We start from the raw sequence: 288,358 nt of genomic DNA, 5'->3' as shown, positions 1-288,358 counted from the left end.
ACCTCAGACAGTATACACATTCATTCATAGCACATGTACCGATATAATTCTTCTTACACAGCTCACGTTTTCGGGCTTATGGGGCCTTAAAATAAATGTATTCCAACATAAACCAGAAGTTAATTTTTTACGATTACAATGTTTTCCGCTGTCTTATTATGAAAAGGGGAGAAGGTAAAAGTAGATAACATGGTTCTAAGTTGACCAACTGTTGTAACGAGTTTTCACATATTTCATTTGTAAATTAATATATCTAATATGTTACACATTACAACAATTTATACTATGTATTGTTGATTCGAGAATAATTATCACTTTGTCTCATTATTATTGAATTAAATTTCCAACATCACCAAAGGAATGGCTGGACATTGCTTTGGAATTTCGTAAATTTGGAACTTCCCAAACTGTGGAGGAGCTATTGATGGGAAACATGTTGCTATTGTTTGCCCGCATAACAGCGGATCATTATATTATCATTACAGTATTGTTCTATTAGGATTAGTAGACGCTGGATAGAAATTTTTGATGGCCGATGTTGGTGTTAACGGAAGAATATCCGATGGTGGTGTCATTGAAATGACAGACTTTTATTCAGGATTGAAAAGCTATGAGCTGAATTTACCAAACTCAAGCCAAACCGTGGCTGGTTAAACATTATGTTTTTAGGAGATTCGGCGGTCCTACTCTGTGGTGTAGCGGTTAGTGTGATTTTCTGCCACCCCCGGAGGCCCGGGTTCGATTCCCGGCTCTGCCACGAAATTTGAAAAGTGGTACGAGGGATAGAACGGGGTTCACTCAGTCTCGGGACGTCAACTGAGTAGAGGTGGGTTCGATTCCCACCTCAGCCATCCTGTAAGAGGTTTCCCGTGGTTTCCCACTTCTCCTCCAGGCAAAATGCCGGGATGGTACCTAACTTAAGGCCATGGCCGCTTCCTTCCCTCTTCCTTGCCTATCCCTTCCAATCTTCCCATCCCCCGCCAAGGCCCATGTTCAGCATAGCAGGTGAGGCCGCCTGGGCGAGGTACTGGCCATCCTCCCCAGTTGTATCACCGACCCAGAGTCAGAAGCTCCAGGACACTGCCCTTGAGGCGTTATAGGTGGGATCCCTCGCTGAGTCCGAGGGAAAAACCAACCCTGGAGGGTAAGCAGATTAGGAAACAAATGGATATTCGGCATTTAGCCTGAGGCCAGAAGTGCAAAAACCGTTTCCTCAGAAAGGGATTTCACACGACCAGCTAGTACATAATTACAGACTGTCGAGGGCTAGGCGTGTAGTAGAGAACGTCTTTGGAATTTTGGCTTCTCGTTTCCGTATTTTCCATACAACCATTAAAAGCAGATGTAGTGTTAGCTTGCATAGTGCTGCACAACTTCTTACGCCGTAACGACAGTTACATTACCCATACTTCAGTGGATAGAGAAGACACAGAAAAAAGTTGTATCATTGACGGTGAATGGAGAGGAGACCCTCAACCACAAAATACCTATGCAAATATACAAGGACTTTCTGCCAGAAAACTAACAGAAGCAAGGGAAAAAAAGAAGACCAAACTATTTGGAGTACTTTTGTGGAATTGTTATGGGTTGATTGGCAATATAAAATTGTCCTCTAAAATTACTTACAAAACAAACCCCATGGCACTACAGCCCTTGAAGGGCCTTGGCCTACCAATCGACCGCTGCTCAGCTTGAAGGCCTGCAGATTACGAGGTGTCGTGTGGTCAGCACGACGAATCCTCTCGGCCGTTATTCTTGGCTTTCTAGACCGGGGCCGCTATCTCACCGTCAGATAGCTCCTCAATTCTAATCACGTAGGCTGAGTGGACCTCGAACCAGTCCTCAGGTCCAATTAAAAACCCCTGACCTGGCCGGGAATCGAACCCGGGGCGTCCGGGTAAGAGGCAGGCACGCTACCCCTACACCACGGGGCAGCCTAAAATTACTGTACTTGAAACAAAAAGCTTACGATATATGTAGTGAGTGCATAACGAACTATAATACGAAATTATTGTTAGGTGTATGGTGTACTTTCTGTGTCAATGAATTTGGTTATAAATGAGCTTAGTGCATTGATACCATTTTAACCAAATCACCATATCACCATATATACACCATGCCGGAAATCGAACCCAAGTCTTGGCATCTGTACTGCCACACTCTTCCAACCTCGATATCCGACAGCTTGAAACCAGCTCTTCCACCACAACAATCAATTTTACAATTCTTGAATTATTTCCAGATTGTTCCCTTCAAGAACACTTAATCTGGAAATATTGTAATTTGATTAAATGTATTTTTCTATTTTTGTTTGTTTCGCTAAATTTAAATTCATTAAAATCTTAATTTGATTCTACTAAATGTAGATTAAATAATAACATCAATAATTAAGATTAAAAATTTCCTGGCTCAGACACCATATTTTCCACTAATTTTTCATTAAATAATTATAAATATGACGTATAATGTGACACATACCTCTTCAGTTGCGTGGAAGATTTAGGGGTATACACATTTTCTGTACCTGTCTCACTTGACATGGAGGATTGTACTTTGGCAAGTTTCCTTCTGAAACAGCTCTGAATGTTTTCTATTTTCTTTACAAAACCCAAAGTGGCCTCAGGAATTGTATTTTTGTGAATTCTAGTAGGTCCTGCATAGCCAAATCCCTCTTTTGCTTGTTGTGGTACTCCTTTGACGATATCTGCCATAAACAGGGAACGTTTCTGTGGGTTTCTATAAAATCTCTCAAAAACGCTGGGTTCATAAATTTAAACACCATCGTCATATCTCCATCCCCAGCCTTCATTTTCATCGATTGTTTTGACACAATATTACCAGGTGGCGTTTCTTCATTCCTTCCTCGTGCACAATGTAGTGTGAAAAAAAACAACGAAATAAATGTAAACACAGACCACTGAGACTGACACGTCCACTGTGAGGTCAACAAATGAAGTGTCCGGCTCTATGGCTAAATGGTTAGCGTGCTGGCCTTTGGTCACAGGGGCCCCGGGTTCGATTCCCGGCAGAGTCGGGAATTTTATCCTTAATTGGTTAATTTCTCTGGCACGGCGGCTGGGTGTAAGTGTCGTCTTCATCATCATTTCATCCTCATGACGACGCGCAGGTCGTCTACGGGAGTCAAATCAAAAGAGCTGCATCTGGCGAGCCGAACTTGTCGTCGGACACTCCCGGCACTAAACGCCATACGCCATTTCAACAAATGAAGTGAGTGACTCGATTGCCTGCCGCGCACCTCAGGTCCGGCTGAAACCAGTCCCATGCGCACACACACTGTCCGACTTCGTGCGCCGAACATTTGTTGCTCCCAGGGCGGTGCGGTTCGTCCGCCTCCATACCCTATCGAACTGTTGTCCAACCCTGTCTGCCATCCGACCAAGTTGGAAGAACTGACGTACCGTGTTGGGTAATGTATGGGGGCTTAACACGTCGTACACTGTCAGGAGTGACAGACCGTCGCCGTTTGTTACGGTCTGGGTTACCGGCGAATCGTCCAATTCACCGCCTAATTTTGACTAATGTGCATAAACACGCTACACTGCAATGGGTGATTGAACGACGTCATTGGGAACAGGAATGGCAGCAGACAGTGTTTTCGGACGAATCCAGGTTCTCTTTGTTTGAAAACGATGGCCGCATTTTGGTTCGCCGCAGACCGAGGGAGAGGCAGAACACTGACTGCATTCGAACAAGACATGCAGTGTGCCAACTCAAGACCTTATGGTATGGGGTGCTATTTGGTACAACCACAAATCACACTTGGTGCGTGTCGAGGGCACTGTGGACAGTTTGACCTACGTGAATGACATTCTGCGACCAGTAGCCTTACCCTTTCTGCACGATACCCCAGACGCCATATTTCAGCAGGACAATGCGCGACCACATATTGCAGCACTAACACGTGCCTTCTTGTTGTCAAAGGATGTTAGACTATTGCCGTGACCCGCCCGATCACCGGACTTGTCGCCGATCGAAAACGCGAGGGATGTGGTGAAACGACAGTTGCGGCGCTGTGACCGAATGCCAACCACCAAAAATGAACTGTGGAACCAGGTGAATGCAGCATGGATGGCTATACACCAGGACGCATTCGCGCCTTATATGCGCCGATGCCATCACGCATGGTACAAATTATCAGTGCCCATGGAGGACCCAGTGCCTACTAGGCAACAGGACACATGCTGAACCTAGGTGACTGAAATGTTAATCGTTTCTGTATAACATACTAATGAACATGTCCTGCGAATATGAACTTCCTATCTCTAGTCTTTCAAGATGTTACTTTTTATGAACATTAGTGTATTATTCTGCACACGTACACAGATGAAAATTCACTAACAAGGTCATGCACTTCCGACTAAAAATCTGATCTACCATTTTCTCTTGGTTTCCCTTCGATTCTCATGAAGTGCAATGCCCTACAATTTACAATGATGATCATAGCATTGCACAAGATGAAGTGTTTAAAGACACAATTCGAACTACTCTGAAACACATCTGATAAGTAAATCCTAAAATAGCCCTCGAATCCAAACTAACAATATGCTAATAAAGTATGGGTGAAGAGATTACCTCCAGGACCAAACGTATTTACTTGAAATAAAATATCAAAACAGAATACTTGTCTGGCTTGCATTTAAGACTACTATTTACATTTATGTAATGGCCCTAAATCTAATCTAATCACTATACTTGTATGCAAACGTACATCAATCAAACTTATCTTTCACTCCAGGTGCCATCTGCGAGGTCTTAGTAGCCGCTACTTATTTTCAATCTAGCATATGATAGTGGTGCTGTCAGTTGGTCTAGAAGACATCGGGTGGACTCCCCTTGGGTCCATGATCCATCTTCTTCTTTCTCGTGCTGTTGATAGCTGCCTGAAACCTCGTAGCACAGATTAATACCGGAAGTCTTCACTCCTTAGCTTATAAAAGAAGTACACGTTCGCAACCTAGGTTAGGATACATTTTATGATATTCGCTATCACGACAGTAGTCCGGTCAACAAATAGCAACCTACGCATGGGATATCTCCGGTTACGTTTCAGTTCTTCTCAGCAGTATCTCCGATTACCGCACTCGAATTCCTATTGCCGTTCGACTCTGCATAATTTAATATATTTAATACCGGAAGTCTTCACTCCTTAGCTTATAAAAGAAGTACACGTTCGCAACCTAGGTTAGGATACATTTTATGATATTCGCTATCACGACAGTAGTCCGGTCAACAAATAGCAACCTACGCATGGGATATCTCCGGTTACGTTTCAGTTCTTCTCAGCAGTATCTCCGATTACCGCACTCGAATTCCTATTGCCGTTCGACTCTGCATAATTTAATATATTTAGCAGAGTTAACACTGTTCAGACGAGCTAAAGTTAAGATGCGAACTCTCTTGTATCATTGAATATGATAAATATTGTCTATCCTGTTCCCGTGGAAGATAGACACAGAACGTCTATCTATGACACTTTGCGGGTCGGTTTAAAAGTCTCACTTTCCTTTTTGTGATCTCGGGTAGGCGACGCGTACAGCAGAAGCTCCTTTTGTGTGCGGCCAGCGGATATTTCAAGTACATCATAATTACACAAAACAGGCACAATTACTGGGTTATAAAGGCTCAATTGCCTCCATGAATGTCAAGGGAAATTGTCCTCATCATGGATCTGTAGGATATGGCTCTGTGATTTATACGCGGGATCGAATTCAAATTATTCCAGACCTGTGCATTTTATGTCTAGTGACACCTTGAAGTAGTTCCGTACATCCCCGAGTTCAAATCCCTCGCTCTATCTGTACTGGACGGTTTGCTTTCTCTGTCAGCGGCTGGCGTAAACAAGCCTTCGAATGGGTTTACACGAGTAAAATTAAAGAATCCTGCCTTGGTTCAACTCAGGGAACACGTCGCACCCTGCTTGCCACGGTTTCGACACGTTTATTCTCACGGTCACCTAGCGGTCCTAATTTCGTGCGTCGGCACTAAATCCAAAATAGTCCACAGGGTTAAATAAATTCAATTGAACCGTGCTATAATACCGTTCGTTATATCCAATGCAAATTAATGTAAACATAAAATGTGCTTTACAGTTGGGCCGCAATTGCAATATACCACTTCCCATTGCCCATTGCCGCGTGAAAAATGGAATCTTCTTAAATATTTTGCCACAAGCTTGGGCGAAGGATAAATGATAAATTAATAAACATGTTAATTCTCGTACCACAACTGAATGTAATTATCACTTGGTAACTTCCAATGAAATAACATTTAAATAAATAAATAAATAAATAAATAAATAAATAAATAAATAAATAAATAAATAAATAAATAAATAAATAAATAAATAAATAAATAAATAAATAAATAAATAGCTGGCGATAATAATAATAATAATAATAATAATAATAATAATACGGTAATAATAAAAATGTACAACTAGAGGTATTCCAATCAGGTCGTGCTCACAGAGCTACGCTGACAGAGCCTAACCTACTAACCACTGCAAACGTCAGAAAATGGTAGGAGCGTGCTTACAAGGCTACCATATTTAAAGTTAATTGTGTGACTCATATCTATATTTTCATAAAGAAACACGAGCATGTAAAATTTACAAATTAATATTTACAATATCCAATAAAAAACTACACCAACCCTAATCCCACACATTATTATGATCTTTCTTACCACCTTTAGAATAGAATGGTTACGCAGTCCCGTAGCTACCTCCTTCCGTGCCAAGCCTCAAGTTCTGGAACTCGAAAACCATCCTCAGTTCGACCTTCCTGCAAAGATCCATCTCAAGAACTCCTCAGAATGGGGAGAGTTATGTCAGTTACACTGTATTGCTTGCACTGCGACGATGTGAAGAAGTAACAATTTTCATGCTTAGTTGCAGACTGCAGTGTTATTGAGCATATGATGAATACAAACGAATCGCATTTCTGGCCTTATTTCTTCTTGACTTTATTTGAGTAATGGGCTTCTTTATTGTCTAAATAGCTAATAAATTCATGAATAATCGAACAAATATCACTACTCATTACATTTTGCCTGCATCCAGCACTGAGACCCCTAAGATCAGCTGCTGACGTACCCAATATAGCACGCCGCATTAGGTGTTCAACACGAGATTTTATTATGTTATGTAATGCAATAAATAGCTGTTTACGTATGTTTGTTCTGACTCCGTTTTGGAGTATGTGATAACTCATTTCGTTAGGTTTAGATTTTATTTCTTCATTTTCAGATCTAAGTATTCAGTGGATATTTTCGAATTGAATAAGTGGATATAAGAAACTGTCCTGAGAATTTTTATCATCATAACAACCGGTATGGCAAAGAATTTCCGATCGCTCTTCTGGAGTATATTTACAAATATATTTCATCCTTCACCTCAAAATAAACAATCACTTGTAATAGATTCTTGTTTATTACCTTCAACCTTCACCTCTACATCTTTCTTTCTGATAAATTGTTAACCCTTCACTCCTGCCATTTTGATTTTATGTGGCTCATAATTTATTTTATCCCTCTTCCTTTTCTTGGATATACAGCCGAAGGACTACCCTCGGTATCATTCGTTTTGTGGTCAACATCAGCAAACAGAAATCTAAATAATTGTTAGGTTATGTGTAATCACAACTTCATTAATTCAATGGTGACACAACTGTCATCTTGTGGAATATTTCCCAGTGTTGTTAGAGAGCAAGACGGTTATCTCCAGGATATGGCACGTTTCCAGTCTAAATAGAGAATTCAATGCTCAATATTTACAAAGTAGGAGGAGATGACTTGTTTTCATCCTAAATGGTGTGTCCTCATCAGTAAAGCTGGAAGTGAAAGAACCTAGATTTCGTAAAAAAAAAAAAAAATGGTGATGACTCGTTTACGAGCCCATCGATTAAATTGTTATTTAAAATAATGATTTGCATATTAAAATTATATATTTGTTGAAACGGAATAAGCAGAGAGGTTTTGTTGGGACGATGGGACAAGGTAGAGCCAGACAGAGAGGGAAGTGACTGTGGTCTTAATTAGGACACAGCCCAGTACATGTTTGGTGTGAAAATGGGAAACCACAGAAAACCACGTTCAGGGCTGCTGACAGCGGGATTGAAACCCACTATCTTCTGACCATAAGATCACAGCTATGTGGCCCAATCCCCAATCCACGTAGCCAGTTCGGTGGGTAAAACAACGTCTCTGTCGAGGATAATATTAAACGAAATTTTCACGTAAATGTGGATCATTCACTATATCTGCAGTGGTTGAGTGGTCATGCCTGATTTGATGATCGTCATTTGTTGAAGTAACGAAGTTTGGACATTTGCAATGGTGGCAGTTAAATGGAATGGGGGACTAATTGCCCTTGGGGTATCACTTCACACAGATTACAGTGCTTGGTGAGGGAAGAAAAAGAAATCAACACCAGGCCAATATTAATCTGATGTAATGTCTTGGGGTCAAACCATTGACCGTTCGATTGAGAAATTGCTGCCAGTCATCATTTTAATTACATAACTGCCGTTCGGGCCTTCGCCTGTTACTGACGGTCAAGATGTGAATTCTTTTTATTCGTCCAAGCCAAGGCATGTTACAATAGGTCAGAAGTGAAGGTTGAGACAGTTTGAGTCTCCTATATAGGTACATTGCTATTACGATGTTCCACAGCGCTCACTACAAATGAACTTTAGACCCTCCTACCTACAAACAGTTTCCTATGGCCTCAAGGTGAAAAGGTTTTCCAGCCTAAAGTAGTTATAGGCAATTGACTATAATAGAGGCAATTTTGAGTGATTCAAGTTCGCAGATTTATGCGTTAAGTCACACCCAGTGATAAGACTGGTAACTACATTGTTTGAAGATCTGAAGTTGAAATCCCGACTTTGGAAGTTACCATTCTGTTTGTGATCATTGCAGTTTTACCAGAATGCTTACGAATCAGTAGTAGATTTCCTGCTGATCTCAAGGTCCCTGGTTCAAACTCAGAAGAGGTAATCTAGATGAATATTTGAAAAGCGTAAATAATATCCGACACTAAATGTCGTATTGTGTCGCCATGTAAAGGATCACATTCCATGTTTACCGAAAAAATTAAATAAGAACTCGCAATGGACTTTCCAACATTATTATTATTATTATTATTATTATTATTATTATTATTATTATTATTATTATTATTATTATTATTATTATTATTATTATTATTATTATTTCGATTTCTGGTTTCCTGCCTTATTTTTCATGCGCGACGAATGGCGGAGGACAGGTCACCTACGAAAATAACAGACCCGAAAACATAGAGGGAAAGGTTGATCAATGTGACAATTGCTACACACATTTGTTAATGATATAAGGATAGAGCTAAACGAGACCACAGAGCTAGTTGCAAATAGAGGGTTGTCGGGGCGAGTAGTTAATTCGCTGAGGCTCGCTTGTAATCTATTACACCTCCATTATTAATAGTAAACTCCGCCGTATTTGTTGTTGATTCACACGAAGGAACATTTTCCTCATCTCTAGTTATCATGTATTAGCATCCAAGCTAAGTCAAAACGCTTCTTACTTCAGATCTGTTATAGTAACTAGGGTAGTAATTATGATGCTGAGAAAAATTCGGGTGAAAAGTACGTTTCATATGCCTTCACATCCCTTCGTGTGAATCAACAACAATTACTATTATTAATGGACGTGTAATAGGTGTTGGAGATGTGTGGGATCTGGTAAATGCAGCACGGGTGAAATTTAAGAAAGCGGATATTGTTATTAGCTGAATACTGTGTAGGAGGGATAGTGACTGGAGGGTGATTGGGGATTTAAATGAGACTATGGAGTGGGTATGTGGGAAACTGGGAGTGAAATTTCTAGATCCTAATGGTGGTTTGGGGATAGGGATCTGCGCTCAGATGGCCTTTATTTAAACCGCAGTGGTACGTATAAGTTAGGAAATTTGTTTGGAAGGGTAATAGGGAGGTACATTCAGGGAAACGGGGTGGCCTAGGGAGCGGTGATAAGGGAAGAGGGAACTGGAAGTCAAGTAGGGATGACACAAAATTGTTAGTGTGAACTGTAGAAGTATTGTAAAGAAATGAATAGAATTGAGTAATTTAATAGATATATATTTACCAGATATTGTAATAGGAGTTGAATAAATGGCTGAGAAATGATATAATGGATGCAGAAATTTTCTCGCGGAACTGGAGTGTGTATCGTAGAGATAGGATAGGAATAGTGGGAGGGGGAGTATTCATTCTGGTGAAAGAAGAATTTGTAAGCTACGAAAACGTTAAAGATGACACGCATGAAATTCTAGGTGTAAGGCTCATTTCTAAAGATAATAGGCAACTTGATATATTTGGAGTGTACAGACCGGGAAAGGGCAGCCCTGACACAGATTCAGAATTATTTGATAAGATAATCAGCTATGTAGGAAGCGACAAGGAAAGAAATGTGATTGTAGCGGAGTTCTGAATTTACCAGATGTCAATTGGGAAGGAAATGCGAACGACAGGAAGCATGACCAACAAATGGCAAATAAGTTAATATGGGAAGGACAGATGATTCAGTACGTGATGGAACCAACCAGAGGGAAAACTATCCTGGATGTGGTGCTGATAAAACCAGATGAGCTCTGTAGAGAAACTGAAGTAAGAGATGGTATTAATTATCATGAAGCTGTTTTTGTCGTAGTTAAAAATAAATGTGATAGAAAGTAAGGCCTTAAAAGTAGTACTATTAGGTAGTACCATATGGCTGATAAAGCAGGCATGAGGCAGTTTCTAAAAACTAAATATGATCGGTGGAAAACGGTAAATAAAAATGTAAACAGACTCTGGGATGGGTTTAAAGAAATTGTTGAGGAATGCGAAAACAGTTTTGTACCTTTAAGGGAGGTAAGGAATGGTAAAGCCCCACCTTATTATAATAGATAAGTAAAGAGACTAAGAAGGGGGTGCAGACTGGAAAGAAATAGAGTTAGAAATGGCTGTGGAAGTTAGGAGAAATTGAAGGAACTTACTAGGATATTGAATGAAGCAAAGAAGGCAGCTAAGTATAACATGATGGCAAGCATAATTGGCAGTCATACAAATTTTAGTGAAAATGGAAGGGTATGTATACGTATTTTAAGGAAGAAACAGGTTCCAAGAAGGACATTCCAGGAATAATTAATGAACAAGGGGAGTGTGTATGTGAGGATCTTCAAAAGGCAGAAGTATTCAGTCAGCAGAATGTAAAGAATGTTGGTTACAAGGATAATGTCCAGATAAAGGAGGAGACTAAGGCTAAGGAAGTATTAAGATTTACATATGATAACAATGACATCTACAATAAGATACAAAAGTTGAAAACTAGAAAAGCGGCTGGAATTGATAAGATTTCTGGAGATATACTAAAGACAATGGGTTGGGGTATAGTACCATATCTGAAGTACTTATTTGTTTATTGTTTGGTCAGAGGAGCTATACCAGATGAATGGAGAGTTGCTATAGTAGCCCCTGTGTATAAAGGAAAGGGTGATAGACATAAAGCTGAAAATTACAGGCGAGTAAATTTGACATGCTTTGTATGTAAGCTTTGGGAAGGCATTCTTTCAGATTACATTAGACATGTTTGTGAAATTAATAACTGGTTCGATAGAAGGCAGTTCGGTTTTAGAAAAGGTTATTCCACTGAAACTCAACTTGTAGGATTCCAGTAAGACATTGCGGATATCTTGGATTCAGGAGGTCAAATGGACTGTATCACGATTGACCTGTCTAAAGCATTTGATAGGGTGGATCATGGGATACTACTGGCAAAAATGAGTGAAATTGGACTAGACAAAAGAGTGACTGAATGGGTTGCTATATTTCTAGAAAATAGATCTCAGAGAATTAGAGTAGTTGAAGCTTTATCTGACCCTGTACTAATTAAGAGGGGAATTCCTCAAGGCAGTATTATCGGAACTTTATGTTTTCTTGTATATATAAATGATATGAGTAAAGGAGTGGAATCAGATGTAAGGCTTTTTGCGGATGATGTTATTCTCTATAGAGTAATAAATAAGTTACAAGATTGTGAGCAACTGCAACGTGACCTCGAAAATGTTGTGAGATGGACAGCAGGCAGTGGTATGTTGATAAACTGGGTTAAAAGTCAGGTTGTGAGTGTCACAAATACGAAAAGTCCTCTCAGTTTTAATTACTGCGTTGATGGGGTGAAAGTTCCGTTTGGGGATCATTGTAAGTATCTAGGTGTTAATATAAGGAAAGATCTTCATTGGGGTAATCACTTAAATGGGATTTAAATGAAGGGTACAGATCTCTGCACATGGTTATGAGGGTGTTTAGGGATTTTAGTAAGGATGTAAAGGAGAGGGCTTATAAGTCTCTGGTAAGACCCCAACTAGAGTTTGGTTCCAGTGTATGGGAACCTCACCAGGATTATCTGATTCAAGAACTGGAAAAAATCCAAAGAAAAGCAGCTCGATTTTTCTGGGTGATTTCCTACAAAAGAGTAGCGTTACAAAAATGTTGCAAAGTTTGGGCTGGGAAGAATTGAGAGAAAGAAGGAGAGCTGCTCGACTAAGTGGTATGTTCCGAGCTGTCAGCGGAGAGATGGTGTGGAATGACATTAGTAGACGAATACGTTTGAGTGGCGTTTATAAAAGTAGGAAAGATCACAATATGAAGATAAAGTTGGAATTCAAGAGGGCAAACTGGGGAAAATGTTCATTTATAGGAAGGGGAGTTAGGGATTGGAATAAGTAACCAAGGGAGATGTTCAATAAATTTCCAATTTCTTTAAAATCATTTAGGAAAAGGCTAGGAAACAACAGATAGGGAATCTGCTACCTGGGCGACTGCCCTATATGCAGATCAGGATTGATTGATTGATTGATTGATTGATTGATTGATTGATTGATTGATTGATTGTTTGATTGATTGATTGATTGATTGACAAGCAAGCCTCAGTGAATTAACTACTCGCCTCCACAAAACTCAATTTGCAAAGAGCTCTGTGGCCTCGTTTACCTCTTTCCTTAAATCTTTAAAAATGTGTAGCGATTGTCACTTTTATCTCTCTCTCTGTTCGAGTCTATTATATTCCTCGGTGACCTCTCCTCCTCCATTCGTCGCGCATGATCCTACCATCGAGGCTGATTTACGTGCAGAGCACTGGTCGTGGTGATGGTTGGTTCATACACTTCCTGAATCATGGAAAGCGGCTGAATGGCCTATTTAATAAGTGGTCCTGAGGGTCGAGATACCACTCACTGTGGAGTGGGGGAAGGGTGAGAGCGGCATCTCGGGAATATTCTGAGTCGTCGTCCACCTTGTGCCAGGACTTCCAAGTTCACTAGTGGTCTTTGAACCATCAGAGGTGAAATTCCCATTGGGACCATGTATAATTGAAGTTAGCACCCCTCATCACAAAATTTCACCGAGAAAGCTCGAAACGTATTAAGCAATTCACGGAAGTATGGGATTTACTGAGTCCCACTTCCATTTTACAGGCCAGGGACTTCTTGGTGAATATTATTATCTACGATTCTGAATTCAGTTGTGTCAAGGACGGACATGTAGGCATAAACTGTGAGATCCTCAAAATGTATTTAATCTACAGAGGGGTTCCGTAACAAATAAAGATACGATACTGATGTTCATACACTCCTTGTAGCGGTAGGACAAGTATCAGAATATTTATTAACAACTTAATTATACACCTGTTCGATAATTATTTGCACCCATCAAGTATATGATACATGACACACGATACATGATACTTTATTATTTTTCTGTAGATCTACAATAACAAATACCCATTTGATCCGTTAAATGAGAAAAATAACAATGTCCAGCCTATGCCAAAATTCACTCTTTCAAACTCCACATACTGTACAGAAAAAAAGAAAAAAAATACACACAAAAAACAGAAATGAACGAACAAAAAGAAGCAATAATAATAATAATAAGAAGAAGAAGACGAATCAAACGTACTCTTTGGACATGCCATGAAATTCCTCGGATACTCCGGAAACGTAACCCCCAAAGTGAGGGTCATCACGGCAGTCATCCTCGGCCCTTTCATGCCACGTCCAACGTCTCACCTGAATATTTCTGTTGTCTTTCCAGAATATGCAGTTTAAATAAAATATAATTAAAAGACATAATAAAGTTGAAATAAAATAAGTGGTATTAAGAATGTCAATGACCTTCATGCCCCTCTTGACTAGACACACAAACCCTTGCACATTCCATACGTTACATCACCGGCCGGGAATATGTACCTCATCATAATGACTTCGCTACACTTACATTCTGCCATTACGTATTCTGCTCACGTTGCAACTTTATCCTTGTACTACTTATCTTTTCCTGCTCATCATATTCAACCGTGCTTAATCAATTTAAATACCAAGCCATACTACACATTATATTTGCCATCACGTCCACCAAACCAAAATTTAAATACAAACACCACTTCTCAATTCTCATCCCTCCCAACACTTAAATTATGCCATTACATATACCACAACTTCTCCATCTCCAAGTTTCAGCAATAAATAAACACACTGCATTACCTACCGAAAACTCCATCGAACTCCGCAATCATTCACTCACAGTTAACCTTCCCAATCAACTCTAAATTATCTTACTATATACCTCTTACAACTTACTCCATTATTTCACTATGTACCTATTATACCAAAACATACCACCATCACCATCAAGTTCACTATACAGACATTTACCTCCAACTCCACATACCTCCAAACACATTTTACCATTAACTTCCCTATACAAACACATACTTCTTTACCTACCAAAAACTCCATCCAACTCCACAATCATTCATTTACACTCCAAATTCACTTTACAGACTCCAGTACTACATAAACGTCCCAATCTCCTACCGCCACTTCACACTTAACACTCCAAATCTATTCCAAATTACCTTACGACATACCAATTACAACTTACTGCATTAATTGACTGTACCTATTAAACCAACACTCAACTCCACAATCTTTCACTTAGACTTAACACTCCAGATCAATTCCAAATTACACTACTACATACCAATTACAACTTCAACTCCACCTCATAACACATCTCAAGACAATTATTCAAACAAACACCACTTGTCAATTCTCATCCCTTTCAACACTTAAATTCTGCCATTACATATACCACCACTTCTCCATCTCCACATTTCAGCAATAATTAAACACACTGCATTACCTACCGAAAACTCCATCGAACTCCGCAATCATTCACTTACAGTTAACCTTCCCAATCAACTCTAAATTATCTTACTATATACCACTTACAACTTACTCCATTATTTTACTATACCTATTATACCAACACATACCACCATCACCATCAAGTTCACTATACAGACATCTACCTCAATTGACAATACCTATTATACCAACACACAACTCGACAATCTTTCACTTAGACTTAACACTCCAGATCAATTCCAAATTACATTACTACATACCAACTGCAACTTACTCCATTAATACATCAAGAACAGCAATACAAACAAAACACTAGCCCTAAATTACTTACTAGTTTTACTTAGTTTTTGACTCCTAGTTACTATACCTTCTTCTCTTTTATCTATCTTCCCCCATAAATCTTTTAAGCTCCTACTTCTCTTTTTATGTAGAACCTTATTTTTATTGACTTCCTCACCCTTATTAACTTGCTCACTCTGCACAACATATTCACTCCCACTTGGGCTTAAACAGCCCTCCCCACCGGACTCTCCTCTTATTTCTCTACCTAATTCTCTGGTCCATATTTTCCTTTTCTCATTATCAGACTAAAACTCGTCGTAACTTTGTTGCCTTCTCCTTCTTTCCTCCGGACTCAATTCCACATTAAGATCACTCAACTCACTGTTTCCCTTGTTCGCAGTGGTTCCTGGACTTGCCTTTTCATAATGTCTGTCTTCTCCGGCACTCGTTTCAACCTGTTTTAAACACTGTTTCAATGACTGAAGTTTCGGCACGTCCAATTGCGGGTCCAGTTACCATTGGACACCACCAGTGACTGGCCCTTAATATATGCCCGCAGACCTTGCATTTTTGCCTTAATCCTATGTTTCTCCAGGAGTTTAAAATATCTATTCCTCTCTCTTCCCAAGTCCGGCTTAATCCATATTTTTTTCCTTCTGGAAGTTTCCGGCGTTTCTGATTACTATGTCCGCTATTAGTGATGATAGCAGTGTCACCTTTATAGGTCTGCGCCCCCTCATCTTGCCTACCCTCTCAACGTTGTCTATATCTACCCCACTTAAGTTAATTTTCATTATTTCTTGTATGACACCTACCACCTTATAGATAATGTCTACTTTTGCTTCCCTCTTGTCTTCTTGTAGACCGTACATATATATGGTTATCTTCCTCCGCTCTAGATTTTGGGCTACTACTTCTTTCTTCAAATACATTACTTCCTCTTCCATATATTTTATTTTCCCCCTTAGCAATACTATTTCTCGCCCACTTTTTTCCACTCTTCCTTTAACTTAATTCGAGTTTTCTTGGATCCACAGCCTCGTCTTCTCGTGTTCCTTGACTTGCTCTTGAATCATCTGCTTTAACTCCTCAAACGGACGGAGTTCCTCAACTACCTCCTTTACCACTTTCTTTATCACCTCTATGTCCTCCCAATTCATATTTCCACTGCTCTGAGGACCTGGAGTCACTTCCACACCCAAATCACGAAGAGCACTGAGACCACTGTTACCGCCAATAACATCTCACCCTTCAATCCCAGTTCTACACTCACTTCCTTGTTTCTGGTCGTATTTTTCTTCATTGTTCCCTGCCATCTACTTATGATGGCCCTATATTGTTCTACGCCGATCATCTTCCTTGTCACACTCTACTCGCCCCGTCAGCTCCCCACTCTGCTCCGCTCGCCCGGCACACTCCACACAGCACGACCGTTTGTTCCGCTTACATAGGCTCGACTGAGATCAAGTATATGAAGATGTCACTCTTAATAATAAGATAAGGTGCAAATGGAAGTTAGATATTAATTTTAATCTACATTTTAATTTTATAGTTTACAACTAGCTTTACTTTGCACCGATACAAGTAGGCTATAAGGAAAAGATGGGACAAGAAAGGGGTGGTGAGATAACGATCATGGCCTTAATTAAGATACAGACTGGAGTGAAAATGGAAAACCACGGAAGATCACATTCAGGGCGGCCAACAGCGAGGTTCCAATCTACTCTCTCCCGAATGCAAGCTGATAGCTGCATGACACAAACAACTAGCTCGTTAATTTACTTTTTTGTTATAATCGGTGATAGAGGTGGTCGCTATGAGGTGGGGGGGGGGCACAGCAACCTCCTGAAATGAACTAAGCAATCAAAATAGTTAGAAAAATCCCAATTCATTTTTGTTAATATACTTTATCGGTTCTATAAAATAAATTTGCCTCAATCCTGTTTCATTCAACATATGGGTTAGTAAAAGAGATGCTGAGCAATTTCCATTTGGTGAGCAATTAAGTAAGTAAGATAGCTTTTATTTCTCATTTTAAGAGAACACACGAAGAATTGTCGTAAGTTTGAAGTTCAGTTTCATTGTGATTTTTCCGGTTCGCGTGCCGTGAACTTCAGTTTTACTCTCTATAAAAGTTTATATTACCGAGCGAGTTGGCCACGCGGTTAGGGGCGCGCAGCTGTGAGCTTGCATTCGGGAGATAATGGGTTCTAACCCCACTGCCGGTAGCCCTGAAGATGGCTGTCCGTTGTTTCCCATTTTCACACCAGGCAAATGCTGGAGCTGTACCTTAATTAAGGCCACAGCCACTTCCTTCCAGCTCTTAGCCCTTTCCAATCCCATCGCCGTCATAAGACCTATCAGTGTCGGTACGACGTAAAACAAAACAATTTATAAGGAAAATATTTCAGGCTTAAGCGGCAGAAACACAGGGACTCTGCATGCCTACCTGCTAATGCGTTCAAGTCTCTACTTCAGAGCTGTTTGCTTAACTAGCACCTGGTTCTGTATGTACGTGTTCTAACTCCTTAAGGTCCTCAGAATGAGAATTTCAAGGTATGTGACTCTCCCTCAGACCGTTTTTGTACCTGTGGCTTCGCCACACTCATCCCTAGTTAATGTTGATATATCTAGGACAACATTTTCAATTCTAGGCTCCGTGCTATTACAGACACCACCAAATGCAGCATTTATTTTGAGGGTTCCGTATAACTTCAGTCAACTGCCCTGTGCTTTGTTCATATCAAACGGGCGAGATAAATTTTTTCTCTTCACAGTACTTTGAGTGGAGATTAGAGAATGATATTTTTGTACTGGTCGTATGTCACACGAGCACTGCCTCAATGATGCTGGGAGAGAAAGGTATTTACCTCTTGTAAAAATACGACAATAGGGGTCGAATCCTTCATGTCCCAAACGCAGGATTGCAATAATTACATATCTCGTACCACGTAGGTAATGCACACGTTGAAGTTCTACTTAACCTATTAAATACCATAAGTGCAAAAATTTTGAAACACTTTATTGTGATGATTTATTGTTTTCATTGTTGCTCATAACTTTCTCAAGCCAACGAATGAAGAAATTGTTCAAAAGTTTAAATCCCGTTAGTAGGATGACACAGGCTTTTCAAGGTTTCTTCATGTTCATAAATTTGAAAAAATGATAGTCACGTTATTACGTTTAATTCCAGGATATTGCTTTATTTGTCTCTTGCCATTCTTAGATATAATGGCATTTTGCTTTCACAACTGATGTTCTGTTGCCGTGGGGGTACATTAAGGACGACCACCATTTGGAGCTCGTGCGAAATGATAGTTAATCAAAATGTGTATTGAACCCTTTTGGTCCATATTGAGGGATACCTACCTTCCTTACCTATCAGCAAAGCTCATGAGATCTGTCTCTTGGGTCGTTTCGGGTTCTTCGTCACTTGCTGAGGTAAAGGTAGGGTTCATTAATTCTAATCTATCTACTGGAATGAAAGGTCTATTTAAAATATTCCTATTTATTCAGGGAAATGAAGTAATTTACTTTGTCAACGATGTCATAGTCGATTGTGTCCACTGGACACCACAATCATTTTTACATAAATGTCAGAACACTGGTGTGAGACTTTAACGTAATTGCCTGATGGGCATTCTTACTAGAAACCATTGTCTCAATTATTAATCATTTAAGAAAGGAAAGTCTGGAAATCCTTAAATTCGGCTTCCATGTGAGACCACATGTACCATCATAGTGATTCGTTATGGTCCAGCCCTCGTAACACGAACTCTGGACTCTGAGTATAATTAAGGCCGTCCAATCGGTGTGTGCCACACAGTGGTTCTACGGCATGGACCCTTAATTGAATCGATGTGACCTGCGTCTATGTCATGGACCGACATCTAATCTTCTAAGTTACTTTAAAGTCATTGTGGATGATGACCGCAAGGAAATGATGCTACAATGGCATATGGCCCTAATCTAAGTCACTGAGGTTGATGACCCCCTGACCATCCAAGTTTCTAGGCTGAAGGCTAAACACAATTAAGTTACATCGGTTGATGACCAAAGTTCCACTTTACTATCCCCAGCACATTCACTGCTCAATCAATCAAAGTTCAATAATTACACCAACAACAATGCTCACAAACTTTGTGGCAGTAAAATCCATTTCCTTCGGATATGTCCCTTTAATCTTTACTTTATTTTTAATATTCCCCAGACAACAAACTAAAATTTCCAGAATGCATCTCCAAGTTATTCGCTTGATTAAAGTTATTTCAAAATGCGGTTTCACTGAATTCAATAATTTAATAAATTTAAATGATTTAACGAAATATTCACAAACAACAAATTTTATCTCCGCGGACTCTGGTTTCCTCACAAATTTCTACGCAGCTGTGATGTAAAATTCAATATTGCGATGTTTATCTGGCTGGAAAAGAATTTGTTACATCATTCATGTCCAGCTATATATCTCATCTCGTGATATCATGCTTAAAAATCTAATCTAATCCTAACCGTTATTAACACTTGGATATCCTAATAATCTACGTACAAAGCAAACAACTCGCCATATCATTACGATGTCATATCTCGTCATCACTGAATTTTGCACACCCCTCGCAGACAAATCGATCATCACGACCATCGCTCTATATTTTGGACAATCCTGAAATTGGGTTACTCTGTTCCTTATACTCAAAGTTCATGGTTTCAAATGTTCATTCCGTCCCCAATTACAGTATTTCGCAATACTTAGATCAATACCGGCTATGAAATTTCAACTAAATCCAGCATTTAACGTTTTCCTGGCCGAGAATACAGTACAATCTCGACTCCACTCCTATTCCCGTTATTATCCCCGCTGTCCGCTTAGGTCTCTCACCCCATGCTCGCTTGGCAGTTACATAAACCACCCGGTTCATTCTACCTGACTGACTTCTCAAAATGCTCCCTTTAAACTCTGCCGACATGATTAAACAAATACGATATTCTAACCAACAAAATGCACAGATATGCTTCAAGATGCCCACACTAATTATACGCGTCGCCAATTATACCGCTATGGATTTCTATGAATTTCTTTCCATTCCCAACATTATAAAATATTCCTCGGGTTATCATATCCCGGCTTCAATGACAGGACTCTAACCTGATTCGCACATCTCATCTCAACTCATATAAAACACTCCTCGGGCTTCAGTGTCCCGGCTTCAATGACAGGTCCAACCTGATTCACAAACTAACCTCTGTTTCCCAGCTCCACAATTATCATCGACAAAGAACTGGAATAAAATCCTCACTAGAAATCCCAACATCTAATATCGCACAATGCATTACTCATGAATAACTTTGCATAAATGATATCGTATTTAATAACTTGATTTTTTTTACGAGAAATGACTGAAACATTCTACTGGATCTTTTATTTGTCAGTCAGACACAGTTTAAAATGGGCATTAAAAAGAACGTTTCTCTCCGTGACCAAATTCATCCCCTAGGTTCTCACCCGACAGCGCGCTTCCACTCGATTGAAAATGAGTAACCATGGATTATTATTATTAACGTCAAATTGCAGACAGAAGAATTTTACATCGAATGAACATCTCACTTTGACATCACAAATTACAGGCAGTACACTCACACGGATGACGATCTACATTGGACGTGATATCACTTCGGAACCCTATTCAATAACTTTTTAGGCCCTACAACATTATATGGCACTCGCAAGACTTCAAAATTTTATCCAAGTGGAAAATAAAACAAATGACTCTTTTAGTCGTACCCTCACATTTACAAAACTTAGTAGGGGTGACCACTGCGTCGTAAATCCCCATTCAAATACAAGAAATCACGAGACAAGATATAAGAGGTAGTAAGATGGAAAGCCACCTACCTCATGTCCACGCCAGTATTCGTCTTAGGGCTCACCTGTGACCCTGGCATTTATTTAGCCATCTTTACATTCATGGCTGTACATCTCATTATGTTTCTTCAGGTTTCCTGGAATAAAGCATAAAAAAAAAGAAAATACCCTTCACTTGTTTGCTGGGCGCACACGATGGATTTCAATTATTCCCGCACACGAATTACTCAATCACATTAGAATATTTCAGTACTTTGACCGTCCTATCTGATACACTTATTTCTCTCAAGAAAACTATCTCCCCACGGAGTCAAGACTTAGCCGCAATGGCTAAAATCTGCAGTCGAACTCAGTCTACTTTCGTTGATTTGATTTCGCAGAGCAGCTCAACAATTTCGTCCGCTTTGTATCACAAATGCCGGAGAAGGAAGCTTCGTCATGGCGTCCCTTCATATTTATAGCAGTTACCCCCTCTCTTCGGATCTCTCCCTTTGCCGCCAAGAAAATTTCTCTAAATTTTCTGACTTACCTAAACTGTAATTTCAAGAGTTTTGAAAGTGACTACATGCTTGCTACATTTCTGGCGGTAGTGTTCATGGACATTTAAAAATTTTACGGGTTCGATTTGTGAGATTGATTGACCTCCTTTGATAGGCACTATATTTTTTGACTTGGCGTTGTCACGCCGTGTACACGCGCTTCGAAATAGTTCATAAAAATTACTTGAGATTCTTCCGCCGTCGACACGTGTGGTTGACGTCACGTACCCCAGAGCGTGGGACCGAAGGTAATCACCCCCTCGTCACGTGTCAAATCCATGCTATCAAGAATCCAACTTTTAATTATTTTGTTACATTATGCATAATGTTCTTAGGGCACAAAGGTCATGGGTTCAGTATATTGAGTTATTTTTCTCTGTTACTAAACTTTTTTAAGGAACCTTGTAAACACTTCAAATTACGAACAAATTCGCTGTTAATGGCTTCAGTAGGTCTGGGGTACAGTAGGTGCTCTGTGACAAGATACAAGTAGTATAACGACAATAAAGGTCTCTCTCTTATCATCGCATTGAAATCTCATCCTCTTTTATTCAGTCCAATAAAAGAGCATGGTCATTAGGATGAGTCAGCAAGACTTCGCCTGCAACATTTGGATGTCCTAGCTAGATGATGTCGCCAGCTCAGGATATTTCTTCTTATTTTTCTTCTTCTTAGTCTGTTTAACCTCCAGGGTCTGTTTTTCACTCGGACTCAGCGAGGGATCCCAACTCTACCGCCTAAAGGGCAGTATCCTGGAGCTTCAGGCACTGGGTATGGGAATACAACTGGGGAGGATGACAGGTAGCCTCACCTGCTATGCTGAACAGGGGCCTTGCCGGGGTATGGGAAGATTGCAAGGGATAGACAAGGAAGAGGGAAGGAAGCGGCCGTGGTCTTAAGTTAGGTACCATCCCGGCATTTTTCCTGGAGGAGAAGTTGGAAACCATGGGAAACCACTTCCATGATAGTTGAGGTGGGAATCAAACCCACCTCGACTCAGTTGACCTCCAGAGGCTGAGTGGACCTTCTTGTAGCCCTCGTACCACTTTTCAAATTTCGTGGCAGAGCCGGGAATCAAACCCGGGCCTCCGGGGGTGACGGCTAGTCACACTAACCACTACACCACAGAGGCGGACTCAGGATATTTATTACTGATGTAAATAGAAGCTTAGTTTTACACACGCAAGGAGCGATAAAGCAATGTGTCTTAACGCGATTGAAAGCACTTATAACAACAGACCAGCACATTCAGATATTCAGCTTGGATATTTCATTCTTATCTGCATTAATGACTTATACATTTAGATAAATTTACCTGTATGTACTGAGAGTGTAATCAAATTTCAATACCCTCTGTTCCTAGAATACGCCACATGATTTTACTTTACGTGTCTTGATGTTTGTTCATAGCGAAACGAATCACTTAATTTGTCTTAATTCAGTAGTGGTTATACAAGAAATGGCCCTTTAATACAATTTAATCAATTCCTAAAACGATCCCTCCAACATCGTAACTGACATTTTTGTGATTTTGAGATTATTTACTTATGTTGTAAAAAATGAGCTCTATCAAATGGAAAATGATTCCACCCTGATTCGCAGTTTACCATTTGTTAACTAAGTATTTAAGAACATCGTAACTGTTATTAACGGTGTATATTTTTTCTGGAGGGGCTGCCTGGCCAAGGTGGTAAGGGCGTGCTCGGTTTTCCCAGAAGGACATGGGTTCGAATCCCCGTCAGTAAGTCGTAAAATTTAAGAAACGAGATTTCCACTTCCGGAGATGTATATTTCACCTGTTTAACGGAGATCTTCCGTCAGAATCTTTCCAAGGTATTTAAACTATTTCACTTGTATTACTCTTCCGCACATAGTAATATGCAGTGACTGTGTGTGTGTAAGCCCTACCTCTCATGAGTCGGCTTTGAGCCAGCGTGAAGTGAACATCGCGGTTTCTCCTGACTACTAGATCAAGAACGTGTGACTCAGCGCAGTATTATTATTTATGTGAATAACGAAACAGTGGAACTTGTCAACTGTAAATATTAGGAAAACCACACTGAAATGCAATTTCACGAAAAAGGTGAAGAAACCGGGACCTGCCAAAATTCAAGAGTGGATCTCGAACCTCTTACATATAAACATCTACTAGATACAAGCCATCCAAATAGACAACATGGAGAAGGTAGTATACATCAAACTTACCGGAAAAATTCTAGTGGAAAAAGCCATATCTGTTAAGAATAGGATCATACAGATAATAAAATTTAATGGTTCCTTATCGCAAGTGAAAATTACGTACACAGATGTAGATGGGAAACTTATCCGGATAATGAACCTGACAACTGAGATTCCTAACAAAAGAAAGTCTACATTCTTCTCTAGGTATGGCAAATTAAGGGACATAATGAACGAATGTTGTTCAGTCACGTAGAAATTTAATGTGTACAGTGGTATCAGTTCAGTCTACGTAGATATAAAAAAAACCGTCCCTACATTGATCAGTATTGGCAGATATAGGGCACGGGTAGTTTACGACTGACAAGCCAAACCCTGTTTTTTATTGCAACTCTCCTCAACACTTCAGACAGGACTGCCCCGTCCGAGAGAGTGAGACCAGAACGAAACCTACCCCAAAGCAAATGAGTTATGTTCTTGTCGGGTCACAGGCAAAATACAGGAACACGGCCGTCAGCTGAACAAAACTATCACACTGACGTACGGGTACCCACATAACAGAATTCTGAATTAGTAGGTTGTCACATCACTCGGCCGCCACAAACCGACATCATACACAGAAATCACAACCGAACTTCTCAGCTTCGGAACTGAGACAAGACTCCCATCTAACAGTACACAGCCGAAATCAACATCACCATGAATATATAATCAAGGAAAATTTGCGAAATAAATCTAATATACCTCCTATACTCCAAGACATCATGGGACTTAACCAACAGGGTTGTCATGAAAGGAAGGCAGCAGAGGCCAAGAACATCACATCTTCATATCACTGTCAGGATGATGCCACATTTACAAACAGCTTGCATTGTGCAGTTCAAAGTGGAAACGTCAACATCTGGCTAAATGCAGCCAAGTATTGTTTCTGTAAACTCAATTATCCTTCTCCAAATCTCCAAAATGGAACCTACGGAGCTTGTTAGCTATAACGATCCCGCTCTTATAAACTTGCTAATAACAGAATTAGGTGAAAGATTATTACAAGTCACGGGAATTCCGAAGCAACTTACGCCCGACAAACGCACCGATAATCTGACCTCCAACACGCCAAATAGATCGGTCTGACGAAAGGGATGACAGTTTGGATATGCAAGCAGAAGGCACAGAAGTCTCAGAAACAATCACTACTCAGGAAAAAAAGAAATGGCACTCTCCAGGAATCCCATGAAGGAGAAAACGAGATCATCGAAGGATGGCGTTCACAAGACCGCACCATATTCACATTTAAACGACTACCGTCTTCTGGGAAATAACACTATTGAGAGACGATAGTGTCTCCCCGTTGTAGCTCACGGCAGAACCAACTCTATACACGCTGCTTTGCATACATTCTATGCTAATTTGCTGCATCTTTGTGACCTTCATTATAAATTGCATTCAAGCGTTAAACAAATTCCAGCTAATAGGGCAGATAATCAGTGACCGAGGTGTAGACATTGCAGTGCTCCAGAAAGTGGCGACTGAAGATCTCCTTCAAATGTTTGGTTAGAAACAATCATTTAACGTAAATGAAAACAAACGTGGTGCTGCAATATACCCGAAAGATAATATTGAACACTCCAAACCGATCTATCTTGAAAATTCCCCAGCATTCAGTAGTTGTGTCGGTTATGTACTGATTGCTTACCTACGCACCATCAGGATCCCAGGTAAGATTTGCGCCTAAAAGTACTATGCCATGACATTATATATCTAGTGGAGAAAAATACTGGAAAAATTATACTAGGCGGTGATTATAATAGTCCTGTAGTAGTGGAGTAGTTGTGATTCAACAGCCCGCAAATCAGAGGCCGCGAAATTTGAATTTGTAAACAAAGCCACGTGCTTTCGTGACAGCTGTCAAGCAAGCAGCTGCCATTTTTTAAACAACAGACTATCGCTAACCTCAGTGCTGCCATCATTACGGCACTAAACCTTATAGCTGCTACCTTAGCCACGTGCTCTTGTTTGTAAAACAACGACACGTGCTTTTTGGCAGCTGATATCTTGAAACAAGAGCACATAGCAAACTTCAGTGCTAGCATCTTGACGGGGCTAAATCCTCATGGCTACTACCTTAGGCACGTGGTAGCGGGAAATTTGAAAAATTCCACGTGCTTTCTTTGACAGCTGTCAAGATGACAGCTGCCATCTTTAAGCAACAGACTATCCTAACTTCTGTGCTGCCATCCTTACGACACTAAACCTTATAGCTGCTAGCTTAGGCACGTGGTAACGGGCAATTTTAAATTTTTTATATGCTTTTCTGACAGCTGACAGCTGCCATCTTTAAAAAGCAGACTATTGCTAACTTCAGGGCCCCTTGTTGACACATACTTAACATCTTATAGCGAGCTACTCTTCTTAACGTACTATTATCTTAGAGAACCTAGTTTTTAGGTATACTTAAACCAAGCTGTTTTCAACACTCTGAGACTTTGTTCACACACTTATTATCTTAAACGAAGCTGCTGTTACAGGTGTTCAGAACACTGATTGTTGTGTTCAGAACATGTTTACTCCTTAGCAGGGGATACCATTTCCCTAAGAAGATCCATTCGAACAGAGAGAAAAAAGATTGCCTTCTCAACATACACTGACTGACAGAAAAAATGCAACACCAAGAAGGAGTAGTTCAAAAGGGATTAAAGTTGGGGAAAAAACAGAGACGGCACGGAAGAATAATTGATGTTTATTTCAAACCGATATGCAGGTTACACAATGCGCACGGCATCGACTCAGTAGGATGTAGGACCACCGCGAGCGGCGATGCACGCAGAAACACGTCGAGGTACAGAGTCAATAAGAGTGCGGATGGTGTCCTGAGGGATGGTTCTCCAATCTCTGTCAACCATTTGCCACAGTTGGTAGTCCGTACGAGGCTGGGGCAGAGTTTGCAAACGGCGTCCAATGAGATCCCACACGTGTTCGATTGGTGAGAGATCCGGAGAGTACGCTGGCCACGGAAGCATCTGTACACCTCGTAGAGCCTGTTGGGAGATGCGAGCAGTGTGTGGGCGGGCATTATCCTGCTGAAACAGAGCATTGGGCAGCCCCTGAAGGTACGGGAGTGCCGCCGGCCGCAGCACATGCTGCACGTAGCGGTGGGCATTTAACGTGCCTTGAATACGCACTAGAGGTGACGTGGAATCATACGCAATAGCGCCCCAAATCATGATGCCGCGTTGTCTAGCGGTAGGGCGCTCCACAGTTACTGCCGGATTTGACCTTTCTCCACGCCGACGCCACACTCGTCTGCGGTGACTATCACTGACAGAACAGAAGCGTGACTCATCGGAGAACACGACGTTCCGCCATTCCCTCATCCAAGTCGCTCTAGCCCGGCACCATGCCAGGCGTGCACGTCTATGCTGTGGAGTCAATGGTAGTCTTCTGAGCGGACGCCGGGAGTGCAGGCCTCCTTCAACCAATCGACGGGAAATTGTTCTGGTCGATATTGGAACAGCCAGGGTGTCTTGCACATGCTGAAGAATGGCGGTTGACGTGGCGTGCGGGGCTGCCACCACTTGGCGGCGGATGCGCCGATCCTCGCGTGCTGACGTCACTCGGGCTGCGCCTGGACCCCTCGCACGTGCCACATGTCCCTGCGCCAACCATCTTCGCCACAGGCGCTGCACCGTGGACACATCCCTATGGGTATCGGCTGCGATTTGACGAAGCGACCAACCTGCCCTTCTCAGCCATCACCATACCCCTCGTAAAGTCGTCTGTCTGCTGGAAATGCCTCCGTTGACGGCGGCCTGGCATTCTTAGCTATACACGTGTCCTGTGGCACACGACAACACGTTCTACAATGACTGTCGGCTGAGAAATCACGGTACGAAGTGGGCCATTCGCCAACGCCGTGTCCCATTTATCGTTCGCTACGTGCGCAGCACAGCGGCGCATTTCACATCATGAGCATACCTCAATGACGTCAGTCTACCCTGCAATTGGCATAAAGTTCTGACCACTCCTTCTTGGTGTTGCATTTGCTCTGTCAGTCAGTGTACTTACTGAGCTGCTCTTTTCAACATACTATTATCTTAGTTTTTTAACCAAGCTGGTGTTTTTAAAGCAAGCCGCTCTTCTGAACACTCTGAGACCTTGACATACTTACTATCTTAAACTAAGCTGCTCTTTTAGCATGTTATAAAAACCAGATTTAAAGCAATCTGCTCTTTTGAACACTCTTAGACGTTAACCTGACTGCTGTTATTTTAACTATGTTGTTTATGGAATTTTTAAAACGTTGTCACATTTTCCTCCTCATCATCATCCCTCCCCTTCGAGTGATGTGCAGACATAGAATTTAAGCACAGGATCCTAACTTTATCTTGCAAACAAGAGGAGGGAGTGGTAGGAGGAGGAGGACGAGGGGGAGAAGGTAATACACACGTGGACAAAGGAATACATAATCTAAAATAAAAGGAAATACCAGGTCTACATTATTTATTAACATTGCATCTTGTATGTATGTTGTTTCATCTTGAATGATATGCTGTACTACAGTATGAGTCATTTCCTCCTCTTATATGTACAACTTAATCATTTTCTGCATCTTGAATGATAGTGTAACTTTTACACATACCTCTCCTTTCTTAAATTATTATGTAATTCCCTCTTTGTTACAGGTTAATTATGCATCTTGTTGCTGTACCCCCATGGAACACTGGTGAGGGAATCACTATCCGATACTCGTTTGTCATCGAAAGGAAGCAATGAACATTTATTTTGTTCGATCGTATATTCATGATATTTGTGTGATTGAATCCTTTTTTTTTTCATACAGAAAGTGGCATTTCTAGATGTGAGTATATCGCTAAGACTTTGTTCACATACTTACTATCTTAAACGAAGCTGCTCTTACAGGTGTTGAGAACACCAATTTCTGTGTTCAGAACATGTTTACTGCATAGCTGGATATACTTTTCTAGATGGATTCCGACAGAGAAAAAATATATTGTAAAACCGAGCTGTTCTTTTCAACACTCTAAGACTTTGTTCATGTACTTACTATCTTAAACGAAGCTGCTCTTAGAGGTATTGAGAACACTGGTTGCTGTGTTCAGAACATGTCTATTGCATAGCATGAGATACTTTTGTAGATGGATTCGAGTAGAAAAAATGTATATTGCCAAACCAAGGTGCTCTTTTCAACACTTTAAGACTTTGTTCACATACTTATTATCTTAAACGAAGCTGCTGTTACAGGTGTTGAGAACACTGTTTGCTGTGTTCAGAACATGTTTATTTGCATTGCAGGAGGTATTTTGTAGATGGATTCGAACAGACAAAAGTAAATTGCTTACTGCAATGGTAACAAGACTAGAATCGAAAAACAGGTGTTCAGAACACTGATTGGTGCGTTCGGAACATGTTTACTCCTTAGCAGGGGATACCATTTTCCTAAGAATATCCATTCGAACAGAGAGAACAAAGATTGCCTTCTCAACATACTTACTGAGCTGCTCTTCTCAACATATTATTCTCTTAGTTTTTAAACCAAGCTGGTGTTTTTTAAAGCAAGCCGCTCTTCTGAACACTCTGAGAACTTCACATACTTACTATCATAAACGAAGCTGCTGTTTTAACATGTTATAAAACATAGATTTACATCAAGCTGCTATTTTGAACACTCTTAGTCTTTAACCTGACTGCTGTTATCTTAACTATGTTGTTTATGGAATTTTTAAAAAGTTGTAACATCTCCCTCCCCCTCCTCCTCATCCCTCCCCGCGGGGGAGGGGTGCAGACATAGAATTTAAGCATAGGATCCTAACTTTATCTCGCAAACAAGAGGAGGGAGAGGTAGGAGGAGGAGGACGAGGGGGAGAAGATAATACACACGTGGACAAAGGAATACATAATCTAAAATAAAAGGAAATGCCAGGTCTACATTATTTATTAATATTGCATCTTGTATGTACAAGTTTCATCTTGAATGATATGCTGTACTACAGTATGAGTCATTTCCTCTTCTTATATGTACAACTTAATCATTTTCTGCATCTTGAATGATAGTGTAACTTTTACACATACCTCTCCTTTCTTAAATTATTACGTAATTCCCTCTTTGTTACAGGTTAATTATGCATCTTGTTGCTGTACCCCCATGGAACACTGGTGAGGGAATCACTATCCGATACTCGGTGGTCATCGAAAGGAAGCAATGAACAATTATTTTGATGGATCGTATATACATGATGTTCGTGTGATTGAATCCTTTTTTGCGTACAGAAAGTGGCAATGCTAGATGTGAGTACATCGTGATAGTATTGAACGTGTAAAAGGCTAACGACGCTTGAACGCACGCCTTTTGCTTTTTAAGAGATTGTGAATTTTATGTGTCATAGGCATACATTTTTGGTGCTAAACTAATAAACTCAGTCATGATATTCATGCTACATTCACCTATTTTAAGCCCTACGACTTTTTGTTGTGTGGCCGAATGTTAAATGGAATAGTAGGTTAAAAGGAAGAAGTGTCAAAGTATTGAGAATGGTTTCAATCACATCGTAGTCGTCCGTCTTCCGAATATGGTAAATGAAACTATCTGTATCCATATACAAAGTGTAAGATCAGAAAACTGTTACTTTGCAAATCCATAATGTAAATCATACATTTTTAATTTTGAAAAATCAAGTATAGGCATTCCTAAATATATTGGCTTGGCAAAGACGATCTCACTTTTTCATTTCAACAGAAATAAGGTCACGATCAATAACATGATAGCTTTTGAAATTTGGTTTGAAGATGTACTTGCGTGCCCCATACCTCAATCCCATTGATTAATTAAATTAATGTCGCGATGTTTGCGTACATTTTCCATGCTTTTGCAATAGATCGAGTTATTCATCAGTTTGAAAAACGTACTCTCATATGTTGTTGTAGCACGTATTCAAATCCATGTACGGTTTAAGCCATGCCTCCGGCTTAAACGCAACGATACGCTGAATACACTCCAACTGTCAGCCTTATTCAAGACATTGAACAAGACATTGTATGTGGATAACATACCGCTTGTTTAGAAAAAGAGTGGTTAGTAGCTTACTATGATTTTATGTATCATTAGGTGGAATCATTTTTTCAACACAAAAGGGAATGTCGGAATGTGAATCTTGCAGATGAGAAGGGTATGCAAGGGAGGCTTCCAGCACGTAGAGGCGATTAGGATCTTTAGTAGCTTTAAAAACATCAAAATGTTGAATTTCAGTTCCTGTTAGCCATACAAAATCTTTACATGGCAATGGCTGTGACATGGCCCACCCATAGAGATTATTCACATCAAAATACATCAGATAAGAATCTCCTTTCTCTGAATCATAGTTCTTGAGATAGGGATTATTCGCGATCGCATGCCTGTTCACCAGCGAAACTAGTCCGACGTGAATGCCGCGTTCAAAAACAAAAGCATATCCACATCCGCAAGAAGATCAAGTTGAACACCGGTACACTTTAGCATAACATCCCATGACAGACCGAGTGTTGTGTAGTAATAGCAAGGGTCCAATCCGTAACACATTTTACGAAACTTTTCAAACACATTACAGAGTAAAAGTGTATCTACCTTCGAATACAAGTCTTTATATTCACCTAATGTGTGTAGATGAAACGTTGACCACACCTGACAGGCATGTAAGTAGTCTTCATATGAAATCGATACCGTATCCTTATAGTATGACGATGAGATGAGTGACGGTGTACTACATTCCTTTTACACACTTGTAAATGCAGACTGAGGAGGTAATATTGTTTCTTCTAATGTTTGAAAGCTCTCAATATAGTCATAGGGCAGAATACCTTTCCTTACACAAAGTTTAAGTTGTTGAGGATCTGGTAAACACTCTCGTATGTATTTCACGTCGTCACTTGAAAGCCCATTTACACGTGTATCAAGTGAAAAGTTCATACATTTATAGGAATTTAGAAAGCGAATGCTAATATCGCCTACACGATAACTGAATCAAATAAAGCGTTCATGATTTTGCGCAATCACAGTGAACTTTGTACAATTTAATTGTGAAAACTCACGAACGATGAAATGGCTGTCGTAGTCTGACAAGTCATGGAAAAAGTATGGAATATATTTAGGTACAAGATATGAAAGTTTGCACGAATCATGTGTAGGTCCGCGATATTTCCTGGGAAGGTGGCAGTGATACCTAGCCTTAATCTGGGGAGAAATAATTGCCTGCTTACAGATGTGACATTCATCATTTCCATCGTGCAAACTCATTTCATCCAACGTCATTTGAAATGGCACTGGTTGATGAATAAGAGTATAAACGCGATGTGCTAATTCTTGTACTTCTTTTAACAACCATGCCGTACAGTTTTCTCCCCAATACATCTTAAAAAGGATAAAGATGCATTGTAGGAACAAGCGGCTTTGGAAGCTACTGAAAACGGAGTGTGCTTTTGCATGTAATCCGTGTAGGATTCGCTCACGTCTGGTTCGTAACGAACAAAAGGTACAGTACAACATTCAAAATCTGCATAAACTGTGAAGGGAACAGGTTCCAGTCGATAACAATTCTCAAACTTCATTTCTGCATTTTCTCTGGTTGGCTGAACAAGTTTTATGCCCGGATGTGTAGCACAATCATTTACGTGTGCAGGTAACAGAATTTCTCTAGATAAGTATTCCAATCAGCTGTCTCATATAAACTTATTTCCTCTCTGCAATGAATGTTGAGTACTTAACAAACGCGAAAGATTGGTTATCAGGCAGTAGTGGCATGCGTTTTCATTGCAAACATATAAAAGATGAAGATGGTGTTGTTCTAGATAATAAGCGGTGTAAAATGGTCCTACAGTACGGTCTCCGTCGCAACCGTATACACGCGTTCATTTTCTCAAACGTAGAAATGTTCGTTAAATCCACAGGAGAATTAAGACCTTCAAAATTTAATGACTGTTGCAACTGAATAAACATATCCTTATACTAAAATGTTCTCGATGGTCTATCACTTGTTACTGGTTTCAACGCCATTGCTATATACCATAAAAGAAATAGTCATCGTTATTCTCAATATTGATCACTGGTCTCTTATTTAAAATAGCTTGAGAAAGTTTAAAGTATCGCCTACCTATATTCAAGGGGTCGAATTTATATGCATTAATTTGAAGATGCGACATCTTTTCAAGTGCCTTATTACTTGCACCCTCTTCAAACTTTTGAAATTTAGCCAGTAATCCGTCGAGATTGTGTTTGCGAAACCATTCTCTAATATTGTCTGAACATAAGAGTTTCGTCATTTTAGAGGAAGTATAAAATGTTTCATGAATTTCCTCATTATCTTTGAAAAGAATGAAGGAACAAGCATGGCTAGCGTTTAGTTTAAGCACCGTTTGCATAGTCAGAAAAAGGTGACTTTTCCTTCGAAAACATTATAGTAAGAGAGTAAGAAAGAATTTGGATCTAAAACATTCAATGAATTTCGTATAATACCGCTTAGTATACGCGATGAAATACATGTATAGTTCACAATTCGTTGCCATAATTACACGTCATCGTAACTAATGACACAAGATTTGTTCCCTATTCCATTGTATATAATACTAATAGATCGTTGATTTAGTTGTTCTATTTCTAAGTCTGTTAGCACACTAAATCTATTGGGTAGAAATACTTGGAAGTCCTCGCATACGCACAAAATTATTTTACCAAACTTTGTTTTTAGTTTCCGAAGCGAAATCACATTCAATCGCTCATTTAGCTGAAGACTGGTCAACGGCCTGGTTTTAGGAGATGAATTATGAATTAGCTGGTTAATCCTCTCCATATTTCTACAAAAAAGCGAAATACTGTTTTTTAGATTTTAAAAGAAAACAATTTATAAATATGAGTTAAAAACGGAAACATACCTTAAGATGTGCACGTTCAATGTAGATATACCTTGCGTAGACAGCAAACAGCGACTTGGATGATGTAAACAGCAAATATTAATCACAATGATAACCCTCGTCACAATCAGTTGACACTCTTCTGTTAGAAAACAAAAAGTTATTAATGTATGTATTTAGCTTGAAGGATAGTTAAATCCTCAACAGCTTTACTATCAGCTGTTATAGATAGCCTAGGCATCACTGAAGAGGCGTACTAGGTAAGGTAGCTATCCTCACTGAGCAAAGCCAACTAAAATGCATGCAACCCTATAAGCATTAGTTACACCATGCACTCAGCTCGAAGGTTAGTCGGAACCTCAAAAGTTCTATTATAAGCTGTCATAGATAGCCTAGGCATCACTAAATAAGCGAAATGAGGAGTAAGGTAGTTTCCTGTTGCTTTCCTCACCGAGCGAAAACTTGTAGTGTGCGAAATTGCAATCACTAATCGACCCTATAGACAACAATTTTACATCAGACACTAGCTCGAAGGATAGTTAAATCTATAACAGCTCTGCTATTAGCTGTTATAGATAGCCTAGGCAACACTGAAGAGGCGTACTAGGTAAGGTAGATTTCCTCACTGAGCTAAGCCTACTAAAATGTATGCAAACCCATAAGCATTTGTTTTTACACCAGGCAATCAGCTCGAATGTTAGTCGGATCCTCAACAGCTCTACGATGACCTGTTATAAACGGCTTAGGGATCACTAATGAAGCGTACAAAGTAAGGTAGCTTCTTGTTGCTTTCCTCACCGAGCTAAAAGTTGTAGTCTTTAAAGGCAAGGACTGACCGACCCTATAAGCAACAGTTTTACACCAGACAGTAGCTCAAAGGCCAATTAAATTCTCAACAGCTCTGCTATTAGCTGTTATAGATAGCGTAGACATCACTAAAGAAGCGTGAGGTAGTTTTTTCATCGCGCTTGAAATTTGTAGCCGCATACATTACACGATTTATAGCAAACACTCAGCTCGAAAGTTAATCGGATCCTCAACAGGCACTCCGTGAGCTCGTTTATTACTTAAAGCCAAGTATAAAACTGAGACAGATCAATATACTTACTTTTTAGCAGATAGTACTCGGATGAAGTAGACGACAGATATCAATGACGATGATTTTCTCAAAAAAATTGTAAATATTAATAATATTCAAAGAATTAAACTTACTTTTTAGCAGATAGCAGTGAAATAATGTAGACGGCAGATATCAATCAGGATGATGAGCTTCGATCAAAGTGAGAGAATACCGTAACTTGCCTATTCGTTTATATATACACAAGTTAAAAGGATCAGCACGCACTGCAATTACGTCTGCCATGCGTTTCACACACAGAGTACTTCCTGTCGACTGTCTTGTTGCTAGACAGAGAGCGGAAAAGTGTATATGTCAGCAAGCAGTACACACGTACAGTCATAACAAAAGTCTACTCACTACATCATCCAGCTTACGAATCGAACTTACATATTGAACTTCTAAGGCTATAACTTGGGTTAGCGACTACGAGGCTACTGACCTGAGTCTATAGTCAGACGAAAGCCATGCAAAGAATTGTGCTGTTCTAACCCGCATGTGTAAAAATATAGGATTCGAAAACACTATCTTGTAGAACGCTTACCGAGAAATTGAACGGGCAGTATTTGTGCACCGCTGCAAATCTCTGTCTTTCCTGAGAATCAAACCGCTGCAGGGACGGTAAAGTGCCGAAATTTTGTCCTGCAAGTGTTCGAGGCTGACGTATTTAAAATACTATCAAACTTGTCAAGTCTTAAAAAGCAGCAGAAACGGCGAAGTGCCGGAATTTCGTCCTGCAAGTGTTTAAGGTTCACGTATTATCGAACTGAGCTAGGATCGAAATTTTCAAGTCTCAAACCGCTGCAGAGACGGCAAAGTGCCGAATTTTGTCTTGCAAGTTTTCGAGGCTGACGTACTATTGAACTGAGCTACGATAGAACTTTTCAAGTCTCAAACCGCTGCAGAGATGGCGAAGTACCTGAATTTAGTCCTGCAAGTGTTCGAGGCCCACGTATTATCGAACATGATAAGTTAAAACAGCAATGCCTCAAGTGATTGAGCTGCTGCGAATGTATTCTACAGGCTGCCTGAATACAACGTGTGTGTATATTCTTTCAGTACAGTTTCGATGTACTTTGTACTCCCCCGAGGTAGGCGAAAAGTGCTGATCGTTACATTCCGTAAGCGGAGATTAGCCGTTGTACTCCGGCGAGAGCTCACAAGTCCAGCAGCTTATAATTATACGTCTTGTCTAGAAGCTCTAAAATATTTCATTTATGCCTCTAAAATCTGTTAATGGTACCTTTCCTTTTTAACACACCAAGTTCGTCTCCCAGCGAATTTTATGTAGTCTACGCCCTCTCTGTAGCGCGACTGCCTCTTAGCCGGAAGTCATCGAGTTCGATTCCCAGCTATATACGCTGGCTTCTTTGTCGAGGGTGTATACGAAGCAACTGCTGAAGTGCCACTGAGCTAGCCAAGGCCCTTTCACAAAGCTGTTGTCGCGTACAGGTTTAGTTTTTATTATTGTTAATGTCAGCACCGGTGTTTGTATAAAATGTGTAGAACAACGTGCTGTCGGTAGAATAACACTTACGGCATCTGCTGCCTGACCTAAGAGGAGAATAAAATGGACCCTAAGTGCTCTGAACTGGAGAGCGTGAGTTAGCGATTACAAAGCCCATTACTAAGTCCTCGCATTGCTTTCACAACTTACTTGTGCTAGGCTCCTCACTTTCATCTAACCTATCTGACCTCGCCTTGTCGCGTGATTTTTAGCCGGAAGTCCCAGGTTTGATTCCTAGCCAAGTCAGTACCACCAGAATATGCAGCAGTAATTACATCTTAGAGTTGAAGGGGATAAAGCTAGTTCGAGATCTACTTAGAAATCGAACCTGGGGTTTACTAAGCAACTATTAGTATTCCCTATTTACCTGGCAGGGGATACTGTGCTTATTATCCGTTTACTCTAAGTTCGATTTGCTAGCGATGTCAGAGACTTTTTTAGCCCGGAAGTTCCAGGGGGAGTTGTTTAAATCAAAGCCTCGACCTTACAAACAATATTCACGACGTGTTCATGCATTGCTAGGTGTCACAGCTTCTCGCCCGGACACCTCGAGTTCGATTCCTAGTCAGGTCGAGGATACGCTAAAATAGCGGCTCCCGGTTTAGAATAACATTCGCGCTGACACCCAAGCCGTCGTGCTGAGCAGCAGCCGCTTCGTAGACCAAGGCTCTAATGCCGCATAACTTTAGTTTTCTTCCAGCCCACAAGTTCGATTTCCCAGCGAAGTCGATAGAGTAACACTTACGGTATCCCCTGCCTGATGTAAGAGGCGACTAAAAGGGACTTCAAGGGCTTTGAATTAGAGAGTCTAAGTTAGCAACTACAGTGCCCTTAGCTGAGTCCTGGCATTGCTTTTACAACTTATTTGTGCTAGGCTCCTCTCTTTCACTGACCTCCCTTGGTCGCTTGCCTCTTAGCCGGAAGTCCCGTGTTTGATTCCCGGCCACGTCAGTACTAACAGAATATGCAGTAGTAGTAGTTACACCGTAAAGTTGAAGGGGATAAGGTTCGTTCGAGGTCTACTTAGAAATCTAACCCGGAGTTTGCCAAGCAACTGCTAGTATTCCCGATTTACATGGCAGAAGATACTGTACCTATTAACTTCTTACTCCAGGTTTAGCTCGAAAGATGGTTAAATCCTCAACAGCTTTGTTATCAGCTGCTATAGATAGCCTAGGAATCACAGAAGAGGCGTACTAGGTAACGTAGCTTTCCACACTGAGCTAATGCAATGCCCTCTTGTTTAAAGATGGGAGCTTACAGCTGTCAAAAAAGCATGTCGAATGTTTTATAATGCCCGCTACTACATGCATAATGTAGCAGCCATGAAGATTTAGCCCCGCCAAGATGCCAGCACTGAAGTTAGCGATAGTCCATTGTTTAATGATGTCACCTTGACAGCTGTCAAATAAAGCACGCCGAATTTCAGATTTCGTCCTCAAGAGTGTACAACGATCGCATGTATGTGCGCGCACGTATCGATTATGCATGCATCGACTATCGTACCACACTTCTCCCGACAGAGTGTGAAACGATGGCATGTGTGCGCGGGCACCTATCGATTATGCATTCATCGACAATCGTACTAAACTTCTTCCGACAGACTGTGCAACGATCGCAGGTGTGCGCGCGCACCTATCGATTATGCATGCATCGACTATCGCACTAAACTTCTTCCGAGAGAGTGTGCAACGATCGCATGTGTGCGCGTGCACCTCGCGCTATCTACTGCTCTTCGATCTGTGCACCTCCCCACCGGCTTACCGATGAAATAGAAAGGCTGTGCACAGTAGCTATTCTTTGCCAGTCTCTCGGAAGAGAGAGGCGGCCGTGCCTAGCTTCTTAGCCGGGCAATAATTTTGGGTAGAGGACTACGAAGGCAGAAGACCTCTTGGGAGGGAGCACATCTCTCCACCCCCTATTTTTGGACAGGGGAGATAGGGGAAAGAGGACTACCTCTTTAAGGCCCCTATACTCCCCCACAGTCAATAAAGCATAACCATTTACTTAGGTTAGCCTACTATGCCTAAAGTAACTGCCGTGGAATTTCAAACTTCCCTCTACTATGTGCCTCTCTTTTTTAGAGATGGCAGCTGCCCGCTGTCAAAAAAGCACGTGGATTTTTCAAACTGCCCGCTACCACGTGCCTAAGGTGGTTGCCACGAGTATTTATCCTCGTCATGATGCCAGCACTGAAGTTTGCGATGCGCTCTTGTTCAAGGATGGCAGCTGTCACCTGACGAAAAAGCACATGGCTTTGTTTACAAATTCAAATTTCGCTCGCCGAATTCAAATTTGCCTGGCGCAGTCACGTGACCCGCTCCGCGGCCTTTGATTGGCGGGCTGTTGAATCACCACTGCTCCTCTACTTTCTGCCTGCAAAAGTTCAGAATGCATGCAGAGTGGTCGATTTCAGGGCTGTCACGAATTATCCTAATTAGTACAAGACCTCCAACTAAAAGAACTAGGAGAAATACAAAAATGCCAGTTCCAACCTACTCCTATCCCACTGGTACCTCAAGCATTGGCGGGATATACGCTAGCAGGAATTTCCAGGAATATGTATGAGACGCTGACGTATGCCCAGCAGAATTCTCAAATCATTGTGCATATATATGTAAAATACACCAACCGGCGCTTGGAACACTGTATGGAAGGGACACGTGGAAACTGAACGAAGTTATTTTAGATAACGAAGATATGAAGGAACAGTTTCATACGGACTGGTTACTATGGAAGAAACAGAGACCACATCTTCAACATACACTCGACTGCTGGCTGAGGTATGCCAAACCCAGAAGCGTACAATCATTGAAAAGGGCTTAACGCAGACGTCAACTTTACCACATAACGGAATTCTATTAGAAGGTTGGCGGCACTTATACAAGGGAAATACAAAAGAATCTCTGAACTTATCAGCGCATTAGGAAAGTAAGAGCTCAGCTCTTAACAGTGTACCGGAAGAAAGCAGAAGGGGTTAAAGTCCGCTCCACAGATTAACAAAACGTAGCTAAAGGATCTTCTCTATACCATCTAGTACGTGAACAAAGATGACGTATTCGAAACAGCATTCAGAAACTCGTAGTACTAACCATCGGGAGAGAAGAGATCGAGTCAACAGGAAATTAAAGATACTATTGAAAACTACTTTCGGTCACTGTTTGAAGAGACCTCGAAGAAAGAAGCAAACAATCTGCAAATAATATTTGGATATCATCAAAGAAAAGTTACAAACGGCAAACAAGAAGATCTTAGTTCCCATCTGAGCAAAGAAGAATATATTAAGCCATTCGAAAGGGCTTACGCAACAAATTACCAGGCCCTGATGGCCATATTATGGGATTCCATCTCACATTCTGCTGGTCATTTATACAAGAAGAGCTAGTCCGTGCTCTAAATGATGCGCTTGAACTGGAGTCAGACATAACACACCTAAGTGACGGACTGATTTTATTGATACCAAAGAAAGCGAGACCGCTGAAGACAGAAGATTTAGACCCACCTCCTTCCTAAACTGTCATTACAAAGCAATTATTAGATGCCTGAAACAAATGTTAACTACGTTTATGGGAGACTCTGTACACCAACACCAATCATGTGGAGATTCCTGGTACGCTATTCAAAACAGAGTGAGTAAATCCTCGATCAAAAGGAAAAGGGAACTTCTATTCACTCTACACTTTAACCATGCTTTTGATTGGGTTAATCATGACTTATTACTTGAAGCACTTAGAGCTCTAGGATTTGTAGAGGAATTCACCACAGTCGCAAGGAAGGTCCTGAAAGGAACAACTTCAAGAATCTCCTCTCAAAGTTATCTTACCTCACCCGTCCTAAAAACATCAGTAACGTTTTACGATAAGGATGACCACTGTCGAGGCATCTTTTGTTTTATCTCTTGAGCCATTACTCAGTGCCCTTACTGCAGCAGGCAACCCGTAAGCCCTAGAGGTTTACGCCTATGCCGGGGATGTCACTATTATTGCTGACTGCATTCAGGATTCCGACTGGTTACTTAACACAATCAATGAATATAGTGCACATTCTAAGGCCACACTGAACACTAAAAATCGCACATGCTTGTAATAGGTGAAGACAAACGTAGTACTCTTACTCCACAAAACTGGATTATCCTTGAGGAAGAAGTGAGAATCTTACGGTTCACATGTTTCAGCCGTATTCAGAAAATGATACAGTGGAAGTGGACACAAAATCGAAACTCACTTAGAGGCCTATTTCACAGAAAGAAACATAAATGGTTATCTGTCCTTCAGAGAATACATTATGTCAATAGGTTCATCGTGAGTAAGATATATTATTTGAGCCAAATTCTCCGTATGCCCCTCGTGGTGATTACCAAGGTCGAATCAGCAAAAGGTCGGTTTCTCTGAAAATCCTCACTTTTAAGAATGGCACATAACTCGCTCACTCTACCGAAGTCACACGGTGGTCTTGATGTCATTAACGTAGAAATACAAGCAAAATATTTTTCTAAATATAAACTTAATGGAGCTGAAAGGGCTAGGCCATTCGAACTCTCAAACACTTCTACAGCAACTGTTCAACCTGCAAGGAAACTTAAACCCTGCAGCATACGAAGACGTACATCATCTAGCTGCCCATATACGAATTCCATACCTTTAACTTAGCTATCTCCCTTCTGATGTACCTAAGAATAGTACGTATTCCATAGATATATTTGAGACCGGTGACCTTAAATGTTAGGCGTCTTTAAACAACAAGCATCACGAAATGTATATATACCGTCATATAACGTACAATTACATGGTGCCAAGAATCCTGCCGTGAACTGGAATCGAGTCTGAAGGAACATTTATCATAAAGTCCTTCCAAACATAGTACGCGAATACTGGTATCCAATAGTAGTGCATGAACCGATCCCAATTAAGAACAAATTATATCGTATCCGTATGATATAATATCCAAGTTGCATTGTATGCAAGTAAGAGGAAGACACCGTACTACACCGTTTAACACGCTGTACACAAGTTCAAGCAGTGTGGCGAATGGCGTGAGCATTAATAAGACCGTTAACGGGCAAACATATTAATCGAATAGTTCCCGAAAGGATCGTAAGACCCCATTAGTGCATTTGTGTTACTTCTTGGTGTATACGTGCATTGTGTTTCGAGCGTAACCCGATCACATAATGCCAACGTTGTGAGCCTCCAAGAAGACGTGTATGAAAATTGCACAAATGGTCAGTTCCACAAGATATCCAAATACGAAACTAATTTTAGGTATACATGGTTACAAACTATGTCAATTTGCAAACGAACAGCTAAAACAGTGAAATGATCCAATAGGGATTCATCAAATTCTCCTTGTAATTATTTGCATTCGTTTATCTTTTTATTTAATTATTGTCAATGTTGTCTTTGTTAATACTAATCATAATATTTTATTGCTTTTAGTAATGTAACATGAAATGATGTAAAAATAGATAAAATTTACGGGCTAAATATAATTCTTGTCTTTCTGAGCTTGATTTTCATACCAAAGTTCCTAACATTGTCATTCAAGCTCTTTATCGTTTTTGCTGGTCTATGTGTTTCCTGCTTTCACTGCCAGATTATCGGCGAATTTAATGATCTGAATACGTCTTTCACCAATGTTTACTCCCAAACTGGTATACATTAAGAATCCACACAATATAAGCCCGGTAAAAAGCATTCAATATTCCTGGAGAAAGCAAACATCTTTGTATCACACCTTTACAGATCTTTGAACTATCTGTAACATCATTTTCTAACCGATGCCAGATGCCAGATATTGATTCAGATCTAAAATTATACTAAATTATTAGTCGGTGGCAGCCAATTACCTGGAGAAGACGAAACAAATTTGTCACTGTACCGTATCGAATGCGTTCTCGTAATCAACAAAACATACATAGAGATTTCTGTCTACACTTAGTATTATTTCTCCTAGGCAACGTAAGGAGCCAATCCCATCATGAGCTGACATTTTCTTACGAAAGCCGAACTGAGAATCATCTAGATACTGATCGATATAGAATTAAACTCGTTTCTTCCATATGTGCAGCATGATTTCTGATGCATGATGGATAAGGCTATTGGTCCGTTAATCACTGGTAGAGATAGTTGCCTTTTACTTTTTTATTTCCATCTTCTCTTTTTAAAATTTGCTTTACGTCGTAACGACACCGATAAGTCTTATGGCGACGATGGGAGAGGAAAGGCCTAGGTGCGGAAAGGAAGCGGTTTTGGCCTTTATTAAGGTACAGCCCCATCATTTGCCCAATGTGAAAATTGGGAACCACGGAAAACCATTTTCGGGGATGCCGGCATTGTGGTTCGAAGCTCCTTTCTCCCGGAGGCAGGCTCACAGCTGCGTGCCCCTAACCGCTACGCCATCTCACCCAGCGGTACACTTTTCGTTTGAACTGGAATTATAGTTGAGTTGTAGGCCTACCGATTTATGATCAGATTCATACTCCACTGTCAGTATTATTTCTTCTTCAGTTAATCTTTATTCTTCAACGGATGCTGACCAAGCGATTTGAGCTGGATCTCCTTTTAGATCCACGAAAATTTTCTCCAAAGTTTGTTTATATAATTCTGATATAACATTGGATTACCGTGAGGGTCTCGTGCTAATCTTGTACGGTATCCTGCATATTTTCTGGTTGCATTGCTGACATCCCTGTACGCTGAATCTGTTCTTCCTTGGTTTTCTAGGTGTTCAATATCTTAACATTTTGACTGTCACTATTTCTCTTTCCTTCGTTTACAGAGCCTGTCAATTTCTTTCTTCAATACTCTGCAATGTTTTGTCTAGTTCGGAAGGGTCGCTTTCGAATGGTATTCCTTAATCCATCTCCTGGAAAATCTGCTGGGTTATCCACGTTTTTCGATTTACTCTTTCTAAAGTTCCCACCGTATCTCTTGTAGCATTTGCAATGCAGAATGGAACTGATTCCTGTAAATGAACTTCCGTATAAGATTAATTTGCATGTTATTATAGTTTCTCAGCAGTAGCTGATTTTCATTTTTTTTCTAGTCTGTTCGTTTCTAAGAGATTCAAGGTTTCATTTCCTTAAGAGTTTTCCGTGGAATTAGCGCTTAAATTTCAGTATCCCGTTCATAACTTCATCTGAATGATGAGAGCAAATGCCAGCTAGAGGATAAATCATGGATTTATTCTCTTGATTTCTGTATAGTTTATCAACAAGGATACAGTAAATCTGATAACTTTGTTTGTCACCTGGTATGTTTCAATAATATCTACGTCTACTTGGTGCTCAAATGGAAATATTAGTTACAACAAAATTCACTTCTTCATAAAATTCTAGAAGACGTCACGTCCGTGTGTTTCTGTTGCCAAGACCTTCTTTACCCTCGCTAATCACATCATTACAGTCTTCCGCTTTGGTAGCATGGTCACTAGACTTCGTATTTGCGAGTATTTCGTTAGTTCCTCATATATTTTTTCAATCTCATCAACCTTACTGTTGGACGTTGACTTGTATACTGGCACCACAATCATGTATACAGATGTTGCTGACAAACATGTAATGATTATTCCATTATGAATAGCCAGAAACTCAAGGAAGCAATTTAATGAAGTACTATTAAGCACCAGTCCTACCCCACCCTGGTAACTTTCAGAAGTAAGACCTGACTTCCCTGTAAGCTAAATATGTTGTTCTTTGGTTTTCTAGGTGTTCAATATTTTAACATTTGCACTGTCACTATTTCTCTTTCCTTCGTTTACAGAGCCTCTCAATTTCTTTCTTCAGTACTCTGCAATTTTTTGTGTAGATCGGAAGGGTTGCTTTTCCTCCAACGTATTAATGCTAATCCTAAAGTATATAAACTACCTGTCTTTCTCTCTTCGAAGGTTTTCCAATTTTCCACCCTTTAGCATAGCTTTCAAATTACATGTCCCAATTCTGAAGTGGGAATGTTTATTAATAACGACCTAAGAGGCCCTATTTCCTAACCCGGCCTACCTGACATCATTCCTCTGGGATGGGTTCTCGCAGTTGCCAGCTATATCAATTGTGGTTTTTTTGACTCAACGAAGGTTATCTTGAGAAAAATAATGCTGTGGTTTTACCTTGCCATCTGTATTCTACGCCTTTGACAAAATCATTGTTGGTTCATTTGCCTTCAGCGGAAATGTCCTTGAAGAATGAAAGTGAGAAAGAGGTCAAAAATTCGGATCACATCCTACTATTCCTCGAATAATGAGGGTGCTTCATGTATTTGCACTGGATAGTTCATTATTATTATTGTTATTATTATTATTATTATTATTATTATTATTATTATTATTATTATTATTATTATTATTATTATTATTATTATTATTATTATTCCAGGGTATCTCTGGAACGCAGAGGTGAAAGAAGGTCCCGGAATGAATGGGTCTAACTACAAGGTCAAAGTTAAGTTTTTTTACAAAGGTTATATTTTCTTAAGAAACAACGAAATTAAAACAATGTTTCACTGAGTAAAATAACAATTTGGAAACAAGACTGAGAAGGATCCAAGATTTAAGAATTTTAACACTCTTGGGCTACAAGCCCCTAGTTTTACAATTTTGAGCTCCTAGCTCGACATTACAACACCCTAATTTTTTTAAAGGGCAGAAATCCCCTGAAACATGGAGCACTTGCTCCTAATTACAATATCGAGCCTCCCAGAGGCACTTTTACAGCACTAGAAAAGAGTTGACCCGCTCTCAGTTTTTCAAGCTTATTCAAGGCAATATCAGCACCTTACAATTACTTGCCATCAAAGCGTAACTTACAGAAATGAAACAGGGGTATCTTGTACCCAAACTACTTGTCCTTAACAGAAAAAGAACAGGTTAAGTAAATGGCCCGAAACACCAAATTGAATGGAGGCTTGTACTTGCACTCCTAAATATGCATTCTAAAACCTAAAAGGCACTAGGCCGATGAAACAGGGGCTATTCCCAAACTATGGGGGTGACTCGTATCAGAATAATTTAAGACATTACGGAAAGGAAGAAAAACCAGTTACAAAACGTAGTCACCTCAAACCAATATGAAGGGGAGCTCGAGAGGGTAAATCACTCTCTATCCCTGAACTACAATTGCAGATTTTAGGAAATTTTCACATTAGCCGGCAGAAACTTTCATTTTAGAGAAGTGGGTTACATATTAAAGTTTCGGACCTATCCCTCGGGTTAAACTGTGGAGCGAGCAAGAAATAAAGATGTTAAACGGCCATTACCTTGCTTAAGGACTGCTGCCTGATGAAAGAGGCACCTCCCGCCTCCTGCTTCACATACACACACTTAGATGTTGATCAAGTGGCCAAGAGACGTGACAATCCGCAGTTTATAAACCCTCGGGGAACGTTGGAGACCTTTCATGAATAATCAAGCCACACCCTCTTACTTTTATTGGCTAGCGTAAAGTTACACACCAAATCGAAGAAGAAGCCTGTGATAGGCCGAAAATTAATTACAGAAATTAGGGATTGGCTGAATTCAAAACTGGCGGAAAGAAAAGTTCAATATTGCCAACCCAAAAATGAATGAACATAATTTAGTAAAGAACAAACTTATGAATACAACATTTCTTGAAATATAGTTCCTTCACTTCGCACCAGGATGCATGATCATAGTTCTTGTAGTGACAGCTGTTGCAGAAAGTCCAAACTTATTGATAAATGGTAAACAAAACACGTAGAATTTCATACAGTACTGGAAACTTCACAATCACAAAATTAAGGTGGTGACATCCTCTGAAAAAAGTTTAAGTAGGTCTAGTTTCACGTTCAGTGCTTCTCCTGTAGAGGAGGTATTATTGGCGCAACATTTAAATGTGCGGCGTAGAGGTGTACCTCCCGGTACAATTATTACTACTATTATTATTATTATTACTATTATTATTATTATTATTATTATTATTATTATTGTCATTATTTTTAATACCACATTGGGGATTAATTCGATCATATTATCCATCTATCTATCTGTTCATCTACATATATATATATACATAAAATAAGAGTTTTGTCTGTACATTGCTCAGAATTTTTTTTAAGTATGGTATTTCTCTATCGGTTGTATCGGTTCCGTCATCCCTGTCTGTCTGTCTGTCTGTCTGTCAGTATTTATGTATGTACGCTCATCATGAGAAAATGGCAGGTGAGAATTTAATGAAAAGCGGTATGTTAAATCGGGAAATAAGGCACTACATTCTAGGCTATAAATAATTTTCTTCACGCGCAGAGAAATAGTAATTTAAGGAAGGCCTAAAATTAAACTGTCAAATATCTACGTTATTAGTGGCCATATCAATAAATACTACGTAAGTTAAGTTGGATATAATTATATTTAAAATAATTTATGGATTATACATTTTTACCGTGCCGGCTGTGACAACAGAGATATGCCTCAATTTTTGTTGCTCCTTACCAACGCCGATACATTTTCACCGTACCGGCTACGATAAGAGAGATATTCCTGAATTTCGATTTTGGTTGCTTACTCCTTACCAATGCCCATGCATTTTTACCGTGCCAGGTATGATACCAGAGATATTCCTCAATTTCGATTTTTCTTGCTAAGTCTTTATGAACGTCTAACCACTACAAAGTGGGTGAACAGAATTTAAATGCTAATCAGTATGTAAAGTCAGGAAATAAGGCACTACATTATAGCCTATGGTCCTAAATAATTTTATGCACTCTGGATGAAATGTCAGTTTAGGGAAAGTTGCCTAAAATTTCATTTTCAAATAACTATATTATTGGCCCTATCGAAAAGTACTAAATAACAAAAGTTATAGAGAATAATATTTCCTTTCATTTATGCCCCATACAGTTTTACCGTACCGACTATGTTAATATAATTCAATAATTTAGAATTCTGCTGCTTAGTCCATATACGCGCCGAGCATTGATAGCATGGAAATATTATTCAATCGTGTTAACTGGCAATGATTTTTGTCTTGATAGTCATAAGGAATATTGTGAAGATGATTTAAAAAAGTGAGAAAAACCGTAATGGAATGATCGCTTGAAAATTAAGGCAAGAGGGAGTCAGGGAAAAAGGAAGGATTCCCTTTACACTAGATGGCCTAATATCACAGACTACGAAAAAAACTAAATGTGAAGGCTTACAATACCGAAAACTTTATGCGAGGGCCTACAATACCGAAAACTTAATGCGAGGGCCTACATCACCGAAAACATAATGTGAGGGCCTACAATACCGAAAACTTAAGGCGAGGGCCTACATCACCGAAAACTTAATGCGAGGGCCTACATCACCGAAAACTTAATGCAAGGGCCTACATCACCGAGAACTTAATGTGAGGGCCTACAATACCGAAAACTCATAAAACTGATCAACAATAACTTTATATTGATCTTTGCTTTTTGTGATGTTCTTTGTTGCTTCTGCTGCCACTCATCTCCGATAAATGCAATTACTGCTACATCCCGAGTAAAATAACATGCCTGAATACTGGCGGAAAGTAGCTGGGAGTTATTTATCTTTCCAGATGCTAAATGATTGGCCAGTCAATGACCGCTACTACAGCTAATACTTAATAAAGTTCGTTATTTCTGAAGGGTAGGAGGTGAATGCAAAATATATTATAAATGTGAGTAATTACCTGTCAAGATATTGTAATTAAGTACGAGTATGGGCTGGACATGTATTAGGTCGACAAGGTTCAGCCACGACTAAGGCATAACAAATATTGGTTGAGTAAACTCGAAACAAGTGAACCTTGAATGTGGGGTGATGTATAGCCGAAGATGAAGTACGTCAAGCGGTAACTTCCCGTCCTAGTGAAGACCAGTAAGCTCGGTGCAAACATGAGAACACTGGTTCGATCACTTATCTTGAGTTGTTCTATCTGGAGCTGTACACAGCTCGAATGACTACCTTGAGTGTTCTACAGTACAACATTGTAATTTAAGGAGAAGTTCCCCGAAATCAATCGCAAATAATTAATTAAACATGCTAAGTGCGACAAACTATGATAGTTTCATAGTAACAGCATTACACTCTGAGTTGGAAAGACCAGGGTTTTGTATTAGGCTATTTGAACTGATTCCACTTTTGTAGAAGAGCTTTAAAAACCTTGTTGAATCTGCATGCCTGGTAACAGAGAGTCGTATTTTTCCTGGACTAAATGTCACCCAAATGATGTGCTGCTCTCATTTAACGTACAAGAACTGAAGTCCCTAACACTCTTTATGTGATACGACATCCCTGCCTACGTTTAGTACACATCAATTATACCCAGACAAGAAACCTAACCCGTGGCGCATGTAGGTCATTAAGATGCGTACGATGCAATGAAACTCCTGTCCAATCAAATGGTCTGCACATAGAGGAGTGCCACTTGGCCAACGTAACAAGATCCTCAGTCGTATTGCTTGCCTTCAGGGACCGTATGAGCTGCCTCTCTCATCCTATAGCTCCTCAGATGGTCTCCTTAGTCTCTTTAGGTTGTGTGAAGTCCGTTCCAGTCCCGATTCAGGAATTAAAATACCTAGACTGAACTGGAATCGAACTCGGAGCCTCCGGTGACAGGTACGCCGCTGTCTCTGCATGAAGAGGCTACAAACTAAAGTTATATCATAATAAAGAATTAATGTGGAAAAACTCATTGAAAATGTTACTACTACTACCACTACTACTACTACTGCTATTACTACTACGAATAATAATAATACTAATAATAATAATAACAGTATTTGCTAGTGACTCAAATTATTATTATTATTAACAAATACATCGCAATTGGGAAATATCTCGGTGGCAATGATCACTTACAGTAGTGTGATAATAAAGTTAGAACAAAGTTATCCAGCAGAAACAACAACAACAACAACAACAACAACAACAAAACAACAAACTCAACAACTGTAACGACTACAACAATCAATTCCATGGGAAGAAAATATTACAAAAATACTACTAATTTAATATTCTAAATCCAACATCATTAACAAATTCACATACAACTTCAGTATTTCCAGTGCTTAACACTACGGCTTACAATACTGTAGGTTGAACTTACTACAAGCTTAACATTACAACACCGTCATATACAAATTCACACGAACCTTAAGTATTTCAAAATTTTACACTATGACTTACAGTAGATTGAGCGGTCCAATTACTAAGTGTTATCTTAGCATTGTAAATACAGCACGTTCATATACAGATTCACCCAAACCTTAAATAATTCAGATGTCTTAATACTACAATTTACAGTGCATTAAAATATAACATCACATAGAAATTTACGCACAATTTACAGAATTCTGCAGTTTATTCTTGAAGCATATTACATGTTTGGGAAAAGGCTCTAAGACAGCTGCAGGTAGTGCATTCCAGTCATCAGTTCTCCGATTTACGAACGAATAATCACCATAGTTAGTTTACAGATGTTTTCTAGTCGACTGTTCACCTCTGCCTAAGGTGGCTTATTCGTGTAAGCGTTATTCATGGCACATAACCGTGTTCGTTTCCTGCTAGTTCCCAGTGTCTCCCACCCAAGTTTTTCTATCATACTTGTTGCACTACTTCTAGGATTGAAATCATTATGCACGAATCTTGTAGCATTTCCCTGTACCATCTCATGCTCCTTAAACCTCCGTCGGGCACATATGATCTGACAGATACCAGCTTCCGTTTTAGGACTGTACCGTTGTGTGCCAAGATGGCTCCTCCAGTACCTGCTCCCCTTCCCCTCTTCTCCCGTGCAGTGCTAACCCTGTTAGCAAATAGTGTTCACGTGTAGCTCAATGATATCTCCATATCTCCAGTTCTACTGCTTGTGTCTATTACATACATTGCGCCCGGTCGTGCTCTCGCCATCTGTGACGCTTACTGCCACAAAATGGACATGAATACACATTTGGATCTAAGCAATGATCATCACATCGAAGTAGACCTAACTCGTAATTTACTGCTGGACGATTCTGATGCCGTAGAGGAAGAGCTGGATCAATTATCTGAAAGACAGAACGATGAACTTGTGGAAGAACGTGCTGGTGATACTGACACTTCCCAGGATGACTCAGAAGAGGAATTAGAAGGAAGCCCGAGTCTTCTTTACATAGGAAAAGATAAAACGATGAGATAGAGGACAGTGGCTGGTAACAAGCACGTCAGAACGCGATCGCAGTATTTGCTCAGACGCTTGCCTGGGATTACCGGAGATGCTAGAAACGCCATGACACCTTTGGATTCATGGAATGAGTGGATAACGGAAGAAATGCTTCATGAAATTGTGGAATGCACTAGTAAACATATCGAACGTGTACGAGGAATTTACGCTCTGGAACGAGATGATAATTTTACCAGTCCTGTAGAAAATAAAGCTTGTATAGGTCTTCTCTTATTAGCAGGAACGCTTCGTAGTAATCACCAAAACTTAGAAGATTTATGGAGAACAGATGAGGACGGTGTAGAATATTTCCGTCTTGTAATGAACTTTAAACGGTTTAAGTTTCTCATGCGGTGTATCAGATTCGATGACAAAAGCACTCGTGAAATATGTGCCGAATATGGTCGTCTTGCACCAATTGGCGATTTACTTTCAAGCTCCGTAAAAAACTGCCAGAAATATTATTCACTAGGCAGTAACTTAAAAATTGATGAAAAGTTGGAAGGTTTTCGCGGCAAGTGTGGCTTCAGGCAGTTCATATCCTCGAAACCTGCCAATTACGGGATGAAAATTTATGTATCGCTTGATGCAAAGCTGTATTCTTCCTACAACATGGAGGTATATGCTGAAAAGCACCCGGAGGGGCTTTCTGTGTAGGCATCAAGCCAACTGATGTTGTAAAAAGGCTTGCAGAGCCGATCTATGGAAGTGGTTGAAATAATACTACAGATAATTGGTTTTCTGATGTTAATCTAGTCCACGAACTTAAAAGATGAAACTTTTATTTTGTGGGGACTCTAAAAATGAGCAAACGCCAACTTCCAAATGAGTTTGTTAACGTTAAAGATAGACTAGCGCAGTCCTGTATGTTCGAATTTACTGAGGAAACAAAATCGTGTCCTATGTGCCAAAGAGGGGAGAAATGTGATTGTCATATCAAGCTTGCACTTCGACGACTCAATTGACGAAAGCACAGGCGAAAACACAACATGGTAATTTTTACAACAACACAAACTCAGGTGTAGACGAAGTTGACAAACTGGGTTCAACATTCAAAGTAGCGAGAAATAAACGACGCTGTTAAATGGTATTTTTGTGATTGTCATATCAAGTTTGCACTTCGACGACTCAATTGACGAAAGCACAGGCGAAAACACAACATGGTAATTTTTACAACAACACAAACTCAGGTGTAGACGAAGTTGACAAACTGGGTTCAACATTCAAAGTAGCGAGAAATAAACGACGCTGTTAAATGGTATTTTTTTGCCATTCTGAACGTAGCTGGAATCAATGCCCAAGTCATTCTGACTGGAAATCAAGTTATAATGAAGTGCTGGAGGAAGTTTTTGAATCAGTTGGCTAAGTAACTGGCATCTGAATACTTTAAAATGAGAAGTGAGAAGTCAACAGGTATCCCAGTGCAGCTTCAGAATAGTTTGCAGACGTTTAGAACACCTGTGGAACAAGTAGATGCAGCAAGCCCCTCGAAAGTAAACAAGCGGAAACGATGTACCACCTGCAGAGCATAGAAGACAAAGTTGTCAAGATACTCTTGTGTTAACTACGGAGATTATTTCTGCTTGGACCGGACAGTTATGATCTGCAATAAATGCCATGAGTCCCACCAGTAGGTACAGGAGAAAGTAATCCAGCTCATACTCCAAGGACTGATTTTATGCCATTATTGTAAACTGTCCATTCCAAGGTGTGTGCATATAATAAGTATCCAGATTGTCAGTTATTCTATATTTTGTAACAAACGAACTGTTACTTGTCAGTGTAGTTTTGATTTGAATTAATCTTAGAGATGAACATGTTGATCCAGACAATTCTCTGAGGACAACATAGAAACTGATTTTATGTTATTGTAAACTTCTGAATGTTACTCGAGTTCTCTTTAGTATAAGCCGTGTCGTTATGAGATGTATCTAACTTAACAGTTATTGTATACGGCATTTTAGAACAAAATATCCACTACTTGTCAGTAAACTTCAATTATCCCTACAGGTGTACATGTTGATTCTACTAAAAATTATGTTCCCTGTAATATTATTGTATTGAGTTGTGAATACTGTACATACCATTTCTCCAATAAATATTCCTACACAGAAGTAATAAAAAAGTACATGAAAAATCACTAGATGCCACATGGGAATACGTGTGCGTGTCTGCCAGATACATTACACCCGCTCGCGTTAGTTTCCATATTGCACCTGACGGAGGGTTTTAATGAGTTCTGTTTTGTATGATCCCGTATGGCTGCTCCATATTCCAAGACTGGCCTAATGAGTGGTAGACCTATATAGCCCTGCGCCTTCGCGTGGCAACTGCTGCTACCAGTTTCAGAACCTTCCCAGCAATATTATCAGGCCCTGTTGACTTATTTTTCCTTAAGTTCTTAATTTTTCCTGAAGTTTTCTACCGCTAATTTGGAAGATCTCTTCCAATCTGTGTTATCGATAATATCTATTGCCAGGCTATTCTGGTCAATAAATAAGTTCCCATACCAATGATTGAATTCATTAGCTATTTTTTTTTTTGCTAGGGGCTTTACGTCGCACCGACACAGATAGGTCTTATGGCGACGATGGGATGGGAAAGGCCTAGGAGTTGGAAGGAAGCGGCCGTGGCCTTAATTAAGGTACAGCCCCAGCATTTGCCTGGTGTGAAAATGGGAAACCACGGAAAACCATCTTCAGGGTTACCGATAGTGGGATTCGAACCTACTATCACCCGGATGCAAGCTCACAGCCGCGTGCCTCTACGCGCACGGCCAACTCGCCCGGTCATTAGCTATTAGTAGATCGTCAGTAATTACCCCACCTCCTCTGGACATTACCATTGACACATCATGGCTGGTTCCCTTCCTTTTCCTATCATACTTATAGAGATTTTTCCACCCACTTTTCCCTGGAAGAATGAATACCTTCCATTTATTTGTGATGAGCAGCTTTCTTTTCAGAAGCGAGTTCTTTGGACAGCTTGTGAAAGCTATTCATATGCTCCGAAGTAAATAGCCTTTTGTTGTACGCTTTCCTTATTCTCCTTTTAAGGCTGACGATCTTGTTCTCACTGCTCATGCTGGCTGTTTTAAAGAGATTGAAATGACTTTAACTAGCGCTTTAAAATATCCTACCACATACTACATAAATATCAATTGAAGCCAAATCCCGCGAAAAATCGAACTCGTGTTTTACATTTTAACTGTAAACAAGCTGCCATATACCTTAACATTACATGGGGAGGGATGTAGCTGGCGCATTTTAAGACTTCGAAATATCGGGGAGTTACTTTAGACAGATCACTTTCTTACGGCAAACTTTGTCTGAATACCAAGAACCAAGTGGCTGCCAGGAATAATGTGGTACGGAGGCTGACTGAAACAACCCGGGAGCAAAGGCAGACACAGTGATAACTTTAGAAATAGCATTATGCTACTCGGCAGGAGAGTACGCTTCCCCAGTGTGGTACAGACTTTGCCATATCAAAGACGTAGATGTGGCAATTAATAAAACTTGTCGCATCATCACAGGCTGTCTAAGATGCACACCGTGAGAACAATTGTACCATCTTGCTGGCATCGCACGTCCTGATATCGGACGTCAGGTAGCAGACCGCATCAATAAAATTCCAAGCTCATCCACTGCATGAACTCAGCCAGCACCAACACGGTTAAGCTCACGCAAAAGTTTCTTGAAGACCACACAGAAACCTGAAAGAACACAACAGGAAGAAAGACTCAATTTGTGACGAGATAGGGTTGAGCACCTTAGAAAATTGCAAACACCTCGCGAAGAATTACCTGCCGGACATAACGAATAATGGACGACTTGGAGATCTCTAATTGGCTGCGCTCGAGTGTCACTAGGTGGAAGGCCAATCTGCACATTCGGGATGTTAGGCGGACTCTGTTTTGTGTGGCTGTAGTGAAATGCAGACTAGGGTCCATCTGTTAGAATGACATCTTTATCCTGCCACATGCACTGACAAGGACACATTTGACCTCGAACGCTCGGAACCGCACGTAAACATGCTTAAAATAACAAGCAATCATAAACAAACCAATGGTGTACTTCATTTCCATGCAAAACTCAGCACTTGGCTGCAAGCGCCACTAGACGTTGGCATAGTGTAGCTGCACTAACCAGTGCTCCAGTTGCGTGAGTGGTATAGCTGCAGTACGTATTTGTCTCTTGGAGTGTTCGCAAGCGATTTACTGTGTAAACTGTGTACAGTGCAGTGATATCATGAAGTGAATTAATACTACGCTTGTGGTCCAAATATTAGGAACCAAGTTGCGACGTGCTGAATATGGAAATGGCATTGGGGCCGAGGATATGGAGTTCACGGATATGTTATATATCATAATAATTCAGAAATACAACGGCGATAACACAGAAATACACGACGTTACGCTGGATAGATATACGGATTTTGAAGGACAGGAGGAACCTGAAACTGAAGGTGGGTGGCTCTTCAAGCAGTACTGTACAAGACATTCATCTCCACAGCGTCCGCCTCTGTAGCATAACGGTTAGTGTTATTAGCTGCCGTCCTCGGGGGCCCGGGTTCGATTCCCGGTACTGCCAGTTATTTAAGAATAGCAGGAGGGCTGGTATGTGGTTAAAATGGTACATGTAGCTCACCTCCAATGGGGATGTGCCTGAAAAGAGCTGCACCACCTCGGGATGAGGACACGAGTTTACTTACTATCTCCACAGCAACAGGAACAGTCAAGTCAAAGTGAGTACGAACGCTCTCCACCCAAAAGGACAAGGTCCAGTGTATTAAAAGATATTGATGACAGCGTACTAGAGAACATTTATGAGGACTATTAAGATCATTTCTTCAATTCCTATTGCAAACTAATGAAGCGCTATAAGTGCATCAAAAGTAAATCAAATTACACATTAATTCTAAATTATGTGTCTAGGAAACGGGGAGCAGGTGCTCCTCGCAATTACAAACTATAACAGAGTGTGTAATATCGCAATTTGATGGTGAAAGGAGGTATGGATCCAGAGTTCACTATTGGCATCTGCAGATGTGGGCACTGGAATGGGCTAAAATGGTTGGCTTGGTCAATTTCAAAGCTTCCATTTCCTTTATCGACCATCTCAAGGCTTAAATGGCATTTCATATAGGCATATTACTACATTTGTCACACGTAAGGACATAGAAGACGATAATATCATTCGTCAGAAGGCACAACAGGTAATTTTTGGAACAGTGACTAGAGTCAAATCCAGTATGAAATGCCTTCAGCATCAACACAGTCCTACAGAGGAGAGAAAACTACAGGTAGTGTGTTGCAGTCTGTACATAGCTCTACCCACAGCAACACAATTGATGTGGCTTTATCAATGGCAGGCAGACTAGCAAACAAGTTGTACATCTGTTTTCGAGGGACACAAGGCACTTTCGGTCCAAATATTTTAAAGAAACTTGAAGCAACTTGTCCATGAAACATTCATGTGGAGGCAAGCAAAAGTGGAAAAATGACTAAAGAACACATGAAACGTTTTCTAACTTCAGTCCTTCAGCTATCTGACGGTGGGATGGCAGTCCTGGTCTAGAAAGCAAAAAATAGCGGCCGAGAGTATTCGGCGTGCTGACCACACGACACCTCATAATCTGCAGGCCTTCGGGCTGAGCAGTGGCCGCTTGGTAGGCCGTGGCCCTTCAGAGTTTTTGCCCCGTGTCGTTTGGGTCTTATTTATCTCATACAGACAGGATAGATGTTTATTTAGCTGACACTTCGCCTGTAATCACTTAATTGAAATCAAGGTGGGTGAATCATCCATAATTAATTTCATTTTCTTGACTTGAAGACAGTTTGGTTCCCTTTTAAAAGCAGCCTTTAATATTATATTATGAAGGCACATGCAACTAAATGCCTGAACAGTCCTGTGTACATTTGTAAATAGCAATGTTAGGTCTTAAATGTATCGTTTACCAGTTGTTTGAGGTAATTCAGCGGTAAATAAGAATAATCACAGATACTGTACATGGGATTGACATGGAATCTTACAGTGAAACATGTATAATAGTAGTCTATAAGATGTTAGAAAGATCTGCTCCGGTGGTAGAAAGAACGAAAGAATAATAGAGGTAATTGATCCGTGTATATGAGTGTGCTCATATTCAGATATTTGAACCTCAAACTACAATTGTAAACTTCTGTAATTTTTATTGTGGACCAAATAGTTAATGATAAATGATAAGGCCATTCAAGGACAGGTAAAATAATAATGTCATAAATTATGAGATTAGATTTATTTTACTTGAAAGCAGTTTCAATTTATGATTCTTTCATTTTTATTTGCAACATTTATTAAGTAACTTTCTGGATAAAGAAATGAACTGATCAGTGTATAAAAAATCCATTATTAAGCTCACTTAACAACGCAGGGTTAAGATAAATTTAATTATTAATTGATTATTAAAATGTGAGGTATTTACTTAACTTGGTATAGGAATCACTTGACACATTTGCTTTTATATTTTAGTGTGAATTTGTGTTTGGTAAACTATTGGAATCCAATTTAACTTTTACTTTTATTCTTTTAATTATTTTCCATTCCTTCATTTTTTAATATTTCCCGTTTTATTCAATTAATTAATTATTTTTTACCAGTTGTGCTCGCTCACTAATTTGAAGGAAACAGAATTAAAATATTCATGAAATAAAATAATCAATGGTCGAACTATATAGTCTCACTTTGTACTTGCCTGATTACTTACACATACTAATCTTGATGGGCGCCAGCTACAAGTAAATGTAAGGATAACAGAATGAGAATCTTGAATATCTCTAGGGTGTGAGGTAATTATCTCACTTCGAAAGCATAACATGTAGGTTCTGGGAAAAGGACATTGCCGTTCGGTTTTCCAAATAAAATTCGAGGTTATCTGATCTACCATAAAACAATTAACTGTATTTGATACTAAACAAAATAAATTCTTTAAATTCATAATTTAAATTGCGAGATTTGTTGCGCTAATTTAGATGATAATGTAAAACTCTGAAATAACAACAGAAAGAAACTCTAGGCATTAAATTTATGTATTACTTCAGCCTGGCTTTCATCTTATTTGTAATATTATATTAATTGGAAATTAATGAAATCTTACTTGGAGAGCATCTCATACGAGAGATGTGTTCAGTAGGATGTCCAGGAAACCACCATCCTACCCTAAGAAGTACATTTACTTTTATAAGCTAACGAAGACTGTTACACGCCATTTTCATTTCTGAAGTAGTTACTTGCATTCTAATTGGCCAATATGAATTGACACGTGATCTCGTTCCCGTCAATAATGTTAATCATAATCCGTTACCAGCCCCGACCAATGGTCTTGTCCGGATCCTATCCTAACCGTCCGCACGGCAAGAACCAGTCCAGACCAATCGTGTTTCCACACAAAACAAAAGGCCTAGGGCCACTTCGCGGCTTTTAACCTGGGGCTTACGTCCCCAGACTCGCTTTGCTTGTCCCTCACGCTATCGAAGCACCACTCACTCATTAGTTCCTAAGTATAGAGGTTGTCAGCACTGAACACCGTTTGACAACATCCTTTCCGAGCGTGTAAACAAACGACAATCATTTCGCGAGTGCGAAAGTCAAACGACAGTCGATGCGCGGGTGTGAAAATGTTGACAGCCGGGCTAAATTAATAATTAAATTTGAAATCTTCTTGGCCGGACATTTAAAAGTTGTACAAAAAATGTATCTCTCACTGATTCACTTAACAGTACCAAGAGCACTTTGAGCGTTATTACGACGTATTCCTTTCAGTTAGTATCAGGTATAGGTATCCCAAACCCAATTTGGTGAAGTATCTTTTTTAGTTTCACAAACGAGATATAGCATATCTTGAAAATATAATCACACTTCACAATAAACATTACAATTAATTCACTGATAACTGTTAGTCTGCATTACGACGACTTATTATTCGGCTGTCACCGAACTGACACAAGAACTCGACCGAACAGATAAACGAAACAAACTCCGAACATATAATCCAGTTGGTCACTGACGATTACGTACCCGTGTCACCGCTCTACCTCCAGCTGACTCTCCGTCGACCAAGACTCCTTCCAACTGACTACAACACTTCATCGATCGAGGCTGTCCATCCAACTAACCATAAAAATCCATGGCAAGCCCCTCCATTCAACTAACTGACCGCTATAGGATACTTCTCTATATACAGATACTAGTTGTCACATGGTATTAAACCCACGTCACAGTGAAATCAGTCCATGATGTCACTCCCACCCAGCTCTCAAGTGTTACATACTGTGTTATAATAGCCTGAGGCAAAGTAGGGACTCCCTTTACTGTAACAATATTGCACCATGTGCTGTAACGACTCAAAGTTGTTTCAAGAAATATATCCATATCCGATACTAGGAAGCAAATCTCACTCTACATAATTGTAATGCTAACATACACACACGTACATATAAATGTATAATAAATTAAATACAATGAAGCATGCGATAATTAAATAATACATAGCGAAGTCTGATTATAGAATTGAATCAAATAGTAGCATTAATAATAATAATAATGATAGAGATAACATAATACTTATACAAATAATAATAATAATAATAATAATAATAATAATAATAATAATAATAATAATAATAATAATAATAATAATAATAATAATAATAATAATGAAAATGAAAACCTACAACCTGTTTTTCAGTCATTGACCGGGTCAGGGATGGAATGAATGAAGCAGATATAGGCTATTAGTACGATGGGGTCGCCACTCCCAAAGTGATTGAATAATGACTGATAGATGCTATAAAATGATAATGGAGAGTGTTGCTGGAATGAAAGATGACAGGGAAAACCGGAGTACCCGGAGAAAAACCTGTCCCGCCTCCGCTTTGTCCAGCACAAATCTCACATGGAGTGACCGGGATTTGAACCACGGTATCCAGTGGTGAGAGGCCGACGCGCTGCCGTCTGAGGCACGGAGGCTTCAATAATAATAATAATAATAATAATAATAATAATAATAATAATAATAATAATAATAATACAGATAAATGTTCGTAACGGGATTTGAACCGTTACACAGTCTGGCCAACCTTATTTCGATCAGTTACAGTATAGAGTAGTTACCCATGTACCTCTGAAACCAGAAGTCGACGAACTGATCGCGCCAGAGGAGAGAGTCGCCACGCAGTAAGTATTCAATGACGCCGAGGTCGGACACCCCACCAGTCCCCGCAAGCTCTTCACCTTTAATGGTTCATATATATATATATATATATATATATAATTATAAAAGTATGTAACTCAAAATAAATATATAAACTCCGAAAGGGTTTATTACTTTGTAAAACTCGTTTTAATTTTGAGATGCCTATTCCTTCTGTGTTAATATTAATGTTTATCTGGGCTTAAACTGGTGTAAGGCCTATATGGAAGATTTTATTCAACAAGAGCCTGATGATAAATCATCTCCACTTGTTTCGTTTAAAGTGATAGAGTTTTTGACAGCGTTAAAATTTAAACCCCTATACGCTACATGAAACGTGTCGGGTTTGATAGTAAGGATGTTAGCATCGTCAAGAAGCTGCATTGGAATCAAATAGAAATAGGAGACTACGTTACTAAGGAGTTCATATTACAGAAGGTGAAGGGCAATGATGTATTTTCTCCAAGAATTTTCAGTTTATACCCGGAAGTTATATTTCTAACCACCCTCGACGAGTTAGAAATAGGGACCAAGATCGATGAGAAGACAATATAACCACTTCTACTATGCAGAAGACACCGTCATACAAATTGAAACTTTAGAAGATCTTCTGTTTCTTTTGAACGGAACCAATGAGTTTAGCTTCAAAATGAACATCAAGGAAACACAATTCATGGTAATGAACGTGGATATCACAATCCACGGAAGCATCATTAAAACAATGTCACATTTCAACACATCACCGAAATTCACTGGTGTACAGAAGATCGTCGTAATATGCGTTGAGATTTTTAAGGAAATTATTAAACAAACCAAAGAAATTGAACTGCCAGTAGTTTATACATTGGATCCTAATAATTATTCCCTCTTTATCATAACTTTCATAGCATTTTTCATGTTGACTTGTTAGACGTGATGGTTTCTTAACTTACGAGGCAGTGAATTCGAGTAAAAAACCGACCTTGCTCTCAAACTTTTGCACCATGAGCTCGAAGAGGATGAAGCACATTTTTATGTTCTGTTTACTATTCAGTGGGTTTACGGGCATTAATTTGGTAAAGTGTAAATTTCGTTTATTGTAAGATGACCTAGGGAAAGTAAACTATGTAATACATTTTGCCACTACCATTGGTTTTACTTCACATCGATGCAGACAAGTTCTTTGGCGACGAAGGGATAGGATAGGGCTAGGACGGGAAAGGATGTGTCCGTGGCCTTTAATTAAGGTACGTTCCCAGTATTTTCCTGGCATGAAAATGGGGAACTATTCAAAATCATCTTCAGAGCTACCGACAGTGGGTTTCGAACCCACTATCTCCCGAATGCAAGCTCCAGCTATCTGACTTAAACCGCATAACCACCTACTGTGGTTACGTGGTACTAGCAAGAGAAAATATTCAGATGAAAAAGCAAAGTCATCTCTGATCTGGCTATGAATTCCCTCGGAATAACCTCCGTATAACCTCGGCCCTTCGTACGGTAGAGTGGTTAGCCACATGCGGAGCCGCCATTGCCCCGAGGAATTCATCTGGTACTCATTTATTCTAGACAAAATATCTACATAGTGGTGTAAAGTAGATGTTAGTTCTTAAGACGTTCTGCAGTACAGGTTGCTGTCAGTTTCAGAAAATATGTCAAATAAGACAGATTTCATTTCGTTACCTTTCGGGTTCGCTGTGCTAATTCTGGTAAAGCGTGGTATGTGCACACTGCTGTTATCGTGGACGAGTTAGATGGATAGCATCACTTCCGATTCGTAGAGTTCTCTTCTCTGTCAATAAATGTGCGTGTTCTTGCGGGACCTCTTCTTGCATAGGACATAAAATATTGTTACCACTTAACTTATTTCCGGTCCAATGATCATTGCACTCTATGTTGTGGCACCAACATTTTACTAGGACTACTTACGTTGCGACACCTACAGTCTTCCATCCACTACCAATTAATTCATTCCACGCAGTCCAGTAAACAGGGACGTATATGACAATAATATAATATTATTATAAACAAATACATCACAATTGGGAAATATCCCAGTGGCAGTTATCACTTAGAATAGTATGATAATAGAGTAAAGTTAAAACATAATTACCCAACAACAACAACAGTAAAAAATACAACAACAAGAGTATAACAAGAAATTTCATGGAAAGAAAGTATTACAAGGAATACTACTAGTTTACCATTCTAAATCCAGCATTGTCATATACAGATTCATATACAAATTAAGTATTTCCAGTGCTTAACACTACGGCTAACAATACTATAGATTGACGGAAAGAGTTGGTCGTGTGGTTGGGGGCCACTCAGTTGTGAGCTTGCATTCGGAAAATGGTGGGTTCGAACCCCTCTGTCGGCAGCCTTGAAAATGGATTTACGTGGTTCCCCATTTTCACTCCAGGAAAATGCTGGGGATGTATCTTCATTCAGGCCACGGCCGCAACCTTCCCAATCCTAGTCTTTTGCTATTCCATCATCACCAAAAGACCTATCTGTGTCGGTGCGACTTAAAGCCAATTGTAAGAAAACTGTAGGTTGAGCTTACTACTTGCTCAACATTGTAGGTGATAATAAAGTTAAAACATAAATACCCAACAGCTAAACAACAATGACATCAAGAAGAGTACAACAAGCAATTCTGGCATAATATAATATAATCTATATATATAAAACTAGCTGATATATCCGTGCTTCGCTACGGAATTCTACATTGTATACGGAATTCTAGTGAACACGTTGTGAGCAAGATTGTATTAAATTGCATAGCTCTTAACGTTACCCTAGAAACGCGACGGGGAAGTCACCAAACATCTTTCCTCATATGAAGATTGAGTTAGGGAATTTTTACTGTAATGGTAGACCGGCTTGCATACAGTCAGTCACAATCACGTTGGGGAGTTTTCATTATAATGGTAGACACAGTCTCCACCTGACTTTTTACATCCTCAGAAACACTGTCTTAGTGGTTTTCCCAACTGAAATGAACATACTTTACAATGACGTCAGTAGGAATGGCGCGATTGTGAACAATTCTTCCATATGAAATACCCGATCAAATGAAACGCCACACATTTTTTCACTTTTAATGAAGAGGACTACACTGCCGATCTAACAGTCCAAATTTCCAGAGCTGGAATAACCAAGCCGCAGACAGCCGTGATTCGTGAACACTCTTCGTATTTTTTCGGCGGGGAGAAGGTCGAATAGTGGAGACTCCCAGGGCAAAAACTATGCCCTTTTACTAATCTGTTTCCTAGGAGTACCTGATGAGTCGGAAAATATCAGTTCACTACACTGGCGGCGGAAAAATTTATCTGACTTGGAGGCAAAATTTTCCTCCAAGCCAGAGGAGAAGCACCTCTTTACTGATAATCTAAACATATAAAATAAGAGTTTTGTCTGTACATTGCTCAGAATTTGAAAAGAATGGTATTTTTGTATCGGTCATGTCCACAGTAACAAGGAAATGCATGTTTTACTTTTCCGTAATGTCTGTCTGTCTGTCTGTCTGTCTGTCTGTCTGTCTGTCTGTCTGTCTGTCTGTCTGTCTGTCTGTCTGTCTGTCTGTCTGTCTGTCTGTCTGTCTGTCTGTCTGTCTGTCTGTATATATGTACACGCATCACGAGGAAATTTAATGAAAATTGGTATGTAAACTCGGGTGATGAACCTCTACAATCTAGGCTATAAATTATTTTATTCACGTCGAGTGAAATGGTAGTTTAGGGCAAGGCCTCAAAATTAATTCTCAAATATTTATGTTATTAGTGGTCGTGTCTTAATGAAAATCGGTATGCAAAGTCGGGGTAATACGTCTATATAATCTAGGCCATAAATAATTGTATTCACGCTGAGTGAAATGGCAGTTTAGGGGAATGCCTAAAATTTTACTTTACCGGGCGAGTTGGCCGTGTGCGTAGAGGCGCGCGGCTGTGAGCTTGCATCCGGGAGATAGTAGGTTCGAATCCCACTATCGGCAGCCCTGAAAATGGTTTTCCGTGGTTTCCCATTTTCACACCAGGCAAATGCTGGGGCTGTACCTTAATTAAGGACGCGGCCGCTTCCTTCAACTCCTAAGCCTTTCCTATCCCATCGTCGCCATAAGACCTATCTGTATCGGTGCGACGTAAAGCCCCTAGCAAAAAAAATTCAAATATTTATGTTATTAGTTGTGGTATCATAATGGAAATCAGTAGACAAAGACGGAAAATAAGTCGCTACAATATAGGCTATTCATAATTGTATTCACGCTGAGAAAAATGGTAGATTAGGGTAAGGCCTAAAGTTTAATTCTCAAATCTATATAAATAAAACTGTAGGGGGTCCGCTGTCTGTAATTTCTTTTGTTTTGCCAATTTTTCAGATATTTATCCGTTTTAGGTCAACTCAAGACCGAATCGGTGGTTTTTACGTTTCGTGTCTGTTTGTTTGTCTGTTTGTCTGTTTGTCTGTTTGTTTGTCTGTCTGTTTGTTTGTCTGTTCCACCATCACGTCGAAACGGCTGGATAGATCTCAACCAAACTTCATATTTAGAGTAAACTCATCCCGGGGATGGTTTCGATATGCATATCATTTTAAAATCTTTCAATACTCGGGGGGTTTATAGGAAAACCAGAATGGTTTTTCCACCATCACGTTGAAACGGCTGGATAGATCTCAACTAAACTTCATATCTAGAGTATACTCATCTCGGGGAAGGTTTCGATATGCATATTATTTTAAAATCTTTGAATAGACCGGGGGTTTATAGGAAAACCAGAATGGTTTTTCCACCATCACTTCGAAACGGCTGGATAGATCTCAACCAAACTTCATATTTAGAGTATACTCATCCCGGGGAAGGTTTCGATATGCATATCATTTTAAAATCTTTCAATAGACGGGGGTTTATAGGAAAACCTGAATGGTTTTTCCACCATCACTTCGAAACGGCTGGATAGATCTCAACCAAACTTCATATTTAGAGAATACTCATCTCGGGGAAGGTTTCTATATGCATATTATTTTACAATCTCGAATAGACGGGTGGTTTATAGGAAAACCAGAATGGGTTTCCTCCATTTTCTCTTATACTATTGATTTTCTGTAAACTTCGTTTACCGTACGTGAAACGTCTCTTCATTATAAACAACTTTCGTTATGTTCATAATTTACCTTACTCTTCACATGACGGAGAAATTTACAATTTTCCGCTGGTATCATGCTCTGCATTGAGTGACCGACAGACCGACAACGAAACTACAGGTTATCATGGCAACGTCTCTGACTGCATGCCAGCAGGGAAGTAACGTATTGCCATTTTCCTCATCATGCTTTTAAATTCGTGGTTGTTCCTTGGGTAGAAGGCAAGAGAGGCGTCAATCGGCCTATCTGCGGGATATTGGCGGAATATCGTTGGATATTATAACCACCCTCGTATAGATTAAGTAATAACACCATTAGTCATCTTCTTATTATTTGTTTACCTAAGAATCACTGACCTAAATTTCTCCTCTGTTACCGCTTTATTATATCCATTACTCACACTAGCATAATTTATTGAGGGGCATTTGATTTTCCAATACATTCACTTGGCATTTACATATTTGTCGTTATCCGGCTGTCCGCAGTTATAATCCATTTTCTATTACTTTCAACTTTCTTAACTGTATTATTTCTTCCTTAATTACGCCGTATGTACGCGAGTGCTACAAACTACTGGATGTATTTCCACCAAGACTCATATTTAGAATACACCTGTCCTTGATAGGTTTTGGGCAAATATTGTTTCTAAATCCCTGAACTGACTGGGGGTTTATACGAAACCGAAACAGTGATTTTGCACTTCCACAAAATATACACAACCAAACTTAATGGAAATCTACCTACCTTGGTAGATAATAATTTCTAAACCTTTTTTCTCATGTGCATCATTTCGATACGAGGATTAATAAGGGAGATATCATTAACGGACCGTTTTTCTGTACAAGTCCCATCGGATTTAACTCCCGAGCGGGTGCGTGTAAAGCGTACTCCTTACAATTTGAAAACTACTGAAGACATTCGAACCAAAATGTATATTTAGCATCCACCTGTCCAAAGGTAGGTTTTAAACGTAAATAACATTTCATGTTCCGGAATGGACTGGCGGTTTATAGGGAACCGAAATGGTGATTTTACTCTTCCACAACATATACAGAACAAGACCAACCTGACTGGAAATCGACCAAACGTGATGGAATTCCACCTCTAAACCTTTTTTTCATGTGCATTCTTTCGTCAGGAGGATTACTAAGGGAGATATCATGAATGGTCACTTTTGCAGGTTAAGTCCAGCGGACATAGCCCAAAAGGTGTTTTACATGGAGCAGATTCCTTATCTATATAAATCAAATCGTAACGACTGTGTGCCTCTACACTGACTATTTTGGCGAAATTTTCGTACAGCTTTCCGTTTAAGGGGTAATAATGACCATCTCCATAATTTTTGGTTTAGTTTCCTGAAAGTACTAATTTTTACCCGCCTCGCCCAAAATCTAAATTGCGCCATAATCTGCCAGAAGAAAAAGAAGATAATTGAAATTTGACAAAATTATACGTTTAAGCCTGTAACGAACGGAAAACTTCCTAGATCATTAAATTTTTCACTTTGAATCCCCGAAGAATATCGAAATACGCAGGCAATTTTAATGATGGTGCAGACCTTCGGAAATTCCTATCCTATAACGGATTGCACAATCTCCGTTCAATTTGGAATGATCTACAACCGTGGTCTTATGACTTTTTGCCGTATCTGTATCCCTTTTACGTTTGATTTTTCTCTTTAATCGATGTTAAGTCAATTTGGAATTTTCACATGCATAATTCATACTTTCAATTACTTATATGAAATACAGAATCATTAAACTCTTCACGAAAATTGGCCCACCCAGTAGCCATATGTGAGCCAAATGCTATGTATGTATCCGAAAAGTAATGTAATGTGAGATAAACTTACAAAACCTTTACCCTGTTCCACGTTTCTAATTCAATCTGACCCAAGAATAGATGACATATCATAGGACCAGCCATTTAGGCCACTAAATCCGGCGTGTCTTATGGTATAATCCTTTGTCGATATGACGTACGTTTAGTAGCAGTTAATCTGTAAATGAAGGTCTTCAATATTGTAAATACGCATATACTTTCGTATGTCGATCTATATATATTCACTGATGTCGATTTTTAGCGATCGAGAAAGGGTGGGTCTGCTATTGTAATAAGTACTCCCCACACCGACTTTGACTGGCAGTAGGAAAGGGTTCCTTCTCCAACTCCTGTGTAACTGTCATTAGTAAGGGAAGCCTACAATTATAATGAATAGTTCCCTTCTCGATTTGACTTGCAGAAGGCAAGTGAGCATGCAGTTTTGTTTAAAACTCCCCTACCCGATTGTGTTTGGCAGTAGGCAAGGGTGCCTATCATTATAAAGAAATGTCCTCATCTAAAATGTGACTGGCATTAGGCATAGTGGCCTGCTATTTTGATGGAAACTCACCAACTTGGTGTGACTGGCAGTAAGCTGGCTGGCAGTAGGAAAATGGGCCTGGCATTATAATGATAACTGCACAACTCAATTTCGAGTGATAGTAGGGTAATTGCCTGCCATTATAATAAAAACTCTTCAACTGAAATCTGTCTGGAAGTAGGAAGGGGGCTGCCATATTAACGAAAACTCCCCAAATCGATTTTGTCCGCGTAGTAGGCAATGGGGCCTGCAATTATAACGTAATCATCCCAACTCGATTGTGAATGGCAGTAGGCAAGTGAGTCTGCCGCTATATCACAAATCCGTAACAAACACTTTACATTGGAAACAACGTACGGGGAACTCCCCATGCTCTTTCTCGGATAACGCTAAGAGACATGCAATTTTAAAACAATCTTATTTACTGCATGTACACTATTTACTTCGATAACCGAATACAATGTAGAATACCGTAGCGAAGCACGGGTACATTCGCTAGTATTTATTATATTAGTGGTCGTATCTTTACGAAAATTGGTATGCAAAGTCGGAGAATAAGTGGCTATAATCCAGGCCATCAATAATTTTATTCACACTGAGTGAAATGGTTGTTTAGGGGAAGGCCTGAAATACAATCTATATATAGGCCCATAAAACTAGCTGATGTACCCGTGCTTCGCTACGGGATTCTCAGAAAGACTGACTTGGTGGTTTTCCTAACTGAATTCAACATAGGTCATTACAAAAAAGTCAGTAGGAATGTAGCGATTGAAAACAATGTTATCATATAAAATACTCGATCAAATGAAAAACCGAACACTTTCTCACTTTCAACGAACAGTACTACGGTGCCGATCTAACAGTCCAATGTTCCAGAGCTGGAATAACCAGGTCGCAGACTGCTGTGAACACTCCTCTGTCATTATTCCGTTAAATATGCACACTACTCATTCCAATCAGTGCCTCAGATTAGGGAGATAGTGGATTCGAACCCCACTGCCGGCATCCCTGAAGATGGTATTCCGTGGTTTCCCATTCTCACACCAGCCACGCCAGGCTGTACCTTAATTAAAGCAAGGCCGCTTCCTTCACACCCTATTCCTTTCCTATCCCATTGTCGCCATAAGATCTACCCGCGTCGGTGCGACGTAAAGCAAATTTAAAAAAAAAACCTCTAGTAGAATGCGCTCCCTTGCAACGGAATGCATCATATTACACAGAGGAACACTTTCGTAATTATATCTTCTAAATATGCAACACTTAATAATTATTTTTATACATTATTTACGACAACTTCTCCCATATGCAAATGTTCTCCTTCACCTTTTAAGTCATCCAAACAATCATCTCTTATTGGTACCACTGCAGCAAATCGCCTTGTGCAATAATTAGCACCACTCCTAATGGCTGCTTCAAATTCTCCGCCAGTTGATATCAATATTCTCCTATTACTCTCTGATATTTGCTTACTCACTCTTGTCTTTTACGGAAAAGTATTGCGACTCAATTTCTTCATATCCTTGATTAACCACACGTGGCTATCCAGAGCGCGAGCGCAGATTCTGCTGCCCGACGTCGTAACATCCTGCTGCAACTTGCCAACATTTATATTTCCTTTCTTAACTTACAAAATTCACCTTTAATGAACCAATGACAATGAACCAGTTGAGTTCAGTAACTGCAGTATTCCTTACTGGTACAGCGATGTGAACTTTCCTCCTCTGATGAGGGGATACCATTTTATCATTTCGCGTTCGGATATACAAGTTGCTCATTTACCTCATTTCTTCTTCTGACCATGTAACATTATCTATCACCCCGTAAGCGTCCGGCTCCATGGCTAAATGGTTAGCGTGCTGGCCTTTGGTCACAGGGGTCCCGGGTTCGATTCCCGGCAGGGTCGGGAATTTTAAACATCATTGGTTAATTTCGCTGGCACGGGGGCTGGGTTTATGTGTTGTCTTCATCATCATTCCATCCTCATTACGACGCGCAGGTCGCCTACGGGTATCAAATCAAAAGACCTGCACCTGACGAGCCGAACATGTCCTCGGACACTCCCGGCACTAAAAGCCATACGCCATTTCATTACCCCGTCAGCATCCCCAAAGTCGAGTCTCCGTCTTACATAAACGGGCCACAAGATTAACTCCAACCATTACGAGAAAAACTCCCGATTAGTTCATTGCAATTTAGAATCAGTTATATATACTTGTGCTGAATTAATGTTATTATCATACTCGTGCATATCAAAATCTTCTGCTCATAAACGATTACTTCGATACAATATTATTATTACTAATCACTACCTGAATCTCCTTTGATTATATTATTACTATTTATAATCCCTTCAACTGTTAATATAACCATCATCGCAATTGTTCCTTCAGTTGAATCAACTGTACACGGACAGTTAATTCCTCGCCGATTACACCTATAAATTACAATATTATCTTCTTCTTCTTCTTTATCTTTTTACCCTCCAGACTCGGGTTTTTCCCTCGCAATCAGCGAGGGATCTCACCTCTACCGCCTCAAGGTCAGTGTCCTGGATCTTCAGACTCTGGGTCCGTGATACAACTGGGGAGGTTGACCAGTACCTCGCCCAGGCCGCCTTACCTGCTATGCTAAACAGGGGCCATGCGGGGGGGCTAGGAAGTTTGCAGGGGAAAGACAAGGAATAGGGAAGGAAGTGGCCGTGGCCTTAAATTAGGTACCATCCCGGCATTTGCCTGGAGGAGAATTGGGAAATCACGGAGAACCACTTCCAGGATGGCTGAGGTAGGAATCGAACAAACCTCTACTCAGTTGACCTCCCGAGGCTGAGTGAACCCCGTTCCAACCCTCGTACCGCTTTTCAAATTTCGTGGCAGAGCAGGGAATCGAACCCGGGCTTCCGGGGTGGTAGTTAATCACACTAACCACTACGCCACAGAGGCGAACGACAATATGATTATTAATAATAACATTATTACATGACTTCCAATTTTAGATTTCGTTATTTATTCGTTTATTAATTGACAAAGTTAATCCTAAGTAGAATATTAAAGATTTTCTAATTCATGATGATTTAATGTCTGGCCACCACTTCAAATCAAAATTTTCCTTGAAATCACAGCACGTGAAATGCATTTAATATTAGGGTAACCTTAGCTGTACTTCTACAAAAAAATGCTTAACATTTAATACACTAAGAGTCATCGGATGATAACTTGATAAAGAAGCTACTTAATATTTACAAAATGTACAAAATAAAAACAGCATTCCGTATTTTACATACACATCCAAGCTGCTGACGTCTCCACTGGGCGTTTCCCCAGCGCAGTCGGCTGGCACCCTGCAGTAATTTAGGCCACCTTTGATGTGCTGGTCTTCATGGTAAATTTACACGCGTATCCAATTTTGCACCTAATGACACACACTCAAAACACACTGTTCATTCCTGAAACACAAAACATTTTTTTATTTCCTTGAATATTTCCCTTCATCTATCTTATCAACTAATATTATAAATTATTTTTAACTGGCGATAGCCTGTCTTTCTACAGGTAGTAAGGAAACCCTTGAGTAACCAGGTGTGTGCATACGTCTTTTACGGTCTCACTAAGAGATGGCGCCAGCGAACAGTACGCCATGTATGAATTTGACATATACGTCAGTTTGTTCGTCTTAAATTAACCTACCGACACTCACAAGTTGAGTCCGCCAAACACTAGCGTCTGTCTTGTATCGTTCACTGAACATGTCGACGTATGTACCTGAAAAAGAACATATGCGGCACGCATTGCTTTTCTTATTTAATCGAAAGGAAAAAGCTGTGGAAAGTCATCGTTTGCTGGTAGAAACATGTGGTGAACTCGCTCCATTGATTACAACATGTGAGACATGGTTTCGACAATTTAAACGTGATGACTTCAATGTGAATGTCTGGATGATGACCCAACTCAAACTCAACGGCAATTGGCACAAGCATTATGTGTGTCACAAGAAGCAATCAGCAGACGTTTAGGAGCAATGAAGAAGAACAACAAACGCGGTAAATGAGTCCCACAGGATTTGAATGAACGACAAATGGAAAACCGCATAGTTACTTGCGAAATGCTGCTTCAACACCAAAAAAGAAAATCGTTTCTGTATCGAATTGTAACGGGTGACGAAAAATGGATTTATTTTGAAATTGTGAAGAGGAGAAAATCTTGGCTGTTACCTGACGAAGCCGGTACGTCAATACCAAGGACAAATCGCTTCATCAAGAAGACCATGCTTTGTGTCTGGTGAGACCAGAGCGATATTGTGTATTATGAACACCTGAAGCTCGGCGAAACCGTTAATGCACAACGCTATCGCCGACGAATGATTAATTTAAATCAGGCATTCATCGAAAGAGGACCGGAGTGGGCCAGAACACATGGCAAAATGATTTCGTTACACGACAATGCGCCATCCCTCATAGCGAAAGACACCATGAAGTCGCACCCGCCGTTCTGCTCCGACCTGCTGCAATCTGAACATCGCCTTTTCGCATCAATGGAGCACGTGCTTGCAGGGCAGCACTTCAGCAATTTCGAGGTAGTTGGATAATGTCTCGACGAATGATTTACAACAAAAGACAAGCATTTATTCTATCATGGTATTCACAACTTACCTGTAAGTTGAGCGAAGTATGTAGAAGTCAATGGCCAATATTTTGAATAAATAAAATCTGAATTTCACATGAAAATTACGTGTTTTCTTTACCAGAAAATCTGGCAAAATACTTATGCACACACCTGGTATGTGTTTTGAGAAATATCAGCTGGCCAAATTCTTGAAAAGAATTTGAGCCCTCCCAAGGATTTGTAATAGTCAGAGGCGCTTAAAAGGTCATTCTAAAAGTTTGTAAACACAAAGTTCAGTGTCCCACTTCTTCTAATTAGAGGCAGATGTTTGACGAGATTAACACGATCTGCATTCAGGATACTGGAGACCCAGGCGAGTTTCTATTTGCAACATCGTTCCTTCTCTGCTATTATTTTCACAGGTGTACAGCTTGAGCCTTGTTAGTTATGCCCAGCCAAAGTGATCTTATTGCTACTCGATTGCTTCTCATTATTTGCACATGAAATACTAAAAGGGAATTAGTACCGTTTTCTGTAGATTATATTCATTATTGAGTCTAATTAATTCTTGCTTACACTGCTGCGCGCATTTGACCGGTCAGAACGAACTGCACGTACCGAAGTAACAGGGTCGAGCGTTTGCGGCAATGTTTCTGGATATTGGATGTTCATAAAAAGCAGAACACGTTGAAAGACTAGAGATAGGAAGTTCATATACATAGAACATGTTCATTAGTATGTTATGCAGATACGATTAGCATTTCGGTCACTTAGGTTAAGCATGTGATCTGTAGCCTAGATGGCACTGGATCCTACATGGGCACTGATAATTTGTTCCATGCGTGATGGCATCGACGCGTATCAGCCGCGAATGGCGTTATGGGGTATAGCCACACGGTACATGCTACATTCACCTGGCACCACACTTCACCTTTGGTGGATGGCATTGGGTCACATCGCCTCACAGGTCGTTTCACCACATCCCACACATTTTAATTGGAGTTAAGTCCGGTGATAGGGCTGGCCAGGGCAACAGTCTGACATTCTGTGACAACAAGAAGGCACGTGTTCGTGCAGCAACATGAGGTCGCGCATTGTCCTGCTGAAATATGGCGTCTGGGGTGTCGTGCAGACATGGTATGGCTACGGGTTGCAGGATGTCATTCACGTAGGTCAAACTGGTCACAGTGCCCCGGACACGTGCCAGTTGTGATTTGTGGTTGTACCAAAATAGCACCCCACACCATAAGGCCTTGTGTTGGCGCTGTATGTTTTGTGCGAATGCAGTCAGTGTGATGCCTCTTCCCCTATTTCCGGCGAAACAAAATTCGGCCATCATTTTCAAACAGAAACTTGATTCGTACGAAGGCACTACATGCTGCCATTCCTATCCCCAGTTACGTCGTTGCATACACCATTCCAGTCTAGCATATTTATGCACACTAGTCAAAGGTAGGTGGAGAAGTGTACGATGCGCGATAACCCACAGCGCAATAAACGGCGACGAACTGTCCCTCCTGATAGTGTACGATGTCTTACGCTGTTACACTGTTGAGCCAGGCGGAGGAGAATGTAGGTCTGTCCTGCAATATCATTCGGGTGAGGTGTCGATCTTCTCGGGAGGTGGTCTGGATGGTGCGACCAGACCCATATCGCCTTCTGTGAACCATTCTGTACACACCCGTTGCAATGCCGACAAACATGGTCCCACGCGAGCAACAATTTCCCGGATTGGATGCATCACTCTCTCATTCCAAAAATGCGTCCTTTATTAAACTCACTCATTTGATGGTACGGTTCTCGCATACATCTTAAAGGAATCCTGCACGTCTGCTCAAGTCACACTGCTCCATTACCTTCGGTTTATAGTGATAATGAGAGCCGCAGGCACATATTACCTGCCGTTGGTGGTGTGCCGAGATATCGATGTGGACCTTGAACCTGTGGACCGACATGGTTCAAACGCTTGTTACTTCTTCAGAAGATTCCTATTGACATGTCATGTGAATATGAACTTCGTATCTCTAGTCATTCAAGGTGATCTGGTTTTTATGAATATGAGTATACTTTCAAAGTCTGGAGTGAACTTTTCGAAATGCCGGCTAGGTGGGGAGAATTGAAAGCCGCCCGTTTCTATACTATAAATCTTAGGACTGCCTTTCCTGGTGTCCTGAGTTTAAAAAATTGGTGCAGTAATGTCATCATGCCTAAATCTAGCATCAGATCACGCACTTAATTAATAATCGCTCGCCTTGGTGGGGACTAATTTTACTTGCACAGGCACTGTTCTGGGCGGGGCTTTGCGCAACATCTGTTTATAGTCCCAACAGTTAAATTATCGTACACGCAAAATTACCTTTTAAATAATCTATATCACAATTGTTTGGATAAAATTCACAAAAATTAAGAGATAAATTATTACTGTCCGTAGCACTCGAATTTACCTGTAAGTACTTCAAACATCAAAGCTGATCTAAATTTTTCTTGGAGGGGTTTGTGGTGTTTCATATGGAATACTCTGATTAACTGTGCCATATTTTTAGGTAAAACCATTCTCACTTGAGGGACGTTGAGTTGACGCTGTCCTTTTCTGATTCATGTTCTATCTCGTCCTGCTTTGAGGCTTTTCAGTGTTTCTGAAAACCTGTAAGTTCTAATGGATGCGGCAAGGGGAAGCTTCCCACGCCGGGTTTGTTGTTTCCGGTGAGTGTGCACTTTACAACATATTTAATGTATGGTCAAAATAGAACGTGATCTTTAAGAATTTCGCTTGCTTAGCTTCCTTCCTGTGTGCCCTGAAAAATTGCTTATATCAAATATATTCTTATATCAAATATCTTCGATTATCAATTATGCCAGTTCTATCAAGGGGTAGGGGTGGAATATATGTTTCATGGTGTGGGTTAATTTAGTTTCGTACGATTTCGTGAACCATAGCCAATGGAAACGGCTGAGTGGCCTAGTGGGTAGTCAGAAATGCCGGGATACCAGTTGCTATGGTTTGGGAGTGGTCATCTCGGACATATTCTGAGTCCCGACACTCCTTTAGCTCAGTCAACTAGAAGTATGCAGTGAGATTAAGCGGCCCCTTATAATACCGTTTGCTGCAGCCCAACTAAAGTGCACACGGTTATAAGCGTCCTATCCCCTGCAGGCGTACTGTGAGCACATTTTGAAGACGATTCTGAACCTTAGCGAAATGTTATATCAACCGGTCGCAAAACATGACGCCTTGAAATAATGTACCAACGTCCTTTTAACATGTGACTATATTAGTTTTACCTGCCTCGTGACCGGGTATAACGAACAGGGGATTCAGGACACAAAATTAGGTAACAGTGCAGTTATTAATGTCTTATACACCAAACCGGATGGCGTATGTAGTCTGCTCTCGTCCTACTACCAGCATGTTTGCAGCAGTGTAGCGTAGCGGACATGCTTAGGCGTTTGCCTAGCAGTCGACGGAGTGTCCCAGCGGCGGTTCGAATCTTGCATCGTCCAAATAATTTTGCATCGGTATGAGGTTTGAATACGTAAACACAGGTCCACGCTTGCCACATTCAAAGAGCAGAATGACGCCGCTATTTATCTTGTGCCCTGCGCGTACTTCGCTGGTTAGGGCCTGAATGTACTGTAATCTCTGCTGTCACCGGCATTTTTTTCCATAGAGGAATACGTTGATATGCTCCTCATTCATAGAGTAGCAAGAATAAACGCGTGCGAGGCACTACGTCTGTACCAGGAATGGTATCCCGACAGGCGACACCCGACTCTCACGACATTCCGCCGTGTTGAAAGACACCTAAGGACATTAGGAGTGATTTCCAACCTGCCACCAGTCCGCGATAGGCCCGTTACAACGGTGGAACAGAAGAGGTCGTTCAGGAGGCAGCTCGTAATAATACACACATCAGTACAAGGGCGATTGCACGACAGGTGAACACCAGCCAGCCGTATGTCTGGCGAATACTGCATGAACATAAATTTCACCCATACCATCTTGATCTACACCAAGAGCTCCATGGGTGGGATTTCGAAGCTCGAATGGAGTTCTGTCGGTGGCTATTAGGCAGGCTGGACAATGATGCATCATTCGTATCACATGTCTTATTCTCGGACGACTCACGCTTCCACAATAATGAGAACGTCAATCGCCACAACATGCACTGTTGGAATCCGGAAATCCTCCCTGGGTGCGACAGGTGGCCCATGAAGTACGATGTGGAGTGAATGCTTGGTGTGGAATCTTGGGGAATCGCCTTATTGGAGCTTATTTCTTTGAGAGCCATTGGTCGGGCCCGCGCAACCTCCACTTTCTGCGTCAGGAACTCCCATTGCTGCTGGAGGATGTGCCCTTGTACGATTGTTTGACGGTGTGGTTGCAAAAGGATGTAGCTCCACCACATTTGACTTTGTCCGTTCGTAACCATCTGAACGATGAACTGCCAGTAAAATGGGTAGGGAGGGTAGGCCCTCTTATTGGTCCGCCAGATCACTGGATTTAACGTCGTTAGACTTCTCCTTGTGGTGATATTAGAAGAACGTCGTTTACACTCAAGCGCCGGGAAACCTCCAGCAGTTCCGGCAACTCATCACAGACACTCGCCGATCAATTACATAAGGAATGCTTCAGCGCGCAAGACGATCTATTGGACACCGGGACCGAACGTGCATAAAGCAGTACCTCGCCCCGGCGGGTTCACCTACTATGCCGAACACAGGCCTGTGGGGAATGTGAAGATTAGTAGAGGTAGACAAGGAAGTGGGTAGGAAGCGGCCGTGGCCTTAAGTTAGGTACCATCGCGGCATTTTCCTGACGGAGAATCGGGAAACCACTGACCCGAGGCTGAGTGGACACTGTTCTAGCCCTCGCATCACTTTTCAATTTTCGTGGCCGAGCCAGAAAACGAACCAGAGCCTCCGGGGTTGGCAGCTAATCACCCTAACTATTATATAACAGGGGCGGGCTACCGTACTACTAAGGGCTGAAACGGGGTCCACTCAGCCTCGGGAGGTCAGTCTTCCTTGTTTTTCATTTTGTTAATTTTATACTTGTGGAGCGCGATATTGTAAATGCTTTTAAGAGGAGCAGTTATTTATTCCTATTCTTAAGCCTATTTCAATTTCAGAACTCTCATTTCTTTCAGCTAAATACATTCTTTTCAAATAAATATGCGTACTCAACCATTTCTCAAATTACCAATTTCCTGTAATACATACAAAAAATGTGACCTGCACAACATTGTTCAAATTAACTGGGCGGTAGGTCAATTTACGATTTTAAATTTTTTTTTAATTTTGAATGCACCATCTGCGAAATTAATCAGAAAATTTATCATGGATTGACCGACTGAAATCCCGAGTTATTTTATTAACTCAAACCAGGTAACGATGAACATTATGGCTTGTGAAGAGCCTGAACTACATTCATCGTGATTTGGCTATTCTTACATTAATATAAGTTCAGAATTAATTCTCTAACTTCTGGTACTTATAGTTGAAGGATTCTTCTTATGCTAAGTAAAACAGTTAAGAAAACCACGTTACAAAAGTTCTTGTAAACACATATCTCAAGAAGACTTATAATTAAGTCAGTACGCTTTGCACCAGCGCAAGTTTGAAGCATTTCTATGTGAATGTTATCCTTCTTGGAAAAGTAGGATCTGTGATATAATTTTGACTGTCGATATCTGTAAATGCGTCAACTTATACAAATTACGCTTGTTTCACTGGATAAGTAATTAAAGTTATAAGGATAGAGTCAAAGGGCAGCCCCACCGCTAACATCAACATCAGCGGTAATTGGAAATATGTTATCAAAAAGCTATTGATCATCATATATCCCCAGAAATAAAATATGTTGCAGATTCGGGCATTATGAATGCTTTGAAATTGTTCCTAACAAATGCAAATATATATAGACACATCATGAGAGTTCAGAACACGTTTCATTTACAATATTTATGGTTATTCCGAAGCATCTATAAAATGTACCCGTGGTGGAATTTATGACTATTATTTTATGTGATTATTTCTCGTAATTGTGTTCATTTATCCTTCGTATTAATAAATATGCTAATTTCGTAACATTTTCTTGCCGTTAATGACAGCCATTTTAGTACCTTATGTTACTGGGAAAAGGAGGCAGGGAAGACCAAAGAATTCATAAATGCTGGTCGTCATTGTCGCCATAAAACCTGTCTATGTCGGTGTGACGCAAATCAAACAGAAAAAGAAGAATTATGATTACCGGTACCTTTGAAAGAGGATCTGGCATAGAGGATACCAGTCATGCAGAGGTTAGGAATATCAGTTTGTTGAATACTGCTTTGAATGCTCAGTGATACAAGGAAATTGAGCGAAATCGCTTGAAACAAGCTTCATTTCATCCGTCAACGTATAGGCTGGGGTTATAGGTGTTACAGTTACTAGGCCAACTGACGCGTTTCTTCTAAGCGTCAAAAGTGACACATGCAGTGAGGTGTAATTGTCTGTTAAAAAAAATTATAGGGTGAAACTTACACGAGGTAGTGTTCATTAAGTAAGAGATGGACGTAATTAAAGAAATTCAAATATTTCTTAATTTGAATAGTGCATTTCAAGGTGGATTTGCAAGTATAACACAACATATACCAGTACACATATCTTGTTAATGGACGAATTGTATCTACAATTGGGAGATTGATGAAATCAGGCCTACTTTATTAGAACTAGTATATTCCCTTCACTAATCGGAAGCACTTCAGCCCCTGCGGGTCTTTCGCTTCCAATGCATAGAGAATAAACTGAAATGATTACGACAGGACCCTAGGTACGGAGATTAAGCAAGAAAGATCAGTGTTTGTTTAATTCCCGTAAGGTCCTAATTGATATTAAATAAAATCGAAGCAAATCTCTCCGTACAAGCCATGAAGGTCCATGGAGGAATCAAACGTAAAAGCAACCTCGTAATCTCGGCACTAAGTGGTATAAAATGGTTAGCTCTATGTCCGACCGCCTTTGCCCCAAATATTATTATTAGACTATTATTATTATTATTATTATTATTATTATTATTATTATTACTAGTTGATTTACGCCACACCGACACAGATAGATCTTATGGCGACGATGGGACAGGGAAGGGCTAGGAGTGGGAAGGAAGCGGCCGTGGCCTTAATTGAGGTACAGCCCCACCATTTGCCTGGTGTGAAAATGGGAAACCACGGAAAACCATCTTCAGGGCTGCCGACAGTGGGGTTCGAACCTACTATCTCCCGAATACTGGATACTGACCGCACTTAAGCGACTTCAGCTATCGAGCTCGGTTGCCCCAAATAATTAAGCTGCTACTCATTTTCGGTGCAGGCTCGGTGACGCTCATTAACGAAATAAAAATCTGTTTGATCAAATTTCTCGACTTCCTAACGATGAATCGAGCCCACAGCTTAAGAGAACTGAGCACGCCTTTACTGCCTCCACCAGGCAGCTCCTAGATATTAAGAATTGCCCAGTAAAAAGAGGGAATATTGAGAACATTAAATAAGTTTTAAATTATATATATTGAAAATTGTACCGAAGAAGGAAAGGAAACCTTGTTCTTCATCCCTAGCTTTCTTTTAATATTAAAACTAAAGTAACATGTCTTTCTCAAATAATGTTGAAGTACGTGTAACTCCCATCATTTTGAGAACTGCACTCTTATTTAGTAGGCATACCTTGTTCAATATGTGTTCTGTAATGTAATCATCTGGCGTGTTGTCAACTTCCCGTGAAACTCTCTTAACCTGCTTCCCCACACATAGTATGACAAAGCTTCTTGTACTCTGATTTTTTGCAGGTGCAACCCATACAGAGTAACATTAATTTACTCCCGTCACGTGTAGTATGGGCGATGTGCCTGCCTCTTACCCAAAGTCCCCTGGTTTGATTCCCGCCAGACCAGATATTTTAATTCAGGACCGAGGGGTGGAACGGGGTTCACGCGGCCTCGTGGGGCAAATTGGGATGCTGTATGATTTACGAGACAGCTCAAATAAGACCGGGCCATCCACAAGAGTTAAGTAATACGGCTGAGGATTCACTCACGTTGACCACGGGACACTCCAAAATCTTTAATCCATCTGGCTAGACAGCATCCGACTTTCCGTCCAAGGCCGTTTGTGCCACGAGTGTCTTTTGTTTGATAAGTTTACCCCTATATATCCACACAGATTAAGCCTGCAAAAGTTTCACATCCCATGTTTCGCTCCTAAGACTGGAATGCGAACTTGTATTTAATTCTGAAGAAGATGGAGACTCATAAGCATGTGCTCATGTGGTCTGTATTCTTATCTTTGTGTGTCACGAGGGATATCCTATCATAGTCCTATTAGGCCTCGGCGCTAATTAAAACACAAGGCTAGGGTGATGTGGGAATAAACTCGGCATGCTAACATGCAACCCACTGCGGACCAATTTATCAATTTGCTAGTGTTGCATAGACTTTAACTCGTGATTATGACGTGATAATGCGGAGGTAAAGGGACGAGGCCACAAAAAAAAATGATTGCGTGCATGTTCCGGATTAAAATTACGCTTACGTAGTCTCCAACTGTCCGTTTGGTCGCTTGTCTGCCTACCTCTCCACCTCCGGTCGAGTTCATGAAGCAGATGCTTTTCCCCCTCGCGCCAGTGCACACAACAAAGGAAATGATGAACACAGAGTAATCCATTTCCATTAGCGATGCCCATTAACCGACACAAAACAGAGTTCATGATTCTTTTAAAGCATCGTAAAACCTTGGTTTTGTCAGTTGGCAAACTATGAGAAAGCCAAAGAACGTGCTAAGCCTCACGCGACATGGCCCAATAAGTTAATTAGCACATTTCAATGTCTGTAATAGCCTAAAACGTTTAGAAAGCGCTCACTACATTTGGCGTAAACTTACTGTTACCCTCGAGTTGACCGCAGTTGGGAATCTGACCTCATGAATGAATTTAATTTAATTTAACGAGTTTCCATGATGACATAGACAAAATTTAGAAAACGTTATCATCTTGATCATGTACACTAATTAGACAGCATAGAGGTTCAATGATCACTTAAGAGATGATCTGGCAATTTTCGGGACTGGAACACAGCATACGGTACGTGAGATGTCTGGCATTATGTGAATTCAATTTAATTTTCAATTTAAGTCAATAGTTTCCTGTCTCGAACAGAGTTGGTTCGAAACTTGCTGATGCCAATGATACTTGCTGGTGTCGCTACAAATTTATAACTGCGGGTCATTGGCTTCTGGCAAATTGAAGAAATTCTGTGGGACAATGTTTGACGCCTTGAAGTCTGATAAGACCGACAGCGTTAAAACACTAATTTAGGAAGAAGAGGAAGAAGAAGAAGTATCCGGCTCCTTGCCTGTAAGGTCAGTGTCGTGGCCTTTGGTTCATAGGGTCACGGTTTCAATTCTCAGTCTTACCTGCGATTTCAGAAAAGTGTGATTAATTACCGTGGCTGGGGGCTGTGCTTGTGAACGCCTTAATACACAACTGCATTTACATACAACAAATCACAATGCCAACCAACACAGAGGCACACAACGGTGGAAACAACCCTCGACATAGATTTGGCCTCGGGATGGTTATCCGGCCATAAAACAGGGCCAGATTCCCATCTAATGCAGACTTCAAATAACTAAGGTAGTGCCGGGATATCCCAGAACGGGTCCGGCTCGCCAGGTGCAGGTCTTTCTATTTGACTCCCGTAGGCGACCTGCGCGTCATGATGAGGATGAAATGATGATGAAGACAACACATACACCCAGCCCCGTGCCACTGGAATTAACCAATTAAGGTTAAAATCCCCGAACCGGCCGGGAATCGACTCCGGGACCGTCTGAACCGAAGGCCAGTACGCTGACCGTTCAGCCAACGAGTCGGACAGTCGGAATAATAATAAGGAGAAACTCATGGCGCTAGAGTTCTGAAGGGCCTTAGCCAACCAAGTGATCGCTGCTCAGCCCAAAGGCCTGCAGATTACTAGATGAAGTGCGCTCAGCATGGCTTCCTAGACTGGGGCTACTATCTCACAGTCACACAGCTTCTAATATTTTATCACGTACGCTGAATGGACCACTAATCTGCAATCAGATTTATGTTAAAATCCCTGACCTAACCGAATATCGAAACCGAAGCCTCCATGTAAGGGCAGACATGGTACCCCAAGACCACGGGCTGGAAATAATAATAATAATAATAATAATAATAATAATAATAATAATAATAATAATAATAATAATAATAATAATAATAATAATAATAATCGTAATCATCATCGTAATAGAAAATCATTAAGAACTTGCCCAATTCCTTCCCGGTCCTAGCCCGTTCCTATCCATTTATTATTACGAATAGTTTTATTATACGTACATCTTCATTATAGACCATTATGCCTTTCAGCGTTAAGTCTGCAAGCCTCTGTGAATTTACTAAATGCCGCCACAGTCCTCTATATGCAACTAGTGCTTTGGCCTAATTTATTTTTATACCTTTTATCTTTAAATCGTTAGAAACTGAGTCTATTAATCGTCGCCTTGTTCTCCCGCTACTTCTCTTACCCTCCATACCAGAATCCATTATTCTCCTAGGTAAACTATCCTCATCCATTCGCCTCACATGACCTCGCCACGGAAGACAGTTTATGCGCACAGTTTCATCCATCGAATTCATTCTTAGCTTTTATCTCCTCATTCCGAGTACAGTCCTGCCATTGTTCCCACCTGTTTGTACCAGCAATCATTCTTTCATCTTTCATGCCGGTTACTTCTAACTTATGAATAAGATATTTGAGTCCACCCAGCTTTCGCTCCCGTAAAGCAAAGATGGTCTGAGAACAGACCGATGTAAATATAGTTTCGTCAGGAAGCTGACTCCCTTCTTACAGAAAAATGTTGATAGCAACTCCGAGCTCACTGCATTAGCTTTACCGCACCTTGATTCAATCTCACTTACAATATTACCATCCTGGGAGAATACACATCCTAAAGATTTGAAATTATCTACCTGTTCCAGCTTTGCATCACCAATCTTACATTCAATGTTCTCGGATTTCTTTCCTGCTGATATGATTTAAGTTTTCTTTTGCTATTTGTTTTACGTCCCACCGACACAGATAGTTTTAGGCGACGATGGGAGAGGAAAGGCCCAGGAATGTGAAGGAAGCGGTCGTGGCCTTAATGTAGGCACAGCCCCAGCATTTTCCTGGTGTGAAAATGGGAAACCACCGAAAACCATCTTCAGGGCTGCCGACAGTGGGGTTCGAACCCACTATCTCCCGGATGCGAGATCACAGCTGCGCGCTCCTAACCCCACGGCCAACTCGCCCGGTCATTTTAGTTTTGCAAAGGCTAATTTTCATACCATACTCATTGCACATATTTTCTAGTTGCATGACATTAGACTGCAGACATTCGGCACAATCTTGCCATTAAGACCAAGTCGTTAGCATAGGCCAAACTGCTTACCACATTTGCACGTAACAGAATCCCTCCCTGCTACTTTATACCCGTCAGCCCATGATCCATGTAAACTACGAAAAACAAAGGTCGAAGATTACAGCCTTGTCTAACCCCTGTAAGTACCCTGAACCAAGAACTCATTCTACCATCAGTTCTCACCGCAGCCCAGTTGTCAACATAAATGTCTTTGATTGATTTCAATAATCTATCCTTGATCCCAAAGTCCCCCAGTATGATGAACATTTTTTCCCTCGGTACCCTGTTATATGCTTTCTCCAGATCTACAAAACATAAACACAACTGTCTATTCCTGTCGTAACATTTTTCAATTACCTGGCGCATACTGAAAATCTGATCCTGACAGCCCGTCCGTGGTCTGAAACCACACTGATTTCCATCCAACTTCTTCTCAACGACTGATCACAAACTCCCTTCCAAGTTGCCATTGAATACTTTGCCTGGTAAAATAATGAGATACCTTCATAGTTGTTGCAATCCTTCCTTTCTATTGCTTATAGATAGCTGCAATTACTGCTTTTGTCCAGTCTAAAGGTATCTTACCAACACTCTATGTTAATCTTACTACTCCATGAAGCCATTTCATCCCTGTCTTCCCACTGTACTTCACCATTTCAGGTCTAATTTCATCTGTTCCTGCTGCTTTATGACACTGGAGTTTATTTACCATACTTTCCACTTCCTCAAGCGTAATTTCACCAACATCATTTTCCTCCTCCCCGGGAAGATTTCATGTTACGTTGAGAAGATGTTCAAAATATTCCCTCCACCTCTTCAGTGATTCCCTGGGATCTATTATGAGTTCACCTGAATTATCCAAAAGACTGTTCCTTTCCCTTTCCCTCCCATCCTAAGATTTTTTATTTCTGTCCATCCCAGTCTGCATCACCCCTTATTTGGAGCCATTTGTGATAAGCCTACCTTTTACGTTTACAAGCTGCTGTCACGTCATCATTCCACCAAGATGTTCGAATTTTTCCCATCTTTACACATAGTTGCTTCTTGGTATTCCTTTGTTTTCTTATTAAGCATCCCAGCATGCCACTCATTTTCTTTATATATCTTGAACCTGCTTACTGTCCACTGTTCGGAACTTCTCACTAATTATATCCAGGTACTTCTGTCTAATTTCCTGGTCCTGGAGATTTTCTACCCTAATTCGTTTGCAGACAGATTTCACTTTCTCTTTCTTAGGCCCAGAGATACTTAGTTCACTTCAGATTAGAAAGTGGCCTGGTTCATCGAAGAATCCACGGAAATCCCGTATTTTCCTAAATGATTTCCTGAATTCGCACTCGGTTAAGGTATAGTCTATTATGGATCTGGTACCCCTACTCCCCCATGTGTAGCGGTGAATAGCCTTATGCTTGAAGAATGTATTCGTAGTCTAACCGCTAAACCCATACTAGCACAGAAGTCCAGCTAACGCTTCCCATTCCTATTTGCTTCCATATCTTCCCCACTTTTACCAATCACACTTTCGTATCCTTCAGTTCTATTTCCAACTCTCGCACTGAAATAGCCCATTAGCACTATCATGTCCTTTCTGTTGACCCTAACCACGATGTCACTCAATGCTTCATAAAACTTGTCAACTTCATCCTCATCTGCACCCTCGCATGGCGAATACACTGAGACAACTCTCGTCCCAACCCTCCTCCAACTGCAAAATCTACCTACATAATTCGCTCGTTTACGTGCCTAACAGAAATTACGTTGCGTTCAATGTTATTCCCCACCCTCTGCCCTTCCCTTTTTAACATCCGTCAGGTATACTTTATAATCTCCTATCTTTTCCTCGTCATCTCGCCCTACCCTAATATCACTTACTCCTAGCATATCCAGATGCATCCTCTTTGCTGACTCAGCCAGTTCTGCTTTCTTTCTTCCATAAGCTCCATTAATATTGATAGCTCTCCATCGAAATATATTTCGTTCGCCTAGTTGTTTCCAAGGAGTCCCTCGCCTGTCAAGTGGGAGTTGGACTCCGTTACTCCCATAGGTCCGAGGCTTGCTAAAAATCTTCTGAGCTCGGTAAACTCATGAAGCAAGATGGTACCGTACTTTCACACAGTCCAACTGAGGATCTCTCCTCTAACGCGTTAGGGACCACCGGTGGTTTGTATAGCCTTAGCCACCTGAGCACAAGGAGGTCCATGACTCAGAATATGTTCGATATGGCCACTCCCATTCCATAGCAACTGGTATCCCGACTGTCAGGAGCACTTACTGGGCCACTCAGCCATTGCCCAAGGTTCACGAACTGGGACGTGACTACAGTAACCCACATATTATTACTATTATTATTACTATTAATACTATCCGGCCACTGGGGATTTAAGCAGAGTTCTTGCCTGTAATTAAGTTAAAACCTCGCCACACCCCTGGTATAAAAATCGTAAAAATCGTTAGGCAATAGAAAAACATCTTCAGCACTATCAACCCATCAACTTAAGAATATGAATGTAAACATGCCGTTTAGCTAAGTCGCTCGTCAAAATGTATTTTTTATTATTCATTAGGTGTTGTTGACTCTCAGTTTCCGATGATGAATCTTCTCTTAGAACTGTTAATTTTACAACTACGCTGTACCAACGCTTTAGGCGTTAGCTTATCACTAGAATGAACAAATGTCGTATTCTAGTAAGGAAAAGAAGTTGAAGAAATGTCCCTATTGTCCAGAAAGCTCGCAGTCAAACAAAGAAACTGTTCTCTGAGTGATTGTAATTTGAAAACGTGACAGTATAACTATTGAAATGCAACAAAATTTTAAGGATTCATTTGCTCTGAATGAGTCTAGATAAAAGCATTTACTATTGTAATTCTTGTGTCGTGATTCGAACCAAAATATTTGTAACTAGAGGCTAAGTTATTTAAATTATTTAATAAATTGTATAGCCTTATAACCTTGTTCGATTCCTTGGCTTAGTGGCCAGCTTCGAGTGTTTCGTTTCAGAGGATCTAGATTCAATTCTCGGTGAGATTGGTTATTCTATCCGCGAGTAAATAGTTTCTTTGATGCGGTGACTAGGTGATTATGTACGTCCTTTCACATACACACCGCACTACCAACCACCGTAGAAGCACGCAGTAGTAAGCATAAAGTCGAAGTCAGGAAGGGCATCCGGCTGTGAAACGTGGCCAAGTCCACATATGAAACATAGTTCTCACTCACGAACCCACCTGGATGTGAGGAAAGCTGTAGTAGAAGAAGACTAACCCATTATCCCTCTATGCTTCCGGGAAATATTTCAAATTTGTTTACGGAATATCGCATTGTTCTATGTGCTGTAACCAGCGACATAACATGTTTTATGTTCCATCGGTTCATCCTGCTCGATATTATCCATATATGTGTGTGACCCTAACACTACTTCAGATTGAGCATCCTATCATCCTCCGAACGTCAAACTATTCTATTTACAAATGCTAATATATTTAAATTTCTTACTTGCGTACTGTACTGTCTATACAAGACATGAATCGACATATATGGGAGCTAAGTGCCTTCCCAATCCTCTATTTGCAACTAGATCTGTGGCTTCATTTATTTTTAGAAATACTTCAACCGCAAATGCACAGCAAAAACATGTACTTGCTTGTTATATCTGCTTTGCTAGATTAAAAATGTGGGTTTGCTTTTACCTTGCAGTCGAACTCGCTAGGGGTTTCTAGGGTATTAAAAATGAACAGTCTTTTAATTTATTATTTTTCTTGCTTATCCGCTGGAGTGAAGTGTAAAGTTTAAAGAGTTCGGGTAAAACAAACACAATGCAAGTCTGCATATGAAACAGAGTTCGCAACAGTGGCAACAATGGCAACAAATACAATGATGTTTACCTCAGAGAATTCGTGAGCAAGAACATCCCTAAGATTTGAAGTATGGCAGTAGCTACCGTAATCGTACAGCTTCGCATATATCGGTACATAAAACATTCAAAACGTTAAACATTTTGACTGACCCAAATCAATAAAAATGTCTTTATTTTGACAAATAATTCTTAAAATAATTTTCTGACAATAATGTATTATTTTTGCAATGAAAAAACATTCATATTATACCCCCCCCTACTCATAGGGTATCCAGCGTAAGATCTACAGGGTCGCTTACTGGGTTAAAATCAAGTGGGCGACAAGTAGAAAATAACTTAGCGGTATAAGAAGTACGAGAAAACGTGTGTCATGGTAACAATAGAATGACAACAAGAATTTTCAAAAGTTTAAAACAAATCAAAAGGGGTTTATTGAATCCTGATGATGATTAAGAATGATACACATATAAAAGGCGAGTACAAGAATCGATTTTTATATAGATGCGGATTGTTGACAAATTATTTGAGGGATAAGACAGAGTACTACCATTATATACGGAACTATATCATGACTTTACGTGTACGGAATATTGAGCATTAATAACTGAAGTTATTACCAATTTTACTGGGCAAAAAATCATAATACTCAAATGTAAACATATCTGAGTGACACCTAACTTAACACGAATTGATTTCCCAATGGAATAACTTTACATAACATAATACAAGCAATCAAGCTTCTGAGGTCTTAGGTTCAGATCGAACCCTCACCCGTATACACAAACTCGTCGCGCCAATGGGAAACACCACTACCGACGCTGAATGAAATCACAACATAATACACAATAAGCACATACGATAAATACACAATTTCTATACAGAATACAAGTAAAACACTAGTGATCTGTCCCAACATTGTGAGACTGCTGTACACAAGCTCAGAAGTGAACCGCGGTCCATGACGTCTCCAGGGATACTGAAAGCGCTATTAATGATTTTATATGCAAGAAAAAAATAAATGAAAACCGGTTCACATATTCCCAAGTCTATCTCAAACAGCTGAGGAAGTACGTTAATGGGCCCCTCGAAAGGATACATCGCAATGGTTTCCAGTCTCACGGAACGTGTTGAAAGACACAAATATACAAGGAGCCTACCTCCTAAATACGAGTTCCCTACCCTGCCACCCTCTCAGCTGGAGAGGCGTGACAAAGAGACTAGGTACCGCTGTCAAACTAGAACATTATCGTCCTTTCAAAATAACACAATCAAATCAAATAGCAACATGAAATAACTTCCTCATTACAGTGAGGTAATTCATAATTCATATCTCAATTCACATGCATCCGCGTTAGTATAACACGATCTGACATCAACCTTTCACACCATGAGTCCTGACTTCGAATCATCCTAACTTCCTCTTTTGACGCATGTGTCAGCAAACTATTTCGTTATCTACGCACACATTCGTACATACAGCTACTTCGACAGTCATCAAGCAAACACAAAAATCTGATTTTCAAAACACCGGCTCCTATTAATATTATTATTAACATTATTATTAGTATAGATCCTTTAAAATGGACCTAATCTCTAACTGATGTGCCTTTCTAACGTTCATGGTTATTAATTCGTCATATTGTACTTACGTCATGACAACAGAAACACACACGTTAACCAAAAAGCAAGCATAATTGTAATTTCACACTTTTCAACATGTATGGGGCCCTCCAGTTATCGAAACACAAATTCAACGAACATAATAAAAATTAATATAGTCCCTATCTAAATATTTCGTTGGAAGTCATGGTTCGGCTCTTGGGGCGATTCTCACAGCTGCATTTATTCTTTCCCACAACTTAATATACACTAATACTACTCAGTATGTATGACAGGTCTGCCGGTTAAATACCACCCTACTAACTCATCTATCCCAAAAACTAAATAAAACCACTCAATATACTGGAAACAACTACAGAGAAACGCAAGTCCCAAATAAAAGGAAAGAAAAAGCAAACTTCCCCACAAATACATTTTCCCTTATTTACACTGATTGACAGAGCAAATGCAACACCTAAAAGGAGTGGTCAGAACTTTATGGCAATTGCAGGGTAGACTGACGTCACTGAGGTATGCTCATGATGTGAAATGCGCCGCTGTGCTGCGCACGTAGCGAACGATAAATGGGACACGGCGTTGGCGAATGGCCCACTTCGTACCGTGATTTCTCTGCCGACAGTCATTGTAGAACGTGTTGTTGTGTGCCACAGGACACGTGTATAGCTAAGAATGCCAGGCCGCCGTCAACAGACGACTTTACGAGGGGTATGCTGATCGGGCTGAGAAGGGCAGGTTGGTCGCTTCGTCAAATCGCAGCCGATACCCATAGGGATGTGTCCACGGTGCAGCGCCTGTGGCGAAGATGGTTGGCGCAGGGACATGTGGCACGTGCGAGGGGTCCAGGCGCAGCCCGAGTGACGTCAGCACGCGAGGATCGGCGCATCCGCCGCCAAGCGGTGGCAGCCCCGCACGCCACGTCAACCGCCATTCTTCAGCATGTGCAAGACACCCTGGCTGTTCCAATATCGACCAGAACAATTTCCCGTCGATTGGTTGAAGGAGGCCTGCACTCCCGGCGTCCGCTCAGAAGACTACCATTGACTCCACAGCATAGACGTGCACGCCTGGCATGGTGCCGGGCTAGAGCGACTTGGATGAGGGAATGGCGGAACGTCGTGTTCTCCGATGAGTCACGCTTCTGTTCGGTCAGTGATAGTCACCGCAGACGAGTGTGTCGTCGGCGTGGAGAAAGGTCAAATCCGGCAGTAACTGTGGAGCGCCCTACCGCTAGACAACGCGGCATCATGGTTTGGGGCGCTATTGCGTATGATTCCACGTCACCTCTAGTGCGTATTCAAGGCACGTTAAATGCATGTGCTGCGGCCGGTGGCACTCCCGTACCTTTAGGGGCTGCCCAATGCTCTGTTTCAGCCCACACACTGCTGGCATCTCCCAACAGGCTCTACGAGGTGTACAGATGCTTCCGTGGCCAGCGTACTCTCCGGATCTCTCACCAATCGAACACGTGTGGGATCTCATTGGACGCCGTTTGCAAACTCTGCCCCAGCCTCGTACGGACGACCAACTGTGGCAAATGGTTGACAGAGAATGGAGAACCATCCCTCAGGACACCATCCGCACTCTTATTGACTCTGTACCTCGACGTGTTTCTGCGTGCATCGCCGCTCGCGGTGGTCCTACATCCTACTGAGTCGATGCCGTGCGCATTGTGTAACCTGCATATCGGTTTGAAATAAACATCAATTATTCGTCCGTGCCGTCTCTGTTTTTTCCCCAACTTTCATCCCTTTCGAACCACTCCTTCTTGGTGTTGCATTTGCTCTGTCAGTCAGTGTACAACTAAGTCACTCAGACTTGTTACTAGAAAACTCTGTGCCATGCCTTGGTAAATTTACAATGAAATAAACTAAAATATCTGTCAGTTAATAGCTAAAGCTTTATAAAGAATAATCCGCACCCCATTACGCCATGCATACTAGAATGATACTACTCAGCCTTATTGTCCCTGGATACCACCTTGGTCAGCTAGGATGGCCCATCCTGTGGATTTAGTGCTGGTTCCTGTCCATGTTGATAACCGTTGATTCTATCTGCTGGGTGCGACGGTTAATTTCCATCGTTCTTGGCACTGGAAATCTTCAGTTATCTAGGCACAGGTACACACACAGTTAATACTCGTTCCGTTCGTCTGCGTCAACGCGCACAAACCGACCCGATCTTGATTCTACAGTCCCGGAATCAAAGAAAACTTATACAGGGTATTTCGACACATTCCGTACTACATATTCACTGCTCGATTCTTAGTTAAACCCTGTATCATAGAGCATAGTAGTACTTGTATTATTACACGCCACTCCTTTGCCTCTGGCGACAGGCGTAAAATAAAAGAATAAAAATAATAACAAGCCTACGAGTTGAATGTTATGCTCAGGACGCGTCAAAGTTAAATTACGCAGTAAACTGTATCCCGCGTATTAATTCACTCCACATTCCACTCGAATTAAGCTGTTTTACCTATACTCTCTTTTAACAGTACACAAGACGTACGATCACTGAGCACGATCTGGACGTACATCCGTCTGTCGCGAGAAGAAAAATACCGGCTGCCCGGGGTGACGCTCCTACAGCCTTATATTAACTAAGAAACTTCCCCCTCCAAAAATTGTTATACAGCCTGTTCACGGTCCATCTGAGGCATAATAGTGTGACAACCAGGTGACCAGTTATCTTATAATATAAATAACAGTAACAAATAAATGTCTTTCTTCAACTTCCCCTTCGCTCACAGGATTCCCCTTCTCAAGTGAGTGTGAATATATAGAACAGATGGCCCCAGTACCTTTCCGCTGCTACGTAACCATCTATTTCTTCTTTTAGCAGAGGATTATTACCAAAAAAGACGTCACACATTCTAAATAAATTCTCAAACCACGAACAGCTCTTTTGAATCATAATGCGGTGCCATATTGTAAATTTCAGTCATTCTTCCATTATAGAGGACGAGGTTGGTTATGCTGATTTAAAGATGGCTCCCGTATTTCGATGCCAAAACGTGTACCTCTCCCACTCGGCTACAACATGAGGTGGAGATAACTTCTCCTTATTTTCAGCTCGAGGATTCCATCGCTCGGCCACACCCGTGGCGTTCCAAGTTTCGAGTTCTAGCGAACTCGCCTCCAGACAAAGAAATGCGGGTCCCCTAGATTACCAGTCCTTGGTCCATGTCCCTGCTGGGTACAATATTTAAAAGGAATAATATATCGCGCATTTAAGGGTTAAGTTGTCAAAATCTGGTTCCCTCTAACGTCACTTTGATCTTCCCTTGCTTCTGTTAATATCGGTGACCGAATCCATTATTCTGGTAGGTAACCTATCTTCCTCCATTCGCTTCATATGGTCCCACCACCAAAGCTGTTTCATTCGCATTGGTTCGTCGACTGAGTTCACTTCTAACTTAGCCTTATGTCCTATTTGTGGTGGCCCTCCTTACAATTGTTCCTTCCTCTCTCAATCAATCGCTCTTCGTTCATAAGTTTTATTTTAAGTTCATCAGTAAGATATCTTGAGTCCACTCAACGAACTTGCCCGTTCAGGAAAGCCGATCTCAAAGTAACTTAATGTAATGATAACTTTTTCCAACAGGAACTCATTTCTTTTGTATAGAATTATGATGATTGCATCTGTGAGCTCACTGCATTGACTCTCCTTAGCACAGATTTGATAATATTCCGCTTACTATTCTCCCAATTACTGGTGAGTACACACTCAATGTTCTTGAAATGAACTAAATGTTCCACTTGAGTACTAGACGTTCAGTTCTCTTAGGTTTCTTCCCATCTGACCTAACTTTAGTCTTGGAAAAGCCACTAGCCCACTCCTACACCTGGTACCAACAAAGCACGTTTTACAGAATTCATGTAAATATAGCTAACGTAGAAGGAAATGCGTCAGCTTGATAGCCACGTGTCCTTAGAATTTGAATGAAATGACAGCAATAACAACAACAGAACTGTGTATTTTGTCTTCTTTACTACCTTTTATGTCAGAATCAGTTTAGCAATATTATAAAATTTTGAACACCTTGAAGGGCAATTAACACTGTTCATTAGATGAATATTGCCCGACTGCTATGGTGAATGGTTAGCGTTGAGTCCTTCGGTTCAGAGGGTCTCCGGTTCGATTGCTTGCCGGGTTGGGAACTTCATCGCGTTTGATTAATTCTTCTGGATCGAGGACTGGATGTTTGTGTTTGTCCCAACACTCTCCTCTTCATATTCACACAACATACGACATTATCAACCACCACAGAAACACGAAAAAGTGATTACATCCCTTCATATAGGGTTGGCGTCAGGAAGGGCACCTGGCAATAAAACAGGACCAAATACACAAGTGTGTGCAAAAAGTGGTAGAAAGAGAATTAGATGAATATTAAGAATATTATCAGAACGTGACGAAGTTATACTGTAGTATGTTCAGAATGTAAGCAATCACTGAACAGTGAAATGAATTATTTCAAATCTCAGCATGAAGTACAATAACATGTTACTGACAACTGCTAAAAACAAAACATTTTTAAATTTTCTCTTCCGGGAGTATTTGAAGCTGGAAGTACATAATAAACTTAGGCATTGCTGGAATTATGCCTTTATGCCTCAAGAAACCCACACTGAGGTGGAAGCAGAAGTGAATAGGTTTGTCCTAGGAAAGTATGAAGGACTACCATAACTCTCGTGAACAACAATGCTAATATTTGATACATTTACAAAAAGAACAATAATAAATAGAGTAGGTCGTCAAGGAGACGGCTGGGCAACATTTTATTCTCGAAGAGCATATCTTAGGATGTAGCTTACAAGTTAAGTAGCAACTGAAAAACAGTGTAACCTGTAACAGTGTTATCTGAGAGCTCTTTTGTTGACTGATATTATGTTATGCTCAGTACTCTGTAAAATTTTAAATCAGGTTATCTAGAATCGACGTATGTAGTTCAGTGCGTAATGTACAGACCAATGTGGTAAATTCAGGTAGAATGTGGAAATAGGAAGAGTGTACTGCCAATGCTGATCATCCATTTCAGTTATAGACATTATCTATCTCAAGGACAAAGACAAGCCCATTAAAATATAGTCGTCATAGTAACCACTATCTGGTAACAAGCGCCGGATGATTATGATGATGATGATGATGATGACAATGATTGTTTATTAAAGGGGTTTAACATGTAGGTCATCGGCCCCTTTGGCTCCAGATAAATTATTTACGCAAAGTAAATGTATTCTGGTATTAAACACAATGACCCAATCTCTTAAAATGGGATAGTAACAGCACAGTTCATCTCATTGAAATCTGCGGATAAAAAACATTCTCTATGAATTATTCCCCTAAAGGGTCACAAAATGAGCAATATGTACTTAATCTTTATTAATACATATGACTCGACAATTTGCGCTGTATGAAGTTATTGTTACTTTCAACCACTTACGAATATGAGTTTTAAATGCCATCCAAGAAAAACAAGTAACCTACAACGTTAAATGACTTACATTTATTAACAAAAAAGAAAGACACTTAGGTTGACTTATCTGGTGCTTGTTGAGTCATGCTCCCGAAATGTCGTTCATTTCTTTTCCTTCTAACACTAAGATTCGTCACGTTAGCAAAAGTCACGTATAAAGCATTTCTAAAGTTTTAAAAGGAGATGGAAATGTAGAAAGACAATATGAAGGTATGGGCTTAGTATAAACTGTCCTACATGTTCTTCCGTACTTATGTTGATGTGGAAAGGCCCCTCTGGCTGAAAAAAGTAGAACATTTCAAATGAGAGTTATATGGTAAGATGAAAATAATTCAGAGTACTTCCTCAGCTCCCGCAACAAGTATGCCATTAAAGTCTAATTTAAAATGGGGCGTGATGATATAATCTTTCACTTCTCAATAACGAGGTCGCAATTAAAATCTCGGCAATATATGTGATATGTGGGAAATGATCAATACTACCCGTGGCTTGGATTATGGTTAAAACTGGAGGAATCGCAAAGATGATAGAGGATATAATTTTTGCTAGTGGTGTAACGTCGCACTAATCGATGGTAAAGCTCATCTATTGGAATCCGGGCTAGCCATAATATACAACATATCGAAGGTTTCCAGCGACGCAAGGATGGGAAAGGGCCAGGATTTCGGACGTAGTGCCGTGAACTTAATTAAGGTACAGCCCTAGAATTTGCTCAAAGTAAAATTGGGAAAATATGGAAAACTGTCTACAGAGCTGCCAATGGTAGGATTCGAACCCAACATCTCCAGAATGCAAGCTCAAAACTACGTGAACCTAACAACGCGGCAAACTTGCTCGCTGATTGCGATATCAAAGATCGCGTACAATTATAAGATTACTTTTCTACTTTAAAAGCATAAATAATTACCATTTACTTAAGGATTGCATAAATTAGATAGGAAAGATGGCTTAAATACACGAGAAAGCCAACGTTTTGTTTTTTAAAGATGTTTGAAAACATATTTTTGTCTTTTTGTACCTGCCAGTGCCAGAAGCGAACCTCGGACAACAGATGCCCATTCGCACTCTACAAAACCCGCCATTTAGGAATATAGCTCAATGCATATTCATTTACCTCGATGTGACAAATATTCTGAGAATGAGCTACATGGGGTCTCAACATCCAAGGATGTTGGTAGAGTTACTTATCAGCACGTAATGGATCCTGTTCCGGTTATCTGATACAAACTGAGGAGGAACATCCTTGTGTTAATGAAGTATAAGGTTGACATGTTTGTCATTTACAACAGGATGCACGAAAATAATTTTCCGGGAATCAATCAATGTCGATTGATAAAATTATGTAAATATGCTTATTAGATTGGCTGAGAGTTGAGAATGTCAACTTGTCTCCGCGACAAGTAAGACTTCCAAGAAGTCCCTCAGCCTACGACTGAAACCAGCTCACACCTGTGCTCAAGTCTACGCCTACATCACAAGCCAACTGCCAAAAGAAAGTTGCACCATAATGTTGGGTTGAATATTAACAATCTTCATTAGTTGTATTGTATACTTCAGTAGGACACGTTTCTAATGCTAAATTTCACGTACGGGACATACTACTTTATGTTAAGAGAGGACATACTAAAGCGCGGAGAACTTTCAGCAGTCTGACCCCGAAGTTGTCTGCATCTATTCATCCTGTGAAGATGTCTATTAAGTACATTAATTGCGAATATTTGCATGGAAATAGGATACATTTAGAGAACATTGCTCTGTGTTGGAATACTAGATTCGGAGAGGTATCAGAAGTTAATCAATATTTGGAGTGGTCAGTGCTTGGGTAGGTGGGTTACATGCTGTTGTTAGGTGAAGGAGTGGAAAGGAACTTTCCCACATACCAAAAGTAAACCTCAACTCCGGATGTTTGATCAGCCGTCCCTTGCCTTCATTGAGGATATTGATGGTTAGTGACCAGATCAGTGCCCCAGTTAACCCTAGAACTCTGAAGCTTGTTTATGGAACATTAACTCGGAAGAGGAGGTTTCGTCGAACACACTACATAAAGTTATTTTAAGGAAATGCAATTAAAATATTATTAAAACCTTAGCTACGATTAAAACCATAGTTTAATAATAATAATAATGTTATTTGTTTTACGTCCCACTAACTACTTTTTAAGGTCTTCGGAGACGCCGAGGTGCCGGAATTTAGTCCCGCAGGAGTTCTTTTACGTGCCAGTAAATCTACCGACACGAGGCTGTCGTATTTGAGCACCTTCAAATACCACCGGACTGAGCCAGGATCGAACCTGCCAAGTTGGGGTTAGAAGGCCAGCGCCTTAACCGTCTGGGCCACTCAGCCCGGCAAAACCATAGTTTATAACCACTAAAAATATTTGTAGCATGCAATCAGTTCAACTATTTTGAAATATTAAAAACAATGTCATGGAAGTAATACAGTACATTCATATCTTTTGCATTTTCTAATGTAGTACATTGCAATTACTCTAAATCATTTGTTTCAAGGCAACTGACACATTTTACAAGTTTTTCCGAGTGTGCGTTTCGTACATCATGTCTGTTACATTTTGCTCAATACTGCTTTGGCTTGCTCGGATTGTTGCACTTTCCCATTCTCTTTTTGCATCTATCCCGCAAATTTAACACCGGCCTTTCCCTGCAAAATTCTGATCTCAATGGGGTCTTTCCAGCTTGATTTTCCTGTTCAGGATATATTCCATTGACTGAATAATCTGCTTGGAAAGCCGTTCTGGATTTTCACTTCGATCTTCCACTCGAGATGTCACCACTTCCAGTCCAGGTTGAAAAAGAAATAGATTTCACCTCATGCTTTTTTCTCCCACAATGTGTGATATTACAAATGTCTATGAGGGTGTTGAAAAGTGGCATAGGCCATCTCGTGGTTTCTCTATTGCATGTGTACATACGACTCCACCTTGAGTTGCATTATCATATCGCTACGTATTTATGTGGGTTTTTTCCTCTCCTTCTTCAATTGTTCTGAATTCTTGATAACATCAACAGATTCTTTGCTGGTTTTGTATTTTTGATGTAATACAACAAAATAACTAGTGCCCTGTCCAATATTGAGTCAGTAAACAAACTGATTGATGACTAAATATTTCGCTGTCAATATATCTGTAACGATTGTGAGAAACCGGGTAACTGTCAATGTACCTCCTAACAATTATTTTCCTTGAGACTGGTCACGCCTCTCAGCCACGTACTGATATGCAGTCCAACAGAACAATTGTCCTTGTGTTCATATTCCTATGCCCATGTGTACAAGAAAATGAACCTTACATGCATTATACTGTACGAGGTAATCATGCATACATTTCTGTATCAGGCCTATGCTACAAGGTATGTAAGGCTCATTTTCCTGTTCACATAACCATATGAAAATGAATACAACGACAATTGTTCTGATAGACTGCATATCCGTACGTAGCTGAGAGGCGTGACCAGTTCTAAGGAAAATAATAGTTAGAAAGTGCATTTTATTACCCGGTTTTTCACAATCGTTACAGATATCTGGCATATGCTTCCTGTTTATCTCTATAATTTCCTCGGTTGAAATATTGTGTTAGAATATAACTGTTCTTCCAAATCCACTGAGGTGTAGGCCAGTATCCATCAACTGTAATATTCCTATTGGAATTTTTATAGGCATTGCTAAACGTTTCAAGGTGGCTCCAGGACCTCTTTCTTCCTTAGACGAGCTTTCTACATTTCTTCCATATAGTTCCATGCTCAGTACATATCTATATGTCTATTTCATCTCTTATTACGCGTATTAGAATGCCATACTTGCCTGGCTTATCATTCATGAAGACTTGAAATGAACAATGTCCTCTAAACAATAAATACGTTTCATCAATGGTGAGGTCAACACCCGGTTTTTACAAAAGTGGAAAACTTTCATTCAGCGTTCGGAAAACTTCGTAAAGTGCTATGAACTTATTTTATTTCCATGCATGTTGTTTTATCACCAAACTGTAGTATTTTGAGCAGTTCCACAAAACGCTGTCCTGGTGTAACTCGTCTTTAAATGGGACATCCCATTTGGATGACCACAGGTCATGCATGCTTATGTTTATTTCCATATTTGAAAGCATGAGTATGACTTTGTGGATGTAGCTTATCGGTCTTCCTATTAACGAAAAAGTTAAATCATTTCAGACCCAATACCACATTATTATTATTATTATTGTTATTACTATTATTATTATTATTATTATTATTATTATTATTATTATTATTATGATTATGATTATTATTATTATTATTATTATTATTATTATTATTATTATTATTATTATTATTATTATTATTATTATTATTATTATATAATTCGCTGGGGCCATCAAGGACCACGTTAAGTCTTGTTGCATTTGACACTGAACTTGGCCTTCTTTAGAGCCCAAATTTTCCTCATTCTTTGTGAGTGGGCCTGCTTACGCTCCTCTGTCCAAGGGGCACCGTGTCTTCTCTTCGGTTGCTCGTCTCGGTTTAGCCCGTTCGTCAATATTTTCTTGCGGAAGAAATCTCTGTTAATGGCGTCTTCAGCTGAGATATGTAGCATTTGCAGGTCTTCTTTGGTATTTCTAAACCAGGGAATTGTGGTTTTGGGGTTTGAATAAAAAAGTGAAAGATTTCTTTAGTTAACTTTCTTCCGTCCATTCTTTTCAGATGACCGTAAAATCGTGCCCGTCTTTTTCTGATTGTGTCGGTAATTTTCTCTATTTTGCTGTAGACTTCCTTGTTGGATCTCTTTTGATGGATTCCATTTCTGTACTTTGATCCCCAGATTCCTCTCACAATTTTGCGTTCTCTTTTCTTCAGTTCTTCAAGGAGTCCTTTGTTGGCATTTAGAGACAGGGTTTCGGCTGCATGTGGAACTACTGGCTTCAGAACTGTTTCATAGTGACGTATCTTGGTGTTTTGGGAAAGGCATTTTTTGTTGTAGATTGTGCGGGATGTTTGGTAGGCTATTTCCAGTTTGCGTACTCGCTCCTTAAGTGCTTCTTTGTCCAGTCCATTTTTCATGATGATCTCACCCAGGTATTTGAATTTGTCTACTCGGGTGATGTCCCCGTATTTTTGTATGGAGTTGTGGTGGAGCCTCTTTGATGTTAGTCATTACTTCTGTTTTCTCAAACGATATCTGCAAACCAGTTTGTTCGGCGATTTCCTTTAAAATTTCAACTTGAACTCTAGCGGTTTCTATGTCGTTTGAGAGAACAGCAATATCATCGGCAAATGCTAAGCAGTCTGTTGCGATCCCCTTGGATTTGGTTCCTATTCTCAATGGACTGTAGTTGGTTTCCTGTAATCTCACCCGCCAGGTTCTGATGATCTTTTGAAGAACACAGTTGAAGAGTATCGGGGATAGCCCATCACCTTGTCGGACTCCTGTTTTGATGTCAAAGGAATGCGAGAGACATCCCTGGAACTTCACCTTGGATTTTGTATCGGCCAGGATGGCTCTAATTAATGCCAGCAGTTTCAAATCAACTCCAAATTAATTTAAGATGTTTAGCAGGACTTCCCGGTCAATGGAGTCTTACGCTTTCTTAAAGTCCACAAAGACATACACATACTGCTTGGACCTTAGTGTACAATATCTGATGATCGTTTTGAGATTTTGGATCTGTTCAGCTGTTGAGCGACCTTTTCTGAACCCTCCTTGGTATTCACCTATTTGATGTTCGACTTGTGCTTCCAAACGCTCCAGGATGGCAGGTGATAGAATTTTGTAAGTCACGGGTAGCAAAGATATTCCTCTGTAGTTGTTGATGTTCTTCATGCTGCCTGTTTTGTGTAATGGATGGATCAAAGCTATTTTCCAATCTTCGGGTAGGGTCTCTTTGTTCCAAAATTCTTCTATTTACTTTTGCAAGATATCAAGTGATTCCTCTGTGGCATATTTCCATAGTTCTGCTACTACTGAGTCTTCCCCCGGCGCTTTGTTATTTTTGAGACGGACAATGTGGCGCTTGATTTCATCTCTGTCGGGTGGTCTGGAATCTGGATACCTGAGTAAGGGTTCCTTGGTCTCAATGGCGCTTTGCTTATTATTATTATTATTATTATTATTATTATTATTATTATTATTATTATTATTATTATTATTATTATTATTATTATTATTATTATTATTATTATTATTATTATTATTTATGAGTCTGAAGCCAGTGATGTGGTGTTGTTGCATTTTGACATTCCTTAAGTCGAGTGTCCTGACCTCATCTGGAATAGAGCCTACTATTTTGGAGACAGAAATACGACTTAACCGATTGTGCCACTAAGGTAGGCTGGATTGAATTGACGGATCCAGTCCCCAGTATGTCCCTAAAGCTTGAAGATCGTCCTATATATTTACCATCAACAACGAAGATAATCCCCCAGTTGCCTTGCAGAATCATTATGTTTCGTATCTTAATATTTGCCTAAATGCTGCTTACGTTAGGGGCGTGTGATCTACTGAAAAATGACCCCCTTTCAGAGGAAGGATGTAGATGTCATTTTACAAAAGTGATTTATTACAATAGCGTTAGAATCAGTTTTTTAGATCAGGTGCCTAACGTTGCTAATATAATAGCTTCAAGTATTATAATCAAGTGGCTGAATATTCCACATTTCAGACATTAAGACCACTCTGTGATGGAGCCATTGTTTCTTAGAAATCAGCTGGTAATACTAACTGGCAGACCATGAAACTGTCTATGGGAAGTACAGGACAAATGGAAGGACGAGAAATTCCTATGAGAACTAATATATCAGCATTCCTTCCTGCTCGATGCGGGATAATTGTGGATTTAAGTACCATAAATGGCAGAAATAGAGCAAACCAACATATTTAGATACCTAGAATAGATTTTAATGAAAGAAGCATTATAATGAAAGTGTAATTAATTCACTAATAATAGAGACATTATTCCACATGAACCTTAAATACATTATTTTGTAGGAGTGCGTAAATACGACATGCAACCATACGTTCCTACAGTACGGTACGGTGAGGTTCACTTTCCTTTAACATGAGTGTAGGAAAATGTACACAATGATAACTGTTCTGACTCACTGCATACCCATATGTGGCTGGGAGGCATGACCAGTCTTAAGGATAATAATGGATAGCAAGAGCATCGTCGGATACGCGGTATTGCTCCCGCAGCTACGATATATATTTAAAGAAGAAAATACCATAAACATCTCATCTAGGATCTTCATTCAGCAGGTGTGCACGAAGTTCAATAATATGCAGTGAGCCACGGATATAACTGAGTAGACGAGTATGAAATTGAAGTTCCCTATTATAGCAAAAGTTATTACTAAAATGAAAACGGGCACTATAAGGGATCGGAGTCTTGATTTATATCATAATGAATCTATGGCTATTACAGATACAAGTACAGTAATTAAAATCACAGGCACAAATGTGTAATAGAAGTGATAAGAAATGATAATACAAGTCTGATGAGATGGTGACTAGAGATGAGAATTATAGGCACTATAACCAGTTAAAATAGGCAGGCATATAGGTGCTTAAATTAGCCAAAATAGGCATGTAAGAATCACTAACGTGTAAAATAGGCTACAAGATAGGCATGAAGAATTGCATGTAATTTAATAACACACTCAATTACTATAAAGGAATTTACAACAAGCAACTTTTCAATATTTTCCGGTAACAATCTCGTTCTCCCGTCATGCCGAATGTTTTTGTACTCAAAGAAAAGTCTCTCAAAGTCACATGGAGTGATTGTACAAAACTTGAATGAAGTCACTTCATCTGGTTTCAGTTCAGCTGTGTAATCTACCTCATCTCGTAGCACCCTGGCTAATTTTACCATTACTTTCCATCCTGGATTCCGCTGCAGGACCCTATCGAACTTTTCGCTGACAGAGGCTACCTTGCCAGAGTTTCGGTCAAGACCTCTCCCGACTTCCTACGCAATCCTAAATGACTTCACCAGGGGCTTACCGCTCTTCTTCAACTCGGTAATTGCTCCCGGCAGCTTGTTGAAGTTTGAAAATGCTCCAGTTTATGCAGAGGGATATTAGCTCCCACCGTTGCAGTGCACAGGTCTGAAGAAAATTGTTGTTGGTCGCTGTTCACTGTGAACTGGTAGAAAGGCTGCGTTGATGCAGCTCTCTGTACGCGTGACAGATGCTTCGCTGTATTTCTGTGCATGGGTTTTTTTAATATTTGATCTGAAAAATATTAAAATTGACTTGAAATACAATGTTCCTATATCATAAATGTCTACAGTTGGGCCAACTGACAATAAAGCTTTATCATGCATTCGTTTCACAAAAAATGCTATTAGAGATGATGTTTCCAGAAGTACAGTATTTCAAAGTAGGAACAAGGGAAATCGTAATTTACATGGAAATACGTCCTCAAGGTGTTTTCAGTTATAATTTGGCAGTATCGTGCCGAGTTCATCGTGTAAAGAAACAAAAACTGACGTGAAACGATACCTGAGTAGCGTAGAGGAGAGATCCTTCTTTATGCTTGCCAGGGACTCACCAATCCTAAATTAGAAAACCGCGTAATTTGAAATTGTTGTGGCATGCGCCCATAACCTTACTTTTGTCACAATTTAGCAAGACTCTAGAGGGGATGCTAGAGGCCTGCTACCGGGCGAGTTGGCCGTGCGGTTAGGGGCGCGCAGCTGTGCGATTGCATTCAGGAGATAATGGGTTCGAACCCCATTGTCGGCAGCCCTGAAGAAGGTTTTCTGTGGTTTACCATTTTCATACCAGGCAAATGCTGGGGTGTACCTTAATTAAGGCCACGGCCGTTTCTGTCCCACTCCTAGAAATTTCCTGTCCCATCGACGCTGTAAGACCTCTCTGTATCGGTGCGACGTACAGCAGAATTGTGAAAAAATGGCGAATATGGGAGCTTACGCCCCCACCCCCAACTCTATTTGCTTACCTAGAGCACAATAGTTACTAATCGGACCTCACCAATCCAGACCAACGGTTTTTTCACTGGCCTGGTCTTGTAAATATAGTCTTGGAAAACGTTGTTAAACACGCTGTGACTTCGTCCGGGCAGTGACATATTTTATGTCTAGCCTCTGTGACATCATCCAACCCGCTCACATCGGATCTGCGAACTATGTTTCACGAAGGCTTAGTGGAAGGGTAATCGAGTTCATTAGAGCCTGCACATAGCGCTGGTGAAAGTTCCACACGATTTAAAACAGTGCATTTCAGTTGTAAATATCTGTTTTCACAGGAAATTAATCACAGTTCAAAATTCCGACTTTTCATTTTCATCCACTCTGTGAACATAGACCACCTGCGTTCTAACTCCTCGTTCATTAATTAAATGATTATTTACATTTCAGCAATGTCAGTTATTGAAAGTTCGCGACTAATACAGCATTGCAACAAAACCACTTGCCACAATTCGCAAAGGAATAAGCCTATAAATGCTACAATGAAATGCGACCGTAGTTCCCAGTTACAAACAAGATAAAAGGAACAAACCAACTTACCTCCTTACATCAAGCTTCGCAGAATACTGCCCTTCCATCCCTGGTAAAAATTGTTCGATGTCAGTAGGACTTCGGCGTTTTTCCTTTGGGCATTGTCGCAGGCGCACTTCTTCTTCTTCACAATCAATCAAAATACGTTCTGAAGATAAAGTGTACGCATACAACAGTTCACGTTCGCATTGAGAGGGAGGTATGGGGGAAATGGGTTGTGCAACATAATTCGACGTTGATTGGTTCTCATACATGTCTTAGGACGTTGGAGGGGTTGAAGGCGTCGAGGTCAAATTGCTCCTTGTTTGTCCTGACGGAAATTTCTCAAGCACTATTTCTGGTGACTTCCGAGAATTTCCATTTTTGTTCGTGGAGTTCACATATTGAGAAATGAGAAGATAATTCTGTCGAGCACACCAGCTAAAATCGGCTTCCTTAAAATAGGGTCAAAAGGCATCAAATAGGCACAAACCCCTGAAATAGGCAATTGTAGGCACGATAAAACCAATTAAATCTAGTTAAAAAGACCCCAGAACGGATTTATATATCAAAAGCCTACCTTTCTCAACACAGGAATAAAATAGGCATATTCCCATCTCTAATGATGACCATGATGACATATATCGGGTGGCTCGTGAGCGCCGTACTTTTACTTACAATTGTCCCGCATGCACTAGTGATGAATGGGATGCCTAACTTCTTGTTATCGACGGAGTGGTACATCGTGCTGTATAATGGATGTTATGAAACAAATAGTAGTCATTTTGCTGCACACTTTCCATGACAGGGTGTATTTGTAAATACTTCAAAGGTGCAGAAAAGAAAATCTATTAATCTTATTAATTTATACAAGTGTAGACGTTGCACTCTATAAAAAACATACTTGTATGAAACAAAAACGAATACTATTCCGCGAAATACGAGTGTAGAATGCAGACGTATGTTTGAAGCTTGGCCGTGCTGAGTGGCTCAGTCGGTTGAGGCGCTGGCCTCCTGACCCCAACTTGGCAGGTTCGATCCTGGCTCAGTCCGGTGGTATTTGAAGGTGCTCAAATACGTCAGCCTCGTGTCGGTAGATTTACTGGCACGTAAAAGAACTCTTGCGGGACAAAATTCCGGCACCTCGGCGTCTCCGAAAACCGTAAAAGAGTAGTTAGTGGGACGTAAAGCAAATAGCATTATTATTATCACTATTTGAAGCTTCGGCTTCATTCTCACCAGTTTCTCCACAGCTTAAATTTATATCTGTGTATTCGTCGTTGCTGAACACACTAGCCATTGCCGATATACAGACAGCAAATGTAGTGCGGCTGTATACTAGTATATACACCAGAGTAGTACTATATGGTTTTAAACGAGGTTTACTAATCCAAGGGTTGCATGATACCGGTAGCACCGAGGAACATGCTGCGAGCGATCGTCCGGTTGTTATCTCTTCATATTCTGACGTAACCTGCCTGCTAGCAGTATTGCCCCTGTGAAAATCGTTCAGTAGAGATCCCATTCATCATTTGTGCATGCGGGACTTTTATAAGCAGAAAATACGGCGCTTGTGAGCCACCTGGTATATATACAGTATATCCATGAGCCGTGTGGAAAGCATCAGCATCAACGGACAGCTCGTTGTTGTTTGGTGGCTTACTGGGATTGAAGTCAATGAATACCCTGGTACTTTATACCTGAGAGGCCGATGACTTACGATGTTAGGCCCCTTTAAACAACAAGCATCATCATCATCATCATCATCTATACCTGAACCATGTCTGATAACCTGCATTTGTGTTAGTGTTTTTTGTAAAAATCAATTGAATAACCCATATGGTGTTAGAAGCCGGCCCTGCGGTTTAGGGGTAGTGTGCCTGCCTCTTACCCGTCCGCCCCGGATTCGATTTCCGGTCGGGTCAAGGACTTTTACCTGCATCTGAGGGCTATTTCGAGATCCACTCAGCCTACGTGATTGCAATCGAGGAGCTATCTAACGGTGAGATAGTAGCCCCGGTCTAGGAAGCCAAGAATAACGCTTTGAGAATCCGTGGTGCTGACCACACGACACTCCGTAATCTGTAGGCCTTCGGGCTGAGCAGCGGTCACTTGGTAGGCATTGGCCTTTCGGGGCTGTTACGTCATGGCGTTAGGAGCAGAAAGGAACGAAATGCTGCAAATAGGTTAGGTAGCACCCGTGTATACGTCTGATTAAGAAGGGAATACATCAAAATCCATTTCTGGGACAGTCGGGAGTAGAAAAAATAAAGAAAAATAGAGGCTTTCAGCAGAACGTAAACTTTGATTCATGATCATAGCCACGCTAGATTTCGTTTTCTGTAGAATCCAAACGACAGGGAAGTAGTTTCTCCCGTAAAAAATGTGCACGAGCATCGAAAGAAATTTGAACCATGGGCAGAATTCGGACCAAAGGATCCTTGATGAGAAGGCAGTGAGGGTGTCATAATCTCATCAGCTTGAACACAAGAGGCGAAAACAGAATTAATCGTTCCACTCACCTTATCGACATCAAAATGGAAATTAAATATCCCCCCTCCCATGTCACAAAAGTCCCGCCTACGAAGGGACCGCTGCTCACCACGAAGGCCAGTAGATTGCGAGTTGTGTGGTCGGCACGACGAAAACTCTCGATCATTATTCTTGGCTTTTTGGTCTGGAGTGCCTTCTTACCTTCAGCGAGCCATTCAATTTTTTCACGTAAGGTAAGTGTACCTCGAACCAACCCTAAGATTCTGGTAAAAATAGCTGACCTAACGGGGAATCGAAACCGGGGGTCCCATCTAAAACGCAGGCACGCTACCCATATACCGCGGGGCCGGATAAAAGGAGATATATTACTTTTAATTGCGAAAGTTGGTCATGTAATATAGAACTGGTTTGGATAGACTATTGAATCAGTTTTCATGTCAGTGTCACATCGCTGCCCATGTTATGTATATTCTTTCAATAACTATCCCATACACCAATTACGGCAAACTCAAAATGCATACCACCACCAGGCGAGTTGGTCGTACGGTTAGGGGCGGGCTCCTGTGAGCTTGCATCCGGGAGATAGTGGGTTCGAATCCCACTGTCGATAACCCTGGAGATGTTTTCCCATGGTTTCCCATTTTCACACCAGCAAATGCTGGGGATGTACGGCCGTTTCCTTCCAACTCCTAGGCCTTTCCTATCCCATCGTCTCCTATCTGTGTCGGTGCGACTTAAAGCACCTAGCAAAAAAAAAAAAAAACAGAATGCATACCGTACAGCACATGTGTAAAAGATCAGGGCAGATGATGCAACAACACAAGGTTCAGGGAGTAAAGGCAAAGCGCAGTAATGCAACAGGTACTGTTGCTTGCCGGACAATTGCGGTCACGGACATTTGCGTTCGCCGGATATTTGCGGTCACTGAGAAAAACTTCTGCCCACTCATAGAAATTCCCCAGTTGTCACAGGACATTTGCGGTCACTGCAGCAGGGGTTGGGCCTCATCAGCTTAATCTCGGGATATCTCCGATAACCTGCCTGAGCACCTGCTCGCTCCTTGCAGATCAACATTTTTTCTCTCGCGGGCATTATTTAGAGATTGATACCTTCAGCCACAAACACCATTCTATACCGAAACTTCCTGGTGTGAGTACTGATTTACTATTGTGTTCTGTAATGGAGTTGACAGTTACTAATCAGGCAAATCGTTGTGCACTTTACAAACGTTATATGTACAGAAAGTATAGGGAGAGTCAACCTGTTAACGTCACCTGAGTGTTTCTGTAGGAGAAGAACAAGTGTAAAGGACGGCTGAGGACAAGAGGCGAAGAAATACTCACACCGTCGTTCATCAGCGTGGACCACCTGAAGAAGCGGCCTTCACAGTGAAAAAGCAGGCTCAAGAGGGAAAGAAGATAGCAAGAGAAGAAGTGGCTCCACTATCACAGATTTACTTGCAGGAGTTGGGTGATCTGCATAACAGGAGCTACGACTTAGTCGTTGACATGCCAGTTAAACAAACTTTAAAAAGAACAATGCGTCGGCAACGAAATCATGCACGCAGACTTCAAGTAGAGCCAAAAACAAGTGCTGACATAATTTTTAATGAAGAGGCGTTAAGGATGAATAATGGCAGTCCGTTTCGTTCAGCTGACGATGGCATAGGAGAAAGAATTATAATTTTTGGTGCCGAAAAAGGTAGAGAAAATCTTAGGTATTATGCGCAGCTTTTTATGGGTGGCACATTCGAGAGTTGCAGCAAGCAGTTCGCCCAGATATACACCATTTGCACAGACCTTTAAGGTCGGAGTGATGAAAGCAACGTTTGATCAGTCGTCTTTGCGTTCCTGCCTAACAAAAAGAAAGACACATATATTCGTTTCTCTCATCTTATTTTGGAAACGGTTCCCCAATGGAATCCTAAGAAAATCACTATTGACTTCGAAGCAGCTACGATATCAGCCCTACGAGAAGTATTTCCGTCAGCAGAGTTAAGTGCCTGTTTTTATCACATGAAGCAATGTCTGTAGAGAAAAGTACAGGAACTTGGCCTGACGAACGACCACAAGGAGAGCGAAGATATACTTCTCCACATCCGAATGTGCACTGCTCTGGCATTTCTGAAGGCAGATGACGTCAATGAGGGATGGTTGGTGATACATACTCATGCTCCTCCTACAGAAAAACTTACTGGCTTCTCCGACTATTTTGTACACGTACGGCTTGAAAACAGCGAGAAACCAATCACTACGTGGAGCTGTTACTAAAGCGACATCGAACAACAAATGCTGTAGAGGGATGACATCGCAAGATCAACTCTTTCGTTGGAATATTCGGTGGTTTGCTTAAAGAAGGAAGCAGAAGCGACGGACTTCATGTACCTTAAACTGGAGCTCAAACTTGAAGGTAAGAGGGGGAAGACGAAATATGTGAAGAAATATGACAGGATTGCAACAACTATGAAGAAATATGAAGAAACTAGCGATGTCAGTTCCTGCTTAAAGGCAATTTCTTACATAGAAAATATTGCGTAATCTTCTTGCTGCTTCAGGTATTCCTAATGTAAATAGGTATGTACAAAGGAACAAAATTATAACGATGTTTACCTAAAGCCGACAGAAATAATTGACGGAGCTTAGTTACAGCTGATTTTAAACACGCCAAAATTATTGTAATACAATCATTATACCAGTCCAATGCCTGGATAAAGTGTGATGCTAATCTGCATTTTAAAACATATAATTTACTGTTCATGGTTCATGGTGTGGGTTACTGTAGTCACGCCCTAGTTCGTGAACCAAGGGCAACGGCTGAGTGGCCTAGTAAGTGGTCCTGAGAGTCGGGATACCAGTTGCCATGGAATGGGAGTGGGCATCTCGGACATATTCTGAGTCATGGGTCTCCTTGTGCTCAGGCGGCTAGGACTATATAATTCACCGGTGGTTCATAAACAGTTACAGGAGAGATCCTCACTTAGACTATGTGCAAGTAGGTTAGCATCCTGCTTCATGAATTCACCGAGCTCAGAAAATTTTAAGCAAGCCTCGGACCGATGGGAGTAACGGAGACCCACTCCCATTTGACAGGCGAGGAACTCCTTGGAAACAACTTGGCGAACGAAATGGAATTCGATGGGGGGCTATCAATATTAATGGGGCTTATGGAAGAAAGAAAGTAGAACTGGCTGATTCAGCATAGAGGATGCATCTGGATGTGACAGGAGTAAGTGATATTCGGGTAAGGGGAGATAACGAAGAAGAGATAGGAGATTATAAAGTGTGCTCGACGGGTGTTAGAAAGGGAAGGGCAGAGTCTGGGGAACGGCTCATTATCAGGAATACCATTGCACGCAACATAGTATCAGTTAGACACGTAAATGAGCGAATGATGTGGGTAGATTTGTCAGTTGGAGGAATTAGGACTAGAATTGTTTCCGTGCATTCACCATGAGAGGGTGCAGATGAGGATGAAGTTGACATGTTTTATGAAGCATTGAGTGATATCGTGGTCAGGGTCAAAAGCAAGGATAGAATAGTGCTAATGGGCGATTTCAATGCGAGAGTTGGGAATAGAACTGAAGGATACGAAAGGGTGATTGGTAAATGTGGGGATGATATGGAAGCTAATGGGAATGGTAAGCGTTTGCTGGACTTCTGTGCTACTACGGGTTTAGCTGTTATGAATACATTCTTCAGGCATAAAGCTACTCACCGCTACACATGGCAGGCTAGGGGTATCAGATCCATAAAAAACTATATCTTAACCGACTTCGAATTCAGGAAATATGTTAGGAATATACGAGTTTTTCGCGCATTTTTCGATGATACAGACCACTATCTGATCTGTAGTGAACTAAGTATCTCTAGGCCTAGGGTAGAGGAAGTGAAATCGGTCTACAAACGAATAAGGGTAGAAAATATCCAGTGAGATCGCGAGTGCCTAATTAATTGACTGTAAAGAATGCCGTATTTTTAGAGTTCATTATGAAGCGGTAAGGGTGAAGTTTGCGAAGAAGCACTAATAATAAACCAAAGCAATCGGTATTATTCCTGCTAGAGGTATGAGACTGGATCAGTTGAGCATGATATAGTAACAGTTGCCTTGAATGACTCAGTGTTGGTTTCAAATTTGAGGTAGCAGATAGCCAGTACTGATCTCCATTTCAAAAGTGAATAAAATATATCGGGAGATGGTATGCAGTGAATAAATGAGATATTTCATTCTATTAAAGACCTGTGACGTGTGCAAGAGACGTGTGTTACGACCTTCCGGCCACAACCACAAGAAGACGACCAATGAGCCATCCTCACAGAAGAAGACATCATGAACGAGCTACACATGGAGACTGGACCTAGAGGATCGAACCAGGGCCATACCACTACTATGATGACTTAAGCAGGTGCAGTTCAACCCGGATGGAGAGATGAAGAGGTCTCCAAAATGATAGATAAGTGAACCATACTCAATAAGCATGTGTTAGGATCGGGGGGTTGTTGCGCAGAAATACAGTAATTAAATTTGTAAATATTAGTAGGGGACGTGATTACAGCCTATCAGGCTATTTATTAAGATTTTTTTATATATTCAATTGTAAGGCATATATTTTTATGTAGTAAGCAATGATTAAGTTAGGTTATGTGATGGGAAGTAGTGTTCCTAGTATTACGGGAGCTTGTTTGTGTGCTTTAGATTAGTATTCCTTAGTGTCTGGCGTCAGATAAAATTTACTTCTAACTATGGGTTACTTAGGATAGTGTCTCATTTCTCTCCATTGGGAAGGATAGTCAGACCTGCGTAACATAGCGTCTGCATGCTCCCCGAATTGATTTTTTTTAATGCTCGTATTTATTTAATTGACTGTGGGTGAAATGAAACCACACCGTAGGCTGTGTCATTAATATTTGCGACCCCGTTTTTACTCTGCCAAGCAAGGGCTTGTACCCTAGACCTGAAGGTTACCAGGAACACGTCATATGGATTGACGGTGATGTTTTATGTGAATACCAGGGCAAAATACTTTATATGTTATAAATGAGCCCCATGGCGGCCTGTTACTTGTGTTGGATATATAGAATGTGATGTGGTTCCTCACTCATTATGTGGCTATTGGTTTGTCATGAGTAGACGAGGATAAAAGCCTTTTTGTGAAGTAGTTATGAGCGGACGGAAATTAGGCCATGGGGCCACTGCCGGCCGTGTTTACATTTTTCTGTAGTGAGGGGAGGTTTTACTGGCGAGACAAGGAGGTCATTCCCCAGCCCTGCACGACGGGGGGGGGGGGGGGGTCGCGGCCATTTTAAAAAGGCAAGGATATGAGGTATTCTTTCTTTTTCAGGCAAAGACGTATTTGTGACAGCGATTTTTTCTCTTGTTTTTCTTTACTTGTCAATAGAGTTGCGTCCTACGTATGATCGTAGCACTAAGGAATTAGTTGTGTTAGTACATCTTCTAAACACAATAATTGCTTAATGGACCTGAGTTCGCATCCATGTGTATACTTCTATGCGGGATAGGGAGATATATGCCTGTAGTGGTAGATTTATTTTAGTCATAGCTTGTAACAGATGGAGTTGCTATTTGTGTATGTGTACTTCCCCAATATGTGAGGGAACCCGTTGTAATATCTTTATTTCTGCGAGACAGTTCTGATCCTAGCATTATGTCTTGTATTTATAGGTCCGATGGGTATTCCTTAAGGAGGAATGCGAGTTTGGTTCACAGATTTATTCTTCAGCATCAAGTCATCACCGAATGTAACCTTGTAAATTATGAATATGCGCCTTTATGGCAGTCGTCTTTGCACTACGGGTGCGATCAATTGTAAATAGGATAGTGTGATAAAATTCTTGCTTATTTGATGAATCGAATATGCTTTGTGTATTAAAAATATGAATCATACCTGAGTTCCTCATTTCGTAATTTAAAATAATAGTATAATTTACTAACCCCATACTCTCGTCACGAGAACCTAGAAATAGACCGCTGCCGACTGCAACTAGGCTGGTGCATTTATTTAATAACAGGTAATGAGGTAAGTTCGATTATGCATTGTTATTTATGTCCCATAGGGTATAATAGGAAACTTATTTTCTTGAATTAGCCTCTGATGTTTGTTTATAAAAATTCACTTTGTGTTGTATTATAGTTTAAATATAAAATATACGAGCTTGTATATCCGCGGGAACGTTTATATCGTGGTAGCTACGGGACCTTTTAGTAATGGTGGTGATTACAGTTTTTGAGAGAAAGTAGAACGGTGCCACCATCCTCCCTTAAAAATTAACCAGAAAAAAAGTCGAATTGATCCGACTCTCTTTTAGGGAAAAAGAAGGGAAAAGCCACGAAAGACGCGAAAATGTAAGACTGCCTGGGCTTGGCAAACATCTACATCTACAGAAATGTATGTTACCAAAAACATGAGATGACTTGGTCTTTTGCTTCAGGCACACGCAGCTGACGATTTCTTGTTGACTCTCCCTATACTTTCTGCACATAAAACCATTTACCTTATTTGTAACTGTCAAATACATTACAGCACCCAACAGTAGTATAAATAATTTCACCAGGAAATTTAGGTATAGAATTGTTTTTGTGTCTGAAGGTATCAGTCTCTAAATAATGCCCGCGAGAGAAAAATTTTGATCTGTAAGGTGCGAGCAGGAGATCAGGCAGGTTAGCGGGATATTCCGAGATTAAACTAATGAGGCCCACCCCGCTGCGTTGAGCGCAAATGTCCTGTTATAACTGGGGAATTTCTGTGACTGGGCACAAGTTAACCTCATTGACCGCAAATGTCCGTGATTTTGTGATGACCGCAAATGTCCGGACACCGTACTGTTTATGTTGGCGACCACTTGGCTATATCTGATTGTTTATATTCAACAAGTGCAAGCATAGGATGACGGGATAAAGGACAAAACCTGGTACTTGCTGTATAAAAGCAGTGCCGTCCGCCTCTGTGATGTAGTGGTTAGGATGATTAGATGTAACCCCGGGAGGCTCGGGTTCGATTTCCGGCACCAGCATGAAATTTGAAAAGTGCTACGAGGGATGGAACCGCGTCCACTCAGCCTCGGAGGGTTAACTGAGTATACGGGTGCTCAATTCCCACCTCAGCCATCCTTGAAGTTGTTTTCCCTTGTTTTCCACTTCTCCTCCAGGCATATGCCGGGATGGTATATAACTTATTGCACGGCACCTTCCTTGCCTATCCCTTCCAATCTTCCCATCCCTCACAAGGATCCTGGGTGAGGCACTTGTCCTTCTCCCCTGTTTCATCCCCGATCAAATGTCTCACGCTCCAGGTCACTGCCCTTAAGGCGGTAGAGCTTTATCCCTCGCGAGTTCAGGGGGGAAAAACCAACCCTGGAGTGTAAAGGGATTTAAGCAGAGTCTATGCTGTATTTAAATAATAATAACAATCATAATAATGCAATTACAAATCACATTCTTGGTTTCTGGTGAAAGTGGAGCACGAAAATAAATGTGTCATATCACCCTTGACACTAATTACAAAAAGTAAATCACATTACCTTCAGAGCTTGGAACCGAAACAGAAACGTAAATCGTCGCTTAAGAAAAATCCCGCCTATCTGACAATGCTCTCCCTGTCCATTATGTTCCTTAAGATAGGTGACGCCTCCCGGCCACATGTGGAAATGCAGCCTACATGAACAATTTCCGTTCTGTTTAATGTTTTATGGTTAAGAGTAAAGAAAATGAAGCTTATACTGTATACCGTACTGTAGGGATGAATGTTTGCATTACATATTTACGTACCCCTACAATATACTGTATACCCAAGCATACGAAAATGAACACAACGAAAATTGTTCTGAAGGATTATATAAGCGTATGAGGCTGGAGACATGACCAGTCTTAAGGAAAATAATGGATATTCAGAGCATTGCCCGACAGGCGGTGCTGATTCCTAAGCGACAAAATATTGATCATTTCTGTAGGTATAATGATTTAACATAAATTATATTAACACTTTCTCTCTTGATATTGTACTTCTTCACAATGAAATATAGTTTGCTCACTTATCAATGAATATTATTTCCTGCAAATGTGCGCAGGAATATATCCCCCAGTTAGATTTTTCTCTCACGTTAAATGGGCAATTCAGTTTGACTCGTATCCACAGATTGAGACACAAGCAGCATTGACACAGTGACAATCTTCACTCATCACTTACTGCAATCTTCCGTCTGGCATGGCGAGAGGACGGTCCCTTTAAGCGCCGGGCAACGAATAGCTATGTTAGCAGGTTTGTGGCAAAATCAGAGCGGAAAGCCCCAAGTGGCCCGATATGACAGTACTGCAATACAATATAGATACAATCAATACCGTATACAATGGCGAAAGATAGCTTACACGATTGCTCCTCGTATGACCAAACTCAGACTTTCAAACACGCAAAGTACAACTTGTACAACCGGCCTGAGTAGCTCACACGGCAGGGTGCTGGAGTAGCTCACACGGCAGGGTGCTGAACTTCTGAGCCCAAATTGACAGGTTCGATCCCGGCTCAGTCCTGTGGTATTTAAAGTTGCTCAAACACGTCGTATGCCTTGTGTCAGTAGCTTTAATGACGTGTAAAAGAAATCCTGCGGGACAAGATTCTGGCATCTCTTCGTCTCAGAAAAAAATAAATATAGTTAACGGGAATTAAGATATTATTATTATCATCATTAAGAGCAGGTATAGCAAGGAAGTGAGGAGGAGGTGATAGTGGACAACACCTAGTGTTTATATGGAGCTGAGCCGACTACAGTAAATTTTCTGGAATGGCCGACACACAGGATTAAGTTTATGGTGTATACGGCTCTGAAATTGTTTTTATATAGAAAGTGATATTAGCCCAGCGTTATGCCTTGCTAAAGTGACAATCCGCAGGGAAACTTTACGTTTAAAAAAGACTTTGTTCTGCTTCCACACACTAGAAATTCGACCGGCCATAACGGTATTCATAATGCCGAAAGGCTTGATTTCAATTGGCCGTTGCTATGTTGATGAGGTAGCACTCTCGTTCGTCGCCAGACGGCACATTGTTTCCTATAATTTTCCGGGAAGTGGTGTTGACACCAATTATGCACAACGTTTTCTCGGTTGTAAGTTACGAAATTATAAATCGACGGAGTAATTATGTTTCAAAAAGGAAGTAGAGGAATAGCCATGGAAAATAATATTAAAATAAATGAACAGATAAGGTTAAGAGGAGAGGAAAGAATGAATCGCGATGTCCAAGAAAGGAAGTTCAAGGTATAAAATAGAAATAATTCATGGCATACATATTTAATTGCAACACATTATTATTATTATTATTATTATTATTATTATTATTATTATTATTATTATTATTATTATTATTATTATTATTATTATTATTATTATTATTATTCCGGGGATTCTGTGGAACACAGGGGGATTAGGGGTACTTGCCCTCACAATGTTGTATTACTGTCCAGTGCTCTAGTCAATATTAAGGGTGGTGGCGGTCGACTTCATCAATGTCGGGTCGTGTTAGGCAGCGATTACCAAACGAATTTTGTGTCTGAAGATTTGCTTGACCATTTGGGTGTCAAGCTTAGTTGCCATACCATGCCATTTAATGACATTCGTAATCTACAGGCTGCGAAATCCTCTCAAATTTCTCATATTCAAATTTCATCTAGAGTCGGTACTTATAACAATCTCATTGTACGTTGTGCGTTGCGTCAGATTACTTCCTTCATCAAGAATACATAAACGAGACTGGCAACTACCACTGGCATCCAACTTGCTTATCCAAATTTCCACCAACATTGGGAGGTAGACTTCTTGTACCGCGCTACCGCACATTTTGACATTCCAATGCCGGAACAAGGTACCAAGGATGACCGTCCTATACTGAAGGAGACGCAGCACGGCTAGCTACTGTGAGGATGAATTTCTGCACACTCCAATGACCAACTGAAGAAGGCAGTGACCTCCCTCTTGTCAACAACTGAGCACATGAACTCAATGGAACGCTTTTCCCCACAAGGAAAGCTGATGACACGTCAACATTCAAATGAAGAAAGCCTGTGCGAAGAACACTTCTTAGAAACCTTCACCCATGACAAGACTGGAACATATATTGTAAGATTGACTCTACACAAGGAAGTTGGAGAAGTATAAGATTCCCTCACCAATGCCAAGAGGCATTTTGTTTTTATAGTAATAATAATGCAGCGACAATCTGATCTCATTAATGAGTACATAGCATTCATGTATGAGGATTTTCAGCTAGGACACATGTAACTAATTGATCTTTTCAACCAGTCACCGTCATGCCACTACTTGCCTCACCATGCAGTAGTTAAGGACAGGAGTAGCACTACCAAGGCCGGAGTGGTCTACAGTGCTTCCGCTAAAACAACTTAGTCATTCTTACTGAATGACTTAATGATGATTGGGCAAGAGTTCAGCAGCATTTTCTTTCAAAAATGCTTCGCTTCCCTACACACGAGTACGCACTGACTACTTACAACGCTCACAACGCCAGCCATCTCATTACTAAAGACCGGAGGGTTTCCTATCCGTAAAAAGCGCTCCATCAAACCCGATATCTTATGGGCTATTCCGTCGACATTTCGTGAGAACCAGGTACCTTGAAGTCTCCCCTCCCTCCCCATGCTGGAGGATGGCTCGGTGAATAATTTTAGTCTACTCTGGGATGCCTATAGCGATTCATTACAATTCAGCGCCATAGATTGTACCCAAAAGGATGCAGTATGTTGCTGGGTAGTGTAGCCTCCCTCTACGATCCATTAAGGCTCCTACGGCCGGTGAATGTTGGATGTAAACCATTAATCCAAGTCGTTTGTCAACTACGCTAAAAATGGATGAACCATTGTCTCTAGAACTTCCGATACGATGGGAGGAAATTCACAACCAACTTCCTGAAATTAACAAAATTAGTATGCCACGGATAATGACAGCAGAATATATGAGTCCCCAGCGTAGTACTGCATGAATTCTCCGATGCCTCAGAAATAGCCTAAGGTGCCTATGTTTATCTTCGTTGCACAAGTCACAGTGGAAGCAGCTCAGTGCATTTACTCACTTCCAAATCGAATGTTGCTCCTTTCAAGCAAGTGTGTTCCTAAAACGTGCGTTGAATGGTGTTTTTCTTTTAAGCTAATTGATGGGTAAGATTTGTAGAGCCTCAGTCTCCATAGCAGCCAGCAATATTGCTCGACATATTCCACCCTTGTTCTGGCCTGGATTGCTGCATGCTCTTCGTTTTGGAAAAACTACGTGACCAGTGGGGTTTCGGAGATTCAACGACTAACAATTCGGAAAGCCTGGAGGCATATTGGATCACTTGATGAACCAACAGACATAATTTTCAGATGAAGAGGACTACAGCAACTTCAAAACAACCTGTTATTGGTGGGCGGGAACCTCCTGGCTGTCTATGGAACGATCAAGCTGGCCAGCAGCGACCACGGCATATCCGAAAGAAATACCTTGAGTGACAAGGAATGAAAATGTGCTTTATTTCTACACATATGGGGACAGCACGCTTTCTACTTGGCCTAAACTGCATCGAGTCATTACTTACGTTCTCATATTTCTTCAAAATGTGAGGCAAGTAGCATCCCTGACTACTGACGAACAGCGAGAGTCTTTGCTTGCGTGTCCCAATGATGCAGATAGCCGAGCCGCAGGTGCAACCATATCGGATGGGTATCTGTTGAGAGACCAGACTAACGAATGGTTCATCGAAAGTGGGGTAGCAGCCTTTCGGTAGTTGCAAGGGTGGCAGTCTAGATGATTGACTGATACGGCCTTGTAATAATACTCAACATGGCTTAGCTGTGTTGATACTGCTACACGGCTGAAAGCAACGGGAAACTACAGCCGTAACTAACTCCCGAGGACATGCAGCTCTCTCTGTATGAATGATGTACTGATGATGGCTTCCTCCCGGGTAAAATATTCCGGAGGTAAACTAGTCCCCCATTCGGATCTCCGGGTGGGGACTACACGAGAGGGGGCGATCATCAGGAAGATGGATACTGACATTCTGCGAGTCGGAGCGTGGAATGTTAGAAGTTTGAATCGTTATGGTAGGTTAGAGAATCTGAAAAGGGAGATGGATAGGCTAAAGTTAGATGTAGTTGTTATAAGTGAAATACGTTGGCAGGAAGAACAAGATTTTTGGTCAGGCGACTACCGAATTATCAACACAAAATCAAACAGGGGAAATGCAGGATTTGGTTTAATAATGAATAAGAAAATAGGGCAGCGGGTAAGCTACTACGACCAGCATAGTGAAAGAATTATTGTCGTCAAGATAGACACCAAACCAATGCCCACCACAATAGTGCAGGTCTATATGCCTACTAGTTCAGCGGATGATGAAGAAACCGAAAGAATGTATGAGGAGATAGAAGATTTAATACAATATGTTAAAGGTGACGAGAATCTAATTGTGATGGGAGACTGGAATGCAGTGGTAGGCCAAGGAAGAGAATGTAGTACAGTAGGAGAATTTGGATTGGGACAAAGGAACGAAAGGGGAAGTCGGCTGGTTGAATTCTGCACTGATCATAATTTAGTCCTTGCCAATACTTGGTTCAACCACCACAAACGACGGCTGTATACGTGGACGAGACCTGGAGACACTGGAAGGTATCAAATAGACTTCATTATTATTAGGCAGAGATTCAGAAACAAGGTGTTGGATTGCAAAACTTTCCCAGGAGCAGACGTGGACTCTGAGCACAACTTGTTGGTCATGAAATGCCATCTGAAGTTGAAGAAAGGAAGGAATGCAAGGAGATGGGATCCAGACAAGTTGAAAGAAAAGAGTGTGAGGGATTGTTTCAAGGAATATGTTGCACAAGGACTAAATGAAAAGGCTGAAGGAAACACTATAGAGGAAGTGTGGAGAGTCATGAAAAATGAAGTCAGTAGGGCTGCTGAAGAAATGTTAGGAAGGAAGAAAAGATCAACTAAGAATCAGTGGATAACTCAAGAGATACTAGACCTGATTGATGAACGACGAAAATACAAGAATGCTAGAAATGAAGAGGGCAGAAAAGAATACAGGCGATTAAAGAACCAAGTGGATAGAAAGTGCAAGGTATCTAAGGAAGAATGGCTGAAGGAGAAGTGCAAGGATGTTGAAGGCTGTATGGTCCTGGGAAAGGTAGATGCTGCATACAGGAAAATCAAGGAAACCTTTGGAGAAAGGAAATCTAGGTGCATGAATATTAAGAGCTCAGATGGAAAGCCACTTCTAGGGAAAGAAGACAAAGCAGAAAGATGGCAGGAGCATATCCAACAGTTGTATGAAGGTAAGGATGTAGATAATTTGGTTCTGGAACATAAAGAGGCTGTTGATGCTGATGAAATGGGAGACCCAATTTTGAGGTCAGAGTTTGACAGAGCTGTGATTGACCTCAATAGGAACAAGGCACCTGGAATTGATGACATTCCCTCTGAATTACTGACTGCCTTAGGAGAAACCATCATGGCAAGGTTATTTCATTTAGTGTGCAAGATGTATGAGACAGGAGAAGTCCCATCCGATTTTCGGCAGAATGTTGTTGTACCTATTCCCAGGAAAGCCGGTGCTGACAGGTGTGAAAACTACCGCACCATTAGTTTAGTATCTCATGGCTGCAAAATTTTAACACGTATTATTTACAGAAGAATGGAAAAACAAGTTGAAGCTGAGTTGGGAGAAGATCAATTTGGCTTCAGAAGAAATGTAGGAACACGTGAAGCAATACTGACTTTACGTTTGATCCTAGAGGATCGAATCAAGAAGGACAAGCCCACGTACATGGCATTCATAGATCTAGAAAAGGCATTCGATAATGTTGATTGGACCAAGCTATTTATGATTCTGAAGATGATAGGGATCAGATACCGAGAACGAAGATTTATTTACAATCTGTATAAAAATCAGTCTGCCGTGATAAGAATCGAGGGCTTTGAAAAAGAAGCCGCAATCCAGAAAGGAGTGAGGCAAGGCTGCAGTTTGTCCCCTCTCCTTTTCAATGTTTACATAGAACAGGAGGTAAAGGAAATCAAAGAGAAATTTGGAAAGGGAATCTCAGTCCAAGGAGAGGAAATCAAAACCTTGAGATTTGCCGTTGATATTGTTATTTTATCTGAGACTGCAGAAGATCTCGAAAAGTTTGAATGGTATGGATGAAGTCTTGGGTAAGGAGTACAAGATGAAAATAAATAAGTCCAAAACAAAAGTAATGGTGTGCAGTCGAACGAAGGCAGGTGATGCAGGAAATATTGGATTAGAAAATGAAGTCTTAAAGGAAGTAGATGAATATTGTTACTTGGGTAGTAAAATAACTAACGATGGCAGAATTAAGGAGGACATAGAATGCAGACTAGCACAAGCAAGGAAGAGCTTTCTTAAGAAAAGAAATTTGCTCACTTCAAATATTGATATCGGAATTAGAAAGATGTTTTTGAAGACTTTTGTGTGGAGCGTGGCATTGTATGGAGTGAAACATGGACGATAACTAGCTCGGAAAGAAAGATAATAGAAGCTTTTGAAATGTGGTGCTACAGATGAATGCTGAAGGTGAGATGGATAGCTCGAATCACGAATGAAGAGATACTGAATCGAATTGGTGAGAGGAGATCGATTTGGCTACAATTGACGAGAAGAAGTGATAGAATGATAGGACACATCTTAAGACACCCAGGACTTGTTCAGTTGGTTTTTGAAGGAAGTGTAGGTGGTAGGAACGGTAGGGGTAGACCAAGGTATGAATATGTCAAGCAGATTAGAGCAGATGTAGGATGCAATAGTTACGTAGAAATGAAAAGGTTAGCACAGGATAGGGTGGCATGGAGGCTGCATCAAACCAATCTACGGACTGATGACTCAAACAACAACAACGTGCGCATTGTACAACATTAATCTCATGTTCGGCAGCATAAGAATGCCACAGCCTCTCACAGCAAGCTCCTGATGTTAAATCCATTCCTGGATGGGGTCAGTCTGCTTAGGATGGGTGGTAGTTCGTAGAACACTGATGTCCCATTTGACCGGAAACACACCCGATAATGCCAGCTAAGCATCATGTGATCAAACTACTTATTTGGAATGAACATGTAGGGTTGTTGCATGCTGGGAGCCAAACCGTGTAGTTCACTCGCTCGGTGGATGAAATAGACATGTTTCGTGAATTTCTGAAAGACAACGTTGTCACGGTCAACACAAGGGATAGGATAACGCTAATGGGTATTTCAAAGCGAGAATCTGCGATGGAACTCAGGTTATTAGTAGGCTATGGACAAATGTGGAAACATATGGAAAGTAATAGGGATGGGAAGCGTTTACTGGATTTGTGTGCTAGTATGGGATTAGCAATTATGAATTCATTCTTCGAGTATTAGAATCTTCGCCGTTACACACGTGAGGGTAGGGTCACAAGATCAATAACAGATTATATCATAACCGATTTTGAATTCAGGAAATCGGTTAAGAATATGCGCGTTGCCCGTGGATTGTTTTATGCTGTATACCACTACATACCTGCTCTGCAATGAAATAAGTATCACCAGGACCAAGAGAGACACAGAACATGAAACCTGTTTGCAGGCGAATAAGTTAATGTTAGAGAATCTCCAGCACGATGAAATTAGACGGATATACGTAGACATGATTAGTGAAATGTTGCAGAGAATTAGCAATCAGTAGGTTTAATATATAGAAAGAGGATGGGCGGTATGGAGGGATATCGCAATAGAATTTGCAAAAAAATGCCCAGGAACAACTGTGTGTGTGTGAAGATGGAAAAAGCGAATATCTCGCTGGTTTGATGAAGCTCGTACATGTAAAAGAGAGGCGTATGAAAATTGTTTCAAGCGAAACTAGAGAAGAAGGAGAATTGCACGTAGATGTAATTTAGAGAGTGAAAGTAATTGTTGGCTCTACAACATTATCTCCGGTAGAATAGACAAAAACAGTTAAATACAATATGGCCGAATTTATTGTAATAAAACACCGAAGCCAAAATACAGGAATAACTAACGCACCGGTTGCATTGTTGTCAAGTCTCTAAGCCAATAATGAGCAGCGCTTGCTACGGCTTTTCAGAAGGTATTTGGTGCTTGCTGCTCTCTGGTTAAACGCAATTCGCTAAGGCGTTTTGCAGACTGGAAGGGGCCGAGATATGAAACGCACCAAACATGCCGCCCACCCACTCATTGGTTTACAAATTAAAATTAATATGTTTAACTGACGTATATAAGTCGAATTGACTTATGCATCTTCTTTGCTGACTCACCCAGCTCTACTTACTTTTATCCATACGCCTCAGTTACATTGTTAGCTCCGCATCGAATTTGATTTTTCGCCAAGTCGCTTATTCTTCTTCCTCTGCTTCTTCTTGCTAGTGGCTTTACGTCGCACGACACAGATAGGTATTATGGCGACGATGGGAGAGAAAAGGCCTAGGAGTTGGAAGGAAGCGGCCGTGGCCTAAATTAACGTGCAGCCCCAGCATTTGCCTGGTGTGAAAATGGGAAACCACGGAAGGCCATCTTCAGGGCTGCCGACAGTGGGATTCGAACCCACTATCTCCCGGATGAAAGCTAACAGCCGCACGCCCCTCACCTCACGGCCAATTCGCCTGGTCCAGGTCGTTTCCAAGATGTCCCTGGTCTGTCAAACTGTATGGGGACTCCGTCAATCCTATAGCTCCGAGGCTTGCTTAAAAGATTCTGAGTGTTCTTGGTAAATTTACCTTGAAGTAGTTCGGTATCATACCTACGCATAGTCACAGAGAGACTCAAAATATGTCCGAAATCATCATATTCATAGCGCTTTTCCCGCGCAGTAGGCCTAGCAGGGGCCGCTTGTAATAAGTTCGGGATGCCCACTTATAGCAACTGGTATCTCAACTCTCAGGCAGCACCTATTCATAGTTGACGAACTACGACGTGACTACAGCAATCCACACTACGGACCATGAAATTTCATGTATGTTTTCATATGTTATCCTTAACTTGTCTGTGAGACTGGTGTTCAAAAGCATCGAAGATTATTAACCAATTAATTCATTCATTCATTATTTCATTTATCCTCTTCTTCCTGGCGCTTTCCCCTAATTCTTGGTGTAGGCACATGAGTAGATTTGGTCCAGTTTTACTGACAGAAGCCCATCATGGAGCCTAATTTACAAATCTACTGCCTCTTTATGTCGGTGGTTAATAGTGTGATGTGTTGTCTGTAAAAGAACGTGCTTATTGAGACAACCACAAACATCCAGTCCCCGTACCATACGAATTAACTCTATACAGTAAGAAATATTATAATCTGCCCATGTCCGAACTCGGGGCCCTCTGCTTCGAGGACAACTACACAAAACATTCATTCTAGGCGCCGGACCTCCGACCCTTTCATTCACTGGTGTTGAGAAAAACATTTGTACTCCTATACACAGATTTAAACCTCAGTGTCCTCAGCCTGCTATTAATATGGTATTTTCCCAGATACCATATGCAGGTACTTTTTATTTTATGCCATTTATGCTGCATCCCTGTCAGTTTTGAGGTTCCATTTTATTCTATCAGTCGGCGGAGAATCGGTCCGCTGTTGGGCAAACTATGGCTAAGTTTCACATAATTTGGAAGGTAAACAACTGATGTGTCACCGGAAAATTTTTTACATGCCATCATCGTGCGACATGGAATACAGAGTGGACAGCCTTCTGCCCTTCAAATATCCGACTAGGAACCGATGACCTTAGGATTCGTAGGCCGACTCTACCACTGACGATCGCCTGGTGTTGAAGAAGAGATCTTGATAATGATGATAATAAAAAAGACTCGTGTCCTCATCCCGAGTTAGTGCAGCCTTTTTCAGGCATACTCCCATGTGAGGTGAACTGTATGTGCCATTTCAACCACATACCAGCCCTCCTGCCATTCTTAAATATCTGGCAGTACTGGAAATCGAACCCGGGCCCCCGAGGGCGGCAGCTAATAACACTACCCACTACGCTACGAAGGTGGACATAATGATAGTGATGATGCTTATTGATTAAAGGGACCTAATAACTAGGTTATCGGCCTCCAATGGTACGAGGTGAAACGAAATGTTATAATAATTAATATTTTAAAATGTATCCAGTGACTAGTTTTTAAAGCAAGTGATGATGAAAACATGATCATGAAATTAAAGAAAATAGGTGGATCTAATTCTCAATGCCTTCTTTCCTTATAAAATGATAGGAAAAATAGATTAAAATAAAATAAGACATTGCCTTGAAGTAAAATCATATATATATATATATATATATACTGTATTTAAAATTTAAAGAACACATTAAAATGTGCAATAACGAACTACAGAGTCAATATAACAAAACGTAGTTAACAATAAAATAAAAAATTTGAAGATAAGAAAACCGCTTCTACACATGATAAAACAGGACATTATCCCCCATCGAATGGATGACGATGTCTGCTGTCTGCTCGTCAACTCATAGTATGAGGGAGATGGTACTCGGAAGTTTTAGACTAAGGCGCAGACCGGCCAGGTCCACGCACTCCACGCACTTAGTAAGAGACCTTGAGAGGGAAATCAGAAATAAATTTCCATTTCTGCATTCAAAAAGTGCAAGCGTTAATAAAAAGAGTTTCTCGCCAAAATAGTGTACTCTGCCAACATTGGTGGCACATTCAGTTAATCGTTAGGCATATGCTCCAAAAATATTGGTTTCATTCCGGCTGAAGTCGGTGGTAATAAAGGATGATTAAATGAGGAAACCCTATATACTTAACACGCGACACGTTAATGAAGTTATTTGGAACAAATTGTTTGACATTCTAGAATCGATTTCAAGTACGATACTCTGCATTTACTACTTCTATATAATAAATGCTGTTTATTTGCTTCCAACCGGTAAACTACATGTTAGTCACTGAATCAGAATGAGCATTCTGAGATTATTACAATTTTTTTTTGCTAGTTGTTTTACCTCGCACCGACACAGATAGGTCTTGTGGCGACGATTGGACAGGGAACGGCTTGGAGTGGGAAGGAAGCGGCCGTGGCCTTAATTAAGGAACAGCCCCAGCATTTGCCTGGTGTGAAAATGGGGAACCACGGAAAACCATTTTCAGGGCTGCTGATAGTGGAGTTCGAACCTACTATCTCCCAATACTGGATACTGGCCGCACTTAAGCGACTGCAGCTATCGAGCTCGGTATTTAGAGATCTCTCAAATTTATAATTTACCCAAGAAATCAACTTTAATCTTGATATACGTACTTAGACAAGTCCCAGTTTGGTTTCCTTACAATAGTGAACCAATTGCAGATAGCTAGCAATTAAGACACGGCATATTAATCACACGGCGAGAAGGTGACGGATAGTCTTGCGTAAGTGAACAGTCGCTTATAGAACACATCCTGTTTGAGTGTTTATGGCACACACTGGGAAACCCGGTACAAACAACACTGTGATATACGAGCACATAAAGGTTAGGTTAATTATGTCACAGTCTATTCTCGGACAGCATAATATCAGCACAGATAAGGTTACGACAAACCTAAAACTTAACTACGACAAAAGAGCATAGGATTCCATGAAAACGTTTGCACAATGAAATGATGTAGTGTGTGTCTGAAGATCATTAGCAGGTCATTAAATAACTTACGTCCTTATGTCTAATTCATTTTCTGAGTACTCATGCACTATGTGCTCGTTCCATGAGCTGTTCGACAGCTCACCCCTGGCGACGACAATGCTGTAGGTGGGGAAACATATATTATTATTCTTATTAATAATAATAATAATAATAATAATAATAATAATAATAATAATAATAATAATAATAATAATAAAACATTTACTTCCCGGCACTTACATTTTTGGTTTTCAGAGATACTGAGGTACATGAATGCTATCCAGCACGAATTCGGTTACATGACACAAGATCTATCGACAAGATTCTCAAAATGCCTATTGTCTGCTTTATACAGGTGAACACTCAAAAATTGTAGCTTCTCTGGAGACCTGGAATGTAACGAAATAATTTCGGCTATGTTTGGACTTGCACAGTCGGCTGGATGCATTTATAGAAACAGTCTGTAGTTGTCACTCATTGTGTCAGTCGCTCTCACTGCACCATCTCCTGTCTTCTCTATCCCTTCCTTCACCTCGCCCTTCTCTTCCTCCTCGTGACATGCACTTGTATGCAGCACTATAAAATTACAAACATGAAGCATGCTCTCACGTAGCGCAGTGGGTCAGTTGTAGGCCGCAAAATTCGTGCCTGCCATAACAGCAAAGGTAAGAATCGTGGTATGAACGAATTTTGTCTTTTCGTATCCGAAGGATACACAGTGATCACGTCATGCAAAGAACATATCAAATGTGGCTGAGCTAACTTTGATACTAAGTGCTTCCCCCCATACTGCCATGGCACATTATCGACGAGTGTCTAGGAGTGATATTGTACTTGTAATTTTAGCTTACATGAGCCAGCGTCTCGGTGTGGCCCTTCGCCTACGACTGCACAGAGACGGATTCATCAGCGGACGGTGTCAAGGGACACTGGACGTCTACCGGACACTGGTTTAAAGAGGGTTTCTTCCTGAAAAGAAGACAACTGCTTAGTTGAAAATTCATAGAAGAACCCGGTCTTACGTTTTCTGAGAGGGCTGATGACCTTAGATGTTAGGCCTCATTAAACAACAAGCATCATCAGCACAAGCAACTTTTCTGATTACTTACGCACAACGTGCAACGCTATCTTCTCCAATAAACGTTTCGTCTGGTGTGCCTCAGGGTAGCGTTATTGAGCCAATTCTCTTCATACTTTTCATGGATGATATGCCTGATTTGATAAAATGGGAAGTGCGCCTCTTTGCTCATGATTGCGTCATCTACCGGGAGATAAAGACAGAGGAGGATGAACTATTGCTTCAGCAGGATTTAGGTACGATTGAAAAATGGGCACATGAAAATCGAGTGAAAAAACACTGCAGAAAATTTGTTTTTCGTTAAACAAAATGAGAGAAAAGAGGTTTGACGAACATGTGGGGGAAAGTGTTGTTGAAGTTGATGGTTTTAAGTAGTTATGTGTTACTATTGGAAATGACTTCAACTGTTCAAAGCAAGTGGAAAATGTAGGTAAGAAATCCTGGAGATCGTTACACCTTATTACGCGGAATCTGAAGAAAGCTTAGTTTGTTGCCAAAAGAAAAGCTTATCAATGATTGGTAAGACCGATTCTCGAATGTAGATCTACATGTTGGGATCCGTACTGGGTAGGTTAAACAAATTACCTGGAAGAAAATTCAAAGAAGAGCGAAGAGTTTCGTAAACCGGAATAGGAGGAATACCATTGATTGGAAAAGTCTTGAATCTAGATCTAGAGCTCACCTGTGTGGTATTTATAGGATCTGCTCGGGAAGTGATGCCAGGAGTACTGTAGTATTAGAAATACGTTGGAAGATCCCTCGTACTTATCGAGAAACGATCACAACCATAAAATTATGGCTAGAAACCAGCATGCGGATGTACAGAAGTTTCCCTTCGTAAACTAGACCATAAGGGATTGGAATAAATTACTTGCAGCTGTCTTTGATTCATCACCTTCCGGTATCAAGACATTTTAGAAGTTCATTAGTGCTAGTGTAAAGTGAAAAGTTAAAGTTGTAAATAATGGACATTGAATTTGTGACTTTCTGCTTGATTTAGAAAGTTAACCTAGTAGTATTTCTTTTAATATTATCTTTCTGTGGAATTGCTTGTTGTACTCATGTTCTTGTTGTGTAATTAATTGTGTTTTTCAACATTACTTTATTATCACTTGTAAAGTTAAGCTAGTAATTTTTTATTAGTTGCTTTACGTCGCACCGATACAGATAGGTCGTACGGCGACGATGGAACAGAAAGGGCTAGGAGTGGGAAGGAAGTGGCCGTGGCCTTAATTAAGGTACAGCCCCAGCATCTGTCTGGTGTGAAAATGGGAAACCACGGAAAACCATCTTCAGGGCTGCAGATACTGGGGTTCGAACCCACTATCTCCAGGATACTGGATACTGGCCGCACTTAAGCGACTGCAGCTATCGAGCTCGGTAAAGCTAGTAGTAAGCTCAATCTGTAGTATTGTAAGCTGTAGTTTAAGCACTGGAAATAATTAAGTTGTGTGTGAAATTGTATATCGTCGCTGCCGGGACAAAACCTCCTATGTGAAATATTTCAGCTTAGAACTTTGGCCGGTGAGCTTCTGTCATCTAAGGTGCAATATTGTGTGAATATTGTCAATGCATTCTCGCTCTTCATAATGTATGTGGTGCGGGTCAGTGTATCTCCAAAAATATTATCACACGGGAGGTTTTGTCCCGGTAACAACGACATGATGATACTGGATTTAGAACGTTAAACATGTAGTATTTCTGTGAATATTGTCTTTCCATGGAGTTGCTCTCTGTACTTTTGTTGTTGTTGCTGTTGTTGTTGTTGTTGGGTAATTATGTTTTAACTTTACTTTACTATCACTCTACTGTAAGTGGCCATTACCACAGGGATATTTCCCAATTGCGAGCTATTCGTTAATAATAATCGCAAGATTGTGTGATAAAAAAATTGACAATGTCGGCGGAGTACATGCAGGCGGCCAGTTTTCCTGGGTGTCCATTCAGGGTACGTAACCGATTACAAAAAGTGAGTCCATTGCAGAACATCTGCCACCAAATAGTCTCTCTCCGATGAACAGGTGGTTGATCGGTGCGCCTTTGTCGAGATACAGTTAAATAGTAATTTGGATCATGTGATCTTCTCTGACGAGACTTCTTTCAGTTCGGTGGATGTCTATCCGGTTCATATATTTAGGCAATGGGGATTCCCATACAACAAACATGTACCAGGGGGTTCACACAATGTGGAGGATAAATATCTTCTGATGGGACAGGAGTGCTTCATCACCATATTGTTTATCGGATAAGTGATCACCTCACAACGGACCAATATTTGAACTTTCTGCAGGGCTGATTTTCTGGGCAGAACTTCATTGAACTTCTCAATTGGATCCAACGAACTCCATACTTGAATCCTATTGGACACATGTGGGCAAGGCCATTTAAGAAACTCTGGCCTCACCTTCCTCCTCTTTCGCATGGTGCTTTGTGGGGCATTATGTTAGACGCATGGAAAGAGTTCGCCCTCGACTAGAAATAGTTTCGGATGCTTTTCGAGTCCATGCCACGTCGGCTCCGATAACTTTTTCAAACCGATGGATACTGGACGAGGTATTTAGTCATGCCTAGGGCAATCCTTTCCAGGACTAATAACGGCAGATTTCGCAATGAATAGAAATGGGCACATATTTGGTTAACGCAATACACTAAAAGTTGTTTTAAAATTATAACGCGGAGAGCTGCATTCGTACCCTGATTCGTCCATTTATAGGCAAGTAAGCTTCCTCTCGTGTGAAAACGTTTAATTTTGTAAGGCTATTCCCCATTGTGCGTTACACATAGCTTATTTACACCTCTGTAACAGTTCTTAGTGGTGCCACTGGTAATAAACTACTTCTCATTGCATGTATTCGGTGTAGAAATGCAAAGACTGCTATTACAGTGCTGTTACACAATAGAGTAACGGAGTCCAGTAAATAAAACAAAAACCTATAATATCAATATTCGAACCCCGCTTCTACAGGCTGAAAACCAACCGCCAAGCGTGTCCCTCCCTTAATATACCGTAATTATTTAATCATGATGACAGTTTCTCGTCCATTTCATTGTAATCTTTTATGTTATTCCGATATCTGGACAGTTACATTGTATACAGCCAGGCGCATTTCTTCAAGAACTCGTCGTTTAACAATAAGCGAGTTGCATCAATTTTTGTTGCAGCTGTAAAGCCTCACCCGAGGATGATGGTACCCTATACAGCACTTCAAATATTTTCATGTTCAACTATACATAGACTATTATATCAAAAGTAGTGAGCTTCACATCCTATAGGTGTATCTGTAGATTCGTCCGGCCCCATGGCTAAATGGTTAGCGTGCTGGCCTTTGGTCACAGGGGTCCCGGGTTCGATTCCCGACAGGGTCGGGAATTTTAACCATAATTGGTTATATCCGCTGGCACTGGGACTGGGTGTATGTGTCGCCTTCATCATCATCATCACGACGCGCTGGTCGCCTACGGGCGTCAAATCAAAAGACCTGCATCTGGCGAGCCGAACTTGTCCTTGGGCACTCCCGGCACTAAAAGCCATACGCCATTTCATTTCACCTGTGGATTCGATATTAAAACATGAAATAATATTTGAGTTATAGAATATACATTGTCATACCTTTTTCTTACAAGACATGTTTGAGAACGCTCGCTTTCATAGGGCCTGCAGTCACTTACCGCGCATGGATTATTTCACATCATGGATGACTATGCGAAGGAACTTTCCCGGCTAGCGGTTTTTAACGACGCACTAATTCAGATCCCCGCCTCTAGTGTGCAGTAGTTAGTGTGATTAGCTGTCACTCCCGGAGGTCCGGGATGGATTCCCGGCTCTGCCAAAAAAAGAATTAAAGTGGTACGAGGACTGGAACGGCGTCCATTCAGCCTCGGGGGGTCAACTGAGTAGAGGGTGTTGGATTTCCACCTAAGCCATCATCGAAGTGGTTTTCCGTGGTATCCCAATTCTCCTTCTTCTGGCAAATGTCTGGATGTAGGCTACCTAATTTAAGGCCACGACCCCCCCCCCCCCGTCTTCCTTGCTTCTCCCATCCAATCTTCCCACTCTCCACGAGGCCCCTGTTCAGCATAGTAGGTGAGGCTGCCTGAGAGAAGTACTGCTCCTCCTCCCCAGTAGCATCCCCGACCAAATATCTCACTCTCCAAGACACTGCCCTTGAGGCGGTAGAGGTAGAATCTTTCACTGATTTCCTGGGAGAAACCAAGCCTAGGACCTAAACTGAGTAAGTAAAGAAATCAGATAGACTTTTGGAGATGATTGGAAAGACCTAAGCCAGGAAAGTACGCGGCCATGACCTTAATTAAGGCACAGCCCCAATATTCGCCTGGCGTTAAAATAGGAAAATCGTCAGTGCTGTAATGATTGCGTACGAACCCGCCATTTCAGGAATCCAAACATACGGCTATGAGACTCTTACCACACAGCGAACTCGACGAACTTTCCCATATTAACTCCAGACATTTCCCGTGAAAAGAAACACATGGAATCTTGAACCGGTGTGATTCAATTTGGTCACAATAATGTTTCAGATACTTGGAATTTTAATGTCTGAACCTAAGGGCTAAAGCGACTCTAGACACGCCTTTCACTGAGCGAGTTGGCCGTGCGGTTAGGGAAGCGCAGCTGTGAGCTTGCATTCGGGAAATAGTGGGCTCGAACCCCACTGTCGGCAGTCCTGATGATGTTTATCAGTGGTTTCCCATTTTCACACCAGGTGAACGCCGGGGCTGTACCTTAATTAACGCCATGGCCGCTTCCTTCCCACTCCGAGCCTTTCCTATCGCATCGTCGCCGTAAGACCTATCTCTGTCGGTGCAACGTAAAACAAATTGTACATGCAAAGAAATACGCCTTTCACTCGATAAGTACCAATATAATACCGGTACTTCGAAGTTAAACAAATATTCGTCAGGAACACAAATAAAACTCAATATTCCATCCAAATGTATACCTTACCTGAAATTAATCTATATTCTTCTCCATGAGAAAATCTATTTCCAATTAGATGTACAAATTACATTTTAAGGACCGCAGCATTACGTCTGAATACCACCTACCCGGATCTTTCTTGGTCAAGATAATGCCTCCAGAGCATTTGCCTCAGGCTCTGGATTCCGCAGATGCTGCCGCAATTTAGACCAGCTCCTGGTCGATTGATATCTCCTACACTGTTAAAAGGATAATGGCAGTATGATAGCAACTCCTCACTGAGAATGGCAGCTTATTAACTTGATGGAAAGGAAATGGTTTACTGAAGCTCATAATCAGCTGTCAGCGGAGATACTTAATACGTCAATACTTCTGTAACATAAAAAAGAAGTATTTCAGGTTTATCATTAACGAGTGAATAGCAGCGTAATATATTTGGAACAGGAAAATTACACTTGTCAATTTAGATTGTATGTGGAATTAGAGCATTAACACATACTTGAATTTTGAAATTTAAAATATTACATTTTTGTGCTTCGTACATTTTGGAAAAAAAATTTCTTTTCAGACCTGCGTGTACTGTATTCGCTATCTACGGAGTGGCGATAATTCTTCCTCCCTCAAAGCAGAACATTGTGTGGAATGTCGTATGGGGCATAGAAAAAGGCAGCAAAGAGCTTTACGGAGTGTATGGAAACGCTAAACGTGTTCAGTGAACCCATTACTTTTGGTGCAGACTGAGCTGGAGCCAAATTCCTAACATTTTCAATACAGACTAAGCTAAAACAAAATCTCCCAACATGTTTATTGCAGACTTAGAAAGAGACCGCCATTTTGATTGCACTTCTTGACTGTGAGACTACACGGACAAAATGGCTTCTGAAGTCTGCTCCCACGGGGAGCATGACGACATCACTGCCACGTGCCGACCGGAGGAGACCAACGCGAAATTTTGGCGCGGAACTATTCCTTCAGCAGTTAAACCCTTAAGAAACTAGAAATAGAGCATTTATGCGATTGAAGAAGATACTGGTAAGAGCTCACTAGTGAAATTTCATGTCTAAAATTTCAGTAGAAATAAGAACTTTGGATATGCGCGCCAAATTGAAAACGACTGCATGACATCGCCGCGGCAGGAAAGGAAATGGTGCTATTAAACCGTGCATTTTACATGCTAAAATCAGATTCGAAATGGCCCGATTTTTCTAGGCCAGTTCGATATCATCTTTGCGTGAAAAGTTCTGAGTGAGGAAACTGTCCCGTTGCCTGGGGGGGAATTAACAAAACTTAAGGAAACAATGGATATTGAGAGCATTGTCAGACACGCAGTATTGTTTCATAGCGACGATATGCGGATGCTGAGGTTGCCATATCATTCCTTATATGTGACCCGTTGCGCGGAAAGGGACCTAACGTCGGTTTTTTCACTTTTAGTTATTTGTATTTATAAAATTGGCAAAAGATAGGCTACTGAGCGTTTTAAGAGGGGGCTCATGCTTCGGAGTGCAATTCTTCAGAAGATATTAATAACTGAGTGTTGGTATTGTCCGCGTCCTTTGTGGAATGGTTACTTTGATTAGCTGCCAACCCCTGAAGCCAGCGTTCAATTTCCAGCTCTGATACAAAATTTGTAAAAGTGATAGGAGGGTTGGAACGGGGTCCACTCAGCCTGGGTAGGTCAGCTCAGCAGAGGTGTGTTTAATTTCCACCTCATCCATCCTCGAATTGGTTTTCCATGGTTTCTCACTTCTACTCCAGGCAAATGCCGAGATGGTACTTAACTTAAGTCCACGGCCGCTTCCTTCTATTTTCCTTTTCTATCCCTTGCAATCATCCCAACACTCCTCCCCCACAGGGTCCCTGTTTAGCATAACAGGTGAGACTGCCTGGGCGAGGTACTGGTCATTCGCCCCAGTCGTATCCCAGACCCGAAGTCTCACGCTCCAGGACACTGCCCTTGAGGCGGTAGAGATGGGATCCCTCTGTGAGTCCGAATGAAACACCAACCCTGGAGGATAAAGGGATTAAGAAAGAAAGAAAGAAAGAAAGGAAGGAAGAAAGATTGTTGCCATAAAGAAAACTGTATTTTGAGAAAAATACATTTACGACTTTCACTAATTTTCTTACCAATTCTACAAAGATTTTATGACAGCGAGTGGCGAATACTCGCAATGTTACATACCTTAGTTTCTTAAAACATAGAAATACAGTGTTTACACACCGGACAATATATTCCTCAGTTCCATTGCCGTCCGACTCGTTGGCTGAATGGTCAGCGTACTGGCCTTCGGTTCAGAGGGTCCCGGTTTCGGTTCCCGGCTGGGTCGGGGATTTTAACCTTCATTGGTTAATTCCAATGGCCCTGGGGCTGGGTTTTTTTGCTGTCCCCAAAGTACCTGCAACTCACACACCACACATAACACTATCCTTCATCACAATAACACGCAGTTACGTACACATGGGAGATGCCGCCCACCCTCATCGGAGGGTCTGCCTTACAAGGGCTGCACTCGGCTAGAAATAGCCACACGAAATTTTAAAAAACGTTCCATTGCCATGCTCGATTGTGTTGCACGTTACGAGCTGTCAGTGGAGAGTTGCGTGGAATGACATCAGTAGACGAATAAGTAGGATAGATCACAGTATGAAGATAAAGTTGGAATTCAAGAGGACAAATTGGGGCAAATATATATTTATAGGACCAGGAGTTGTTGACTGAAATCAATTATCTAGGGAAATGTTCGATATATTTCTAAGTTCTTTCAAAACAAAAAAAGTGTAAACAAATGATAGGTAATATGCCTCCTGGGCGATCATTGATGATTGATTGACTTTGCGTCCCTTTCCACACAACGGGTCAACTATTTGAATTCAAAATAGGGCGATTGTTTCACTGGATCTCACCACTCCCAATATCTATTTCATGCCTCTCACTTTCGGTCACATCTTTCTCACACGTGGACTGTTAGCTCACAGAATTATGATCACTATCATTCACGACATCCTAACCACTGCTATCGTTCAGGCCAACATCAGCGTCGTCCACCACTGGTCGATTTATTTCATAGCTTTCAGATAAAATCGCAATAGCTTTATACGGAAAGGATGCAAAACCAATATTCATAGTTCAATTTATATCATTTTGTAAATTTCATTATGAATAATCACAGACAGAAGAGGAGTGAAAATTCGCCTACTCTTATATTTTAAGCTAATATATTATAACGAAAAACTGCATATGCAGCTAAAATTATGAGTATGATTTACGCATTGCCAATGCATGCCTGCGGACTGAGACTCTACAAATGTGCAGGTAACAATATGAAACTTTACAATTTACAGCTTTGTGATTATTGAGACATTTCAATACTATGTAGGTGGTGCACAGGGAAGCTATACGAAGATAGTCCATTTTACCTCGTTTTGTATTGTAAGTCAGTAATACGGAAAATAATCGTAAAGTGTGGACTCTTACTCAGTAGCGCGTGTACAGTCACGAAGGATTGATATTTGCATTGAAAATACCGGATGAGTCCGCAGCGCCTGATATTTTCTGATGTTAGGCATTCCAATGAACGTCACTGGTCTGATGCTCGATTCTCCTTTGCCTTAGGCCTATACCATGCCACAGTCTCCTTTAAAGCACTTACTGCGGCATCACAGCAAGGATTTTTACAAAGAAAATCTATGCCACAGATATTTACACAACATATCAAACTGTCATACGGTTATGTAAAACTACCTCTCAGTTATAAGCTTTCGATTGGATATGAAATGAATGCTAAAAGCGATGGCATCCTGATAGGAAGCTTGTGAGAGTTTGTGAAGCGGGAAGAAGTTTTACACCAAGTACGCTTTCTGATAAGCTCGAGACAACAGTCAATGTGGTGTAATGGGCTAAGCACAAACGTGCTCACACGTGTGCTGTTGGTAATTGGTTCCAATCCCACGAGCGATAAATAGTCTTATTCATATTTCAAGCTTTGAGGATCAAATACAGGGCCATTCGTACCACATTCGACCGTTAGCATGCATGTTTAATGTGTACTGGCCTGACACTTTGTGTAGCCTAGCATTGCTGGTAAATTCTTCGCTGTGTATTTAACAGGTGAGTATATTGACATGCTCTTCATCTACGGCGAACCAAGACAGAACGCACAGGACGCACAGCGCCTGTACCACGAATGATTTCCACATAGACGACAACAAATCGTAAATTCGTTTAGGAGGCCGGAATGATGTTTGCGTATAACTTCGTCACTTCCGAACAGTTGCTGTTAGAGAGGCACCGGTTAGGTCCGGTGAAAATGTTGAGGTGGTTTTAGATACTTTCCGGGGAAATCCTCACACGAATACCCGGGCAGTAGTACTGAAGGTCAACATCAGCTAGTCGTCTCTTGTACAGATTTTGCATTACAGTTTGTTTCGTCCATATCACCTGCAGCTTTATCAAGAGCTCGACAGACGAGATTTCAAAACCCGTGTTGATTTCTCTGCGTGGATAGTGACGCAAGTGGCAAATGACCCCGCGTTTGTATCTCACATTTTATTTTCGGACGAGTCACGATCTCATACTGTAATAAAGGCTCTGTGAATCGTCATAATATGCACTACTGGAGTGTTGAAAATCCCCACCGGGTAAGACGGGCAGCATTTCAGGCGCGATGGGGAGTATTGTCTGGTGTGGTATACTTGGTGATCACCTGAATTAACCATATTTCTTTGAGGCTCATTTGACAGGAGCCCAGTACCTAGAGTTTCTTCAAGACCAACTACCATTGCTGCTAAAGTACGTGCCCCTGGGTGAGCGTGTAACGATGTGGTGTCAACACGACGGAGCTCCCCCTCACATGTCAGCAGATGTACGCAATTACCTGAATGACACACACCGCGTCGATGGATGAGTAGGGAAGAGCCTGTCGCCTGGTCTGCTCAATCGCCCAGTTTGACGACACTGGACGTTTTGTTATGGGGCTATTTCAAGAATGTATTGTACTCTCAGCAGCCGCAAAATCCTCAAATCATTCGAAATCTTATTACGGAAACTTGTGAATCCTTAACACCTACAATACTAAAACGAGCCCGAATGTCAGTTCAACGGCGTGCTGAAACGTGGATTACTGCAGAAGACCATCGATTTGAACACTTCCTGCACTAACAGGCTGTTAGTCAGGCGAATTCAAACCGCCAAACATTCTCTCCTTGTCCAGCCCCGCTTATAAAACATACACATAATCAGCCCTGATGGCCTAGAAGAGTGTCAAAGAAAATAAAATAATCAATATCCGCCTCTGTGGTGTACTGATTAGGGTGATTAGCTGCGACTTTCAGAGGTCCGGGTTCGATTCCCGGCTCTGCCACAAAATTTGAAAAGTGGTATGAGGGCTGAAACGGGGTCCACTCAGCTTCGGGAGTCACCTGAGTAGAGGAGATTTCAATTCCCTACTCAGCCATACTCGAAATGGTTTTCCGTGGTTTCACACTTCTCCTGAAGTCAAATACCGGGATGGTACGTAAAGGCTACTGCCACTTCCTTCCCTCTTCCTTGTCTATCCCTTCCATTATTCACAACCACTCACAAGGTCCCTGTTCAGCATAGCAGGTGAGGCCGCCTGGGCGAGGTACTGGTACTTCTCCACAGTTGTATCCCCGACCCAAAGTCTCATGCTCCAGGACACTGCCGCCTGAGGTGGTAGAGGTGGAATCCTTTGCTGAGTCCGAGGAAATATATGTACGTATTACTAAATACTGGTACGGTAGTCCGACTCGTTAGCAGAATGATCAGCGTACTGGCCATCGATTCCGAGGGTCCCGCGTTCGATTCCCGGCCGGGTCGGGATTTTTAATCGCTTCTGATTAATTCTTCTTGCTCGGGGACTGTTTGTGTCCGTCCCAACACTCACCTCTACATATTCTCACAACACACTACCAACCACCACTGAAACACGCAATAGTGATTACATCCCTCCATATATGGTTGGCGTCAGGAAGGGCATCCGGCCGTAAAACATGGCTAAATCCACATGTGCGACTCAGTTCGCACCCGCGACCTAACAGATGTGGGAAAAGCGGTAGGAAATGAAGCAGAAGAAGAATACTAAATACTGGTACGGTCTTCGGAGACACCGACGTGCAGAACTTTGTGTCAGAAGAGTTCTAATAAATAATGTTATTGGTTTTACGTGTCGCTGACTACTTTTACGATTTTCGAAGAAAGCAAGTGCCGGAATTCCGTCCCGCAAGATTTAATGTAGGTGCCGGCAAATCTGTCCGTACAAGGCTGGCGTTTTATGAGCATCTTCAGATACCACCGGACTTAGCCCGGATAGAACCCACCAACTTGGGTGTAATGAGACTCTTTATTCCAGAGGGTATATGGGTAAACATACGACAGCTGTAAATAAATTATTGGCCACGTAGTCCAGACACTCGCAGGAGATCGGGCATGCGCAAATAGGACACGGGAGCGGTCAGGTGGCACTGTTAACAATGTGTAGTGTGCATCAGACCGGCATCCAGTTGGGAGTGTTGTTGCTGTGTGGCATTAAATTGGAGAGTGTTGATTTCAAGGCTCTACTTCGGATTTTCAAAAGGTTTTCAGCGTTCGTGTATTAAAATCGAGGTTGTTCGTGACAAAAATACATCAGAATATTACCGAGGATTACGTGAAGCCTGTGGCGAGAATGAATTACGATGGGTCAAAGCATTTCGCTCGGGTCGGAACGAGACTGCGGATTTTTACCACACAAGTCAGCCGTCCATTCCTCAGGATCAGATTGACATCGCAATTAGGTCTCGTTGCCGTAGACCATCGATGGTCTGTCCATAAATTATCCGAAGATGCTGGTCCCGGTCATCAAATGGTTGACATATATTGAAGAAATATCTTAACATGGGAGGAAATGCGTCCCATTGGCTCATACATCAAATCACCGACGTACAGAAATGGCACCGGTATGCACTGCCTGGCATCCACCTGGACAGATACCGCCACGAAGGAGGCGCAATTCTGCAGCGTATTGTCGGCGTTGATGAGACGTGGGCACGAACCTACGAGCCTGAATTAAAGCGACAATCATGAATGGCGTCATCTAAGTTCTCCTCGTCCACAGAAACTTCGACATAAACCCAGTCGGGTGAAGCTCGTGCTGATTGTGGCATACAACTACGAGGGTGTTATTCTTACGCATGCTGCACCTGAGGTACAAACCGTCAAGAGCGATTGCGAATGCCGATATCTGGAGCGACATCTGCGTCCGCCTATGCGGTACAAAAGTTCACGTTTATTGCGAGACCGTTGCCCTATCATGTTACAAGACAACGCACTGTTGCAAACAATGGTAATCCCATATTGCAATGGTGATATTGGTGGGGGGGGGGGGGTGTAAGTATTGGAACACCCTCCGTACTCACCAGACGTGTGTCCTTCGAGACTTCGACCCGTTCCCGAAGTTGAAGGAACCACTCCGAGGCCGCCAATTTCCTGACGTGGCATCTGTACTACGTGCAGTAGAGCGCTCCGTCGGTGTCATGAACAGTGAACGCCTTGACAACTGTCCCAATCGGCTTCCCGATATTTGGCAAATATCAATAGGCTTTTCGGGTGACTACAATGAAGGAATGTATTGCAATTGTACTAGTTAGTTAATTTAATATCGTGTTATATCAGTATTTTCGCTACTTTGTTTACAATCCTCGTAAATAGAACGGAAGTACATAGAGGACATTTAAATAAAAGTGAAAATTAAGGCTGGAAATAAATTAAAATATTTATTTATCTGACAAACTTCCCTATCCTTAGAATGGTCATGATAGTGATGATGATCATTACATTAACACTTTAATGCTGACTCACAATATGATGAGTGCATAAACAAAATTGCATGATTGGATTGTCACTCAAAATACACTAGTGTCCAAACGTTTAGCACAATCACTAAATGAGGTCATACAGCCTGATAGGAATGTCATATGTATTGCTGAACAAACGTAAACTGATTCACACACCACATGTCACACAACTTGTCCAAAAAAACTGTGTCAGAAAGGTTCTGATAGCTAACGTACACTTTTGACAACAACTAACAAAACTTGGCAATGTCTTCCACAACAAAATATGTTGTCAATAGTGTGTATGGTTACCCCTAACAGCCACAAATGCTTCGCAGCGACGTAGCATGCTCTCTATCAGATGGTCCAAGAGCTCTTGTGGCAGTCGATCCCATTCCTCCGAAAGGGCAATGCGAAGGTCTTGGAGGGTCCTTGGTGGAGTCCGACAGGATGCAATTGGCCTCCCCAATGCATCCCAGGCATGTTCTATAGGATTCAGATCCGCAGACATCGCTGGCCAGTCCATGGTATGAATGTGCTACCCAGCAAGAAATTCATCCACCAGAGCTGTGCGGCGCGGTCGGGTGTTATCGTCTATTAAGAGGAAATCTGGACCAACCGCACCTCTGAAGAGTCGAACATGTGGTCTCAGTACCTCATCCCTGTATCTCCGAGCGTTAACAGTGTTCTTCGGACCACCCATTAAGATGTGCAGGTGCGTAGGCCATTCAACATGATGCCGTTCCACACCATGATGCCACCACCACCACCACCACAATGGTACCGTTCCACGATTTTCCTGTGGTTGTGTTGGCTACCCGGTTCCCTACACATTAATGTGCGACGGGAATCGTTCTGCAAACTGAAGCGGGATTCAACTGTGAAGAGCACATGCCTCCATTGATTCATGGTCCAGTTTCGATGTTGACGGTTCCACAGTAAACAGGCCCGTTTCTGTGCTGGAGTGAGTGGGACACACACCACTGGACGTCGGGCCAACAGCCCTGTTGTTCTGAGCCTCCGGTACACAGTTTGCCGGAAAACGGCAACCCATGAGACGGCTGCAAGCTCCGCCGACAATTGCCTTGCAGGTGTACTCCGATTTCCTCGGGCTGTTATGGCCAGATATCGGTCCTACTGTGGGGTGGTTACCCTTGGTCGACCTGGTACTGGCCTACGACTAATATCTCCTGTGTCTCGAAATCGTCTCCAAAGCCTGGAAATGACACTTTGTGGCACATTCAATGATACGGGGACTTCGATCTGTATCTGGCCTGCTTTCAAGCGGCCGAGTATTCTACCCTGCAAAACGGGGTTCAAATGGCGTTTTTGTGCCATTATGCTGTCACGTTAATCACGAGGCTACACTACGCACACTATAGCAGGGCAAACACGACTGAAGGAATAGGGGCGCAGGCACTAGCTGTGTTTACCATGCGGTTACGCTGTTATTCAAAGCAGGGAACACTCCCTTCCCCTACAGAGCGGACACGTAAGGTTGGTAGGTGCACATGTCGTGCGATTTGCGGTCTATTTCCGGTTGACCTGCCAACTCGTAACTTAGTCTCGAATTTAAGTCATTTGGATATATTATGTTTTTACATTGAAAAATGTTACCATGATCGCAAAATTTTAAAATGTGTGGTGTGCTTGAAATAATTTGAATAAACGTTGCCTGGATTTAGAAACGCACTGTTCAGTTTGGGAGACGCACAAAATTGTATATACAGGGTTATTCACCTAACATGTTACGCGGAAATAACTTCTAAACCATTAAAGATATCGGCATTCTGTTTTTATATAAAAAACTGGTACACAGGAACTTGCAAAATAACGTGCTATTTAGTGTCATGGGGTGCTTAATAACTGAGATATTGATACTAAATCCATATTTTTAAATAGAACAGCACAAATTCATACAGCTGATTTTAAAGTTCATGTGCGTACAAGTTCAAATATGTAAGTATTTTCAAAATCGGACAATTACTTTTTGAGGTATAAGTAAGAACAGCAAGTGCTGTTTTGCATGCCCGACTTCACGCCGTCTGATGCGGCAGCAAAACCGCGCATGCTGTTCTTATTTATATCTCAAAAAGTAATTGTCCGATTTTGAAAATACTTACATATTTGAACTTGTACACAGTTGATCTTTTAGGCCAGCTGTATGAATTTGTGCCGTTCCGTTTAAAAATATGGAGTTAGTATCAATATCTCGGTTATTAATCACCCCATCAGACTAAGTAGCACGTTATTTTACAAGGGCCTGGGTACCATTTACGAATATGAAAACAGAATGCCGATATCTTTAATGGTTTAGAAGTTATTTCTGTGTAACATGTTAGGTGAATAACCCTGTATATTTGTGAGTCACCTAAATCCATGCCAGCTTCTTATCTTCCCATTACGAATGGATCCTAGCTCAGTAACGCTATTACTACGTACAAGCTGATAAATTTGCAACAAGAACAACAAAAAACTGCTCTCGCCGTAAGCATATCACATCCCGGAAAAGAAACCAATAAAAAAACTCAAAAACGAGTTTTGCACTATCAATAAAATCGAAAAACATAATATCTTCTCAACACATTAACGTAAGAAAGTACACACACAAAAATCACTACTACCTTCTGATTAAACTAAAATATGAGGATTATTTAACTAAATTTCAAGTCAAAATCGACACATTAAACTTCCTGTAGCACAGATCACAGCTCATTTATGGAAACTAGAGTAGGAGATGTATGTAAATTAACGCCAACACACCCATAGAAATTATATGTTTACGGTATTTAAACATGTTGAAGATGATCAAGACATCGTAACTATCTAATCATACGGCTTGCGTCATGGGATCAATTATTACATGTATAAATAAAAACGTGAGCCATCTCACAGAATCCCAGCGTAGACACCTCTGAAAATAATTAAAACAACCCCCACGAAATATCAAAATGATCATTCCCAGTAAAACAAGGAAATAGTTAAGAGTAAATAGAGGCTACTGTTCTGTTCCATACTGTTCTAAAATATTTAACTTTTTCAAACGTTCCCAGTATATACTATGCTGCAATTAAATCTCCACAAAATTCTCAATATTACTCAAACTAGGAAACGGAATGATCCCAAAATCTACCAAGATTATATCAGTGTGAGTTATCGACGAAGTCTACACTAAAGTGCACATAGAACACACTAATGTCTAACTCGACATAACAATCTGTTAATGCAATTAACACGACCGACCTAAACAGTCCTCTCAATCCATTAAATTAATGTAAGCTTAATGTACAACAAGATTTCAAAATTCATGTCTGAAAGGCATGAAATCTGTTCGACAGCAAACTCTGAACATAGTGACATGCTTTCGCCGTTAAGTAAAATTAAAAAAAGAAAGCAAAGTCATCTCCATACATGCCATGAAGGCCCTTGGAAGGGTGGAAGGTAAAGGCTTCCACTATCCGTAACCTCGGCACTTGATGGGGTAGAGTGGTTAGCTCTACGCCCGGCAGCCTTCCCCCCCCCAGGAATTAACCTGGTACTCATTTTGGGTGTAGGCTGAGTGAACCTCAGGGGCATGTGCACCCCCGGAAGTGGAAATCCGGTTTCTTCAATTTTACGACTTCCTTCCGGGCGAACCGAGCACGCCTTTTCCGCCTCGGCCAGGCAGCCCCCTATGTAATATTCATGTAGCTATTAAGCAATTAATCCCCAACACAATATCAATCAACCTAACTAACCAAGCTATATGCTACTCTCTCCTATGCTTTTCATAGTGCCATATTTACAAAACTCTAAATAAACTCTAGTGTTACTCATCTGGGTTTTCTCATATCACCTTCTGGTTTGATCGGATGACCACTCGATTTTAGTTGTTCGTCTTACTGCTCACTTTCCTGCAGCTGGTCTCCATGTCACCGCTAGGCATAAACGTTCATACCGGGTCGAATTACCTTATTCGCAGCTCCCGCGATGAATCCAGATATTCTCGAATATTTGTACAGCCGATGTCCAAGCACCAAAGGAAATATTCGTTGCTTACACTGAACTCGATTTGTCAAGATATTTCTTCCATGTAATTTTCTTGATCACACGAATACAGAAGCGTGGACGCTTAAGCTCCAAGCTCCACAAGTATAGGTCATAACACTGAGAAAAATGGAACACTTTCCCGTGACTGGTATCACTACCTCCTGCAACTGAAACACATATCTTATGATTCAGAAGTTCGATCATCAATGCAATAAAATATTCTATCATCTTTCCAACCACCTTCTATTAATATGAAAAATCATAATACATTCAAAGTTCCATACTGCTTCCAGAAACCGCGTCAAGCTCACAAAATGTCGTGGAACTGCAGTGGACTTAACTTGTTCACCCCGACTGCACAACCGTAACTCGGAGAGAACCTGCCTGCTTCACCATGCAATGTATAGCATGAGATTACTCGTCACAAACGACGATCGTGTAGCGTTCGGCGCACTGAATATTTAACTAACACCTTCACGTACTTTTAACTTTACCTCGTTCAAATGACATTGTAAAATCACGGCTCGTCTAGTGTACCGAACATATATTATTCGCTTCTGACGACTCAAATATTTAAGACTGAATACGTTTTCAATACATTCGTCTACATAAATAATAGATTTTACATACGTACATATATACATACATACCGGAATAGACATGCCTACCTACAGGATATGGAGCAATATACAGGAAAGAGGTGATTAAAAATGAGATAAAATGTAATTCAAAACTTTATCGGACACTGACTATTAGAGGTGATAGAAGAGTGCTCAATTCACCCATTGGAAATTGGGTTTGATTCCCCGTCAGAAAGTCGGAAAATTTTGAAATGAAATTTCCGCTTCTGGAGAATCAAATGGACTTGAAGTTCATTAAGCCTGGGGTTCAAGATGGCCTATAGGAAGATAGATTTGATTTTTCCTTGCTTTTATTCCTTTTCAATAATGATTAATATTCTGAAGCATACTTTAAACTAAAATATTCACATTTTTGCTTGAAAATATCAGTAATTCAGCTATAATTCCTGTAATTTTTCTTGACAACATATCAACGACTCTGTAGTGAGAGTGGTTGATAGGCACACTAATCTCTATCTGCGAGAACAGTCGTAGCTTGGCTTCATATAATTGAGCTCTAAATTCACGTAATCTTACAAATTACTTATGTTATTGAGTATCTTTAAAATGTTTTTGTTCCGCTGATGATGACGACGAATGTGATTGATGTGATTGATGTGTTAAGGGTCTAAGATGTAAGTCATTGGCCCCTGATTCCTCACACGAATTAATCAGATTAATCACCAGGCCTAATGTTGGAGAAGTTAGCCCCCGTCTGTGAGGACCCGGAATTCGATTCTGAATAGAACTTACAACTGATTGACCTCCTACTCTTCCTTCAAGGGGGGGCCTATTGAGTTTTCACGCCAAAATGATCCGAAAACTGAAATTGATCATTGTGCTCTGAATGTAACTCCATTCGTTGAGGGACATGGCAGTATAAATTTTTACCTGCAAGGCCGTTTTAAAATGTCCAGCTGAGGCATTTAAATGACCCTTCGAAAGGCCATGTCCACTTCCTTGGTGAATACGTCCGGAATTTAATTGTATTTCACATTGCAGCTTTTGAATTTATCATGATTCGAGGAGTACTGGACTGTGTAGCATTTGTAGAGAGTTTCCTTACGTGTACATAGGAACATTAATCATAATTATGTTACTGGATTAACGCCCCACAAAATACTTTTACGGTTTTCAGAGTCGTTGAGATGCCAGAATTTAGTCTCGCAGGAGTTCTTTTAGGTGCCAGTAAATCGACCGGCACGACGCTGACGTATTTGAGCACGTTCAGATAACATCCGAGTGACCCAGGATCGAACCTGCCAAGTTAGGGTCAGAAGGCCAGCGCCTAGACCGTTTGAGCCACTCAGCCCGGCCGAGGAACATTACAAATAGTCAAATTCACCCGTTCCCCGTAACGGATGAAAAATCGTCACACAGCAGAAACTGTCCACCGCACGTGCCTTGTACTTTGATTGCATTTGCTTAGGAATATCTTAAGCTCGAATGTTCAACTTGGGATCAGCGTTTTAGATTTACCCATAAATATTAACATGAGCTAAAACCTTAATATTCGTACGTGATGTGGCTTACCATAATGGAATACATAAACAACCTTTAGCAAATATTATTCTAAGCTTTCAGCATGATTGCTCATTACTGTCTACTGGCCGAGTACTGTACCTTTTTTTTACAATCCCGCTTTACGTCGCACCGACCCAGATAGGTCTTACGGCGACGATGTGATAGGAAAGTGCTGGGAATGGGAAGGAAGCGACCATGGCTGTAATTAAGGTACAGCCCCAGCATTTTCCTGGTGTAAAGTTTGGAAACCACGGACGGCAATCTTCAGGGCTGACAGTGGGGTTCGCACCCACTATCTCCCGAATATAAGCTCATAGCTGCGCGACCCTAAACGCACGGCCAACTCGCTCGGTAGCACGAATTTTTATCCAAGAGGGCTTATCAGTAAGAGTAGAACAACTGTTGTTGAGGAGAAGAGAAAGGCCAAGGAATGAGAAATATTGTAAATTTATGCAAAATTAGCATTCCTAAAAACTTCATATTTTCAGTATTCAGAATGATGTCTGATTGTCTTCAAACTTGACGTGCCTATTCTACCATGTGAGATCAAAATCGGATCCAAGATTCAATAAATGGATGGGCTGACTTAAAAAAGCACCACAAAACGAAAACAAAGAGTAAATGGGACATTTTCCTTCAGTCGTGAATAAATATTCCAAGTTTATTTTAAGGAAGTTGTTATAGTACAGTAAACGCTAGTATAATATTCCATTATAATATTTAAAGTATTACCGGTACATCGACTTTACGATGCACGGTTACGTATTATCAGTCCACATCAATCAACATTTCACCAGTTATAAATATGTAGCGCGAATTAGCTGGTTCTCTCCTCTTGTAATTGTAGATTCTTAGCGCTTACGTAGGGCCAAGAAACTTCTCTCAGTAGAGGCTGTTGTGACTGTCAGGGTGTCAAATATTTGTACCAATAGTCTAATATTGGGAAAGAAATCTCCTTTACAAACAGCTAATGTATGCACATTTTTGGCCTTCAATTTCCTTCTGGATGAGACGTTGTCCAATTATCTCTTCATAGTGTTATTTTCACTCTTAATTCAGCACTCGTTGCTGTGCAATTTGCATCATACATCTCTGCCTCTTTAATAATTCAGTCTATTGGAAACTTAAGAAAATGACTGGGAATAAGTCCGTCTAAAGTGATCCCTTTGTTGACGCCACTAGAAAAAGTCTTTATCGACAAACCTTTGATAGGTTTCATTTTCAGCTTTTCTTCCGATTTCTACTCAAAGGACAATAAAATTGAAACACTAGAGAATTTACGTTTGATATTCATTGCATATAAAATAGTATACATTAAGCTAATATTTCAAGTATTACTTCTGATGTAAGAAGCAAATTCTCTGTGAATTTTAATGCACCGCATCTACAAGCTCGTCGTAACTTGTGAAGCCCTGGATTCGGCGGTCGCTGCAAACATAAAGCCTATTGTTGCCAGTACTCCGGCCACTGATAGGACGAGTTCGAGTTCAATACTTACTATCCTATAGTGACTATAATACTGTTCATCCCTAGAGAATTTTAAAGACACAGCCTACGTATTTAATGCAGGAAAAAAACTGTTAGGTATAAATTCATTTAAAAAATCTTGAAAAATGTAAACAAGGACGGGTTGGGGAGGGTTAGCCCCTCTCTGGATCCGCCTCTGTGTGAGATACAAGGAAGATGATGTCCATTTTGAGAAATTATTATATCTGACAGATATATCTTGTATCAAATTTGAAAATTGGAGAATTTATAAAAATAATTCAAAATGGTGAGACAAAAAAGTACTTTAATGGTTTCGATAATGTAATTTTTCCAATAATAATGTCAAAATTATCAATAAACCTCTAAGAATTATCACAAAAAGTTTGAAAGCCAAAAAGAAAAATACGCAAGGAATGTTTTGAAATTATTATTTATTTTTATGGAATGTGTTATAAATCTGAAACTAGGTTACAGAACTGTTCCGAAGTTTAGAATAATCTTAATTTTGGCAACGTGAATGAAGTCACAAAGCACGGTGAGTATCGGAAGAAAATTGCAAGACCTGCAAAATTTAGCAGGGTCCCCTCTTAAGAAGAATGCAGACCAATATCCTGATCTCCATGTGCTAATAACAGCCTTTGCTGGGATTATTTTTACAATCAAGTATGATAAATGTTAGAATGGTATCCTATTCTAGGACGTGGGGCAACGTCTCTGTACGCCTGTTTCTAGATATCCTTATTAGCAGAGTGTCCGTGACGCAGTGTGCTTGTCAGGCTTCCACTCTGTTGCAGTGAAATGTACATTCTGACGGTTTAGATGCTACCGATAAACAATGTAGCTATAGCCAAAATTCACTGCGACAATTCAAATTTACTACGTTAAATAATGATTATGCAAGTTCTCAGACAATTATTACACACGTAGCTGATGACAAAGGGAACCCCATCTCACTAACACGAAGTAGTAACAAGAAAAAATTATATTTTACCACTACCGCGTTACATTATATATATACAGCGATCAGAATGTCAGGGTGTCTATCCACTGACTCTATACATTTGAAGGTAATCACTTCATTACAGAACCGACATTGATAGAAAAATATGTTCGAGTGTGGCTCACATTCAGAATATTAAAAACTCCTAGGATATGAAAAACACACTACAACCTAATATAAGAAAGAAACTGCATATACAGTATGTCCACAACTAAGTTCTAGTGAGATAAAATTAGGGACTAGATCACACTAAATCAGGAACATGACTTTCCCCAATACACTGGATCTGAAAATTTTCCTTCACTATCTCTTGTCAAGATATAAACTTCCACTGTAAAAGGTAATTAATGTTTGATGTGTGTGATTGCATAAACATCCACGTGGCCGTTGCGGTTCAGTGCACGTCGCTAACAAGACTTCTAGCCTGAACTTTTCCACACCTCATTGCCGACCTGAGGAGTCCTGCAGGTGGCTGACAGTACCTTCGCGCACCCGTGCGTGGCGATCAACGAGCTTTATGCAAATCCGAACAACTCCGACCGTAGTGAAGGTCGTCGGCCTCATGATAATAACACCCTGTAATGGTGTTCTAATTCTCACAACATCGCTAATGGTTTCTGGGAGATTCTACCTCAACACAAGCTAAATGATCTGTCTAGTTGCTTTACTCATGCGGAAATATCAAGTGCGCTTTCGAACTCCAACTCGAAGTAATGTCTTACTATGTTCAGTTACAATGTTTCCCGGATTTGCATGGGCAATGCAAGACGCATTTCGAAATAGAGAGCTGGAAAGCAGCATCGACCCTGTACATTGACCGCAACTTAGTATCCCCTTTACATGGTTTCTTGAGCTGTGGGACAGCATATCTCTTTCAAGTTTGGAAATGATTGGTTCGTAGTGTTTGACGTACTGTTACTTCTTAACTTCTTTCGACCTATGCACACCTTGACGAATATCATCGCCCCATTCCTATAACACATCGTTATTGCGCCTGAAAAACTGCTGTGTGGAATATTTCAGCTTAGAGTAATGTTATTGGTTTTACGTCCCCCTAACTCATTTTATGTATTTCGGAGACGCCAATATGCCGGAATCTAGTCCCACAGGATTTCCATTACGTGCCAGTAAATCCACCGACACGATTTTTCAGGCTTAGAATTTTGGCTGGCAAGGTTCTGTTATCTAAAGTTCAAAATTGCGCGAATGTTGTCAAGGAATTCTCGCTCTTCAGAATATATGTGCTGCGGGACAGTATTTCTCCAGAAATAATATCACATAACGTAGCTGTTTCCGTAGGCGCAACGACGATATGTAAGCAATTCTTTATCAGTGTAACATTCATTACCAGTGTTACTTTTTTCTACCTGTAATAACATTTACTTCATCGATCGTCCTCTTCTTTCTACACTTGTTACCTGAGAAACCGATAATTTAAACTTGCATTGATGTTAACTTTTTTGCTGTCATAGGGAACGTTACCTAACTCTGATATTGTTCTGTTGGACTATGTCATTCTTCCCTTGCTTTTATACAGCATAACTTCAGATGTTTCCACTGTTTCATATCTGTCCGTTATCATTTAATCAGAGTACCCTCCAGGGTTGGTTTTTCCCTCGGACTCGGCGAGGGATCCCACCTCTACTGCCTCAAGGGCAGTGTCCTGGAGCGTGAGACATCTGGTCAGGGATACAACTGGGGAGGATGATCAGTAGCTCGCCCAGTAGGCCTCACCCGCTAAGCTGAACAGGGTATTGTGGGGGGATGGGAAGATTGGAAGGGATGGACATGGAAGAGGGAAGGAAGCCGCCGTGGCCTTAAGTTATGTACCATCCCGCCATTTGCCTGGACAAGAAGTGGGAAGCCACGAAAAACCACTTCGAGGATAACTGAGGTAGGAATCGAAACCCCTCTCCTCAGTTGACCTAAAGAGGCTGAGTGGACACCGTTCCAGTCCTCGTACCACTTTTCAAATTTCGTGGCAGAGGCGGGAATCGAACGTGGGCCTCCGGGGGGGTGGCAGCTAACCACACTATCCACTACTCCACAGAGGATGACCTGTTTCGTGTCATTCAAGGTTATTCACTACTCTCCCCCTATTTTTGAATAGTGACTTTTCCTTTTCTGTTCCCCTCCTACTGATTTTAAAAAATGCCGGGCTGAATGTCTCAGACGGTTGAGGTGCTCTCCTTCTGGCCCCAACATGGCAGGTTCGATCCTGGCTCAGTGCGGTGGTATTTGAAGGTGCTCAAATACGTCAGCCTTGTGTCTGTATATTTAATGGCACGTTAAAGGTTTTCTGCGGGACTAAATTCCGGTACCTCACCGTCTCCAAAAACCGTAAAAGTAGTTAGTGGGACGTAAAGCCAATAACATTATTATTGTAATTCAAAATGTGAGATCTCCTGGAAAAGAATTACATTGAGAAATTTCGTAATGTTGTTGATTCCTCATCTCTTTCTTTACTTCAAAAAAAAAAAAAAACAAACCCAACCCCATGGCACTACAGCCCTTGAAGGGCCTTGGCCTACCAAGCGACCGCTGCTCAGCCCGAAGGCCTGCAGATAACGAGGTATCGTGTGGTCAGCACGACGAATCCTCTCGGCCGTTATTCTTGGCTTTCTAGACCGTTTCTTTACTTCAACCCAAGGTAATTGAAGGTAGTTTCCATAACGAGTTATGTAATGTTTCCATTGAGATCCATCTGACTTTCATGATTTTCTCTACGACTCCGTGGTTATTCGTTAGGTTTTGCAATATTCTCCCCTGTTATTCTGTAATTCCCTCCGCTCACACGATTTATATTTTGATGCTGTAATGATATAACTTCTTTTTTGAATATTCTGTTCTTTGGAGCAATTATTGTACGTGTCGATGTATATTTATTTAGTTCCTTGATCTAAAGGGGTCCAAAGCTTATTAAATTCTCTCGTTAAAATTTAATATTTGACGTCCAGCAACATTTAATGCACTAGCAGTCTGTATCTTAATAAATCCCAGTATTCTTACCCCATTTGTGGAATTCAGTGATAATGATTACAGCATTTATTTTTGACCTTGAAGCTGGCCTTTTCCAAGCGTAGCAGCGAGGGATTCAAATTCCTGCGAAGAAACTTTGGTACTTAATTGTCCGACTCCTTGGCTGAATGGTCAGCTTTGAGGCCTTCCGTTCCGAGGGTCCCGGGTTCGATTCCTGGACCTGTTCGGGGAATTTAATCATGTCTGATTAATTCTTCTGTCTCGGAGCCTGGGTGTTTGTGTTTGTCGTTACACTATCCTCTTCATAGTCAGAAAACACGCCCCATTACTAACCACTACAGAAACACGCAAAGTGAATACATCTTTCCTTATGCGGTTGGCGTCAGGAAGAGCATCCGGCCATAAAACAGGGCCAAATCCACATGGGAGGCACAGTTCGCACCCGCGATCCCACAGGTGTGGAAAAAGTAGCACAAGAAGGATAGGAATGAGGAAAAATCTACGTACAATTTTTCTATGTGTTAATAACAAGGAGTCTACTTGAGGTCTATGACTCTATATTTTCTAATTTCCATCTTTCGGAAAATTCGCCAATCATATCGTCACTGCAGGAACAGTACCGCATATCTGGAAGTGCTCTTCCTATTCATTATTTTCCTTAAGACCGATCAAGCCTCGCAGCCACATACGGATATGCAGTCCATCAGAACAGTTTTTATTGTGTTCATTTCCCTATGCGTGTGTGGAAAGTAAAAATATCTTAAATATATGATGTTCTAGGAGTGCATAAAATATTAGGCAAACATACATTCCTACAGTACGTACGGTAAGTTTCACTTTCCTATGTTGCCGTTTAAAGAGAAAATTTCCTTCACTGTCTCTTGCCAAGGTATAAATTTTCATTTTAAATGGTAATTAATGTTTGATGCATGTGAATGCATAAACGTTCGCGTGGCCGGTGTGGTTCACTGCACGTTTCTAACAAGTCTTCTAGCCTGAACTTTTCCACACCACACTGCGGACCTTAAGAGTCCTGCAGTTGTCTTGGCAAGACAAATTTTCATAAGATACTCATTGTACCTGTTTTCAAGTTCCAGTATACTGTATTAGACTGCAGGCTTTCTGCACAGTCTGCTATTAAGACCAAATCGTTGACATAGGTCAAACTGCTTACTGTATATCCACCTAACTGAGTCTCTCCCTGCCACTTTATACATTTCAGTAGGCGATCCATGTAATCCACGAACAAAGAATGTGAAGGATTATAGCCTTGTCCAACCCATGTAAGTAACTCGAACGAAGAACTCACTTACCATCAATTTACGTATTAAGCCTTATAACCGCCATCTTGTTCCAATTTAAACTCCAAGTCCTGGGAGGTTAAGTTAACGTGTGGTCAGCGTAACGTTAGGCCTGCAGTTAGCTTGGGTGTCGAACTTAAAGTCTGTTAGGTTAAGCTTCTGCTGTTATGCGGTTAGCCCGTGTATTGAACTTTGAGTCTCTTAGGTTAAACCTTGTACTCTTGGGCTTCAAACTAGGGTCTGTACAGTTAACGCCCTTAGGCCGGGAGTCGAGCCCGGGATCTGAGAGTTTATGTCTGGACACATCATGCCTGTTAGGTTAAGCTCCCCCATCTTAACCATAATCACCTTGGCTGTTAGGGGAATCTTGCGTTTTTTTTGGCATCGAACTTGGGTCTTAGGTCCTTATGCCTAGGGTCGAACCCGTGGTCTGTAAAGTTAAGCCTGGGCATGTAGCCAGCGTAAGGTCATGTAAGGTTACGAGCGCATTCATAGCAATCCGCTCTAGTAAAAGGTCATGTGAGGTTAGGCATGCAGCCTTAGTCAGCACATTCCATGAGGTGGAGGCCTCGTCCAAGGGGTCGGAGGTGGAGGTGGCGCAGAACCCCCAAAGAATAACTTACTCAAGGTATCCCACGGATTTTCAATGGGGTTCAAGACAGGTGATTTTGCAGGCTAATCGATATTTAATTGGGTAGAGGAGTGTTGATAAAACCAGTCACATGTGTCCAGCCCGATGAACTTTGCTGTTGTCTTCTTGAAGAATCGGCGTATCAATAGCATACTCATCATACTGATGTTGACTGAACTTCCGATCATCCAGAATGTTTAAATAAACGTGATGCTTCATGTTGAAGGTACCTTATTGAGCGGGCCCTATCGACTTCACGAGAAACACCCCCGAAACGATACAGACCCACCACCGCCTTGAACCTGACTTCGCACACATACAGGATGAAATGCTTTATTTGGCCTTTGGTGCACTCAGCGACGTGCGTCATGGGAATACAGGCAGAAACGTGATTCGTCAGACTACATTACGTTCCACCTTTCAGCTGCTGCCCACGTTCGATGATTTCCAGTCCATTGAAGACTCGCAGCTTCGTAGGCCAAGGCCCTTTGTGGCAGTTGCATCATGCAGTTCTTTTCTTCGGAAGCTTATTACGGTGGCTAAACACATTCTGACAGCAGTTCTCCATCAACAGTTGAAAGAACTCTGATATATGAGTTAATGGGTCATTTTTTTACGCTCTTCCCTATCACCAAGATTATCAAATTTCAAGCACGAATTTAGGAAGCTAATCCTTTTTTTCCCATTACACTGCGGAAAGTATCTGTCCTTGTGCCATTGGTTTGCAAACAAAGATCTAAAATCTTCGTGATTAGATTTGAAGGCAGCAGTACAGACTAAAGGCAAAAGGCGTGCATTCAATTACACCATATCTACATCTTGCACATAATATGTGTCCTTATATTTTACCCTCTCATTACTAATTTCGCTATTCGTAAACTTCAAAACAATGTTCATTAGTTCTTCAGATATAAGAATATTCCATACGCGCTCTGGACCAGATTCCTCGGCCACTCTGCCCCCCGGCGCAAGCCGGGTAGGTGTACAATAATACAGTATTATGTTGCATTTTCTTGACCAGCTTAGAGCTTCTGTAGGTGACCACTTAAATCTGTTTTTGTTTTTTTTCGTAATAACTCCTTAGAACACTGGAATTCTGCGTACCTGCATTTTCACCACCCAATGAATGTAATTAATTGTCATTACAGTACTGTCTGTACCACAAACACTACTTTCAACTTCAGTTTCGGAGTCAGAATTACGGTTGGATTCTATTGCGAAATTTTCATTACATTCCAATTCACCATCGCTCCCATTCTTATCCCCACCATGTAGGAATTACACTTCGGAAATATTTATCAGCGGCATTCCCTCTACGCTGTGGAAGTAATTTCGCAACTGTAATACCCCGGTCTGGCAGACCGGTCCTGGGTACTTGAGGGATATGAAACAGAAATATCACACCACGCTTATTATCATTCGAAAAATAAGGCATCCGATTCTTCCTTAAAGCTATTTACAAATACTGGGTACGAGATCATAATAAATCACAGGCGTCAAATTTTAGCGGATAATGTGCGGGTATGGCAAGCTCTACGTCCTTCAAATGTGAAGTCAGTAGATGTTCTGGGCCATTCGAGCCGATCAAACCTATAATTAGACTGTATGTTCCGGTTGGCGTGTTGCATAATCATGACCAATTCATCAATATAGTCTTAAGATGATTACGAATAGCTTTCATAATATCATTAGGCATAAGGATCGTGACTAATCTTATTTAAGTTGTGTAGACTAGGCTATATACGGTGAACTCTGACTTGCTTTGATTCCTCTGTGTGAGAACGTGACAATCAAGGGTATTCTAACTCATTCGCATTTGATTTGTTGCTTCAAGCACGACAACGTTTGGTACCTAAATATAAGATTATTTCCGTCAGTTACTAGATATTGAGACGAAGTACTAAAATCATTCTGATGGATACGAAAAGCGTTGTCAGATATGCGGCATTGTTACTTAAGCGAAGATATCTCAGCAAGCTAAGTTTTGGAGAAAAAACTCCCAGCTGATATTGTTATCGTTGGATATTCCCTGACTTTACCTCTAGTGAACCTCAGTATGTTTGTCCCTTTTCGCTGCGGGATCGAGTATGAAGTGAGATAAATCTTAGTAGCGAGTTTTTACTACCGGATGCACTTCCTAACGTCAACCCCACCAGATGGGTTAATGAGATGAAAGGAATGATGTGATATATGATAGTAGGAAGGGAGAAGTTGAAATCCGAAGCCAGCACATGGCCTACTCTTGTCGAATAGCACTAAGGGGTCTGCTCATACCTTTACACACCGCTCCCCTCGCCCCATCAACAGCGTCGTATGCCCTCGCTCAACATGAGCACTGCGGAAAGTTTTGGAATGGAATCCAGTCTTTTGGCACGCAATATAGAGTTTATAAATTGTAAACCATCATCTCCCCTACCCCTGCCGGCCAACATTCTCATGGTGAAAAATTTTTCGACCACAGAACTCGAACCTACTAATCACGGTGTTAGACAGTGTTAAACTTCACGCCTTAACGTTCATGGCCACCATACGGGCTCTCTAGTTAACCTCAGTATCCCGCATAATTATGATTTATTTTTTAATTTAATTTAATTTTTATTTTTCGCTAAATTTTTACACACGTCGAAGGGTTTTCGTGGGGAAGGGATGGGAAAGGGCTAGGACTGCGAATGTAGCAGCCGTGGCCTTAAATAAGGTACAGCCCCAGCAATCACCTGATGTGAAAAATGGGAAATTATTGAAAACCATCTTAAGTGCTGTTGACGGTGGAATTCGGACCAATTATCTCTCGAATGCAAGCTCACAGCTGGGCGACCCTAATACACGGCAAACTCGCTCGGTTCGCATGGAATTGTATGTCTCCTTATTCTGAAATATTATTAAGCAAATTTCTTTCATTAAAAAATCATGTTTTCCCAACTTGCAAAGAAGTAGTGAACCCACATTACGACGTAACGCGGACCAAAAGTAAGACTAAAGGACACCACAAACATTTACCCCCCTGATTATATTCTGTATTAAGCATGTGCCTTGAAGAATTTCAACAATATTGACGTGGATTCGTTTAAAATGTTTCTCATGGCATATACTTGCATTTAGGATACTGACCTGGCAAAACGTTTGCTGCCCAGCCAAGTGGCCTGGAGATAGTGGATGCCGCGTGGTCAGCGTAACGACAGCCTCAACCCTACTGTTTGTATTTATTGACTGGGTTTGCACTTACTACCTAATACGCAATTATACCAGGCGGACTGCTACAGGGTATATTGTATACGTGGGCGAGTCAAAATGTATCTGCAGTATTGCTCTAATTGTCGTTAGATTAGATCTATAGCGTTGTGTGCTCACCAGCCGCTAGATGGCACTGTTGTCTACGTCTGTGGTAGGTTTCAGCGTTATCAGATCAGTACAGCTTGCGCTGTTGCGACGTAAAAATGGCCGCGCCACTCTCTGTTTGCACCAACGAAGATCAGGGTTTCGTAATCAGTTTTTTGTGGTCTGAGCGTGTACCAGGAGCAGAAATTCATAGAACAGTCACTCGTGTGTTATTCAGGATCATATCACACACTATTGGCATCAGTTACTGCTGTACATGGACGCCCAGATCTTTCCTCATCAATGACGCTCATGAGAACTCATTTGAACTGTTATTGCTCTGGTAAACACTTCTCCGTGGCAAAACATTGTCCCCGTATTGTGCTTAAAGTCTTCTATGAATTTCCGCTCCTGGTTGCCTACACCCTCAGACCACAAGAAACTGATTGCCGAACGCTGTTCCTCCTTGGTGCAAACACAGAGTGGCCCGGCCACCTTTACGGCGCAAGAGCGCAAACTGTACAGATCTGATAACGCTGACACCTACTACAGACGTAGAGAACGATGCCATCTAGTGGCTGGTGAGCACACAGCGCCATAGAGACAACTTGAAGGCAACTGGAGCAAAATTGCAGATACTTATTCGACTTGCCTACGTACCTATCATGTCACTGCCTCAGTAGAGTACTAAGATATCTTACTTAGATTATTTTCAGGTACAAACAAGGACATAAACATAGTTCTGGATCTATCTGGTTCTGTACCCCACTAAGATATCTTGAAGTCTAGCGTGTTTAAAAATTGTTAACTATGTCTTAGCATTACTTTATTGCATATCCATCGATCTGTGAATTCAAAACCGAATACAAAGACAGCTTAAGAGAAGACTTCTGAAAGGCGGTCCCATCTCCAGAACTACCCAATTATTGACAATTCTAACGTCTGGAAAAGTAATCTTGTTCTCTTCAGTCAGTGCAAAAGTGGAAACAGAACAATTTTTTAATCTCTGCAAGGATTGGGAAAAATTACGATGACCGAGCTCGATAGCTGCAGTCGCTTAAGTGCGGCCAGTGTCCAGTAATCGGGAGATAGTGGGTTCGAGCCCCACTGTCGGCAGCCCCGAAGATGGATTTCCGTGGTTTCCCATTTTCACACCAGGCAAATGCCGGGGCTGTACCTTAATTAAGTCCACGGCCGCTTCCTTCCAATTCCTAAGCCTTCCCTCTCCCATCGTCGCCATAAGACATATCTCTGTCGGTGCGACGTAAAGCAAATAGCAAAAATTACGATGTTAATGAGTAGGTAAGGGTTGTTCTGCCCGAAGGCAGGTCCGAACCTCCGCAGAGGTGTTCCTGAGCCGGAGTTTACGTGCGGTAGGGTGGCCAGTTCCTTTCCGCTCCTCCATTCCCTTACCCGTCACCAACAGCGCGTGGCAACCCATCCAACTCCTGACCACGCCCAATCTTGCTTAACTTCAGAGATCTCACGGGATCCGGTGTTTCAAGACGGCTACGGCCGTTGGCATGTTAATGAATAAAGAGAAAATATATGTTGGACAGACATAAAAGTCATTCACGTACGTAAATGTCCACCCAAAATAGTGTTTTTTAATTTTTCATTCTGAGCTCGCATTCGGGAGATAGTGGGTTCAAATCCCACTGTCGGCAGCAGTGAAAATTATTTTCCGTAGATTCCCATTTTCACACCTGGCAAATCCTTTTGCTCTAGCTTTATTGAACCCACGACGCTCCCTTCCCACTCCTAGCGCTTTCCTATCCTATCGTCACCACACAATATATCTGCGTCGGTGCGATATAAACCAAACCAAATCCCCTGGCGCAACAACCCCGAAGGGGCACGGCGTACTAAGCGGCCACTGCACCGCCCGAACGCCTACAGATCTGAAATGTCGTATGATCAGCACGACTAATCCTCTCGGCCGTTATTCTTTGCTTTCTAGACCGGGACCGCTATCTCACCGTCAGGTAGCTCCTCAATTGTAATCATTTAGGCTGAGTGGACCTTGAGCCAGTCCTCAGACACAGCTAAAAATCCCTAACCTTGCCGGAAATCGAACCCTGGGCGTCCGGGTTAGAGGCAGGCACATTACTCCTACACCGCGGGGCCGGTTGGTGCGACGTAAAGCAGGTTGTAAAACAACTTCATTCCTGGACAGAGATGTTTGAATTCTAAATGTAAGATATAATGAATGCGGGAAGTTCAGCTATTGAACTATCCTCACTGAACAAAAGTCGTATCCACATTTCAAGGAAGGAAAATATCGATCTGCTTTCGCTTTTTAAAAGTCAGAAAGCTAGTTTGCAGTTTTACGAAACTGCTGATGTGATCATAAGCACGGGACTTTCAGTTCTACCTGGAATCTGAGCAGCAAGAACGCGACATTTCATTTCGGTAATCTCACATGCATTGCCCAGGTTTTAAAACCACGACCGCATTAGTGAAAAAGCCTGTAAAATGCCGCTCCTCTGTCACGCCTCTATGTAAAACCAGTATCCCTCCTAAACTTACCATTGCTTTATATGAATCATTATAAGCTTCTGTGGTTATTCAGGATGAATGAATTCTCTTTCATTTTCTCCCTAAATCTGATTTTGAGTATGTTCAAAACTATAACATGGTACGTAGCCGGGCATATAAAGTATTACGTAAATCATAACGTAAATATTCTTCTATCGCACCAGTAATCGATCACCTTTATTGTCCATAGTGCAAACAAATGTTGGTTCAATGTGCAAATGAGTTCAATTTTGTTTTATGTTGATCTGTATACAGCTAAGTATTGAAATATTCCTTGTTCGTAACCTTGTCGGAAATTAGTGTTGCTAATATTTCTACAATATTTGTAAGATGATTCAGCCAGGTTAATCATGGGACCGTAATTAACTCCATTCCATCAACTTTTTGCATCAAAACAATTCATTAATATTGGTTACAGGGAGATATAATCTAAAGTATGTTTGAATCTTCAATGGCCTTACTCGTTTTCAGCCATCACACTAAACTTCAGGACCGAAACACTTCGTACAGGCGTCTTTATTTTCTGTTTCCGTAATATTGGATCCTTAAACATAGCAGCTCTCTCCGACATTTAAGTAGGAATAATTATGTAAACAGTAATCAGTCGACCTAGAATACGAGCGTCAACGTGTACGAAGCGTGGACTAGCCTCAGGAGCTAAACGAGTGGAGGTGTACGCCTACCCACCAGCCAATAGTTTGTAGTTAACTCATTTATGTCAACCGTCAATACATCAATTTGGTTAGCCAATGTGCATGCGAAAGATATTTACGTATCCAACTCACTGGTTTGACAAGCACACAGAACCCCAGGAGCGCTTTTGAAACGGTACGCTTTTGCGGCATAATATTGCCCACTTGTAGAAGCGTTATTTAATAGGTCCACCCGCTTTCTTCACTTTCAGTTTCATAATATTACTCCAGTTACATAAGTCTTCGTGAAAAATTAATTTGAATACAGCGAGGACGATATACACCCAATACGAGTTGTAGATGTTTTAAGCAAGGATCACTGGGTAATGGGGTTAACAGCCCCCGTGTACTTAGCGTATCTCAACTCAAGTTGATAACCTACGGAGTTTTGTATTCTACTAAAAAATTGAAAATGATAGAAAGTAAAGCAAATTCATCTCCATACAGGCCATGATTTCCCATGAAGGAGTTCAATATTAAGATTCCGCCATCTGTATCTCGGCACTAAGAGGGAGTGAGGTTAGCTCTATTCCCGACCACCGTTTTCTCCAGAAAGTAATTTGGAACATTTCTGTTGAAATTTGTTTAAGTCCAAGAACCATTTACCTCTCCGAAAGTGAAAGGCTAGTAGCGGCAATTAAATTTTTCGACATTCTGACAGGAAATGGAAGTCCCGTCATTCCATTTGAACCGAACACATCTTTATGGCGTCGGCTGAATAGCATCTACTAATGTGTTATTTAATAATTTACTGGAGCTACAATGGGAAGAGAATTTACTATCACCCTCAACTCATAAATCATCCTATGGCAAATTACACTAAAATTTATATCGTCACCATCATATCCATTATTTTTCTTAAGATTGGTCACGCCTCCAAGCCACCTATGGATATTCATTCCATCAGAACAATTTCCGTTCTGTTCATTTTACTATGCAGATGTATAAACGAAAATGAACCTTACAATACCGTTCTGTAGCAATGTATGTTTGCATGACGTATTTACACACTCCTACAATAGGCTATTATGTACTTAAGGTCCATTTTCCTTTACACATGAACATAGGCAAATTAACACAACAAAAATTGTTGTAATGGGCTGCATATCTATGTGTGAATGAAAGGCGTGTTCAGTCTTAAAGAAAGTAATGGATAGGACGAGCATTGTCAGACACGCGGTATTATTCGCGCAGTGACGATATGTGGCTCGTGTGCATGACCAGTTTTTATTAAAATAATGCACATGAAGAGCATTGCCAGATACGCTATATCGTTCCTTAAGCGATGATATCTAGTCAAAGTCCACCACCACGGTTCTATGCATGTCATATTCTAGGGACACTATGGAATGCTCTTTCGATGTCTAGAAACACAAATGTCAAGTTACGATCTTTCTCCCAGTGCATTTCTAATATAATTTTCAGTGTGAATATGAGGTCTGTAATTGATCTATCTTTCCTAAATCCATATTGTTCTTCTTGCAGTTGGAGTTCAATAATTTTCCTTAATTTTTTCTCAAGAATCTTCTTAAATATTTTTAAACCATGGGACAGTAAGGTAATTCCTCTATAGTTGCTGCACTTTCTTCAACTCCCTTTCTTGAATAGGGGAACTATAACTCCCCTTTTCCAGTCATTCGGTATTATTTTATCCTTCCATATTGCCCTTATCACCCTGTATAGCCACTGAATTCCTTGTGGGCCAGCAGCTTTAATCATGTCTGCACTTAGTTCATCAAAGCCATATCAAGACATATCAATTTGGATGATATGGAATATGATAGCGAAGGTTCTAGGCTGTGATTCAAATTCTGACTAGTTTATGCCATTTTTGAAAGGATAAATCACAACGATGTGGTTTATGTTCCACGTAAAATTGGAGGACCCATGGCAATGATTATATTAGGCCATCAACAATCACATGAAACTAAAAGTTTACTTTCCTTTACTTTATGAAGAGAGAAGACTAAACAGAGCTGGTAAAGCGAGATGAGAACTTATTTGTTGTCGGAGGCACACCATGGGAGGTAAAAATATCGTATAGATCTCAGTGATGGAGCTTCCTCCTATAATTGAAGAGTACTTGCATTATTCTCCTGCTTTCTATATATGAATAGCGTGTTAAAAATTTGACTTTCACAGATTCATTTTAAAAACTCATTTAGAATACTGAACCCAATTGGTTCATGTCATTGCCATATGAATAAGATGTAATGATAAAATAATATATGGGAAAGAAGAGTTCTTATTGAAACAGGATGCATGTGGAAATCCGGCCGGCTGTATCATGTCTTCAACGGTAAACGTGTAGAGGATTAGCGGATGACACATCAGTGAGAGAGAGAGAGAGAGAAAGAGAGCACTGGAATTTTCCATTTGGTACAGAAAGAAAGTTGAGAACGAGATGAGACAGAGCTAAAGGGATTTACCGCCGGAAATTTTGAACCGTCAAATCACAAGCGCGCAACGCAGTAACCGGTATAGTAGCAGTAGTACCAATGTGATAACACTGCGGAGAAAGGTTAAATCCAGAATAAATGATTATGTATAGGTTTCCTGGACCTATAGTGAAGAAATGTATAATTTATATTGATTTTTATGCTAATGGCGATGGCTATCATGCATTTGAATTGTATAAGCCAGAAGAATCTGGTGTATTATTAGGTTGGCGGCTGAACATGTGTGTTTACAACTTCCGTAAAAATTAAATTAAATTAAAATACCCGGGCAGTTTGTGGACTTTAATATGTGATCACCATGGACAGGAAACATGGTGACATCCGGAGGGAAGTCCCTAACCTGTGTACCGTGAGCACACGGGCTGCATGACGCCACGCGCTGACGAAGACCTCACTCTGAATTTTGAAATTGAACGGGCCGGACGTGTTTCTAAGTTCGTCGCTTGAAAAAGGTGGAATTAACATTGAGCATTTCTGTAGGCAGGAATAATAAATTTAAACATTGAATACGAACGTAATCCGCAGGGATTTTCCCATGAGGGAATCACCCATGGTTAATCACAAATTACTGTAATACGTATAGCTGTGTGAAGTGCCGAGCCATTTGTTATGCAAGCAGTGTGTAGTTTTATAAGTAATGATGTCATGAGTCAAGCTAGAACTTGTAATTAATATTAAATAATAGAGTTCGCTGGAGAGTAGGCTATAGATTGAACTGCTAAGTGGATGGAATTTGGAGAGGGATTATTTTATTGTTTCTTTAAATTTTTGATAATTTATACTGTATAATATCTCTGCTCAGTGTATTTCCACTTGTACGGGACATGATTTACCAATTGTGGCGTGAATCACATTGTTGTCGGGACAGTGTACTTCAGAAGAAGAACCATGGAAGAGAGCTATAAGGACAGTCGTATTTCTAACGTCATGATGGAGTGAGCGCAGCATCAGTGGGCCGACCCGATGACTGAAAGGGTGCATTGCTGAATCATGGACCGACGTGGACAAGGATGAGTACATCTGATTTTATTTAATCTCCAAAACCATAACTTCCGGCTAGAAGAATAAATATGTATATAGTAATTTCTTGCATGCAACATTTAAATTTATTTGAGTTAATTATGTAGCAAGGGTCAGCTAGATTAGTATAAGTCATTTTCGTCGTACGAATGCCTTGGGGGTGTTTATGTTTGTGTATATAATTTTTGTGGTGGTGTTAATTTGATCTTCGGAATATATTCTTGAGCGTGTGTTGAAATAGTATTCTTAAAATTATATCAGTGTGTGTTAATGTAGTGTTTATAAAGATTAGATGGCATTATGCACAGTTGATGAAGTTTGTGGGAGCATGTTAGTTGTATGGCATGTTGCATGATTATTTTTTCCTTCGAGAACGACCCATCATTGTCGTGCTACGGACTAGAACCAGTGACTATCAATGAATATTAACGTTTATATTTAAAGTCATCGTACGAGGGTAAGTGATTTTATTTTGGCTGAGATAGCGATCCGTGCTGTAAGGTAGTTCATGTTTTCCGACGTTTCTTTATTGTGTTTATTTTGTGATTTGTTGACATAAAATATATTTAAAACATTCAGAAACGGCAGAGAGAGAAAGAAAATTAGCTATAAATATGAGATGAGGTATTATGAAATTGATAATTGAAGGCAAGAGATTGTGTATTACTGGTAGTGGATTTTGTGGAATATTCTGTTAATCCTGGTGAGATTTGAACCAGTGGATGTTGTTATCCCGAGATAGGCCAGATTATAAGGTATTTGGAAGAAGACTGAATGAGCTTGCCTTGTCATGGAGATAGCGTATGGAACGCTGACATATGTTACGCAGGGGAGCGTTGAAAGGGATATGTTGATTTTCAAGTTACGAGTCTCCCAGTGACTGCGTCTGAATGTGAAAGATTATATCCTGTTGAGATATGGCCATTAAAGATTCATTAAGGATGTAATTTTATACAATTCCAATTGATTGAGTAGAACCACAGCACAAGGTTATTTGAATATTTAACGCCATCTGAATATCACTTTGGTTAGAAGTCAGGGCATTTCAGGTATGCTCTAATTGGATGTCTTGAGGGACATCGCTTCGATTCTCGACCGGTTCATTGGACTTGGGTTCTTCAATAATGGTTGTCATCCCGGATTTATTTATTTACACGTGTGATTTATAAATTCTTGTATGTGTATTTTGACAACGCAAATTCTGTTTTGTAGTTGTTGTGATTGATTTGATTATTTACTCGGTTTCATATGGTAGCCATGTCTTGAGGCAGGGGTTCCATTCCCACTGCAGTAAAGCCAGTGTACTTGTAAGTTTTTGGGGATTTGTGTTTGTTTACATTCCGTATGGCCCTTCACTACAGATTAATTATCAGTGTGATTTTATTAACGTATAATTCCATGTTGGTGGAATATAGTATTTAGACAGCTGGTTGTGTTTGTTTGTGAGATTGAATTTTTGGTTGGATTTACTCATGTCAGTATTAAATCAGATATGCTCGTTCAGTTCGTGTTCGGTTTTGGAGTAGTAAATTGTACGGATGATTCAGCAAAAATGATGATTTAAGAATGTGATTTAATTGATTGATTAAATTAATTTAACATTTTTAATGGTATTTGTTCTTGGCGTCGTTCTCTGAGGATCTTTTGTCACTACTTTCACCATATGATAGGAACCTGCATGTAAGTGTAGTCGCGGAAGTGTACATTGAATGTGAGGAAAATAAATTTAGGGTCGACACAAACACCCAGTCCCCAGGCCAGGGATATTAATCATTATAATTTAAAAAACCCGACCCGGTCGGGAATCGAACCTGGGGCCGCCGACTGACAGTCGGACACATTGCGCCCTACACCTCGGGGCCGGAATATGTACTTAATTTGGGATGATTTACTTCTATTTTGATTTGATGTAATTGAATTTAATTTAAAGGGTAACACAGGTCAACTTTATTTTTGGAACAATAATGTTAGTAATTTAATGATGGAACCCAATAAGAGAATAAACAGGATGAAATGATATGTAATGAGTGACGTCGGTAAAAACTTGTGTGATATGCCAAATCGTATAGTTGGATCCTAAAATAATGTAAATGAATTTTCAACCACTCGATATGTATTGTTGCTAGGAGTTTAAGATTGTGAGGGAGTTTGGTATTATGTCAAAGATTTATTGAGTGGTATTCTGACATTTTAGAAAAAATCGACTTGACAAATTTAACAAATAATGCATTTGTGCTATATTGAAAAATGATACATGGAAGATATAACCTAATTTGTAATATCCACGTGTATTATGATTAGTGTGTTTGCATACAGTTGACCTTGTGAGTTTAGATTAATGATTTTTTTGTTAATCACTTATTTTCTTTGTCGTACTACTAAAGCTTAAAATAAGTTAGTTTTACAAAAAGTTCTGATTCAAAATCTTTTTTATTTATTTTCTACTCGTTTTTCCTTCCTGCTTAATAATTTAAGTTTACTTTATTTTTATTTCGAAAATATCACCGAGGATCACCCGTATGCGGCCGTAGGTTTAATAGTCGGCGCCCAACTAAAAGGTTGGAAGTTATGAATACTTAGAGCTAGGAAACACTGGAGGGACTTACTCAGCCCAGAGACTCACAGTGTCTTAGTTAACATTCGTCTCAAGTGAGGTTTACGGTCAGAAATGAATGCAAAAATCACCCAGACTCTGTCACCTAAAAAGTCCGGAGCAATCCCAAGCGCCACTAAACTACCGTCAACTCACGGCGGAGGACGGAGCGGATTCCTGTCAGTGTGAAGCATGACGATACAAAAAAGGACGGAGCCGATCACAATGAACTATTTAACAGGCATTCTTCTCCAACTTCCCCACTCCTTCGCAAATTGACTACTCCCTCCACATGAAAACAGTTTCAAATAGCACTCTCTCCAATATAATTACCACATAAAGTGATGCTCTAAATTTCTCTAATATCTTCTCTCTAATCTCTTCCTGCCAAGGAGACAAATTCCATATTTCATCTTATCAACCAATTTCCATTCTCCCCACACGATCTCCTATCTTCCAAATATACTCTGGAAAACTCCTGACCTTTACCTCACCCTATATCGCGAAAAACCTGCATAGTTTCCTACCCTGGGATTCCTTTCTAACAAATCTTGCCACTATACATTGCTTCGCAGCACATACAATTGCCACTACATCACAGTCACATAACGGCTACGTAAATATTCCGAAAGCTTTCTATTTATAAAATGTTGAACTTTCAATGCTCGTACATAGCAGTCTTCTGACTCATCTTGCTGCCTTCCAGCAGTACATAACCGTTGGCTGAAAGTAGTGATATCAGGCATATCTTTCTAATGGTTACTAGTAACCTTCGATGTCCCACAGGGCTGTACTGTCTAAACTCTACGAATCACCAAATAACCTACTCTTTACTGAACGTTGTAAAATACATAGGGAGATCAGGAACCCAGCTGATGCAGTTCTTCTTCAGTCCTCACTCAACGTTCTCATAAACTGGCCCCGTACTTGAAAACTAAACCCAATCCATAAAAATGCAGCCACTATACCGTAACCTTGCGTAACTGTCCGTTACCAACACCATATTACCTACTCGACAAGACCATCACCGTAGTTACGCAACAGCAAGACTTACGAGCCCCGGGCACGCTCAGACTTTCGGGATACGTACCTGCACAGACTTGTTTCGAGGAGGTAATTCGGAAGTATCCGGTTGTCCACACACGTCCCGCCTTAATAATTTACCAAAGTAGTTGAATACACGCTCAGCTGTCCAAACTCTCAGCAATTTTCTGTTTAAGGTTATGCGCTTCCAATGGGTGAAGATTTCACGCGGATTGAAGTCAAAAAGGTAGTTAGTACGGAACATGAGTTGATAGTTGGAATTCCTGTTGCATCTGTACGAAGATGACACGCAGGAAAAGACTGGAATTTCGCCTTCATAGATTACCACGTTTATATTTTCTGCCGCTTGTCTGAGAGAGCGCATCAGTTGCAAAGTCTCCGGCTAAATTACAGCCGCACCAGAATGTTACAGACTTGCCTGCGGTTATGAGTTGCCAAGTTGCAAAGAGCCTTAAGTCCATTATAAAGAAATTTTAACAATCAAAGAAAAACGTGCCATTTTTTATGTGCAAGAGGTAAGATCAAAATTCTTGCAACATAAAATTATTAAAAAATATTTGATTTTAAATTCATGTGTGAAAGAAATGAAATATCCATGATTCTCTAGATACTTAAATGTTTAGTTTGGACATAAGGTATTTTTCTGCATACATTATACATAAGGGTATTTGCAACAGTAAACAGCTTAATGTATATAATGGCATATGCTACAGTACTAAGAACATAAAGTTAGGTGGGAGGAAGGAAGAAAACTGAAAAATCATTTCATTACTATATATATTATTTCCATTTGTTTTACACTGTTTACACTTCCTTTATTTTGTGATAGAAAATATTAACTTGAAACTAGTCATAAAGGGCAGCAGGTTCTTGATATTAATTTCAACTGTCATGTTTCAGCTGATGTAGTTGTCATTCTTCAGCCTGTATAAAATTATGGCTCAAATGTTTTCTTAAATAAAGGACAACAGAAGATGGAAAATATTAAGTCACTTCAATAGCCAAAAAAAAAAATACATTAAAATTACTACAGTAATAATCCAATTGATTTAAATGGCCATGAATGTATCTCCTTCAGGAATGTCTAATAAGTCATCATCTACATCTTCTTCTAGACGTGGAACTGTGTCAATATCACCAAACAATTCATTCTGTCTAGTAAGTGCATCCCAAAAGAAATTCAGGTTTTCTAAATTTTTCAAGTTTTCTGTGAAGAATGTTTCAAACGGGCATTTCAGATCCTTCACTTTTTCTTTTTTCAACGTAATTCCCTCAAGGACAATCTAAGGTTGAACTACATCCCAGTTCTTTCCTCTTCGCAAAATCGACTTCGATACAGAAAAATCTGTGTTGTAAAGTACTTCTTCATGCACAATAATGTACGTGATCTTGCAATTATTATCATTTTGCTAGGCTTTAGTTGAAAATGTCACATTACAGTTGACAATCAGTGTAGCGAAGCTGAGAATAATACCAAATTTGGTTGCATCATTGTTCTTCATTTATGTATGTAGTATCTGCTATTTTTTACTTTTTATTTTTATTTGCTTTCTATTGATTTGGTCATATTCAAGAACAGGAGCAAAAATAATTTTCGTGGACATAAAGATGTTTGCTGCATTTTCACCAGTATATAGAGGCTTATGGATGTGGACATAACGGTACTTGTATCTCTCTTTAGTGACTGGACATAAGGATCTCTGCAGTAGTCTATGATTTTTAATCTACAAAATAAGCTACATAGAAGGCATTTTGAATCAATGCTAAATGATGTGAAGAAGGAAATGTTCGTCTTATCTCAATTTCATTTTTTATGTACTTATGGCTCTTTGCATCTTGGCAACTCATATTTTTGTCGAGACTTAATGGCCCGAGGGAACTGGTTTGCACAGACTTAACTCCGATTAAACCTGCGGCTTATGGTGCTCTTTAGACGTTATATTCTACACGAAATTGCAATTCAAGATTCATATACTATCACACAAAGCCAAGGCCATGACATTACTAGAAATGTTCTTTCGCTTCACAGAAATTTTTGCGCCCGATGCTCTTCGTCTCTTCTACCATACGATTATTCAGCCAATCTTGAACTCCGATCTCCGATTTCTTCAACAGCGTCCTCCTCTAATATTAACCAGTTAGGCAGAGCAGTGTTCTTCTTGGCTGCCATTATAAAATACAGCAATACCACGTTCATAAATCAGTCTGCACAGCAGTTATTAAGGGCGATAAACGTTTCATCACTGCACATTAGGTGACAGGCAGCTGACCTGAGCTCCCTTCACCTAATTTTAAACGAATATTTTTGTTTGGAATATCTTGAGTCGCTGTTCCCTCTCCGTGTTCCTTCCCGCTGCAACAGATATTTTGCACTATTTTCACAATCTACGCACTATTTTCCAACGATCCTCTCTAAGCCGTCTACCAACCATACTTAACAATATCAACATGAGACCGAGCTTGACTCACAGTCAAGTAAAATAAAGTCCAGAGCGGGATAAAATTATCTATTAAAATATGTAATGTGCAGTGATTTGCTGCCATCTTGACCTACGACCACTCTGTTATGAACATGGACGTTTTTTTTTTTTTTTTGCTAGGGGCTTTACGTCGCACCGACACAGATAGGTCTTATGGCGACGACGGGATAGGAAAGGCCTAGGAGTTGGAAGGAAGCGGCCGTGGCCTTAGTTAAGGTACAGCCCCAGCATTTGCCTGGTGTGAAAATGGGAAACCACGGAAAACCATCTTCAGGGCTGCCGATAGTGGGATTCGAACCTACTATCTCCCGGATGCAAGCTCACAGCCGCGCGCCTCTACGCGCACGGCCAACTCGCCCGGTAACATGGACGTTTTCCTCGATATCTATTTGGATAGTATTTATCTATATGTGCCTGATCCTTTTTACTCTATGGTTAAGTATGTTTTATTAACAAAATGAACTTTCGTTAATTCGTCTGTTGGTAATGCAAGTGAAAGGAAAAGTGTATAGCTGTATCGCGTGTTTGCGAAGGAATAAATAAATAAATAAATAAATAAATAAATAAATAAATAAATAAATAAATAAATAAATAAATAAATAAATAAATAAATAAATAAATAAAATTAATAATTAATTCCCACTGACCTTGACAAGATTTTACTAGCAATTTTCATTGGTTACGAGCTATACATTTCAGTCCCGTCTTGTCGGTGGGAATATGAAAAAAAATCTATCCTCCCCATGGCGCAACATCCCGAAGGACCATGACCTACCAGCGACCGCTGCTCAGCCCGAATGCCTGCAGATTACGAGGTGTCGTGGGGTCAGCAAGACGGATATTCTCGGACGTTATTCTTGGCTTTCTAGACCGGGGAAGGAAATTCTATCGGACGAGCATAATTTGGAGGGAAAAGTTGAGATACAGAAACAAAGTTTATTGATTACATGTAGATGACTGCCTGCCATCCTTCACGTTGTTTCTACATGAATATGGTGTTAATTGATCGTTGTACTCAGATGGATTGGATTAAATTGTAACGAATTTATTCCGAAATTAGAGTGTTGAAGAGGGACCTAATTAAATAATAATAATAATAATAATAATAATAATAATAATAATAATAATAATAATAATAATAATAATAATAATAATAATAATAATAATAATAATAATAATCATATAATATTTTTGTGTCCCAGTAACTACTTTTGTGGTTTCTGGAGTCACCGGTGTGCCAATATTTTTCCCCCACGGGCGATCTATCACGTGTCAGAAAGTCTAGCGACACAGGGCTTCAAATCCGTTTCGACTGAGCCGGGATCGAACTCGCCACTTGGGCTCGGAAGGCCAGCACATTGGGTGAAACATTCAACGCAGATAGAAAGCTGTTTGTTCTGCCATCTACACATCTAGCTCCAGTTGATATAATGGTAGCTGTCAAACGTACATTGTCACTCTAGGAATAACGGAATTCACAATACAGTACTTCCTTCCCAAACTGTGAGTGTACCCCAAGCCCATAACGCCCTTGAGAGGGCCTTGGCCTGCCCAGTGACCGCTGCTCAGCCCAAAAGCCTGCAGATTACGAGGGGCCGTGTGGTCAGCACGACGCAACCTCTCGGCCGTTATTCTGGGCTTTTGAGACCGGGGCCGCCATCTTACCGTCAGATAGCTCATCAATTGTAATCATGTAGGCAGAGTGGACCTCGAACCAGCCCTCAGGTCGAAAGAAACATTACTGACCTGGCCGGAAATCGAACCCGGGGCCTCCGGGCGAGAGGCAGGCACGCTACCCTTAACCACGGGGCCGGCAAACTGTGAGTGTGGTAGTAAATGTTTCTTTCCTGCACATTTTACTTAAAGTATTCTTACTTTCATAAAGTCTCTCTAAAAATTTCTTCAGACATTTCTTACAGATTAGTTGCAATGAACGTGAAATTTATCAAGAAGGTCCTTTTCCATATGCCTGCTTTGAGGTCCTTAAATGTTCTTACTGTTGTTTTATGGCACTTAACATCTATGTTAGCGTCCAACACTCGCAGTTTTACGTCACTATTGATATCATAATCATAGCCATGGAATCGCCAGGATTTTACGTGGAATCCGAACCGCAGAACTTGCATTTTCATTTAAGAATGTCACTTGAATCGACCTGGATTCAATCGGCAGCTGCGTTGGTGAGAATACATTCAAGATCACACACAGCTATCCTACCCCCCTTTGAGGTTTTCTTTGATTAAGAATAAGGGAGCAAGTCTTCATTGGTTTTGAAGTAATACGCAAATTTTTGACATATTGGCGGTGTAGTAAAAAGCGATTTACAAAGAAATCCCTAATTAGTTATAACTCTTCTAACACCCTTGTTCACGTCCAAACCGAGTCCAACCCGACAAATAATTATTTTCGAGGAAGGATTTAAAAACGTTGAACAATGATTTGTTGAGATATCCGTGATCTATAAATAATTGTGCAATAAACGAAATTCGGCTAATATACTATGTCAACTGAGATATCCTCCTGATTGCATTCACTTGAAGTCGAGTAATATCGTAAATCAAACACATATCTACCTTCAATTATTCCATCTGGTTCTTCTTGTGAATATGTGAGGAAATTGATACTAATAGCAAGTTAATGTGATGAGTTGTCAGTTGTCTTCACTGTCTGCATCGTTAAATGATTAGATTAAAAATGTAGGTACTTGATTATTCAACAACATCGGATACAGTAAGGAGGTAGACTGATCCTTACGCCTGGAATGTCTTGATTAAGAATGCAGTGAGCGAGTTGTCCAAGTGGGGGAGCCTAGACGTCTTTCTCGACGCGCGGAAGGAAGCCTTCTGGACTGGCAGGTCACGCACACAAATTCGTGATGGATCTCGCTCGGGACCCGAAGAAAAGAAGATAAAAAGAGAGTAACTGGATAGAAGAAACAAGTTAGAGGGCACAGGTTCTCTGATGTCTGCAGTGTGAACCAAAAGCGAGCCACAACATGAATCATTTGGTTCAATTTACTACCGAATTTAGGCGAGACTACAATGAAATTTATTTTTCTATAATTTTTGTCCTGTCTACAGAAAAATCCCTTTGGCTTCTTAAATAGTGTGAGACTAACACTTGTTTTTGAGGGAGGCATCCCTAATTAGAGTTTGCTTGCTGGAGGTGGAAGTAACTGAGTATTTATACTGGAATTCCCTTACGGTACGTGAATGTACCAGACCGGAATATGTACTGTGGAAAATCAGGCTCGGAAGTTCACTCTGCGCACAACTCCTTTTCTCTTACGAACCGTTTTAGGACCCTCTAAGCATTAATAGTGTTAGCTAAAGTTCACATTTCACTTGAGACTGGTTTTCTAATTATCTTAAATTTGTTAGTACCTTATTGTTGTTAAACATACTGCTGAGCTCACTATACCTTCATTAATTTGATTATATATATATATATATTTGCCATTTTGCTTCAACTGTTTTTACAGCAAGAATTAAGTTATAAATACGTACTAGAAATTGAGGAATTTTCTTAATAATATTATTACTGGATTTACGTCCCATTAACTACTTGTTTACGGTTTTCGGAGATTTCAAGGTGCCGGAATTTAGTCTCGCAGGAGTTCTTTTAGGTGCCAGTAAATCTACGAACATGGGGCTGATATATTTAAGCACCTTCAAATACCACTGGACTGAGCCAGAACTGAACCTGCCCAGATGGGGTCAGAAGCCTAGCGCATCAACCGTCTGACCCACTCAGCCCGGCTAGGAGTTTCCTTCTTATCGCAACTAACTCGTCAAGTCTTAAGTTCCGTTTCTTTAAACCTACCCACCTCTGTTAGAGTAATAATAATAATAATAATAATAATAATAATAATAATAATAATAATAATAATAATAATAATAATAATAATAATAATAATAATAATAATAATAATAATAAATAAGCATTCACTTTCAAGTGTCAATAAATCTACTAACACAAGGATCTCACCCTATAATCGTCAGGATGCCTGCCACAACCTTGAACACACCAGATTTGCGTCTGGTCCTCTATGTTGAGCAGCCAATCGAGACCCAAACGAAAGGATCGGTACTGTGACAAATGTAAGAGGAGGTGTTAGCAACACAGCATTCTCGCGTTTCGGTAGACCTATAAAGGGAACTAAGAAGGTTATTTAAATATATGCATAGTTATAATTTATTGTTTATATCATCCTATTTTCTTTACATTTACACAGCAGCTCTAAACTGACAAATCCTAATGTAACTGTGTTCAGAACTCGATAGCTGCAGGCACGTAAGTGCAGCTAGTATCCATTATTCGGGACATAGTGGGTTCGAACCCTACTGTTGGCAGCCCAGAAGATAGTTTTCTATGGTATCCTATTTTCATACCAGGCAAATGCAGGGGCTGTACTTTAACTAAGGCCAAGCCCGCTTCCTTTTCATTCCTAGCCCTTTCCTGCCATCGTCGCCATAAAACCGAACTCTGTCCGTGCTAGTAAAGCAAGTTGTAAGTAACATTGTAACTTTAAAGCCTTTCAGTCTGTCAAAAACACTAAATATACACATATAACATTATAACATACATGTAAATTAATACATACAATTAAACAAAGGATGGCATGTTTCGTTCCATTCGAACATCCTCAGATTCTATCAAATCACTTTGAATTATCTGTTTACACTCCAGGATCGGTTTTTCCCTCGGACTCAGCGAGGGATTCAACCTCTACCGCCTCAAGGGCAGTGTCCTGGAGCTTCAGGCTCGGGGTCTGTGGATACAACTGGGGAGGATGACCAGTACCTTCCAGGAATCGAACCCACCTGTACTCAGTTGACTTCCCGAGAACGAGTGGACCCCGTTCTATCCCTCGTAAACTTTTCAAATTTCGTGGCAGAGTCGGGAATCGAACCTGGGCCTCCGGGGGTGGCAGCTAATCACACTAACCACTACACCACAGAGGTAGACACCAAGTATCATAATGGGAGAAATTAATCGTTTTGGCAAAGGAAAATAAAAAATTACCACAGCTATCTAATAATAATAATAATAAAAATATTAGTTTATTCCTAAACATTGCCTTTCCGTACATGAGAAGGGTAAGAAATACAGTGTATTCTCTTATAATCAGTTCAATGAACTTGCGATGTTCAGTGGTTTAGGAACCTGTTTCATAAATCCACAGATGACCTTTGGAAGAGTACAATTATCAAAGGATTTACGTTTTTATTCGTAGTGTGTGAAATTCAGTCCGGGAAAAGGAAATGAACAGTGTTTTAGGTAATTTAGGTGAACTCATAATTGATCCCGGGGAATCACTGGCAGGTGGACGGAATATTTTTAAAAAATTTTCATCGTAAAAGAAAATCTTCCTGGTGTGGTCACGAACATCCGAGCTCATGGAGAGGAGAAAAATGATGTTGGTGAAATTACGCTTGACGAAGTGGAAAATTTGGTAAATAAACTTCATTGCGATAAAGCAGCAGGAATAGATGAAATTTGACCGGAAATTGTGAAGTTTAGAGGAAAGGCAGGGATGAAATGGCTTCATAGAAAAATAAGATTAGCATGGAGTGTTGGGAAGGTACTTTCAGTTTGGATAAAAGCAGTTCTTGCACCTATCTATAAGCAAGGGAACAGGGAGGATTGCAACATATAGCCAGTTATCTCGTTGACTAGTATACCTGGCAAAGTATTCACTGGCATCTTGGAAGGGAGGGTGCGATTAATGGTGGAGAGAAAGTTGGATGAAAACCAGTGTGGTTTCAGACCAAAGAGGGGCTGTCAGGGTCAGATTTTCAGTATGGACCAGGTATTTGAAATACCACGTGAGGAATAAAGAGTTATGTTTATGTTTCGTAGATTGAGAGAAAGCATATAACGTGGTACCGAGGGACAAGATATTCAGCATACTGGGGGACTATGGGTTTAATTGTAGATTATTAAAATCAATCAAAGGCAATTATTTTGACAATTGGGCTGAATGAGAATTGATGGTAGAATGAATTCTTGGATCAGGGTACTTACAGATATTAGGCAAGTCTGTAATATTTCACCTTTGTCGTTCGTAATTTATAAGGATCATTTACTGACAGTTATAAAGTGGCATGGAAGGATTCATTTAGATGGAAATGTGGAAAGCAGTCTGGCCTATGCTGACGACTTGGTCTTAAAGGCAGATTGTGCCGAAAACCTTCAGTCTAATATCATGTAACTTGAAAATAGGTGCAAGGAGTATGGTATGAAAATTAGCCTTTCGAAGACGAAATTGATATCAGTAAGTAAGAAATGAAAGAAAATTGAAAGTCAGATCGGTGATAAAAACTTGAACAGGTAGGTAATTTAAAGTATTTATGATATGTGTTCACGCAGAATGGTAATATAGTAAGTGAGATTGAATCAAGGTGCAGTAAATCTAAAGCAGTTAGCTCGCAGTGGCGATCAAGAGTATTCTGTAAGAAGGAAGTCAGCTCCCGGACGAAACTATCTTTACATCGGTCTGCTTACAGACAAACTATTCTTTAATGGAGCGAAAGATAAGTGGACTAAGGATGTATTATTCATAAGTTAGATGTAACCGACAATAAAGTAGCGAGAATGATGGCTGGTACAAACATGTGGGAACGATGGCAGGAGGTTACTCGGAATAAGGAGCTAAAGGCTAAATTAGGAATGAAGTCGATTTATGAAGTTGTACGCATAAATCGGTTTTGGTGGGGTCATGTGAGGCGAATGGAGGATAATAGTTAGCTAGGAGAATAATGCAGGGTAAGAGAAGTATAGGAGACAAAGACGACGATGGCTAGACTCAGTTTCTAACGATTTAATGATAAGAGGTATGGAACTAAATGAAGCCACAGCATTGGTGGCAAATAAATGTTTGTGGCGACGTTTTTTAAATTCACAGAGGCTTGCAGACTTAACGCTGAAAGGCATAAGGGCCTATAAGTTTGATACAGTATATGCACGTTGCATAATTCTGCTAATTATCCTGCTGTTTAATGGACTTTTGTGTCTATAACATGAAAACGGATAAGTTTTGCAAGCTTTTACCTCCAGTACTGAAAATGAGCCAAATAAGGATAACCTGGGAACGTAGCCAAAATTTTTGATTGATGTGTAGCATTATACTTGATTACTATGCTTGATTTTGTCCGACTCGTTGGCTGAATGGTCAGCGTACTGGCCTTCGGTTCAGAGGGTCCGAATTCGATTCCCGGTGGGGTCGGGGATTTTAACTTTCATTGGTTAATTCCATTGGCCCGGGGGCTAGGTGTCTGTGCTGTCCTCAACATACCTGCAATTCACACACCACACAGAACACTACCCTCCACCACAATAACACGCAGTAACCTATACATGGCAGATGCCACTCACTCTCAACGGAGGGTCTGCCTTACAAGGGCTGCACTCGGCTAGAAATAGCCACACGAAATTACATTATTATGCTTGATTTTATTCATTCTTTTAGGGGCTTGATGTTTCTTTGGTTTATAACCGTTAGTACATTTACCTCTAGAAACTATCTCATAACCCGTATGATTGTGGGTTTGTGGTGAGCATAAGTGTTAATTCTTGAGCAATGAAATTGGGCAAATGCCCAGATAATTGAATTAGTGAATTATTACCACCACCATTTGCTGGAATTCCATTGGAAGAACTGAAGGGAAATCTACATCATAATGGCAAGAATTCAAAACTCAGTGCTTCTCAATTCTATAGCGTAGCAAGGTTTAACATACGGGTTATGATGTGTGCAAAATACAAGAGACAAATGGAAGAATTACGAGAAAAAAGATTAAATCGCTGTCCATCCAATTAGAGCTACTCTTGGAACAAACTACGAATGTTACATTGGAGCCTAGGTCTCATACAATGTATGTAGAATAAACCATACTTTTCATGTTTACAGAATACACTCGTTCTTGTATTATTTGTTGGATTTCTACCTTCATTATTAAACCATAATTTAAAAAACTTAACTATCCTAAAACTAATTTCTTTTTACAGTTCAGTAGAGCAAAATACTACTTGTGTAGGATAGAGATGTCGTCAGAGGCCTTGGAAACCTTTACAGCGCGTACTTCAGCCTACGGCAGTCCTTGAAGGAGTAACAATTTACATAATCGTCCATCTCTTGCAACCGTGCGTATGATGTGGAATTTGAAATGAGGGTATCACATATTCTACCGCATGATGTCACCTAGTTTTGATAGCTATTATTAAGAGGTGTTTTGTGTTCACAAGCATAAGTATGTTTGTGGCAACATCATCTCCTCCCGACGGTCATAGCACATATTAACAACTACTTTGAGATATAGATCAGGTTTATGAATGTGCAACTTGCTCGCTTATTGCGTACTCTTCCTGAGCGAGCATCGATATCTCCATGTTAATCCCAATAATTAGGCATTCTCCATGGACACCAAAGTCTGAGAGAATGCATTAATACGGATAATTTATTTCAAATACCAGGTGTAAATGAAATACCGGTATGTTACAAATCGTTGACATCAGACCACAAGCAACTATTTGATAAGGACATGTGCTCAGACGTCACCAGTAGCGCACGAGTTTGAATTTTCACTTCAGTCGAAAGTACTCTATATTTGAGTACCTGTACAGCTCACTGATGATGACACACAGAATGCTGTGGTATTTTACTCTTTCCATCAAGCAAATGTCCGACTCGTTGCCTGAATGGTCAGCGTACTGGCCTTAGGTTCAGAGGGTTCCGGGTTCGATTCCCGGCCGGGTCGGGGATTTCAACCTTAATTGGTTAATTCCAGTGGCCCGGGGGCTGGGTGTTTGTGATGTCCCCAACATCCCTGCATCTCACACACCACACATAACACTATCCTCCACCACAATAACACGCAGTTACCTACACATGGCAGATGACGCCCACCCTCATCGGAGGGTCTGCCTTACAAGGGCTGCACTCGGCTAGAAATAGCCACACGAAAAAAAACAATGAAGAAAATTTCTCCCTTAGGTATACGAACACACACAGCAAATATTTACAGAAAATCAACGCAGTAGAGAATAATCTATTATTACCCGACAATCCCAAGTAACAATTCCGCGATATATGACAATCATAAATAATAATAAAAATCTATGTATTAAAGAAGTTTACTAAAAACCGCTCTGGCAAATCCATCCGTCCATTTTACTGGACCGATGTGCTTCATTTTTGTTTCATTCTCTCCAAAATTAGCTACCGGTGATCATGAGACAATGACAGGTCTCTAAGTTCAGCCAACTTTGAGTAACCATAAAATCAAGTAATTAAGTGATCACTCCAGTAATTGCAGAGGGAGACTTACCCTAACCCGAAATACTTCTGTATTTAGCAGCTTGCTAAGCGGCTAACTCTTTCATTAATATTCTGATATACTGTATGTGATTTTCATCCTTAGTAATGTCACTGCTTGCAGCCATGTTTGCTTACTACAGATCAAGCCAGACAGTATACACTTCATCTGATCACGGAAGAATACTACACCCTGCTAGATACTCGAACCTTTTCCAGCTTCAAATATACTCAACAGATGCCAGAGTGTTCCTAATAACTTACATGCTGCTAAGAAAAAAACAGTCTACATACAAACAGACCCCATCATGACGTAAGCCTTAGACATTATCTGGGAACATCCATCGAAGGATAACCTAGCTACACTACAGAGAGTGAAGGCCATGTATCTTAAAGTTCTCTGCCTGGCAAAATTAAACCTATCAGCTCACCAGACGACCGTTCTATATAGAAGAACTGCGATGAAACATACCATTGCCTACTACGACACAGTACCAAGCCTTACATCAAGAACTGAAGGATAAAAAAGCGAATATAAGGATAGATTTTTACCAAACATACGGCACGATATAAGAATGGATGAATTCTGACTACGAATTGCTGCATACCATAACACACTTATTAAAGTTCATAAAACCATTGAAAAGGGCAGGCAAAACAATTTGACAGGCATATCAAGGCAAGTTACCTTCCCCATTTATAACGAATGCTACAGAGCAGCAAGAGTCCACTAATAATAATTGTTACCGTGGTTTGGTGGACCAGCTGAGGTGAATGAAGGTGCTGGGATGAACAGGTCTCAACTTACGAAATTAAAGTTAATTTAAAATTTTGCAAGGTTATATTTTCTTTTCAAGATCAAGAAATAACAAGTATAACAGGAACTCACAAGTTAAGAAAGTACAATTACAGTTTATTAATGGATTTTGTTCTTCGAGCCCCAGATTCACAATTCTTGAGGCATTAGCCCCAGTTAACTCAACTACAAGGTTTGACAAAGGTGCAGAAAACCCCAATCATGCCCAGGAGCACTTGCTCCCTATTACTCAGTAAAGCCTACTTGAGGCACACAGAAAATACCATTTAAGAAAGAGCAACCCGCTCTCAAAGTTCAAGCCCATCAAAGGCCACACCAAACTCCACCTTCAAGCTGACCTCCAAGCACATGAAAACAGGGGTAAAAATACCCAACCTACTGAGGCCTATTCAATAAAGAAACAGGACAATTACATGGCCCCCAAAATACCAACTTGAGAGGAGGCGAAACTGCACTCCTAATACATTTCTTTAAAACCTATTTGGCACTAGGCCGCTTAAGCAAGGGCTAATCCCATACTACGGAAGTGACACGATTGAAAAATATTATGACATTACGAGTAGAAGGGAAACTGTTATAAAAACGTAGTCACCTCAAAACAAAATGAATGGGAGCTCGAGAGGGTTAGGCACTCTCTATCCCAATTTGTTGTTAAAGAGACAGACTTTATACCAAGTGTCTTTTATATTTTAAATATAGGTTACATGAGGAAAGTTTCGAACCCGCCCCGAGGGTTAAACTGCTGAGCTAGCAATCAAAGAAGTTATTAAAAGGCCATTACCTGATGGATGAACTGCCGCCGGAAGAAAGGGGCGCTTCCCGCCCCCTGCTATATAATCACACTAGGAAAGATGTTACTGAAGTGGCCCCGAGACCAGAAAATCAGCAGTTTATATATCCTCGTGGAAGATTCGAGATATTTCATGAATAATTAAAACCCGCCCACAAAATTTTATTGGTTACCGAACACAGTTACAGAGTAGTTTGGGGAAGAAAGCCCCGATTGGTCGAAAATTAATTTAAGAAATTCGGGATTTGGTAATTTCAAAACTGGCGGAATGAGCGGATTAACATTGCCAACTCAAACAATGACAGAAAGAAATTTAACAAAGAGCAAACTTATGACTACAAAATTTCTTCAAAGAAAAGTTCCTTCACTTTGCACTAGGGTGCACAATTGTAGTTCTTAAGTGGTGCCATCTAGAAGAGAATGTTCACACTTCTTGCTACAGAGAAAACAAATATAAATCGAAAAAGACACAGTTCAGAACTCTTCAAAATTTACAATAGCGACATCTTCTGAGAAACTTTAGAATTAACATGGTTGTTAAAGTTCAGGCTTCCTCCAGTAGAGGAGTTTCAACAGGTGCAAATTTTGAATTAGCGGCGTGGAGGTGTACCGCCCGGTACAATAATAATAATAATAATAATAATAATAATAATAATAATAATAATAATAATAATAATAATAATAATAATAATAATAATAATAATAATAATAATGGGTGTAGGTCCCACTTAACTGCTTTTGACAACTTTCGTCGCGAAGGAAACGGAATTTTGTCCACAGGAGTTGTTTTACGTGCCAGTAAGTCTACCGAGGTGGACGTATTTGAGCGCTTTAAAATACCACCGATATGAGACGGGTTCGAAGCTACGAAGTTGGGGGAGACGCGATTCATAATGTTATATCCTACGGTAAAGCAGCAGCAAAGTAAATCCATCATATTCATTTGAAGCCCGCTAGAATGCGCTTCTCAATGCTAGCAACAAATTGGTTTGGAGTACAGGAGTTTATGGCTAAGGGAAATTGAACGATAAGTAAATGCAATGTCTTGCCCACATGCAAGCCCTGTTGTAAATTTCGGAACACTGTCAACAGAAAATTTGACAGTATTTAATATTACCCTTGGAGGCTCAGATAAGGCCTATTAACTCTCAGACATTGCGTGAAATGCTTAAATGAGCAGGGAATCCAACACGGCAGGTCTAAGTAAGAGGTAAAGTAGCTCAAATTATGGCAACCGTGTTATACTTCCCAAAAATGTGTTAATGGAGTAAGATAATAATTCCTGTACAGTCCAACGCCTGTCTCCTGTTGAGCACATTTTGTTAGCGATCACTGACATCTGTGTGAGCTGACACGAAACTTCAACGCTTCAAATGCTCAACAGTTGAAATTTGTCCACGATTGAAGACCTTAAGAGTATGATATGGCAAAAGTAGTATAATAGGACAGTTCTGCGGCCTCCTCCTCCTCCCGCGGGAAATTTGTTTTTCGCGGGAAATTTGAATTTTGGCGGGGAATTTGAATTTTGGCGCGAGATTTGAATTTGTAAACAAAGCCACGTGCTTCTTGACAGCTGTCATCGACAACAACGCATCGCTAGCCTCACTGCTGCCATCTTGACGGGCCTAAACCTCAGTAGTACCAACTTAACCTAACTAGCGCGAGATTTGAATTTGTAAACAAATCCACGTGTTTTTGACAGCCACGTGCTTTTTGACAGACAACAACTTATCGCAAACCTCAGTGCAGCCATCTCGACGGACCTAAACCTTAGTGGTACCAACTTAACCTCACTAGCGCGAGATTTGCATTTGTAAACAAACCACGTGAATTTTTTTGACAGCCGTCATCCGCCATCTTTAATCGAGAGAGCGCCGTGTTGCACTCTATGTGGTGGTGGCAAATCCGAAGTGCTTTACAAACTCACGTGCTTTTGTCATCCGCCATCTTTAATCCAGAGTGGACCGTGCTGCCCTCTTTGTGTCGGTGGCAAATTCCACGTGCTCTTGTTTGGAAACAAATCCACGTGCTTTTTTGAGAGCTGTCATCCGCCATCTTCAATCTATAGAGAACAGCGCTGCCCTCTTTAGCTACTTACCTTTGAAATGTGGTGGCAGATAATTACACGTGACAGCAGCCATCTTTGAGCACAATGCTGCCCTCTTTGTGGTGGCGGCAAATTCCACTTGCTCTTGTTTGGAAACAAACCTATGTGCTGTTCTGACAGCTACCATCCGCCATCTTTAATCAACAGAGCACCGTGCTGCACTCTATGTGGTGGCGGCAAATTCCACGTGCTCTTGTTTGGAAACAAAGCCACGTGCTTTTTGTTATCCGCCATCTTTAATCTAGAGGGCACCGTGCGGCCCTCTTGCGTCAGCTGACATCCTCCATCTTTAAGCTACAGAGCACTATGCTGCTCTCTGTAGTAGCGGGTAATTTGAAAAGTTCTGTCAGCTATCATCCGCCATCTTTAATCTAGAGAGCACCGTGCTGCCATTTTTGTGGTGGTGATAAATTCCACGTGCTTTACAAACTCACGTGCTCTTTTTGACAGCTGTCATCCGCCATCTTTAATCTACAGAGCACCGCGCTGCACTCTGTGGTGGCAGGCAACTTGAAAATCTGCCAAGAGAGCATCGTGTTGGCATCTTTATTCTTTGACATTTGGTGGCGGCCACGTGCTTTTTGTCATACGCCATCTTTAATCTAGAGAGCACCGTGCTGCCCACTTGCGTCATCTGACATCCGCCATATTTAAACTACAGAGCACTATGCTGCTCTCTGTAGTAGCGGGTAATTTGAAAAGTTCTGTCAGCTATCATCCGCCATCTTTAATCTAGAGAGCACCGTGCTGCCCTCTTTGTGGTGGTGGCGAATTCCACGTGCTTTACAAACCCACGTGCTTTTTTGACAGCTGTACTCCACCATCTTTAATCAAGAGAGCATCGTGCTGCTGTCATGCGGACAATTTGAAAAGTTGCCAAGAGAGCATCGTGTTGGCATCTTTATTCTTCGACATGTGGTGGCAGCAAATTCCACATCCGCCATCTGAGAGCACCGTGCTGCGCTCTTGACCGTAGCAACGGACAATTTAAAAGAACGTGTCAAGGAATACCTTTGTTCTAGGAGAAGAAAAGACTACATTTCTGAACGGCTTGCGTAAGATAGCGATTGTTATAACCTCCTTTTCCCTGCTCTATTAAGGTATAGCTTTATCGAATACTTGAAGATTATGTTACAAAGGAAGTGATTAAGTGTATATTCGAACACTGTACTCGATACAACAGACGATCAGAACATTGAATGATGTGTTTGGGGTGCACCTTCGTTCTAAGAGAATCGAACCCGAGACTGCCAGGTGATAGGCAAGCACACTAAACCAAACCGTAGGAGCCGGCAATTCTCTTTCTGTATAATAATTTCGTGTGGCTATTTCTAGCCAAGTGCTGTCTAAATATAAATTCTAGTCTTGTTACATCAGGAAGGGTAACTGGCTAAATCCTGGTCTTTCAGCGTCAGGAAGGACATCTAGCCGTAAAACAGATTCTTGCGATTTAAAATCTTGCGTCAGGAGGGGGCAATCGGCTGTAAAATATATTTTTAATCCCGGCCCTGTTACGTTAGGAACCACATCTAGCTGTAAAAACAGGAGCTCCAAACATTTACAGTGTTAAGCTTTAGGAACAGGCTATGTGCTCACACCAGGTAACATTATTGTTCCGCTGCTTAGAACACTGTCTTTGAAGTTGTACCTGTGTAGTTAGAGCGAGTCGAGGAATGCATGCGTTGACTGAAATTGTACGCTAGTCTTCCTGCTGTAACCTTCTGCGAGGACAGTGCGTGTATGATAAGCTACTTGTAACTCACGGAACATTTTCTTAATCGTGTTAGTAATTCCTTCTGGTGTAAGTTCCTAAGATAAAATTATGATTGTACGGAGAGGTTAAAACACAGTGTCAGCACATAGCCTACTCCTATTGAAAGAGCCTGCACGGTACCGGCATATAGGCTACTCCTCTTGAAGGAGCCTGTACAAGGTTTGACGTCCCCATCAACAGCGTTATATACCCTTACTTAATGCAGGCTTTTTTGCACACCCTCTGGTTATTCGAAACTGCCCGAAGATGTAATATACAACAGTAGGGGGGTAAAACCCGGTACCGGCACATAGCCTACTCCTACCGAAGAAGCCTGCACATAGCTTATCACCTCCATCCGACAGATGAATCGCTATCAACATCGTGTACACTCAATAATTTTCGAAGGAGTCTGCACAAGGTTTAACGTCTCCATCAACAGCGTTATATACCCTTACTTAATGCTGGCTTTTTGCACACCCTCTGGTTATTTGAAACTGCCTAGGAATGTAATATACAATAGTAGGGAGAAGGTAAAACCCGGTGCCGGTACATAGCCTACTCCTACCGATGAAGCCTGCACACAGCTTATCGCCTCCATCCGACAGATGAATCACCATCAACATCTTGTACTCACAATCATTTTCAAAGGAGTCTGCACAAGGTTTAACGACCCATCAACAGCGTTATATACCGTTACTTAATGCTGGCTTTTCGCACGCCCTCTGGTTATTCGAAACTGCCTGAGAATGTAATATGCAACAGTAGGGAGAGGGTAAAACTCGGTGCTGACACATAGCCTACTCCTACCGAAGAAGCCTGCACATAGCTTACCGCCTCCATCCGACAGATGAATCACCATCAACATCTTGAACTCACAATCATTTTCGAAGGAGTCTGCACAAGGTTTAACGTCCCCATCAACAGCGTTATATACCCTTACTTAATGCCGGCTTTTTGCACGCCCTCTGGTTATTCAAAACTACCTGAGAATGTAATATGCAACAGTAGGATCGCCTCCATCCGACAAATGAATTACCCTCAACACTCTTGTACCCGCAATCATTCTCGCTACTTCGGGAGATAGCGGGTTCGAACCCCTACTTTTGGAAGCCGTAAGAAAAGCAAATGCTAGGCGAGGGACCTACGCGATCGTCATAACGTGTAATTACATGATCTATGCGATCTTAGCTCAATACCTTTAAGTGCCTACAGGTAAGGAATACCGCGGATGTCGGATTCTTGCTTAGCTTAGTACCCTCCCGTTTAAGTTCAGAGGTCGAGGATCGCGCGCTAACATTCCAAGGCTCGATCCACTGCAGAACCCTTAAATTCTGACACCTCGGCATCAACAGCAGGTTCGATCCCGGCTTAAATACGTCAGCCTGCAGAACTCAGCGTAAGGCACTCAGGAGAGCTCTTGTTGCATAAACATTTAGTTCCAACTGTACTGCAGTTGTCAGCGACTTTCACATCTGCTTGGTAACAAGCAGCACATTTACTCGCTGCAGTCTCCGTGAAGCGCTCACAGATCTTTGTGTGTGTTTATTACGTGCACATCCCCCGTCTAAGTACTGTCTGCAGTGAATATTAATCTTCAGCCTTCAACTTAAGGTAAGCCTGAACTGTTAGTTGGTGTTTGCAATGCATCTTCTACGCTAGGTAATAAACATCTACATTCATATATATTTTCTTTTCTTTTTAGGTACAACTAGAATATTATCATTGAAGTTACAGGCTTGAAAGTACGCATTTTATTCATCCGAGTAACAGTTTGCAGCGCGAACATTTTAAGGTATGTCTGACTTCTATAGGTTGAAACTTGGTTTCTTCCGAACATCGTAACTTTAGTATATTGATAAATAGTTGTTCTCTTCAATCTACATGCTGTAGAGGATGTTAATCTTATAATTTCAAACTTACAGCCACGTCTCACCTCTAAAAGTTCAAACTTGGTTTCTTAGGAACAAAGCAACTTTATTCTATTGATAAATAGTTGTTCTCTTCAATCCTCATGCTATAGAAGAGGTTAATCTTATAATTTCAAACTCACAGCAATGTCCGAGCTCTATACGTTGAAACTTGGTTTCTTCTGAACATCATAACTTTAGTCTATAGATAAATAGTTATTCACTTCAATCCACATGCTGTAGAAGAGGTTAATCTTATAATTTCAAACTTACAGCCATGTCTGACCTCTATAGGTTGAAACTTGGTTTCATCCGAACATCGTAACTTTAGTCTAATGATAAATAGTTGTTGGCTTTAATCCACATGCTATAGAAGAGGCTAATCTTATAATTTTAAACTCACAGCAATGTCTGACCGGTACAGGTTTTCTTACGAACATCGTAACTTTATTCTAATGATAAATAGTTGTTCGCTTTAATCCACATGCTATAGAAGATGTTAATCTTATAATTTCAAACTCACAGCAATGTCTGACCTGTACAGGTTCAAACTTAGTTTCTTCCGAACATCGTAACCTTAGTCTATTGACAAATAGTTATTTTCTTTAATCTGCATGCCATAGAAGAGGATCATCTTATAATTTCAAACTTACAGCAATGTCTAACCCCTATAGGTTGAAACTTGGTTTCTTCCGAACATCGTAACTTTAGTCTATTGGTAAATAATTTCGCTCTTCTATCCGCATGCTATAGAAGATGTTAATCTTATAATTTCAAACTTACAGCCATGTCTGACCTCTATAGGTTGAAACTTTGTTTCTTCCGAAAATCGTAACTTTAGTCTAATGATAAATAGTTTCGCTCTTCTATCCGCATGCTATAGAAGATGTTAATCTTATAATTTCAAACTTACAGCCTTGTCTGACCTCTATAGGTTGAAACTTGGTTTCTTCCGAACATCGTAACTTTAGTCTAATGATAAATAGTTGTTCGCTTTAATCCACATGCTACAGAAGAGGTTAATCTTATAATTTCAAACTTACAGCCATGTCTGACCTCTATAGGTTGAAATTTGGTTTCTTCCGAACATCGTAACTTTAGTCTATTGATAAATAGTTATTTTCTTTAATCTGCATGCTATAGCAGAGGGTAATCTTATAATTTCAAACTTACAGCCATGTCTAACCTATATAGGTTGAAACTTGATTTCTTCCGAACTTCGTAACATTAGTCTAATGAAAAATAGTTGTTCTCTTCAATCCTCATGCTATAGACGAGGTTAATCTTATAATTTCAAACTCACTGCCATGTCTGACCTCTATAGGTTGAAACTTGGTTTCATCCGAACATCGTAACTTAGTCTATTAGTAAATAGTTTCCCTCTTCTATCCGCATGCTATAGAAGATGTTAATCTTATAATTTCAAACTTACAGAAATGTCTGACCTCTATAGGTTGAAACTTGGTTTCTTCCGAACATCGTAACTTTAGTCTAATAATAAATAGTTGTTCGCTTTAATCCACACACTATTGAAGATGTTAATCTTATAATTTCAAACTCACAGCAATGTCTGACCTGTACAGGTTCAAAATTGGTTTCTTCCGAACATCGTAACTTTAGTCTAAAGATAAATAGTTGTTCCCTTTAATCCACATGCTATAGAAGATGTTAATCTTATAATTTCAAACTCACAGCAATGTCTGACCTGTACAGGTTCAAACTTGGTTTCTTCCGAACAGCGTAACTCTAGGCTAGCACACTTACCCTTTTATATCCTATTATTACTATGTGTGATGCAAGTGCTAACGCTACATTTATATATTTGTTCTTTTTAGAAAAACCATGGAGAAGATTAACCAGCTAGGTCATATTTCAACTCCAACTAGCATGCCGCTAACAAGTCTACCGCTAAATGAGCAATATAAAGTAATTTCACTACGAAGATTACAAACGAAATTTGGAGAAAGGATTTTATGCGTTTTTTGCAAGTTTGTTACCTAATAGATTTAGCGTGCTAACTGATTTAGAAATAGAAGAACTAAATCAACGTTCTATTTTCATTATATATCGCGGGATAGAGAACAAATCTTGTGTTATTAGTTTTATTGACGCGTAAAAGCATGTACATACAAGAATTGCATCGAGAAAGCAAAAGTACGCAAACATCACTACAAGTAAAATTATTCATGATAAAACTAGTGCATACAAGATGTAAATAAATACTGTAGAATTGGCATATTCTTTTATTTTAGATTAGGTATTACCTTCTCCTCCTACTCCTTCCTCTCGAAGAAGAATACGAGCAAGAAAGAAAGTTTGATTAAATTCGTAAGTATGTTATCGTCTAGCACAGTAAGTATGTTGAGAAGAGATTTTTTTTTCTAAACAGTGCTTGATTCTAGTCTTGCAATGCAGTGTACTACAACATCGCACTATAGTATGCATATATATGTTTTATTTTGAACGGTAGTATGTGTTCAAGTCTAAACTTGCACACTCTCGCTTTTGCAACGCATGTTCGATAAAGATGTACCTTGGCAGAGTAAGTAAAGGTAAAGGAAGTTATACACATAAATTAATGTTCTGATCACATGTTAAAGTTAACAACATCGAGTGCAGTGTTCGATTCTAGTCTTGTTATGTTTCAATCTGATTTTCTTAGAACAAAGGTATCCCCTAACATGTTCTAAATACATGTTGTATCGAGTACAGTATTCGAATCTAGTCTTGATCACTTATCTAGTGTTTTGAACACATCAATTAATGTTCTGATCACATGTTAAGGTTAACAACATCGAGTGCAGTGTTGGAATCTAGTCTTGATCACTTATCTGGTGTTTTGAGCATATCAATTAATGTTCTGATTACATGTTAAGGTTAACAACATCGAGTGCAGTGTTCGATTCTAGTCTTGCTATGTTTTAATCTCATTTCATGTTCTAATCACATGTTGAAGTTAACAACATCGAGTGCAGTGTTTGATTCTAGTCTTTTTATGTTTTACAATCTTGTTTTTTTTTCAATGCATGTTCGATAGAGGTGTGCCTTGAAAGAGTAGGAAGAGTTCGATTCTAGTCTTGCTATGTTTGAACCTGATTTAATGTTCTAATCACATGTTGAAGTTAACATCGAGTGCAGGGTTCGATTCTAGTCTAGTTATGTTTTACAATCTTGTTTTTGCAATGCACGTTCGATAGAGATGTACCTTGACTGAGCAGGAAGAGCAGCTCAGTAAGTATGTTCAGAAGAGAATTTTTTGTTTTTCTAAACAGTGCATGATTCTAGTCTCGCAATGCTGTGTTCTGGAACATCGAACTATAGAACTCGATTCTACTTGTAATAGGTTTTAAACAGCAGTATCTGTTCAAGTTTAAACATGCATCACTCCAGTTACGTGACATGTATAAAGGCATTCTCAAACATGTCGTATCGTGTTCTATTCTAGTCTTGATCACTTATCTAGTGTTTTGAACACATCAGTTAATGTTCTGATCACATCTTAAGGTTAACAATATCGAGTGCAGTGTTCGATTCTAGTATTGCTATGTTTTAATATTCTAATCACATGTTGAAGCTAAGCAAACAATCGCTATCTTACGCAAGCTATTCAAAACTGTAGTCTTGTTTTCTCTTAGAACAAATCGATGTTCTGATCATATGTTGTATCGAGTGCAGTGTTCGATTATATTCTTGATCGCTTATTTTTAAATTGTCCGCTACTAGGATCAAGAGCGCAGCATGGTGCTCTCAGATGGCGGATGTGGAATTTGCCGCCACCACATGTCGAAGAATCAAGATGCCAACACGTTGCTCTCTTGGCAGTTTTTCAAATTGCCCGCATGACAGCAGCACGATGCTCTCTTGATTAAAGAAGGTGGATGACAGCTGACAGAACTTTTCAAATTACCCGCTACTACAGAGAGCAGCATAGTGCTCTCTAGATTAAAGATGGCGGATGACAAAAAGCACGTGGCCATCACCAAATGTCAAAGAATAAAGATGCCAACACGATGCTCTCTTGGCAGATTTTCAAATTGTCTGCCACCACAGAGTGCGGCGCGGAGCTCTGTAGATTAAAGATGGCGGATGACAGCTGTCAAAAAAACGTGAGTTTGTGAAGCACGTGGAATTTATCACCACCACAAAGATGGCAGCACGATGCTCTCTAGATTAAAGATGGCGGATGATAACTGACAGAACTTTTCAAATTACCCGCTACTACAGAGAGCAGCATAGTGCCTTGTAGTTTAAAGATGGCGGATGTCAGCTGACGCAAGAGGGCAGCACGTTGCTCTCTAGATTAAAGATGGCGGATGACAAAAAGCACGTGGCTTTGTTTTCAAACAAGAGCACGTGGAATTTGCCGCCACCACATTGAGTGCAGCACGGTGCTCTGTTGATTAAAGATGGCGGATGGTAGCTGTAAGAAAAGCACATAGGTTTGTTTCCAAACAAGAGCACGTGGAGTTTGCCGCCACCACAAAGAGGGCAGCACTGTGCTCAAAGATGGCTGCTTTCACGTGGAATTGTCTGCCACCACATTTCAAAGGTATCTAGCTAAAGAGGGCAGCACGGTGCTCAAAGATGACTGCTGTCAAAAATAATTTTTCAAATTATCCGCCACCACATTTTAAAGGTAAGTAGCTAAAGAGGGCAGCACTGTGCTCTTTAGATTGAAGATGGCGGATGACAGCTGTCAAAAAATATTCGCGTGGCTTTGTTTACAAATTCAAATCTCGCGCTAGTGAGGTTAAGTTGGTAGCACTAAGGTTTAGGCCCGCCGCAGTGCGGATGACAGGTGATGAATTTGCAGCTACTGCGATAAAGAGGGCAGAACGTTGCTCTGTAATTTAAAGATGGCGGATGACAGCTGTCAAAATGCACGTGGATTTGTTTACCGATTCAAATCTCGCGCTAGTGAGGTTAAGTTGGTACCACTAAAGTTTAGGTCCGTCAAGATGGCTGCACTGAGGTTTGCGATACGTTGTTGTCTGTCAAAAGGCACGTGGCTGTCAAAAAAACACGTGGATTTGTTTACCTATTCAAGTCTCGCGCTAGTTAGGTTAAGTTGGTACCACTGAGGTTTAGGCCCGTCAAGATGGCAGCAGTGAGGTTAGCGATGCGTTGTTGTCGATGATAGCTGTCAAAAAGCACGTGGCTTTGTTTACAAATTCAAATCTCGCGCCAAAATTCAAATTTCCCGCCAAAATTCAAATTTCACGGGGGTGGAGGAGGAGGAGGCCGCAGAACTGTCCTATTATACTACTGGCAAAGTACTACCACCTAACGTTTATCCTACCACCGAATGAGACTAACGCGCATTTCTGCTGTGGAGAACTGCAATTTTCACGGAAGACTGCTGTTCAACTTTACTTGCATCAATGTTCGAGCTCGGCCTATAGCACACTCCCGTTTAATGCGTTGCTAACTAGTCACCAAGCACACAGATGCCGTAAGTTAGTGGCACTCAGTAAAGAGAGGCACAGAAAGAGCTGCCGCGTTGGATTCCCGGTTCATTTATGTATTTCACTTAATATCTGAGAGTTAGTACGGCCTTATCTCAGCCTCGAAGGGAAATGTTAAAAACTCATGCAATGAAATGGAGAGAAAATTGTCGTGGAAAAAAATAACACATCTGGTTAGTCCTAACAATCAATCAATCAATCAATCAATCAATCAATCAATCAATCAATCAATCAATCAATCAATCAATCAATCAATCAATCAATCAATCAATCAATCAATCAATCAATCAATCAATCAATCAATCAATCAATCAATCAATCAATACTGATCTGCATTTAGGACAGCCACCCAGGTGGCGGATTTCCTATCTGTTGTGTTCCTAGCCTTTCCTTAAATGATTGCAAGGAAATTTATTGAACATCACCTTTGGTAAGTTATACCAATCCCTAACTCCCCATCTTATAAAGGAGTATTTGCCCCAATTTTTCCTCGTGAATTCCAACTTTATCTTCATACTGTGATCTTTCCTACTTTTAAAGGCACCACTCAAAGTTATTCGTCTACTAATGTCATTCCACGCCATCTCTCCACCGACAGCTCAGAACATACCAATTATTCGAACAGCTCGTCTTCCTTCTCCCAACTCTTTCCAGCCAAAACTTTGCAACATTTTTGTAGGAAATTACCCAGAACAAATCGAGCTGCTTTCCTTTCGGATATTATATAGTCCTTGAATGAATTAATACTTCTGAGGGTCCCAAACACTGGAACCATAATTTAGTTGAGGTCTTACCAGAGAATTATAAACCTTCTCTTTTATACCCCTACTTATTTACAATCCCATTTATGTGATTACCCCAATGAAAATCTTTCTTTATATTAACACCTAGGTACTTACAATGATTCCCAAAACGAACTTTCAACCCATCAACGCAGTAATGAAAATTGAGAGGACTTTTCTTATTTGTGAAACTCACAACCTAACTTTTAACCCCGTTTATCATCATACCATTGCCTACTGTCCATATCACAATAATATCGAGGTCATTTTGCAGTTTCTCACAATTTTTTAACATTTGTTACTCTATACAGAATAACATCATTCGCAAAAAGCCTTGTCTCTGATTCCACTTCATTTATATATACGAGTATATAAGAAAACATAACGGTTCAATAATACTGCCTTGAGGAATGTCCCTCTTAATTATTACAGGGTCAGATAAAGCTTCGCCTACTCTAATTCTCTGAGTTCTGTTTTCTAGAAACAGAGCCACCCATTCAGTCACTCTTTCGTCAAGTCCAATTGCACTCATATTTTCCGGTAGTATTCCATTATCTACCCTATCAAATGCCTTAGATAGGTCAATTGCGATACAGTCCATTTGACCTCCTGAATCCAGGATATCTGCGATATATTGCTTGAATCCTACAAGTTGAGCTTCAGTGGAATAACCTTTATAAAATCCGAATTGCCTTCTATAGAAACCAGTTATTAATTTCAAAACATATCTAGTATAATCAGAAAGAATGCTTTCCCAAATCCTACAAGCAATGCATGTAAAACTGACTGACCTGTTATTCTCAATCTTATGTCTATTACCCTTTCCTTTATACTGAGGGGCTACTACAGCAACTCTCCATTCATTTGGTATAGTTCTTTAATCCAAACAAGTATCAAATGAGTAGTACATATATTGTACTATATTCCAAACCATGGTCTTTAGTATATCCACGGAAATCTTATCAATTGCAGCTGCTTCTCTGGTTTTAGAAATTTGCATCTTATTGTAAATGTCGTTTTATAATAGGTAAGTGTTAATACCTATTTAGTATTAGTCACCTCCTCTATCTGGACTTCACCCTTGTAACCAACAATCTTTACATACTTCTGACTGAATACTTCTACCTTTTGAGGTCCTCGCAAACACACTCCCCTTGTTCATTAATGACTTCTGGAATGTCCTTCTTGGAACCTGTTTCTGCCTTAAAGTACCTATGCATTGAATATTCACAGCCTGTTTCCAGTCATTCGACTAGGTCAGGAATGTAAAGAATGAAGCCTTCATCTAGCGGCGAGGATAGGAATTGTGCCGGCTACTGAAGTCTGTCGCGCTCCACTGGGGCAATGATTAATGAATGACAGATGAAATGGTACTGGAGTGTGTTGCTGGAATGATATATGACAGGGGAAGACCGGAGTACCCGGAGAAAAACCTGTCCCGCCTCCGCTTTTTCCAGCACATATCTCACATGGAGTGACCGGGATTTGAACTGGGGAACTCTGCGGTGAGAAGCCGGCGTGCTACCGCCGAAGCCACGGAGGCTCGTTGCCTATGCATTCCCTCGCTTTTTTCACTGGAATTGGTATGACTGCCAATTATGCTTGCCATAATGTTATTCTTATCCGACTTCTTTGCTAGATTCAAATCCCTAGTATGTTCCTTCAATTTCTCTTCACTTCCGCAGCCATTTCTAACACAATTTTCTCCAGCCTGCACCTCCTTCTTACAAGGGAACTGTACACACTGTCATATTGAAATCGACATTAAAGTTTGGTTGAGAGGATGACGGATCCATAAGAAAGCAATGTAAAAAATTCATCTGCCATTGCGGTGTGTAATGTCCTGAAATCGATACGGAAATGTCTAATAGAATTGCACGCGTTAGCGTATAGCTCGAGGTGGACAGTCCTGGTGACCAGCTGAAGCGACTGGGTTGCCTTGAGCTTTCTGCGCTAGCCAGTTGATACATGTTCCTTTGAAAGAGCAGTAATTAATCCGGCTAATGTTCTAGAGTATGCTTTACGTTATTTCGGTGAAAAGGTTTTCTCATCTTCCCGTGAAATAACTTCGAAAGAAAGGGAGATGGGTCGATATGTGATCGAACTAATTGAAAATCTTCCCATGGGTGCCAGAATAGTCTCAGAGGCGTGTCTGAAGAGAAATAGTGACAGTGCAAGTGATACTGGAAGCAGCGACACCTCATCTGCATTATCTGAAAGAGAAGGTAGCACACTATTACCAGGAACAAGATGTGTTTGGGATCCGATTTTGAGCCCCGAGTCTGATTCCCGTCAATAGAGTGAAGAGACACCGCAGTCACATAACAAATCTACTAGTTCAACCTATGCTTCCAGTCCACATAAGAAAGTGAAATAAACTGTAGATCTTGAACACAGGAGAGAAACTGTAAATTTAAGGCTAAGTAAGGGTGGGGGTGGGGGTAAGGTACGGCTTTCGTTAACCACTGTTCGCAAAAGTTATCATAAGGTGACGTCACTACGACAACTGTACAGGTGGAAGAACCAGTTAGAATCTACATCAGTATGCCCCACTGAACACGGGAAATTGATGCATACAAAATTATTTACTCGCTTTACATAGACAAGAAAACTGAAGGGGAATATATGCGTTGAAGACCTGCGGCTGTGGGCCTTGGAAATGTTAAGAGATATTTCAATGGGGCGAACTAATTTCAGCGCATGTGATGGTTGAGTAGTTTTAAGAAAAAGTACAGAATAAAAAGTAAAAAAATACGTAATTTGTATCCCTTACGTATCTGCAAGAAGTCGAAAAAGATAAAGTCGCAAAGAAATTTGTGGATACAGCTACAGAGCGATCTTTTAGTCTACACCTCTTCTTCAATATGCAATACTGATCAAAGTAGTTTCGTGCGCTAAATGAAAGCGAAAAGGACTCTAACGTTTGTTACTGAGAAACATACAGAAACAGTTGCTCAATCGGTTAGTGCACTCAGCCATTCGTACACAATTATGCCTACAGTTAGTATGGCCGGTACTCTACTCCCGAAATTAATCATTGTACTGCAGGAGGCAACTGGAACTTTCGGTCCGAGAATTTCCAAAGAAATTTTTCATGCCAGAAATATAATTGTAAAGCCACAAAATCAGGAAAAATGGGGAAAAAGGGATTAAAGTATTGGTTTAAAGAATCCCACTTCCCATTTGCTGAAGGGAAGTGTTTGCTACTGCTAGATTCCTGGACTAATTATTGTGATAACAACTGTCTTGAAGACATTCCTCTAAGCAACAGTATAGAAATTCTCCAGATTCCTCTCAGTACTACAGGAAAAATACAGCCCTTGGACCAGTTTTTCTTCTGGTAGTGGAAGGCTTTGTATCGTCGCTTAACAGACATTGTGCCGAATTGTGAAGTCTTTCACTTCACCGGGCGAGTTGGCCGTGTGGTTAGGGGTGCACGGCTGTGGGATTGCATCTGGGAGATAGTGGGTTCGAATCGCACTGTCGGCAGCACTGAAGATGGTTTTCAGTAGTTTTTCATTTTCACACCAGGCAAATGCTGGGGCTGTACGTTAATTAAGGCCACGGCCGCTTCCTTCCAACTCCTAGGTCTTTCCTGTCCCATCGTCGCCATAAAACCTATCTGTATCGGTGAGACGTAAAGCCACAAGCAAAAAAAGTCTTTCACTCTGATGTTTATCAGAGGAACAGCATACTGAAAATGCAGTCCTTCATTCATTTCCAATTTTCTTCACCGCGGTTCAAGGACATGATTAAATATTTGTTGTCCACAACTAATTCTACAAGGGAGAGACCTTCCGAGTTCGATGTGCCTGGGAAATACTGCCTTCAAACAAGTAAACTGGGAAGAACAATGTGGCCTCAAAGTGCATATTCGTTGTGCAAGGTGCCAAAAATATTTGGGCGATTAACGCACCTCATTTATGTTTCACATTCGCTCCGTAACAATAAAATGACCTTGGCGCGTGGCAGCCTGCCAGTTCGTTCTCTCTATCTCTCTCTCTCTCGCTCTCTCTCTCCAGCACAACTGCAACTCCACTCCGCTGTGCGCCGCGCGAGCCAGCAAGAAGCAAGGTTGTCCAGTAAGCTGCGTTGTCGCACGAAATTTGTATCAAGATTTCGAGACCTTCCAGTTCGAAATGGCAGCTAAATTTTTGTACATCGCTATTTTATGGTCTCTTCAACGTCTCTATGAAATTTCATTGTCGTTTTCGATGTGACAGTATGGAATGTTCCTTTGTAAGTCTCTTTTCTTCCCTGTTATAATATAGCGAGTATTTACAATTCCTTACCACCTTTAAAAGTACAAGACTTTTCACGTTCCTCAACAATTGCTTTCAACCCATCGTACAGTCAGTTTACATTTTTATTTACCGTTTACCACCGATCAGAGTTAATTTTATTAAACTCCCTCACTGAATGATTTACCAGCCATATGGTACTGCCTAATAGTTGTAATTTTAAGACATTCCTTTCTCTCACATTTATGTTTACCTACGTCAAAACAGCTTCGCGATAAAAAAATACCATCTATTACTTGGATTCCTCTATAGAGCTCATCTGGATTTACCAGAACGACGTCCAAAATATGCTTCTCTCGAGTAGAGTAGATTTCAACAAGTTCTAAATTAGCTCTCTTTTCCATGTTAACTTATTTTCCATTTGTTGGTCATGGTTATTGTCGTTCTCATTGTCTTCCCAATTGACTTCTGGCATCCTGAGGTCACCCGCTGAAATCACGTTACTTTCCATATCGTTTCCCATATAGCTGATTATCTTATCAAATAACATCGAAAGAGCGTCAGCGTAACCCTATCCCGGTCTTTACACTCCAAAGATATCAAATTGCCTATTATCTTTAGAGATGAGGCATAGGCCTAGAATTTAAAGTTTGTTGTCTTTCGCCATTCCTAACCTATCTCTACGATACACACTCCAGTTCCGTGAGAAAATATCTGCATCAATTATATCATTTCTCAGCCATGATTCAATTCCTGTTACAATATCTGGTAAGTATATGTCTATTAAATTACTTAATTCTATTACTTTCTTTACAATACGTCTATGGTTCAACACTAACATTTTTATATCATCCCTACTTGACTTCCAGGCAGCTGTAGCTTTATCTAGACCATACCGTTTCCCTGAATGTACCGTACCCGCTCAAAGCCTGAGTCCCAACCAGCATTTATCTGAGGTGTTGTTACGGTCAGAATCTATCGCAAGTAATAAACAATAATGAAACCTCTGAAGATACGTAATCTCCAATTAAATATCTGGGCGCCATCTAATCAGTACTACAGGGTTTAACGGGACACTCTAATAATTTGGGCCTGGACATGATGTAGCGGCTCAAAGCCTGAGTCCCAACCAGCATTTATCTCACGGGGTGTTACGGTCCGAATCTATCGCAACTAATAAACAATTAAAAAATATCTGAAGATACGTAATCTCCAATTAAACATCTGGGCGCCATCTAATGACTACTACAGGGTTGAACGGGACACACTAATCATTAACTTTAAGGCTCATCATAAAAACACACAAGAATATATAAAATCAGATCAAAGGGAATAAATGGAAGGCTCCGCCCTAGGAACGGGGACGGACATTTTAAACGGTCACCAAGGGTTTATTATCCTACAAGAACAAGAACCTGGAACTGTTTCCTTGAAAGTACTAAAGGAGCATTTTATTGAAATTAAAATTTGAAACACCCAAAATTTCGCTGACACTTATTTTGCCGATACTTTGGCAAATTATTCTTGAAAATTTCAATTATTAATATTTGCACTGTAGACCACTCATCCACTTGGGTGGTTGAACCGTTGTTTGCTTAGGGTTGCAATTCGACCCTCGAGACAACACAATGACCATTTATGGTCATGGACCAATTACCTGTTGGCCAGGTGGGCACAATCACATGAATCATGACATCGCCTCCACCTTTATCGAGATGAGACCAACCCGGAATAATACAAAACCTTCCCCGGGTTCCTAACCAAGATATGCTATGGTTAACCGAAGGGAACCGACAAAGGGACTCTAACCTAATGGTCCAGATGTAGGGATATGCCATCATGTTAAACATCACAAACTTATTATTTACAACAACTGGACATTATTACGTTATTTCGCCAGCTGACTTCCCTAGTATCAGTCAATATCATCATTCTTTCTTAATCTGCTTACCCTCCAGGGTTGGTTTTTCCCTCGGACTCAGCGAGGGATCCCACCTCTATCGCCTATAGGGCAGTGTCCTGGAGTGTGCGACATTAGGTCGGGGGATACAACTCGGGAGAATGACCAGTACCTCGCCCAGGCGGCTTGACATTCTATGCTGAACAGGGGCCTTGGTGGGGGATGGGAAGATTGGAAAGGATAGGCAAGGAGGTGGGAAGGAAGCGGCCGTGGCCTTAAGTTAGGTACCATCCCGGCATTTGCCTGGAGTAGAAGGGGGAAACCACGGAAAACCATTTCTAGGATGGCTGAGGTGGGAATCGAACCCACCTCTACTCAGTTGACCTCGCGAGGATGAGTGGACCCCGTTCCAGGCCTCGTACCACTCTTCAAATTTTGTGGCAGAGCCGGGAATCGAACCCGGGCCTCCGGGAGTGGAAGCTAATCACGCTAACCACTACACCACATAGGCGGACTAATATCATCATCCGAAATAAAAAATAATTTAATTTTATTATTTTATCATTATATTATTATTATTTTTATTATTATTATTATTATTATTATTACTATTATTGGCGACTATCATTATCGTAACACTTAATCATCACTGATTTAATATTTCAATTTCATTTCTCACCGTTATTTTTATTCTCAGAAATAATATATTCTTCTTCTTATATCTCTTCAAATAATTTTTATGATAATTAATTTCACTTATTATATGGCGGTTAACTATTATTAGGTTTAATGCAGAACCCTTTGAAATTCCGGTCTATTTTGGCACTAATCTATCAGTTATGACATGATTTATTTGGAATATTATTTGTATTATTATTTAATTTTTTTAATATTTTAATTTCCACTCTTTAGAATTTAGTCACCTATCTTAACTCCCAATATGAACCACCAGGATCCGATTTCACATTGGTCGGGACAAAATAACGGTATTCGAAACCGCAACCTTATTTCCGTACTGTCGTTAATTTATGGGAACTCCATGTCCTCCCGATAAACAGAGAGGTGGATGCCCGCCTAGTCGACTCAATGTTTTAATTCTTTTAATATTTACCTTCCACCTTAACATTAAGTCTAGAACATGTTTCGAGATTATGAACATTCCCTTCTTCAGCTAGTAAAATTAAAATTCCTGTATACAATAAGACCTAGTGAAAATTTTACTAGCTGAAGAAGAACTGTGCATATTCTCGAAACATGTACTAGACATAATGGTAAATATTTGAAAAAAAAAATTACACATAGTATTGACTAGGCCGACCATCATCCTCTCTGTTTATTGTGATTAGTCAATACGGACCCAATACCGGCCATTATGGTCAAGATTATTAATAATGTCCTCCCGAGACAAATCTCAAATCCCCTGGCACCTCGCGGCTGGGCAAATATATTCAGTTACTGCGATTGCTAAATTATTCCTCCTTTTCATTTGAAGTCCATTTATTCCACTGGAACTCTTCAAAACATTTAATTCAATAATTAATCCTCGGTGCGTCGACTCTTCTGCCACTCATAACCCCGCAATCGGTATATAATATCGACGTAGGCCTCGGGATTCATCTACACTGACTGACAGAGCAAATGCAACACCAAGAAGGAGTGGTTCGAAAGGGATGAAAGTTGGGGAAAAAACAGAGACGGCACGGACGAATAATTGATGTTTATTTCAAACCGATATGCAGGTTACACAATGCGCACGGCATCGACTCACTAGGATGTAGGACCACCGCGAGCGGCGATGCACGCAGAAACACGTCGAGGTACAGAGTCAATAAGAGTGCGGATGGTGTCCTGAGGGATGGTTCTCCATTCTCTGTCAACCATTTGCCACAGTTGGTCGTCCGTACGAGGCTGGGGCAGAGTTTGCAAACGGCGTCCAATGAGATCCCACACGTGTTCGATTGGTGAGAGATCCGGAGAGTACGCTGGCCACGGAAGCATCTGTACACCTCGTAGAGCCTGTTGGGAGATGCGAGCAGTGTGTGGGCGGGCATTATTCTGCTGAAACAGAGCATTGGGCAGCCCCTCGCCGGCCGCAGCACATGCTGCTCGTAGCGGTGGGCATTTAACGTGCCTTGAATACGCACTAGAGGTGACGTGGAATCATACGCAATAGCGCCCCAAACCATGATGCCGCGTTGTCTAGCGGTAGGGCGCTCCACAGTTACTGCCGGATTTGACCTTTTTCCACGCCGACGCCACACTCGTCTGCGGTGACTATCACTGACAGAACAGAAGCGTGACTCATCGGAGAACACGACGTTCCGCCATTCCCTCATCCAAGTCGCTCTAGCCCGGCACCATGCCAGGCGTGCACGTCTATGCTGTGGAGTCAATGGTAGTCTTCCGAGCGGACGCCGGGAGTGCAGGCCTCCTTCAACTAATCGACGGGAAATTGTTCTGGTCGATATTGGAACAGCCAGGGTGTCTTGCACATGCTGAAGAATGGCGGTTGACGTGGAGTGCGGGGCTGCCACCGCTTGGCGGCGGATGCGCCGATCCTCGCGTGCTGACGTCACTCGGGCTGCGCCTGGACCCCTCGCACGTGCCACATGTCTCTGCGCCAACCATCTTCGCCACAGGCGCTGCACCGTGGACACATCCCTATGGGTATCGGCTGCGATTTGACGAAGCGACCAACCTGCCCTTCTCAGCCCGATCACCATACCCCTCGTAAAGTCGTCTGTCTGCTGGAAATGCCTCCGTTGACGGCGGCCTGGCATTCTTAGCTATATACGTGTCCTGTGGCACAGGACAATACGTTCTACAATGACTGTCGGCTGAGAAATCACGGTACGAAGTGGGCCATTCGCCAACGCCGTGTCCCATTTATCGTTCGCTACGTGCGCAGCACAGCGGCGCATTTCACATCATGAGCATACCTCAGTGACGTCAGTCTACCTGCAGTTGGCATAAAGTTCTGACCACTCCTTCTTGGTGTTGCATTTGCTCTGTCAGTCAGTGTATTTCTTTATCAACATCAGCACGACTCAATTTCATCTCATGCCGCAGTATTGTCCCGCACGAATTCAAAAATAAAAATGGACTTAAACCACTCTGGGCCTGCAACATAGCGTGGCCATCATATACAAGTGCCTCTATCGCTTCTAAACAAATATTTATGATTATTCTGGGGTCCAAAGGAACGTTAAATAAACAATTAATGTTAAAATCAAATTACTGCCCGAATTAAAGTCTTCTACGCCACAGATTATCTCCATAGCTATAGTACTTCAACTTGCAATCATTCTATCAAACTAAACCTGTGCCATTATTCACACAGCATTATTTTTAATCACTCATTTAGACATCAGCCCTGTTCATTTATCACTCCGATAATTCTACTGATTATTACATTTCTGTCCACTGGCGAAAATTCGCGGCACAAATAATCATTGATACTTACAGAGAAACAAACGTACCTCATTTCGGTTCCACAACATTTAGATTCACTGGCACCCCTCTATGTCTGGATAATCTTAGTACATACCGTAACATCTACGAAGTTTACGATAACTGACCTTAAGTCAGGCAAATATTTTGGAGTACTTCTAAATGAATATAAATTTATCTCTATGTGAAACGTGCTCCTATACAATCACGAACACTTCACGCACTTGAACAAACAAAATCAACCCTAATCTACCCTACTAAATAATCAAACTATTACGAAGGCTTCATATCGTTATTTACATATTAATTTGTCCCTTTGTCTACCTATATCTGAATTTAATGAGCCGGGAGGCGGATCGTTTAACAATCAAGTTACGATAATGAAAGAATATGATCACCATCCGTTAATGTTAGCAGTCTAAAAGTTTATTTTGATAGGGTTCTCATTTCAGCCTTCTAGTTTGCCTAACCGGACGAGGAGCACAGGCCCCGTCCAGTTTAGCACTGTATCTTAGTGGTTTTGATGTCAGCTTGAAGAGGTAATCCAATGCAATTTTCAGATTTACATATTTTTAAGTATTTAATAAATTAATATTTTATCAATTTTACACACACTAATTTAAATATTATTTTAAGATATTCTTGCTCATTAATATGATGTATATATATATATATATATATTCCTTAATAAGTAATTACAATTGAATGACACAGCTGACACTCCAACCAGGGTGCATTATTTCCCACGCTGCGTTAAAATAATTGTGCATACATGAAATTTTAAAAAACATTGGTATCACTATAATGACAACAATTGTTTTTTTGACATGCCTTTAAATGATTCTCTCTTTGAAGTGCCTCATTCTCTTGTTCTAATCGATGAATCATTTGTATGAATTCTAGGACATCGCTGTCTGGGTTTCCACATTCAATGCATTGCCGTGCTATTAATGTAGGCCGGTCATTTGGATGTCTAGTTCCATGGCTTCTTCAGTATCTTCTTCCGCTTCTCCTTTCACTTTTGCCTCGTCTTCTTCATTTTCTTCCATCTCCTCGTCTTTTACTCAAACTCTTCTTGTCTTTCTTCTGGCTCCTAGTTGACGTTCGTTCTAGAACTTAGGGTCATTTGGATTCAATCAGCAACCACCTTCAGATTGATGCAGCGGTGCAGGATCCGTTCCTATCCCCTTTGCGAACACCATTAGCCTCTTTCCTCCAATATTCTTCACGATACCGCTTCGATTCCTGCTCCAGATCCTCCATGTTCTGTACGGACGCCTCAATGTAGTGTTTATCTTTATCGGGATCCCAAACACTACACGGTCTATCTTCCTTTCGGCCTCAATTCCTTATGGCATCCTTCCATTTCCTGTTTATTTCATCAATATCTCGCATCTTCTGGCTCATTATTTGCTTCCTGATGAACTCTTTGATGGGCTGGATTCCATCCTCGGTACGGGTAAGGTCGAATGTCATTGCTCCATCCCTCATATCCTCGGTATCCCCTATCTCTTTGGAAGTTTCCCCGGTACTGCGGTCTTCCATTCTCCTGAAATGGCCCTCGGTTGTTCCACGGTCTGTGTTGCCAATTCTGCTCATACGTTCTCTTGCAGTCCCGACTAGAACTCGTTAGTTCACGACTGGTTTTCGTGCTCTAGTCTCTAGTGGAGTCTGTTCTTCGGCTTGTCCGCATTTCTATATTATTGACATGCGGGTGTGTGGATCTTTGGTACCTGCCATTTCCGTGATGGGGCGCCTGGTCAAGTTGCCTTAACAGACTTTCCGCCTTTACTGCCGTGCGTACATTGGAAGCAATTAGCATTCGCTGAATCTCGAATGGCAACTGCTTCGCAGTGGCACATATGAGGTCGGTCTCACAGACCGGATTATCCAATTCGAGTATCTTATGGAAATGGGCCGTGAAGTACTCGGAATACTTTGTTGGCGCAGAAGTAGAGTATCGTCTCGAGTACAAATCTAACCTGAGTTTCTGCTGCGATTCAATACTCCAGTACTTCTGTTAAGATGCTTGGCGGAACCCCATGAACTCATCGAATGTTTACAGAAACGCACTAAACCAAATTGCTGGTGTTCCGTCCAAGAAATTTTCCACCGTCCTCAGTTGTCTTTCGGCAGATATCCTATGCTCTTGTATATAATTGTTTATCTCCCTAATGAGCCTCTTGGGAGTTATTTGCCCTCTAGGATCGTACTTGTGTGGTTTGTCATCTGACATCCTCACAGAATGAACGACAGGAGACGTAGCATGGTTTGCTGAGGCCGACGATGATCCGTCTCCCATATGGAGTTTCGAAGCTGTCGTATCGGCTGCCAAGGTTTCCTCCTTCACACTGTTCATCCCTCTGTTCTCTGGGGTCTCGAACTCCCTATACTCGAAATTAAAATCTCGAGTACCGGACCTGTCCTCGTGCGCCTTTAACAGTTCAATTCCTTTTCTCAGTTCATCTGTCGTGCTCGCGTTGATATCCGTTCAGACGTATCCTAATTACAGTAGGTTATTACTAAGCACAAATAGAAATGAAAACTGCAATTAAAATTTGAAATTCGCAGGAACTATTGAAGGATTTTCAACAAATTTAAATGCGAAGAACACTGCGCAGAGCTATGGGATTTACTCCAGGCTTTTTGCACATATTCTGGTGATTAGAAATTGTATTCCACCATCTCCTCTACCCTGCTGGCCATCATTCTGATAGTAAAAATAATTTCATCGAACGGGATTCGAAGTGGTTAACCATGGTGTCGGATTGTGGACACACACGTTAACGACCATGGTCACTAGACGAGCTGTTCTAGCTTGTGCTTATCAATCGAGATAATGAATTTTCATACCCCAGAATGGAAAAAATGAGTCATTCATTTAATCGAAATACAGTAGTTTTCACTGAACAGTTAATGTATGATAGTCATCATTGTAATGTTCTTTTAGCCCATATCTGGTACCATTTATAGTCTCTCAAAATTTCCCGATTTCTTAAAATACCTGATGAACGCAGCAGGAGTCAAGATGCCAATATATCTGTGTACCTACGTCATCATGGCGGATATGAGACGATAACTTCGCTGATAGAAACGTGTTTTTCTATGAAAAAAGTAAAAAGTCCCGGTCGTGGGAGGTTCGCGGTATTTTTCTTGTAAATGAAATGGCGTATGGCTTTTAGTGCCGGGAGTGTCCGAGGACATGTTCGGCTCGCCAGGTGCAGGTCTCTCGATTTGACTCCCATAGGCGACCTGTGCGTCGTGATGAGGATGAAATGATGATGAAGACGACACATACACCCAGCCCCGGTGCCGGTGAAATTAACCAATGATGGTTAAAATTCTCTACCCTGCCGGGAATCAAACCGGGCCCTCTGTGACCAAAGACCAGCACGCTAACCATTTAGCCATGGAGCCGGACATTTTTCTTGTAAATAAGGCATGAAAAGCTAAAACTGGTACCAATTTCAGCTGTTGAATCATTCTCGTTTTTCAATACCGCTCTGAATGAAAGACAGAATAAGAGTTTTATATACATAAATTAGGTAATTTATTGCCGTCGGTCTTATAATTTTGAAATACTGTGCCTTGTACAAAAGGAGCGCGTACGTAATTTGGATAGAGATTCCTACCATGATCAAAGTCCTTATGCTTTTATTGCCAAAATGTGGTGTTTACAGTGCGCTATGTCTTCTGGCATGGGCTAGAATGAAATTCTTACTTTCATTGACCGGTCTCAGTCTCTTCCTTAGCTTTGATAATATGAAAGTGGCTGAGGTATGAGTGACGCTTGTAATGCCATTCCTTCTGCAGCCAGTCCCTGCTATGAATGGCGTGAAAAATGTCGCTCATAGGGTCGGTTGGTGCAGGCATTTCAGTGGGCTTGTCAGACTGATGTGCAATAGCGACTTCAGGCTTGGTGAGGAAAGCAACGGGAAACTACCTCACTCCTCATTTCCCTAGTACGCCTCTTCAGTGACACATAAGCCATCTATGACAGCTAATGGTGAACTTGTTGAGGATCCAACCAGCCTTCGGGCTGAATACCCAACATACATACATACATACATACATCAAAGTCTTTAATAGAATTTTTACAGAAACTTTCGTTCTTTCTTTCTTCCTTGCTCAATCAGTTTACCATCCAGGGTTGGTTTTACTCTCGGACTCAGCGAAGGATCCCATCTCTACCACCTCAAGGGTAGTATCCTGGAGCCTAAGACTTTGGGTCAGGGGATACTACTTGGGAGGAGGACCAGTACCTCGCCCAGGCGGCCTCACCTGTTATGCTGAAGAGGGGTCTTGTGGGGGTGTGGGAAGATTGGAAGGGATGGACAAGGGAAGAGGGAAGGAAATGGCCGTGGCCTTAGGTTAGGTAACATCCCGGTATTTACCTGTAGAAGAATTCGGTAACTTCGGAAAGCCACTTCGAGTATACCTGAGATGGGAATCGAACCCCCCTCTACCCAGTTGACCTCCCGAGGCTGAGTGGACCCCCTTCCAGCCCTCATACCACTTTTCGATTTTCATAGCAGAGCCCGTAATCGAACCCGGGCCACCAGGGGTGGCAGCTAATCACTCTTACCAGTACACCACGGACGTGGATGAACCAAAACTTATTCGGTTAAATTACACCGAGAAAAATGATACAATTAACTTCCCGAGAAGTTACACATTGTGCCGATCTCAAAGTGAGGCATTCTTCGTACTTCTATTTAGTCTAAATTTTTTGAGAATAAATAATTAATTAAATAACACATTTGCTTTGTCTGAAACCAGGAATGAGTCTTCACAGTAAAGATCACGTATTAAAATAACTCATTTTAAGGAAATATTCACCTTCAGTACATTAGGTACACTAATCCATTGTGAACACTTTTCTCCAAAACAACTAGAACATAAAAACCTGGTAGATAGTCAACAGGCTAAGATATTAACGAGTGGTCTTGGCGGCATTAACGGATGTTTTAGCAATTACAATACTCGATTCCTTGTTAAGAGCCATGCCGCAGAGGTCGCGAGCGCTACTGGATGTAGACTTGCGGAACGAGCTTTGTCACGGTTGCCCGAACTGGACAAACATGACGTCATCAGAACTTTATATCGGCCTGTAATTATATTTTATTAGCTACATTTCACCACCGTCCAACATGTTGTCGTTAGTAGCCATTGATTCTTTAATTACAGTGTTTTGGAACGAAGAGTACCATGTACCATGTGGCCTTGGGTAAGTACTTTGAAGGACGGACATTAAGAGAGACAACTTAAGACAGCAATTTATCGGCCTTTGTCTTCCAGAGATGAATGTCATGCAACCCAGCTGATTAGACAGACTGTCATAACTCATTTATGATAATATTATATTAATGCATTATCTGTGAAGTAGAACCTGATCCACACATTCGTAGCTTTTAGCAAACACTGGATTCCTTCGCGCCTCCATCAGTATCTACAGTAGCAAACATTCTCCCAAAATACTGAGAGTAATTTCCATTAACTAATTTTTAAATTCAGGGTGCCCAGTCAAAGACTGTAATTTTCACGGTTTTCGTCATTGCAACTGGGGCTTGCTTCATAGTTTTATTATTTTACTGGCCGGGCTGAGTGGCTCAGACGGTTGAGGCGCTGGCCTTCTGACTCCAACTTGGCAGGTTCGATCCTGGCTCAGTCTGGTGGTATTTGAAGGTGCTAATATACGTCAGCCTCGTGTTCGTAGATTCACTGGCACGTAAAAGAACTACCGCGGGACAAAATTTCGGTACCTCGGCGTATCCGAAAAAATCACAAGTAGTTACTGGGACGTAAAGCAAATAACATAATTATTATTATTTTATTATTCATTGTCTGTCTTAAATCACAGAACTCAGTTATGAAACTTTATTAAACATTTGCTATAAGTCGCACCGACACAGATAGGTCTTACGGCAACGATGGAAGAGCCCTAGGAGTGGGAAGGAAGTGACCGTGGTGTTAATTAAGACAGAGCCCCAGCATTTGCCTAGTGTGAAAATGGGAACAATGGAAAACCATCTCCAGGTCTGCCGAGAGTGGGGTTCGAACCCACTATCTCCCGGATGCAAGCTCACAGGTGTGCGCCCCTAACCACACGACCAATTCGTCCGGTGGTATGAAGCTTGCTGTTACACCAAACTACACTGACTGACAGAGCAAATGCAACACCAAGAAGGAGTGGTCAGAACTTTATGCCAATTGCAGGGTAGACTGACGTCACTGAGGTATGCTCATGATGTGAAGTGCGCCGCTGTGCTGCGCACGTAGGGACGATAAATGGGACACGGCGTTGGCGAATGGCCCACTTCGTACCGTGATTTCTCAGCCGACAGTCATTGTAGAACGTGTTGTCGTGTGCCACAGGACACGTGTATAGCTAAGAATGCCAGGCCGCCGTGAACGGAGGCATTTCCAGCAGACAGACGACTTTACGAGGGGTATGGTAATCGGGCTGAGAAGGGCAGGTTGGTCGCTTCGTCAAATCGCAGCCGATACCCATAGGGATGTGTCCACGGTGCAGCGCCTGTGGCGAAGATGGTTGGCGCAGGGACATGTGGCACGTGCGAGGGGTCCAGGCGCAGCCCGAGTGACGTCAGCACGCGAGGATCGGCGCATCCGCCGCCAAGCGGTGGCAGCCCCGCACTCCACGTCAACCGCCATTCTTCAGCATGTGCAAGACACCCTGGCTGTTCCAATATCGACCAGAACAATTTCGCGTCGATTGGCTGAAGGAGGCCTGCACTCCCGGCGTCCGCTCAGAAGACTACCATTGACTCCACAGCATAGACGTGCACGCCTGGCATGGTGCCGGGCTAGAGCGACTTGGATGAGGGAATGGCGGAACGTCGTGTTCTCCGATGAGTCACGCTTCTGTTCTGTCAGTGATAGTCACCGCAGACAAGTGTGGCGTCGGCGTGGAGAAAGGTCAAATCCGGCAGTAACTGTGGAGCGCCCTACCGCTAGACAACGCGTCATCATGGTTTGGGGCGCTATTGCGTATGATTCCACGTCACCTCTAGTGCGTATTCAAGGCACGTTAAATGCCCACCGCTACGTGCAGCATGTGCTGCGGCCGGTGGCACTCCCGTACCTTCAGGGGCTGCCCAATGCTCTGTTTCAGCAGGATAATGCCCGCCCACACACTGCTCGCATCTCCCAACAGGCTCTACGAGGTGTACAGATGCTTCCGTGGCCAGCGTACTCTCCGGATCTCTCACCAATCGAACACGTGTGGGATCTCATTGGACGCCGTTTGCAAACTCTGCCCCAGCCTCGTACGGACGACCAACTGTGGCAAATGGTTGACAGAGAATGAAGAACCATCCCTCAGGACACCATCCGCACTCTTACTGACTCTGTACCTCGACGTGTTTCTGCGTGCATCACCGCTCGCAGTGGTTCTACATCCTAGTGAGTCGATGCCGTGCGCATTGTGTAACCTGCATATCGGTTTGAAATAAACATAAATTATTCGTCCGTGCCGTCTCTGTTTTTTTCCCCAACTTTCATCCCTTTCGAACCACTCCTTCTTGGTGTTGCATTTGCTCTGTCAGTCAGTGTATATTATTCTATATAATAAGTTATCGACATACAACAGGTAATATATTTTGAATGATAGGCATATACATAAGTTATATACTCAATATACTCGTACATTTTTAAAAATGATATTTGTTCGTGGCGTCGACCTCTGGAGATCTTTTGCCACTACTTTCACCATATGGTAGGAACCTCCGTGTAAGTGGAATTGCGGAAGTGTAGAGTGCTGAATATGAGGAAAGGAACCATAAGGACGACGCTAACACCCAGTCCCCAGGCCAGGGATGTTAATCATTTAAAATCAAAATTCCCTGACCCGGACGAGAACTGAAACCCGGGCCGCCGGGGGACAAGCGGACGCGTTGCCACCTACTCGTACATTAGTTAAAACTTTCCTTCATGCATATCCATTGGTTAAAACAGCATATTTAATTTTCCAAAGTTAATTTACTAAATGCAGCATAATTCTCTGATAATTTGGCTGTAAATATTAGGTCTGATAATCATCGTGGTCTATATTTTGTGAAATCTACTTTCTGTCGTTTATTAGAAAGAACCGAGCTGAGTGGGTTAGGCAGTAGAAGCGCTGGCCATTCTTCTTCTTCTTTAACAGTTTACCCTGAAGGGTCGGTTTTTCCCTCGGACTCAGCGAGGGTTCCCAACCTTACCGCCTCAAAGGCAGTGAACTGGAGCTTCAGAGTGTGGGTCGGGGGATAGGCTACAACTGGGAAGGATGACCAGTACCTCGACCAGGCGGCCTCACCTGCTATTCTGAAGAGGGTCCTTGTGGGGGGGATTGAAAGATTGGAAAGGATAGACAAGGAAGGGGGAAGGAAGCGGCCGTGGTCTTAGGTTAGGTACCATCCCGGCATTTGCCTGGAGAAAAAGTGGGAAACCACGGAAAATCACTTCCACGATGGCTGAGAGGGGAATCAAACCCACCTCTACTCAGTTGACCTCCCGAGGCTGAGTGGACCCCGCTCCAGCTCTCGTACCACTTTTCAAATTTCGCGGCAGAGCCGGGAATTGAACCGGGGTCTCCGGAGGTGGCATTTAATCACACTAACCACTACACCACAGAGGCGGACGCACTGGCCCTTAAAAATCAAATTCGTGGGTTCGATCCCAGCTCAGTTCTGTGGTATTAAAAGGTGCTTAAACACAGCATCTGATGTCAGTGGATTTGTCGGTACATGAAATAAATCCTGAAGGACAACATTCCTGCACTTCGGCGTCTCCTAATGCTGAGAAAGTAGGTACGTAGGTAGGTAAGGGTTATTCTGCCCGAAGCCAGGTCCGAACCTCCGCAGAGGTGTTCCTGAGCCAGAGTTTACGTGCGGTAGGGTGGCCAGTTCCTTTCCGCTAGATAGTAGGTAGTGGGACTTAAAAGAAATGGCACTTCAAAAATTTTCTCTTAAATAGCTTCGGATTGTGTATGTTTCTAATTTCAGTAAGTATTCAGTTGTAAGAGCGTAACGTAGCAGCTATACATCGCGACAGAATATTAGTAAAAGAACGTGATCATTAAGTACTCTCCATGGATATACACCTAGGGTTGTGGCACTATATAATCACTGAAGGTTATCTCTATGAATTATAGATCAGGTCTTTTTTCTTTTTTGCCAGTGAAGAACCAGACCTCTAAAGGAATTATAAAACCTTAACGGAACATCCATTGGTTGCAACTAGCTTGTACAGATTTTTATAATATATAATTTGTAGGTTCGAGGCGCTCTTAAATACACTCCTCCATATATCGAACGGTCTTCGTGAAGTCTTAATTATCGAAATGATTTTTATATATCGAACGGCAAGGTTCGGTATTTAAATACCGAACAGAAGTATTTATTAAAATTAGCATTACATTTAGACATCATATGGTTGTAATAGCATGAGAAAATGATGGATTTTTAAATATAAATCACAAACATAGAGGAGTCAATATTAATACACATGAAAATATCCCGAGAAATACAAAAATCAGTTTCTTATCTCTATCTTTCTACAGAGGACGGAACATGTCTCCTGTCTTCCTTGTTGCTTTCCTTTCCCTTAAATTCTTCCCGGAAATCCTTTTACTCGAGTCTTCAAAATAACGGCACCTGGAAGTTCCTTCTTGAAATAAGGTATATAGACTTCTAACCGTTCATCATTCCATGTGAAATTATCTCTGCCGTGATTGTCATCTTCTTTCGATGAACTGTCTGTCATCGTTTCGTTTTGTTTAGCCGATATTGTTTCACGTGTTGAATTGTACCAAGTTGTAACACGTTCCAATTAGCTTATAAATCTGGTTCACCATCATTTTGCTTTTCTCCATCACGTCTTAGTTCGTCATTGAACTTATCGAGAATACAAGGAGGCAAGAAATCCTCTAGGTCAGCAAGTACAATCTTTAACTTTTGATTAGAAGTGGAAGGGGTTGAATGGCTGCCTTCGGCACTCTCTTGCTGTTGCATTCACACTGGGGTTTTCAATATATCTGCAACACGTATAGTCCACAGCTTTGGGATCTAATGGATAGTGACCACACTTACGATAGGCGCTTTTCACAATATCTGGCCTAACAGCATCATGTCTGCAAAATTTACCCTAGTTACTGATGCACCGAGAGTATGTATTTTCTCGTCTTGAAGAGCATTTTCTCATGCTCCCTTTAAAGGTGCAAGTATCCCCACATCTGCTGGTTGCAGAAGATGGGTGGTGTTAGGGAAAGAGAGTACAATATAATTCCATGGCCATTACACTATTCACTGACTTGAAGGGATAGAAATAGAATAACATGAAGTATAATTTTCTCTACCACCAGCCATGACCTAAAATTTTGAAGGTAGTTCAGAAAAGTTGGAGGCCTTCATCCAACTACTTCCAGTTTTCTTGTATATCTATGGCTTTCAAGAAGGAACTTCCAGGTGCCGTCATTTTGCAGATTGGAGTAAAATGATTTCCTGGAAGAATTTAAGGGAAAGGAAAGCAACAAGGAAGACTGAAGACATGTTCCGTCCTCTGTAGAAAGACAGAGATGGATAAAGTTGCTGAAGTCGTATGTTACTGTAGACGGTCATTGTTGGGGCACAATCCCCTTCTGCACAGAAATTTACGAGCAATGTTATGCCTTCTTTCTCTCTAGAGGTAGCCGTCATTTGAAGCTGTCCCCCTCTGACTCCAAGGTACTACCTTGATACCTTATGATTATGAAACAGAAAATTTGTCTCGTCTGCATTGAAGATCCTGCTTGGGTCTTCCGTAGTTAACTGATCTTACATCCTCAGATTGAGGGTAGCACGACAGTCCAGCAAATCAACCGCGTATTCTCTCTTCCAAGTCAGCAGCCCTGCCCTTGTTAATGGTTTCAGCCTTCTTCTGACACAAGGATGGATGTCGTCGCATAAAACAATTGAACTGGGTTTTACCAGAACTCCCATGCCATAAACGGTGTGCTCCTTCCTGATGACTGCACCGTTCACTGAACAGCGTCATGTAAATTCCTTTCCTTCAACTGAAATCCTCTCTTAGCCATGTTGAGTAACCATTCACTGACCTATTGAACAGCATCAGTCAAAGCAAATAACGAATACTGACACCGTTTCATTTTCTTGACAGGTATAACTTTGGCTTTTGGGACATTTCCCCTGTTGGGCGTCTTAGTTTCGGCCATTGTCAAGCTTTGAGCATTGGTTAAGGAACATAAGCAAGAAATGCAAAAACGATCATTTTCTGCTTGTAACCGTCTACTCTGTTTATTGCACAATATCTACCCAGTAGCGGCGATTGAGAGATAGAGGTGGAAGGGCAAACATTTTATGGACAACGTGAACTACCATGGATCAAGTGTTACAGGGCTGGTAGAGTATAAAATTAATGACATTGACGCACAAAATGGAAGGTATGAGTTCTAATTTTTATGACTAGTTTTAAATGGCTAATATGTAATAAGAACTATTTTTTCCAAGAAGTGGGGAGCAACTGTCCCCGCACACCCCGTCTTGTCGCCGCCACTTTATTTGCCGACGATGTGAGGACTCCTGGAAAATGACAGGATTGTGAAATAAAATAATTAGCACAACATATGGCATCAAACAGACACAAGACTTCGTAAAATAAATGTAACCATACACGAAGAGGGTTAAAATTCAGGCCCTCTCAAGTCATTACACTATTCAGAGGGATCAGAGGACCAGACGACCACAGAAACGCGGACTTCGGTACTAAAGAATACAATACTACAAATTAAAATTCAAAAAACAGCCCGTTAATTTTCAGTGACGTTCCTTATCAAGGGTTGTTTCTTTATTGAATGAAACTCATTTATCGAACGATCTTTCTATATTATAAAATGGGAGTCAAATATCGAACAGTATTTTACTTTAGAAATAATGATATAATAATGGCGTGTGGCCTCCAGAGAGGCCTGGTGCAGGTTTATCGAGCTGACGCCGTACAGGCGACATGCGCGCGTCTGTAAGGATGGGGCCTTACCTAAGATTACTTCTAATGCTAGCTGCCTCTGTGGATCCGTGGTAGAGTGTCGGCCTCCGGATCCCAAGACAGCGGGTTCAAACTCGGCAGAGGTAGTCGGATTTTTGAACGACGGAAAAAAGTCCATTCGATACTCCATGTCGTACGATGTCGGCATGTAAAAGATCTCTGGTGATACATTTGGTATTTACCCGACAAAATTCATTAAATCTCAGCCATAGACGCCCAAGAGAGATCCGGTTTACTCGGTCTGCCATCTAGTGGGCCTAGAGTAAGACGGAACGTCGAAATTGACGAGCAGACAGCCAGATGGCGTCAAATCGAAATGTCTGCACACGGTAGCTGAGGCCATACGATTATTATTATTATTATTATTATTATTATTATTATTATTATTATTATTATTATTATTATTATTATTATTACTTCTAATGCTCAAAACGGGAAAACTAAGTCCCCGAGCCACATGAAATAACTCATGACGGTTAAAATACCGGACCCGGGCGGGAATCGAACCCGCCACCATTTGAACCGAAGGCCTTAAGGCTGCCATTCATTTATTTTAGAAATAAGTATGATGATAGGTGAAAACTCACAACAGAAGAACTGTTCATATACAATCCATTATTTAAAGGATACCTTCTGGAGACACTATTTTACCGGCAAAAACACATAATCACAGGGACACTGCAATTTAGTGATAATGCAGTGATTTCATCAATATTCCGCCAACAACGAAGTTCTGAGACTTTCCCGCGCTCGCCAATACGGAAACGACTTCGACCTATCGAATGACATAAAGCTAAGCTTTCAGGAGTTAAGTTTGAAATATCCGATGTTATGTAAACTTATCGATGTCTTTATTTTGCAACGAGATGTGTGAATTGTTCGATATTTAAAAGGCGGTCGATATATAAGGTCATCATAGTAGCAAGGACCTCATTATTTTAAACGAATATGAGAATGTTTATTATTTCTCACAATAAATATGGCAGTCTCTTAAGAAACTATACTGCGTATCTGACAATGCTGTTCCTTTCCATCAGTTTCCTGGTTGCGCCTCCCGGTCACATACGTAGATGCAGTTCATTTTCGTTATGTTCATTTTCCTGTGCGTCCCGGTAAAGAAGTGATACGAGGGCTGCGACGGGGTCCACTCAGTCTCGGAGCTCAACTGAGCAGAGGGGTGTTCGATTCCCTCCTCAGCCATACTCGAAGCGGATTTCCGTGGTTTTTCACTTTGCCTCCAGGCAAATGCCGCGATGGTATATAACACAAGGACACGGCCGCTTCTTCCCTCTTCCTAGTCTATTCCTTCCAATATTCCCGTCCCCCCACAAGGCCCCTCTTCAGCATAGCAGGTGAGGCCGCCTGGGCGAAGTACTGATCCTCCTCCCAACCTGTATCCCCCTGACCCAAAGCCTCGTGCTCCAAGACACTGCTGTTCTGGCGGTGAAGGTGGGATCCCGAGGAAAAACCAACCCTGGATGGTAAACAGATTAAGAAAGAAACAAGGAAAGAAAGAAAGTGCCTGTGAAGGAAAATGTACCTTACCATACTGAAGGTTTGTAATTTTGCTTGGCGTATTTACGCAACTCCTGCAGTATGCTGTATATAAGGTTTGTTCTCTATTACATACATGCATAGTAAAATGAACACAATGAAAATTGTTCTGGTAGACTGAATATCCATATGGTCGCCTAAGAAGCAATACGTCGTATCTCACAATGCTTTTCCTATCCATTATGTTCCTTAAGATAGGTCACGGTCCGCAGCCACTTGTGCCTATGAAGTCCATGAAAAAAAATTTCGATGTGCTCATTTTTCTATGGTTACCTGTAAAGGTAGATGAATCTTACCAAACAGTACTGTTAGCGATGTATGCTTGCATGATGTCTTTGCGCAAGCCTACAATATATGAGGTACATTTTCCTTCAATAATAATAATAATGTATTTTTCTTTTTGTCCCCCTAACTAATTTTACGGTTCTCAGGGATGACGAGGTGCCGAAATTTAGTCCCGCAACAGTTATTTTACATACCAGTAAATCTACCGACACGAGGCTGACTTATTTGAGCACCTTCAAATATCACCGAACTGAGCCAGGATCAAACCTGCCAAGTTGGGATCAGAGGGCCAGCCCCTCAAACGTCTCAGCCACTCAGTCCGGCCAATTTTCTTTATGCATAGGCCTACCAAAATGAACACAATAAAATTATTATTTATTTCTTAAAATTGGTTTTACGTCGGACCGATACAGATAGGCCTTACGACGACGATGGGATAGGAAAGGCCTAGGGAATGGGAAGGAAGCGGCCGTAGCCTTAATTAAGGTAAAGCCCCAGCATTTGTCTGATATAAAAATGGCAAACCCCAGAAAATCATCTTCATGGACGCCGACTGTGCGGTTCGAATCCATTATCTCCCGGATGCAAGATCACAGCTAAGAAGTAAACTCGTGTCCTCATCCTAAGGTAGTGCAGCTCTTTTCAGAGACACCCCCAATGGAAGAGAGCTGCATGTACCGTTTCAAGCACATACCAGCCCTTCTACCATTCTTAAATTTCTGGCAGTACCGGAAATCGAACCCGGGCCCCCGAGGACGGCCGCTAATAACAATAACCGTTACGCTACGGAGGCGAACAGACCACGTCTGTGCGCCTCTAACCGCACGGCCAGCTCGCCCGGTGGAAATTATTCTGATGGTCTGCAGTTCCATACGGGGCTGGGCTGCGTGACCTGTCTTAAGGGAAAAACTTGGCAGGAAGAGTATTGTGAGATACAAGGAGTCGATACGTGGGTGACAGGCAAGACCAGACTTACATAAATTAATGCATAGAAATATAGGCCGTATTGTATTTTAAGCGATGATAAGAAATTTACGATTTATCTGGACACTTCAATCAATCAATCAATCAATCAATCAATCAATCAATCAATCAATCAATCAATCAATCAATCAATCAATCAATCAATCAATCAATCAATCAATCAATCAATCAATCAATCAATCAATCAATCAATCAATCAATCAATCAATCAATTAATTAATTAATCAATCAATCAATCAATCAATCAAGGCGGGAGATTCCCTATCGATTGTTTACCTAGCCTTTTCTGAAATGTTTTCATGGAACTTGGAAATTTGTCCTACAATATGGTTTATCGAAACCGACTTTCAACCTATTAGGTCGTGTTACGTACATTTAATGCGTGTTGAAGAGATGTTAAGTACAGAACAAAAATGGTCAACCGGACACAAGTGGGATCCGAATATTTTAGGAAGGCGACCTCTAACTTCGTACTATTTCCACTCTCACAACTTACACTGTTCAAGTGACAAGTGAGTTATTGTGAGGCTTGATAAGCAACGCGCAGTTTCCAGCCTATAGAATACCTGGCCCATGCCTGTGTATGCATCTCCTGTTGTATGGTACGTGTTATTCGTATCTGTGCACATTTCACGGGATCATTCGAGGTACCCATACGGAATTAACAGTGGTGCTCGCATTTTCCGCAGTTTTCTAGTCGGTAAACACACCTCTCGTTATATTACCAGGTTTAGGCTGAGGGACGGATGTATTTCAGAATTGCAGTAAAAGCAGCGGGGTGGACCACCCTGTATATGTCTGAAGGACGAGGTCCAGCGTACAATTTACTTAGGAACAATTTACTTTTGGACTACATAACTGATACTTAACAACTCTTGCCCTAGTGCTCTGACCTAGTACATATACTTGGTTTCCTAAGTCTCATAGCAACTGTCGTTAATCTATAGCCTGGTTTCAAGGCATAGTCCAACAGCGTGTGTTTGTGCAAGCAAAAGTGTGTCTAAAAACAAGTGTTAGTGCTTAAAGAAGTACAGTACCAAAGTGGAATACCACATATTGTTGGTGAGAGCCGGCAATTTGTGTTCATTCACAAAGACAGTGAAGGGCAGTAAATACACTGAACCCATCATTCACAGTCGTCAAAAGGGATATCTAAATTTACTAGTCAACTTAGCCGCGAGACACGTCGTGGTGAAAGGAGCATCCATTTTTGCATCATTACTTGATGAGCGCCCTGTCTCTCCTTCATGTCTCGTACCCACGAGACAAGAGCTCTGAAGTCAAATTGCAATCTCTTTGGGCAGGAAAGGAATCCAGATTTATAAGATCCTAGGGGAGAGTTCGGATGGATTCAAGCATACTCGTGGACAATTTCTAAAATACGATAATTATCCAGATGAAAGTTATCCAGAGGTTGTTTCGACCTTACGTGATATTTTGTGATCGGTGGATAACCTTAGTTAAAGAAAAAAATCTGAGTCCTGTTACTGAAACTGAATCTTCACGGATCAACTGAATCGACCAACGTAGTTACTTGAAATCCGACAGTAATTTTCAGATTTTTCTTTCTTCATTGTTCTTGTTATTGAATTCCTTTTTGAATAGCAATTTACGTTTAACTTAACTAAATGTCACAAAATGATTACTGAGGTCTTCATATTTTTTTTTAATTGTGTCAAAGTTGTGCCAGCTGGTTTGTTAAATACGCCAAGTTTTATTTTATTATTCGATGTTTCAAATCTATGAGACGTAATCCATACTTTTATTTTTATAATGAATCCATTTTAGACCACTTCCTAAAATTTTATTTCAAGTAGTAGGTCTAACTAGATTCCCTATGCTACCCGCGGATTATGTCAACAAGTGACTGAAGAGCCACGAACCTCCTGAGATTAGAACAATCTACATGTGCAAGAGCCAGAGGCAGATGTTGATTATCGCTAAGCAAGTGTGCATAAAGAAAGTGACGCAGCAACGTGGGGCCTATTTCACGATAATTCTACCGTTGAGGCGTAAGCCATGGTAGGGACGGAGTCGAGACATAGAACACTAGCAATTACCGCGGCTTCGCTCGCGTGGATTTCGTAATTTGATAGAAGTAATCGTTCCTAGTCACTGTACTAAGACGTTGTCTGAAAATCCTAAAGTATAAAAACTCACCCAAAAATGGAGATTCATTTACCCCAGAAATTCTTCGTAAATCATGTTTGTAGTATGGGGTTAAGACGACCATGCGACATAAAACTGTTCAAGTCGTCAAAATAAATAAATGTTAATTTTTAAAGGAGATTCCAAATACCTATTCCCACATCTGTAACATCTTCCGTTTCTGAAATATACATAAGTATCCCCATAAAAAGAATTCAACCCCTTGATCAGTCCTTCCCCCACACCCATCTAAGTGTATTTCCCGAAAACAAAAATACATGCTTCTTTGTTTTTAATAAGTATATAATAATAAAGAAAAGCAGCTAGATTTGTTCTGGGTGATTTCCGACAAAAGAATAGCGTTACAAAAATGTTGTGAAGTTTGGGCTGGGAAGACTTGGGAGAAAGGAGACGAGCTGTTCGACTAAGTGGTATGTTCCGAGCTGTCAGTGGAGAGATGCGTGGAATGACATCAATAGACGAATAAGTTTGAGTGGTGTCATTAAAAGTAGGAATGATCACAAAATGAAGATAAAGTTGGAATTTAAGAGGACAAACTGGGGCAAATATTTATTTATAGGAAGGGGAGTTAATGGTTGGAATAACTTATCAAGGGATATGTTCAATGAATTTCCAGTTTCTTTGCAATCATTTAAGGAAAGGCTAGGAAAACAACAGACAGGGGATCTGCCACCTGATCGACTGCCCTAAATGCAGATCACTAGTGACTGATTGATTTAATAATAATAATAATAATAATAATAATAATAATAATAATAATAATAATAATAATAATAATAATAAGATACCTAAGTACACTTTTATTGTAGTTAATTGATTAGTTTATTGCTTGTTTTCATTACTTTCGAGTAATACTTGCGCACTATTCAGTATATCTTTCCTTTGGTATTTTGTATTCACAGAAGACGTTATTATATACTTGTTGATTTTTCATAGTATTTCATATTTCCGTGAAGAAGGTTATGCACTGCAGATGTAGTGATTATAGGTGTGAGCGTGCACAAAGAAGTATGAGGGAAGAGTTTGAGAGTTTGAAAGAAATAATTAGGATTCAATACAGGAGAGAAATGAAGGTGCCAAGCTGAGTAACTCAGGCGATAGAGCGCTGGCCTCATGAGATCAAGTTGGCCGTTTCGTTCCCGGCTCAGTCCAGTAGTATTTGAAGGTGCTCAAATACGTGAGCCTCGTATTGGTCGATTTACCGGTTCGGAAATGAACTCCTGCGGGACAAAATTATGGCACTTCGGACGTAAAACCAATAACATCATTAGAAATGAAGGCCGGTCCCCCGCGAACAATGTATGAGATACGGTATGTTTAGAAGAGAGAGGGGAAGGAAAGGGAGAAGTTTTGAAAGGCAGATGTGCTGGTGATTTAAGGGAAACGAAACTAATGGCAAAGCGGTCGAGTTAGGGGCAGAGTTCACGGGAGGTATCGGTGAGCAATCGGTATGAATCACTGCAGGTAGAACGGCAAAGGGAAGGTAGGTAACTGGGAAGTCTTACAGAGGATGGAGGAGGTAAGGGAGAATGCAGTTAAGAGGACAGCGAGATGGAACAGGCTCATAACAGAGATAAAAGGGAGGAGGAAGTATGGTTGCCATCAGGGAAGGTAAGGGAGACTGAGGAGTGGGTGTCCAAAGAGCGGGATGGAGTTGAGGCTCTTTCATGGGAGACTCCAGTGTTAGGAACGTAGAAGAAAAGTTTGTGGATGGGAGGAACCAGGACAGCATGTTTTCGAGGAATTAGGTTAAGGCAGATGTTGAGGAAAGTGGAAGAGAAGGAGGATCGTAAGGAAAAATGAGTAGTATTCACGCTGTTAACAACAGTGTAAGGCAAGCAGAAATCCGAAATAGTTGATATGTTTGAGACATGGTATATGCAGCAGGGAGAAGTGTATGGGAGCGGAGAGTGTCATTAGCGGGATACAGAGGGTAGATATTGCGTGGAATGACATTAGTAGACGAAGAAGCTTGAATGGAGATCTTAATACAAAAATAAGGTTGAAATTCATGGGGGCAAATTAAGTCAAATATCCGTTTACTGGAAGGGAAATTAGACATTGGAATAATTATACAGTGGGAAATTCTCTGTATATTTTCAACTTCTTTGAAATTATTTTAAAACAGGTAGGTAAACAACTAATACGGAGTCTGCTACATGGGCAAGCCCTAAATGCAGACCAACGATCATTGATGAAGTTTGGATAAAACAAACAGCAATATTATGGAAGAGGAGGGCTGCAACCTATTTTTCCGTGGTCACATTGAGTAACGACACGCGGTGACTTCTGTGTCTACACGTCCAAACCCAAGCCAGGCAGAATATTTTAATGTAGTTGTATCAAACCCACATGAGCCACAGGAATGAAGACCAGAAAAAATTTCGATCAAATTCAACCTACTCTACTATGTTTGCTTTCTAGGTAGCCATTAAGAAGGCTGTTTTTAATGCATAGAACCAACCATTACCTCCTGAGGCGCGATGGGAATGTTGATCAACATGCGAATCCTTGACTCTAACAAGGGAACATCCACAATGGTGAAGTCGCCGATCGCGATGAAACTTAGCAAACACATTGAGGTACATGTAAAAACAATGCCAGCATCAATTTTAGGCGCAAACATTCATTAGCGCGTTAACTAAGGGGCCTAAAAGTTGCGACATGTCAAGTTCCGCGCGAAGAGCGATGAATTCCTCCTGACCAATGCTTAGCCGGAACACTGCTTTGTGCCACACCTCTGCTCCTCCTCCCCTCCGCCCCTCCTGGTTCAGCGCCACTCGTTTCCCTCTCCCCGCGCTGCCGTCTGCTTAGCTGTCGAACAGAACCTGTGCTACACTGCGTACGCTATCAGCCTTCCTCATCTCTCCCTTGGAATGTCCACATTGTATAGGCAGCTTATATTTTATGAAATATTTATGAAAACGTTTGCGACGAGTCCTTAAGGGCAATGTCACTGAGCGTGTCAAAAGTTATTTTTCAACTTCAAGCAAAGCACGGAAGTTACGGTGAAGAAGGTCCGCTGAACTTTCGGGAGCTGCAGCTTTATGACGCGATTGAGGGTGAGTGTTAAGCAGTCAACTATTGTCAAATAGGTTTTGACGCTCACGGGGAGATGTCACACTGCGGACTTAGCCCGTAATAACGTAGATTGAAGCGTGGTCTTTTGCGCTGCATGTGAAATTGTAGGTTTATGATATGTTGATACCGATAACTCTGTCCGACTCGCTGGCTGAACGGTCAGCGTACTGGCCTTCGGTTCAGAGGGTTCCGGGTTCGATTCCCGGCCGGGTCGGGGATTGTAACCTTAATTGGTTGATTCCTACGGCACGGGGCTGGGTGTATGTTTTATCTTCATCATCATTTCATCCTCATCACGACGCGCAGGTTGCCTACTGGTGTCAAATAGAAAGACCTGCACTTGGCGAGCCGAACCCGTCCTGGGATATCCCGGCACTAAAAGCCATACGACATTTCATTTCATTACCGATAACACTCTCGTTGTTTTTAAACGAACAGTTGTGTTCTCCGTTGTTCCTGTCAATACATATACACATAACAACGTGTATTTTAGTTATTTGTTTTTTTTTTCTCCTCGCAAGCGCGAGGAGAAGGGAGGGGAACGTGCCGGGGAGAACCACTTGGACGGTAAAAGGCGGTGCAGAAGGTGTGTCTCCAGACGGGAAGTGTGTGTGCCGGCTTAGCATTGGCCAGCAGGTATTCATCGCTGATCGCGCGGAACTTGAAATGTCGCAACTTTTAGGCCCCTTAGTTAACGCGCTAATTAATGTTGGCGCCTAAAATTGATGCTGACATTGTTTTTACATGCACCTCAATGTGTTTGCTAAGTTTCATCGCGATCGGCGACTTCACCATTGTGGATGTTCCCTTGTAAGTGAGCTGCTTAGTGGAGTAAGTGCTCAAAATGGCCAGCTCCTCTTTGACGCATTTTTCAACACGCTCAGTCATGCAAAACGATTCCTCGGACGTTAGTCATCGTCTTCGTCCTTGAAATTAATCTTTGTGTAAGCGTAGATTTAGATAGCTAGTTTTGGGAGGCCCATTTCGGACGCTCCACCAAGTCTACCGACGAGCATCCCCAGGTGAAAGTTACGACAGGTGGTCGGGTACAGTACCAGGTGTTTCATTTAACAGTCGTAAGACGCCTCTTCTCTGGTGTTTCGGAAGATATTTTCAATTCCTTTTTTTGTAATGTGCAGCTATAGTCAGCCCGTACCCATCAGGTACGTCATGCTATATTCAGCGTCAACGTAAAACGTCGTTTTGGTTCACACTGAAAACGAAAATTTGCTTAAAGTATATTTTGTGTGCCCAATCGACACAGTGACCTCAGATTTGTCTGGTGCGTTATTACGCTGAAGAATATTTATTTTCGGTGACAGTATAACGAGAAATATATTTAGTACTTCCTGTAGCGGCTGAGTGAGGGTGCTGTATGACTAGTGTGGAGGCAACACGGCGCGCCGTATAGCAGCGTGACCAGGCAAGTGAGGCGAGGGTGAGATAAGTAGGACATTTACCGGTAACTAAAGTGCGAGAATGGTGGGGGGGAGGGGCAGTTGGTATGGATTATTCGGTGCGTCCTTTCTTGTTTTCGACTGAATTAAAACACTGGTTGCCTGGAAACCTCGCAGCCACACTACTGGTACAGCTCGGTACGGAACGGCACTCATAATGACCGATATTTAGCACTCATGATATTTACACCGAAACGGCTTCATATATCAGTACCTTTTCAATAACACAGTGGTTTGGACAGTTTTCATGAAGCGGGAATTGGTGAAAATTTCTACTAAAAATGGAGAAATACCTTTTCATGAGTGACAAATAAGACTTTTACACTCTAAGTCCCAAACAAAAAAAAATACTTAATTATTACGGAAGCATATTCGCTGTAACAGATTTACGTCATCAATACGGATTCAGAAGTTGATGCTTGTGTTGTGTAGCACTGTTTGTGTAGCAGGGAGCTCACGTTAGCGGTTTCCATCCCTGCTCAGTTCGGTGGTATTTGAAGATGCTCAAATACGTCAGCCTCGTGTCAGCAGATGTACTGCCTCGTAAAAGAACACTTTCGAGACAAAAATATGGCACCTCAGCGTCTCCGAAAACCGTAAAAGTATCTAATGGGACGTGGAACGATTATTATTATTATTATTATTATTATTATTATTATTATTATTATTATTATTATTATTATTATTATTATTATTATTATTATTGTACCGTGGGTACAACTACACCGGTCAATTAAATTGCTAGCCTTCTATAAGGCAAGCCATGTAATCTAACAAGAAATGGTGTATTACTAGATATTTTGGTTTTCAACTGTCAATTGTTCCATCTAGCGGGGTAAACAATAAATATTTCATAAAGAAATTTGGATTTTTGATGTTAGTTAACCTGATCCTTAGTGTGCCCATTGCATGTATGGACGTTTTCCAAAATGGCGCATGCCGAAGGTGTAGACCACTCGAGCTAAGAAGAGTACATAACAAAGTCTTAACATTTAAACAGAATAGGAGGCCCTGACTTACTCGAAACTACTATATTACGAAGGCGGTGCAGAACAGAGAAAAGTCAAGTAGACTGTTTAAAAAACAAGTAAAATAGAAGAGATTATTGAGAAAAAGTCACTTGAAAAAATTAACCCGAGAGAATAAGTAGTGGACTGACATCGCTCTGTGGAAATAAGGAGATTACCAAGATTGTAATAGAAATACCGAGGAAAAGCTTCGATAATATTGAAGAAGACAGCGAAACAATATATACAAATAAGGTGGAGGACATAAAATACACTGAGAATCACGGAAATTCATCCAAATACGTGTACTGATTATCGCGAAGTACGAGATCCGTTAAACTACGAAAACAGAAACTGGAAGCCGCAGGAAGAGGAAGCAATAGCATTGAATTACTGCATTAAAGGAGAAGTCGTAAAAGGAATAATATTTCCGAAATTAAATAATTTAAATTCTGGAGAATTGGAACTTAAAGAATTGGACAATTATTTATCGAAAGAAGACTAGAAAAAATTATAGCTTAGAAGAAATGAAGGGGTCGGGGCAAAAGAGTGCCAAGCAACATTTTCTTAACTTTAAGGGAGAGCAGTTAGAAAGTTTGTTCAAATCGTGAAATCGTACCATTCACGGGAATTATGTAATAATAGCTTTGAAAGGTTCAGTAATATTCATTGTATGGGATTTGCAGGCATAATTCCTTTTGGGCTGCTATTTGTAGAGTAAAAGTCAATACATTTAATACCACGTCACAGAATACTGTGGCTTGACACTTTATTGCCCCAATGGGAGTGACACTTATCTTTGGAAAATTATTTTATAATGAAACAATGTCTGATATTTCAACTATTTTAATCATAAATGAAAACTAACACTAATCTTCAATTAAAATAACATTTCCACCAATAATATTTAAATTGGTAGCAGCGGAAATCGGGGTAGGACTGGCAACTGAAAAGAAATTTACATAAATCAACATAAACCCATCACGGAAAAAGGTCTGTTTGTATCTTTTAACTATGCTGCTCTTTTCAAAATATGGAATTTAGGGACTTATAACTGCATATGCATAACATTAAAACTAAATGATCAGCTGCTCCTTTCCTACACTTCTTCAACTTCATTAGTGTCTTCAGAATCAGGAATCAAACTGAGATAAAACTGCTGATGGACAGGTGGGACGTAGTCCAGGAGTTTCAACACATCTTGCAGTTTATTTTTCTTTATTTTTCGCACAGTAGTGTTCTTTCGTTTCAAGCTCAACGTTGTGGTGTCGCTTCTTTTTCGCACCCTACAGTCTTCAAAATCCATATTCACTATTGTTTTTAGTTTGATAAACCATGGATTACTTGCTTCAAGTTTGATCAAATTACGTCTATGAATTTAAATTCCATGCCGCTTACACATGTTTTTTACTGGTGTTCAGGAGTCAAACTTTTAATGCTGCCAGGTCATAAAAGTCGTGTTGTTTCATGTCTGTTACACTGAACTTCCTTCTCCCACATTCTTGAATGATACATTTCTAGTCGGCAGCGTCGTACACAGGCGGTTATTTCGTTGGTACTTCTCAATTTTAACAAAGTCTCTATCTGATAGCAAGAATGTGTGGCCAGATGTTAAAAACCAGTGTTCGACCTCATTAAATCGTTTAGTGTGAATTAAATAAGGCCAGAGTGCCATTATATTTCAGTTTTTATTCTGGCCCCCGCAGTTATAAGAAAAATCACAAGCATTTTAGCATCGACGGTGTTTGTTTTCAGATACTTCAAATCTGCACTACCTATTTCGTCACTGCCTCTCCTACAATGCTCTCATCCCACAAAAACATGCACTCTAAGTCTTTACCACAGTCATAAATGCCTACATTGTATGTCCACAATTTCCGTAGCTTGGCTATCCTTCAGGTGTCCTGTATCTCCGTTTTACAGGAATAGCTCCAATACATCCAAATAAATAAGCATTTTGCTTACCAAAATCAGTGAAATCCCAAAACCCATTAAATATTGACAATATATTTTCTTCTTCAAGTTCAAAACATCTCAGGGTACAGTGACATAGCTCTCCAACTTTTGCTCCTGGAACAACTTTTCCGGTCTTACGCGCTACATATTCTCTTCCTTTGTTTTGCCTCTTCTTATTCATCTGTATCGTAATACGTCTATTTCTCTTCCTAGAATTCGGGCCTTTCTCAGGCGAATGTTACGGTATCCTTGAATGATCCAGGATATCCTAAACAGTGCAAAACACCAAGTCTTAGTACGAGAAATACCCATGTTGTATCCTCTGTTTTGTAACAAATAACGATACTTTAACAAGAGTGCTGCAAAATTATGCACTAGTTTTTCTGTTAACTCTGGTAGCAAGTGATGTAAACTTTCTTGAGAAAAATGATGACTGACAGCAACAGATTTAAAATTGGAGCAATATAGTGCCAAGCCACATAATGAATATTTGCGAATGTTGGTCAACAAAGGCCTTAAACTAACTTGAGTAAACTTTTAACTGAAAAAGCCACTTGCTATAGATCCAAGAGTGTGTTATAACGGTTCCTAAAACATAACCTAATGACTTTATAAGTTACATAACCCAAGCAACAATGGCGGAAACTTTAGTTATGGTCAAAATAATGCCAAGCAACACTTACCTCACTTCCATTTTGAGAGGAAATTTCACATGCTATGTGAGGAAGATAGTCAGCGTCTACATCAGGATCACTGAGATATTCTCCAGAATCACTCGAAAACACAAACCTCCTCCTACAATCCATGGTAATCTGCGTCTCCTGGTTGCTTGACACTGTTTTGCTCCGAGTGTTTCTAAGAACTGTTGGGGGCAACAAGATGAAAGTCACATGCAGTGCCACTTGAATGTGTTTGTATGCAAGTTTCCAGTGTTTACTGATAGCTTATCACAATCCTCAACAAATGGCACCGACAGCTCAGTTTTGACAAAAAAGTTGCTTGGCACTCTTTTGCCCCGACCCCTTCAAATATTACTTTAGTTCAAATCTAAAATGAATATGTACTTCTCAGAAATATTTGATCTTATCGGCAGTTTTTCAAAAAAGATGATGGTCTGCTAAACCCCCAGATTGACCGACCTGGAGGGAGATATCATCCGAACAGTTAAAACTACCCGATATGAAAGAAGGATGTCGCCCAGCCAGATCAACCTAAGATGAGGAACCCAGCCAGTCATCGAACCATGGCCAGAATACCAGCCATGTGACGAACAGAAGAAGAGCAACTGAGGCCCGAGATGACGAAAGACGAGCTAAGTGTTTTTATTAAGTAATATAATTCTTAATTCATGTATTTTTTGCGGTATATGTGGTAGAATAGAATAGCCTAGGCATGAGATAATTAAGTGTGCAAGTGAAAACAGTGAAATGAAGTGCATTATATTTAAGATACTAATGATATATTAAGTCAATGTAGAACTAAAAGGATATCTCGTGGAGTGCGGTTACTTATTATGAAGTGATTCAACGAGGTAAATGAGAATACGGTTAAGAAGGAAAGTAATATAACAGCTGATTTCAAAGAGTGTCAAATGATGAGTTTCGTAAATCCATCGAATCTTAGATTACGTTATGTGTGGGTCGCTTATTGAGAAATGATATTTAGAATCAAGTTATTCCTTGCCTGATATTACTGTTAAAAGTACATATACGGTATTTTAAGGTTATGCGTTGTATTTTATAGTGAATTGGTCAATGAAAAGGAATATTTACACGGAGAAAAACGTTATGTCTCAATAGTAGCAAATGATATAAAGAAGGTTATACATGTTGAACATAGATATTGAGGAAGTTAAGAAGGTATTGAAGGTTATAAATGATAATATGGAGCTTTATGAGATGATTTAAGTATAATATTACGCGTTGTGATAGTTAATGAGACATATATGTGATGAATAGACGTTAAATATGCATGGAATTGATGCAGTTAGACGATGCAAATACTGAAGAGGAATACGCCGCAGGAGTAACTTATAATAAAGTATGGATGGTTAAAATACGTATATAGTTGAGAATTGAAGATGATATGGATGTAATTACAGCTGTTAATAGATAGGTATATGTGTTCCGTGTCGTATTCTCAGAAATGTAGAATGTGAGGTAGGCAAGATGACATATGTAGCTGACGTATAAGCATAATACCGAGATGTCACACCGCAGATACTTGGTGAATTTCTTGCACACGTAGTATATGTGAGATAAGCTTAACGGCTGAGCGCATATTGGCCGTGATACAATGAATTAGGAATTATACAGGTAGAATAGGGAGATAGGTTACTTTATATGTTGAGTATTGTTTTATATTTTAAGTTAGAATTTTAAATGAAGAGATATTAGAATAGGAGCCGTAATTTTAAGTGGCATTAGGGTAGAAAACTTTAGCAAGTCAGTCGTCATAATGTTTTTCATCAGATGATATTCGACGCTAACGAATTCAGATTTTAACATTGTTAAACGTGTAAATTGTGTGGAGGAATCCTGAATCTTTCTCAATGATGATGTAATTATGTCATATTAATGCACATGAATGATTAACTTAATTTTTCAAGGATAATTGGAGATACTTTGACTTCATTTCAGAAATATTGGATTCATAATATCATGATAATTTAAAAATAAGCTAGCGCTAACTTAAACTTTAGTTTCTACGGAATAATATTTATTTATTTTTGAGACAATAATTATGGAGTTCATGAAGTTATTCATTTTCATTTCTTTCAATAATTCATTAGTTTAATAAATATGTTTCTTGATTATTTTCATAATTCAATGAGTGATCATTTATAGTGATAGATAGTAGACTGACTTAGTATGTAAGGTAATTTTTAAGTGAGTTGCGTTATGAAATTATGGTAGAAGATGAGTTTTGCAAATCTATGCGGTAAGGTGAAGACGTTCATCGGATGGTATCGCGTACGGTCGTTGTGTCTTTCTTGGAATTCACGTAAAACCTGACTTATAGAAAAATTAAACATTTTTCTTGCTTGCGGATACCCTGAGACTACATCTGACTAGCCGGAGTGATAGCTGTGTCTCACCTGGACGCGGGTAGGGTTCATTAGGATTGCTTTTTTATGTATCAAAGTTGTCAACACTTCAGCTGGTTCCTTCCTCAATAGTAATCAACCTATCAGAAAAAATGTAAATATTTTCTCTAGCCAATTAAATTTGGGGGTGTGTACAGAGTTCCGGAAACTTACCCTCAAAAATACTATCAATGCTGGGCGCTTTAGGGACTTATTGTCTGAATTATTCCAGTTATTGTGAGTGCGGCGTGTCCATAAATAGGCAGGAGCTCGGGCAACATTCGGAAGGCCCAGCAACTCAAGGTAATGGCAGAATTTTCATAAACATAAAATAGCACCTTCGGATAGCTTTAGGGGAAGGTTTCAACCTCTTTTATGTATAAAATTGTCGGCAAGTCTGAGGACTGTATTCTATTCCCGACTGGGAAAAATGTAATGTAAGGGAACATAGAGTGATTACCCGGCATGGGGTGACTACAGTTATTAAAATATACAAATTCCTGTAATCACATTTGGCGTTAATATTTCCTTCTTAGTCACCTTGCTATAGAATAGGATTAGCCTCTGTATCATTGGGCCATAAGCCCACTTAGCGTTTTACCTATTTCTATAAGGAGGACAAGTGATTCACCTCCTACCATTCTGTTTATGCCCAGTCATATTCAACCTTTTTTTTTCACTGAGGTCCCATAGGATGGGCAATTAGACCCCTGTAAATTTATTGTTATGTGTAGAATTGCTTGTGGTGTGAAGTTCCCTTGAGGAACAGAAAGTAATAAACTGTTGAGCAGTAGATAAGCCCACCTCTGGGCTGCTTGGTATAAATATTTTAATTGAGGACAACCGATGAATTGTAAGGTGTTACTTAGTGCGCAATATGAAATTTATGCCTCAGCGAGGCTGGACGATTGTAACTTTTGGAGCTCGGACTTCTATGTCGTATAAATGATCAGAGCAAAATATGCTCTTTGTAAACTACTTTTCCTTTCAAGAGCGATGGTGCTCTTTTCTGTGTGAATCAACCAAGCTATCAACATTGTAAATTTTGTACCTGATTTTCGGATTTAAGTCGTTGTTATTGCTAGAACTGACGAGCTCATTTATATTGTTGTTTTATTCAGGTTTTCTATTTATCAATTTTAAATTTTAAAAAAGGAAAGAGACAAAATGTAAAAAATTTGTTGTCTACCCATTCAAACAATGCGCTTTATAAACATCTGCGAGCCACGGAAACCATTGAACAAGTGGTGGCAGAGCGTGGTTGAATGGGCCTGGTCAAAGCACATTTTGACGATTTTCTCTAATATTTGGATTTGAACACCAAAATATTTTCTGTTTTCCGAGTTTCCAAAATGTTGTCAAAAATTTATTTCATTATGTCTGGCCCTAGAAAAGTTCTTGCTTCTTATTATTTGTACAAGGAAGAGCTCACTTGCGAATTATCTATTAGAAAAGTTCAGTCTGGTGGCACGGTTGCGACAGATGCGCGTAGACTCAAAGATTCTTTGGAGTTACACATTTGTATTCCTGTTTATTGGGAGAAGGAAGTTGGTGAGGCTTTATCCGCGATCACCACCAAAATTGCTGATCTTGCGTCGTTGTTATTGCTTGAACGGAAGGGGTGAGCCGTCCGGCAACCAACTTAAACGTATTCAGGCTAGACTGTTTCATTTCTATAATGGAGTGTGGTATGTGTTGTCTCTTAAGCATTGCGAAGAACATCCTACTATTGTTAACTCCTTGTGTCAACATTTTTCTGAGCCGTCCAATAAGGTAAACCAGTTGGTATCTGGGTTTGCTAGTGGGAACAGTGACTAAGTTGCCCAAATAATTATGATGACGGAAGAGGACCAGAATAAGTCTTCTGGTAATAGAGAATCGGTCGAGCAGCAACAAACTTCTGTCCCATCCGAACAAATTGCTAACCCCGTTGGCGATCAAAAACACCTCCCACCATTTCTCATATGTAATGCCGCTTTCGAATTTCTTCAATCACCGTCTGTCTCTCTGGGAATATCCCCAGGTTTTAGCAGCTTACCCCATCCTTTAGTCATGTTGCATAAAGAGATTTCTAGATTTTCTGTTAACTCCACTAAAGACGTCATAGCTTTTTTAAGATTTCTAGTAGAATTCCAGGACCATGCACGGGTGTTTGCCCTGTCGTACTCAGGGATCTTACAAATAATCTATCCCTACAGAGGTGGTGTTCTATCCGGAAAGATTGTTAAGGCGATATCGGAAAGGAGTTCCCTTGAAATATTCCATGCTCACTTCTTGGCTAACTATATTCCAGCAAGAGCTCTGTCATCTCTAATTCAGAAATATTATTTCAGAGTCTAAAGGCTAGATGAAAATATAGCTGATTTTATTCAGGATATTAATTTCTAGACTAGAGTTTTTGCCTTGCACTATTCCGAAGGTCAATTTATATAAACTATTATTGAAGGGATTTCCCCCTCTTATAGATCATATTTACGTTCATGGAACTCGAGGCCATGTCCGTATCTGCGGAAGGAGTAAAATATGCCGATTTTTTGCGAGTCCCTCGAGATACACCACGCTTTCCTAATATTTTTCGGCCACTCCCTCAGCGAACGTTCACTCGCCGCAAATATAACGCGTGTAGGTCTGTCGACCATTTGCGAAATAAGTGTCCTCTATTAAATAACAAAGGATCTAAGAATGGATCGTCGTCCTCTGCAGGCTGCTTCAAATGTGGATCATTTACACACCAGGCCAAGAATTGAAAATTAAAGAACAGTACACGATTTTGCTCTACCTCTCGTAACAAAATAGACAACAACAGTATAATTTGACTAGAGTGCCCGGCTGAGTCCTCTTCTTAGTCTGTTTCTTCAGGCTCAGCCCAGTTTCAATCTGATACCTTTGTATGTTCTGAAGAAGGAAGGCCGCCTCAAGCCTTATTTGAAGGTTTTAAAGGGTGCCTGAAATTTGCCTCTGATACTCCAGTATATGCTCCATTTCTCAAAATTTAAATAAGCAATGAACCTGTCACTGCCCTCTTAGATTCAGGAAGTATTTTGTCCATTATATCTGAACATCATTGTTTTTAGTGTACGATTAAAGCGACCTATAACACTTGCCTTGAGATTGCTGAAAGTAGAGTAGTGTTGAATGCCAGGTAACTTGTGGTAAGAAGAAAAATCCCCGTTGTAAAACTCTTTACCTTGATCAGTTTGAAGAAGCCTTCGGCAGTGTTTTGATTCTTCAACAATATGTTTAAATTTAACTTGAGCTGCTGTCTTAGAACGCACAGGTTGTGCAAAACAATCTTCGAGTACACATCGATAACAGTAAGTAGATACTTATACCCCTTATTGCTAAAGGCATATGGAATCATTTCTACTAAGTCTGCTTGCCAGCGATCATCTTTTCCTCTTGTGATAACGCGTCTGTGACAGCAGGTGTGACGTGCTCGTTTATGTTACTCATTTGCGATGTTTACCTTTACAGGTGAGATCTTCTCTTGACGAGCCATTACAAAATAATACCGGCCTGTAGTAATTCTCTCTCTATTTCTAGAATTTCTGATTCGTGACCTGTGTGACCAGCATCTTGCGATGCTTTTAAAAGTTGTAATCGTTGAACGAGTAAGTTTGGGTCATTCCAGTATCTTACGTCCACATACGGTAACAAAGGCTTGTAGATAACATCAAGACCACGTGCAGTCGGAAACAGCTTAGAAATAAACTCACGATACTTGTAACTCTTATTTACATTTACAGCTTCTGTTCTCTTGTAACTACGTCGTGTTGCGCCAGTAGCAAAAATATCGCTTTATAATTTTTAACATCATCTTGTAAAATGATATCCTTGTCGGGTATTCGTATGAAAAGAAGTTCTAAGAGTCCTTTCGTAATTTTATAGGTAACATCTTTTACAATAAGTGTGTTGCTATTAAACTTAACATTTGAATTTCCTAAACAGAGACAGTCATCTTCGTATCGAATACCATACGTAGTGTCAATTTGTCCTCTAAAATGTTTTTCTATATAAGGTGCAAAGAGAGATCCATAGGTACCCTGAATAAAAGTTCTAAACTGATTACGATACTCTGGCGTAATCATAACCTCAGACAAAGATGGTAGATATTGCGTCGATAGTAGTAGGTGTTTGAGCAATAACATCTGTAGTTAAAAACTCAACACGCTTAGATGGTGATGTATCGTTAAGTTCTTCTTCCTTATCCTCCTCCTCTTCCTGATCAATATCTTGCTTCTCCTCTTCCTCATCCTGCTTCTCTTGTTTATGCTTTTCTTCTTCTTCATGCTTCTCCTTATCATATGATGTTTGCATAGAAGCAAACCTTGAAATAGACTGTGGTAATGAAGTAGAATTAAAAATTTCTTTGAGTGGTGTACTTAGTTGTGTTTTTAAAAATAAATCCGTGTCTGCTTGAATACGTTTAAGCTCCTTAAATTCCCGTTGAATATTGTTTCGAGCTTCGATGATATGTTTTGTAAATATCACTATCAAATATATGTTTTGTAATCTCCTTGCTATATGATAACATGATGGTTTTTGATCAAGTAGTTACTGTAAATCTGTGTTAATTCATATAAAATGATCGAAACCCATGCGATATCGTCCATGCTGAACATTACTTTCTTTATCAATAACTAAAAAGCTGTAACGATGTGATGACCAACATGTAGCACACATACGTAAAAGTGATTAAATGTCATATCAGTGTTAACATGATCGTCATACACATGTCGCATGTTGCGCTTATCTTGCCGAAAAAGCACAATAACATTTGCGTTGTGGCGTATCAACTGCTTAGGCACACAAGGATAGGTTTAGCATAAATAGATGCAATCAACATATTTATGTCGTCCCATATTAAAGAATGCACGAATAATGTGTCGCTGTTCTGTTGCGACATCGTCAAAAATCATAAGAGAATTAGGAAGCACATCGTCCGATGATGGTACTTGCTCATGCGAATTGAATTCAAAATATCTTATTCCATCTTTAACCAGATCGTGCATTACAGTTTATAGAATATATATAGCGGTTGATAGGATGACTTTGCGAAAGCGTAAATATTCTCGGAACGTATGCCATTTAAAGAAGTAATAAGTGTAAGTAAAAGATTTGTTTTCACGTATCCCGACGAGTCTGATATAATACATCGAACAGTAAAAGGAAACAACGTTCCAATACGTTTCCTTGTAGTGTTACTAGAACTAGGTAAGAGATGTGGCACAATGTTGGTAACAGGTAGTGTGTCTTGCTGTTTATAATCTGCGTGATAACTAAATCATAAAGTAGCTAATAGTAATATATATATATATTAAACGAAACAAGAGGTAACGGTTAGTTTATGATTTGCTCTTGACGAGTAAAGTCGTACACAGAATGGTGAAACAACGATATCCAAACGACATGAAGAAGGAGAAAGCAAAAACTGTCGGGTGGAAAGATGTTATAAAGGCTGCACAAAAGCTATTCGAGGGGAATACAATCCTCGTGTAGCTATTACTAAGGCATTACGCGCAGCAGGAGCGAGAATTTCTCCAAAGTGCAGAGCAATGTTTAGTAAACATGCACGAATTATACCTGTATTAAAACGAGGAGAATTTCTTCCTGCGCTGTTTGCTGGCCCAGAAGCTTTAGGGTCATTACTGGGCGGTGCTAGTGCTGTATCAAGAACTGTTAAGGCTGTAGAAGAAGCGAAACAACAGTTGAAAGAGAGTGAACGTCATAACAAGACGAGGAGGCAATTGCATTACGAGGTAAAGGTGTACACATGAAGCTAGCACCATAAAAAGCAGCGCTTGGCATCTACATTTTTCCAAAAAACGTCTACTGGATGCATTCCACATCGAGCTCTGACGCATGAAGAAGTTTTTACGTTTGATAAACAACTAGGAATTCGCTATTTTCGAGGTGTGTATATGCGCGATCCACTACCAGCGCGCTCACGTGAACCCGAAAGTGCCGTAATTAACTTGGACAACAGTCGCGGACCTGGAACTCATTACGTTGCTTATGTAAAACGTTAATCTAAAGTATGGTAGCTATGGAGACTTACCGCCTCCCTTTGAGCTCATACGTTATTTCGGAAGCAGTGCAGACATTGTTTACAATAAAAACCGTGTGCAAAACTTTAATACACGCATGTGCGAACGATTATGTGTTATGTTCTTATATCAAAGCCAGACAGTAGAGAAAGAGCATTATTGTTTACATGATAAATAACAGTGAAAGAACGTTTGCTGTACGCGGAGAAGGACCTGAAACAACCGTCTATTTTAATCTGCCGATCGAACTTGGCTATCAGGCACATAGTCTTGGACTAGTATCATTTGAAAGCTACAATGAAATCTGTAATGTGCGTGATGGTGTAAACAAGTTCTATTACGATGAGTATGTGCTAACGCTACCCTCAGGCAGTTATTTAGTAGACGATATTCATGACTATATTGAATGTACGTTAATTGATCAGTTTAGAGAAGATAATTTTAGTAATCATAATTAAAAATTCTCAGTCACTGTAGGCAACATTACACATAAATGTGTTACTGAATCATCATTTAAGATTGACTTCAAACCAAAACCTGATTCGATTGGACCATTGCTTGGATTTTCATCAAGGGAGCTCCTACCGAACGTAAGTTACGAGTCTGATCAACCTATAACACTCTTCTATGATTATCATGTGAACATTACTTGTAATATTATTACAGACTTGAATAGTAATCTACAACTTTCGCACGTCCCGCACGACTTTATTGTTACAGGGGAACGTGGAAATACTATTTGTGAGAAACCAGCAGTAGTTCTTTATCATTCTGTGTCTGTAAAACACATTAGTAACATTACTCTTAGCCTTATAAATAAACATAATCATCTTTTTCACTTAGATCGGCACGCGTACGTAGCTTACAAACTTCATCTCATACCAGTATGAGAAACATCTATAAAACACGGTGTAAATTCCGAAGACATACTATATGTGTGTGAAGACTCATCGAGTTAACAGATATCCATAAGCAGATGCACCAATATTATGTTATACGCTACTACAACAGAATGGAGGAAATGCTAGACATTACGAACACAGTAGAAACTCGTGAAGGTGTAGTACGAAGTGAGCTTCATTCCTATCAACCTTTTAAGCTTGGATTAAATAACAATGATGAAATTCATTTTATTATTAATCAGCAAGATGTATACACCTTACCACATGAAAGCTACCTCTATATTGAAGGACGACTAGATAAGTCGGATGGAAGTGGACCAAGCACATCACAACTAAACAACCATGCTCTAGCTTTTCTCTTTTTTGAAGCGCGATATGAATAAATAATGTTGAAATCGATAGAACGAAGAATGTTGGTATTACATGTGCAATGAAACTCTACCCTTCTTTCTGTGATGAAGAAAGTAATCTTTTGCGGATGTCAGCGTGGTGTCCAAAAGCTACTAACAGCTGGATGGTCAATGAGGATGGAACTTTTACGGGTATGTTATCACTGAAACATACTTTTGGCTTCGCAGACGATTGTACACGTATTATAATGAACGCAAAACAAGAGCTTATTCTGATCCGTGATCGAAGTGATTACAATTCTCTTATAGCAGCAGAAACACCAGTGGAATCGAAAATTACACTTCATCGTATACTGTGGAGGATTCCACATGTAACCTTATCTGTTTCTGAAAAACTTCGATTGCTCAAGATTGTAGAAAATGATACACCATTTCCTATACGTTTTCGAAGTTGGGAACTGCATGAACATCCTTTGTTACCACCTACAAACAAGCATAGCTGGGCTGTTAAAACATCACGTTTTACTGAGAAGCCCTTGCATATTATTTTTGGATTTCAAACCAATCGTAAATTCAATCACGAAAAAGATAGCTCACTGTTTGATCACTGTAAATTAAGACGCGTTAGACTATATCTCAACGGAATTACGTATCCCTACGAAAATATAGACATTAACTTTGAGAAAAATACATTTGGGATGCTCTATGACATTAACTTTGAGAAAAATAAATTTGGGATGCTCTATGATATGTTTTGTAAATTTCAATTATAGTATTGTCAGAAAGAAGTTCGTCCGCTATTTACAGTTCAAGAATTTAAAAATAAAGCACCGATTGTATTTATAGACTGTTCTTCTCATGAAAAATCCATAAAAGCATCTCCTGTTAATATTCGTTTAGAATTTGAAACATCTAAAACATTCCTGCTAACACAGCAGCCTATTGTTTTATTATTTATATGAGTGATGTTACTTACCATCCACTAACGAATATTGTTACGAGACTATAAATAAGGATAGCTCTTTATAATCAACATTAGTGTGTGCTTCGACATCGTACGCTATGGAACAAAACTGTAAATGTTCATGCTGTTTGCATGCTCATACGCAACATCTTATTTATCTCACACGAGTAACTGAGGCTATTAAGATAATCTATAAACATAGAACCTCGGTGCCAGAACAACTTATTCAATACTTACGCCAGGATTATTATCTACGTACGCTGCCCCTTACGTACATGATTTTTTGGACATCCTTCCTCAACACAGTAAGATGCCAATCGAAGTAGCTTTATGCAGAACCTGTCAGCGTCATTACAAGCATCGAGGGGAAAATGGTGATGATGATTTGGATGGACCAAATCCGAGGATTGAACACTGTTCACAGTGTATGAATGAACTTTTTCTAGTACCTCATGATGATGATGATGATGATGATGATTCCGAAAAGGAACAACAACAAGGTAGGAAGTGTAATATCTCCTTTGTAATGCATAACATACTTAGTATAATATATTTCTAAAGGTTTTGTTTAATTTGAATGTTGCAGGAGGCATATCGGAAGCGTGCTACCCCTTCGCAAAACGTTGTTAAGAAGCATACTAACCTTGTCAGCAGCAAAACGAACACTGTTTTAGTACATTGTAAATAAATATTTCATCGCGTTCAAAATGTTGTACTTACTGCATTCCTTACACCTACCCATTCTTGAGAAAACGATCAAATTCAAACATGCACAACTATGATGACGTCATCGCTGCAGCACATACACGCTTTTGCTTTCTTGATGCATGTTTAAACTTGTTCGGTAGAGAGATATGCCTTCTCTGAGCTAGCTTTCTTCATAACAGCAGCTGTCATCTTGGGTAATAGCCTCTGTGCAATCGCCCATAGCTGGCATCTCTCTAACAGCATCTTGGTTTAAAAATAACTAACCTAAGAGTATGTTGAGAAGGGCAGCTTGCTATTAGATCGTAAAAAAGGGCAGCGTGCTTGCTTGCGGCGTGGCAAGGTCCCGCGCTATAATGTTTAACTTCCGTCAAGATAGTTGTAGTAAGCTATGCGCATGTAGTTAAAGATGGCAGCTTGTCAAAAAAGCACGTACACATAAGGTATGTAGCTAAAGATAGCAGCACGGTGCTCTAATGGTTAAAGATGGCAGCTTGTCAAAAAAGCACGTACACATAAGGTATGTAGCTAAAGAGAGCAGCACGGTGCTCTAATGATTAAAGATGGCAGCTTGTCAAAAAGCACGTAGAATTTAAAATTGCCGTCACCACATTTCAAAGGTAGTAGCTAAAGTTGGCAGCACGAGCCTCTGTTGATTAAAGATGGCGGATGACAACTGTTAAAAGCATATGGAATTTTTCAAATTGCCCGCTACTACGATAAACATGGCAGCACGATGCTGTGTTGATTAATGATGGCGGATGACAGCTGTCAGAAAAGCACGTGGCTTTGTTTGCTTTGTTGATTAATGATGGCGGATGACAGCTGTCATAAAAGCACGTGGAAGTTTTTAAATTGCCCGCCACCACATTTCAAAGGAGCCTGAGGAGGAGGAGGAGGAGGCCTCTGAGGAGGGCCTGAGGAGGAGGATGCCTCTGCGGAGGGTCTGTGGAGGTGGAGGCGGCAGAACCCGTGACTTATACTACTGTACAGCCCCAGAATTTACCTGGTGTGAAAATGGGAAACCACAGAAAACCATCTTCAGGGCTGCCGATGGTGTGATTCACCCACCATGTCAGGAATGCAAGCTCACAGATACGTGACCCAAACCGCATGTCCAACTCGCGCGGTGCTGAAAATTTTGTCCCGCATAAGTTCTTTTACATGCGGTAAACCTGCCAGCATTAGGGTGACGTATTTGAGCAACTTGGGTACCACCAGACTGAGCCGTGTTCCAACTCGCCATTTTGTGTTCCATAGTCTGAGCCATTCAGACCTGTATAGTCGTTAAAGAGAAGTAAATAATTTTTGTAATATTAGAAGGACCCTCTGGAACAGTTTTTGTGATTCATCCCCAAGACTAGAAAATCAAACGGGTGTTATTATAATTATTTGAAAATAACGTAGAAGAGTAGAAGTTCAACAATATTAATCTATATATAAGTTTAGGACTAGCGAATATTTTCTTTACAACACATATAAAATTAGTCTTGCGTATGCGCTCTTTTGTTCCTAATCGTAGCATACCCCTAATTTCAGATTATGATAGGTTTTCCATGAATTTTTAATACTCTACTCCAGTAAATGATGGGATGAACCTTTACTTTAAACACAGGTGTGACTGTCCTGAGCCTCAGCATATATTATTTAAGTTACTCACGCTATTGCGTACAGCACGTTGGCAGAGATTAATCGAAACAATTCTCATATGTAAATACAGGTCAGTTTGTTAAAATATGTATGTTCGTGCTGGATAACAAACACAAAACTGAATTAAAGCACAGTAAACTACACATGTACTTCTTGGCAGTAAGATAAGTATAGGAACAATTTACATTACATTTCTTTAAAGGTCTTTATGACAGATGTTTGAGGTCAGCTAATACGAAGTGGCCTTCCTAGTACAAGTTGTTGTTTAAGTTGTTTGTAGTTGTTGAGAGACTAAATCAAGCTAGTTTACCTGTGGCCATTTTCAACTGCGTTATCTGCTTTGTTACAATGATACGCTATTATGTCCTTTGTAACTCCTCAGGTGTCACGATTTCAATCAACAAGAAACGGCGAAGTAAACGATCAACCCATTATATCTTGGTCCGAATGTACCCATTGCGCATAATGCAATTAAAATTCTGCCTTCACAATAAGAATAAGAGCTCTCATCTGATGGCCATGAAAAGCCCCGTTAAAAGTGATATTGCATAACAGATAGGAATAATGCCAGGCCATTTCATTTTTCTCACTGTCCTGCATGCTTCGCTTGCGGGTACGTGCTCACAAGAATAGCCCATAATACGGTGGGGTAGAATATCTTACAGATCATCGAGCCAGAGGACATCTCTTGCTAATGCACGTCTGGTATTCAGCAATTGAAAGAGCGTGGCTCCTAATCTCAAGTCGGTCTCCCTGTGGCGTAATTTCTAACGCGAAGTAAATTTAGGACATGGTCCATAGTGGAAGTTGACCTGTATGAGAACTGCCTGCTATGGCTTTGTTGAATCCTCATTTTGAGCTGTTTAATGTTACACCAATAGTTATAGATTTTCGGTGACACAGGGAAAATTTCGACTGGTATTATTATATGTATAAACGGGAGGCTAAGAAATAACATCTTCAATGCTTGCCGAAGATGAGTTTTGAACCCACTATCTCCCGAATACCAGGTTATAACTACGTGAAACGTACCACGTTACCGACTCGTTCCGTGGGTATTTTCAACGAAAGCACGTTATGTGTGCTTTAGTCAAATGTGAAGTATTCAGTTTGAAACGAAACACCCATTCAACTGTCAAATTTTCGTAGTTAGAAGTCAACTTTACAAAGATTGTAAAACCAAACACATTGGACATAAAAATTATTTCAAACTGCACTCAATGAAAGTAAAGAATTATAAACTTTTAAGATCAAAGTAATTCTCGTCACATTAGAACTATTCCATGTAGATGGCACCGTACCTAATTTTTAAATAAAATATACGAATGTTTGTTTTATAAATGAATTATTGAAAAAAATGACTGTATAATACGGGTATAAGAACATGATTTCGATCAATATTTCTGTATGAAAATGACCAGTTAAGTTTTTAGAACGATTATTCAAATTTCTATAAGAATATTCACAGAGATGGGTCAAAGAAGAAATGGAAACTTAGTAAGTTAAACGCTCCTTAAGTTAAATTTTGAATTTTTGAAAAATGAGCCAATTGAAACTTATTTTTGCTGTGAGAGCAATGCCACGTATCTGACATTCTACCCATCGTGTTTCTTAAGTATTGTGACGCTTCGCAGTCACGTATGGATAACCAGTCCATCAGAACAATTTTCGCTGTGTTCTTTTTGCCATACTTGTGTGTAAACGAGTGACCAGTCTTAATAATGGATAGAATGTTCATTGTGAAACATGCGGTATTGCTCCCACAGCGACGATATTAAGCTCCTTTTATAATGTTATTAAGGTCGGCAACAGAAGTGGTACAGTGAAAGCTTAGAAATATTGGTAGTTAATGCGATTATAATAATATTGATACCATATTAAATCTTTCAACAATTCTTCTATTTTGGAAACATTACCGTTTTTATAATTTGTATGAAAGTAAGGAACGTTAATTTGCTTAGAAATAATTCGTATTTGAAAACTTACTGCTATATGTAATATGTTCGAAAACAAGGATATTTGTAGATTAGATATCGTTGATCATGGTCTTGACTGGCGAGATGTAGTGTTTACAGTGCACTATGACTTCTGGTATGGGCTAGAATAAATGTGTTACTTTCATTGACATGTCTCCGTCTCATCCATGGCTTTGACAATATGAAAGTGACTGAGGTATGAGCATGCTAGTAATACCATTCCTTATGCAGCCAGTCGCTGTTATGAATGGTGTGAAAATATCGCTCATAGTGTCGGTAGGTTCATGCAGTTCAGTAGGCTTGGCAGATTGATATGAAATAGCAACTTCTGGCTCGGTGAGGAAAGCAACGGGAAACTACCTCACTCCTCATGTACCTAGTACGCTTCTTCAGTGACGCCTAGGCTCTTTATGACAGCTGTTGGCGGAGCTGTGGAGGATTAAACCAGCCTACGGGCTGAATACCCAGCGTACATACAGCCTTGAGAAACACAGTGTTACGGGGAATTCGAACCGGAGGGACATGCATTTTCATTTAAAACTCCCGCATGTATTTATTGTTAATCCAATTTTGGCCACATCTTCAACAATGCAAACCGAGCTCGATAGCTGCAGTCGCGTAAGTCCGGCCAGTAACCAGTAATCGGGAGATAGTGGGTTCGAGCCCCACTGTCGGCAGCCCTGAAGATGGTTTTCCGTGGTTTTCCATTTTCACACCAGGCAAATGCCGGAGCTGTACCTTAATTAAGGCCACGGCCACTTCCTTCCAATTCCTAGGCCTTTCCTATCCCATCGTCGCCATGAGACCTATCTGTGTCGGTGCGACGTAAAGCAAATAGCAAAAAAAAAAAAAAAAAAAAAAAAAAATTAGCAATGCAATAATAAAGTCATTCGGCTATCGCACCCCCATATTATGTTCTCATATAAGTTATTCCCTGCCGGGCTGAGTGGCTCAGACGGTTAAGGCGCTGGCCTTCTAACCCCAACTTGGCAGGTTCGATCCTGGCTCAGTCCGGTGGTATTTGAAGGTGCTCAAATACGACAGCCCCGTGTCGGTAGATTTACTGGCACGTAAATGAACTCCCGCGGGACTAAATTCCGGCACCTCGGCGTCTCCGAAGACCTTAAAAAGTAGTTAGTGGGACGTAAAACAAATAGCATTATTATTATTAAGTTATTCCCTCCGATGGGGAATAGTTGAAAAAGGCTTTCCCTGATAAGAAGCGGATAGCTTTGCCAACCTTACCTGAACTAATATTTATTTGTTAGGAAATAGCCTTCTGGTCATTTTCTCTGAAAACAGTATTTCCAATTCATCAGAGCTTAGAGCATTCAATAGCATTAAATCCATTCAAAGGCACAATGAACGCAATCAGGACTTCCAGACACTTTACATGACCGCGCAGTATGTCGATTGTATGAATGTGCCGTATGCCGGACAGTTCGATCGTGATACGTACAGCATGAGCAAGACAATAGAACTCTTCAGCAAAGCAACTAAAACAGCGTTACTGGTAAGATTTAAACGGATGATCTAATATCGAATAGTAACTTCAATGGAGGTACTATACACAATCCTTATTTGAAACTTTCGGTGCTGATGTTAATGATAACCATCGTCAAGCATCAGCATACTGTAATTTAACGATTACGCGTATAGTTATAAATAGGCTACTAGAGATATAAACGATGTAAAAATAAGGTACTGCTGAATTTTCAGGACACATTCCTCACAAGAGAAGAAGTAAATATCGTCGCTTAAGAAACAATACAGCGTATCTGACAATGCTCTTCCTATCCATTACTTTTCTTAAGACTGGTCACGCCTCCCAGCCACATGTGGATATGCACTCCATCAGAATAATCTGTGTACATTTTGCCATACTTTTCTGTGAAGGAAAATGAATTTTGTATACACTATAGTGTAGGAGGTGCGTCACTAGGGCCTACGTCATGCAAATATGCATGCCTACAGTACGGTACGGTAAGGTAAGTTTCTTTCTCCTTCACAGGTGAGCGTAAGAAAAAGAACACAGCGCCAATTGTTCTCATGGACTTCATGTCCATATGTGACTGGGCTGCTTGACCGGTCTTAACCAAAATAATGGATAGGAAGAGCATCCTCAGATACGTGGTTCAGGTTCTTAAGTGACGTTATGTTATACGGACATCGGTCCGAAAACGTTTTATTTGCTCGTTAGAACTCATTTAATACTATTCTACATAGTACCTTAATCAAGGTGTGTCATCGCGGGACGACTTCGTTGGAGTGTATCCACCTGTAGTGCGGCAGATCTCTCTCTCTCTCTCTCTGGATTGGACAGTTCACCCATGCGGTGCATGTCCTGACAAGTTGGAGGTGAATATTGGAGGTCGAGAACTTACCAGCACACTGCATACTACATCGCTGGCCTACATTGAACACCTCTTATCTCACGAAGTTCTTCCTATCCATTATTCCCTTAAGGCTGGTCACAACTTCCAGCCACATTTGAGTATGCAGTCCATCAGAAAATTTTTCGTTGGGTTTATTTTCCTATGCTTGCGAGTAAAGGAAAGTGAACCTTATAAACATTATGCTCTAGGAGTTAGTAATTAAGTCACGCAAACACACTTTCCTATAGTACGGTACGGTAAGGCTCATTTTCCTTCACACGTCGGCATAGGAAAAAGGAACGCAACGAACATTGTTCTGATGGACTGCATATCCATGTGTGGCTGCAAGGCGTAACCAGTCTAAAGGGAAATAATGGATAGGAAGAACTTCGTGAGATACGAGGTATTCATTCTAGGTCATCGACATGTAATATTCGAAATGCCCTCCGTTAGCACTTATACATGCATCAGCCCGCCATCGCATTGAATACCGAATGTTTCCCATGACTTATGTAGAGCTGTTATTTCTAATATTGAAATAAAGCGTTTTCCGGCCTATGTCCATATAACATATTTTTTTTCATTTTCGTGTGGGGGGATCTGTTTGGGGTAGACACCATTTGTAGGAAATAACAAACGCCGTACTGTGTGGTTCAGACGGTTGAGACGCTGGCCTTCTGACCCCAGCTTGGCTGGCCCAGTCCGTTGCTATTTGAAAGTGTTCAAATACGTCAGCCTCGTGTCGGTAGATTTAGTGCCACGAAAAGTAATTCCTGTGGGACTTAATTCCGTCACATCTGCGTCTCCGAAAACCATAAAAGTAGTTAGTCAGACGTAAAGCCAATAACATTGTTCAAATAAGAAGTTATTTATTATAGACCAACAGAGTACATATTTCGTGATAGTACATACATCATACCCCCGAATTCTCTTTTCCTATTACGTCTGTTTTTAATTATTAATTTCGTGTGTTAAGTGAAGAAGTTGAATAGCTGTCTATAATGGATGTTGATTTTCTGTGAACAGTATTTGAGAAAACTGTGTTATTTACAGATGGCAAGCATAAGAAAGGAAATTTACGAGTCAACTCTATGAGTACGGACTCAACCAAGTGTATTGCAACAGTTTTGCAGCTACGGACCGAAAGAAGAAAAATCAAGGTGTGTCATCGCGGGACGACTTCGTTGGAGTGTGGGCACCTGTAGTGCGGCAGCTCTCTCTCTCTCTCTCTCTCTCTCTCTCTCTCTCTCTGAATTGGACAGCTTCACCCATGTGGTGTACGTCATGACAAGTTTGAGGGGAAAGTTGGACGTCCATATATGTTTGGTTTTTTCCCGGTCCAGTATCTGTTATTTGTTGTCTGTTGTATTGTTCGCGGGCTGCCAAAGGTCCAGTATCCATTGGCGTTTGTCTGTTGGTTTATATGTGTTGTGAAACTGATACTGTTTGCGGCCTATTTTCTAGGCGTCGATGAGTATGGTGGAAGAGGCATGTCTCATTTCTATACCAGTGTTAAAATCATTGCGTGTCTAAAAGGGTACAGTATAACAAACGTTATAGTAACCAGGATACTCTTACCGGTCGGACAATCGCTGAAAATTGTGGATTTTTTTAAATTATTGAGGTTGTTAAAGCCTGTCCCACCCCAGAATCGACCGACTCGTCCTAACGTGAATTTCGGAGTGTTGTTCCTATAGTCGAACACGTATCCACATAATTCTCAGCGCGTTAATCCTATAGCTGAACTCATCTCGAGTGTTCAAGGAGAGAGGACCAGTTAAAGACTAAATATTCCCTCCAACTTTGTGCAGACTTGGAACTGCGTAACAATTTTTCAGTTTGGTGTGGTTGATAATTTTGTCTTTCATGTGTAAAATATTGAACATTTTCTAAACAATGCCATCAAATAATGAAATTATTTAAACATAAATAAAAGTCACATGTTTGCATGTAAACAAGGTCTGATGTTAACTGTAATTATGCGACATCATCCTTACAAGTTGCAGACGGGAGTATTCCTCATTCTTAAATTTGACCAGGTGCTTTTCTGATAAATCCATTTTTCGGATCTGAAGCTGCTAAAATAACATTGATGATGTTCCACTTAACATAGATGCCCGATTGAAAGTCAGGTAGAGATTTTATGAATGTGTTTACGGAAGGACGTGGAGGGTAGAAAGCGTTGGCAGGGTGTCAGTGAAAGGAATCATCAGGATTTGTGGTTTTCATCATTGCTGAAAAACACCAGGCCGTATTATCAGTGACACTGGAGAAAAGGGCAACCAATAAATGAACATCGAATATTTTTCAATTTCCTCCTGTCATTAATTATTCAACGCGGTTGGCAACATATCGAATACGAAACAGTTTTCGATCTCCAGATTAATCTAACTACACAAGGTCAAAACACTAACTCTGCTGTGCCCTAAATGTCGTTCTTTTCTTCTTAGTCATTAGAAATGCGAAGATTCTGTATGTTCGCCCACCAACCCTTCGCCAAGTGAAACCTACAGCCAATTACGTTTGCATATGGCCATACTTTGATACCAGCATTTTGAACAGCCATTTGCGGGCTAACCACATAAGAGTATGGGAGGAGGCCTCCACCTCGTAGATATGCCAGCTAACAGTGCATGCTTAACCTCATATGACGTTATAACCTAACGTTGGCTACGTGTGCAAGCTTAACCTAACAGCCAACGTCATCTCGTAACCCATCTTTTCCTTACAGACCCAAGTTCGACACCAAAGCTAACCACATAGGAGTGCAAGCTTAATCTTACAAGCTTGGACACGACCTCAGTCTCAACCTCACAGGGGCACTAACAATACAGGCCTAAGTTCAACGCCAGGGCTAACCGCAAAAGGGTGCATGATTAACCTTTACAGACTTGAATTCCATTCCAGGCTCAACCTAACTTCCGTACAAGGCAAGATGGCTGCTGTAAGTTTTTCTTACGGAAATAACACTGGTGAGCAACCGCAGGGTCCCTGTGCTGAGCTAGGATTATTGAACAAGATGACCGCTAACATTACTCTAATGGGTCTAACTCTAGGGAGATGGCGCAAGAACAATTGGGTGTACATTGCCTTCACGGGACTAACTCTAGGAACCTGAACAGGCCTATCGTATGGTCTCCGAGCTGAGCTAGTACTACTGAATAAGATGGCTGCTATATATTGCTCTTATGGAATAACTGTGGAGAACTACTTCGGTTGCTAACAACTTGCAGTTCTGATGCCTCCTCCTCCTCACCTAGCTGAGAGGCAGACTCCCTCCTCTTCATTGGTGTGTTGGCTAAGAGTGTGTCCTTAACTTGACATGAAATTATAATCTAACGTCGGCCACGACGGCAACAACTTGTAACTTAGTACGTATTGGACATGAGTTTGAACCTTGCATGTAGCAGTTGAGTGGTTAGCGCTTCCTGAACTTGAATTGAAGAGTACGATTCTTGTATCATTGAGGTGATCGGTTACGTTTTAGTGTCAGCTCAAACCGCATTGTGTTTAATTAAATGTTTCTATGAATGTGTTACTCGCTTCGCTTTGAAAAGGAGTGTAGGTAAACTAGATGGCTCGGTCTGGTGTGGCACCGGGTTCAGTTTCACAGTCAACTGGGGTTAATCACTTATTGTTCGTCTGCTTCAAAGTACAAAAATAAACATATTTTATCGTTTCTAATCATCGCCTCGTTGCATGAGAATGCGAAGAATGAAGTGGGTTCCTGAAAAAGGGAAGATATTTCAGTCGGGGACGGGACAGGTTCCTGAATTAAGGAAACATGTTTGAGCCGGAGTAGGGACGGGTTGTTTATTTACAGACAGCGGACGAGACTCACGTTTCCCATCGAATTGTGTTGAGGTTATCCTTGATCGCCGAGGCCTATATGATTATTGCAAATAATAGTAGGTAGTAGATCTTGAGTATAAAAACACTTATTTCAGGCTAGCTTTTTGTTTTTATGCTAATAAGTTAGGGAATATCTGCCGGGTCTGAACTTTGTTTGTTACTAGAGTCTGATGAAGTGGATCTCAGTGAATAATATCATGTCTGAATGTAGCTATATAGATTATTCTAAGCCACTGCCGAAGTTTTAATTGAGGTAAATTACTTTGGTGTAGTTACCACTCTTTTAATCGTTTTCAGGGTGTTATACAAGACCCGTAGCGGATGTATCAGTATACAGACAGATTCATTGATATGCCGTGAGAGAAAGGTGAATATTTATCATGCTCTATCTCAATTCTAGGGATCCATTCTGATGAACTCTGGCACCAAAATTATGAACATTTCTGACTAATTTATTTAAAGGAAGTTCAATTTTAGTACAGTTGTTAAAATTACATATGGTACCCAATTGTGTAAAGAGTAGAAATAGTAAAATTACAATTTTACATGTTTTCAAAATAGGGACTGATTTTTTACCTAGTTTGAAATTTCTATCACTAAGTGTTTTAAACGAGATTCTGAATAGAGCTGATGTACATGCATGAGAGCCAAATCCTATATACAGTTCATTATATAGAACGTACATAAATAATTTTGTTATTAAATGTCTATTATATTAGTTTCTTATTTATACACCGTAATAAGGACCATTAACGTATTTACATATAGCAATGCTGTTTAAATAACTGTAGATCGTTGTACAACTAGGCACAGAATGTCAAAATAATATTGTTATTGGTTTTACGTCACACAAGTGACTTTTAAGGTTTGAAACGCCGAGCTGCCAAAATGTTGTCCCTCAGGAGTAATTTATCGACACCAGGTTAGATCAACACCTTCCAGTACCACACTTAGGTGTGGCTGAACCTTCGTTCACTACCGCCTGAGTCACAGAATCTCCTGTGAAATGGTGGAAAGAAAGGGAAATCTTAAGACATGTTACTGTTATGGACTCGTGGGTCGTGAAGGAGACAAATATGTGGGGAACATAAAGTTTGTCGGGTAAGCAGCTCAGGCGGTAGAACGCCGTCCATTTCAGTGCCAGTTGAAGATTTAGATATTGGCTCAGTCTGCTGGTAATTAATGGTGCTCAAATACGCTAGCCTCGTGTCGGTAGATTTACTGGCATTTAGAACAACACCCGCAAGACAATATTCTGGTACATCGATGCCTCTAAAAACCTTAAAAACAACTATAGGTACTAAAATCACCCATATTATTATCAACAATACCTTCCACAAATTATACACTCCTCTTCCTCAGAAATGAGAAACGAACCCACGTAGAAATTGACTCCTTCACGTGGCATGAATCAATAAGAATATCATCTCTATTATTGTTGGGTTTGAAAACATCAATCTGAATTATTATTTATTTTAGAGGTGCAAACGATGAACACTCACTGAACTTGCTTGAGGCTACCGAGTGCCAAATGGCGTGTCGGACAGTGGATACATCTAGCTATGTATCACCCTTATACTGACAGTACAAATATATTATCATGCCTTTCCGGCATCCAAACTGTGAGAATTCCGTCTTGTAGGACACAAACCAATGAATTCATATTATCCCCTCAGTTGGAAAAAAGCTGAACGTTGGAACATGTGCAGTAACGACGGGATTTTGGTTAGCTGCCGTATAAATCTAGCAATTTTGACATTATTAATTATGAATAAATAAAATAGTCGCTCCACGCTTGAGCGTTAGTTCAGTTCTTAAGAGAACTAAGTGTAATGACCTTAAAATAATAGTTATTATTAACCGAAATATCAGTAATTTGAGTGTAGATTCCACTAAATTGTTTCCCTGGGTAATTGTCTCTCCCGGGCTATGTACATGAAGTTGCCTACTGGTAAATCTGCTACGGGCCTTGCTTAACGATCCGAAACAATTAAATAGATAAATAGGTAGGGGAGGGTGAGAGAAAGTGAAAAATTTAATTCCATTTATGGAGAAACTTATATCTCAAAAACTTGAAGGTTACACTCGTGAAAATTTGCATTTGGAATCTGCTTTTAAAATAAAGCAAAGGTATTTTTTTTGTTTTCGTAAAGTGCACTTAAGGCGGGAGAGGGGTATAAAGAAGTGAAGAAGTTGAATTATTTTTATGAGTATATATTTACCTCAAAAACTAAAGGTGTTACAGATGTACAGACATGAAAACTGGTATTTGGAATCTTCTTAGAGTAATGAAACCCGCATTTTCAGTTTTCGGAAAATCCAGTTAAGGGACTGGAAAGAATTAGAAAAGCGGGTGAATGTTTAAAATGAGTACCGGTATATTAACATTATGTGCTAAGTACTTAACATGATAGAGACAAGAAACTTGGTATTTGGAAAATCCTTTAAAAATACAGGAACATGTACCTTTTTGTCTTCGGAGAAGGCACTTAACGGGGAGTGAAAAGAAGTGAAAAATCGTTGAATTACTTTTCATGACGATACTTATATCTTAAAAGCTGAAGATTTTTTTAGACGTGAAAATTGGTATTTGGAATCTCTTTTAATAGTGCCTTTTGGGCCGATGACCTTCGATGTTAGGCCCCTTAAAACAACAAGCATCATCAATAGTGCCTTTGTGGCGGGACCTAGTGTTTACAGTGCACTATATCTTCTGGTATGGGCTAGATCAATTTTGTTACATTCATTGATCTGTCTCAGCTTTATCCTTGGCTTTGACAAAATGAAAGTAACTGAGGTATGAGTGATGCTAGTAATACCATTCCTTCTGCAGCCAGTCCCTGCTATGAATGGTGTGAAAGTATTGCTCATAGAGTCAGTTAGTGCATGCACTTCAGTAGGCTTGGCAGACTGATATGTAATAGCAACTTCTGGCTCGGTGAGGAAAGCAACGGGAAACTACCTTACTCCTCATTTCCCTACTACTACTCGTCTTCAGTGATGCCTAGGCCATCTATGACAGCTGATGGCGGAGCTCTTGAGGATCCAACCAGCCTTCGGGCTGAGGACTAAACATACATACTTGTTATTATTACATATTAAAAGTTCATCCTACTAATCCTACTACACGCTTACACAAATGGAAACTACCGTTAAGTGCTGAATAATCGGAAGGATTACACAAAAATTATATATCAATAATGCAACCAAAATACAATCTAGTAAGATAACCTCACTACAATGTTCTAAACCGCACTTTGGCGTATCCTAAATACAATGGGTTAACTGAAACAATATAAATCCTCTTAACATTAAATATTCAAACACTTAGATTATAATTAGTTCTATTTCCTATTACGTGCGACAGAAATTTAATCTACCCTTAAATGCTGAAATATCGGAAGTACAAAGAAGATGTCTAAAGTAAATTCTCTTAAAGCTACGCCGGAGACTTGAACTACAAATACTGGAATATAGGAATTGGCTGACTGATTTTTACTCTATCATCTGCCAACAGCGGTATATTTTGAATAGAAGAACAGCAATAATCATCAGCAATACAAATGACTGTTGAATAACTTGCCAATGAAATACCGTGTATTGCCTTGAAAATTTTAAACAAAAATGACGAGGCTATGGCATTATTGTCACCTTCGTGATAGGTGCAACTCATCCCGTGTCCTACATAAATGCAAAACTGCCTAAAAGCTACATTAACTGGATCACTCATGGACGAAATTAATCAATTTTATTATGAAATAACTATATTATCACTGCGAAAATATAGAGCACCGTCAACAGCTGACCGTCCCGAGCGCGTCCAACAATGGAGACGCTTATCAGTTTTCTATGCATTCATTCAGACTTACTTCCTTATTGCTGGTTTGTTAGTAACGAGTACATCTATTTCAAGCTGTGTACCTACACAAGAACTTATAACCGGATGACAGGATAGATGTTTCCATGTTATGTTGTGAACTGAGGGCTGCATAAATATGAAGAAATAGGGACGCTGATTCACTTGGTATATTCGCCAAGTCTCATCCCACAGACACGAGATGTAACATACTACACCAACCTTAGTGGCGCAGTCGGTTAGTGGTTATTCTCCTTTTCCAAAAAAATGATTGGTATCCGTTGATAACTGGTAATCACGCTGACCTCTGGCCCAAGGGTTTCTGGGTTCGATTTCCGATAGCATTGGGGATTTTATCCTTCATTGGTTAATTCACCGGCTCGAGATCTGGATATGTATGCGGTCTTCATCACTAGGTGTAACGCTAGGTAGGGCCCCATCCTCACGGTGACTCGAGCCGCTTGAGCGTCAAGTCAATAGAACTGCTTCATGCATCTCCGGAGGCCATGCGCTGTTATTATTTTTATTTTTATTATTATTATTATTTTATTTTATTTTTTTGCTACTTGCTTTACGTCGCGCCGACACAGATAGGTCTTACGGCAACGATGGGATAGGAATGGGCTAGGACTTGGAAGAAAGTGGCCGTGGTCTGGTGTGAAAATGGGAAACCACGGAAAACCATCTTCAGGGTTGCCGAAAGTGGGGTTCGAACCCACTATCTCCCAGATGCAAGCTCACAGCTGCGCGCCCATGACCGCACGTTCAACTCGCACATTATTATTATTATTATTATTATTATTATTATTATTATTATTATTATTATTATTATTATTATTCCAAAAAGTTGTAGATTCGATCTCGTTTGAGGTCGGCATTACTGAAGGGATTTTGAATGCAAGGAATTCGAGGACATTAAATAGTTCTTGTAAGATAAAACTACGGCGTCCCGGAGTTCTTAAATATCTTGTATTTGTAGGGACGTTAGGAAATATCATTAAAATTCATTCCGAAGACGAAGCAGAGAAAATAATTGGTCCAATTTAGCAACGAATATACTATTGTATCTCACCGTTGGATGAAAACCAACATTCTTTATGGAGCACATGAATATAACCGCCAGTTACTCTGTCCTCTTTTTCAGTCAAAAATCTCAAAGATTAGAAGGCCTAGAATGCTGCAATTTCGGAAACGTGTATCTCAAATGCCAAAAAAGATACAGGTGTACTTGCTGACCAACAATTCCCACAGTAATCTCAGAATGAGGAGAGGCTTTCAGAAAACTCTGAAATAGCGTCAAAGGGCCATTTTCCATTGCCCTAAGGTGTTCATGAATTGTATTTATTGACCCTGTTTTAAGAAAACCTACCTTGGCGGTTTTGAATCAAGAATTGTTTACGGTACATGTAGGATGAACATAAAGTTCTCAAATATATAGCTGTACTGAAAAAAATTCTTCGTTACCGATCTGTTAAGCCATGATTAAGCCTTTGAACAAAATCTGTATATTACAGTATCATTGTCAAGATTGAGAGGAACGTATGTCTCGCCATGTTTCTTTTGTTAAGTAGAATAGCTTCCTTGAAATATGTGGACATTTCTTTTCTACAATTCCTTTATGTGCTTTGCGTTGTGAAGCAAAATATCGTATGCCTTCAACACATAGGAATGGGACAAATTAGTTTTACGTATTTAATATAGACTTTACTGTAAAGAAAGCCCTTCAAACACAGCGGCATGCAATGGAAACGTGAGAGACAGCGGTTAACGTGGATATCACGGCTGTGAGCCAGCTTCCTGCCCCAAGGCACGGCCATTTGGAGTCCTCTCAAGTGACCTCGGCATACAGAACCGCGAAGTAAAGCAATAATTATAATCTAGCATACGTTTCCACGTTAGCGCGGTCACACCGTGTCCATGCATTTCAGCATAATGAAGGTCATAACACGAGAGGAGTGGCGAATGGCTATTCATATAAGTTAGGCCATAGTATGAATTCAATTGGTGGAGCAAAACAAAACCTAATATTAAGATATTATAGCACTGCGCTTGTGAGTTAGTTGTTCTTATAGCTCAACGATAACGAAACAGGTAAAGTATGTACTGTATGTGGCTAAAGCTTGTAGTGGAGTCCTGCTTTGCACGTTCACATTGTGGGTCCCTCACCATACTTCTTACCGATTCTCGTCCGTGTTCGGTCTTGCTCCATGGCTAAATGGTTAGCGTGCTGGCCTTTGGTCACAAGAGTCCCGGGTTCGATTCCCAGGAGGGTCGAGAATTTTAACCGTGATTGATTACTTACGGGCGCTGGGTGTATGTATCGTCTTCATCATCATTTCATCCTCATCACGACACGCAGGTCACCTATGGGTATCAATACAAAAGACCTGAACCTGAAAAGCCGAACTTGTCCATGTATAGTCCCGACATTAAAAGACATACGCCATTCGTTTCCATCCATGTTCGGTAGGCTCCTTTCTTCCCGAACATCAAGTGCGGGCCAAAGAGCTCTGATAGAGTACAATCGGCCAACTGAAGGATGAGAACATTTATGTAAACACAACTTTTACCTATGGTTACGGAAATTCTATTACCCATCGTAATGTTCAGCACTCTCTCCATAATAATAATAATAATAATAATAATAATAATAATAATAATAATAATAATAATAATAATAATAATAATAATAATTTCACATTCGGGGTGTGATAGCCGATCATCACAGTCCCCGGCATCTCACCAACGGGGCCGCGGTTTGAATCCAAGCCAAAGAATGCCCTTGTGGTTCGATTTTCACGAAAAGCTGGATTCCCCGTGGTCATGATTACTGTATTAAAGTACAGCTGTAAGCTTGCTTGCTTCTTTGTTTAGCGTCCCTACAATTGGTACAGTTTTTAACAGGCTTGAGGTGCCGAAATGTTGTCCATCATGAGTTGTTTAATGTTCTGGAAGCCAACAACATGTAGGTGTCCCATTTAAAGGCTCACAAAAACTATTTCTGGCGGAGTCGAACCTGCTCTCTTGGAAACCAAAGAACAACTGTCCGACTGATCCTCAGAGGTTAGTCTTAAGCATAACATAAAATGAGCGAGCAAACATTCAGTTTTACGTGACAGCTGATGTCCTGATGATAGCTATGGGACCACCAGTTCTCAGCGGATTCGGAATCGAAGGATCGCGAAATTGAATTTTGAAAATGCCACCATGCACTTGCTGGGATTAGCATCACAGCCTCCTCAGTGAGCAACCAGTGGCGAACTCAGTCGATTAATATAGCTACTTCTCTCCTGGCATCCTCACAATGAGTCGAGGTCGGAACTGCACATATATGACGCCATAACTAAGTGTAAGGGATCATTCAGTACTGCGCGTTCCTGCAGTGGTTTGTAGTGTCATGTGCTATGTGTTTTATGTAAAGGTGTGATGAAATCTTCAGTGCGGCGAGGAATCAAACCTGGGGCTCTCTCAACTCTGAGCATTAAGCCAAGTAGTTGGACAGAAATAACTTATAAACAAACATCTACTTATTTTACTCATTATCATTCTAAATAGAGGAACTGAGGGCCTGAATGGAGTTCATTCATTCTCTTGCGACCAACTGAGGAGCTGCGGACACTGTCAAAGAAAGCTATGCAGTGTGTTGAGGATGTCGTACCGTGGACCAAGTGGCTCTCCGTGAATGTGAGCAGCAGTCGTCTTGGCAAATGAAGGCCCTTAATAGGCTTTTGCGACACTATTTATTTTCCTTATCTTGACAATACTATTTGATTAAAGTCCCTTCACAGTTCATAGAACCGGGCGAGTTGGCCGTGTGATTAGGATCGCGCGGCTGTGAGCTTGCATCCGGGACATAGTGGGTTCGAACCCCACTGTCGGCACCCCTGACGATGGTTTTCCGTGGTTTCCCATTTTCACACCAGGCAAATGCTGGGGCTGTACCTTAATTAAGGCCACGACCGCTTCCTTCCCACTCTTAGCCCTTTCCTATCCCATCGTCGCCACGGAAACTATCTGTGCCGTTGCGACTAGAAAAAAGCAAATTGTAAAAAAGTTATGCGCTTCGGCAGAAATTCCACCCCCTCCCCCCACCAATTGCATCCGTGGTTGAACACTTTATATAGAGGGTAATCGTCACACTCACCATGCGTCACACTGTAATCTGCAGGTCTTCGGGCTTAGCTGCGATCGCTTGGTAAGCCAGGCCCATCGGGGCTGCTGCACTGCAGGGTTTGTTTGTTCGTTTTTCTGTTTGTATGTTCGGATTTGAAGGGCAGTGACAAAGCGACTTTACCATTGAGGTTGGTATTATCATTCAGTTCCCGGTCGAACTGGGATTCTCTCACCCATATCTCGCTAATTCCTTCGGCTCAGGGACTGGCTGTTTTTGCCTGTCTCAGTGCACATGCACACAACACACTACACTGTCAACCACCACAGAAACACATGCGAGCAGAACTCACCCCTCCGCGACATGCGGCCTTAAAACTGGACCAAGTGTACGTCTGGGACGCAGATCTCACCCGACACTCTACCAGGATGTGAAAAAAGCGGCAGAAGATGATTAGTGATAATATTTAACGTGATGGACTGTGGGATATAAACATTGAACTGTAAACGCGTACGCTAATGTTTCCAAAGCTTATTTTCCTATGACGGAAGCGATTACAGTTTAAAATACTTTGAGGTGTTTTTCCTTACTGCATTACAAGTTCTAACATTATTTACTTTTCTTGTAGTACTTAGTGAAAGAACGCAGAATTGTTTCACTGAGGCTTGTATTTCTTTTTAATGTAAACTGAAGTTGTACGTATTACGAGACTGTATGAGCTAAGACCACCCGGCCACGCACGAGTGTTTCAAGCCTTCAATTTGTGTAGTCCACTTGGCCATGGTCAATTATTTGAATGGGCGAATTGGCTGTTTTCGTTAGCTTGTAAAATATGACCTATTGTAATACATTCCTTTCCACTGTCTGAGCAGTCGTAAGAACGACTGAGTGGAGTTTTCCTCCCTGTTTAGAAAAAGTAATTTCATGACGATTATTGTGAATTACTTCAATAGACCATTATTCAGCTGGCCTATAGAACGCGAATCTCTCTACGTCCTTGCTGCCTACAATAGCGGACCAAAGTCCTTTGCTTATTCTCCATTGGCGGCCGTTATGTGCCGTGATTAACTTCGTTGGCCACGAGATGGTGTTTTCATTCTCATATACTATCGCTCTCTCTCTCCCTCTTGGACTCATGTTACCTTGACGCGAGGAAGGAGGATGTCGTAAGTGCAGCAGGAGAGAGAAGTCATTCTACCTTACTAGAATTTGTTGAAATTTTAATAATTCTGTATTGAAACCTACAGTGATAAGTAAGGTTCAGATTTTATGGAAATGTCATAACTATTATTTCCCCGACGTCTATTTAACGATACATTAATAATATTAATAATAATAATAATAATAATAATAATAATAATAATAATAATATTAATAATGTAATTACGCCCCACGGTATTCTTTTATGGGTTTCGAGAATGCTGACGAGCCAGAATTTGGTTCTACCTGGGTTCTTCTGTGGTGTCATTAATCTACCGAGACACCTCAACACGACTCTGGACTGAGCCAGGATCGAGTACGGTATGTTGGGCGCAGAAAACTGCTGCTCAAGCCTTTGAGGCGATCGGCCTAAAACCGTACTTTAAATATTAGGAAATCATGCAAAGTCTCTTGACAAATTTCGATACATTTTATACTGCGTGTGAATTCATATTTTGATGTTCATATCGTCGTTCGGCCGGTAAAAGGTTGTATCCCACAATACTCTTCCTATCTATTATTGTCCTTAAGACTGGTCACGCCTTCCAGCCACATATGGATACGCAGTCCATCAGAACAACGTCCGTTGTGTTCGTTTTCCTATGTCGGCGATTAAACGAAAGTGAACCTTACATGCATTGTACACTAGGAGTGCGTAAATACGTATTGCAAACGTACATTCCTACAGTACGGTACTGTAAGGTTCATTTTCCTTTACACATGGGCATAGGAAAATGAACACAACAACATTTGTTCTGATTGACTGCATATCCATACGTGGCTGGGAGGCGTGACCAGTCTTAAGGAGAATAATTGATAGGAAGAGCTTTGTGGAATACAACCTTTTACCGGTCGAGCGACGATATGATAGTATTTGAGACGTTAGTGCTTTAGATGAATACATCTACTTAACGTATTAATGGAACAATATCATGTATTTATCCATAATCGTAACGGAGTATTGTACCTTTCCCTGTCCCTGTCCCCGAATTTTTGGCCTAGCTCAGCGGAGAAGCTGCGTGGAGGGTCAGGGTGAAATAAATGAGTCAGAAAGTCTAAAATCAGCTTAAATTAACAGGACAGGTTCTAGAACAGACATTTCGTAAATGATAAGTCGTGGAAATAATGGGTGGAACAAACTAATTAACAAACTAGCAAGATACCCGTGGTTCGCTACGGTATTATAATGAAATTTATAATTGAATGCTTTACGTTTTATATAATCCGTTTTCTGAGAGAATCCGCCAAAATTCGTGATCTGACTCGTTTTCTGAGAGATTACGGCAAAATACCTCCCATTTTTCAATCTTTCCGTCCAGCAATCGATTTCGTACTTCCCGGGCTAGCTCCAGGTATTGCACCCGGTCCGTTGGGTCCCTAGATCTTTTCTATCCTTCCCTATAAGCATTTTTAATATGGATCAAATCCTTGAGGAGATCCGGTGTGGTGTCGTCTTGGGTGCCTTGGCGGTACTGAACCCGCGGCCGGACTGCATTCGTAGTCATTACCAGGCCACGACCCGTTTCCAGCGCGGTCCGTACATTTTGACGAAGGTCCAGAACATTATTATTATTATTATTATTATTATTATTATTATTATTAATATTATTATTAATGGTCTGAAACCCACAGCAATAGGCAAGATCGATATTTGGCGGTAAATTACATCTGCTGCCATCGTCATTTCTGAAAATGTGACCAGCACCATCGTCGCGCGTAGGCAAGTGGGCGAGATTTCTGGCGACATGAATTATATAGGCCTACTTCCGTGCATTATTGACCTTATTATAGAGGTGAACAATTGCACGGTCAATGTCATTCCTATCGTTTATTTCATATGTGTTTAAATTTTTATTTATATGCCAGTAGAATCTACTGTAATCTAACTTTAAGTTCTCCAAAGGAAAATATAGTTCTTGAAAACGAACCCGGGAAAGATTAATAATGATCAGATTATGATCAGAATAAGTGTACAATGAACAGTAAAATCAATTGGTCTCAACTCCTTTTTCACCCCACCGCCGTTGATTTACACCCCCCCCCCCAAACACACACACCCAAAAAAAAGAAGGGGTGTTTCCTTATGTTTAAAGGAAATTCCAAATACCAATGTTCACGTCTCTTACTTTCAGTTCTGAGATATAAGTATCCCTATGTAAAGAATTCACTTTTTTCACATCGTTTCACACTCCCCCCTTAAGTGAATTTCCAGTTAAAAATACGTGTTTCTTTTGTAGTAAAGATCTTCTAAATACCAATTATCACGACCCCAACATCTTCAGGTTTTGAGATATGTGTCCTCATGAAAGGAATTCAACTCCTTTCATCCCCGCCCCCCAAGATAATTTTCCCCAAAACGCTTTTTTCTTTGTTTTTAAAGGAGATCCAATTACCAATTTTCACGAATGTAACAACTATAGTTTTTATTAGATGTAAGTATCCTCATACAAATAATTCAATTGATTTTTCAATTTCCCTCCCCCCCCTTTTAAGTGGATTTCCGAAAACAATAATAGAGGAGAATCGGGTAATATGGAATACCATTTACGTTTGGCAGTATAACTTCTTACCGAAATCAGTTATGAAATATAAATAAATATGGTTTGAAAATTCAAATAATTAGCCAAGATTCTCTATATTTTTAAATTGTAAATTGTTAATGTCTTCACGCCAAAATTATTTCTTTCAAAAAGTTGCACTTGGTGGGTAATACGGAATAGTCGGCTAATATGGAATAGTAGGGTAAATAATATGTAAATTAAAATACAACTTCAATAAATTCTTTCAGTTATATTTAAGGAACGTTCTTACAGGTGGACGTACATAAATTTTAAAAAATCGAAAGAATAAAATTGGTAATTAACTTAAATGATAATCTGTATACACTAATTATTCAGAGTTTTCTTTTTTACAGTCACTTGTTCATTCAGTGAAAAACGTCACAGATGCAGAAACTGAGATCTATAGGTAGTTACATGTTATAATATATAATATATATATATTAATGCAATTAATTTTAATTAATTTTAAACCTCATTTTACTTTGAAACAAAAACAGTATTCCATATATCCCGACACACCATGTTTGAATTAAAGGATTCGTCATGCAAATTAACTTTGAACAACAAGGAAGTTACACTGGTGTAGCAATATAAGCAACTCTTGTACAATACGTAACATTGGATTTCCCAGTACTAAACTCAGTGTTGGTAATTAATACAAGCTTTAAAAGAATTACCTGCAAAAACTTTTCAAGTATGAAAAACAAATATTCTTCCTCCACGCACTAACCTCACTCACGAGCATGTCGAAACTGAATACAAAGCATCATGAGAACATTGACCGTAATTCGACGAGTTTCCACCTGAGAGGAGTACTTTACAGGCAAGATATTGTGGTATTCCATATTGCCCGACTATTCCATATTACCCGATTCTCCTCTACGTATTCCTTACTTTTAAAGGAAATTCCAAATACCAAATTTCACGTCTGTAACATCTTCAGCTTTTGAGATATCAGTATGCTAATCAAAAGAATTCAACCCCATGCTCAGTCACTTTTACCCCTCCCCCCAATTATTTTTTTCAGAAAACAAAAAATACATGTTTCTTTATTTTCAATAGAGATAAAAATACTATTTTTCACTTCGGTAACATGTTAAGTTTTTGAGATATGCTGTAGAAATGCTCATTTTAAAATTTCACCCCACTTTTATTTCACCTTAAGTGGAGTTTCCAGAAACAAATCACCTATGTTTCTTTACTTTTACAGGAGATTCCAAATACCAGTTTTTACGTCTGTAATATTTTACGTTTCTGACGTATACTGTAGATATAGTCTTTCTAAAAGTTCACCCCAATTTCTCACTCCTGTTCAACCCCCATTAATTGGATTTTCCAAAAACAAAAATTACGTGGTTCTTTATCTTCAAAGGAGATACCAAATACCAATTTTCAGGTCCATAATATCTTCTGTTTCTGAAATATAAGTATCTTCAATTAAGCCAGTCCACTCTTTTTTTACTTTCTTCACCTCTCCTATTGCGATTTCCCGAAAAAAATACGTGTTTCTTTATTTTTAAAGGAGATTCTAAATACCAGTTTTTACATCTGTACACTAAAATTTTGAGATATATATACAATAATTTTAAATATTCGCCCCTCTTTTCACCCCCATTAATTGGATTTCCAAAAACAAAAAATACGTGTTTATTTATTTTTAAGGAGATCCCAAATACCAATTTTCAGGAAGTGTCTTATTACACCTTGTGTGTTTGTTTGTATACATATTGTCCATTATTATTGTGTGCAGCATTGTATAATTGGGTTACAGCGCAAGCTGCATTTTTGATTGTGAGGTTCCACCCTCTTCAGCTTAGCCGGGCGAATCAAGTGATATTAAATTCAGTGTCAGGCAGCCGACATGAAAACTACCTGCGTTCCTTACAGACCTTTATCCACATGGATTACGGAACGAGACTCAACTACTACCACATTGACACAGAAAGCATAACAAATTAGCCTCCAATGCAATCAATAAATTCAGTAATCTTCAGTTTCTGAGATATATGTATCCTCATTAAAGGCATTCAACCCATTTTTCACCATTTTTCACCCTTTTTTACCCTTCCTATTGGGATTTTCCGAAAACAAAAAATACGTGTTTCTGTATTTTTAATAGTGATTATAAATAGCATTTTTTACATATGTAAACTTTAAAAGTTTCGAGTATAGATACACTCATTTTAAAAATTCACCACTTTTCACGCCCCCCCCCCCATTAACTGGATTTTCCAAAAACAAAAGAAATACATGTTTCTTTATTTTTAAAGGAGATCCCAAATACCAATTTTCAGGTCTGTAATATCTTCAGTTTCTGAGATATAAGAATACTCATTAAAGGCATACAAGACCTTTTTCACCCTTTTCACCCCTCCTATTGGGTGTTTCCGAAAACAAAAAATGCATGTTTCTTTATTTTTAAAGGAGATTCTAAATGCCAATTTTCAGGTCTGTGATATCTTCAGTTTCTGAGATATAAGTAACCTCATTAAAGACATTCAACCCCTTTTTCACCCTTTTTCACCCCTCCTATTGGGATTTTCCGAAAACAAAAAAATGCATGTTTCCTTATTTTTGAAGACGATTCTAAATACCAATTTTTACATCTGAAAACTTTTAAAGTTTTGAGATATAGATACACTCATTTTAAAATTTAACCCCCCGTCACCCCCTTAGCGATAGAATATCCAAATATCCTTTCTTATCGAGCACCTACGTGTTAATTTGAATGTATCCCCAAAATGTCATCTCTTTATGTCCAGTAGTTTTGGCTCGCCGATGATGAATCTGTCAGTCAGTCAGTCAGTCAGTTCAGTCAGTCAGGACAAGTTATTTTATATATATATAGATCGCATGTGAAAGCATGATGAGTTCCCAAAATAAAATAATAATATTAAATTTACATAGAAATCGTCGTCGCAGGGTATTAACCGAAACACAGAAATAACCCACATTATAAACATCGTGTGTGTATATATGGTGGTCTTATTGTGTTTTACGGAGCGTACACATGAGTTAAATCTACGGGTGACACGAAGCCTCGATCATGATCGTTAATGCGCGTTACATATAATTTTAGACTCGCTCATCTCGGCCTGGTTAAACATCCGATCTAGTCTGTACACAAATAACAAAACGATGACTTGGGAATAACACAGATGCCCCCTAAAGAACACTGAATTTAATATCACTTGATCCGCCCGGCTAAGCTGAAGAGGGTGGAACCTCACAATGAAAAATGCAGCTCGCGCTGTAACCCAATTATACATTGCTGCACACAATAATAATGGACAATATGTATACAAACAAACACACAAGGTGTAATAAGACACTTCCTGATAGAGAAAACATATAAATACAATTGATGTCATCAGCTGATATTCTGGTCTCGAACACGGGCGCTCAATGGCTCTGGACATCACCAGCTGTATTCTGCGCACTTTGCAGGTGTTTTACGGCTAGGCTCGGCAATATCAGTTGAGCTATGGGAGAAAGTGACATGTGGAAATAACTTTAAATGCTAACAGACCCTCTTTGCCTCTTTCAGTGCAAAATGGAACTGTGTGTACACACCCATTCGTTTACAACAGCTCGGGCAGCCGACATGGAAACTACCTGCGTTCCTTACAGACCTTTATCCACATGGATTACGGAACGAGACTCAACTGCTACCACATTGAGACAGAAAGCATAACAAATTAGCCTCCAATGCATTCAATAAAATTGCGTCACATAATACGACACATCAGAGCTCAGAGTAATCGGTACTTCATACGTACCTCGCGTCTCTCTCTGGAGGATAGGCTACACTCAGTAGTACTTCTCGCGCCTTCAATCTAGATTATACAGGTTTGAATCTTGACTCACTCTCGGTCCATTGTCTAAGCCACTTCACGGCTATTCCGCTAATATTTCGGCTCGCTCTCGGCCTGTTATCTAAGCCTTCTCACGGCTAATTCCACTATTATCTCCTGGAACTAATACACACAAATATCTGGGATTATTCTGGCCTCGCATCTACCCAGTCTGGGATCTAAACTCACACTCGGCTACGGGGCAGTCTCTTGCATCTGATTCTAAAAGATCCTCGCTCATATACGACGGTTGAAATACCTCACTGGTTTCGCTCCAAGCGGAAATATATGCTCCATGCAAATCATGCACATCCTAATACACTAATGTCCACAAGTTAAGCATAATCACTAAACGAGGCCATACCGCCTGATAGGAATGTTAGGCGGATTGCTGAACAAACGAAGGATGAGTCACACATCATACGTCACACAACTTGACCAAAAAAGAATGTCAGAAAGGTTCTGATAGCTAAGGTACAATTTTGACAGCAACTAACAAAACATGGCAATGTCTTCCACAACAAAATATGCTGTAAATAGTGTGCATGGTTACCCCTAACGTCCACACATGCATCGCAGCGACGTGGCATGCTCTCCATCAGATGGTCGAAGAGCTCTTGTGGCAGTCGATCCCATTCTTACAAAAGAACAATGCGAAGGTCTTGGAGGGTCCTTGGTGGAGGCCGAAGGGATGCATTTCGCCTCCCCAGTGCATCCCAGGCATGTTCTACAGGATTCAGATCCGCAGACCTGGCTGATCAGTCCATGCGATGAATGTCTTCCGCAGCCAGAAATTCATCCACCAGAGCAGCACGGTGCAGTCGGGCATTATCGTCCATTAGAGGAGGTCTGGACCAACCGCACCTCTGAATAATCGAACATGTGGTCTCAATACCTCATCCCTGTATCTCCGAACGTTAACAGTGTTCCTGGGACCACCCATGAGGATGTGCAGGTCCGTACGGCCATTCAACATGAGGCCGCCCCAAACATGACGCCACCACCGCCATACTGGCCCCGTTCCACGATGTTCCTGTGGTTTTATCGGCTACCCAGTTCTCTTCAGATTACTGTTCGACAGCAATCATTTTGAAAACTGAAGCGGGATTCATCTGTGAAAAGTATATGCCTCCATCCATTCATGGTCGACTTTCGATGTTGACGGCTCCACAGTAAACGGGCCCGTCTCTGTGCTGGAGTGAGCGGGAAGCACACCGCTGTACGTCGGGCAAAGAGCATTGCTATTCTGTGCCTCCGGTACACAGTTTGCCTGGAAACGGCAACTATTTAAAAGGCTGCAAGCTCCGCCGACAATTGTCTTGCAGGTGCACTCCGATTTCGTCGGGCGGTTAAGGCCAGGTATCGTTCCTGCTGTGGGGTGGTTACACTTGGTCGACCTGGTACTGGCCTAGGACTAATATCTTCTGTGTCTCGAAATCGTCTCCAAGGCCTGGAAATGACACTTTGTGGCACATTCAAGGATACGGCGACTTCGGTCTCTGTCTGGCCTGCTTCCATCCAGCCTAGTATTCTACCCTGCAAAGCGAACGCGTAAGGTTGGTAGGTGCATTTGTCCTGCGATTCGCGGTCTATTTCCTGTTGCCCTGCTTACTCATGCTTAACGTTTGGACACTAGTATATTATTAACTAGTTGGCATTCGATACCTTGTTCCCCGTTCGAAACTCTAGGGGTGAGCTGACCTTCAAATCTATCTCAGGACAATGACATCAAATAACACTAACGTCCAAAATGACGTTTGGGAAAACTACACATAAAACACGTAAAATCTATTAAATTATTATACCCTTCATAGCATCTTAAGCAAAGCTAATAAAACACATGGCTGGTGCGTATCGTCAGCCCCAAGTCAATCTACCCACGAAATAAACATGCTTAAGGCATTGAAACTTACGTAATTAAATATTCACAAATTTGAAAAAGAAAGGGACCCGGATCGAGTCTACAGCTATAAGTCGTGCTTAAATTGCAGTTTAACTCACCTGATATCCTCCGCCATTGCCTCCGTGCACCGTCTGGTGCTACGTTGTAGAGGTAGCACTTCCTAGAGCTGCGAACGTTGAATCTGAAGCCTGGCACTCGACTCCATGGAACGCCATCACGGTTGCCGTCTTTTTCCCTCTTGCTCCACTGAAATTCATGGAAACTGGATGCTGCAATCAACTATTTCTCGTCACTGCCTGGTATGTATACGCGCAGTGTTGCGACGTAGGCGAGTTCGTTAAAGTAAATCTCCTACTTATGATATGAGTTCGATCACAAGTAGCTTAATATGGTTTGAAAATCCGGTCACAACAAGTTGATAAGGCAGCTAACTTTCCGCGAACCGCACTAAAATGACGAACTTGATATAGTTCAGATAGCATCTACTCACTGCGCACGCTCGAGCGAGCTATTTTATTTTCTATTTAAAACTTTATAATTGCTTTGTTTAAGACACTATGTTGTAGGCACATTGTCTCGAGAATCGATACGAGCGACACGCAATCCACGCCGGACTTTCAGTCACGAACTCCCAGCTTCCTCGGCTGGCCTCCTTATATACAGTAGTAAATGTCCGTTTCCGTTAGGGTCGGTGCATCCCCGTTCCCTCTGGAGGCTGTCTTTGTGTACTGGCCGCCGTCTCACGGCCGTTTGAATTTGAGTGAGGTTCCTTGCTTGTCACCGCAATGGTGCAAGTGTCTATCCATAAATTAAACCAGTATGTTTTAGTGTTCAACAAAAAATAGAACTGGCACTCGTGTGGAAATGACTGCCAGGCCTGAAGTGCTCATATTTGGCTACGGGCATTTGAGACTACAGACATCACGTACCAAACTCAAACCTGTCTGTCACTCTCTCTCGATCTCTTTCTCTCACTCTCGCTGGCGTACTAACGCTATCTACGGGATCCTCACGACTAAGTTTGAAATAAAGTTTGCTTCCCGTTCGGGGTCTCCACATGTAATCGCAAGGACTGAAGCTTGAGCTATGGGGTCGCCTACTCCTAAAGCACGGATTTCGGGCTCTGCATGGTGCAATATTTGAGTATTCTAATTATACAAAATGATGCTATTTAGACCGTGATCGAGGGATACGGTACATTATAGTTCTTTTTACAAATAGCAATGGTAAAGACACCACAATATATAAATTTGGACATATTTTGTAATATACAGTAATGGATGAAGAGGTCCCATTGTCGAAACTTGATTATGCTTTACAGGCCTAAATAATAAACAAGATTAATACACAGAGTGATTTCTCTGACCTATTGGAGACATGAGGTAGGCGTCCGGAAGGATATCGGGTCATAAAAATGGGCCCGATTCTTTGCAATGGCCACCCCAAGTACTTGGTAAGTGAGAAGCTTTTTTTAAATTAAATTTTCTTTTCGTCGCACCGACACAGATAGGTCTCATGATGGCGATGGGATAGGTTAAGGGAATGAAGTGGCCGTGGCTTTAATTAAGGTACAACCCCAGCATGTGGCTGGTATGAAAGTGGGAAACCACGGAAAACCATCTTCAGGTGTGCTGACAGTGTGTTTCGAATCTACTATCACTCGAATGCAATCTCACAGCTGCGCGATCATAACCGCAGGGTCAATATCGTAGTATAACGCATTTGATGTGCGGGTAGCAAGCTTGATTTTTCATATGCAGGCCCTGGGTACGATTCTTTGCTCCTCGACAACTGATAGGCAGTGGACCTGGTGATGAAAGCCATGAAATAGGCTGAGGATGCCTTCAGGCTGATGGCGTAACCTCATAATTTCTTCAGGCTTTCTAACTCCGTAGAATTCGTCTTTCTACGCCTAAGATCTCACAGGGACGTATATGCGAAGGATTTAATGGATATAATGTCATATTTTAACATTTACCGTAAAATCTGTACCGATGTTACGAAGGCCTAAATACTAAACAAGACTAATACACAGAGTGATTTCTCTGACCTATTGGAGAACGAGAAATTCAGGGAAATAAGCAAAATACAAAATGACATTAATAAATACGACATAAATAAATATTATATTATCCCTATGAGTCACTCCTGTGCTCTTTCTCAAACACAAGTGTATTATCGAGTGTTACGCATCTTTTAGTTAGACCAGTTCAAACACGATTTGATCGAATCCACATTCGTAACTCAAGTCTCACACTAAGACGTTGAGTGTCAACATGCACACTATCAAAGCGAAACGGACGTCAGAACGACAAAACAATTAAGTCCGTAAAATAAAATAAAATACCTAAGTTATTTGAACTCAACACGCATGGAGAATTGCAGTAAAATATTCAATCACCGTTAGGTCAGTACCGAATGTTGGACAACCCTCATTTGCCGATAGCGGTCCCATAATCTTAGGGAACACCTTCCAGCTGTTGGGAGCTACGCGCAAGTTTGGCCTCATTATTACCGAGCTAACATTCTTCCCATTTCGTAGATTACTGCAGGTGCTACCATCGCCCAGGTCAATTCGCAAAAAAAAGTCTTATATAAGACTTGAGTACATACAGCTGACATCCCAGACCTATCGTCGGGTCTACTTAACATCTGTACACCCTAACACTAACCTCTATGTACACGTACCTTCAAAATTCTATCGTTGAGCGTGAACTAGGACGTCACATCATCAATATACTCCTAGGATAACATGTGACGTCCTAAATCTATTGTCGGGCGGAAACTGGGTCGTATATGCTTCCCCTAGCACATCAGGCGAACCCGTAATTTCAAACAAACTCTGATTTTAACTGTAAGTCTGGTCGAAAACGAATAACACACAACGAAACAACTCTAGCCACAGAACGCACGCAAATCGAAAAATGCAATAAGTTTCTATCTTGTTACAAAAACAACATAAATTGAATATCACGTGGCGAACAATCCCCCAACTCAAACACGATCTCAGCCTGCGTAATGAAGTTTAGGAAAGAATAATATCTTCCAACACACGTCTAAAATTTAGTGGATGTCGTCAAAAATAATAATCATCACCAGCGTAGAATTCCATACTATAATTTTAGGATGAAGACTTCAGATCGCCTAACGTCTTCTTCCAAATATTCATATCCATGAGTATCCAGTCAAACGAAATTCAATAAATTTACACAGTCAAACGTATCGCTTTAAATATGTCGAATATCTCATTCCACAAATGCTCCTATTTAATGATAAATTACCGCCTTGTAATTTATGAACTCTACTGATTGGAAACTCGACCTTACAGTCAAACAACACCACTTGTGTGTACAAAATGCTCTTTTAACCCTGAGGTCATATTATTTTATTATTCATTACTGACTTTACGTAACTAGTCACTTCACCAAAAATCGTTTCTCACTTGGGATCTTATTTGACATTTACTGTGCTTCGCACAATAATTATCTCGGACCGACCTTCTCCCGGTCCCAGCTTTCGGATTGTTAGCGGAATATACTACAGCCCGCCACATAAAATCTCACATTTAATATACAGCCTGTCTCAAAATTCCTTCCTCGACGAACATAGCCTGTCTCAAATCTCATTCTCCTCGCCTTCTCATGGCGGTATTACGTAAAATCCAGGCTCCCTTTTGCCTTCAACATTTCTACCATTCTCATAACCACATATATAAATTCTTCGCTCTCAATCCATTTTTCTTATATTTCAAGACCCTTTTCAAATCTCAATCCTCTTGTGAAAAACAACAACCTTCATAAAATACACCTATTTATTCTTACTGTTCCTACAACTTTCGGACCTCGAGAATACAACAGCACGCCGTGATTTTCCATATCATCGACATACACGATGTGACAAAATTTTGCTTCCCTTCAATAAAACATAACTTTATCGGATTTCACTGGAATTTTATCTAAATGCCAGCAATCCTTGTAGAACATACTTGTTAAATCCACTTTTTAACATAGGAAAGTTTTATCCCGCGCTAGACATTATTATTATTATTATTATTATTATTATTATTATTATTATTATTATTATTATTTCGACGAAATTTTCTGAATTCAAACGATATTCGAAATTAAGACATTCGCCACGACTACTTTATCACGATCACCTTCCTAATTTTTCTCACTTCGGATAATATCTCACAGAACATTAACACAAGATTTAAACGTCGCATTTTGTAGTTTCTTGATGTGAAATTTACAAAACTAAAAATTTTCACACGATGACCAAAAATATAATATCTTTTCCTGATCATTACAAAATATTGACCCGACACACGCAATGAAAAATTTGGTTGGGACAAACAACTTTCTAACTACAACATTGATAAAAATTTACAGACCTGTGACCTTAGCCGCCATCCTTAGAGTTCTGGACGCATTTAGCCAGCACCTCTCGTCTAGCCTACCATAGCTAGGTTATATATCTTCTTTATAAATATAACTTAAATTACACAACACTTTATAACGCACTTTTTGACGTGTTCACCCTTGTGACGAGCTCGCATCTCAAATGGCGACTGACTTGTCCAGCCTACTAAGAAGACCAGGTGTCCCGACAGATTAGGAACCAGACACTGTAGCTCTCACCCAGACTGTAACAAATATTATACGCACGCACTGAATACAAAGAGGAACTCAATTACTTCTAAACCTTCAAAGTTTCATTAGCGGCAGCTTAGAAATTCTATCATCTTCCATTCCTAACAGTAGATCCGAACCATAGCCACGAACATGTACTAAATTATTTGGAGATCAACTTTTTACACTTTTCTGTTGACGAGCGACGTGGGCTCCGCTACTTCAGAAACCAGACAGACACTGAGAAATATACGGAGGGGGGTTTCTTTTATACTCCATGGGGTGACGCTACTCACACCCTGGAGCTTGGTTATGCAATATGCTAATTCCGCATCATAGACCGATTTTTCTGAAATTTGTCCATTAACTTCGGACAGTCTTACAATTTATTTAGGCGTTAATTTCATAATTTCCCCTCACTCGCAACAGACGAAATAAATTATTTCTGCCCGGGCGTTTCTCGGGTTTTCTTCATTCATTGACCTTGGTACGTGTAACTAGACCGCGGATCTGACGCGGATTTGTCTTTAGGCTTAACTACATTTATATTTACCCTGGGGGGTTCTGTCTTCACGTAGGGTTTAAGAATAATTTACATTCTTTATTTCAGGATTGACTGTGTTGCCAAAATCTCTCGTTACGAAGAATTCCGTGAATATGAAAAATTGTTGAATATCGCAGTCCACCGAATTATCACGGTATTTCACGAGCTTGCGGCTCAGTCCGACACGGGGCGCTCGCTCCCATGAGACAGCCAGACTCACGAAATGGCCGCTCTCAAACAAGTAACTTTTATTTGAAATAAATATTGAGAAAAATAAAAATTAATTTTCTCATCGTAGAATTATGGGTTCAAGTTATCCATCCTGTCCACGTGGCCAATTCGCTTGGTATGTAATTGTTAACCACGAAAAAACTTGTGGATTCACGTAACTGTTGGCGTTGTGATCATACTGCGTTCGGAATCTGAACGGCTAGGACATGACCTTACATTTCAAGAATCCCACGTGCATGACTAAGGTTTGTAATTCGGTCATCTTAGTACGAATCCACTGACTATATCACTCAGCAGAAGTAGTTGGATTTTTGAAATACGATAAAAAGTCAGTTCGACACCCATGTCGCACGATGTCGGCATGTAAAAAATTTATGGTAACACAATCGGTGTTTACCCGACAAAATTAATGAAATCTCAACCTTAAACGCCCAAGAGAGATTCGGTTTTCTCTGCCATCTAGTGGGCCTAGTGTGAAAAGCAGCGTCGAAATTGACGAGCAAGCAGTGAGATGCATCAAATTGATATCCTTGCACACGGTAGATGAGGCCTTACGATTATTATTATTATTATTATTATTATTATTATTATTATTATTATTATTATTATTATCACTCTGCTATCACACCCCATTTGTCGATGCAGTTAACTTGAGCTCAGAAGGCGAGTACCTAACCAATTTACGCTATATGGTAGATCAGTGGGAAATAGCTTTCACTGACTTAAGACATCCCTCCCCAGCGACTCTTCTGAGCTAAACCAAGAACTGAATATGTGGAAACTTTATAAAGGAAGTAGCCTATATCACACGAACAATCATATATTGTGACAAAATGGCATACAAAGGAAAAAACTGAAGGAGTGTAGAAAGACGTGTTATTTACATGATTAAGAGTGAATACTGTAGCTTAATTTAATACTTCATTTCTTTACCCTTTCAAAATCAGTCGGCCTACTTCAAGTTCATCAGAATTTTCATTGCATACAATATCAGTCTATTATTTTATTTGTACTATTTTAAATTTCTGTTACTTGCAGTATGTGTGTTATTCGCACGTATTAGTATAAGTGGACAGATCGGGCGTCTCCTCCTCAGGCCCTCCGCAGAGGCATCCTCCTCCCGCGGGATATTTGAAATTTGGCGGGAGATTTGAATTTTGGCGGGAGATTTTAATTTTTGCGCGAGATTTGAATTGGTAAACAAAGCCACGTGCTTTTTGACGACTGTCATCCGACAACAACGCATCGCTAACCTCAGTGCTGCCATCTTGACGGGCCTAAACCTCAGTGCTGCCGACAAAACCACACTAGCGCGAGATTTGAATTTGTAAACAAAGCCACGTGCTTTTTGATAGCTGTCATCCGCCATCTTGCAGGGCTAACCTCAGTGTTGCCATCTTGAGGGGCCTAAATCTCAGTGCTGCCAACTAAACCTCAGTAGCGCGAGATTTGAATTGGTAAACAAAGCCACGTGCTTTTTTGACAGCTGTCATCCACCACATTGCATCGCTAGCCTTAGTGCTGACCTCTTTACGGCACTACCTTTGAAATATGGTGGCGGCAATTTCCACGTGCACTTGTTTGGAAACAAATCGACGTGCTTTCTTGACAGCTGACAACAGCCATGTTTAACCAACAGAGCATCGTGCTGCCCTCTTTAGCTACTACCTTTGAATTTTGGTGGTGGGTAATTTAAATTCCATGTGCTTTTTGACAGCTGTCATCCGCCATCTTGCATCACAAACCTCTGTGCTGCTATCTTTAGCTACTACCTTTGAAATGTAGTGGCGGGCAATTTCTACGTGCTCTTTGGAAACAGACCCACGTGTTTTTTGACAGCTGACAGCAGCCATCTTTCATCAACAGAGCATCGTGCTGCCCTCTTTAGCTACTACGTTTGACAAGTGGTGGTGGGTAATTTAAATTCCACATGCTTTCTTGACAGCTGTCATATTAACTCCCTCTCTTTTTTGCTCAGCTCAGTATCTGAGGATCGCAGCTAATCTTGAGGGAATAAATTCCTACACCTTGACGTCTTGTGTTGTTCTCACCCTAGCTCAAAGTTCGTAAGAGGTTGCTAACAGGCAGGGAATACTGTAGATGTCGGCTCAGCTCAATGCCTGAGGATTGCTTCTTCAACTCTGCTCAACATAGCCCATTCCTAAGCGATCGTCAGTCTTCCTAACAACGTGTAATTACCTGAAACATAAGGATCTGGCTGGATGCCCTTCTTGACGCTAGGACCGGGATTTGAATCGCGGTATCTATCATTTTATTTCTGTAAGTGTCTGACTTGCGTGTATGCAGGAACAAGGTCATGCGTATTTTTTGCTGAGATAACATGAAACTTCCGTTCACGTTCCTAGCAAGCCTTAGCAGAAACTCACAGTACCGCTCCCATTTGGTCTTATAACTTGGAGGAGACACACAAAAATTTTAAGAGTCAATTATTTTTTCATCCTCCCATTTTTTAACATGTAAGTATGTCAGGTGAAGTATCTCGCAACATTCTTGTCCGTGTGTTTCGGAAGAGAAGAGTGACGTGTATGCGTATATCAGTGTTCTAGTCGATAACTCGTGTTGCAATTACTAAGCGAGTGACCGAGCGAGTTGGCTACGCAGCGTGCTTTCTTGATTTTCGCATGACATATATCAGTGTTCTAGTCGATAACCCTTGTATTTGCAATCACTGAGCGTGTTAGCTGCGTGGTGAGCGAGTTGGCTACGCAGTATGGTTTTTTATTTTCGCACTAGGCAAATCATTGAAGTGTTGCTATATCGTTTACTGAGCGAGTTAGCTGCGCAGTGTGGTTTCTTCCGTAGTTTTTAATTTTCGCACTAGGCAAATCATTGAAGTTGCACTTTCGCTATATCATTTACTGACCGAGTTAGCTACGCGATACGTGCACAGCGTGTTTTTGATTTTCGCACTAGGCAAATCATTGAAGTGTTGCTGTATAATTTACTAAACGAGATAGCTACGCAGTATATGCACAGTGTGTTTCTATAGTTTATTGAGTTTCGCACTAGGCAAATCATTGAAGTTGTATTTTTTGCTATATCGTTTACTGAGCGAGTTAGCTACGCGATATGTGAACAGTGTGTTTCCATAATTTTTTATTTTTACACTAGGCAAATCATTGAAGTTGTACTTTTGCTCTGAACACAGCAAAACAATGTTCTAATCAGTTGTTGAAGTTAACGACATCGAGTACAGCGGTCGATTCTAGTCATGTTATGTTTCAATCTGATCTTCTTAGAACAAAGGTATACCCTGACATGTTCTAAACACATGTTGTATCGAGTACAGTGTTCGATTCTAGTCTTGATCACTTATTTAGTGATCTGAACACATCAAACAATGTTCTAATCACATGTTGAAGTTAACGACATCGAGTACAGTGTTCGATTCTAGTCTTGATCACTTATTTAGTGATCTGAACACATCAAACAATGTTCTAATCACATGTTGAAGTTAACGACATCGAGTACAGTGTTCGATTCTAGTCTTGTTATGTTTCAATCTAATCTTCTTAGAACAAAGGTATCCCCTGCCATGTTCTAAACACATGTTGCATCGAGTACAGTTTCGATTCTAGTCTTGATCACTTATGTAGTGTTTTAAACACATCAAACAATGTTCTAATCACATGTTGAATTAACAACATCGAGTACAGTGTTCGATTCTAGTCTTGTTATGTTTTAATCTGATCTTCTTAGAACAAATGTATCCCCTGCCATGTTCTAAACACATGTTGTATCGAGTACAGTGTTCGATTCTAGACTTGATTACTTATTTAGTGACCTGAACACATCAAACAATGTTCTAATCACATGAAGTTAACGACATCGAGTACAGTGTTCGATTCTAGTTTTGTTATGTTTCAATCTGATCTTATTAGAACAAAGGTATCCCCTGACATGTTGTAAACACATGTTGTATCGAGTACAGTGTTCGATTTTACTCTTGTTATGTTTCTTTTGTAATCCACAAGTATAAACATGCACAATAGTGTTATCGCTGCACACTCCTGCCTTGGCGATGCATTTTCGATAAAGCTATGCCTTGACAGAGGATGAGGAGGAGTTAGAGGAGGCAGAAGAGGTACAGGAGGAGGAGGTAGCCATAACAGCTGCCGCAATCTTGTGTAGTAGCCTCTAAGCGGTAATTAGCGTCGGAAAGGCCATCTTGTCGTAAACTAAGGATAGTCTCCTTCAAGATGGTAGATGAGAGGTTAGATTCACGTATGCACTAAAGTTGATGATAGCTAACGGAATTTTTCAAATTACCAGCCACCACATTTCAAAGGTATGTAGCTAAAGATAACGGCACGGTGCCCTGTTGATTAAAGATGGCAGATTGTCAAAAAAGCACATTGCCCTCCACCACATGTCAAAGGTATGTAGCTAAAAATAGCAGCACGATCTTTTGTTGATTGAAGATGGTCGCAGCTGCATGTGGAATTGCCCACTACCACGATAAAGATATCAGCACGGTGCTCTGTTGATTAAAGTTGGCAGCTTGTCAAACAAGCACATAGAATTTCAAATTGCCTCCACCACATTTCAAAGGTATGTAGCTGAAGATAGTAGCACGGTGCTCTCTTGATTAAAGATGGCGGATGACAGCTGTCAAAAAAGCACATGGAATTTAAATTACCCACTACCACATGTCAAAAGTAGTAGCTAAAGAGGGCAGCACGATGCTCTGTTGATTAAAGATCGCTGCTGTCAGCTGTCAAGAAACACGTGGGTTTGTTTCCAAACACGAGCACGTAGAAATTGCCCGCCACCACATTTCAAATGTAGTAGCTAAAGATAGCAGCACTGAGGTTTGTGATGCAAGATGGTGGATGACAGCCGTCAAAAAAGCACATGGAATTTAAGTTACCAACCACCACATTTCAAAGGTATGTAGCTAAAGAGGGCAGCACGATGCTCTGTTGATTAAAGATGGCTTTTCTCAGCTGTCCAAAAACACGTCGGTTTGTTTCCAATCTAGAGCACGTGGAAATTGCCGCCACCATATTTCAAAGGTAGTGCCGTGAAGAGGGCAGCACTAAGGCTAGCGGTGCAAGATGATCGATGACAGCTGTCAAAAAATCACGTGGATTTTTTAAATTACCCGCAGTACCGTAAAGAGTTCAGCACTAAGGTTAGCGATGCAAGATGGCGGATGAGAGCTGTCAAAAAGCACGTGGCTGTCGAAAAAGCACGTGGCTTTGTTTACCAATTCAAATCTCGCGCTAGTGGGGTTTAGTTGGCAGCACTGAGGTTTAGGCCCGTCAAGATGGCAGCACTGAGGTTAGCGATGTGTTGTTGTCGGATGACACCTGTCAAAAAGCACGTGGCTTTGTTTACCAATTCAAATCTCCCGCCAAAATTCAAATTTTCCGCGAGAGGAGGTGGCCCCTGCGGAGGGTCTGAGGTGGAGGCGCCCGAACTGTCCACTTATATTACTGAACATTTTTATCATTGGCTTTAAGCAGCTAAAATCTGGGACTCGAAGTGATGTAATGGCGGGCGGTTTTTTGTAAAGTGTATCTGAAACATCTTCTTGCAGACGTGAATTCAATTCGCAAAATAGAGTGATAATGAGATGTACTTGACGTATGTTATAATTGTTAACTATATAACAGATAGTGTTGACAAATACGTGAAAATTCTGTTCGTCTAAGTGGGTTTTGAAAACTACAGCAAAGTGAATAGGATATCTTTTGATAGCCCTGATAAATCTTGTTTGCCAATATTCGGTATTTTTATTTTATTAAATCATTGGCATTCGGTCTGAAATCCGGAACTGATGTGGATATATTTCCCTAATACGAACTTGATAGTTCGATCAGTCTGAAGTTCAGCTTAAAGATGCCATCTTTTTACCATCCTTTTGTGTCTTCGATAGCTGTAGTAAAGGAATTACAGATCCAGACGTATTAATTTAGTATGAATGAATGAAAGTATTGTTGTTTTTTATCTTCAAAACCACCAAGGTTGTTTTTAAATTAAGCACAACGTAATATTTGGAATGCCATCAACGGCGAGGTAAAGCATCTGAGGTTTAATCGTGCTGCAGTGGTCATACATCTTGGCTCTTCTCTAATGGTTCAATTTAAGATTTGAGAGTTGTTACCACATAACACCCAAGTTTGGTGGCAGGGTTGCCATCTACATGATTTGTTCTGTAGGGGGCACCTTTCGTAACCTCTGGAGATCCCTCTTCTTCACATGGTAGTTATTACTTCTTGCATTTTAACTCAAGACGGAGGGTCATCTTACATACAAGATTTACCATACCAAAAGTCTACCCCCTCCGCAGCTGCCACTAAAGTCTTCATTAAAACCCGTGAGAGGTCAATTTTCAGGGTTCCTGTAGAGCCTTAACAGTTACTGTAGTGGTCCAGGGGCACACCAGTTCCCCACTATACTTCATACTGGCCTTCAGTTATCTAATTCATGCCGTTGTGTATCTCCCAAGACGGTGTCAGGGTGTTGGTTTTATCAGAAACATAGCTTAGCAATTGCTGTGTGAATATTTTACTGTACGATACTGTAATTATTGGTATATTAATTCATTCTTCAGTTCATAAAATACAGAAATTGCCTTTCCTTTCGACATCCAACGAATGTCGTTGTGAAGGACCAATGTTACACGAAGAGCGCCTACTTTCTGGCGCATACATTTAGAGCCAATGGCAGAGGTTTTGATTAAAACTTCCCGAAAAATGTGGATGAACACAATATCATGAAAATCTCGCTTTAATATGGAACTGAAGCATTTTTCTGTCAACCTGACTTTGCTGTCAGTGCATGCTAAAATAGAACTCGTCCAATATAGATACTTTTCTTCCAATATAGCGGTCATAAAACTGAAGAAGTCTAATCTCACTGACATCAATTACAATTCTTTAGTAATCGTGCAATGAAAGTACGTTTCCAAGCAAGCTAAAGAGACATTTGAAGATCAAACACAGTCATTTAATAGATAAAGCCAGGTCCATTCCTGCGTTCTCTTCTCAAGTAACACGAGTCAAGTTCATAGAGAAAGTGACGACAATTACAGATAAAGTGCAAGTAGGGAACAATAAAGTAGGAGAAGTAATTGCCAGCACAAGGAATAAGAAACTTTGAATTTTCGACTTATACAGAAATATTTCAGTCTTCACATGTTTTTACAATTGGCTTGACGTCGCACCGACACAGACAGGTCTTATGCCGATGGGACCAGATAGGAAAGGGCTAGGAGTGGGAAAGAAGTAGCCGTGGCATTAATTAAGGTACAGCCCAGCATTTGCCTAGTGTGAAGATAGGATACAACAAAAAACCATCTTCAGTGCTGCCGACAGTGTGGTTTGAACCCACTATCTGCCGAATACTGGATACTGGTCGCACTTAAGAATTTAGGTATTCTAAGGTAACACTCTTACCTGTACCTTTCATGCCAAGCACTTGGTCAAGAAAATGTCTGGCGTATTGCATCAGTTTCGACGAAAATTGCCATATCTTCTTTTCTCGGTGAGAAAGATGTTGATCCAGACTATGGTATTTCCTATTTTAGATTACGGCGCTGTAATTTACAGCGATATCTCTGAGAAATATAATAGCAAACTCCAGCGTATTCAGAATGCCTGTGTTCGATTCGTCTTGAATATTCGCAAAGACTGTCACGTAACATCTTACTACAAAGCCGCAGAGGGGTTGAAACTCAGGGGACGATCATACTCAGCTGATTGTTTAGTTCGGAGAATTTTAAAATCTAATGCTTCTTCATATTTGACCAAGTTCTTTGTTCAGATGAGTCAAGTGCATGATCGGGACAATAGGTTTACAGCTAACACCCTTCAGGTTCCACAGCATCGTACGGTAAAGTGCAGTAAGTCGTTCATTGTCACTGCCTCTCAAATATACAACGATCTTAAACTATATGAAATACAGCAAAGCAGTGTTGGAACTCAGAAAATATCTCTTAAAAACCGCTACCTTTCCACGTATTAAGCCATGTAAATGAATTTTCAGCAAATTAATTAAATAGTACGAAATATCATAATACCCTGGATACAATTTAGATGCTCAGTTTTATTCTTAATTCATCCTCGGCTTTAAAATTCTTAGGTTTTTCTTTCGTCTTCTACCGAGCTCGATAGCTGCGGTCGCTTAAGTGCGGCCAGTACCCAGTAATCGGGTGATAGTGGGTTCGAGCCCCACTGTCGGCAGCCCTGAAGATGGTTTTCCATGGTTTCCCATTTTCACACCAGGCAAATGCCGGGACTGTACCTTAATTAAGGCCACGGCCGCTTCCTTCCAATTCCTAGGTGTTTCCTATCCCATCGTCGCCGTAAGACATATCTGTGTCGGTGCGACGTAAAGCAAATACCAAAAAAAAAAAAAGGAAATCTTTCGTCTTGTCTTCCTTGTTAGTATAGTGTATGTGTATGAAATGTTAAAAGTATTATTGTAATCTCCTCGATGTTTAGTTTTGTATCTTATTCTTATATCCTCAGTAGAAAAATGTATCTTACGCTTTTTATGTATTTTTTATTGGATTTTGTATGTTAGGTGATACATTTAAGTCAAAGTGGCAGTTAGTTACAGCCAAAGGGACCTCTGGTCCTACTTATAATTAAATTTAAATAAATATATTCTTATTTATATTCTATTAAGCGAGTGCAGCTATCGAGCTCGGTCGCGGTAACATGTATATCACAGTATAGTATTGTGTAATTAGCTACAGTGAAGTATACTTAAGTAATGCAAAAAATAGGGTTACAGTTTAATCTGCTTTAAATAAGTTGTAAAAATCCAATATCTAAAATTTTTCATGACAATAAGTACCAAATCCTAAACCGTTTGCAGAACATATCAATATCATATCAATAAATAAATGGAACAATAATAATTAGTGAACATCTTAGTGGTTTACGTAAATGCGATTCTAAAGTCTAAAATATGTTGAGCTGGCCTGCTATGCCGAACAGGGGCCTAGGTTTGGGATGGGATGATTGGAAGGGATAGACAAGGAAGAGGGAAGGAGTTGGCCGTGGCCTTAATTTAGGTACAATCCCGGCATTTGCCTGGAGGAGACGTGGGAAACCACGGAAAACCACTTCCAGGGTGGCTGAGGTGGGAACGGAACCCACCTCTACTCAATTGACCTCCCGAAGCTGAGTGGAACCCGCTCCAGCCCTCGTACCACGTTTCAAATATCGTGGCAGAGCCGGCAATCGAACCCGGGCCTCTGGGGATGGCAGCTAATCACGCTAACCACTACACCAAAGAGGCGGACATTAATGTTATTATTATTATCATCTCGTCAGTTCTAATATTTATTTCACCGAATCTTTTTTATTTTTATTATATTGATACATTAGGCTATAAGTCTGTCATTCAGTAGCTTTCTCCGCCTTGAATTTCATATTTCAGCTAGACTAAAAAAACAGCAAGAAATTACCATACCGGTAATTAATCGGTGAGCTGTCCGGTTCTTTTTTGCATCAGCCAGGATATCGTGGGTGGACTTGGAAAAGGCAAGAAGACCAGTGCAATTTTATCAAGGGTAAAATCAAACTCTTAAAGCATTAAGTACGTGAACTCATTAAAATAATCTTTCGTAATTTTTAGAGAGTATTTCAAAATTCGATACTTGGCCTGACTTGTCGAACAGCTCGGTGAAAAGAAGAGCAACATGCTTGCTGGAGAGGTATTACGCAAGAACCTCACTGCTTGCAACGAGACATTGGGTGGGAGTGTGGTGGTGGAAGGGAAATGTAGGCCACTCTCTCATCTCGCTCGCCCCCCTCCCAGCAGAACTCGCTTCTAAACCACTTTCAGGTCACTTACGTGCACGCCGGACCGCCACCATTCCACTCCACACAATTCCTGCATTATCTCGGCTACGACAAAAATTCATTCATTCGTTGCATATTTAATATACAACTTTAATACCATACGTCACCACTCCCATTATAACACATCGCACTATAACTTCACACTTGTTAGTCCTACCTTTAAGAGACGGTTGTTGACGATCAGTGGAAGCGATTTCACGTGGTGGCTTTGGCCCCACAGCGTAACTGGCGGCCGTGATTTGAAGTAAGGTTCACCGTTGGGGGCACAAGTCCAGATCCAAGCGTATGTAGATCCCCCGAGGCGAATCACTATCTACTTTGTAACTTTTAGGTCAATGGGAATTTAATGCTGAAAATGTAATCTGTATCGCTGTATGCAACCCCATCTTCGTGATTTGTATGATGACTGCGTAGTGTTACATAATTGTTTCATTATGCAGTCCGGCTCAGTGGCTAAATGGTTAGCGTGCTGGCCTGTGGTCGCAGGGGCCTCGGGTTCGTTCCCCGGCAGGGTCTGGAATTTTAACTATAATTGGTTAATTCCACTGGCACGGGGGCTGGGTGTATATGTCGTCTTCATCATCTTTTCATACTCACCACGACGCGCAGGTCGCCTACAGGCGACAAATCAATAGACCTGCATCTGCCGAGCCGAACTTGTCCTCGGACACTCTCGGCACTAAGAGCCATACGCCATTTCTTTCTTCTCTCGATATAAACACAATATTTCAGATTTTGTTTCACATTTTGATGTTTCCCGTTATATAGTAGAGTATCATCATTTTAATCGGGATAAACATATCATTTAATTTACTTCCTAAAATTATGTATGCGTCCGCCTCTGTGGTGTAGTGGTTAGTGTGATTAGCTGCCACTCCCGGAGGCCCGGGTTTGATTCCCGGCTCTGCCACGAAATTTGAAAAGTGGTACGAGGGCTGGAACGGGGTCCAGTCAGCTTTGGGAGGTCAACTGAGTAGAGGTGGGTTCGATTGCAACCTCAGCCATCGTGGAAGTGGTTTTCCGTGGTTTTCCACGTCTCCTCCAGGCAAATGCCGGGATTGTATCTAACTTAAGGCCACGGCCACGTCCTTCCCTCTTCTTTGTCTATCCCTTCCCATCTTCCCATCCCCAACCAAGGCCCCTGTTCAGCATAGCAGGTGAGGCCGCGTGGGCGAGGTACTGGTCATCCTCCCCAGTTGTATCCCCCGACCCAATGTCTCACCCTCAAGACACTGCCCTTGAGGCGGTAGAGGTGGGATCCCTCGCTGAGTCCGAGGGGAAAATCAACCCTGGATGGTAAACCGATTAAGAAAGGAAGAAAGTTAAGTATGCTCTTTTAGCGATTTTTATGATAAGTATGTAATGTTACATAGTTGTTACAGGATGACTGTATCACGTGTTAATAAAGAAATCTATTTATTATTATTTGAGATGAGGTAGATCTAGATCTGTCTCGATGAGGCTGAATTGCATTATATGTTTCAGGAACAAATTGATATGCCGAGACAAGTCGCGCGTTGCGAAGTGCATATTGCCGTATATTGTCTAAACTTTAGGGTAAAGCATGAGGGAAAGATCTGGAATCAAATATAAGCCCAATTTCAGCTCGTCTAGCTTAGATGTGGCGAATATAGCGTGTCTTGTCTGAAATTACTTCGTTCACTACAGGCACGAAGAGAACTGCATCTTACTTGTATTTCCGAGTAATATTGTTCAAGAGAAGAAATAAGTTCAAATTCATGACCATATATGAAGAAACCACGGGAAGAACGTGCTCAGTCCGTTTATTGTGAAAATTGTTTTGTAGAGCATTCTGGTAGACTGTTCAGAGCACTACAAACCTACGTAGTTTACATGCACACAGCGGGTTTAGTCCTTGATATATTTACAATTTTTTTTAGCGGCACACGGAAAGAGGATTTTCTCACTTCCCTGAACGCGAAGAACGTGTTCAGTCCTGTCTGACGCCTGCCGCTGCGGGCAGCCTTACAGCCACGCCATCAGTTGGCTTGTGGCTGTTGATTAGTGAGTGTCGCTAGTGAGAGGTAAGGTTAGGTTTTATGTTCTTGTGGGTTCTGCTTCCTATCATAGTGTTAATACTAGTGAACTGTGAAGAGTGATAATGCTGAAACAAATAGTGCAGATGGCTGTGAGCTTGCATCCGGGAGATAGTGGGTTCGAATCCCACTGTCGTCATTCCTGAAGATGGTTTTCCATGGTTTCCAATTTTCACACCAGGCAAATGCTGGGACTGTACCTTAATTAAGGCCACGGCCGCTTCCTTCCAACTCCTAGGCCTTTCCTATCCCATCGTCGCCATAAGACCTATCTGTGTCGGTGCGACGTAAAGCAAATAGCAAAAAAAAAGAAATGAAAATAACTTACATAAGTTAGCAGCAGTCTGTTTTATACTAGAAAACGAAAGGCAAGAAAAATACGTAAATCAGCTCCTAACAATGTGTGTATGTATGGACCACCAGAAATATTTCCCTGTACCGAACATAACGTCCAAAGACCTGTACTACAAGCGGCAGTTGTTGTTTGCAGCTTCAATATTAACCAAAATTCAAACAGGGATGGAATATTTCTTTTACATACACCGAAGACATTGGCAACAAGGGCAGAAATGAAGTTATCACCTGTTTGAATGAATATGCAAACAAAGTTCTTGACAAAAATGTAAGAAGCCTTGAAATATTTTGCGACTCACGTTCAGGCCAGAAAAAACATTACACCATGTTTTTTTCCTGTATCACCTGGTTCTTGGCGTTGACAGACTTGACAAAGTTTTAATAGCGTTCCCCATCAGAGGTCGTTCATATTCAGAATGCGTCAAAAACAACAAAAGTATCGTTGAGACACCAGATGAACGGAACAAAGATTTTTGATCGGCAAAATCAGAACCCATCCCATTCAAGATCATTCCGGTTCAACAAGATACGATACGTGATAGGACCACAGTCTTAAAGGAAATGTGTAAGGGTAAATATCCATTTCCGACAAGAGCCATCCGAGAAGCTAAAGCAACAGAGTAAAAAAACAGGAGTGTTTTACAGAAATACGTATATTGGACCTCGGTTATCATCTGTTGTGAGGCGTCCATCTGGTACAGTACCCATTCTATATCGTGGATAACTGTTGCACGCTCAACAGGCTTATCAAGGTGAGATTTACTGCCAGTGCGATTTTATTAGGGCCGTCAAAATTAGACGAAAGCAAGATAGGTCACCTGCCGATATAAAAAACCAAAGTACGAAGACCAACAAGGATTAAAACAGTTCTGTGTGGAAAAGGCCAGAACGTTTTTTCACCAATCTTAATTCCGTTGAAACCACTAAAAAATCAGTGGAAAGAGCAAACAAAGCCGAAAAAAGAAGGAAGACATATTAGGCAGGATAAAAGCCTTTTGATTTTTTAAATTAGACTTTGGGAATTTTTAATTTTATTCTTAAAGTACATTTTAAACTTTAGCATTAATCACAAAAGTTTCAATAATAAAATTACATTTTAAACAAGATTTTAGACTTGAATAATAATCTTGAAACTTGTAATAAAATTTTATTTAAATAAAACTTGTCATTTTTTTGTTTTAGTTTGTAGCATTTTGTTTATTTATTTATTTATTTATTTATTTATTTATTTATTTATTTATTTATTTATTTATTTATTTATTTATTTGTGTCTTTATTAAGTGGCGAAGTTAGGGCTCTTGGCCCTCTCTTAATGAATACTAATAAATAAAATCATGAATAAAATATGTAAATAAAAAAATTGTCCTCAAAAACTTTATAAAATACTTGAAATAAATTAAATTTAAAAAAATATTTAATAGAAATGTCCGTAGTATGGGCGCCAGTGTTCACCAGAATGGATCCCTCGAATTTAAATAGAGCATGATAAACTTTATATCCCAGGGCGTGTACATAATGCTGCGTACTGGTACATCTGCTGCAGGCCTTACCTAACCTCCTGAAAACGACTAAATAGGTAGGGACTGCACCTGGGTTCATCAATAACTCCACTGATTCTAAAATAGCTAACTATATTCTTAACAAAATCAACACACAACATTATACATATAATACACACATAAAATATTGCTGGAAGTCTCCATATTTACAACAATAACAATGAAAACAGTGGGAAAACGAAAGTGAGAACTAAACTACCATTTGTAGATAGTCCGATGAACAATGTACATACCTGTAGATAAATACCCTTCACTGTCTCTGTATCAATACTGTTTGCCAATTCTCATAATCAGCACTTCTAACATCACACAGATACTGTACCTCGTAATACTGTGTTCACAGACTTTAACACTTGTTGTAAAGATATATACATCTAAGTAACACACGCTTGTCGACCCTGAGCATAAATTATGGAAAGTCTGAGATAGCTTTCACCAACATATAATGCCAGGCCGCCACAAATACTACAATACTTAATGCGTACACCCTCCGCAATTTGTTGATCAGCAACATTCCACGAGCATAACAAGACTACGTTCAACGAACTTTTGAAGTCCAGTCCATTGCAGAAGTGTCACTCCAGTACCATGTATCAGCACCACATCCTTCCCGTACAGTGTGTCAGTTGTGGTTCTCTTCCGCAGTGATTCTGGTTGTAGTTGTCTTCCTTCTCGTTCCTTTACAAAGTCTCTGGTTGCCGCCGTATGATCAACCTTTATAGACATCAACATCGCCCTCCTCTCAGATGATACGTCTGGATTGGTGCTTGCCAGCCAATCATGAGTGAACCTCTTGTCAAGACCATGCCCTGAACTTCTCCTTGCTCCCAAGAGATAAACAAACTCTGGGGTTTATTACATGAGTCATCGAACTTCCCTAATACAACAACAAGCTCATCTCATCAGGCTGGGATATATACATGACTCATAAAACTTCCCGACACAAGTACATCACAACAAACACTGGGGTAGCCACATGACTCATCCAAATTACCAGAGTTATTAAAGCAATGTTTTCCCACTCGTGCAAAACAAATTACTCACACTACCTATATGGTTACCTTCCAGCTTACAAAGATTAATAACAAAATATACAAATGAAATACTGATAATAATAATAATAATAATAATAATAATAATAATAAGTATAATAATAAATCGAATACTGAAAATATTTCTCACTTCTACATACAGTGCGAGGGTGTGATATATGTACTATCACAAGTTACCTAACCCTCAATTTTATAAGGTACAGAACAATCTTTGCGTTTAGTCAGTGGACGTACTTCTATTTCAACGTTGAGACGGTTGGACTAAACACGTCTTTAGCAAGTCCTAAATGTACATTTTCGATTATTGTTTTGGACTAAGAAATAATATATTTTTATTAACATTACCATTATTTGCAAATACATTGGCATACCATCTTTTTCCCATGGGCTTAGAGTTACCTTCCCCATCTGTTTACCCTCCAGGGTCGGTTTTTCCCTCGGCATCAGCGAAGGCTCCCACCTCTACCGCCTAAAAGGCAGTGTCCTGGAGCTTCAGACTCTGGGTCGGAGGATACAACTGGGGAGCATGACCAGTACTTCGCCCAGGCGGCCTCACCTGCTATACTGAACAAGGGCCTTGCGGGCGATGGGAAGATTGGAAAGGATAGTCAAGGAAGAGGGAAGAAAGCGGCCGTGGCCTTAAGTTAGGTACCATCCCGGCATTTGCCTGGAGGAGAAGTGGGAAACCACGGAAAACCACTTCCAGGATGGCTGAGATTGGAATCGAACCCACCTCTACTCAGTTGACCTCCCGAGGCTGAGTGGACGCCATTCCAGCCCTCGTACTACTTTTGAAATTTCGTGACAGAGCCGGGAATCGAACCCGGGCCTCCGGGGTTGGCAGCTAATCACACTGACCAGTACACCACAGAGGCGTACCACTCCTTTAGCTCTCCTGTAAAATTTGCTGAATGCGACTTAGCACGTTCTTCCCGTGTGGTCTTCATATACATGTTGTTTGACAGAAATATTATTCTGATCTCTTTTGTTTACAGACAAGTCCAGATTTCCCCTGACACAGCGTGATGGACGTCAACGTGTATGGAGATGCCGTGGTGAGCAGTACATGCCGAATATTGTCCCGGAAAGCGACCGAATCGGAGAAGTTTCTGCGATGATGTGGGGTGGCATCAGTATTGATGGCCGTACGGATTGTCTCGTCGTCCGTGGTAATATTACCGCTGCGGGGTACATCGCGCAGATACTGCTACAGCATGTGTTGGTTGCTGCATACGGCAGTGGACCTGAATTCGTACTTATGCACGACAATGCCAGGGCTCATGTAGCCTGGTTCACCAGAGCTGTCTTGTGTGAAATGGACATTCAACAGATAGAGTGGCCAGCAGCGAGTTCCAACCTTAATCCCATCGAGCATGTGTGGAATAGGCTTGACAGAAGTGTTCGTGGGCATCCAGTTCCACCACAGACTCTCCAAGACCTCGAATAGGCTCTAATTGAAGAATGGGACCTGATACCGCAACATGACCTCCGCCGACTTATACGGAGCATGCCACGTAGGTGCCAAGCTGTGATAAATGCTCGCCGAGGACATACACCATACTGAAGCTCTCCTACTGTGATAAAAATCCACCCTGGAGGACTGTTATCACCTTGTTTTCGCCCCTGTTTGGGCATTTCCGTTTGTGTTCTGAAAATGAACGCGAATCCATCGATGTCCATTTGTATACTTCGACGGTAAAGATTTTTTTTCCTACACCGGGGTGACTAAATGAGAAACTTTAAGAAGCGTGAGGGTTGAATGGATGGACAAGTAATTAACTGGAGCAGAATGGAGCCCGAAAAATTATTTAAAAAATTAATTTCCTTCCTTTTTAAATTTAAAATTGACAAATAGAGAATCTGAATGAAAAACAACACTATTAATGAGCTCGTCAGCTGTAGCAATAACGGGGACTTAAAAGTCCGAAAATCAGGTACA

Source organism: Anabrus simplex, chromosome 2 (assembly GCF_040414725.1).
Source record: "Anabrus simplex isolate iqAnaSimp1 chromosome 2, ASM4041472v1, whole genome shotgun sequence".
Taxonomy (NCBI): domain Eukaryota; kingdom Metazoa; phylum Arthropoda; class Insecta; order Orthoptera; family Tettigoniidae; genus Anabrus; species Anabrus simplex.
This window is presented reverse-complemented; position numbering follows the sequence as displayed.